A 248,220-nucleotide genomic window follows, 5' to 3' on the forward strand; every position below is an offset into this window, starting at 1 on the left:
AGAAATATGATAATTTCATGTATGGGGCGCTCTGGGACATATGTCGCTCTCAGGGAGAGGAGATGACGCTCCAGTGTGCACGAGATGTGCACGCTGAGGGGCGAGAACCGCATCGATGTACTTTGTGAATATGCAAGTAGCCAGAGACAGTCCGAAGGGCAGGACTTTGAATTAATACACTGTTCCCTCAAACATGAATCTCAAAAAAATCCTGTGATGTCGTACAATTTGGATATGAAAGTACGTATCCTTAAGATCTGTCGATGCAAACCATGTACATGCGAAAAGATCAGTTTCTGAGTAATAATTTTGAACGGGCACTTTTTGAGTACACAGTTTAAATGTCTCAGATCCAGGATCGCCCGTAGTCTGCCGTCTTTCTTTGGGACAAGAAAATAACGTCTGTAAAAACGCTTTTTGGGCTTGAAAGTTTTGCTCAATCTCTATTGCGCTTTTCACAAGGAGATTTTGTATTTTGGCTCGTTAACACTGGCATGTGTTCAGATGAAACCATGGAAGACAGAACGTTATTGAAATTGGGTGGCCGGTGTGCAAATTAGATCGTATTACCATGTTCAATCGTTTTTTGCACCCATTCTAAAATACCCATTAAGGCTAGCCAAACGTCCGCTTAATGGGACAGAGGGCAATTTGGTTTGCTCACCGTATTATATGATACATTGCTCACCATAGGGAAGCGGTTGCACACAATGTGTGTGCTTTGAAGAGGAAAAGGTATTTTTTTATTGAGAATGTGTGAGCATCTTGTGCATTTGCATTGACTTCTGTATTCTTTTTTGCATTTATTGCGTTTTTTGTTGCATTTATTTGAGTGCAATACACAGAAACAACATTTTGAACAACAGTATTCCTTCCCGACAAACAGTTTGGGGAGTTGGGGAACGGTGTTCTGTGTCTCCAATCGAGCCTTCTTCAGAGCAGACCCAGAGGGAACCACGGGCTCTGCTTTTCACTTCCGAGGTTTGTGCCGGTCAGGAGTGCTTTTGCTGCGTGGGGATGTTTATCCTGTCGGCGCGAGGCATGCGCTGGTATGGTTGCTTCCGTTTGGGCCACGGCTTGCGTGACCTCACCGGTGATGTGGCTGTGGCAGGCGGTAGTGCTTAGGTAGCAGGCATGGGCTATAGCTGGGCGCTGGCTCAACATAGCGCGGGCGAACTGGCTGTGACGTACTCCATTTTGGCATGAAGTGTCTCATAGCCTGTAACTGCTGCTGAGTCGAGAAGTAATGCTCTGCAAACTTATTCACTGAACTGCCATAGAGTCTGGCTGGAGACACTGGAGCATCCAACAGAGTGGCTTTTTCCCTATCACTCATTTCTTTGAGGGTCAGCCATACATGTTGATTCAGAATGACCAGGTTGCCCATGGACTTGCCGATTGCCTGCGCAGTGACTATCGTGGCATGCAGCACTAAGTATGTAGCATTGCGGAGTTCTTTGAAAGTCTCTGGATCACAGCCTTGCTCATCCATTTATTTGAGGAGCTTGAATTGAAATACCTGGAGCAACGCCATTGTGTGGAGTGCTGATCCAGCTTGTCCTGCCGCTGAATAACCTTTTCCAGCCACTGCGGACGTTTGTCGACACTGCTTGTAAGTATGTATGGGGCACTTGCATGAAGATTAGATTTATATCACACAATATACAATACACAAGATGCAATTGCTTTGTAAGGTTACACAACACCTGCCAAAGCACTGCAGGGAATCAGGATGCTGAGGCACGTTCACCAGCATAGCGGCAAGCGGCAAGTCGGAGTAATGTTCACCAGAGCACTGCAGGGGAGCAAGAGAGTCTTCTAGTAGTCGTGAAGATTCCGCACGCTGACTTGTGTATATTGACGGCAAAGGTTTGGCTTCTAGACAAGAGATGATCACTGTCTTGAAGGAAGAAATTCTGAGGAAATGGTGTTTGTGCACCTGCTTTTATAGCAGACAGCTTCACGTCAAAATAGGCAGATTCAAACATCATAGCCAATATTAGAATATTAGCTGTATTGTAAAAAAGGTTTCAATTAGGTTGTGTAAGAAGGCACTCCCCATATGCGTTAATAAACGCAATGTCAAGTGTACGGCGTCGTAAGGGAACGTCCTTACATTCTCAAGCTGAGTAGGTGGCAGTAATGCACCATAAACTGGATTGCCAACCACCAATAAACTTCAAGATTATTGTATGTGACAGCAAGATGGATTATGAAAAAACATTTAACTAAATATTACATCAGCAATGGTGTTGATGTCGAAATTATTGTTGTGTTCAGTTGAGAGCTGTATTGCATTATTAGTGCTATCTTGTTTGGTATGCAATGATATCCTTTTAGCCAGATAGCGGCTACGAGCCTTATTACTGGATTACATAACAACAGGGCAATGTAACTGCTAGCACCCAGCTAATACTTCCTTAACTGTCTGATTTCAAGACTGTGATTCAGTTAGCTAGTTGTGCGTATAACTACCAAACTGCTTGTGATTTTATAGACGTTTAAATAATCTGATTATCTAGACTCTAGATATAGAACATAAGCGAAATATCAAAAATGACTCAAATGTTTATCATCAATATCTGAAGGAAAAAACAATTCTGATATCCACAGGGGCCAAAGGTTTAAAATAATGTACAGATTTTGCTCTTATGGAAAGAAATTGGTACTTTTATTCACCAAAGTGGCATTCAGTTGACCTCAATGTATAGTCAGGACATTAATAACTTGACAAATAGACACATAAATGTGGCTGTCTTGTCGGGTACTTCTCACGCACCTCGCAGTCTAGCTGATCCCACAAAAGCTCAATCACGCTCTTTTCCAGTTATCTGTTGTCCAATGTCTGTGTTTTTTGCCCATTCTAACCGTTTCTTTTTGATTAACTGTTTCAAAAGTGTCTTTTTCTTTGCTATTCTTCACATAAAATCTGCACCCCGGAGTCTTCTCTTTACTGTTGTACATGATGGTGTTGAGCGGGTAGAATTCAATGAAGCTGTCAGCTGAGGACATCTGAGGTACTCTGATGTACTTATCCTCTTGTTTAGTTGTACATCTGGTTCTTCCACATCTTTTTATGTTCTTATTAAATGCTGTTAGTTGCTGGTTGCTGTTATTTATGTAATTTATAAATATTATTTATTTATTACAGCCTTTTCCAGAATATTTACTAAAATGTTCAGGTTAGAGATCCCGTGTGAACATGACTCTTTTGAAAATACTTGTACATTTTGCTCTCACAATTTTCTTCAATGACAAGTTGTATTATTACCTATTGGTGCTGATGTTTGAATGGTACTAGCAAAACGGAAAAAGACAAAGTCGTTCCATGTGTAAATGGCACGTGGTACATATACCAGTAAAAGCAACCCAAATATTTTCCTGTAATTTACATGGTTGCATGTGTGAAAGGGGTTGATGTCAAATAATCTTTTACTGTTTTGATAAATAGCCATTCATTTTTTTTTTATTGATTCCATAAACAAATTTAAACTAAGAATACAGAAATATTCAATGGCATAACAAAAACATATACAATTAACCAACATAAAATATTTTTTTATTAAAATCATCCTTCTCCACTGCTCCTCCTTGGCAAACTTCTAGGAAGGCCAAATAAGTGCCCCACTTCTTCCCATATGCACCCAAACTGCCCAGTCGTCTATGTGACATCTCTTCAAAAGCCGTAGAAGGTGCAGCTGTAAGTACCTGAAGAATTGAGATCTGGGAATCCCAAACTACTGTATAATATTTTCAAAAGATCTCAATGCTCCATTTTCATACAGGTTACCCAGCGTAGGAGCTCCCTTCTCAATCCATTTTGTCCAGCAGAAAGGGGACTTGTTAATGCGCAATTTATTGTTTAACCAAATACTTGCAGCAAAGTTCAGGTAAATGTCCCAATTGAGCATGTGGGAAACTTTTGTCCACACTATATGCATGTGTCTTCTCCAGGTAGCTTGGTAGAAAGACTTTACAATGGCAAGATAGTTGCAAGGAGCTTCTGTCCAATAAAGAGCCAGGGAGGGGCTCTCTCTCAGGCGGAAGCGACCAATGCATGTGGCCAAAAGCATAATAGTAAAACAACATCTTGGGTAGACCTAACCCACCTTTGTCAATTGGCCTGTGTAACTTGTTAAAATGCATCCGAGGACGTTTACCATTCCAGATAAAATATTTAGTTATACTATCAAATTGTTTAAAATAAAAGATGGGAACTTCAATGTGGAGAGACTGTAGTAGGTAGTTGAATTTTGGAATACAATTCATTTTTATAACATTAACCTTTCCAGTCATAGATAAATGTTGTGAAGCCCATTGCTCGAAAACCTTTTTATTAAAGGGTCAAAATTAACTCCCAAATACTTAATGCCCTGTTTAGGCCACTTAAAGGCGCCCGGCTGAAAAAACGTTACTGGGCAATATGCTGTCAGAGCCAAACCTTCGGATTTAGACCAATTAACTCTATATCCTGAGAATTTAGAAAAGGAATTAATAATTTTGTGGAGGCCAGGCATAGATCTAGTCGGGTCAGAAATAAATGATAAAATATAATCTGCGTAAAGCAAAGCTTATGCGCCACACCTCCCGCCGCCACCCCTGGAAAATCATCTTCCCTTCTTATTGTGGCTGCTAATGGTTCCAGGGCAAGACAGAACAATAATGGGCAAAGAGGGGCCCTGCCGGGTTCCCCATCCATAGTAAAATAATCTGAAATTAATCAATTTGTTTGTACCGCCGCTACTGGGTGTATATAAAGTAACTTAATCCATCCAATAAAAGTATTCCCAAACTCATACATTTCTAAAATTGTAAAAAAAAAAAATATTCCATTCTACTGTATCAAATTATTTTAAGTGAGATGGCAGCGACCGGAGTTTGATATTGATGAAACGTCTAATGTTATCAACAGAGCTGGGGCCCCGAATAAACCCCACCTGATTTATATGTATAAGAGATGTCATAACTTAATCGGTTAGCCCAAATTTTTTACAATATTTTAACGTCTAGCTGGATCAGGGAAATTAGATGGTAACTCTTACACTCACTTGATTAATAGTCATTCTTGATGACCATTTCAAGCACTCTAATAAATATTTCACAAGATTCATTTGATGATTTGATCTATAAATCTAACATTGTCAGTACTGGGATTTTTTTAAAGTCAGTAGATTATTTAGTCATTAAAGCATAAGCCAGAATGACTGATTGTTCTTGTGGTCAAATTTCTGCCTCTACTAACTGGTGTTCCATGTTCTTATCTGCCCTAATATAATTTATTTTTTTTAATAAATGAAGATTGCATCTGTACGTTAGTGTATATCATGAGTGCATCTGTTTGTATTTTGCTTTGCAATTTAATTGGAAAGGACTTTGATGTGCAACGCAAGTGGAGCACATGTCTGGATGAACATTGCCGCCCAGTGTCACTCCCCTCAATGCCACTGATAACAGCCGCTACGAGAATTCATCATAACATAAAAAACTCGCTGTGCACAGGAATGAAATGGAAACTCCTACTCAAGAAAAGTAGATTCTTCTGCATTAGAAACTTACCTAATGAAAGCTATTTTTTGGTTATTGGTGGGGACAAAATTGCAAGGCAAGATGTGGTTGGGACATGTCCCACCTGAATGCTTAAACAGGAATAAGCATTTTCTCTGTTTCAAAATATTTTGGTCTCATTTTCAGGAGATTTTACACTTTTAGTAGGTGTTTGCAATTAGTCTGTGAACAGACAGTGTATGCACATTTTGTGAATGTGTCAGTGAGTTGTTTCATTTGTGTGGGTGTCTTTTAAAAACATTTAATCATATTTCACTGTTGATGATACATCTCTTTCTGATTCAAATGAACTTAGCCAGTCATCGAGAATTAGTGACTTAAATCATCAGACAAAAATGTGTTATATTCATGGTTGGACAGAGTGAAGGAATAGGTGGTGTAACTGGAGGCTTTTGTCCATGTTGACCTTAACTGGTTGCATAAGCTGGTTTCCCATCAGCACCAGTGTGTATTGTCTGGACTCACAGGAGTGTGTAAACCCTCCAGTGGATACCAGGCTGACATACACTACTATAACATGCATACACACTCAACGTGACCCCTACAGCAAAGCCCCTCACCCACTCTCTGTCATCCACATACTCACTGGCCTAGTTTCTCATTGTCTATGGATTATGCCTTGGCAGAATTGGAAAAACACCAAAACTTTGTCCAAACGGATTTCATAATCACAGTTAGATACAGAAGTTTTCTCTCACAGTCTTTGTAATCCATCATCATTATTAAAGGCAACTTCATATTTGGATCCCATATACCGCTCAGTCCAACAGTCAAAACCTAACTCCATCAGGTATTATAGTCATTGGTTACCAAACCTTTGTGCCATTTCATCCCATTGATGGTATGCTACTGTCAAATTTTAAGACCCAAAATCGCTCACTATCGTTTTCTATCTTTCCTCTGAGTGAGTAGACTCAGACACACAAATTCACATGCCCTATTTATACTGACAGCAATTATGTTGTTGGAGTTGGCTGAGTCTCTGTGCTGTTGGTTGCTCTTAGGTATTCCTGCTCGACTGCTGTTTTCGATTGTATCAGGTGTCAGATCACTTGCTGCCCTCCCATTTGTTGTTGCACATTCCATCATTGCTCATTTGCATACAGTTGAATTCTGCTCAAATTTGATGCATCGTCATCAGTCACTGTCTCTCATGTCACAGAAAATTGGCAACTCTCATTGGAATTGAATGACTTCTAGTTGCCTGAAATTCACTGTAAGTGTGAACTTTCAGAAGTGTGTTTATACAATGCTTTGCCCTGACACAAAGTAGAGTTGCCAAAAATCCCGTATTAGCCATCTTTCATATTCGCAAATTTTGGACAAAAGGAAGACGTCAGGTACGATATGCCTATTGTCGGATGGCAAAACATCCCATATTGAAGCGACAAAATGCTAAATTGCATGTGCGAAGTAACGTTACAGTTTTAATTAAAACATAGAATGGTTATTATAGTAATTCTTATTTCATTGAACACAACCCTGAATTTGATGCAAACTCAAATTAACTTAAAACATTTATCTGAACCTTGCCTGAAACCCAACAGTTTGTCATATCCCTTCGGGTTCAATTCTGGCAACAAACCTCTAGCAGCTCATCGCCATAGGGAAACTGAACTAATGTTCAGTGCAATTGTCTTATTGTCAACAAGTTACAAAGAAGGATGACAGCCATATATGTATTTTTAGTGTGGATTGAAGAGTACAGTGAGGTTATATATAGAAAAATAACAAGAGTTAATCTCTTTCCCTTAGTGTATGCCCCAGATTATGTGATGATATATTTTAGCCAAGGTTTGAATGTAGGATTTATAGTCCAACTTGTGATTGGAAAGAGTTTCCCCATCTACTATAGATCTGAAAAGTTTATGTTTATCTGTATTTACCCAAAGATATTCTCTAGAAAAAGATATTTTAGTTTGTGTCTGTGGCTACTCTGGATTAGGATTGAGTTTCACCCAATGCTCATTGATCCAGCACACTAATCCCAGTCTGGGAAAGTAGCACAAAGCTGTTTACTCTGTGTGAGTGTCTATATATGTGAGGTTTGCATGCAAATGCATGGTTGCCTCCTTGTTCTGTTGTCACTTTGTTTGTCCTGGGGCCTATGGGATTTTTAATATTTGCTTGCATTTGTGTACGTGTTTTATGTAACCATGAGCGTCATCCCGGCTGCCTTCTTCTTTAACTGCATTACAGAACTGCTCACTGGTATTGACTGCTAAGCCTAGGATTGTTATCGATTGATTTTATTGAGGAAATGTATTGAATGTGTGCTTGTGTAGCTGTGTTTGTGTCCACAATAGAGATGTTCAGTCTGTCTCTAAATCACTCTGTCTATATGATTTTGTCTTCTTAGTCCAGTAGGATAAACTAGCTGAGAACAGCAGTGTACTTTCTCTTTCCTTGTATTTCTTTGTTTTGGTCTCACTCTTTCCTTCCTCTTTGTTTGTTCAGTTTCCCTTCTCTCACTTCACACCCGACAACTGCTGCAACGCTCTGATTGGCTGAGTGTCGGGGGGTGAAACCATGTGACCCGTTGTGATATTTTTCCTGCCTGCTTAAAGCAGACCTCTCAGTTACAGCAGAGACTGGTACGCAGATACACACTCACAGCCAGTTCGCAGTGTTAAATAACCCTGCTACGCTAAAATAAAAACACTTTTATAACACCATTCCTTCTGGATTACACTTTCCTTAAACAGGAAAACTAAGGAGTATTTCCCTTTTTTATGTTCTCTTTTGTTTATCACAGCCTTTTGTGCCTGACCTGCCTCCAAGGAAACCAGAACAACAGAGCAGGAAGAGAGAGATAAACAGCGATAGATCAGCCTGAGAGAGACGGATGTGTCCGGAGGATGAGTCCGGCTTTAGAAGCACTGATGGAGGGGTGTAGATACCCTGGGAAAGGCAAAATGAAGGGAGGAGTAATGTTGGAACCGTTTGTACATCAAGTCGGTGGTCACTCTTGTGTACTGCGCTTCGGGGAGCAGACTATCTGCAAACCACTAATACCAAGAGAACACCAGTTTTACAAGAGTCTGCCACCCGAGATCCGCAAATTCACACCACAGTACAGAGGTAAGTGGACACAGACACAACATTACCATTAAAACCATTCAGACATGTTTTGGTTATGTGTTTTTGTGCTGCCATATTCTTCCTCTCTCTCTCTCTCTCTCTCTGTCTCTCTTTTGCTTACTTTTTCTCAATATGTGTATTAAGTGGACGAAGAGTGCTTTAAATTGTTTTTGTTTTTTTGAAGAATTTATTTGAATATACTATAAGGTACGCTGTCTTCCTTCCCAATTCAGTGTAACCCCCTATTACCAGGCCACACATTCACAGTACACACACTTTCATATGCTGTAACTGGTGACTTAAGTTTACTGAATGACATTTAAATTGTTACTGAAACAATTTAGTAACAACGTATAAGACCACATAAAAGACTGATGGAAAAGAGAATGTGTGAAATATGGGTGAATGGATAGTTAGAAAATACATTTATATATATTTTTAACACACACAGCAATTAATAAACGTAAGCTTAAAGACACTTGTAATTTCACACACTGTGACATCTCACTCTGACCAAGATATATGCACTAGGGATCAGATGGAATATCATGTTCAGTTCTCTTAGTCTATGATATATTTAAATGTACTCACACATACACACATAGATTGACTGGTGTATTCGGCGGTGTCTTTGACTGGCCAGCACTGTAGGGCTAAAAAAAGCTGTCAGGCAGGGGGATAGGATGTGACAAATAGGAAAGAATGTGCAACAACTCTCACATGCACACACATACTTACAATACTAACCTGTATGTCTCAAAGGCCCTTTATGTCTTATACATGATGAAACAATGTTTTACTTACCACCAGTTCTGACTAACTATGCTCTGTTCTTTGACTCAAGCCGTATAGGCCAAAGGGTGTATGAGCATTAGTGCAGAGAAGTGACATCACTGCGATTGATGTCATTATGCCAGCATAACTGCAGAGGGCGAGAATCTGCAGGGTCCTAGTGACCTTTAGTTTTCTCGTGCATACCTGCACTCAAAGACCCCAGATAGGTTTCAATTAGATGTAGGTCTTGTTATGTGATAAGAACGATTTGTTGTCATGTTTATTATGCAATTAAAGGGTGAAAAGTTTTTGGTTTTGCTATTTATTTCTTTTTCTATACCCCCACTCTTCACGCCTCCTTGCCTTAAATACCCCTATTCCCCTGTGATGCTTAGTTCCATCTATGGCTATTATGTCCTAGTTGACCATATGTTGTATTTGTATGTATCTTTATATTTTTATGTATATTATGTATAATGCTCTGTATTCTGTTTCTTCACACTATTCTAATTGTACAAAATCAATTTTCTGTAAAATAGTTTGAATGTCGTTTCTGTAAATGTCAAACTGTGTTTGAAGTTGTCATACAGTAAGCTAAATATATGATGATACCTAATGTGGAAATGTTACAGAGAGTTTGTCCGATGAATTGTAATAAAAGACCTCATTGAATTAGACCTCCCTGCTTCCTGCGTTTTTTGTGTGTCTATTTCTGCTTAGGCACTAGAAGGCATGCAAAACACACTCAAGCACTCATATATTTACATGACAGTGTTGAATGTTTATGATGTACACACACATTCTTTCCCTTCTCAACCCATTCTCACTTCTCTTAAAGTACAGTTTAAGCCAGAGTGGGTAAAAGCTACCGGTTATTTTTTAATCATCATATGATTCATCACATATTGAATCATATGGCAGTGCGATTTCCAATGTACTCATTAGCTCGCTCCTTCTCTATCTTTCCCTTTGTGCTTGTAGGTGTGGTGTCGGTGAGTTTTGAGGAAGATGAGGTGGGGAATCTGTGTTTGATTGCATACCCACTTCACAGCGATCCAGTTGATTTGGAGAACAAGGAGCCCTCTGCTGACGGTGAGCCCAAGAATAAGCTTGTCAAGTGGGGGAAGAAGAAGCCATCGGCCTTGCTCCCGGAGAATGAGCGAGTCAGACAGAGCCGCAAAGAGGAGAAGGGCAAAAGGTGAGGGAAGGCACGTGGTACATACACCTATCAGTCACAACATTAAAACCACCTTCCTGGGGGCCTGGGTAGTTCAGCGAGTATTGACGCTGACTACCACCCCTGGAGTCGCGAGTTTGAATCCAGGGCGTGCTGAGTGACTCCAGCCAGGTCTCCTAAGCAACCAAATTGGCCTGGTTGCTAGGGTGGGTGGAGTCACATGGGGTAAACTCCTTGTGATCGCTATAATGTGTGTTTCTCACTCTCGGTGTGTGTGCGGGTTGGCGCTGTTTTGGCAGTGCGAGGGGGACCTACACAATATTAGGCAGGTTGTTTTAATGTTGTGGCTGATCCGTGTGTGTGTCTATGTACATCCATATTGTATAATACGATTTCTATCATACATACACATTTGCACAAAAGGTGACATTTAAGAGGGTTTTGTTACCCCATTGATTTTTGCAGTAATCGGGAAGATAAGGCTGAGGTTCTGTACTACAGTTTGGAGAAAGGCAATGTGGTTCCTCAGATCAAGCACAACCCTTGGAGTTTGCAGTGCCACCAACAACACCTACAGAGGATGAAAGAGAACTCCAAACACAGAAACCAGCACAGTATCTTTTATTACTGATCATGTGCAAACACACACACACTTTTTACTTGATTATCTATATGGGGACATGCCATAGACTAGGTAAATACAAAATACAGTGTCACATTTGACACTGCTAGCAAGGTTGAGCTCATTTGCTGAAAAAAATTCATGTAACAATGTAAAAACTGGTCTCAAGCGTGCAAGCAAACGTGAGTGAAAAATTATTTGGCCGCACCGGATGCCTGACACCTGTCATCAAAGCTTATGAACTTATAGCCTACCATCAGAATCAAAACTCCCTATGCATCTAACCTTAATACAAATTACGTTTTAAACTGCAAACTGGTAAAATGGTGAAGTATCAGTTTTACTTGCTGTTACTAAGCTACGTCACCTAGCAGTGTGCTTGGGTGGTGAAAAAAGATACTTGTGTGATGCATGACACATGAGTAGATGTATTTTTGTTTTTACCACAAAAGATGGGGTTATTTTATTGCATATTTATCTGACCTTTATTAATCCCAGTTTGGAAAAAACTGCTTTAGACTAACCCACACCCTAAATCCTAACCTAACTAAAACTTGCATTTTTTGAATTTAACAAAATATTATTTACTTAATTTATAAATCATTACATTTTCTAAATGAGAGAGATTTTGTTTCATAAAGGTTTTAAACTTGGAACTTACTTTGCTAAATCCATTGGCTGAATTTATGACACTTGTAAATAACCTTGGGTGTAGTCATATTGAAAATGTAAATATTTGACTGCAAATGCCTATATATTTTGGTTTATCCTCAGCTTGATATATTTATCATTTAATTTTAGGGGGAGGGGTCAATTATTTTCTTTGTGTTATTTTTCATTGTCTTTTTGCTGCCTTCTTGGCCAGTTTACTCTTGTAAAAAATCTCAATGTCTTTTTATCCTGGTTAAATAAAGATAACTTACAGCTAAGTAAACCCCACCCCACATGCACAAATACCCATTGTGTCTTACAATTAAAAATATATATAAATTAAATGTACCGGTTTATTACCGGTAGATACCAGATTTTCAACCTTGTAGTATTTCCTCCTTGACCCATGACCCTTCTTAGAATTCATTCTGCTGGAGAACCTAACATGGCGGTATCGGGTTCCATGCGTTCTTGATCTGAAGATGGGAACACGCCAGCATGGAGACGATGCCACTGAGGAGAAGAAAGCCAATCAAATTCGTAAATGCCAACAAAGCACTTCCTCCTCTATTGGAGTCCGCCTTTGTGGCATGCAGGTATATATGCATCTATATATCTATTTATACATATATTCTTAACAATCAACACATTCACACAAATAATGCTTCTAAAACATAAGTTAGGGATAATGTACAGTCAGCCAGTCATTATGTTAAAATAAACATAATGGGGAACCATTACCAACAGGGTGAACCAGTCTTATAACTATAATTATTTTGCCATAATGCCCATCTAACTGTATATTGTCTTGCCTATTACGTCACTACAGACTGAATAAATAAATAAATAACATGGACAAATTAATAAATAAATAAAATGAAATTATTTTGTGGAAAGAAAGAGACTGCAGAATGATACTAGAGACAAAACACGACTATGTAAGAAATCGGTCTGTTATGCAATTTAGATGTCATTACACAAAATATTTAACATCAGAATGCTGTAATTAACCAATCAGAATCAAGCATACCAGAGCCTTGCATTATAGACCTTTATTAATTCCAAACTTTCAAATGTAATAACAAGTACTCTAGTTACTTAAATATAGTAATCCACTTTACTTTAATAATTATTTCATAGAAAAAGTAATCACATTATTAATTACTTTTAAGTTATTTTCTAAAACACTTTTATGTTCAACAAATTAAAAATAATGTCTATATTTCTTCATTTTTACACACATCATTCATTCAGCACTTCACATTTCTCCTTCACAATGACTCATTACGAGGCCATAATTAATGTATTCTACATAAATAATATATTAGAAATAAGTATAACCCTAAAATGTATCAAAAATTATTAAATTAATTGAAATTCAGTAACTAATCTGATTACAAGAATTTAAAATGTAATGTTTTACACTACATTTTACTGAAAGTAATTAGATTACACTAACTAGTTACTTTGTTATTGGATAACACCCAACACTGCTATACTACACTATGGCCACATCCACAAATTTTCAGTTCCCTAACGTCATTGTTTTCCAAAGTATGCAGTAATAGAGACCGTCTTCAAAATGCTCCAGTTTTGGTCATTCCAGTGTGGATGAGAGGTGTAAACATTGCGACATCAAGGCTTTTTCAAATGAAAATGTATTAGTGTGGATGTGGCCTAAGTTTGTTAGGTTAACCCCAATATTTAAACCTTTCTATCTGTATTTCTCTTGACAGGTGTATCACAACTCTACAGGGCAACTCATATTTATGAACAAGTATCACGGCCGCAAGTTGAGTCTAGCAGGGTTTAAAGAGGCTCTTTGCCAGTTCTTTAGTGACGGACGAGTTCTGCGCCAAGAACTTCTGACCCTAGTGCTGCAGAGACTGAGAGAGATGAGGGCGGTTCTGGAGGCTTGTGAGAGCTATCGTTTCTTCTCCTCGTCTCTTCTCATCATCTTTGACGGTGCTCCACCCCCTGCCCCATCTAGATCCCGGCCATGTCGTGGAGGAGAGGAGGAAGATGAAGAATATGATGATGAAGATGATGAGGAGGATGAAGATGGAGCCTACGGAGGACGCCATGACCTCTCGAGCAGCTCTGGTTTGGTTTCACCCATGGTAGATGTGCGAATGATAGATTTCGCCCACACAACATGTCGCGATTATGGAGAGGACAGCGTTGTTCACGAGGGTGAAGACAGTGGCTACATCTTTGGTCTACAGAATCTCATCAGCATTTTGTCACAGCTTGAGGAACACAGCAACGACTAGACACTCGTGTGCCACCTTACCATGTATTGCCATGCCAGGCTTATCGTGGGCACGCTGTCCATGCCAGCAGGGTCAGTGTTCACACTTAGCTCGCTCTGCTGTGCTTTTTCAAAAGCCCTAGCAGGAGCAGATATGTAGCCAAGGGTGAAAGGGTCAATCCTGAATTACCAGTAACCCTCAGGAGCTGACAGGACTGAACTGCTTACAAGCAGGTTTGTTTTGTAATTTCTCCAAAGGAAGGAGTGTAGTCCCTCTGTACGCCTGTTGCTTCTGCTCGCCCTGAATGACAGAGGGGCGGTAGATGAGTTTCTGCGAGATCTCATAAGTATCTTTAATTGTTCTCTACATCTATGAAAGATAAGGGAGAAAAGATAATGTTTGCATCGAATAAGAAGCTTTTTTTTAAAACTGAGAATAGTATAGACATTGTCTGTCACAAACGCCTATCGATGGGAGGTGGTTTTGTAGCAATAGAACAGGGATATTTTGTCTCTTTCTCGTAGAACTTGGTAGCACAATGATATACTGATATTACAAATGTGATACTTAACCAAGCAACATAAATGAATGTGCTTTAAAAACTCTAAGCAGGACCCTGCAGGAGCAGGACACAAGGGAAGAAACCTTTTCTATTTTTTTGAAGGGAAAGATGGTTGTGTGGAAAAGGGAATTCACTCATTCTCTCCACACATTATTTGCAATTAAAGACTATTGGACATTTTCTGTTGGACATTTGGTTGGCAACAGCTGACAATATAGACGTTTGAATATATTTCATTGTCTTGGATCCGCTTCATTCCACAGCCACGTGTTTTAAAATCCTCACTCCAGAGACTTTAAAGAGAGTTCTATTTATTTATAAGAACATTTCTATAATGTGAAACAGATACTTTAAATGGAAATGTGACATTCCATCCCTTAGTTACACAGTATGATGTATGTATGATGTCGGTAGAGAAAGATTTTTATCACCTGGTTTTCTCTGTGTTTGACATTATGAAACAAAATAAAGACTATTCTGTTTTGTTGTGGTACATTTTGGAGGCCTTTTATTTCTGTATGTTTGTGTGTACTAATACTAACAAGATAATTAGATTACGGCATCAGCACGGCATGTCCTGCACATTAGACACAATCAAGCAACTACGTAGTACAAAAGGCCACTTGGTATAGCTTTATGGCAAGCATGAATATTGACCAACCAAAGCTTCAACAGGCAGATTAAATTTGATCGAAGTCTATGGCTGACTAACATTGTATAAACAGTAATGTACTGTTGTACAGTAGGTTCAACTTATTTAGAAACATACATGGTTCAACCGTAGTCCATATGCTGTTGATAGAAGATATGATGCAAATTGGTAGTTGTAATCATCTAAAGTCTTTCTAAACTTAAAAAAAGCAATGTTTGCATTGTTTTGCATTTGACAGAGTGTCTTCTGTGAAGTGGATTTGAACTGCAGCATTACGACCCCTGTCATATACCATTGCTTTGGCCAAGCCCCAGCAAGCATATTAAGGATTTGACAGACCTTTCACTAAAGGCTTTCTAAAAGCACTCTCTAAGCCTGTTCTTTGTGGGTGTATTTGCGCAGGAGTGTATGGGGGGAATTGAACTAGATTTTATGTTTGAAGTCTGCGAACATGTGGACTCTAATGGTTTGTGTGTAACAGCAGGAGTATGTGTGTTTCCTTGTGTGACCTGTTTTGAGTTAGGATGTTGTGTAGGTGAATATGTGTGTGTGTGTGGAATAATACATTAGTAGATACAGTGCTATTGGATTGTTCAGCATATATCTTTGCCCTCTCATGGCCTCGGGGCAGTATGTGACTGTCTCGGCTGTTCTAGCACTTACATTCCTGAGTAAAGCTCTGGATTACATTCCAAATCCCAGAAAATACTCGCAAATGGGAAACCCCATTTCCAAAAGCCAAATCAGGTCAGCGAGTAAAAGATTTCAAGTTTTGAGAGTAGAGGAGGCCAACTGGTTTGACTTGAAAATGTTGCCAGGTTTTCTCCATATATTATTATTGTTATTATTATTATTAATATGCCAAAACTTATTTCTTTTTTCTTTTTTTTTCAAGACATTCAGCCTTTTAATGAAACTTTTTCCTTTTAAAATCTCAGAATGGTTATATTGCCTTTATGAATTTTTGTACCAAAATATGAAAATAGATTTGAAAACAAATTCATATTCAAGTCATGTCTGCATGAACTGAATTGTATTTTATGAATTAAATCCAGACAAAAAAAACAATGCCATGCATTGACCCTTGAAACGATTCATGTTATGCTTTTCCGTTTAGGTTTTTTTCCTTCACAGAAATACTTTAAAGCATATAGGAAAAAGATCATCTGAAGATAAATGTGCTTAATATTAAAAATCTCTCTTATTCAGAATTAATAATCCAGCTATAATCCATGATCTGGTTTTGCTGAATGAGAAGCACCAGTCTTGATAGGAATTTCTATGTTTGCCATCTGTATAGATACAAATTGATTTACAGTTGCCAAGACATTCTCTTTTCCAAGAACATGTGTTTAGTAATAATGTTGGATGGCAACCATGTCTGTATTTTAGCTAGATCTAGAATGTGATTGGAGGAAAGGTGGTTGGCCCAAAAACCCAGAAATCTTTGTAGGGTATAATACAAAACAAGGAAAGGGACTAGAAGGTAGAAACCATATTCTCTGTTATGTAACCAAATACTAACATATTAACTAATGTGCTTGGATTGATACATTAAGATATATGCACCTCCCAAATATTGTATATAACATTTCCATATACTGTATTTTATCCATACTACATACTCTCTTTTGTCTTTTATCTTCAAAATAAAATCCACTGAAAAAATATCCACTAAGATTGTTGATAAATCTCTCATTTTGCATATATTATATAAAGATATTACATAATATCTTTTTGTCAACTTCTTTAGTAATTATGATAATATTTGAAAAAATTATTTTTGTTATTGATATAAGGAGTCCCTCTAGAAAATGTTCAATGATAATAATAAATATGTAATAAATGAACAACTACATGCTTGATCTAAACTAAATAGTTGTCATTTTAAAGCGTAGAATCTGGACTTCATAATGCATGTACCTGCATTTATTTCTAGCAGCATATATCCGGATTGCAGAGGACAAGTCTCAGCTGCCTCTGCTTCTGAGACCGTCAGTCCGTGCATCTTATCACATGGCTTGCTGTGCATGACACCACTGACACCCCATAGAGCGAGAACCCCTAATCATGACCATGAGGAGGTAACCCCATGTGACTCTACCCTCCTTAGCAACCGGGCCAATTTGGTTGCTTAGGAGACCTGGTTGGAGTCACTCAGCATGCCCTGAATTTAAACTCACGACTCACTCACTTTTAGAGTAGGTTTAAAAGTTTTTACTCTGTAGTCAAGTAAATCCTGTCTTACATTACTGGGTTTCATTTTAATTAATATGTAATTTATTTAGAGATTATTGAATGGGACTTTTACGAGAGCGGAAGTTCACACAGACTGTTACTCAGTCACTGCTGCAGCATTAAGCTCTTCAAAGTGAAACACTTTAGCTGTTTCTGAAATCGCCCACTCGTTCACTATTTCCTATATAGTGAATGGCTGTGAGTGCACTATATTTCAGCATTGAGTGAACGAAACGAGTGAGCGATTTCAGACGCTGACGTAAATTCTATGCGTCAGAGAACACTCGAGAGCTGTCGCAAACATTTGTCATGAACATTTCACCTGTGTGGTTTATTGAATTTGATAATCTCAAAAAAAAAAAAAAAAAAAAAAAGAATATGATAATCTCTGTAATCTTTATATAGTTATAGTTTATATATATAATTTTATAATGGGCAATTAAATATTTTATTTTTGCATTAATAAAAATACAAAAATTCAATGATCATAATACAGTTAATCTTTTCACTTGTTCATTTGATATGCGTATTACATTAATGATAAATTACTTCAATTTGTCATGTTTAGATTTTATTTTTCATAAAAAAGATAATAACTATCTGTTAAAGATAAAAATAATGAAAACGCTATTGCACGCTCCTATATATCTTATTAAAACAAATAGTAGAAAAGTAAACTACCAACAAAAACCAACCTAAGTGCACAAGCACACCTTTTCGCTGGGTTCTTCTTATCGGTGTCCTCCATCCGAGTCCAGAGGCAAACTTGATGCAACTCTTTGTTTCTGGTGAATTACATTTTCTAGTGAAGAAAATTTTATTTTACACAACTTTGAGGCATGCGTTGTTGGCTCGTCGACACCACCCATTGGTAATAATTATTAAGACAAAATAAATTTAGCTGTAAACTAAATAAATGAAGAATAGATCCATTGAACTCTTATAAACTTATTTTCTTAAATCACATATTTAAAAACTTAGTTTAAAGTTGACTGTATTTTGTCTACATAAGATAAGCTAATAAAATATAGTGTTCAAAGTTGAAGTTAATACACTGATGTCAGTAGATAATTTGTGTATCTTATGTTTATATAAATAAATAAAAAATTAATGTCCAGAAGAATGGATTACACATTTAACACACTATAGTGTGAGTGTGTGTGTATAATATATATATATATATATATATATATATATATTTATTTATTTTAACTCTGCAAAAATAGAAACATCCCCTTTTCAGGACACTGTATTTTTAAAGAATTTTGAAAAAATACAAATAACTTTACAGATCTTTATTGTTTCCATGCTTGTTCAATGAACCATAAACAAATAATGAAAATGCACCTGTGGAATGGTCATTAAGACACTAACAGCTTACAAATGGCAAGGTCACAGTTATAAAAACTTAGGACACTAAAGAGATCTTTCTACTGACTCTGAAAAACACCAAAAGATGCCCAGTGTCCCTGTTCATCTGCATGAACATGTCTTAGGCATGCTACATGAAGGCAAGAGGACTGCAGATGTGCAGAGATAAATTCCACTGTCCATCGTCGAAGGAATGAGTGTTACACCGAGGCCTGTACTCTGGATCGATTTGGAGGTGGAGGGTCCGTCATGGTCTGGGGCGGTGTGTCACAGCATCATCGGACTGAGCTTGCTATCATTGCAGTCAATCTCAATGCTGTGCATTAAAGGGAAGACATCCTCCTCCCTCATGTGGTACCCTTCCTGCAGGCTCATCCTAACATGTCCCTCCAGCATGACAATGCCACCAGCCATACTGCTCGATCTGTGCATTATTTCCTGCAAGACAGGAATGTCAGTGTTCTGCCATGGCCAGCGAAGAGCCTGGATCTCAATCCTATTGTGCACGTCTGGGTCCAGTTGGAACGGAGTGTGAGGGTTAGGGCCATTCCCCCCAGAAATGTCCGGGAACTCGCAAGTGCCTTGGAGCAAGAACTGGCAAATCTGGTGCAGTCCATGAGGTGGGTGGGTGGCTTCCTTAGCTCCTACAAATGATTTAGAAGAGAATGATAAATCTTACAGAGATTACTTATACATAACATTTTCATATAAAATGGCTCTGACAGCATAAAGTCATTCAGTATGGTTTTAAAGGAATAGCTCAACCAATAATTATAATTTACTCACCCTTAAATGGTCTCAAACTTGTGCTCTGTGGAAGAAATTCATACAAATATTTTAGAGACATGATCGGTTTATCTCCATACAATGCAAGGCATAAAGGCACCAAAAAGGTTATGAGTAAGGCTAATAGTTTTTTGATTAGAACAGACAAAAAAATTGTTACACTCCTTTTTCAATATAAACCTTGCCATAGTCTTCTAGCCCTAGATTTCATGCTCCAAGATTTCAAGTTTGATTACACTTCCTGACACCATCTAGCATTCTGGATAATTAATAGTTGAGTATGAGCTCTTCAATTGTCCTGAGTGGCGGAGTGAAGGAGGACATATGATATAAATAACCAAGGGCTTGTAAACGTTCTAAAAGGAGAATTTGTAAATTTAGATATTATCTGAATTTGTGAAATGTATGTACATATCTGTAATATCAAATAGATACATTAATGCGTTACTAAAAAAGCTACTTTTATGCATCATTAAAAACATCTTGCAGATGAAGCAAATTATGTAAATTTACAAGCAGAACTGCATATATTATTAAGATGAATTTACCTTGTAGGTTAAATTTTTCCCACTTTGTGGCAGGGGTTACCACACCAAGCAACCCCATCTCTTTCAGAACAGTTCTGTAGTACATGTAACGTAATAACTTAAATATTACTATTTACTCATATAAAATGAAACTGAACTCTACTCTACTTCTGAGGAAAAGAAATCTACAAACTCACTCCCATCCAAACAGGGCTGCGTTCCTGCGTCCAGAAAAGAGATGCCCATTGGCCATCCTGCTCATTATGAGACGCTTTACGTATTCATCCATGCCTAAAACAATAGAAATCTTCGGTACATTATTTTCTAAGGTATATGCGAATACAGTAGTTACATGTTATAAATAATATATGAGAAGAATCCAACAAATTATCATTTGCTATGTGAAATCTCGACAGTAAAAATTACACTTGCTAGTTTCGAGTCAAAAATTGCATTTAAGCGGAGTTAGTGGCCAATTATAAATTAATCCATCAATATGTATAATTTTACTTAGTTATATCTTGCTACAGATTTATTTGTATTAATAAAATAGTTACTTACATTTGTAAAAGTTGCCGCCTCCGGTGTTTACGTCCGCCATTTGCAATTTTATTTTGCACTCTGCCGCGACTCCGCGTTGGATTATGGGAAATAGGGGTCGGGAGAGTGTACATCGTGTGTACCCTCGAAATCAGATTGCATTGTGGGTAAGAAAGAGTGAACAAATGTAGGGAATGAGATGTAGGGAATGAATTCGGGCACCACTACAAAATGGCTGACACCCGAAATAGTGCACTATTTAGTGGATAGGGGGCGGTTTCGGACACAGCTTATGTTTTGTCTCTCTGTATGTTATGTTATTTTAATCAAGTAATGATTTGTCAACAGCCTGAACTAAAAAATTGCAGGAGTGAAGGAAGCAGTCAACTCCCAGCTCTTTGTCTTCCACGTGGTGGATTGTGGAAAATTATCCATTGTTGAGTGTACATCAAATGTACACTTGAGTGTCAGTGCAGTGTATTGTGGGAAGAATGAGTGTATTGTGGGGAAGAATGAGTGAACAAAAGTAGGGAACGAGTGGCTCACTCAGAATTCAGACACTCTTACAAAATGGCAGACACCCGAAATAGTGCACTATATAGTGGATAGGGGTAGTTTCAGACACAGTGAGTGTTCCACGACCGTGGTTGGTGCCCTACTCACTAGGCTGCGCATATGCAATTAGGCTGCTGTACAGATCTAATGATCTAAATACTTACAACACTGAAAATTGTAACTACACTGAAATAAGAATCCACACATGATTTTAAAAGCTATGAAATAGCAAAAGAAGGCATTTATAAAGCATGATCTTGCTTTGGTTTATATTTCAGCATTATATATAATGTCCTTGTGGGACATTTTCATTGTAATAATTACTAGAAATGTTTCCAAACCTCTCTTTTTATTGATAAGTTCATCCAGATCTGACAAGAGCCCTTAAAGGGATAGTTAACCCAATAATTTAAATTCTCATTATTTACTCACCTCATGCCACCCCAGATGTGTATGTCTTTCTTTCATCTGCTGAAAACTTTTAGGAGAATTCTCAGCTCTGTAAGTCCATACAATGCAAGTGAATGGGCAACATTTTAAAGCTAAACAAAATCACTTAAGTCAGCATAAAAATAATCCATAAAACTAGTGTTTAAATCAGTATCTTCAGAAGCAATGTGATGGGTGTGGATGAGAAACAGATCACTTTCACATTCTTCTTGTGTTTTTGGTGATTCACATTCTTCTCTGCATATCACCCACTGCTGTCTAGAAAAAAATTACAAATATTGAACTGTTTCTCACCCACACCTATCATATCACTTCTGAAGATATGGGCTTAACCACTGGAATCTTATGGATTACTTATATACTGCCTTTATGTGCTTTTTGGAGCATCACAATTTTGGCCTGCAGAGCTAAAATATTCTTTTCAAAATCTTAATTTGTGTTCTGCAGAAGAAAGGAAGTCATACACATCTGGGATGGCAATGATGAGAGAATTTTCATTTTTGGGTAAACTATCTCTTTAAAGTGATAATTAAATATTCTGTCATAATTTCTGTACCCTCATGTTGTTCCAAGCCAGTGTAATGCGGAACACAAAATATGTTAAACACATTCACTGAAAGTAAATAGTGACTCAGCCAAACATTCTGTCTAATATATCCTTATTGTGTTGCATGGAAGAAAGAAAGTCATACGGATTTGGAACAACATGATGGTGAATGATGACAGAATTTCAATTAATAATAATAATAATTCTGTAGTACATATTCAATTGTGTATTATGTAATGGAATATAGGGGAGTAAACTTCTATTATGTCATTTGTGAAAGTAACGAGTTACTCACTAGAGTACTCTTTTAATTGGATACTTTGTTACTCAAGTAATTATTTATGTTAGTATTTTTATTCTACTTGAGTGATTTTTTTTAAGTAATTGAACTTTTACTTTAGTTCAGTTTTTGGCTATTCTACCCACATCTGGTAGTCAGAATCAATACTCGCTGAGCTACCCAGGCCCCCCAAATCCTACTAGATCTTAAATAATGCTTTTTAATTGGCTGACAAATTAGAACTGTTTTGTTCTCATAATTTGCAAAGTTTTTGTCCCAACAATTATATTCAGAGTTCAAAAAAGACACCATGTGTAATATATCATTGAAAAGGTCTCTCTCAATTAGAATAATGCAATGAGCAAATATGTTTCAAACAGAGACCAAACTGCAGCGAGTATTAGGGTGTTTTCAGAACTGTAACTCATTTGATTTGTTCAGAAACAGGGCCTAAAATTGTTACAGTGTTGCATTTCACTCTTGGTTCGGTTCGCTTTCAGAAAGCAACATATCAAAAGGGACCAAAACTGTCGATAAATCTCACATGTAAGTAAATTCTCCCCTTATTGGTCAGAATGTATCTGTGCTTTTCTGGGTTCCCTTACAACTCAGTACACTTGACATTGTGTTTATTAATGACTCTAGAGTCGGAACCAAACTGTGTGTGTTGCTCGCTGTTCTACGAGACAAAACAAATCCTCCAAATGAGCCAGGTGTGAAGATGCCCTTAGTGTATGAAATTCCCACTGACACACATAAATATTATAAACATTAGTGTCTATTTTTCAAGTTTTTCCTTATTACATCCTGAAATATATCACATAGACAGTGACATCGTATCTTATGGCAGACTCTCCCTATTCAAACGAGCACAAACACAACAAGTAGATCTTGAAATATTCCTTAATGAGTGTACTTGGAAAGACGATGCACAAACGGGCACTCAACACACGTTGTGTGTGCAAACACACATCCACATATTTGCTTATCTAAATTTTTGGCATGCTCCTGAACACTTAATATTTTTGTAGTTTTAAACATTAATTTGCACTTTATCCCAATTTTAAATGCTACGTTACATTTTGCACATCTGATTTAATACAAATTGTATTTCATTGGCTCTGTACTTGTACTCTACACAATGACAATTAAGTTTAATCTAATCTTATCTACCGGTAATGTCTTTGCACATACACTTGGCTGTTCCTTTGAGAAGTTACATTTGGTGAATGACACACTTTACACTGGCACTGTCCTCCAATCCTCTCATTTTACACTTCACCTTAAGTGACATCATAAATTACTCTGATATTATCAAGTAGAATGTATGTGGATGTACAGTACTGTTCACTCTCACAATCATTCTTTTGGGACCCTGTTATCCACAATGCCTCTCAATATACTTGTACAATACATTCATTATACGATTATCTAATTAATTATTTCTTGACCATCCTGATCAACAGGGCCATAGCAATAGTAAATTTACTATACACTATTTATCCCACCATGAAAAGGGTTATATTTTGTGTCTCCTAATCTATTTTTAACTTTGTCCTAATGTGTGCCAGTCTTGATAGAGTAAGAATGTTAATTCACTTTATTCGCAGTATATTTGGCTGGCGCACACATAATTATGTGTGAGGTGAAAGTGGTTAATGATCAAACAGAATACAGAACAGCAGACAGTTTTTATTGCCTAAGTCCATTCCAATAGTGGGGGGATGGAGACGATTGCATAAGGTTGGCATTATGGAAGAGAGGATAGACAAAGAGAGAGTTATTAAACTTACCTGTGATGAACATACACTCCTAATGGACTAAGGTCACTAATCTGCTGACAGCTAGAATGGGCAAAGTATACAATATCATTAACAGAGCAACCCAAATGAAGCTAGAGGGAGGGCGAGCACAGAAGCATGCATTTTACCAATGTTAGGTTTAATGTTTGATTTCAAGTGATGTGATGAAAGTCCAGGTAGCAATGCTGCAACAAACACAGCTGTCAGACGAAGGCCCAGATAGAATCTGCAGAACATTCTTTTTTTTCTGTGCTGATTTTAGGGGAAATCTGTGGAATTCTGTGGAATGGATTCAAATATAGCATGTCTGGCACCAGCAATCATGCCACCATTTTGGAGGGTTTAAAGGCAAAAATGTTACAAAGCACTTCAATTAATTCTAAAAATGTATGTATTATTTCAGCTGTAAAATTTTATCTATCATCGGTCGAAATCACTGTGATCACATTTTTCCCCCATTCTGATGGTTGATGTGAACATTAACTGAAGCTCCTGACACGTATCTGATTCATAAATTGTTTTGCATTGCACTGCAGCCACACAATTGGCTGATTAGATAATCATATGAATAAGTAGGTGTACAGGTGTACCTAATAAAGTGGTCGGTGTATATGCACATTATTTTCCCCTTGTTATTATCTATAATAACACTGGTATGATATCTTCAACTGCTCAGATGGCTTGTGACCCATCTGAATATTACTGTAATCATTTCTAAAAGGTAAATAAATTAAATGTCCCAACATCTTGTGAAAAGAAATACATTAAATTTAGCCAAACACAGGGTACATCCAGCATAAATGGCAGTCAAACCATGAACTTTTTCTCCCCAATTTGGAATGCCCATTTCTCAATGCGCTCTTAGTTCACATGATGGTGTAGTGGCTCACCTCAATCCGGGTGGCGGAGGACAAATATCAGTTGCTTCCGCATCAGAGACCGTCAATCCGCTCATTTAATCACGTGGCTTATTGAAAACGTTACCGCTGAGACCTATCGCATGTGGAGGCTTCACACTATGTGGCATCCACGCACAACTCACCACACCCACATTATAGCCACCATGAGGAGGTTACCCCAACGTGACTCTACCCACCCTAGCATCCAGGCCAATTGGTTGCTCAGGAAGCCTGACTGGAGTCTCTCAGCATGCCCTGGATTCGAACTTGTGACATGTGTGATAGTCAGTGTCTTTACTTGCTGAGCTACCCAGGCCCCCCAAATGTTTTACTTACTACATTCAAGGAAAGAAAAAGCTCACACATAATGTCCATAGAAACAATCTTCTTGCAATGAGCACTTTGGCACTAATTTGGCCTCCTAATAAATATATTTTTTGAGCCTACACACCGAAACAGCATGGACATACAAGCTTTTGTACAAGTATTTAACATTTTAGCTGTTTTTTTTTTTTTGCTTACTACTACATTTTATTAATTCAAACAAAGGACTCTATATACACTATATTTAGGGCTGTGTTTGATACCTTTGTTTCATAATGATTTTGACTTTTTGCTCATATATGCTAATATCATTGAAATGAAACATCACTCTGGTTATAATCTCATCATTACATTCATCTAGTTAATTAATGACTGACCACACATTCACATTCTTAAAATTAAATATTCCAAAAAGGGTTTTTTGCAGCAATGCCATAGAAAAAACATTTAAGAGAAAGGTTCTTAAAATAAAAAATTTTGAAGAACCTTTTTATAATCTAATTAACCTTTTTCCACTGCAAAGGACCTTTTAATCAATGGGAAGATTCAATGGATTTTAAAGGACAATTCCGGGTTCAATACAAGTTATAGAAAGTTTAATCAACAGCATTTGTGGTGTAATGATTACTACAAAAAATAATTTTAATAATAATAATTTAAGTGAATGGGAACAATTTTTTGAGGGTTTAAAGTCACAAATTAGAATCTTATAACTTTAAACAAAGCTCTTAAATTAATTATAAAATGCATGTATTATTTGAGCTGTAAAGTTGTATACATTGGTTTAGCGATTCTGCATTATGTCATGGCAATGAAGGTGTAAATTTGGATATAACTTTACACAGAAATGGCTAGCAAGTGAGTTTTTCACACTAAAATCATGTCAACCTGCATATTGTTTACATGTTGTGTCTATACTTTTAAAGTTAACGGTTATGGATTGGCCACATTTAATTCCATTGTAAGTGCCTCCCTGTAAACTTGATTTTGCGTCTTTTTTTAAGAAAAGGGGCACAAATGTAATTATTTTTTTGTGATAATCAGCATTATGCTGTCGATTAAGTTTAATTTGTATTGAAAATGGAATATTAATTTAAAGGCTCTTCATGGAACCATTCACGCTGGTAAAGAACCTTTATATAATGCACTCCAAGTCAGAGACACAGAGTTTGTATGTCTTTGTCACAGACAGCAGAGGCAGTGGTGGCCCATAATCTGGTATAATCCTAGTCCGTTTACCCTGACCGATGTGCCCTGAAAAAATTTGTGCTAAAAGACATTTGTGGTTTCAGCTTGGATCTCAGCACAAGCTGACCACACTGAGCACTTTTTAGTATTAAATTATTTGTTTCTGAATTGCAAAGCGTAAATGGGGCATTACATTGGGTGCATACATGCATATTAAGTGGGTCTGTATGGCTCCTATGAATGTTTCTTGAGAACTGTCCTTTTGAGTAATTCACACATGATACCAAACTCATCTCTGTTGCTAATCACATGGCTTTCATGACATCACAACTCCTATGACATCACAGCCTGCCAGCTCATCTGAGGGGTGACTCCACTCCTTGTTCTTGTAATAACAAGGTTGTGTTGGCATGCAGTGTGTGGTGGCCACACCCTTTCCTTTTGCTTCTGTGTGTATGTTTTACAGCCATCCTCCCCCACAACATCAGAATCAAGAGAATTCCTTCACTCAGTCATCAGTTTAGGAAGTTCTAATAGTTTCACAAAGTTTCTAATATCCTCGTCAGTAGACAAAGACATGGAACTATAGAGATCAAGATTCTTTAAAAGCATTGTTAATATCAATGGCTGAGGTAAATATTTCACCACCAGCAGATTTCACTGAGGGAATGGTAGAAAAAGACTCAATCTGTTTTATATAGCTAGCCAGAAGCTTCCCTGCTTCATCCGACTCAAAGTATGACTGTCTTGCCCTGAAAATCCAAAACTCCACCTTCCTTGACAAAATAAAATTATATCTGTATTTCAATCGGGTCAATTCCCTGAGGCCATTAGATGACATTCTGTGCTTCAGCTCTGCCTCTGCTCTTTTTATATTCCCTTCCAATGTGCTTTTGATTTTTGGGTGAATTAGGCATACTGTATGATCCGACCCCAAAGAACCAATTTAAGAGCCTCCCGAGTCAAAGCCCACAGAGGAAACTTAGGCCAGTTGGCCTCCAAATAGACATTGATTTCAGTCTTGAGCATTTGTTGTATTTCAAGATTTGGTTTCTTTTTCTTTGTATGTGGCAACACCTCTAAACACACCAGGGTGTGTGATCTGAGACAAAAAAAAATCCAATTGAGCAATCAACAACAGAAGAAAAAAATTATTTTGTACCAGATGGGTTCAAAAGTCTCCAAATATCTGTAAGACCAAGATTTTTACACATCTTGAGAATCTGATCATCAACGTTAGGTGCATAAATATTAGCCAGAATAACATTTTGTTCCTGAATTTCTGCTAAAACAATAATGGCTCTTCCTAATTTATCTTTACTCTGTTTGAGACATTTGAATTGTAGATGTTTACTTATCAGTGTAATGAATTCCCTGCTCTTACTCGAGCCAACACTATAAAACAAAATGCCCACCACATATCTTTCCAAACATTTCTGCTTCCTGCAGAGAAAGATGAATTTCTTGAAGAAACACTATATCATATTTCTTACACTAAAGAAGATAAATAACCTTCTTCTTTTGATGGGGTGCCCCAAACATTCACATTTCACATGGAGAGAGAAAATCCACTCATATTAACATTTGACATATAAGAAAAAGTTGATTGTGTGTCAAAAACAAGATTGTAAAAACCACTTTCCAACACTGTTGCAACCATCAAAACCCTGAACTTCCCCAAGAACAAAACAAACAGAAAAAGGAAAAACGTGTGCATTAACCCCACACAGGACAGCGCTAACTGGCGTCCATCCCTCCAAACTCAAACAGTCCATGCAAGCCTACGAGAGCCCCCGTGACAACTTTGCCATTGGCTTACTCAAGTTCGGTGTTTCTATACAAATTTTGTGAGACAGAACTACACAGCAAAAGATAATCTATAAAACAAACTCCAGCCAATAGGTGGAATAACCACAAAGAACGTGTAGATTAATCCAGGGCTGGACTGGTAATCTGATATACCAAGCATTTTCCCAGTGGCACTTTGGGGCTGATCAGGGGCGGACTGGCCATTGGGAGAACCGAGCGGGCCAGTGGGTTGGCCGTGAAACGGGCCGAATGGGCCGTGATAAAATGAGCCGCCACACTATACAGAACGGACCACAAAACGGTGCTGCGATATGCAGAAAGGGCCCGCGAAGTGAGTTCCACAAGATGACATAATTGATTTTATGAATTACATCGCTTGCTGTGGGCATGTTTAGTTCCATGCACAAATGTGTTTTATGACCGTATTCAGTTTTTCCTAATTTTTTAAACCTATTGTTCATTGAAATGTTGTATATAATCATAAGCAATATCACCCTATATTGGCCCTAAATAAACACTGTGTATGTAGTGCCATATCCCACTCTTGCTTGTGTGATATTGCTTAATTATTAAGCATATTAAGATGGAATAATAGAAAGTATTTTAACACTGAAAAAGTTACAAACTCCAGCTTTCAGTAAGGCCTTTGCTGGTGTAACCAACCCTACCCTGGTCCTGTTTTTGAAAAAGACATTATTAGGATTATGACATATCTAATGTGCAATGTGATGCTCAGTGAGTGCAAATCCACAGTAAACCTTGGCGGATTGCACCTGATGAAATACGAAATGCTAGGCATAGATAGACAAGCATCTATTCGAGGTAGATAAAAAAAAATTGCTAAACATGGAGCCCTCTATTGGTTAGAGAGAAAAACGGTTAACTCTGTTTTCTAATGATTCAGTGACACCCACTGGTGGAAATGTTTATTCAATAAAAAATATTAAAAAAATGGTAAAAGTAAATGTAAAGAAAGTAAAGTCAATGTTTGACGTTTCAACTTGACAAACACAGCTTTGCTGATTCTTAGTGCTTCCTATGAAAATTAGGAAGACCTTATCCATGATTCTTTGAAAGTGATTGAAGATTTATTTAATTTTTTTGAAAATTATAGGCAAAATAAGTAAATATTTTGTGTGGATAATTTAAATTCAACTTTGTCACGATTTCACAAATGCCACAAAAATAGAAACAACAAATAGACGTGGCAAGTTTAGAAACATATGGGGTAGATTCCAAAGCGCCTCAAGATTAAACCACTACGTTAAACAGAAGCTCAATTGAGGCTCGTTGTTGATCTGACGTGTAGTGGTGTCGGTGTAGTGTTGACTTGTCTCCAACGCGCTCCCCTCCATTCAGCCGAGCGGAGCGCACCGGTAGCGGTTAACAACTCACTGTGACTCCTGATAGTGTCCGTGATATCGGTGGGCCGACATCATGGGGAGTGAGTCGAGTGTTTTGAAGCGTTTCTCGCGTGTTTAAAACAGTAATCTAACGTGCCTCTGCTTTTATACCACAGTCCAATTATTTTAGCACAATTAGCACGCTAGCCGAACAGGTTTCTTTGATTTAGACAGGTTTCTTCTAGATTTATTAACCTCGGTTCCTTGTGTATTAGTAAAATGCACATATTTTGCATTTTAAGATTATCTGTTTGTCATTTAAGTTATTATTTAGGAGGAAATACTGATAGCTAATGAATGAATGGCTATGGGCATCTAGCGTTAGAATGTGTTACATTCCTTGCATGTTTGCCTATATTATTCTTTAATCGTAAACGATTCATTTAGATTCTTGGTGTAAGACATTTAACGAGTAATACTGTGAGTTATCTGATTTATGTATTTGTTGGCTTGACAGACCAAAAGGAAGTTGTCAAATATGTAGGCAAGCCAGCTAGATGCTAATTGTGTCCATTATTTGATAATTCCTCGGCAATTCATGATTACGCTTGAGGTCTTGTTCATCGGTGAAATAAACACTTCACACATTGTAGTGTTTAAAGGGTTAGAAATCTTGAGTGTTGGCTATTCAGTTTAATGATGAGGACTCTTTGTGTCGAACATCTGCATACTGTTGTCTTACGTAGCACAACACTGGATTTGGGAAGAAATCATTTTATTTAGTTGGTCAATCTTTTAGGATTAATCTCCAACCACTACTCTTATAACTTCTTGAAAATTAAGGTTTTAACATTTTGGTCTGTTCTTGAGGTGATGGCATGAAAATCGAAAAGGGAGTTTAGTAGATGTTGTTCTGCATTTACTGATATTGTTATAAACAGAAATGTTTTTGATTCCAGATTATCTTACATTTCTCTTGTTCTCCATTTCCAGTTAAGTTTTTGGAAGTTATAAAACCATTTTGTGCGGTTTTGCCGGAAATTCAGAAACCAGAAAGAAAGGTATACCACTGTACGCAACATATGTTGTGTAGCATGTGTTTTCCCCTACTTAAACTCATATATTTGCATGCTTTTTTAAACCCATACATGTGCTTGTATTTTAGATCCAGTTTAGAGAAAAGGTGCTATGGACAGCCATCACATTGTTCATCTTTCTTGTTTGCTGTCAGGTAAGTTTTATTTCTCTGTGTCATGAACAGTTACTTCCACTATAACAAAAAGGGACTGCTATTCTCTGACTCTGCCTCTCTTTCACTTCATATCAGATCCCTCTGTTTGGGATCATGTCTTCAGACTCAGCAGATCCATTCTACTGGATGAGAGTCATCCTGGCCTCCAACAGAGGTATGCTTGTTGCTGCACATGTTAAATCACTATATTGTATTAACATGCCAATACCACTATGCTTTACCACAACAAGATGTTTTAATTGCTAGCTTGTTCAAGCTTGGTGAATTTTACATTTATTTGAAAGCAGGCTACTTCACATATTTCCCTAAACTCAGCCATTACCCATAATTGTGTTGAGAAGGATATTTTGAGTTGCCTGGGGTGTGTACTGTTCTCAAGGTGGGGATTGTAGTGGAGTTAAATATTGTGTTTATTTTTCAGGTACTCTAATGGAGTTGGGTATCTCTCCTATTGTGACCTCTGGTCTGATCATGCAGCTGCTGGCTGGAGCTAAAATCATTGAGGTCGGAGACACACCTAAAGACAGAGCACTCTTCAATGGAGCTCAGAAACGTAAGTCTCTTTAGAATTTTGAAGTATAATGGACAGATCATAATTGTATTTTGAAGATTTTGAAGACTTGTGAGACGGGGTGTTTAAGTGAAAATTTTTGTTTAGCTTCAACAGGACCACCAGCGATATTAACAATAGAAAACACATCATAGGCGCACATAAACCAGAAAGCAGAACTTACAGATATGTCTGAATTGTTTGTAGTTGAAAAATAGATGCATTTCAATGTCCAGGCTTATTTGTTTGCAGCTGAGTCCTCCATCATACAGAGAGATGGGGCTGAAGGTAGCCTGAGAAGTATCCTACTCAGACACCAAACAACACGCAATAAAAGGTATATTTTCTATGCTAATAGATTATTTTTTCCTAAGCAGATGCAACGAGCAATGGGACATTTTGTCAATCACTTGGTTTCTATATTTAGCGTTGCACACAATAACGCCATCAGCTATGAACTGGTCCAAAATGTGATGCAAGGCAATCGTCTGTGTTCAATGACTACTTTCAGGTCCTTGAATAAGGTATAATGTGCGACAACCGATGGAGTTTCTGGTGCCCTTTGCAGACTGTGTAATATGTGTATTGGGAGTAGCGGTACTGGTACCTTCAGCCCCCAACATCACACTTTTTAATTGCGGAATCCGGTTCAAACAAATAAGTCTGGACATTAAAATGCATCTATTCTTGTACTACAAACTATTCAGACATGTTTCTAAGTTCTGTTCTTTGGTTTGTGTGCAGATATGTTGTGTTTTCTGTTGTAAATATTGCTGGTGGTCCTGTTGAAGTGAAACAAAATAAGTTTTCACTTGAACGCCCCATCTCGCGTGTGTTGCATATATACTGTTGCTCTCATGCAAAGAGCTCAAAAGCTTGCGTTGAGACTCATGAACGTGCACAGGAGAATCACGGTCAGTGAATTTTTTTTTACCAAGTAATACATTAGATTTCGGTTTGTTTCACACCAAACGTTACCGTATGCTTTCATAATCATGAGTCTCATGGAATAATTTATTAGACTAAGGAATGATACTTAAGTGTCCTTTTGAAGCTTGAAGTGCTCACCACAAACTGCCATTGTATGACATCACTGAGAACAAAATGTTGTTACAATTTCTTTTCTGTACAAATTCCCTTTGTATTAAGAAAAAAAGTAATATGGCTTTATAACAATATAGGGGTGAGTAAACAATAACTGAATTTAAATTTTTGTGTGAACTATCACTTTAAAGTATATTAAAGGCCTTCTGTGGGTTTGTTTACACTTACATTTTTGACAGTTTCCATTTGTCAATGAAAGTCTATGGAATATTTTTCCATTTTTTTTTATTGTCTCCTGTGCAAAAACTGTGAGTTTGATCAGTTAGAAAAGACACGGCACACTATTCCTGAACAGTCTGAATGTCTGTAACGAGTTTGGGGAATGTAGCTTGAAAGCTGTAGGAGGAGTTATTGTTAGAAATGTTGGTCTCCATTTAGGGATTTTGAAAAACCCTTGAATTTCAAGAATAACAGTATGCAGGCTTTTTCAAGCTAACGTAATGATAGTAAATCCTTTTGTTTTTCAGTGTTTGGTATGATTATCACCATTGGCCAGGCTATTGTGTACGTCATGACTGGAATGTATGGAGACCCTTCAGAAATGGGTGCTGGCATCTGTCTGTTAATCATCATTCAGGTGAGAGCATGGACATAGGTTTGCTCATCTATTAGTCATTGAGTGGCTGGTTTGGAGAAAAATGGTCCCTTTGCAGTTATATGAATGATCTCTGACTTTCGTACATGTGTTTGGGATGAGATTTTATGTTTGGAAATGAATTGAAACTGTGTTTTCTCTTTAGTTGTTTGTGGCAGGTCTGATTGTGTTACTGCTGGATGAGTTGCTGCAGAAGGGTTACGGGTTGGGCTCTGGTATCTCTCTATTCATCGCCACCAACATCTGTGAGACAATTGTATGGAAGGCATTCAGCCCAACCACAGTCAACACAGGCAGAGGTATGTATACAGAAAGATATTGTATGGAACCATTCTGTGCTGTCAAGTTTGAGTGGTGTTGACTGAATCTTGTTTGTGTGTGTGCGCATTCAGGTACGGAGTTTGAAGGAGCCGTTATTGCTCTGTTTCACCTGTTGGCCACTCGTACAGATAAAGTGCGAGCTCTGAGAGAGGCCTTCTACAGGCAGAACTTGCCCAACCTCATGAACCTCATTGCTACAGTCTTTGTCTTTGCTGTGGTCATATACTTCCAGGTCAGTTTTATAAAAAATATAGTTGCATGCAGTTAAAACTGTAATTATCTAAATGGGTTTTAAACATTTTACATTAATGGAATGTTTGTTTTGATCTCTCAATGACAGGGCTTCAGAGTTGATCTGCCCATCAAGTCTGCACGTTACCGTGGCCAGTACAACACATATCCCATCAAGCTGTTTTACACCTCAAACATTCCCATCATCCTGCAGTCTGCTCTGGTGTCCAACCTGTATGTCATCTCTCAAATGCTCTCCACTCGCTTCAGTGGGAATTTCCTGGTCAACCTGCTTGGAACTTGGTCTGTAAGTAAAATCTGAATCTCAATCATATATTCCACTTCCAAGTATGGTGAGATGATTCCAAATTTATATGGCAAACAGGTGAAATCATAGGCTATGCAATACAGTCACAATAACAGCTATGTTTACATCTAGCTTAATTTCTTCCTTGGAAAAGCTGCTTTTGTGTGTGTGTGTCATAAAGAATAAGGTAAAGATGAGATATGGCCTCACTAATGGCTTGTGGCTTAATGTATTTTTAGGATTCCTCATCTGGTGGCCCAGCCCGAGCCTACCCTGTAGGTGGACTGTGTTACTATCTATCCCCTCCAGAATCATTTGGTTCACTGCTTGATGACCCAGTCCATGCAGTTATCTACATCGTCTTCATGTTGGGATCCTGTGCCTTCTTTTCTAAGACCTGGATCGAAGTTTCTGGATCATCTGCCAAAGATGTAAGGCTCTAGTTGTGTGTTTTTGTCTGTATGACTAACTGAACCCTAAAATGGCAAACAATTAGACTAGTACTGTTTACTATGTACTATTTTAGCAAATTCAGAATGAAGTAAAATGTGTTTCAGGTGGCAAAGCAGCTGAAAGAGCAGCAGATGGTGATGAGGGGACACAGAGAGACCTCCATGGTTCATGAACTTAACAGGTAAATTGAAAACACGCTTGAACCATGGTCCATGTACCTTCGTATAATTTGGTTTCTCATTTTTGTCTTTAAAACGGAATAACCAATAAGCCGACCATTTACTAATTTTACATCTAAGAAAGAAATTATCAAGATTGTGAAATCACTTATTTTAAATTTTTTTCATTTCATATAAGAACTGGACACATTTTCTTGTTTTTTCATTCAAATGCATAAAATAAGTGTACAATCTTATTACAATCAAATTATTTGATTTGCACAATTGGATAGATGTGATGCATGCATTTCTGCTGATTGGCTAAACCTGCAATGTCATCTGCTCTTCCTCATTCCTTTTCTTCAGAATAAAAGCCTTTTCATACGGGACATTACGAGTGCTAAATCACAGCAAGTTTATCATATTGAGGACGGCTTTTTTTTATTTTATTTCTTTTTATATTTTTTTTATAACAGTCAGAAAGGGCTTTATTTTCCCTGACATGTCTATCTGTATACCTTTTTAAAAGTGAAATATCAGTGGGGATGTAAATTTGTGTCCATATACAGTATGTGTTAAACAGAACAGAATTAACCTTACATTTTTAATGGTTACAATGTTTTATTTTTAGGATACAACATCTAACCATGAACCGATTTAATAAAATGAAACCCTTATCTATTATGCAGTTGTCTCTCTTTAACATCTAGACTATATGATCTGCATACAGATAAGTTGTAATCTTCATTTATATGCATTCAACCATTACACAATTAAATATAATTTATAGACATCGATTTTGTTTAAAACTTTATGAGAATTGCGTAAAGTAATTGTACATAGTCTAATTAATCTCTTCTAGCCATTATTTGATTGTTTTTTTATATTATTACCCCATTATAATAGCTTATTAATATTAGGCCTATACCCCATGTGAATGCTTTGGATTTTTTACTTGATGTAGCCTACCAGCACCGTTTTGGATTAACGGGCAGCACTTTTAATACACTTTTGGTGTAGTTTAGTTGTATTTTATTACATAAATTCAATGGATTGGCAAGTGGGCCACAGATAGTCCACAGATTTCTTTTTAAATTGAAAAACAAGTAGATACAACATACATTTTTGTGACGTGATAAAGAGAGATAATGGAAATGTGATAAATGAATGGTTTATTGGTTATTTCATTTTGAAGACAAAAACGAGAAAACAAATTACCCAAATGTACACAGACTCAACCGTAAGCTCCGTGTTTATGTAATGATCAGAACTTTCATTAACCTCAGGGCTTCTCTGGTTATTTGTGCAGGTACATCCCCACTGCAGCTGCATTCGGTGGGCTGTGTATTGGAGGCCTTTCAGTTATGGCTGACTTTCTGGGTGCCATCGGCTCAGGAACAGGGATTCTATTGGCTGTTACCATCATCTACCAGTACTTTGAGATATTTGTAAAGGAACAGAGTGAAGTTGGTAGCATGGGAGCGCTACTCTTCTAAAAATGGACACTCACAAATCATACATGCATACTTGCTGACAGCTTATAAAACACTTTTATTATTTTTATGATTGTTCTTGTCATTTTATATTTTATTTAAGTGCAATTTAAGCATTTAAAATGGTCTGTCACCGGTGCTGTCTGGGGAGAACGTGTTCTTAGTAGCTAGTTTAGGCAGAGTATGTTCTCCCATTCATCAGAAGTGGCAAAACATTTCTAAAATTAATTGATTAAGCTGACCTTCAGTGATGGGACAGTAAAGATAGACTCTGTGAGCTCTGACTAGGAATATTGAGGAACTTTCGCTTCTCAATCTGTCCTTCCTCTTTCTCCATGTTTCTCTGAATTCCCTCTTTTTACCTTTCTTTATTTGAAGCCTGATTCTAGTTAAAACCTGCTAAAGGGGTTTTCAGAAAGTATTGCTAATGTTGAGTCCTAGATTGCTCAACACTGCCAATTCTGTATGCAGACAAACAAACCACTGTTAAGTCTTTGCTCATCTCTCATATATCAGTCATTAATCTGATTTTTTTATTTATTTATTTATTCATCCATAATAGCTGGCGGTTAGTGCAAAGAACCTTCTTACTTCTCATAACTTATATAATCTCAGAAAATTTGTTAGTTATGGCTGAAGATCTGCGAACAGAAATGATTTGTTTCAAATAAGCAGAATAGCGTGTCTAAACAAAACAGGATCACAACAACAGATGCAATGCTCAGTGTGGCAGCAGTCCCCAAGTGTTTTTTCTTTTACTGTTTGACGTGTACTTGCTGGAGTCGTTTTGTACAGAATACATTTTATACAACAGGCAGCATGGATTTTCTGTATTTCAAAGTGCTTTGTGTATCGAGAGCTTCTCTAACAGAAATATTCAAATTGGTTACATAGACAGTCCGTTTACTTCTCAGAATAAAGCAATTTTTTCTGTATCATTTGGTGTCTGTATAAATTGTTTAATGCAGTGCACAACAATGTAAAATGCTATTTTGTTGTTGTTAGGACTATGTAAAAAGAAATGTTCCGAACAAATAATAATAGCAAATAATCAGCAAAGACTGATCATTCTCAATTAAAAGCTCATTTTTGGGAAAAAGATTTGTTTTATTTATGAGAGACTATGGCTTTAGATGCTACTCCCCCCTTGGACAGCTCTGGAGTCTTTGGGTTGCTCATGTTGGTTCTGTTTCATTCCTGCTGAATGCCAGAGGCAGTGTTAAGCACTAATTGATAATCACAGTGCCAGCTAGATAGGTATACAGGGGGCGTTTCTAGAGACTCTCGGGGCCCTAGGCATTCATCCATGTGAAAATGTTGACTGCAAGCTTGTATCATGGGGGCCCCTTTAGGGGGTTCTGGACGTGTCATTGCAGTGTCTTGTACCATCAATTAATTTAAGGGGGTTTCATGTTGTCGTTGCTGTGGTCCACTATAATCATCCATCCCTTCCAGCTCAGGGCCCCAGGCAATTGCCTGGTTTGCCTACCTCGTTGCAACGTTTCTGTAGGTACAGAAAATATAACAACAAAGTCATGACGTAGACAGAGCAAGAATATAATCCACAGTAGTTCGGTCTCCTGTCTCTTTCACTTTCTCGCTCTGATAGGTCGTTTCTCCGTACTTTTCAGTGCAGCTTACCTGAGTAGTGAGGACTCGCCCTCTCAAGCTGTGACTGTGCGCTCTTCACTATTCATCTGGATAGAACGTAATCTTTCGTGAGTGTATATTATTTAATTTTCTGATTGTTAGTGCTGGAGACACGCTGTGCTTCACGGTACTATCCGGTGGCTGGTATCTAAGGTACCCGGTCCTAACCGAGGGCGTGCAGTAATCGGCTGTCTCGTGGATCACAGCTCAATTGTCATCGGCTTCCCGCTGATTTGTAAACTGTATCCGAAACTGCTTCTCCCTACTGACGGACACGATCACTTCCCATCGTGTTTAGCATTAGTTAGTTCCAGTATTTAAGAGAAGCTTTGACGGATCCATGTTTGCACTGCAGTATGCTGCCTATGTCAGAGAGACAGCTCTTCTGATAACATTAGGCATTTCATCAATATCATGTGGTCAGTGGCGAATGATCAGACTCTGGTCGTTGCCATCTCACTTGATGTCGAAAAGGCGCTTGATATGGTAGAATGGGATTATCTTTTAAAATTTTGAAAATGTACGGGTTCGGGAATACTTTTATTGGATGGATTAAGTTACTTTATAGACACGAATGGATTCTTTTCAGATTATTTTACTCTGGATAGGGGCACCTGGCAGGGTTGCCCTCTTTCCCCATTATTGTTCTGTCTTGCCCTGGAACCATTAGCACCCACGATAAGAAAGGAAGATGATTTTCCAGGGGTGATGGCGAGTGGTATGGTGCATAAGCTTTTGCTTTACACAGATTATATTTTATTATTTGTCTCCGACCCAACTAGATCTATGCCTTGCCTCCACAGAATTATTAATTCCTTTTCAAAGTTCTCAGGATACACAGTTAATTGGTCTATATCCGAAGCTTTGTCTCTGACAGCGTACTGCCCAGTAACGGCTTTTCAGCCAGGCACCTTCCAGTGGCCCAAACAGGGCAATTAAGTATTTGAGTATTTTCTTCCCAGCAAATTTGTGTGATTTATTAAAGAGTTACATTGTAAGACATAGGCTAACATTTAACTGAGGGATAAAGTTAGTTTTAGGCTCGATATTAGTTAGATATTTGCCTATGGTGCGTAAGGGACCGTCTGAAAACTCCACCCAGAACTAAAACATCACTGGCGTCAAAGCAGTCATTTATTTGAATATTGACTTGCATGTACTATCTAAAAAAAAAAAAAAAACATTTCACAGGTTTTAGTAGATCACCAGAGTGATGGCTGTGCATATGAATGTACAGTATTATATTATGAAAAACAAAATCACTCAAATGAACAAAAACCTTATTTTCACATTCCAAAGTTTGTAGTAACATCCCAGTGGGCAGACTGACTTTACAACAGGTGATATTTTTACAGTCTATCCACTGGGAAGTTACTATAACCTTTGGAATGTGAAAATAAAATTTTCATGAATTGTTATTATGTTCATAACATAAACTAAAATAAACTAATACTGTGCTCATTATTGGACTAACTGTAAACACCTCATCTGTAGTATGGCAGTATATCCACTGGGAACTTACTGGAATGTGAAAATAACATGTTGGTGAATTATTTACTGTAAAATCTCACTTGTAGTGGCTCAGTCTTTTAACTGGCAATCTACTACAACATTTGGAATGTAAAAGTGTACTTTTAATGTTTTATGTTTAACTTGCACATCAACAGATTGAGTGATTGGACATGCCTGTGTTTAATAGTGAGTGGAATTTTCAGTCGGCCCCTTAAATACGCAAGGCAATTCAGTCATTATTCTGCAGCCACCACCCCAACCTACAGTTCTGAGTGCAGTGTTTTATGTCTGTATATTAGTTATATACCATAACATCAAGCCAAGTGTGCGAAATCTTTGCAAACTTGCTGCCTGCAGACATGGGTGAATCGACTGGAGTCATGTGAATTACTGTTATGCTGCCTAAATTTGTCTTTGGACGTCAAATAGTCAGCAGTCTAATGGCACCCTTTCTCTTGCATTGTGTGGACAAAAAGAGCAGAAATGTGCTTATAAAATCTTCACTTCGGTTCTGCCGAAGAAGGAAAGTCATACACATCTGGGATAGCTTAAATGAAAGTAAATCATGAGAGGATTGTATTTTTTGGGGTGAACTAAAACCCTTTAAAATCTAAATCATATCACTACTGAAGATACTGATTTAACCACTATAGTCTTATGGATTACTTTTATGCTGCCTTTATGTGCTTTTTGGACCTTCAAAGTTTTGATTCACTTGCATTGTATGGACCTACAGAGCTGAGCTATTTTTCTAAATATCTTTGTGAAGAAAGAAAGTCATACACTGGAAAGTCATGATGGTGAGTAAATGATGAGAGAATTTCCATTTTTGTGTGAACTATCCCTTTAATACAATGATTTTATATATATCATTGTAGTGAATGATTACCACATTCATGTATTTGTATTTAAATGCATTAACCTACTCCAAGGTACTTCAAGTATTAATGGGGACAAAAATGGGATTACTATAACTACCAAGTCCAGAGAACCACAGTTCTACTATGTTTTTGTTTTGTTATTGTGTAGGACTCCTCAAAAGTCAGTACTGTACAGAAAGAATATTTCAAATTGTAAATTGCATTTGAACACTTTGTCAGTGTGTACAAAAACAACTGATTACATCGGAGTACATCTCAGTTTGTTAAATGTGATGGAATTAACATGGAATTAAACTAAGAATGCTTCAGAAGCATGTGACTATCTTTGAGAGAGAAGCAAGTAAGAGACTAAAAAAGAAAAAGATTTGACCTTCTGAGTAAAGGAGACTTGAATGGGTGTCATGGATACACGTGTAAACATGACACCCATAGTCTTTGGTAATTTAGAGCTATAGAAATGCTTGGCGGTGAAAAACAGCTTAAAACATATCTCACAGTTTTAGCTTGATTTTAATCGCATAGCTTTGGGGAAAGCACGATAATTTACTTGAAAGTCAAAACGTCAACTGTTTCTTTAACAATGCCAAACAGTTCAGTATTGGGGTTATTAGGTGACCCGACATTGGAAGAGGAATTCAGGCGGTTAAAAAAGCGGGATTTGACAGAGTCGTACTTGTTTAAAATGGCATGTGGTTCGTCTCGACCACTGAAATGCAGGAATACTGTCATAAGTAAGCAGATGGTGGATAAAAGGAACGCCATAACTTGTCGTCCACTGCCTAGAAACTTTAGCGTTCTACCTGACACACCTGCATCAGAGAACAGATGCGCGTCGTTGCATATGTTCACACATTACCCTGGGAAGAAGCCCGAGGAACACCCGGAGTGGGTCAGCGAGCGAAAAGCATTTCGACAAGCGCTTGACGGGATGGGTGATCTGCGTAGATGGCTTCATAGCAAGCCGATTCTCACAGACATGGAGGTTTTTATCACGCAACGAGAGGGACAAGCTAAAATGATGTCATTGTCCTTTCCAGAAAAATGCAATTATCCTTCACCACCAGACGCTGCCGCTGTAAGAACATAACAAACTGCACAAAGGTTTATGTATATGTACAGTGACCCTCAAGTATTTGAACACTTGAGCCAAACTTATGTATGAATTGCATTGCATTAGAATAATAAAATATCAAACCATGTGGCATCTGCAAACAAATAGACTTTTCTCGGGAGTAACAACTTTTCTTGGCTATTCTTTTTAACGATGTCCCCTTTAGCTAAATTCACACAGGTTTTCTAGCAGAGTAACCACATATATATTTCCATTAAAGGTGCGCTCAGTAAGCTTTTGTTCATGTCGTCTTTGACTTACACTGTCACCTAGGGGCATGAATGCAGCACCATTCAAACACAGTAGTTTTCAGTAACATATGTCATTGTAGAAAATCAGCATTCATGGTAAACCATGATTAATTTAATCCACAACTAAAATGGTCCAATAACAGGGCAGTTAGTGAGGTTCAGCCAGTAGTATTGGACTGGTCACGTGATCTTAACATGTCAGCCCCCCATGAGGGGACCCTCTCCATGTAGAATAAAATGGCTTATATAAGGTTATGTGTCACTTGATAGTAGAGACTTCATCTAAAGTGAGTTATCAACATTATTTACATTTGTTTCAAAATTACTATTAATATCTTAGAGTAAAACGTTTTTAATGAGGAAAAAAATACTGAAAAATGTATTGTTCAGCTAGGTTTGAAAACCAGGAAATGTCCAAATACTTTTTATCTGAAATTTTTAACAGTATATGTATTGTTTTATTTTTAAACCTAACAAACTTGTTTTATCAAGTGTTTTTCTTGAAAATGCCATTTGGTTTGATATTTTGCTATCTAATGCAAAGACAAAATATTTTTTTTATGTGTGGCATAAATGTTCGGTAACATTTACAATACGGTACCATTCGTTAACATTAGTTAATGCATTAATGTTAGATAATTAAAATATTATTGTTCATTGTTAGTTCATGTTTGTTCATAGTGCATTAACTAATGTTAACATATACAACTTTTGATTTTAAAAATGTATTACTATATATTGAAATTAACATTAACCAAGATTATTAAATGCTGTATTGTTCATTGTTAGTTCATGTTGACTAATGTTGTTAACTAATGCTAACAAATGGAACCTTATTGTATGGTGTTACCAAATATTCAAATTTGTTTTTGGTCCACTGTATTTTTAATGGACACCCTGATCTGTATTCTTGATGAATAAGATTTTTGTCTTTATATCACAGTCTCCTTGTGCCCTCAAACATGAAGTTGAAGAAGTGAAGAGGTATCTGCGCACCTTCAAGCTCCTTGCCTGCAATCTCTCCAAATACTTGGACTGGCATGGGACTGGCAAAATAAAGCGTGCAGACCTCCATGTGATGTTTGAGAAGGTGTGTATATATAGCTTTAGTAATGCAATGATTTTTCTATTTAATAGATTTTTCACATGCTTAAGAACTTAGTTGATACAAAAAGGTAGTGTGTATTGTGATTTGGTTTGTTTGTAGGAGGGCTTCTTACTACAACCTGAGCGGCTGGATGCACTGATGTCCTCCTTAAATAGTATGGATGGGAACTCAGTAACTGTGGTAGACCTGGCTGCTGGTATACAGGCTTGGAGTACAAAGCTGAAGGACAGGGAAGAACAAAGAACAAATTCAGGCATGTGTTGGTATGGAGTAAAAGGAGTGGCCAAAATTGGTTAGTGTATAGACTGTGTTTTGAATATGACATCCTTCTCTTGTGTAACATCACATAACAAATTACTGGATTTAATTGAATGCAGACAATCAAAGAGTGGTTGGGTCAAGAAGTAATCTTCAAACATATGGAATCATAAATGATCAGCGAGAGGACCAGGACGAGGTATAGCAAAATATGCACAAGCTGTTTTCCATAATACAATTACATATACAATTTTGACTTAGGCCTATAGGTTGCAATTACTGTAAATATCAGAGAAAATATATTTCACTAATCCGAAAATGAATATTAATTCCAGTATCAGAATAGTTTTGATTAAGTCTACAATAGTATGTTTTGAATGTTGACATTTCTAGGAGGGGTTGCAGGATATGGAGGTGTTAGTGATTATGCGAAGAGTTCTGGGCAGTAAGATCCAGGACACCTTTTCTTGCCCTTCTACTCTGAGTGGCCCTATGGGGAGAGAAGTAGACCATTACAGGAGACTTTGTTTTAGAGAATATCTGAAATCACTGGAGCAATGCCAACAAAATATTCATAATGTGAGCCAAGCTACTCTACAGAAAGGTATAGCTACATCTTATAAATATCCCCCTCACACACATTAAACAATACAAAGTGAAAATAGATGAAAAGCTATAGCTTAAATTGACTAAGAAACACAGGGAAATTGCACCACACTTGCACACATACACACATTTTTATTAACACTAATTCTAAAAAGAAATTTAACCTCACTGTCTCCCTTTCTCTAAGTCCTGTTGCACCCCAGTGACAAGAGCATATCTAGCTGCTCCAAAATGGGAGGCAAAGATCTCTTCCCAGGCCGAGGTAGACACGGAACGGGGCCTGGCATCCCTCTGTACACCCAAAATGTATAGAGTGGAAAATGAGAAAGGTGCACCACGGAAATGTCACAAAAAGGAGTACCGGTAGGTCTCTCTATGACAAATAAATCTCAACAGGTTCATATGGAGCGATGTGTATGTCTTGACCTTCTTTAGTTAAATGATCATTAGTTCAATTATATTATGAAAAACCAAAGCAGAGATAAAAAGTTATAAACATGTCACATTGTAATATGTAGGCCTGTCTTTTTTTCTGGAATCTTTTTTTTTTATGTTTTATGAAATATTTTTTGTGTCTGTATATGTATGGTAGGAAGAAGCAATCAAGTTGTTGGGCAGACCCTAATGCTTTCTGGCCTGGGAGGGAAGATCATGTACGTTTGTTCTTACCTGTGATGAAGCAGTCTCCTGCAATGGTTTTGTTTCAGTGCATTGAACGTACTGCTGCACCAAGTCCTGGAAACTGGCCTATAAATCATTTAGGATACTCAACTTCTGGAGATATAGGAGCACACAAGGTGTACACACTGTAGATCTTTTTGATGATTTTTTACCTAAACATCCCATAAAGACCTTTCTCATATTGCCAAACATGCTGATCTGCTGGCTTTAGAAAATAAAAACATTCTTTATTGTGTTAAACAATCAAGCTTAACTCCAAGGTCACAAATTCCAGACACTTCAGCTTCTATGACCACATTTGATTTGATGCAAATGAAAACGATATTGTTAAGAATTCAAATGCACTCTTATCAATAGGTTGTATTGTCTTAACGTTGTAGGACACTGTTTATTATGTTACAGAGTTTTCTTTGTCTACTGTATTTTTGTTATTAATTTTTATTTTTGGAAATATCTTTTCTTCTTTATTAATTATTTAATTGCTTCTTTGGCCGAACATCTCATTGTAATGAATAGAATAGAAAATAATAAAAACATTTCATGTCATATGGCTAGGCCTGTGAACATTTTAGGCATGGTGTATAGCTATGCAACAAGCATGGGACGCAACATAACAGGGCACAGATGTAATTAAAGGTGGACTCCGTAACTTTTTTGTTTATGTAATTTTGGACTTACTCTGACTCCTAGCGGCTTGGATGCAGCATAATTTAAAATAAATCATTTTCAGATGCCATTGTAGAAACATACTATTCACAGTCAGCCATGATTACATTAATCCTTGTGTGAAAGTGTCAGATGTATTAAGATTAAGCCAGAAGTATTCGGCTGGTCATGTGATCCTAACATGGCAGCCCCCATAAGGGGACCCTTTCCATGTAAAATAAGTAATCTTTTATAAGATTTCAGATATGACTGAAGTCTTTAGTTTATGTGAATGGTTATGATTTTTTACATATGTTTCAAAATTACAAGTATTTTCTTTAAGAGTAAATCTTTTTTAGTGAGGAACAAATTACTGAGTGTACCTTTAAAGGTGGAATAGGTTCTTTATTCAAATGTTTCAGATATAAATCAAAAGTGGATTCAAATGTGCATTAAAAGATGATTTCAAATGTTTAAAAAGTTGATTAAATGTGGTTTCATCTAAACTGAACAATAAAATGCAGCAGAGTTGCATCATTCACTAGTCTGAAATGCAGAAATTAAAAATACAGACAAAAGAAAGAAAGTTCAGGCATTTACAGACATTAGCTACACCATGTGAAATGGAGGATAAAACGAAACCGAAAGTGAAACAAACGGCATACTGTAAAATCTGCAGCATCACTTAATATAAAAAAATCTTTTAGCATTTTAATGTCGAAGTAAAACACGCCTACATACAAGGATTATAAAATAATCGTACAAACCTGTGCTTTGTTAACTTGTTCATTTAGACGTGACGTCAGGTACACGACACGTGGCTGCGCTCTAGTCTACCTTTATGGTTCGCTGTAAACACCGCAGAGAGTGGACTTTAATACTGAATAGAAAATTCGTAATTTAGGGCTTTTACATTAGAACAGCATCGTCTCTGGCTCTACTGTATAAAATTGTATATAGCATAGACATTCAGCCATGTCAATGAAAGTGAATATTGCATCTTTAGTATTGGAAGACGGGACAGCGTTTCAAGGCCGTCTGATTGGGGTCAAAGCTTCAGTGTCTGGTGAAGTTGGTAAGTTAAAGAATTTCACTGGTTCCTGGATTCCAAAGCTATGAATTTCGAAATGTATAGATACATTAAACTTTCTTGTCATTGGATAGAGTGCAAGTGCTAAAAGCAATATCACTATCATTTAAATATTTTGTTGCAAGTGCAAATAGGTTTAAATATAATCTCAGCAAAAAAAAAAAAAAAAAACAAACAAACGTGATCCTCTCACTTTCAACTGCTTTTATTTTCAGCAAACTTAACATGTGTGAATATTTGTGTAAGGCAAGTTTCACAGGATTTGGCAGTTCTTGCTGTGAGATGTTCCTGGACATTTCTGAGGGGAATGGCCATAGCCGTCACCCTCCGATACAACAGGTCCCAGACGTGCTCAATGGGAATGAGTTCCGAGCTCTTAGCTGGCCATGACAGAACACTGACATTCCTGTCTTGCAGGAAATCACGCACAGACCGAGCAGTATGGTTGGGTGGCGTTCCTGGTGTAACTTGGGCAGTTGTTGCCATTCTGTACCTGTCCCGCAGGTGTGATATTCGGATGTATCAATCCAGTGCAGGTGTTGTTACACGTGGTCTGCCACTGCAAGGATAATCAGCTGTCCTTCCTCTCTCCCTGTAGCGCTGTCTTGGGTATCTCACAGTATGGACATTACAATTAATTGCTCTTGCCACATCTGCAGTCCTCAAGCCTCCATGCAGCATGCCTACGGCACGTTCACACAGATGAGCAGAGGACCCTGGACATCTTTCTATTGGTGTTTTTCAGAGTCCTTTGAAAGGTCACTTTAGTGTCCTAAGTTTTTATAACTGTGACCTTAATTGCCTTCCATCTGTAAGCTGTTAGTGTCTTAATGACATTCCACAGACCTGTGAATGTTCATTAATAGTTTATGGTTCATTGAACAAGCATGGAATTTTTTTGAAATACTCTACAATAAAGATCTGTAAAATTATTTGGATTTTTACAAAATTAAAGTGCAGTGTCCTGAAAAAGGGACATTTCTTTTTTTGCTGAGTTTATATATATGCAGAACTGATGGCAATAGGCCAGTTTTATGCTGGTTTCCTAGCCTGGCCAGCTAAAATGTGCCCTATAACCAGTAAGCAGACCATGCTGTGAGAATTATTGAAACATTCTTTAGTTCTCAAATATTTTCTTGAAGACCATCTTCATTTTTTCTTAAGTTACAAATTAAGAAGAAAATGGTAGTTAAGAAGAAATGTATTCTTAAGAACGTTTTGTGCGTCTGACCCCAGGTTTATTCACATTATGTATGTGAACCCATTCATTCTGTTCACAGTTCAAGGTAATTCTGTCATTAGTGATAATCAAAACATATGTAATTTACCATACAAGTTTAAAACATGCATAAACATGAATTTGTTTCCTTTTTTTTATAATAAACCTTATATATTCTTCTCCTTAAGGCAGACAAATGGTTTTGAATTTCAGACCACTGCCATGGGTTTTCCTCAGACACAACCTAGTCATATATAATAATGTCATGTTATTGTATCCATAGTTTTCCAGACAGGAATGGTGGGTTATCCAGAAGCTCTCACTGATCCCTCATACAGGTCCCAAATACTAATTCTGGCTTACCCACTGATTGACAATTATGGTGTTCCACAAGATGAGGATGAAGAGTTTGGACTCAGCAAGGTGTTTTCTCCTTCATATGTCCACAAAGCCTATTTAATATTACATCATTCATCTAGCACATTGCAATGCTACTATTTATTGTGGTCAATTACAATTGCAAACATCTTGTGAACACTGTTCCTCTCTTTGGTCCTCTAGTGGTTTGAATCTTCCAGAATTCACGCATCTGCTGTCATTGTTGGGGAGGTCTTTGAGAATCCCAGTCACTGTAGCTCAGCCAAGTCTTTGGATCAGTGGCTCCGAGAGCAAGGCATCCCTGGGCTGCAGGGTCAGTGTGAACACTTGTATACAATGTAGTTTTGATTCGTACAAAGTAATTCAAGTTATTTGGTTTCCTTTATGTACTTTGAGAAATCCCAAAACCTTTTTCTCATGAAACCAGGAGTTGATACACAAAATTTGATCAAAAAGATCACAGAAAGTGGAACCATGTTGGGGAAAGTTGTGATGGAAGGAACTTCTGCCACTGACATTGAGTTTCTTAATCCAGACAGCAGAAACCTTGTTAAAGAAGTTTCTGTTAAAGTAGGTTTCTATCTTTCTAATATCAAAATGTAATATATTAATAAGTTGTGTTATATTTGCATAACTTAACATTTCTATTTTATTTACACATACTTCAATAGAAACCAAGAGTTTTTAATATAAATGGCACTGTGAAGATCACTGCCATAGACTGTGGCATTAATTACAATCAGATCCGCTACCTGTGCAAGAGAGGTGCTCGGGTCACTGTGGTCCCCTGGGATCATCCTTTGGAAGCCAATGGTGAGCCATGGTCTGTGTTGACATGAAAATTTTCTTTGAGAAAAAGACATTTTAAGAATTTTCAAACAACTTGAAAATCTCATTGTGAATACTAATTGTAATCTTAAAGATCAGTGATCAAGAAACCTGTATGTTTCTCTAGACTTTGATGGGCTATTCATTAGTAATGGCCCTGGCCATCCAGAATGCTGTAAGGAGACTATAGAGAATGTACGGAATGTGGCATGTGTGGAAAACCCTAAAACTGTCTTTGGAATAGGCTTGGGTCATCAGCTTCTATCTTTGGTCATTGGTGCAAAGACATACAAAATGACGTAAGCAATTAATTATTTGTAATTAATTACAATGGTATGTTGATAATGAGGCTTGTGTGGAGCAAAAGGTTGATTCCTTGGCATTTCCATGGAATTCCAGTTTTCATGAAGGATTGGCATGGGGTGAAATTCAGTTTATGCTTAACTCAGCAATCTTGTCAAGAGCTACTGCATTACTCTGGTCCTGGAATAAGCTCCTATGTTTTTGAAACATCCTGGTATAGTTGCTTTTTTTGCTTGTGCTCAAGGCCTGATGAAATGCTACAGTCAATTGGTTCATTCAGGACCTGATCCAGAGACCTTTATTTTTATGTCTAAATCATTGCATCTCATTATTGTGAATCTTAAAAAGTACAAAAGAATGTACTGTGCATTTCAGGTATAGTATCCATGGTTATAACCAGACCTACATCCATAAAGGTACCGATTACTGCTTCATCACCTCTCAGAACCATAGATTTGCTGTGGATCCTCAAACTCTCCCAGAAGATTGGGATGTGCTCTTTACCAACACCAATGACCAAACCAATGGGGGCATTGTTCATAACCACAAGCCGCTTTTCAGGTTAGCCTTGATGTCTTGTTTAATTGTCCTGCTTACAGCAAATGCAAAATCAATGGACATTTATGCTTTAAGACAATTTTTAGAGGTTGCTGATGAAAATGTCTAAATGGAGAACCTGTATTCTGCAAATTTCAGTGTCCAGTTCTGTCCTGAACACATGGCTGGGTCTACAAACCTAGTCAGTCTCTTTAATGTCTTTATGGACACAGTCAGAGACTCAAAAGAGGGCAAAGCTGGAAAACCAAGTGAGATGTTTTGTTTGAAGTGATAATCATTGTTTGTATAAATCTGGTGATGTGTTTGCTGGTTCCTCAAGACATACAGTTTGAAATACAATGAAAAAAAACCCCCAGTTATTCTTCTTTCAATAATTCTTACTGGGCTGCAACACAGTAAGGTGACAAGCAATAAATCCTATCTCTTCCATGCTAATATGAGTTATATTTTGTCCATTGCTTGGTTCTATGTTTGTCACATCAAGCTGAGTAGCTCTGTCCACAGTGAAATCTCATTGGTCTAAAATACCATTCCACATAGCTGTGTATTAAGTTCTAAATTTTATTAAGACAAAATTATTAACGTTTCTCTAATGACAAATAATAAGCACTGAACTCTTACTTTTTAAGTTAAGCAAAGACTGTCAGAGCATCTTAGTTTCCCTGGATCTTCTGAGCCAGAAGAATTTGTTCGGCCTTGTAAAGTTCGAATTCTTAGTTCGGGAGGGCTCTCTATCGGACAGGCTGGAGAATTTGATTATTCTATTCAGGTGAGTGTCAAATCAGGAACAAAATCTGTTGAAGCCATTTGGAGTACAATTTATGGGAAAACATTTGGTTGGCAGGCGCTGAGGAAGACTGGTCAAGATCCTCCAGTAAAGATGAATGTGGACTGCATGAAGTCCCAGAATCTCATTCGTTTACCTGGTGAGTACCACCCTATGTATCCTAAAAATGGTCCCCTGCTGACCTGTTACTAGTGGAATAAATATTCAGATTAGGGCTGTCAATCGATTAATTTTTTTTAGAGTGACTATTTTCACTAGGTATAAATAGCACCTGCTACAGTACACAGCATGTCCATTTGCACTCTAACAGTCTGGAGGACAAACAGAAATTTAAGACACACTACGCCCACTAGTCTTGCTGCAGTGGCGTGGGGTGTAATGACTGTGTAGAAAGACTTTTTTTTACCATGCAGGCGACCCGGATTCAGATTCGCCTTTTGACCCACTGTCTTGTTTCCTGTCTCCACTCTTCATTTAATACTATTTATAATTATTAATAAAAAATGTATATATAGGTTGATTTCCTCACAGTGATTTGGTCACGGTGAAGGTCGTGGAGTTGAAAGGTTTGATCCGGGTAAATTTAACTATGCTTTTGGCAGAAGCCATAGTTTTAATGCAGTTCACCATGGTGTTACTACAGCAATATGGTGTTAATATAGTTTATATGTTTAAATGTTTGGTTACTATGATGTAATCACAAACACCATGGTGATACTATGGTTACAGTAGTAAAACCATGTTTAATTTGTGTATGGGAAGGTTAGGTTTAGAGGTAGGGGTTGGTGTAGGTTATCTGTGGAACTCTACATAAACACAATAAACATGCTGCAGTGATGCCCCTATACTGTATTTTAGTATTTCATTTGGTGCGCAAATAGCATCTAACACTATTTGCACTTAGTGCAAAGAAGATGCTTCTTGTTGCTATTTGCACTTAGTGCAAATATCTGCTGCTAATTGTTTAATCAAATTAATTAAATGTTATGCCAATTAATCAAATTATTGCATATATACAGATTTTCTGAGAATGCCCATTAAATAACAATAATTCAATACCTAATGATTCAATTATTATTAATAGATATATTATAATAATTATAAATATAATATATATATTATAAATATGATGCATTACATTATTGTGGCTTTAGAAGGCAATATATTGTTTGTTTCCATATTATTATTATTATTGTTTTCTCCCTCTTTTCTCCCCAATTTGGAATGCCCAATTCCCAATGCGCTCTAAGTTCTTGTGGTGGCATAGTGACTCACCTCAATCCGGGTGGCAGAGGACGAATCTCAGTTGCCTCCACGTCTGAGACCATCAATTTTATCACGTGGCTTGTTGAGCACGTTACCGCGTAGACATAGCATGTGTGGACGCTTCACACTATTCTCCATGGCATCCACACACAACTCACCACGCACCCCACTGAGAGCGAGAACCTCATTATAGTGACCACGAGGAGGTTACCCCATGTGACTCTACCTTCCCTAGCAACCGGGCCAATTTGGTTTCTTAGTAGACCTAGCTGGAGTCACTCAGCACTCCCTGGATTCGAACTCGCGACTCCAGGGATGGCATTCAGTATCTTTACTCACTGAGCTACCCAGGCCTTGTTTCCATATTATTGAACATAAGCCTATCATTGGCCTACAGTCCACAGCAATCCATTTTACAGTTGAATTTGTCAATCTCTCTCAGATAGATTTATTATAAGGACTTTTCTATGGACATGTCGATTTTATTTTTTGTTTTATTTGACCTTTATTTAACCAGGATAATCTCTCTGAGATTAGAAATCTCTTTCACAGGAGTGTCCTGGCCAAGAATGGGCAGCAGTTACAGTCACAAAATTACAAATCAACAACAAATATAAAATATCAACACTTAAAAACAATTGCACATCATTGAGTCTTCTTCAATGGACCGAATAATAGTTTTGAAATGTTCCATAGGCACCAGAGTTTGTAATTTCAATTTTGTTTGGAGTCGATTCCATTTAAATGGAGCTGCATACATAAAAGCCCCTTTTCCCAGTTCAGTTCTTACAAGTGGAACAGAAAGGGTAAAACAATTTTCAGACCGGAGGGAATATTTCAAAATACTTTTCTTATGAATTAGGCAATCTAGATATGAAGGTAACAACCCCAGAATAGCCTTATAAATAAATAAGTAATAGTGCATTTTCCTTCTAATAGACAGAGAGGGCCAGGCTACTCTGTTATACAAAATACAACGATGAGTTAAAGGTTTACAGTCTGAAATAAATCTCAAAGCGCTATGATAGACGGCATCCAAAGAGGAGAGAAAATGAGAAGAAACAAATTGATACACCACATCACTGTAATCAAGTACAGGCAAAAAAGTAGCAGAAACTAACCTCTTTCTTACATTAAATGAAAAACAAAACTTGTTTCTAAAACAAAACCCAAGCTTTATTTTTAATTTTTAATTTAGTTGAGTTATGTGAGAGCCAAAAGATAAAGTATCATCAATTATGATGCCAAGATATTTATACTCTCTTACTAACTCAATCACATTACCTTGTAAAGTCTGGATAGGAATAATATTGTCTTCCACCTTTTTCGAATTTGAAAATAACAATATTTTGGTTTTGTCAACATTCAGAGCAAGTTTTAGTGTATGAAGCCGTGATTGAATGACATCAAAAGCCACTTGAAGCTTAAGCAAGGCTTGCCGTTTAGAAGGAGCATGTTAACCTGCATCGGATTGGCATCTCACTTTGCTTGCGAAACATCATAAAGACAGCGTTTTTAGGTCGCTGTGTTAAGTTAAACATAGTTTGAAACTTGTCTCGAGATCCCCGCATTCGGAATTGTGCTCCATCCATTTGTGTTTGAACACAAGAACAGGTTCTCATTTGTGCTGTTGTGTAAAGCAAGCCTGAGTGTGGTTTGTTCTCTGTACAGAGTTTTGTTTACTGCCCCCTGCTGAAAACAGGTGCTACTTCAAACCTGAATTACTCCATTGTTAAAAATATTCCATGTTACGGTCTGGAGACATGATTAATAGCACCATTTGTTTATTGCATTATTTTTTTATATAATCAATCACATTGAAATAATGTGTTAAATCGACAACCCTAATTCAGAAATTGTTTTCCGTTTTGCAAAGCTATACTCTCTAATTCAGTCCATTTGTTTGATCCTAAAATTTTATCCACTAATTCATATATGATCTTAAATAAGGATTATGTGCCATTGTTCTTTGTATGAAGGTCTGATTGATGTCCATGTGCACTTGAGGGAGCCTGGTGGCACCCATAAAGAGGACTTCTCCTCAGGCACAGCAGCTGCCCTGGCAGGAGGTATCACCATGGTGTGTGCCATGCCGAACACCAACCCTCCCATCACTGACCCTAGCTCCCTTGCTATGGCCCAGAAGGTAACATCAACACAATTTGTACATCCAAAGTACCATACAGAGGTTTTTTTTATTTATTTTTTAGCATCCTCTATGCTGTTCTTCTATGACAATGCTATTTTATATTTTACCCCCTACCATGAACTGGTCTAGCTTGCCATGGCTGGTTGCCGCTGTGATTATGCTCTCTTCCTGGGTGCGTCATTAGACAACGCCTCAATTCTTCCATCCATTGCAAGCTCTGCAGCTGGCCTGAAGATGTACCTGAATGACACATACTCCACTTTGAAAATGGACAATGTTTCAATATGGATGGAGGTAAATAAAAAATTAGATTTCCCTGTTGAAATTACTATGTTATGTTTTGGTGATGTTCAGTGTACAACAAATAATGTAGACTATCACCAAACCAGCATAAACCAGCCTGGAAATGAATGCGAATCTAAGCTGGTCTTTTCAGCAGAGTTTATTTTTTATGCTCCTAAATTGAATACAAATTTGACATGTCTTGCTTGTTTATTATGGATATCACAGTTACCACAAAACCATCTTTTGCAGCACTTTGAGAAGTGGCCAAAGCACCTGCCAATTGTGACACATGCAGAGAAACAGACTGTGGCAGCCGTCTTAATGGTAGCACAGCTGTATCAGAGACCTGTTCACATCTGCCATGTTGCCAAGAAAGAAGAGGTTAAGAATGCATGGGATATGTGGTTTGATCATCCAACTGGATTTCAATTACAAGTTCCTGCATTTTGTGTATTAATGCCTAACTAACTCATGTCTTGTTTCTTAGATTCTGATCATCCGAGCTGCTAAACAAAAGGGGATCCAGGTGACGTGTGAAGTTGCCCCTCATCATCTCTTCCTGTGTGAAGATAATGTGCCTGTCATTGGGAGCGGCAGGGCACAAGTACGGCCCATGCTGGGAACACGAGAGGACATGGAGGCATTGTGGGAAAATTTAGATATCATTGACTGTTTTGCTACCGACCATGGTAATAACATACACAAATTGCTGAGATTCACTATCTGTTTTACCATGCAACAAAATTTTATTTAAAGTTATAAAAAATTATAATGAGTGTTGTTGTTAGGCAATTGGTCGAGTCCATTCTTGAGCAAGTGTTGGAGGTCATTAACTGTCTTGTGAATTTGCAGCTCCTCATTCAGTAGATGAGAAGAACTCAGATAAACCACCTCCAGGTTACCCAGGGCTAGAGACCATGTTGCCTCTTCTGCTCACAGCAGTCAATAAGGGGTGCCTCACCATTGATGACATTATTAAGAGGCTTTACGAGAACCCCAGAAGAATATTTGCTCTCCCTCCTCAAGAGGACACCTACGTAGAGGTATCTCAATAAAAGATGGGTTAAAAAGTTCACAGATAAGCAAAAATTATCTCTTGACAGATAAGTCCTAAAAAGCAGAATATAGCATTGGACAATTTTAACAGTTATTGTAAATAATATATCTTACCTCTTAAATGGTTATTTCACCCAAAAATGAAAATTGTCCCATAATTTACTCACCATCAAGCCATCTTTGGTATATATGACTTTGTTTTTTCAGCCAAACACAATCGGAGTTATATAAAAAAATATACTAGTGCTTCCAAGCTTTATAACGTTAGTGAATGATACCTTAGATTTTGAAGCCCAAAAAAGTGCATCCATCCATTATAAAAGTAATCCATACAACTCAAGTGTGTTAATATAGGCCATCTGAAGGGAAGCGATGTGTTTTTGGAAGAAAAATATCCATATTTATAACTTTAAAATCTATAATCACTGGCTTCCGGTAACGGCTGTCCCTGCGTTCATAAGAGTGTCGCGTTCCGGCTTATGATGTAGGCGTAGCATAAGCTCTGGTGAGAAGTTACGAACACCGGAAGCACGCATTGTTTACAGCAAAGGAAAAACGGCAAAAAGAAGTGAGTTGTTTTAGCTATACTGTAGATTTGTATTAGTTTTAAAATGTTGCGTTCTTACGTCTATCCAGTCATTCCAATTGTCCATTCTTGGCAGCAAACTCTCTCAGCCTCTGTTGGCATTACCTTGCATTTCCTGCATGAGCACCACGTCTCCTATACTCTCCGTCTACCAGATTATTTTGTTTGTGCCGCTGCTGCAGCTTCCTCCATCTCCTGGAGTTCCTGTTCAGTGTACTCCAAAAACTCAATCTCCTCTTCTCTTATATCGAAATCCTCCAACATTTTTCTTTAAAAATCTTTGTTGTTGACTTCTAATTCATGACCAGCATTTTGTTATGCTTTATCCTTTGCGCTTCCACGTTCGTCACTTCTCACTGGATCTTCTCACTTGACTCTCTCGTGAACGCACGGACGGCCGTAACCGGAAGCCAGTGATTAAAGTTTATAAAGATATAAACATGTATATGTTTCTTACAAAAACGCATTGCTTCGCTTCAGAAGGCCTTTATTAACCCCCTGGATCCATATGGATTACTTTTATGATGGATGGATGTGCTTTTTTTTTTTGGAGGTAGCATTCAAGTCAAGTAAAGTCAAGTGGTTTTTATTGTCATTCAACCATATAGAGTTAGTATAGTACACAGTGAAACGAGACAACATTCCTCCAGTAACATGGTGCTACATAAACAACATAGGGCAAACACAGAACTACATGAGACTACACAGACTAAATAACCTATATAAAGTGCACATGCAAACGTGTGAAAAAAGTACAGGACAGTACAATAAATTACTAAAAATGAACAGGACAATAGGCACAGTGAGAGACGGTGCAGTGCCGACCAGTACACAGTATTGCAAAAAGATGACAGTTTCTAAAAATGCCAAATGTAAACATAACATACTATGAGATAGTGTTCTATGGAAATAGCAGTTATTGAGGTAGCAGCAAGGTATAAAGTGACAATAATTAAAGTGCAACTCAGGACACGTGTGTGTGTGTGTGTGTGTGTGTGTGTGTCAGTCTAGTCTCTGAGTATTGAGGAGTCTGATGGATTGGGGGAAGAAGCTGTTACACAGTCTGGCCGTGAGGGCACGAATGCTTCGGTACTTCTTGCCAGACGGCAGGAGGGTGACCAGTTTGTGTTAGGAGTGTGTGGGGTCATCCACAATGCTGGTTGCTTTGCGGATGCAGTGTTTTGTGTAAATGTCTTTGATGGAGGGAAGAGAGACCCCGATGATCTTCTCAGCTGTCCTCACTATCATCTGTAGGGCTTTGCGGTCCGAAACGGTGCAAGTCCCAAACCAGGCAGTGATGCAGCTGCTCAGGATGTTCTCAATAATCCCTCTATAGAATGTCGTGAGGATGGGGGGTGGGAGATGTGCTTTTCTCAGCCTTTGAAGAAAGTAGAGACGCTGCTGGGCTTTCTTGGGAATAGAGCTGGTGTTGAGGGACCAGGTGAGGTTCTCCGCCAGGTGAACACCAAGGAATTTGGTGCTCTTGATGATCTCCACAGAGGAGCCGTCGATGTTCAGCAGAGAACGGTCACTCTGTGCTCTCCTAAAGTCAACAACCATCTCTTTTGTTTTGTCCACATTCAGAGCCAGGTTGTTGGCTCTACACCAGTCCGTTAGCCGCTGCACCTCCTCTCTGTATGCTGACTCGTCGTTCTTGCTGATGAAACCCACCACAGTCATGTCATCGGCGAACTTGATGATGTGGTTCGAGCTGTGCATTGCTGCACAGTCATGAGTCAGCAGAGTGAACAGCAGTGGACTGAGCACACAGCCCTGGGGGGCCCCAATGCTCAGTGTGGTGGTGGTGGAGATGCTGTTCCCGATCCGGACTGACTGAGGTCTCCCTGTCAGGAGTCCAGGATCCAGTTGTAGAGGGAGATGACCAGGCCCAGTAGCTTCAGCTTTCCAATCAGGTGCTGAGGAATTATTGTTAATGTTGAATGCTGAGCTGAAGTCTATGAACAGCATTTGAACGTATGAGTGCTTTTTATCTAGGTGGGTGAGGGCCAGATGGAGGGTTGTGGTGATGGCATCATCTGTTGAACGGTTGGGTCGATACGCAAACTGCAATGGCTCTAGTGAGGGGGGCAGCTGGGTCTTAATGTGCCTCATGATGAGCCTCTCGAAGCACTTCATGATGATGGGTGTGAGTGCAATGGGACGGTAGTCATTGAGGCAGGACAGTGAAGACTTCTTTGGCATGGGGACGATGGTGGTGGCCTTGAAGCACATTGGAACAACGGCGCTGCTCAGAGAGATGTTGAAGATGTCAGTAAGAACATCTGCCAGCTGGTCTGCACATCCTCTGAGCACTCTGCCAGGAATGTTGTCTGGTCCATGGGTGGACTCTACATAGAGTTTTTCTCACATCAGCCATGGTAAGAGCGAGCACCTGCTCGCTAGGAAGAGGGGTGGTCTTCCTCGCCACCACATTGTTCTGTGCTTCAAACCTAGCGTAGAAGTCATTCAGCGCATCTGGAAGGGAGGCATCTTTGTCACAGGCAATTGATGTTGTCCTGTAGTTGGTGTTGGCCTGGATGCCCTGCCACATGTGCGCGTGTTGCAGCTGTCCTGGAAGTGACTGTGGATTCTCTGGGCGTGTGCGCAATTTGCCTCTCTGATGGCCCGGGACAGTTTGGCCTCGCTGTTCTTAGGGCAACCTTGTCGCCTGCTCTGAAGGCGGAGTCTCGGGTCCTCAGCAGCGCATGCACCTCCGCAGTCATCCACGGCTTCTTGTTGGAGCGTGTGGTGATGGTCTTGGAGAAGGTGACATCATCAATGCACTTGCTGATGTAGCTGGTCACTGATGCTGTGTATTCCTCCATGTTGTTTGAGTCGCTATATGTTGCAGCCTCCATGAACATGTGCCAGTCAGTACACTCAAAACAGTCCTGAAGAGCAGAGATGGCTCCTGCCATTCACTCCCATTATAAAGCTTGGAAGATCCAGGATATTTTTAAATATTACACTGATTGTGTTTGGCTGAAAACAGAAAGCAATATGGCTTGAGGGTGAGTTCCATTTTTGGGTGAACTAACCCTTTCATTTCTTACTCCACATCTTGCAACCTTTGCTCTTCTAATCCTGGTCTGCTTCAAACTCGTCTTATGCTCTATGGGGACAGCACTACAGTTTTTGCTGTGCCCCCAAACTGTATAATGCAAACCCAGAGAAATGAGAAAGATTTCCTGTCTTTTTTGTCCCCTTTCCCCCCCAATTTGCCATGCCCAATTCCCAATGTGCTCTAGGTTTTCGTGGTAGTGTAGTGACTCGTCTCTATCCGGGTGGTGGAGGACGACGAATCTCAGTTGCCTCCGCATCTGAGACTGTCAATTGGCGCATCTTATCATGTAGATTGTTGTGTGCGTTACCGTGGAGACATAGTGGGTATGGAGGCTTCTTGCTATTCTCCGCGTCATCCACGCACAACTCACCGCACGCCACACCGAGAGCGAGATCCACATTACATCAACCACAAGGAGGTTAACCCAATGTGACTCTACCCACCCAAGTAACCGCGCCAATTGGTTGTTTAGGAAGCCTGACTGGAGTCACTCAACACACCCTGGATTTGAACTTGTGACTCCAGGTGTGGTAGTCAGCATCTGTATTCGCTGAGCTAGCCAGGCCCCCAAAAGATTTCCCATCTTAATTTTTCTTTTTTCATTATAAGAGCTTTTATTTTTATGTTATTTATTTTATAGTTTTTATTTATGTGATGTACAGCGCCTTGAGAATGTACACTAGGGCTGTGTGATTGGATGATGTAATCTTTAATCGATGATTTCTGACAAATATCCAGATGCTGAATTCGACATTTGTTGACAGATGATTATCGACAATATCAGTAAATTACAAAACCATGAAGCAGGGAAGTTGCCAAATATATTAATTAGAGGCAGGGGGGCCTGGGTAGCTCAGTGAGTATTGACGCTGACTACCACCCCTGGATTCACGAGTTCGAATCCAGGGTGTGCTGAGTGACTCCAGCCAGGTCTCCTAAGCAACCAAATTGGCCCGGTTGCTAGGGAGGGTAGAGTCATATGGGGTAACCTCCTTGTGGTCACGATTTAGTGGTTCTCGCTCTCAATGGGGTGTGTGGTAAGTTGTGTGTGGATCGCTGAGACTAGCATGAGCCTCCACATGCTGTGAGTCTCCGCAGTGTCATGAACAGCGAGCCATGTGATAAGATGTGCAGATTGACGGTCTTGGAAGCGGAGGCAACTGAGAAATGTCCTCCACCACCCGGATTGAAGTGAGTAACCGTACCACCACGAGGACCAAGTAGTGGAAATTGGGCGTGCCAAATTGGGGAGATAAGGGGAGAAAATGTAAAAATATATATAAAAAAAATCAACTAAAACAAATAGTAGCCCAGGGTATGAAGTAAGTACCTGCCTAATGCAGGTAGCCTACATCATGCGCATGGTGGGTATACTTGCACATCTACCTACCACTGTGACAGGCTAATTGTAAGACATCTAGGAGTGACACATGACATGAAATGCTGGTAGACACAGAGACGTGCGTGCACACTTTATAATATTTTGAAGAACAGACGAAAGAAAAGTTGTCGATGTGTGTCTCTGATTCGCAGTTTGTTCAGAGACGTGCAGCAGGAGTGTGTCTCATTGAACACGCACATTTATAGTGTTCTCTTTCTAACGTGTTCGGTATTTCACTAAGGGAATGCCCCAGGCTTGACTGATTATAGAAGCTCCAATAACACAACATCTGTCAAGATTGACAGACCAATCGCTGCAACTTTTAAGAAGTCCCAACTCCCTAACATAAACCACAGCTACCTGTTGCTTCCTCATTCTCGCTCTCTTCCCCATGGAATATTTTTGGAAACTGCCCTCTGCAGACCTACTAGGATTTCTTTTTCAACGGTTTGACAATGGAGCCACTAGTAACGTCCAAAAGCATTAGATCTTTTTCTGCAAGCTTGTGGATTGGCAATTACCTCTCTATAGTGAAGTAAACAAACACGTCACGGCGAGTTTATCTCTGCTATTTTACTCTGCACTTTTCAGCATTTTTCTGACTCTTTTGCAGTGCTCACTACGCTTCAAAGAGAAGAGGAAATAAAAGAGAGTTTATTCTTGGCTCGTTGTATTTTCTGTGTAAGTTTTCACATCGTGGTATACTAACCTCGAAAGTATGGCAACCAAAGAGCCACAGAGTTCGGATGGGGCCGCCCTCCCTGCTTATGTGTAAGTGGTGCGTGGATTTCCGCAAAAGTTTCTCATCTGCATTGCATCTCATGCCTGAGAGCTAAACACGCACAGGCCACGTTGTCCAGCTCGGATTGCCCCCATTTTTCATCCTTCTCGAACCAAGATTCGGGAGAGAAGGCTGAGGGTCGCAGTTGTGTTCAAGAAGGAACCATGTCTCTCTCCTCGTGTCAGAGAAAAGTAAGCAGAGTGTCCGCAGGCCCCGTCATTGGGCGAAATGATGGACAATGTGTCTCCAGTCCTTCCCCTGCTGTTCGAGGATGCATTGGTGGGAGAGGAAGACGACGAGGGGGATGAAGTTTTGTTGGAAATCCTCGAGGAGGACGAGGATGATGAAGATGGCATTTTGCCCATGGACCAGTCCTGGCCGCCGAGCACACAGTCTGAGTTAGATTTAATTGAGGCCTGTTGCAGTGCCATGGCTAACCTCTCAATCGACTGGCTGTCACAGCAAGTGGGTACGGGAACTGAAAGAGATTTATACCTTGGCAGTCAGCTCCCATCTTGCCTCCCTCCAGTGCAGCAGTTCCTCCCAGCCATCCCGGCCTGTGTGGTGTAAATGAGGCGATTTTGGGATAAGCCTTTTTCTCACAGTCAAAGGCTTCTTGAGACGTCCAGGGAATGGGGAACATGGAGATATCCGACCCCATGCTAATCACCTGCATCCGGGCCATCGATCGGTTTTCTCCTCCATGGGGGACACGCTGCCTGGGAAGATGGAGCGCTTTACGACCTCTGTCTTCCAGAATATACATAAGTCTTCAGCGCTTGCAGTTTGAGCACTCAATGCAACATCCAGGTTGATGGCTTATCAGGCTGGAAATAGCACCAAAGGTTTTTCTGTCCGGGTCCCTCATGCAAAGAAACAGAGACAAACGGACTGTTCAGGTTCACTCCCAAGTGTGTGCAGGGCGATAGCACATGTTTCCCGATTGACCCCCACAAATGTTCTCCTCCCTCCACCCATGGGGTATTTTCTGAGGTTGAATACAGTAGAAAAGGGTTACAGGTTCAATTCACCATAAAACCACCTCTTTTCAATGGAGTGTTCATTTCAGTGGCAAGGGGAGTCGGCTCTGATTTTAGATAAAGAAATATCCTCTTTACTGAGCAAGGGAGTGAAAAAAAAAAACCAATACAGTTGGAAGAACACAATCAGGGTTTTCATTCCTGGTATTTTTTTCATTCCAAAAAGAGAGATCTCTGTCCAATTCCAGATTTACGAGTCCTCAACAAACACCTCAGGAAATACAAGTATAAAATTCTAACACTCAGAACTTCTCATTCTATTTGTCACGGAGACTGGTTTATGTCAGTAGATCTCCAAGACGTGTATTTTCACACAGAAACTTTTCCTGCTCACAGGAAATATCTCAGGTTCGCTTGTCAGGATAGAGCCTATGAGTATGTGAAAGTTTCATTCAGTCTTTCTCTGGCACTATTTGGTATTTACCAAATATGTTGAGTCGGCTCTTTTACAAAAAGGATGTTACAGAGCCTCCAGTGGCTTACTCCGTCCTTGAGGCGGGAATACAGCATACGGTACAATAAGATAATATACGGAAGCAGATCTATATTCTTATGTTTCTGATTTCATTTCTTGGATAACAAATAATATGATTCAGTTAAATTGTTAGGTTCTGCATTTTCTCTGCTTGTGGCATTTGCTTCAGCCTGCATATTTGCAATTCAGGAGTTGTCTACATCCCTTAGTGAGATACTGAACGAGTGGTTACTGCACAGCCCACCTAAAGAGAACTTTAGGTTAGTCACATAACCCCAGTTCTCTGATAACATGAAGTGAGGTATCTCACATCATCACCCTCCTTACATTTTCGCATGGAGAAAAGATATGAGGTGATTGAGGGTGCAACAGGTAGCTGTGGTTTATATTAGGGAAGTGGGACTCCTTAAAAGTTGCAGCGACAGGCCGTGCATTAACAGTCTAGGCCGTCAGTGTGATTCATGCCATTAAGAAAACACAGTTCACAATGAATAAGACACCCTATGCCTTTGGGCATCATATATTGATATCTCATATATTAATTTAATATATATACCAAAATAAGTAAAGCAAGAACTTTCACCAATCCCTCGGCAAGGGGGTTGGCAATGTAATCAGATATCACGATATTTAAAAAAATATATTTATTGTGAACATATTTCTTACATTTCACCCAGCCCTGAGGTACGCTATTCAAAAATACACCATTGAAAAATTGTTTATTATTAGTAGTAGTTATAAATAGTGGCGTTATATAAGAATTTTGAAAGCAATCCTTGAACTTTCCAGGTGGATTTGGAGCAAGAGTGGATAATTCCGAAGCACATGCAATTCACAAAGTCTAAGTGGACGCCCTTTGAAGGCATGAAAGTGAAGGGAAAAGTCACGAGGGTGGTGCTCAGAGGAGAGGTGGCCTATATTGATGGACAGGTGCGCTAATGCTCATTTCTGTTAAATGCCATTTTTTTTTATAAAGACAGTAGAGAAGGATCTGTGCATTTTTAGGAAAGAAAGGAGTACTGGTATCGGGGGACACCACAGGATGGATTCTAACTTGTGTCTCCCACATAGTTACCGAATTGGGAACTTGTCAGGCCGTAGCTTCACAATATATTTCTGTCAAAAAGAAAGACTCTTTTTCCATTTTCTGTTCCTTTTCTCCTCTAGATGTTGGCACAACCAGGTAATGGCCATGATGTGAGGTCATTGTCAGCAGTCTCCACAGGAGCACCTGAGACATTAAAGAATGCACCTAAGGTAAAGCACAGACAGACAATTGTTGTCAGTATCCTAGGGCTAACGCATTAATTCAGTGCAATTCATTTGATTAAAAATTAACACAATTAATCACAATGCCCCCGGATTGTAATAAGGAAGATTCCTGAGAAATGTGAGCTTGTAGTACCACCTGTTTACTCCAGAGGGCAGTAATTTCAGCTGTGTAGCAAAGTGCAGTTTATACAGTGATGAAAACAACCAGACAACACAAAACAGTCATTCGTTAAGTTCTTGCATTCAAAACATTTGATGGAGCGGAAATGCAAACTAAGGGATCTCAAGATGTTTTCTAAGTATTAAACTATATTTAACTTGACACAGTGACCTAAAAATTGTATGTTTATGACGCAACGCACACAAGCATATCTGACGCTTGTTGAAATTGACGGATCCTTAAACAAACCCTCATAATAAATCTCGAACTGATTGACAAATTCACTTGTGAAATGGATTGCTGTGACCTGTATGCCAATGATTGACTTATGTTCAATAATATGGTTGTATTCTAAAACAGTTTTTTTTGTATTTTCTTATCAATGATTTACTCTTCTGCCACAAGAATGTAATGCATTTTAATTATCTGAATATATATATAATATTCAATCTGAATATATATATATATATTTGTTTTATATATATATATATATATATATATATATATATGTATATATATATATATATATATATATATATATGTATATATATATGTATATATATATTTAAAGTTAACTTTGTAGCCTATAATTATTTCATCATTATATATTGAATTATTGTTATATGAGGGGCTTTCTCAGCAAATATTTGTATATGCACGATTAATTAATCGGGACATCATGTAATTAATTTGATTATAAATTGTAATTGATTGACAGCCCTACAATATACAGTATACCGGTGAAATGGAAGTATAACGATATCCAAGCCTCATAATGCTAGTGGTGCCACAGTATAGAAAAACGTACATAGTTATTAAAAACTTGAATATAAGATATACCTGCAATAACATAAAATAATAAACCATAATATATAAGAACTGCATTTATAATGTGTCATTTTCACACCCTTCAAACACAAATGTCTGATTTCCTGAGTTCTTTGTGAGAAAAATAAAGTTTACAAATTTTTGAAAGTTCAGTATTGGAGATAGAATTGCTAATTAATTTTGTTTATATTTTATATTTTGAATTAATACTCAAAATTAAGCAAACATACTTTGGAATTTGCAAACTGTGAGAATCTATTATTACAGAATTAATGTTAATTCTTTACCTTAGAACCATGCTTCCCCAATTGGTGCCCACAGCCAGACAGCCACACCCAGGAAGCTGGAACCCACTATTCACAGCCAGACTAAGAGTGCCGAGAAGGAAGAGGCAACATCTAAAGAAGCAGCCGTTTTAAACAGAGCAGTGGCGGAGTTCATTTGTATTGACCATATACCAATATCTACAGTGGAAAGATCTGGATTTATGCACCTATTAGAGAAACTGGATGGCAAATATGAACTGCCCAGCAGAGACTTTTTTATGAACAAAGAAGTGCCAAAACTATACACAGAAACTAGAGAGACAGTAAAGGGAGAACTTGAAGGAATTGGATGTTATGCCTGTACCACAGATCTGTGGACCAGCAGAACAATGCAGTCCTACATGACTGTAACCATTCAGTTCATAACAAAGAATTGGCAGATGCAGTCATGGTGCCTTGGCTGTGCAGAACTTAATAGTGACCAAACAGCAGAGAGCCTGAAGGAGGCATTCAATGAGATGTTGGGAGATGAGTGGGGTCTCAATTTACATCACATGGCAGGAATTACGACTGATAATACCTCAAATAACACGAAGGCCTTCTTTGACTACAACTGGATTCCTTGCTTTGGGCATAATCTTGACTCTGCTATTCATAAAGGCCTCAATGTTGATTACGTAGGCACAGTCTTGTCTCTGCTTAGAACAACTGTCTCTACTTTTTCAAGATCCTTTAAGTTGACAAGACAGCTGGAGTCAAAACAGGCAGAGCTTGGTCTACCGAAACACAAATTGCTACACGATGAACCTTTACGTTGGGTGTCATCATATGACATGGTGGACCGCTTTTTAGAACAGCAACAAGCTGTTAATTCTGTGTTAGCTGATAACAGAGATAAGTGGCATCTCATGCCAAAGGAAATTGACATTGCTACAATAGAGGTGTTGAAAAATGTTCTTGGTCCTTTGAGAGATTTCACTTATGCATTAAGTGGGCAGCAGCATACCACAACATCCTCGGTGCTCCCACTGCTATTCAAGGCTGAATCAATTTTAACAGTATCTGACTCTGACAGCCAACTAAGTTCTCGCATCAAGGATTGTGTGAGATGTGATTTACAAAGCCGATACAATGGAGAAGACTTGCGGGCAACTTTGAACTGTGCCACATTTTTGGATCCAAGGTTTAAAGACACCTTTGTGTGTAAAGGACAAAAGCTGGAAGAGCAGTTGCAGCAGAAAGTTGAAAATGTGGCATGTACATTCCCGAAAAAAGAAGTAACATCACACACAGCTGAGGATGATGTTACATGCTCTGCAGATCGACAGGTATGATTACATTGAAAGTTCTCACTGTCATGAAAGAACTGGAAATATCAAGGATTATATTTCAAATTCAGTATTTTAAAATGGTGTTTTCCAGGCCTAAAAAAGTAATGGGAATTACTATGGGGTATTTACACTTGGTCATTTAATTTGTTTTTACTGATCGGATTGCTATCCGATCATGAAAAGATGCCTCCATGAAGGATTCGAGACACATAATTAACCAGAGGTGGATTGAGATGCATTCCATTCGATACTCGGACAAGTGTAAATGCACCTGGCTGTTCAAGACACATAATTAATATGTACTCTGCCCAAACAGTGATACGTCACCATAGGGAAGTGTGAAACATGAGAGCTGTATGCAAGTATTTGCATAGGGCTCACGTTGCGCAAGAAATAATACCAAATTAAGAAATGGATGCACGTTGAAGAAGAGACAGAACTTTTTTCTTAATTTATTTGATGCAGATTGCTGAAGGAACTGAAACTAAACAATGACAATGTGCTCAGCTGACGTGCATGACCATCTTACCTACAAGAAGGCCCAAGGGCAATCGGATAGAAATCTGATCAGTAAAAATACATGATGTGACCAAGTGTAAAAAAACCTATAGTGGATATACATTTTAAAGTTACCCTCTGTTCTAAAACATTTCAGATACTGTTGATATTGCTCTTGTGCTAAGGAAAACTTGCTCGCAAGACATAGTAATGTATGAGCAAATTTTGCTTTTGAGTCAAATGTTTTCAACAAATCGGTCAAACCAGTGCACACATTGTTCTGAATGATTCGTTAGAGAATCAGCCTCAATTTGAATGATTTTTAAATATCCTCATCCACAAATGACTGAAAAAGTCATGAAAATTAATTGGTCAAAAAATGTGGAAGTCTATAATGGATGTCTGCATAAATTGTAGAAAATAAAGTACATTGTATAAAACTGCAATTGCAACACTTTTACATAACTGTTCACGTATTTAATTGTACTTTATGTAACTGTTATGTATTTTATTCACAGCAAAAACTAAGGAAAGAATTGGCAATATACCACAAAGTACCTGAGATCGACACAGAAAACGACCCGCTTGATTGGTGGAGAGAACATGAGGACAGCTTGCCAGTCCTGTCAATGATTGCAAGGAGGTATCTTTGTCTCTCCGCTACAAGCGGTGCATCAGAGCACAGTTTTAGAACCTCAGGTTATACATGTACTCCACACCATACAATGCTGACACCACAGCATGCTGAAATGCTTGTGTTTCTTGCTAAAAACCTGCACCAGGTCAAGAAATTGAACATGTAAACTGGTAAAGCACTTATGGGCACTTTGAATTTAAACTTGTAAATGAAATTTTGATCTAATTTAACTTTCCAGGTGCACAGTTGTTTTGGAGTTGATCATTCATGTTCAGTTTTTAAAAGTTGTCATGAGAATTTGCATGTGAATCAAATTTGCATTTAAGGATCTGAGTCTATTAAAATACCTGTGTGTTATTTGAGAGGTGTCTATGGCAACTTTGTTGTAATCTCATTAGATGGTGTGTTTTCTTCTTTAAAATAATTTCATATATATTGTATATAATAGGTTTTACTTTGACACTTAACAAAGAAGTAACTTTCCATTCCCTTTACTTGTTATAAGAACATTTGTATTCAATAAACTCAGCTCATTACTTAACACTCCTGCTTCTGCCCTTCTTCTGCATTGGCCTGTTGGTTAGTAAAAGATTTACCTTATTTTTTGCCTGATGTAAATTTTAAAGTGTTTCATTTGTGAAATACAAATTTTTTAGCTAAAATATCAGTGTGCGTACATTTACTCTGTTTTTACTCATCTTATTGCATTGTTGTCAAGTTAACACTTCTATGAGGTAATTGTAGAAAAGTGTGCACATCCAAACCAAGTTGGGCACAGGTGCAGGACTTGACCGGCTTTAAATATCAGATACCAAATTGTATACTTCCTGATGGAGAGAGAGATCTAGAGACAAAGTAAGCTAAATCTAACAATCTTGGTTTATGATGGAATGATGTTGCTTAACCTATGCATATCAATTACATATATTTTTATCTTATTGCATTTTTTCGAATGTTTTCATCATTCAATTTGTGATATAAAAGCTTTATGTAGGATGTGCTGCTATAAAATCAGAGCTATACATAAACAGATCTCAAATTCACTGTACTTAAACCACAATCTCTCTTCTTCTATAGCGAAAACTACAGACATGTTGAAATATATAAACACTATTGTGTGAATTGTCTATAATGCTTTAGTTTAGTTTAGTTTAGTTTATTTAGCACCATGAGAAGTATAGAAGAATACACAACAGAAAAGAGATGTGCAGGAGAGTTTTGAAACTCTAATGGGCTTATGTGAATTCCTCACCTTATCAGTGACATTCATTTACTGCATCTTAGATTAAAATGTAAAATAAAATAAAAACTTTCATGTTTGATTTAATAAATGCACTAGTAACTTTTAAACTTGTCTGCTCACAGTGCTTGTATGTATGTGTGTGTTGTTTCAATAGAGCTCTGTTGTTATTCTGTACACCAGCTTATTTGCATTAGGAAGTATAAAGCATAGCTGTAAGATTTGTTTGCGCTTGTGTGGTTGGTGCCAGCGTGTCAGTTTGTTACCAATATGTAGATTAGGGCACCTGTAAAATATGAAAATGTGAAAAGCACACTGTATTAGAGAGCTGTCAAGGACGAAGAGATGTCACGATTACTTTGTCCACTCCTGTCAACTCGTGAGAATGGCCTTCTTTGCAGCTTACTAAGTCATGACTGCGGCGTAAGGACACTTTTATGCATTCATTTTTTCCCCTTCTCTAACTATCTCTTTATTTGTAGTATTATTTTTTGTTTTGTTAAAAGCAGTCATATTTATGTCAGTCCTTATATGGTATTTGCATTGATGTCTGTGACTATAGTACCATCCTTTATTCCTGTATAAAAACAACAAAAAAACAACTACTTTGTTTTAGTATTTTTGAGGTGCGATCATTTAGATATTGATGCTGTATGTCATGTTACAATGATCTCATATACATGGATGTGTTTTTATGTTACAAGTGATGTCAGTTACACGTGTAGAAATGGCTGCTATTCTATTCCCAAGATTTAAATTTTTATGTGTTAAGAATTACATTTTTCTTTCTAACGTAAAGTAGCCAGGGTTCCCACGCATCTTGGAAATCCTAGAATTTTGCAATACAGTTTTCCAGTTATGGAAATGTAATGGAAAATAAGGAATATACCTTAATGTCCTGGAAAATATGTTTGTATGTAATGTAAAAAAACGTTTTGATTGTGTTGCTGACAAGTTTTTGTGACATGTACAAATATTGATATTGTGCAATTTGTTTTAGTTCTGCAGCATATTCAGACTATTTATTTATTTGAAAGAAATCTCTTTTTGGAGTTTAAGAATCACATTGGGACATGTAGCAAACTGCTAATCCAGAGGTGAGAAACTACTGTCAAAAACACACAGAAATGTCAAAATAAAAGCTTGATTAAAATGGACACGTGAAATGGAAAAATTGATTTTATTGCAGATTTTAACTGCAATTGAATAATAATAAATATAATAATAATTTATTAAAGCAATAACTCATATGTGATGTTTTGTTGTGCAGCAATTCATTTGACTAAAATAATGCAATGTTATGTTGAAAAATTTAATTAAATCTATTTTCATTTGACTACATTTTTAACAAATTCATTTGATTAGACACCATTTTGATGATGATGAAATTTAATTATACTGTCTAATATGGATTAAAAAAAATTACCACAATTTTACGACCTCTCGTGTGTTTTTGCTTAAATATTACAACAGTGTGACACAAAAGATGTCCTGGAAAATTGTGCCTTGAAAAGAGTGGATACCCTGAGTAGCACATCTAATTTTCATAAAATTTTCTGTGACTTATGCTCTAGCTGTTCACTATTCTGGTTTGCCATTGAAATGTATTGTGGCTTTGCTAATACTGTTTATGATCATTTGTTTGTGCTTTTTCTTATTTGTAAATCACTTTGGAGTTGGGTCTGTTAAATGAATAATTGCAAATGTAATGTGAATCTAATTTAATATACTGTATACCAATAATAAAGTATACCAATAATATATAACACTAGTGAATTATTACATATAATATTTGTAATATTAAAGACTCTTTGACAGAGAATGTTATTTTCAGTCTGATTTGTTTATTGGTTTTTGTTGTGTAAGCCTTCTTCCTCCATTACTATTTTACAGATACTGTACATTGTACAGCCACGACTGTGCTACACACTGCATTGTTTGTGAGGCTGTTTACTATTGCTATTGTATATGTGGTTGAATGCATAGTTATGTTAAAAATGTGTTACTGCTTGTCTGTGAATATACACTGCATATACACTCTGTGCACTTTATTAAGAACACTACGGTCCTAATAAAGTGCCAGACGTGGTCTTCTGCTGTTGTAGCCCATCCGCCTCAAAGTTCGATGTGTGGTGCATTCTGAGATGCTATTCTGCTCACTACAATTGTACAGAGTGGTGACCTGAGTTACTGTAGCCTTTCTGTCAGCTTGAACCAGTCTGGCCATTCTCTGTTGATCTCTCTAATCAACAAGGCATTTCTATCAACAGAATTGCCGCTCACTGAATGTTTTTTGATTTTGGAACCATTCTCAGTAAACCCTAGAGACTGTTGTACATGAAAACCCCAGGAGATCAACTGTTACAGAAATACTAAAATAAGCCCATCTGGCACCAACAATCATGCCACAGTCGAAAGCACTGAGATTTTCCTCATTCTGATGGTTGATGTGAATATTAACTAAAGCTACTGACCCGTATATCTGCATGGTTTTATGCATTGCACTGTTGCCACACGATTGTCTGATTAGATAATCGCATGAATATGTAGGAGTACAGGTGTTCCTAATAAATTGTAAAGCGTAGAGACAGTACAGTATATACACACAAACTACATATTCACAACCAGACATTCACACTATGTATGTGTATATTACAGATATTAGCATGCAGTGTTGTCCAGCTGGTTATCGCAGACCCTCCACAGAAAAAAGAGTGGAAAATTCACAGTTTTGGAATTGTATGTCTGGTACAAGATAAAACCCTGCATTCAACATTCATGAGGCTCTATTGTCTTAAGGTGAGGCTAACAGACATTTAAGAAAAATTTGCCCCTTCAGACATGTCTTTATGTTTGTAGTTAATATAATAATACCAGCAACAGAATAACACTGAATAATAATTAGATAAAAAGAGAAATGCATACATGGAATGGAATGTGTTCTGCTCTTTAGTATCTAAAACTGAATTCTTTATTTGTGAGTGGACCCAAGGCCTCACAACCCTAGAGTGCAGAGGAGTCGCAGTTTAATGGAATGTCAGTTTTTTTATTTTTTTATTCACATGTGGAATTTTTCTAAAGTGCTGATGTTAATGATATGTTTCTGTCTCTGCAGAAGGCCAAATTGGTATGGGAACAGGAGCTGTATACACCGTTTGAGTACTCAGAGGCTTGTCCATACTTCCACACCTTCCCTGGTGATGTGAGTGACACGCCCACTGTTTTTAAACTCTGCTCAACTTCAACCTGTCGGGGGTATCTTTGTATTTAGCATTAGGAATTTGCACAAGAGCATGGAGGTGCATGTTCAGTATGTGTGCTTATGTTCATTTGCATGGAGGTACTTATTTACATGTTTGCTATTGTGATAATGTGTTTGTCTGTGTGTGGATATGTAGGAGTGTCGTACAGGACTGAACTTTGCTGATGAGGAGGAGGCAAAGCAGTTCTACAATGCTGTGCAGAAGCAGATCAGTGAAAACAAAGGTCTGCACATCTACACAGAACACTTCTTTTTGGAAAATAACATTAAAACGTGTGCCTCAATGAAACCTGCTGTTTCTCACTTCTCCAGCAGCTCAATCTGTGCTTACACGCAGTTACATTGTGGGGTCAGTCTCTGAATGGAAAGACAAGCTAGACAAATGTCTCAGAGGATCTGCAATGAACAAGAGGTGAGACGCAATACACACACACACATCCAGAGAGACTTAAGCTCATATTCATACATCAAGGTTCATGACTGTGTTTAGGTGAATTGATAGGGATATTAGACCACCTAAATGTTTAAGTGTTATGCAAATTTAAATAACTTGCTCAACTAGGATGAAGTTTACACTTTTCATTGTTTAGATATAGAGACACTGAAAAAAAAATCTTGATCAGTATTTTTCATGTTTTCATGTAAAAATATGTAAACATCCTTAAAACAAAATTAACTGACTAAAGAAGCAAAATTGCATCCGATATTAACTTAACTTAAGTGTATGTTTTTACCCCATTGTAATTTTTTTCTTGTTTTAGGAATTAATCTAACAAAGGTAGTGAGGTTTCTGTGTAAAACCAACAAAAAAAAAAAACAAGTTTTATAGCAATGAAATTAAAGGAATATTTGGGGTTCAATACAAGTTAATCTCAATTGACAATTGGGTTCAGGTCTAGAGATTGTGCTGGCCAGGTCAAGCCCAATCTTCAGACCTGAACCCCATTGAAAACCTCTGGAATGTCATCAAGATGAAGATGGATGCCCACAAGCCATCAAACAAAGCCGAACTGCTTGAATTTTTGTGCCAGGAGTGGCACCTAACAGCAATATGAAAGACTGGTGGAGGACATGCCAAGACGCATGAAAGCTGTGATTGGAAATCAGAGTTATTCCACCAAATATTTATTTATCTCATCCTAAGTTAAACATTAGTATCGTGTTGTTTAAAAATGAAAATGAACTTGTTTTCTTTGCATTATTCAAGGTCTGAAAACACTGCATCTTTTTTGTTATTTTGACCAGTTGTCATTTTCTGCAGAAAAATGCTTATTTAAAATGCTTGATAATTTTTATTTGGAATTTGTGAGAAATGTTGTAAGTAGTTTATAGAATAAAACAAAAATGTTAACACATACCTAAAAATAGTAAATCCAGAGAAACTGATCATTTTCCAGAGCTGCACACACACACACACACACACACACATACACACACATATATATATATATATATATATATATATATATATATATATATATATATATATATATACCGACCAGTCACAATATTAAAACCACCTGCCTAATATTGTGTAGGTCCCCATAGTGCCGGCAGAATCGCATTCTGAGATGCTGATCTTCTCAACACAATTTTACAGAACAGTTATTTGAGATATTGTAGACTTTGTCAATTCGAACCAGTCTAGCCATTCTCTGTTGACCTCTCTCATCAACAAGGCATTTCCATCTGCAGAACTGCCACTCACTGGATAGTTTTTGTTTTTGCTCCATTCTGAGTAAACACTAGAGACTGTTGTGTGTGAAAATTCCAGGAGATTAGCAGTTACAGAAATACTCAAACCAGAACTTCTGGCACCAACAATCATCCATGCAATTATCTAATCAGCCAATCGTGTGGCCGTAGTGCAGTGTATAAAATTATGCAGATATGGGTCAGGAGCTTCAGTTAATGTTCACATCAACCATGAGAATGGGGAAAAATGTTATCTTAGTGATTTGGACCGTGGCATGATTGTTGGTTCCAGACGGGCTGGTTGTCATGTATGTGTGTGTGTGTGTGTGTGTATATATATATATATAATTATTATTATATGGATGAATTATTTTTCTATGTGTGTTTCTGTTTGAAGTCTTCCTGTAAGGAATACATCCAATATCCTGCACCATAATGATTCAGAGGCAACACTTGCAGAAAGCAGTCCCACAGTTGCTAGCACAAAGTCCAGCCAGTTTTTTGACTCACCACAAACTCCCTGCAGTGCTAATGAAGACTCTATCTCCCTCGCCCAAAGAAAGGGGCCCCTCCCACCTATTCCTTCTCATACCAGAGCAGGCATGGTAAAGGTAAATCACACTGGTGGTGAGGAAAACTCTGACTCCACCTTTCCCATTTTATCATTGGTGCCATCTCCTCCCTCCTACCCTGCACCAAAAGTACCAACAAGTTCAGCTGGAATAAAGAAAAGCGCAAGCTTTGCGCCTGTGAGTAACAATATATTTGTTATGTTCTCATCAGATATGACATTCAGATAATATTTGCAAACGCATGTGTATTTATCATATGTGATTGTGTCTGAATGTGTTTTAAGAAGGTTAAAGATGTCTCCCCAGCTGGAATGAAGCGCTTTCAAAGTTTTCATTTTAACGGTAACTCCTCTCAACACATACACAAACAAAATAATTACAATTTTCTCTAAATTTTTTCCTAAAAGGTGCACTCTGTAATTTTTCCCTCATTTAAAAACGTTTTACACATAAAGTAATAAATAATAAAAAAAATAAAATAAAAATATATATACAAATATTTAAAATAATGTAAATGCACAAGAGAAAAAGTCTATTCAAATCAGTCTTAAATAAAAAGCTGCTTTATTCTGATACTGGGTGTACATACATGAGCGTGCTAATGTTGAGATTGCATGACCAGCCGAATATTACTCTCTTTATCTCAATAATCCCCTGTAAATACAAAAAAAGCATTTCTACAATGGCATCGGTAACAGAATCTTTTGCTTTGCATGATCTATGCCAGAGAATATTTAGCAGTGACTGTCCACTTCTATTCAAATTAATGAGAGAAATTGGAACACCCAAAGTTCAACAGATGTAGAAAGGAAATTACCTGCATTACAGGTAAAAGAGCCAATCACCTTTTAGTTACAAACATCGTCTGTCAGTCAACACAAGATCTCACATGGGCATTAGCTATACAAGCCGGGAAAATATTTTTTTTTGCTTAATCTGAGGTAATGAAGCACAATTAATGGTAAATGGTCAGCACTTATATAGCACTTTTTTTTAACATTAGAGGTTACCAAAGCACTTTACACTGTGTCCCATTCTTACACACACTCATACACCAATGGCGGCAGAGCTGCCATGCAAGGTGCTAGCCTGCCGTTGGGAGCAACTTGGGGTTCAGTGTCTTGCCCAAGGACACTTCAGCATGAGGAGTTGTGTGGGCCGGGAATTGAACCACCAACCCTGTGATTAGCAGCCGACCAACTCTACCACTTGAGCCACAGCCGCCCCAAATGAATGATTCCAGTGTTGTCATATTTTACTGCTGATTTTAAATATGTTCTTTGATCTTAATCTTGGCCAACCCTTTCAAGTAGATGTAAACTGCACTTTCATGACTAGAAATTGCTGCCTGAGAGCATTCCAAAGATGGCCGCCAGTGGACTGACTTACTAGAAAGACTTTGGCTACGCCTGCACTGCTAGGTGTCAGCGCAGTATAAATAAAACATTACTGAGTGCACTGTTAAGTTCTACTGATAACCCTCATCTTAAAAATGCTTCTGTATTCACAGCTGACAAGGAACATGGGTCTGGCTTTGATGATTACCTTTAAAAATACCAGTAAAACCACCTTCCTCTCCATGACTGTGGCACTTTATGACTCGACAACACAAGTCACCCAAAACTAAATGTTACAAACTGAAATATGTCATATTGTCGTATTTTTCTTAACTCTAAACTGGAGTTCTGTTTTAATAATAAACAGAACATGTTTATTTGCGTATTTTAGCAAATTTACCTGAAATTACAGCACTGAAATTACAGTACAGGTGTGACCAAAGCTGAACAACAATACACGTTATGTAGCTCCTCTTAGAACTTGGTAGTGCAATACTACAGATATTGTTGGCTTTTGTATAAAAAATTGTTATGTTCCTCATTGTAAGTCGCTTTGGATAAAAATGTCTGCTAATGACTAAATGTAAATGTCATTTAAAGCAATGTCTTTCTTCTCAAGGAATGACGGAATGGATGGAATTTATCAGGCTCCATTTCTCACTTTTTTAGTTTGAAATTGATTTACTTTGCAGAGCCTATTATGGACTAAAAATAAATTTAAAAAAATGTAAATGGTCCCAAAAAAGTATTTGGACACTTTAAAGCCACCCTTAAAAATGTATGAATTTCATAGCATTAGATCCTTGGTTGAGAGTAGTTGCAAAAATAATTTCTAAGAAAAGCTCTAGAATCATTTGTTTGGAGATGCCATTTGGTTTGATTTTGTGGCCAAATACTTTTTGGGGCTTCTGTTTTAACGTTGCGATGGAATCAAAACTAATAAAAGCATAACGTATGGATATGTATGCTATAACTACAAAGTCCAAATACTTTTTGTCTTAATTTTGAAAATGTTTTGCTTTAAAATGTACAACCTTACAAACTTCTTTTTAGTGAAATATTTAGCTTGAAAGTATGCTTGTGCTCATCTTTCTTTAAAATAAATGCTACTTGGTTTGATATTTTTTTTCTAATCCAATTACATTCCTGAATTTTTGGGTCCTGAGTAGCTCAGCGAGTATTGACGCTGACTACCACCCCTGTCGCAAGTTTGAATTCAGGTCGTGCTGAGTGACTCCAGCATGGTCTCCTAAAAACAAATTGGCCTGGTTGCTAGGGAGGGTAGAGTCACATGGGGCAACCTCCTCGTGGTCGCTTCTCACTCATGGTGGGGTGCGTGGTGAGTTGTGCATGGATACCACAGGGAATAGCGTGAAGCCTCCACATGCCCTACGTCTCCGGGGTAAGGTGCTCAAGGAGCCATAATAAGATGCGTGGATTGACAGTCTCAAACATGGAGGAAACTGAGATTTGTCCTCCAATACCCGGATAGAGTTGAGTCACTACGCCACCATGAGGACATAGAGCGCATTGGAAATTGGGCATTTCAAATTGGGGAGAAAAAAAACATTCCTACATTTTTAAGTCTGTTTTAAGTATACAAACACTTTTTGAGACCACTGTATGAGAGGGAAATATGTCTAAATATAAAAATAAATGCACACTTGTATTAACTTAATATTGTTATAAGATTCTCTTAATCTCAGAAGCAGTTTTAATCCTTAAAATCATGACAATTTCACCAAACACTTTTACAAGCCACATATATCTATTTATTTATTTGTAAAAACAACAGGATTTTGTTACAGTGTAGGCAAGCCTCTAATGACCCTATACACTTATAATATTTATAAGTGTAAAAAAATATATAAAAAAAATATAATAATTTTAGCATTCTTATTGTGTGTGTTAAACTATTTATAAGAGAGAGATTGAGGAATACTAAAGAGTTGTGGGCACCAAAAAATGGAAGAGTTACAAGGGGTGGAATTCTGTCCAGAGTCACTAAAGACCCGAGGTATGTGTTTAAGGGTTAAAATGTTTATCAGTGCATTGTGACTTTATTTCATTTAAGTGGGTACAATCAATACGTTTTTTTTAGAGCTTTGATGTCATAGTTGATGATAGCACAACATGTAGCATGGTTTGCTTGATAATGACTTCAGTAAATCAATCACAGATTTCTACACCCACTAATGGATGATAACGCGAATCACTGTATTGTTTCTGCTCTTAGGTTCATGCATATTTATTTTCAAAGATATCAATGAAGTACTCTTCCAAAAGATTAACAAAGCATCTGTGCATTACTGCTAATGAATAAGTTTAATGTACTTGTGTGTTTGAGGATATAAGAAAAACTACCGTGTTTTTGTATGTGCATTAGATTGCTTGGGTGTGACTGAGAGAGAGAGAGACATGTTGTACTGGTATTTCTCCCTCCCCTGTATCAACAAACAATTTTTTATATTCTACCCTACCCTTATCTCATACAGCATTACATAATGCATATGTGTCATCACAGGCGGTACTCTGTCCTCAATCTGTTTCTCTGAAGTCTGAGACTCCCATGTGGCTGTTTTTAGACGCGCGCCTGTTATCTAAACACGCGCACAAATCCTTTATATAAAACCACCGTGTACCGGTGCGCTCCTAAACAATGTGTCAGCGACCCAACGGAAACAAGTACACTTTTTCCACACAGCCCGTGCACGTTAACTACGCTCCACTCTTTACTATAACCCGGATGATGAGCAATTCCAGCCTCTTCCGAGACGGACAAAACCAAAACGGTACAGGTAAGATACTGGACCAGCATGTCTGCAGCTGTGAGTGTGTCTGTGCGGTCCATCGAGTCTCTCAGAACATCATACACAACTGTTGGAATGCTGTGTGTGTATTGAGCGTGTGAAGTAAACAAATCCTTACATATTGCGGACGATAGCTCTTCCTGAGCTTAAAGGTGGAATCATAATGGAAAAGCAAACGAAACGTCCAGTAATTATATTGGTGTTCCTTTTCCTGTCACAATATTGTAAAACCATGCGTGCATTTAATTACCAATGAGTTGCTTCACTGTATGCTGTATGTCAACAGAGACATATAGATCCACTATGTCAATGGATATACCTTAAAAATGCAAGAACTGCTTAATAACTTACTTATAAAAAATAATAATTAACTTACGAATTGGTCAAATGGTTGCCTATGGAGTAGGCCTACTGTTTATTCTTACAGCACCAGTTGTTCTTTGTACTGGTGAACTTGACCATTTATCTTTCTTTCTTTCTTAATAACTGCATTAATTATTGCTTTAAATAACGTACACTCATGCTGATTCATGGAACGTGCAATTGAATAAATCTTTGAATAGCACTGGCATAACACATTTGTAATATTTGGTAGTCCGATAACAGTTGGAACAGAGGTAATATTTCCCTTCTAATGCATATTGATCTTTTCAGTATGCATATTCAAATTAGCATCCTCTCACTTTGTGAAAATTTGAAGAACATAGTCCACATTGATGAGAAGTTATTAAAGAACATCATTTTTTCATTTTCTTACTGCTCTTTCATTGTGAACACATCATTATTTCTGTATGACCATTAATGGAAACTTTGTGTATTGTAATTATATGTTTGTCTACCTTCAATTAATGTATGTTGGGATATCTTAGCAAACATGCAAGGTGATCAGCGGGGGACAGATGTAACACTGTGTTCAAACTTTACCAGTGTCATAAGAAACATTCCCAATGCTCCTTCTAGAGTTTTGTTAGCTTGTCAGAAATCTTAGATAAGCTAAATGAATTAAGATAGGGACAGTTGAAAGAAAAGTGCTCCTTGTCTTCAAACACAAATTGTAGAAAATATGAACAATGTATTTCGTTTTTTTACTTTTGCCAATTCGTTTGTTAGGAGACAGATAAAGTTATCTCATGTTAAAAAAAAAAAAAAAAAAAAACATTTTTATACTGCTCTGTATTTGTGCAGTACAGCAAAAAGTGTTACAACTCTACTTGGCCTACCCCATAATATAACAGCATATGCATGTAAATCCATTGTGATTCTACCATATACTTTATTGGTGTGTGGGAATGCAGGTGGCTATCATGAACTCTGATGATGGCCTAAATAAAAAAACTCTGGAAGGGGAACAGAATCCTTGCACAAGCATACTGTATGTTTTTGTCTTTGCATACTGATGTGAACAAAAAAAAAAAAAAGCTGGTGTGAGTATGCAAGACACATTAATATTAGCAGTGATGAGTGTTAGACAATGGTAACGAACCCTGGTGAAATATCTCTGGCCTCTGTGTAAGGGCTAATAAATCTTTTTTGACTTGCTCCCTGTTACCTGTTCTATATTATACATTTTATATCTCTTTCTACATTCACCAATTCTTTGCTTTGTGTGGAATGTGACATATATGTCCTTCTATACTTTCCTTTTTTTATGCTGTATGTCCACATACAATAGTTATTTCTGTGCTTTCACATCAATTTGTTGTTGTATTGCACATGCTCAAAATTACTCTAAAAAGCATATGATAAATGTAATCCTTTGTGAATTTCAAGGGATAGTTCACCCAAAAATGAAGATTTTCTCATTATTTCCTCACCCTCATGCTATCCCAGATGTGAATAACTTACTTCTGCTGAACACAAACGAAGATTTTTAGGAGAATATCTCAGCTCTGTAGGTTTGTACAATGCAAGTGAATGGTGACCAGAACTTTGAAGCTCCAAAAATCACACAATGAAAGTAATCCATATGACTTTAGAAGCAATATGATAGGTGTGAGTGAGAAACAGATCAATATTTAAGTACTTTTTAACTATAAATCTATAAGTCCTTTTTAACTAGTTAAATCTCTTAACTATAAGACATGGATTTAACCACTCAAGTCATATGGATTACTTTTATTCTGCCTTTGTGTGCATTTTTGAAGATTCAAAGTTCTGGTCACCATCGACTTGAATTGTATGGACCTACAGGGATTAAATATTATTCTAAAAAATCTGTACTTACTTGGGTTTGGTGGAGCTCTCAGATGCTGATGCTAATGGAGTTGTGGAGGCAGTCATTCGATTTTTGCAGGAGTGTGCACTGGACATTGCTAATATGGTGGGGATAGCAACAGATGGGGCCAGTGTAATGGTCGGCAGGCATCATTCGGTGTAGGCTACACGTAATTGAATAACGAAAAACATGCTTTCTTCTTTATTCTTTTTAGACTGGTGAAACGATATTCACAAACTTTCCTTATATACAATGCTTAGATATTTAACTTCACATATAAAAAAGAAAGCCTAAAACAAAAACATTTAAAAAACTGTAAAATGTTAAATTATATAAAAATAAAACATTAATAAATTATTTTATGATACACATATTACTGTATTAAGTGAACTCATTTATAAACGCCATTAATAATTTGTCATTATTATTATTAGCCTAAAAATCACCCACAGCCTAAATCACCTCTCTGTATTGTTCCAGAGACATGGCTCTTCTCATTCAGCACTGCGGGAAAAATATAATTTCCGGGTTTGGCCTTAGAATACCAGTAAAATCGACATTTTTTCCATGTTAATTTGTGAATATTTTAAATGTTTAATAAAGTGGCAAAAAGTCATAAACAATACAGTCAAGATACATTTTTTATTATATAAAAATAAATATTTATTATATATTTATTTTATTTATTAAACAATATATGTTTTTTTTGTTTTTTTTTTTAACTGCAGCATTTGCAGTTCAAATTCAAATTTTGGTGTTCAACTTTGCCTTTTAAAAATACAACAACCGTTAATTTTTGATTACAGGTTAAAAAAGGATAAACGAATGGACGCAAAGTACACGGACCAATGGGTAATTTTAAAACTCGTTAATGATTATCGTGTGTTTAAACGAGAAACCATAGCGAGAAACAAGCCAAAACAAATTTGGGCGGTTTTTTGTGCATTCTCGCGGTTTTTGACGAGGTTTTGGGCTGGAAACCCTTGCTGGCATCTGGCAACCCTGCTCGCAATGAAAGTAAACGAGAGCATGCGAGGAGAAGTGAAATAACAGGCTCGTTCGAGATGAGCAAAATCTGCGCAGCACCGATCACCGGTGATCACCACGAGGTGCGTGCCGGTTAGAAATGTGTCCGACTGTGGTCCGACTGGCTCTGATGTCATGCTGACAAAAAACTTTCGCGATTGCTAGGCGGTTGAGCGCAGTTGTCACTGAGTCAAGGGCCAAGGCATGATGGAAAACGACTTGCGTACAACAGAGATTTAATGCTGATTGCAATCGTGATGTTTAGTTCTCTTTTAATATGTTTTATGTGTATAAATGTGTGAGAATATTCCCAACACTATGAAAGTGCAATCTATGTATGGGATATGTGAGTGATATCATATTTCTGAAATATCTAAAATACGTGTCTTTATTTAATTAAAATGGATGAAAAGATATGTTTTATGGGGGAAATTAAATTGCACATTGATTGTCTTTTTCATATTTATTTTCATCTTAAAGAAACAACATTTTAATGATATCCACTTTAACATCAACAGCGCATAACAGCAGGTGACGGTAATGCACTGTTAAGTTGCAATCCGCCAATAAAACAGAAGACGAAGTAACAGCATGAATGTGAATCCTTTGATATCTGCCATTGATTTCGAAGGTGTCTGATCCACTACGAGAAGTGAGAACTGTCTGACTGGACAGCTCTTATTTCACACTTCCCCTGACTGCAGGCACTCTCGTCTACTTTCTTGGTAAGGCGTTTGCCATCTTATGGAACGCCAGGCAATTCAAATATGAATACAACAATACAACGCGTTGTCTTCATGTTGTTTACATGTGAAAAATCACAGTGTAAACAATGCATAGATGACATGCAAACCAGTCGTATCAGTATAGCAGATACCATCTGCGAGAACACCACAGTTAAAATATCGTCAGCTCATTACATCTCATTCATCATTGATGGAGACAACATAATGTCATTCAAGGAGGGTGTGACAGTGTATGTCCGCATCCTGCTTGATGGACAGCCCACAAACATCCTCGTCGGACATGTTGAGGTGGAACACTCATTTCGGGAGTCTTGCATAGAGATGGGCAGGTTGGTGGCAATCGAAGAAATGTCATATAGAAGGCAGAGAAACTTGGAATTGTTTAAAGGAAAATGGGGCAGCTATTTGGCATATTTGGAGGGCTCTCTGGTAGGGGAAGTGGAGAGAGATGTGTAGTTTTAAATGTGTGTGATTTTTATTTTTTAATTAATACATTTTTAATTGATTAAATATGTTGTGTGCGTGTATTCTCAAGTTAGACCACAGGGATGTTTGTTGGGGGTCGGGGTGGGGTTGAGGATTGGGAGGGCGAAAGAGAATTATGGGGGTTAAAAGTTGATTCGGTGTATAAATGTTTTCTTTTCTGTTTCATGTGTCTGAATCAATAAAAGTGTGAATCAGAAAAACTCACTTTATAACATGTAAGTAAACACAAAATACAAAGAAAAGTGGCTTATTGTTTCTTTCTAGAACCACTCACATACATATCTGCAATACCTGGAAATAGTCATGCAGAAAAAAGGAACATGAACGCTTTCAACTGTGCTTTACAGATGCTGCACAATGATCACAGCAACAAGTAAAATTGATTGTTATTGAGTAGCCTACACTTCATAACGTCCCGAATTAATTGTATGACTGCTTTTGTGACAGTTTATTTAACCTACTGGTTTAGCAATGTGACAGACATGAAATGGCTTACTGACAGTATGAAAAGGCTAGGACTGAAGATGGGACTGATGTGATTCCACTGCAAACTGCTCAAGCTAGGGCTGGGCGATATGACGATATATATTGTGGCGAAAATATAAAGTGTCAATCGATAGAGATTTTTCTATCATTATCGTGTTATGTAAAAATATTAATGCGGCTTACAGTGGGCAGGACTGCTTAAAGTTATTGACTGGTTGGGGCCTGGGTAACAGCGAGTATTGATGCTGACTACCACCCCTGAAGTCGTGAGTTCGAATCCATGGCATGCTGAGTGACTCCAGAAAGGTCTCCTAAGCAACCAAATTGGCTAGGGAGGGTAGAGTCACATGGGGTAACCTCCTCGTAGTCACGATTAGGGGTTCTCGCTCTCACTGGGCCGCGTGGTAAATTGTGTGTGGATCGCAGAGATTAGCATGAGCCTCCACGTGCTGTGAGTCTCTGTGGTGTCATGCACAGCGAGCCACGTGATAAGATGCACGGATTGAATGTCTCAGAAGTGGAGGCAACTAAGACTTCTCCTCCGCCACCCAGATTGAGGTGAGTAACCGTGCCACCACAAGGACCTACTAAGTAGTGGGAATTGGGCATTCCAAATTGGGAGAAAAGGGGATGAAATAAAAAAAAAAGTTATTGATGAATCGGAGCGATGAAGAATGATGGATGAATGAGAAAATACAAAGCAGAAAGCACTTCATATTAAAAAGAGTTATAATAAGATGATAAGTTATATAAGAGTGCAATAAGCTGCGAAAGATAATTCAATTCGGTACTCACACCACTGGGGTGTACAGTCAAATACACACACAAATTATGCCAAAATGCAGATCTTGGCAATTATTCAAGTAAAGACAATTGGTAATGTTAATATCTTAAGCGAATGTAAACAGTTGGGAAAAATCCGATGTGTGTCAGTATATTGGATCTGTGCATTAGGTCTTAAAGTGTAAATACTTATTTTATGTGGCAGGGCGGAGGGCGGGGCCGGGTCGTTATCCTACACGCCCGGTCCCGTATTAGGCTAATCAAGCCTCTGAGAGGGATAAAGGTCGACTGCAGAGGTGAGAGAGAGAGAGAGAGATGGTCCCGCACGATCCTCCACCCTGCCACATTTTATTACTAACTGTTTGACTTTTATAATTGCTTGAGAACTTCTTACTTATATTCTTCTTCTTTTCCACCCACGCTAAGGAGCGTATCCAGTGGGTGTGATCAGTGGCGAGGTCTTCGACTTCGTCCCAGGAGACATTGGAGGCTTTTAGGTCGTTGATGAAAGTCCGGTGCCAGGTCAGTCATGGTCGGACTGTACCGCGCCGGCCTCCAAGTGGAGCCCCTAGAAACGCCTTCTTGGGGATGCGACTTGTTCATGCGGATGACATGTCCTGCTAGTCATAGGGGAATGATTGTACTGAGGCTTGGCAATGATCGTAGTGAGGCTTGGCATCTTGCTTCGTCGTAGGACCTCCTCATTGGTAATGTGGTCAAGGTATAGAATATGCAGTATCCATCTCAGGCAATGCTGGTGAAAGACGTTCACCTTCCGGGTAGTACTGGTAGACATTTTCCACGTTTCGGCGGCATAGATTGCCATCGGGAGGAAGATGGATGTATATAGGCGAAGCTTGATTTTAAGCGAGGGGGATGCAGATGACCATATATTGTGCATTGGATGGAAGACTGCTGAGGCCTTGCCAATCTGGCACATGACATCCGTCTCTGTGCCTCCATCCTGTCCAATGACACTGCTGAGGTATGTGAACCTTTCAACCTCTTTGAGATCAAGCACATTGACCCTGATCTTTGGCACGCCAAAGATCGAATGCCAAAATGCATAACCTTCGACTTCTCAGTGCTAATCAGTCGATGAAACTGATTGACAGGGACCGCTTGTACATGCTCATTAATGTTTCTTAATGTTTAAGTTTGATTGCAGCATGACCACCCTTGCCGAAAGCTTGCCTGTTCTTCTCGTAGGTGGTGATTGAATTGCATATTCTCTCCTTTGTGGGGATCAATAAACTTTCTGTAGTCTATAATTGTTCTTTTCAATGTGAGGATGAGTGTGTGACATTTTATTTATTAATTATAATAATAAATGCTCATCAACAGTAAGTTAAAGCGTCTGTTAAAAAAGCTGGGGTAGCCAAGCATCAACAAAATCATACTTTTATACAATCTATACCAGGAATATACTTTTAATAAGAGCCAACAGAAAACATCCCTTACAAATTTTTACCATGGTAAACTATAGTTACCGCCACAATAGTTACACACACACACACACACACATATATATACATTGCCAAACCTTTGGAATAATGTACAGATTTAGCTGTTTCAGATGGAAATTGGTATTTTAATTCACCAAAGTGGCATTTAACTCCATAACATTACTGATGTAAAAACAGCACCATCACTATTTGAAAAAATATATTTTTTATCAAATCTAGACAGGCCCCATTTCCAGCAGCCATCTCTCCAACACCTTATCCTTGAGTAATCATGCTAAATTGCTAATTTGGTACTAGAAAATCACTTGCCATTATTTCAAACATAGTTGAAAGCTATTTGGTGTGTTAAATTGTCTTTGCGTTTGTTTTTGAGTTGCCACAGTATGCAATAGACTGGCATGTCTTAAGGTCAATATTAGGTAAAAAATGGCAAAAAAGAAACAGCTTTCTCTAGAAACTCGTCAGTCAATCATTGTTTTGAGAAATGAAGGCACATTTCTTACAATTTCTTACAAAATACAGTGCTTGAAATTGCCAAAAAACTGAAGATTTCATACAAAGGTGTACACAACAGTCTTCAAAAGACAAAGGCTCAGATGTACAACTAAGAAAATGGATAACTACATCAGAATCTCTAGTTTGAGAAATAGACCTCACATGTCCTCAGCTGACAGATTCATAGTATTCTACCTGCTCAATACAGATTTATATTCAACAGTAAAGAGAAGACTTGGGCACAGGCCTTATGGGATGAATTACAAAGAAAAAGCCACTTTTGATACAGAAAAACCAAAAGAAAAGGTTAGAGTGGGCAAAGAAACACAGACATTGCACAACAGATAATTGGAAAAGAGTGTTATGGATTGTAAACTGGTTTGGTTGGGGCGATGGAGGAGTCAGGAGACAATGAGGCAGGTTCAAGGTTAGTATCTTTAATTTCCGTACTTCGACACAGATACAACGGTAACCGTCATTATAATTGTACACAACAGGGCACAGGTCTCCACTCTCTGGTTGTCGTGTTTCATGCATTCACTCTCTCCCCCTCTCGACATTTGGCGTTCCTTAAATGTCTCTCTCCGTATCACTATAACAAGACACAGGTGTTAGAGGTAATTAAAACCCAGGTGACAAGCCTTACCGCTCTCTCTCTCGCCCGCAGACCGACACACGACCACGCCCCCCATGCCACATGCCCCCACCGCTGACTCAGGCCGGGGCAACATCTGGCCTGCCTACTCCCCCCCATTTCTGGAGAGAAAGTCGGACACAACCATCTGCGCCCCCGGCCTGTGGACCACCTTGAACTTAAAGGGCTGGAGAGCCAGATACCAACGGGTGATCCGTGCCTTGGTATCCTTCATGCGGTGGAGCCACTGCAGAGGGGCGTGATCGGAACAGAGGGCGAAGGCCCGCCCCAGCAGGTAGTAGCGAAGCGTCAGAACCGCCCACTTAATCGCAAGGCACTCCTTGTCGATGGTGCTATATTTCGTCTCCCTGAAGGAGAGCTTGCGACTAATAAACAGCACCGGCCGCTCCTCCCCTCCGACCACCTGCGAGAGCACTGCGCCCAGCCCCCTGTCAGATGCATCAGTCTGCAAAATAAAGGGGAGAGAGAAATCAGGTGCATGTAAAAGCGGCCCCCCACACAGTGCAGATTTTACCTTAAGGAAGGCCTGTTGGCACGACTCTGTCCACTGGACCGGATCGGAGCCCCTTTTTAGTAAGGTCAGTCAGCGGGCTGGTGACATCAGAATAACTAGGCACAAACCTTCGGTAGTAGCCCGCCAGCCCCAAAAACTGCCTTACCCCTTTTTGGTCTTGGGTGCTGGGCAGGCTGCGATCGCTGCGGTTTTGTCAACCTGTGGACGCACCTGCCCGTGACCCAAGTGGAACCCCAGATACCGAACTTCCACCCGTCCAATTGCACACTTCTTCGGGTTTGCCGTGAGTCCCGCCCGCCTCAGCGCTCTCAGGACTGCCCTCAGATGTTGCATATGCCGCCGCCAGTCATTACTGTAAATTATAATGTCATCTAGATATGCGGCGGCATATGTCGTGTGTGGTCTGAGGATCTTATCCATAAGGCGCTGAAACGTGGCCGGGGCTCCAAACAAGCCGAACAGAAGTGTTACAAATTGGTGTAATCTGAACGGTGTTGAAAAAGCGTTTTTTTCTCGGGTCATTGGAGTTAAAGGGATCTGCCAATACCCCTTCGTTAAGTCCAGCGTCGAGTAAAATTGAGCCGCGCCCAACCGATCGAGTAACTCGTCAATACGCGGCATTGGATATGCGTCAAATTTGGACACCGCGTTCACTTTCCGATAGTCAACACAGAAGCGGACCGAGCCATCGCTCTTCGGTACCAGGACTACCGGACTGGCCCAATCACTGTGCGACTCTTGTATCACCCCCATTTCGAGCATTGCCTCTAATTCCTCCCTAACGACCCTTTTCTTGTGTTCCGGGAGGCGATAGGGCCGGCTACGAACCACCACGCCCGGGGTGGTCTCGATATGGTGTTCTATGATGTTCGTGCGACCGGGCAGGAGAGAAAATACGTCTGCGAACTCCGCTTGCAGCCTCGTAACATCCGTCAGCTGCGACAGCGAGAGGTGGTCTCCGCAAGGGACCGAGGTAAATTAATTTGCTTTGAGCGATATCTCCGGTCCGAGCTCCGCCTTCTCCGGAACTGCCGTCGCCAAGGCTACCGGTACCGCCTCCCTCCATGATTTGAGGAGGTTGAGGTGGTACGTTTGACGTGCCCCTCTCCTATCCATTCACTTAACCTCATAATCGAGATCTCCAACTCGTCGTGTGACCTCAAAGGGTCCTTGCCACTTGGCGAGTAATTTGGAGCTCGAGGTGGGCAGTAACACAAGTACTTTATCTCCCTGTGAAAATTCCCTTAGCCGAGTACCCCTGTCGTACAGTCGGCGTTGGCGTTCTTGCGCTTGGAGCAAATTCTCCTGTGTTACCCGTCCCAAAGTGTGGAGTTTTGCTCGAAGGTCAAGAACGTATTGAATTTGGTTTTTGCTATCCGAAGGTCCCTCCTCCCAAGCTTCCCGTACGACATCAAGCACGCCCGTGGCTGGCGCCCATACAGTAGTTCAAACGGAGAAAAGCCGGTGGAGGCTTGGGGGACCTCTCGTACTGCAAACAGCAGGGGTTCGAGCCATTTATCCCAGTTTTTAGCATCTTCGTGTACGAACTTACGAATCATGTTTTTCAAGGTCTTATTAAATCGTTCCACCAGTCCATCGGTCTGCGGGTGGTAGACGCTGGTACGAATCGACTTAATGCCTAACAATTCATATAGTTCGCGAAGTGTACGTGACATGAATGTCGTGCCTTGATCTGTGAGGATTTCCTTTGGAATCCCCACTCGGGAGATAATTCTGAAGAGTGCCTCCGCAACACTGCGTGCTGAGATGTTGCGTAGAGGCACTGCTTCCGGATATCGCCTTGCATAGTCCACCAGAACTAACACAAAGCGATGCCCGCGTGCAGTCTTTTCTAATGGCCCCACGAGATCCATTCCAATTCTGTCGAAGGGGATCTCGATTAATGGTAACGGGCGCAATGGCGCTTTTGGGGTGGCCGGTGGGTTCACCAACTGACATTCCCGGCACGCCGCACACCACCTGCGAACGTCCGCGTGAATGCCCGGCCAAAAGAAACGGGCCATTATACGGTTCAAAGACTTTTCGTGACCTAAGTGGCCGGCCATTGGATTATAGTGAGCCGCCTGGAAGAGTGTTTCCCGACGGCTCTTCGGTACTAATAGCTGTGTTGTAGCTTCTTTGGTTTGAGTATCCTGCGTCACTCGATACAACCGCTCTTTGATAATAGCAAAGTACGGGTATGTGAGCGCAACACCAGGCTGGAGCTGTTGACCATCAATTACATTCACTTGGTCGAAGGCGTGCCTAAGGGACTCGTCACGCGACTGCTCCAGAGGAAAATCCCCCACAGGGAAGCCCCTGAGGGCGGGAACACCCCTGTCTGCGTCATCTTGACGCGGAGCCGACGTTGACGGACCCGGCAGCGCCTCCCCAGCCATAGTATCACACGCCACACCTCGCGCCACCACTCGGCAGGACCCATCCACACACATTACCCTCAGTAAATTTTCAAAGCCGGGCCAATTGGTTCCCAAGATTAGTGGATGGGTGAGGCGGGAATTAACCGCAGCCTCGACTCTATGCCTTTTCCCCCTGAATCGTATCTCAATGGTAACCACTGGATATTTGTGAATGTCACCATGCACACACCTCACCCTCACCAATTTATCTCTATCCAATACCCCGCCTTGCACCAAGCATTGGTGGATCGAGGTTTGAGAGCAACCTGTATCCACCAAAGCTTTATGTGTATCCCCCTTCACCCTTACCGGTATGCGATACATTCCTGCCCGATCGGGGGCGGTCTGTGGAGCGTCGGGGATTCGAACCAGTGTCCCCACCTCCATCACTGGACACCGCTTCTGGCTATGTCCGGCTTCCCCGCAGCTCCAACAGACCGGCCCAGGTCTTCCTTCCGCACTCGTGGGGGCGGGCTCGCCAACCTGGGTAGAATAACGGAGAGAGACAGGGGGTTTGAAGGGGCAGAAAAGGGAAAGGGTCCTCTGGACCGGGGTCGGGGTCTAGGTGGGCCTCCCCACCTACGAGGAGCCGGAACTGGGCGGGAGTGAGGGGAGCGGGAGAAGGGGAGGGAACAGTATGCACAGGGGGTGGAGAGAGGAGAGAGAGGGAGGTGATACTGCCTCGCCATCTCCTGGGAACGCCGCCATGTAGTCCTCTGCCAGCTGGACGGCTCCATCCAACGACGCCGGGCGGTGGCACTGGACCCACTCCAACATGCCTCGGGAAGCTGGGAGGCGAACTGCTCCAGTACGACCATGTCGACCACTTCCACGACGTCGCGGGTTCCCCCACCAGCAGCCATTTCCGGCAGGCGCCACGGAGCTGTTGCGCAAACGCAAACGGGCGGCCGTCCTTCCCGGCTTAACGAGCGGAACAACTGTCGATTCTGCTCCGGGGTGCGACCGACCCGTTGCTGGATGGCTTTTTTCAGGTGGCTATAGTCCAGGAGGCTGGCGGCGGGAAGTTGTTGTGCTGCCAGCTGCGCCTCCCCGGAAAGTAGGGGCAGTAGGCGGACCGCCCACTGCTCGGGAGGCCACCTCCATACCTCCGCCGTTTTTTCGAACAGGTCGAGGAAGGCCTCCGGATCATCGCTTGGCCCCATTTTCGCAAGGGCAAGCGGTGGGGTGGGCACCGAGGAGGACGCAGCACCAGCCCCTCTCCGGTGATCAGGCTCCGCGCGCTTGCCGGTCTTCGGCTTGTGCCTGGAGCAAGACTTGGAAGCGTTGCTCTTGCTCCTGGCGAACCTCCAAGAGGGCATGGTGTTGTGTCTGCTGGATGCTGGTGAGGGCGTTGATGACTTCGGCCAGTGGTGAAGGCTCCATAGCGGCGCTCTCCTCCAAACCCGGGTTTTGGCACCACTGTAAACTGGTTTGGTTGGGGCGATGGAGGAGTCAAGAGACAATGAGGCAGGTTCAAGGTTAGTATCTTTAATTTCCGTACTTCGACACAGATACAACGGTAACCGTCATTGTAATTGTACACAACAGGGCACAGGTCTCCACTCTCTGGCTGTCGTGTTTCATGCATTCACTCTCTCCCCCTCTCGACATTTGCCGTTCCTTAAATGTCTCTCTCCGTATCACTATAACAAGACACAGGTGTTAGAGGTAATTAAAACCCAGGTGACAAGCCTTACCGCTCTCTCTCTCGCCCGCAGACCGACACACGACCACGCCCCCCTTGCCACATGGATCTTAACCTTATTGAGCTTTTGTAGGATCAGCTAGACTGTAAGGTGCGTGAGAAGTGCCCGACAAGACAAGACAGTCACATCTATGGCAAGTGCTACAGGAAGCGTGGGGTGAAATGTCATCTGAAAATCTGGACAAACTGACAGCTTCAATGCTAATGATCTGCAAAGCTGTCATTGCTGCACGTGGAGGATATTTTGATAAGAACTCTTTGAAGTAGTTTATTTTTTTCAAACTGTAATAGTACTTTTTCACGTTATCAATGTCCTGACTATACATTGTGATCAGTTGAATGCCACTTTGTTGAATAAAGTACCAATTTCTTTCCATAAGAGCAAAATTTGTACATTATTCCAAACTATTCCAAATTCAAAATACATATATACATCCGTTATTTCCGGTCCTCGAATCTGATTGGACGAGAGACGTTCCATGAACACTTATGTTCTGACACCAAACTTTTAGCTGTTCTAAACTAAAGTGTAAGAGCAGTGCAGATCTGTTAAGAGTTACTGTACAAGTGTCTCTTACATGTATTTTTTATTACATTTTTTTGACATTACTTATGTTAGCCAGCAGGTGGTGGCAAAAGATAATGTTTGTGTGTATATGAGCAGTTGGTGACGTGAAGTCAATCCGTCAGTCATTGTTTACATACAACAGAGCTCCGTGATCACTCGTATTACACAACGACAGCTAGAAAATAGCTCTAAACAGCTTTAAACTAACAACTTCAGCATTATGGGTCATCACAGCTGAGAGACACAACAGACAGATTAATTTCACAACTCATTACTTACCTCTTACTGGAGTTTCCATACAGGAGAAAAAGTACTGTTCAAAATGGCTGAGGACATTGCGGTTTCTATAGTGAAAGACTCAAGAAATAGGGAGAATTGCCCCCGGTTGCATGGCTATTTTTCCACTGAGAAAGCTGATCTCCAGAAAGCTGACAGCATCTCTGCTTGGGTGTGGAAACAGGTGATCAAACACGCTCCGTCTCTCTCTATGCTCTCTCTCTCTCTCACACACACACACACATCTATCCTTGTTTATCCAATAACTCATTTGTTTTGAACCAGCAACGGCAGATTCTGATCGATCACGAAAGAAAGTAGTTCCATGCACAAATACTCTTGTTATGACCGTATCTACGGCACTCAACCTGCGGCCTCGTGCCTGTGGCCGTATCACAGCAGTGCTGATGTAGAGCCATATCACACTCTTGCTCTGGTGATATTGCTTAAATATAATAAATTGCTTAACCAGTAGGCTATATAAACTGTCACAAAAGCAGTCATAAAAGTAATTTGGAATGCTATGATGTGTATAATATGCTACTCAATAACAATCAACGTTACTTGTTGCTGTGATCATTGTGCAGCATCTGTAAAGCACAGTTGAAAGCGTTCATGTCCCTTATTTTCTGCATGACTATTTCCAAGTATTGCAGATATAAACTACTGTATGTGTGTGGTTTTAGAAAGAATCAATAAGCCACTTTTCGTTGTATCTTTGTGTTTACTTACATGTTATAAATTGTTTGAACTAATTAGTTAAACACTTAATTCTCAGGTAAATGGTTTTAATAAGAACTTTCAGGGTGGCCTGGGACTTTGGCACAGTAGCGTACATCTGCTGTCAGGAAAGCCAAATCGAATTACTACCTGACCTAATTACAAAATCTCATTCTAATCAAAAAGGAGGCAATTTTATCTTGATGAAAATAATTTAAGTCTTAAAACTGCAATCCAATAATTTTATTTTTATAGGCTACACAAAAAAGGAAGAAAATGACAAAGAAATAAGAGGATCCGTAGCATGTTAAATAGTGGTAGCATAGAGTCTATGAGTGGTTAGTCACCCCCCCCTAGGCTTACAGAAATGGTTATACCCTAGTGCTCAGCATCTAATGGGAACTTACGACACTCATCCATTCAAACTGGACAAGTGGTCAAATGGCTCAGAAGTATGTAAAATTGACGTAGATATCACACGCTGTTAACGTGTTGTTTGTATGTTGTCAACGTGTTGTTTGCGCGTTGTCTACGCTTTTTTTACACTGTGATTTTTCACACATAAACAATGTGTAAACAACACTGTGATGAGGAGGAGGGCAGGGCCGGGCTGTTAATGTGCACGGCCAGCCCCCAAACGAGCTAATCAGCAAGGAACAGGGTTTAAAGCCGAGCCGGATGCGGCAGTTCAAGAGAGAGAGAGAGAGAGAGAGAGCCACAAGCACGTCTTTTTAAGTTCTCACATTATTTTGACTGTTCAGTTGGTTCCCACCTCATCCTTGCCCATTTTACCCATTACAAACATGTAGACAACACACACATACAACACGTTGTTTGAGCGTTGTCTACATGTAAAAATTTGCATATATTTTAACTGCCTGGCATTTCATAATGGTGTGTATCCATGGCAGTCATGAAGATCGTGATGTTTGCTAGCTTTCTTCATTGCAGATGTGGAATTCAGATAGACAGATGTTTGAATTTTAAATAAAATAACCAGACAATAACCAAACTTTGTTCATTTGAAAAGTTTGTGAGGCTTAATACAGTGCCTGTTGTTGTGTACAAGAAGAAAGTCCAATAAAAGCCTGTATTATTTTAATACCAATAAAGGTGTCAGTATTTTTAATCATGTAGATTTTTTTTTATGAATAAACATGACATTACTATGACAAACATAATATAGCATGATATAAACATGATGTATTGTTATAAAATCATGGAGTTGTAAGAGTTTTCGCTGAACTGGAAGTGTCAGAATGAACACCATGGTAATGGTGTACTACCACACTACTCTTATTTCTGCCATAGACAGACATAGTAGTAGTAAGAGTAGTATGTGAAGTGCAATTACGAACGCAACTTGTAAAACATGTGTAGCCATTGTCACGTTGTGAGTCTGGCCAATTGTGAATAAGCTGTGTTGTCATCAGAGCTTGTGCAGTTCCACTGGAGCAACTGCGCCACCTGGCTGCTCTCTAATCGCTCTCACTGTACTTTGATGGCATACGTAACGGTGATGCGGCGGTGGTGCAGGTTCAATCGGACAAAATTTCTAACCGACAAGCTCTGCGTCAAGTCTGAACGCTGAACGGTCTGCGCAGCACTGCATGAATTCGAACACACCTATTGTCTTACGTAGCCAGACATTTAACTAGTTGTCTTGCACTGAGTTCGGAATTGCATATTACTACTATTTCTGCAATAGACATACATGGCAGAAGTAGTATGGTAGTATGCAATTCCGAACTCTCCATTGGTTAGTACACAGACTATGGGCGTGCGGTCTGAGGCTGAGACTAGAAAAGAGCAACTGGGCTCAACTGCACTGCCTGGCTTGGCCGCTTCGTCATTTCGAAAGTTTTTTAACATATGTCAGCATGACATCAGAGCAAGACGAAGTCTTTCTAGCAAGTCAGCCCACTGTCTGCCATCTTTGGAATTCTCTCAGGCAGCTGTTTCCAGTCATAACAGTGCAGGTCCTATCTACTTGAATGGGGAAAGACCAAATTATCGAAAATGGTCAAGATTACGATCAAAGTACGTATTTTAAATCAGCAATAAAATCTGACAATACTGGAATCATAAATTGTGATTCTTAACCTCATAAAAAAATTGCAATTTTCCCGGCTTGTATAGCTAATGCACATGTGTGTTCTAGAGTGGATTGACAGGTGATGTCTGTATCTAAAAGGTGATTGGCTCTTTTAACTGTAAGGCTGGGCTTCCTTTCTACATCCGTTAACCATTGGGTGCTAGAGCTCCTTGGTTGAGCATTCCAATTTCTCCCATTCATTTTAATAGAAGTGACCCATCTCTGCTAAATAATCTCTGGCTGGGCATGCCAATTCCTCCCATTCATTTAAACAGAAGTGGCAGTCTCTGCTAAATCCTCTCTGACCACACTGTCTGGTGTGCACCTCGCGGTGATACGCAGATTTTGCTCATCTCGGTACTTAAAAGAGCCTATTATCCCAAACAAATACGATATGTAAGGGATATCCCTTGACCCTGCAACATCAGTAATAAATAAATAAATGTTACTCGTTTAATTGGGTGAGCATCTTTTTGCAAAGAATGTGTGTGTGTGTTGCACACTAGTAATTACGATGGTATGCTATTAATGTGGTTTATGAGGACACCCATAGTCTCCTCGTAATTCAAACGGCTTAAAAAAAACGTGCAACTGTGTGTGATCACAACATAAAAGTTACCAGTTTATGGTGGTTTAACATTGGTTTTCATATTTGAACTTCGTTTGAGTAAAAAAGCTATATTTCTCCAAACCTTATTAAAGTTAGCTATTAAAGAGTGAAAGGTTTTATTAAGTCTGTAACTATTTACACACACTTATGTTGTTTTTAAACCTGTATGCATTGATTTTCGTGGATCACAAATGGAGATGTTAGACAGGATTCGTTTCGTTCATCGTTCACTTTTCGTGCATCTTTATTGCTCATATATTGACAGTGAATGGTGACTGTGGACATTCGGCCAAACATATATCATCTTGTGTCACACACACACACACACACACACAATTAATATGGGTTTGGAACAGTAAATGATGCTAGAATTTTTTTTTTTCTGGGAAAACTATCCCTTTAAGTATATTAAAAATGACTGTAAAAAAGATGTGCAGACATTTCAAAACCCATGAAGTGAAAGATTACTAAAACGATTATTTGGTAACACTTTACAATAAAGTTCCATTCGTTAACATTGGTTGATACATTAGGTATTATGAACAAGCCATTTATGATATATGTTTTACATAATTTATTAATGTTTGTTCGTGTAGTTAATAAAAATAGTATTGTTCATTGTAACTTCATAGTGCATTAACTAATGTTAACACATACAACTTTTGATTTAAAAAATGTATTACTATATGTTGAAATTAACATTTAATTAAAATGAATGCTTAATAAGTATTGTTCATTGTTAGTTCGTGTTAACTTGTGTTGTTAACTATGTTAACACTGGGAACCTTATTGTAAACTGTTACCGATTATTCTTTGTTAAAACCTCAACATCCTGCTTTTAGTGATAAACACGAACATGTATACTTTCTGTATGTGTATTAATAGTTAAATTCCTGGTAATATTTACGGGTTTGGTGAAAAGGAACAGAATGTCCATTACTGCTTATCCTGTAAGATATTTTGCCTTTCAGTGCCCCTCACAGCACACGCCTCCTCGTGCACTGACTCTGCTATTCTATTGGTCGACCCTTTACTGCAGGGGGTGTTTGATTGGACAAAGACACATCAACATTCACAACACATGTGCGCTTCATGTGAACAACAGCAGAACTTTTTTCTTAAGCTTCTGCAATCACTCGAGACCTTTTTGTGTGCCTCCCTAAACATTCGGTCTCATCATTGAGTAGTTTTACGGTAGATTATGTGGACATTAAAAAAAAAATTGGTGCTCCCTCCGAGTTTCATTGTGGTATTTCTAGTTTACATTTTGTATTATTTCAGCGCATCGGTATCCTCTTAACCAATGCAAATCTAACGATGACGACCACTTAAACGAGTTTAACATACTCAGAGTTATACATTTGCATTTAAAATGGACCACATGCTGTTTTTCTGTTAACGAGACTGAATGTGTAGGTGTGCTTGCATTGTGGAACAATTAAGTATCAGCACTATTTATTAGAACCACCACATTTTAAATCCCAAATTTCTGTCTAATATCAAAACCTTATGTATTTGTCTTAAAATAATCCGATTTTTAACCATGGACCTCATTGCCAAGTTATGAATCTTTCAAAGTTGTTACGAAATATATAGTTCCATGTTATATTGTTGGTTTGTGATGCGCGATGTTTGGTGGTACTACGGTACAGTTGGTCTCTGATACTGCTCAGCCGATATGACATAAAGCCCACTGTGAGCGGTTTAGTCAGCGCTAGCCTTATCGCAATCGGTCTGCTCTAAAGAACCAGCGGAGATGAGCTCTACCGAAGAAGATGTTATAATGGCGATTCCACGAGAACTCACACAAAACCCATTACGGAAAATATGGATGCCGTGTAAGAACGGCTTGCCGGAAAAACACATTTATCAGAAGAGAGGTAGGTTTGCGGCTACGAATGCACCTCGCCGACGCGCTACTGTGATTATATGCATAATCTTGGTTCGTTTTATTCCCGCGATATTTTGTGGTATTTAAAATTATATGGTTTTAAGAACACGTCAGGTTTAAGTACTATTTCCCCGTAACACGATTTATGGTGTATATTTTGTGTTTGTGTGGAAATTTGTTGAAGTGCATGGTGTGTGTAATTGAAATGGGGGCGGAAGTATAGTCTGTATTCAGGCAAATTGTCGCCTGAGCGCGCTTTGTTAAATATATTTGGCATCTTACTATAGCATTGCGACTAAATAATAAGACAGGACATGCTCGCTGCCTCAGACTGATGTAACCAGGATGAACTACCGTAACCTGCTCAGACGTACCGACTAAAAACTGCACTGACACTCTTATCTTTAGAGGCCGTGTAGTATTTAGGCAGTCTGTTTTCCTCTCAAGTCTCCCGGAGGCTAAGCAAGGCATCGGTGAGGAAAAATAGGCAAGAGTAAACATTGAAATTTAATATATGTTTGAACATGTGTTGGGTGCTTCAAAACAAGCTTGAAGCGTTGTATCACTATTAATCTCCCACTCTATCTGCGTATTTACTTCATATGTCAGTATAATAATGTTTCCATCCGGAACACGTTGATATAGTGGAATATTTTTACACTTTGAGGTATTAGAACAGCAGCTCGCGCATGTTGCCAGCACCGGTAAAGTGGTCGCTGCGTCGCTGGTTTTCTATTGGTTGACCCCTGACAGACAAGGTTTTCTGATTGGTCAATGCCGCACCATCATTCGCAGTTCATGTGTGGTGCATGTGAACAGCAGCGGATCTCTGTTGTTCTAATAGCTAATGCAGATCAACTCCATTGTCCCCCGAATGATAATCATTATTTATAACAGTGCTGCAAGGACCCTTTTCACAGACTGTGATGACGCGTTTCCGCCTTTAGCAACGTAAATCTAGCGAACTTTTTATATTTTCAATTTTGTATTTATAGTGTACATTTATAACATTGTACTTTGTATTACATTACTCTGGATTTAGTAAAAAAAAAAAAAACGACTTACCACAGCTGTGATGAGGTTTTTAACGCATCTGCTGAGAGAGTGACAGATGTATTATCTCTTTTTTCCATTTGGAAAGTTGTGGAAAGTAATAATGGAAATTTTCTTTTGATTTGGGAGCATTTTGCCGTGGTCTCCCATCCACCGCTACCCTACAACCGCCCATCGCATTAGGTACATTCGCATACACATTTTCATCATTAAAAATAATACTTGTACAGAAATTAATAGTAATTTTTACAAATATGTAAAATAAATAAAAAAAAATGACCTCTTACATGAGATTAAGACTCCTCATTATCAGTAACATTTTAAAATGTTTTATTCTACATTAGAGCGGGTCCTCTCATGGGTGCTGCCATGTTAGGATCACATGAGCCGCCTAATACTACTCACTTATTCCCAGTTACCGCCCTTTTATTGGATTAAAATAATTATAGCTGACTGATATATATATATATATATATATATATATGGCGTCAGTAACTGAAAACTATTGCATTTAAATAATGCTTTTTCCATGCCCATAGGTAACATTGTCCAAGAAGATAAAAAGTGATACTGTCAAGATAAACCAAAATGTAACCATTCCAGTCAAGTTTTCTTGACTATTATTATGGGAAATATTGAAAAAAAAGTGCAGTCCTTCTGTTCTATCTAGATTGAACAATATTTGCCTGATGGTGCATTTTATGGTGTGGAATTGTGGATGGAAAACCAGGGTTGTGCTCCAATTTAAGTTTAGGGTTATCCTCTAAATCCCTTGGGGTGTTGTGTTAAGTGGGCAAAAAGTAACTGTGTGCAGCAGTTGAGGTTTTTGCAAAAAACATTGTGGATCAATGCCAGCTGCATTCTTGCATGAGTTTAAGAGCAAAGTTTATTGCCTATTAAAGAGTAGGTTTGTTGAGTCAGACTGTTCCTTAGATTTCTGAGAATATACCTCCCCTGCTTAATGATATGCTGATTTAAATCTAATTGACCAAGGTTATGTTGAGGAGATTTGATCTGAACTGCATGAACCTGAAGTTGACCGTGTACTGCTTTCAGCAGAAAATAATGCAGAACAGTCTCACTAGGACACCATTTGATTAGTCAGCAGAGAATTGTTAACATCGGGTACATCGTGCACATGATCTCTCATTATCCGAGTATCCATCGAACCTGATTCATGAAGAATCGGCAGACAATGAAATGAATCTAACGTCAAGGTATGAATTTAATTATTTGGTGTAAGAAAATAAAGATATCATAAATAATATACTTGCATATACATGTAGTGTATCAGGATTGAAGAAGGAAGTGTATAAAACACAAGGTGTTTGAAAGCATTTTGCAGGTGCTGCAATATACTTTTATAATCCCATAAAAAAAACATTAAAAGCTATAAATACCCGGTGCTGATGTCATGCTGTGGCTTACAACAAATCATTCACATTCATTTTTACAATAAGTTATTTTTTAGTTTTTCCAAACATAACCGGACACAAACAGGAAATGTTATTCTGCAGAAGTTACAGAGGATATTTGGTTAAAGTGAGATCTCTTGTGATAGTTGGATCCTTTAAGAACAAGTTAACACACACAATCCACATTTTTTAATATTTCTATTCATTTCCTAACCAGAAGTATCAGCAAATTAAAAATTAAGGCAAAATTCTTCAAAAGACTGCAGAGGAATGCCACTGCACGTCTACTTCCCCCGACCAACAATAGTCTATCTGCATGGGTAACTCTTACAGATTTTTCATAGTGACTGTAAATAAAATGGAGTATTCATTCTCCTCTCACATTTGGTGGTGTACACAGAACAGCCTGTATTCATGGACTCATTTAATTTAACCTCTCTGTCTTTCTCTCTTTGCAGTATGCATGACCAACTGTCCTACTCTCATTGTGACTGTCGGCTTGCCAGCAAGAGGAAAGACCTACATCTCTAAAAAGCTCACACGCTACCTCAACTGGATCGGTGTACCAACAAAAGGTACTGTAGTAATGCATACAACTACACGCATGCACTTATGAACACTTTTTCACATAAGAAAACAGTCATTTAAACGGTGTGTGTGTCTGCAGAATTCAACGTGGGAGAGTATCGAAGGGAATGTGTGAAAATCTACAAGAGCTTTGAATTCTTCCGCCCTGATAATGAGGAAGGGCTGAAGATACGAAAGTAAGATTCTGCATGTGCTTGAGGATCTTGTTTACGAATGCGTATTTTGTTGATTTTTGTAATTATGGGTCATATGATTTATTCTTTATTTCTGTTTTCAGGCAGTGTGCTTTGACAGCACTCAATGATGTGAGGCAGTACCTCAGTGTTGAGGGTGGCCATGTTGCTGTGAGTGTAGTTTCACAAAATAAATGTTCATTTAAATACAGTTGCTATAATTGTGACAGCTTTTGAGTGTAATTTGTTGTTTGTGGCATTGATAAGGTATTGAATTTCATAGCCATCAAGGTTTTCCTTTATGATCAAAGATTGTCAAGAAGAGGGGAAAAGAGATTTGTAGCATTGCTTTGCTTTATCATAATGGCTATAGTGAATGTTTTTATTTGTCAGGTGTTTGATGCCACAAACACAACCAGAGATAGGAGGAGCACAATCATTACATTTGCTGACCAAAATGGATACAAGGTAGACAAATGCTCTAATTTCACAGTCATCTGGCCTTTATAAGCCTTTGGCAGTAAAAGGACAGTTTACAATAGTGTACGTATGTCCCTGTATGTAAAAACACAAGGACACTTATATCTGTGTTTCTTTTTTTTTTCTTAGGTGTTTTTTGTTGAGTCTTTGTGTGAAGACCCCAAGATTATTGCAGAAAATATTGTGGTAAGGCAGCGATTAAATATTGAAAAATTATCATCTTCGATGAATCATTGATGTCCAACACATTTTTCTCTTATTAGTTCCAGTTTGTATATTCCTTTTGATTTTTCAAAGGGACTAATTCATTGTAATCAATAAGCTAATATGTATAATTTTAAATTATAGATTTTCTATATTGTATTGATTGTGTATGATTTCATAAAGGTATACTATTTAGGGCTCTGATCAGGCAATTATATAAAAAAATAATAAAAATTTTATCAGTTTGAGGTCTTAAGAACTTTAGTAATAGGAGACATCAACATGCTAGAGGTTTTTCTCAATACATTGATACTTACGCAGTTTGAATGATCCCAGCCTTAATTTCTCCTCTTTCTGTGTGTCGGAGAGTAGCAGGTGAAGTTGGGTAGTCCAGACTACATTGACTGTAACACTGAAGAAGCCGTCCAGGACTTTATGAAGAGGATCAAATGCTATGAGAACAGTTACCAACCACTGGATGAAAACCTTGACAGGTCAGAAATAATTTCATCCATGTCTCTGTAAAAGTCTTAGGTATTACCCAATATTGTTTATATAAAAATTAATATCTTTGAAAGACAAAACCATCTTGGGTAAATGGTTTGCACAAAGCGAAGGAGAAAGATTTATAAGAGCGTTCTCCGAATGTGATGATCTCTACATCCAAAATAGTGTTCTGTCAGAGTATGTACTGTATTTGATGAAGATCGCACTTCTCTGCTGGAATAAACAGTTCGCACTTTAGGTATGCAAGTGAGTAGTATGAATAGATTCCGGACATGCCTCTTCCGGCAATGTGGGCATTATCTTGCGACCTGAACATATGGCAGAATAACAACAACGGCAAATATGATTCACTCTGGTTTTGTTAAACAAGCACCATTTAAGCACAAGGAACAACTTTCTTGGTGTGTGTATATATAGCACAGTTGAGAAGAGCTATCAGAATCTTGGTTCTCTACTGTGTTTTTATATCCAGCATTTTTAACGGGATGTCTCCTCAGCTCCCGATGGGTCATCCGGGTATTTCTTGCTTACTCTATGAATAATGAGGATTCGGACAGACTACTCCATTGGCATATGTTTTTTGGGCAAACTATAGTATGGATATTCAGACACAGAGGATGTGTTCCATCAAAAGTAAATGTTACTTATTCCCATGTTCATGCAAAACCTGATAATCTCAGGGAAGTTAAAGCTGTGGTTTAAACATGCATTGAAAAGTCATAATGTTTCTCATCCTGATTACCTAAAACATTTAATCAGTTAGAATTAGTGCTTTGCAAGGGCTAATATATATTTATTTTCTTTATCTAGAAATCATGAACAAAATGTCATGTAAATAAATTTGTCAAAAGATTTGGGAAGCCTCTTGTGTTTTTGTGTAGATTCTTTAATGTTTTTTCTATTTTGTCTTACAGAGAATTATCATACATTAAAATAATGGACGTGGGTCAGCGGTATTTGGTGAACCGTGTTCTCGACCACATTCAAAGCAGAATTGTATACTATCTAATGAACATCCACATTACACCACGCTCAATCTACCTCTGTCGCCATGGAGAGAGCGACCTTAACATCAGAGGTTGCATTGGAGGGGATTCAGGCCTGTCACCCCGCGGGAAAGAGGTGTGTAATTGTATATGCATCAAAGATTATCAAACAGCGATTGGTTGTGCGAGCAAAAGTGGCTAAACCCTAAACATAAAAACTTTGTGTGTTGTGGTGTGCTCATGCTTTTTACACGATTGGCCACAGGAGGTCACCATCTCGCTTTCTCTTATTTCTCAGTTTGCTCAGTGTCTGGGCCAGTTTATTCAGGATCAGAATATAAAGGATCTCAAAGTGTGGACCAGTCAGATGAAGAGAACTATTCAGACTGCTGAAGCATTGGGTGTACCATATGAACAATGGAAAGCACTCAATGAGATTGATGCTGTAAGTCTTAGTGTGGATGTGTTGATGTTTTTTCTGTTGATTGCATTTAAATAATGGCTTTAAACTGATTTTTAGTTTTATGCAGTTCAGTGTAATTTATATATATATAATTTTAGTTTTATATTTTAGTGCCTCCAAAAGTAACTGATGTCATTTCAACATCAGTAACATGGTGGCATGTTCAGATTTAATGAATGCATGTTGTAAAGGTGTAATGTTTTATAATATGTGCATTAAAAACTAAATGTAATTTGTGGTGTTTTACTTAAGTTGGTTTGAGAATCATGTAATGTATTTTACATTGGTTCGGTTAGGGATGGGGTTATGTTAGTTATGCTTTAGTTTCAGATTTTTTTTTTTTTTTCGTTATTGATAATAACACTGAATCTCTGCATGTGTGCAGGGCGTTTGTGAGGAGATGATGTATGAGGAGATTCAGGAACATTTTCCTCTGGAGTTCGCCCTCAGGGACCAGGACAAATATCGCTACCGCTACCCTAAAGGAGAGGTGTGTGGAAATGTAATACACATGGTTAACCAGACAAGAGCAGCATCTCTTCCAACTTCCCCAGAAAATGTAACAAACTTTCTTTTTGCAGTCATATGAGGATTTGGTCCAGCGATTGGAGCCTGTCATTATGGAGCTGGAGCGACAAGAGAATGTTTTGGTTATTTGTCATCAGGCTGTGATGCGCTGTTTACTTGCTTACTTCCTGGACAAGAGTGCAGGTATGTAGATGGGGAATACATAACTTTAGCATGGCCAATTAAATATTGATGAGCTTGGTCATCTTTTACCCTTTTACCTTTTTTGCCTTAATCTAGAAGAGCTGCCATACCTGAAATGCCCCCTTCACACAGTTCTGAAGCTCACCCCTGTGGCCTATGGTAAGAAAATCACCTCTCTCACACTCTCTCACACACACACACACACACACACACACACACACACACACTTTAACCTTCAATATCTCTCTCTGTTCCATCCCAACTCTGCACATTATATACTAGTTTAGAGGTCAACTAATAACTAAGGTGGTGGAAAAGGCAGATAACTGATTAAACCACAGATAGTTTTAAAGATTTTTCTCAGTCTTTCCATACTGTGACAGGTACAGAAATTCAGGCTACAAGATTCCCCAGTAATAACCAGAGAAAAAACAAAACAAAGAATTGGTGCATTATTATTATTATTATTATTATTATTCTCAAGATTTAAAGATGGAGATATTATGTATGTGCTGACAGGGCACAGGTCCATATAGACACATTTTCTTTGTATGCCATCACTTCAATTTAGAACACTTGATTATCTAATCAAAATAGGCATTGAAGTGAGGATAAAAATATGGATGAATATCGTCAATGATGAAATATTTAGATACAGATATGTGATTGTTTTTATTTCACCTCTAGATGCCATAGCTATACTGTAGAACCAAGCCGTTCTATCACTATAATCCTTCAGCACAGGCCACAGAATAAAATAAATAAATACTATCAATTAATCAGTAAAACTGATAAATCGGTCTACATCTATACTCGTTAAAGGAATGGTTTGCCCAAAAATACAAATTCTTGTGGTGTTTAAAACATTTTTCTTCTGTGGAATACAGAGAGAAGTGAAAATTAGTACATTCAACTTCAGATTTTTATTTGAGCTGTTTTTCATCATTGTTGTTTAAATTTCAAATTACAAGTACAAATATTTACTTTGCATATTCTCAAATTCACTGGATGTGGACTTGGGCTGTCAAGCAGAAGGAAAAAAAAAAGACTAAATACATAAAACTATCAAAATTGTCTGCAATAATCTGATGCTTAAGTCTTCTATGAGAAATGTTGATCTGTTCCTTTAAGGCAACATTGTGTCTTTACATCACACTGGGGATTAAAAGAGATTCTGTACTGTCCTGCTAAGACAAGTACTGAAAGTAAAGATACTGGGCTATTCAGCACTGAGGACAGAACAGGGAGTGCCAGCTTTTCATTTATTAGTTTTATGAAGCTTTTTCTTAATATGATCTTTAAGAGAGCATTTCTCCCTGGTGTTAGATTCAATTAAGATCTGTAATTACCTGCAAATATGACTTTAATTTTACTTTGAACCTAACCATTATTTACTATACTGGAAATGTAACCTAAATTCTCCCCGGCACTAGGCTGTAAAGTGGAGTCAATCTATCTGAATGTGGAGGCAGTGAACACTCACAGAGACAAACCGGAGGTATGCACCCCAAACAATCCATTCAAAACAAGTCATTTGACATCCTAAAATGTTTTCTGTGAATGTAAATAATAAAACCATCCTTTGGCAGAATGTGGACATATCCCGTCTTGCAGAAGAGGCCCTTCTCACTGTTCCGGCCCACTACTGACCTATGACACCCCATCCCATACATCAGCAACACTCCATCAGCTAATTTCATCCTTTATCACGCCTCTCATTGGTTTCGGCGCACTCAGGAACATTGGGTGGAATATCAGTTATGAGTCCTGAAGATGAGCAACTTTAGGGCTTGTATTTCTATTTTCTTCCGTTTTGATTGCCAGATAGATAACTGGAATCCAGTTAATGATTAATAACCCTAGTGCTGGGGTGTGTGTGTGTGTGTGTGTGTGTGTGTGTGTGTGTTCATACATGTAGGTCGGATCTGAAAGTGATGGAATTTCCGGAAGAATTTTGTTTCAGTATTTTTGTACTGAAGATTTTTTTGTTTTGTTTTGTTGCTAGAATCGTCAACTTGTTTTGTAACTGGCTACAATAATTGTAGCAAGAGTGTCTTCTCACTTAATGATTGTTCAATGTAAGATTTTGATTTATTTGATATATGATTCATGTTTTCTTTTCTTTTTTTCTTTTTAAATTGCTTTCTACCTTTTCTCATTTCCTTAGGGCAGGCAATATTTGACATCTTAAAGGGTTTGTTTGCCCAGAAATGTTAATTCTGTCATCATGTACTCACCCGCATGTTGTTCCAAATATGTACAAGGCACTTTCTTTCTTCCATGGAACACAAAACATGTTGGGCACTGACAGACTCCACCACCATTGACTTTCTTTGTATGGAAAAATATATAATGTAAGTGAATAGTGATTGAGTCCCTAACATTTGCCCTAACATCTCCTTTAATGTTCCATACAAGGAAAAAGAAAGGGTTGGGAATGACTTAAGGGTGAGTAAATTTATGATAGAAGTTTCATTTTTGAACAATATCAGTTCAATCATTCTGACAGAGGTAGTGGGTTAGAAAAAGGGCTTTGGATGTCATTTAACACTAAATGTGACTCATAGTCTGTCTTAGTTTGTCATTTACAAAAAGTAATTTTTCAGAACACTTGGAACAGTGTTTACTTTGTACAGTGTTGCTGGAACCAGCTAAATATTTCAGTTCATCAAAAGCATGGGATTGTCAGAGAAACCATTTAATTCAGAAAGAATCAGAATTGTGATCAGTGATATTGAGATTTTGAGACTGTGCTTTGCCGAACAATCATAAGTGTCCAGAAAATTCTGTTTTTAGGAAGCCTAAAGTGTTGCCAAGAAGCTTCAAATATATTCCATCAAAGTATACATTTACTACAAAAGCCAAATACAATGTTTACATTAAAAAAAAAAAAGCTTTGTTACATTAGCAAGCTGATTTATTGTTTTGCACATTTATACTTATACTTTCCTTTACTACCTTTTGAATTTTATTTCAATTTTTTGCACAATAGCATATATTTTCTGAAATCAAGCATTTTTGGTTTGAAATATATTGATTTGTGCTTAGTTGATCTTTGGTTGTTTACAGTCTACAATGTTCATGGAGATCAAGTTTGTGAAATGTTTTCATCTCTTATTGTCATTATGTATAATACCTGGACTTTATATGTTTTTCTATTATTTGAAGAGCACTTCTGAAAATCAAATGGAAAGAGCTCTGTGAATTGAATCTGTTTTGAGAGTCTTGTCTGTCTTATTGGTTTGGATGACTCTACTAATGTGTTGGTTCTCAAATTAGACGCACAATGTCAAATTTTCTGGGAGTACTAACATTAAACCATTCTAAAGGTCACCTAGGACTGGCTCTGAGTGATTTATTTATATTTTTATGCAGCCTTATGGCAGACATTTTCCTGCAAGTTGACAGTATAAACCAGTTTTTAAACAATAGATTATGGGTGTTATTATTGAGCAATCTGGATTTATGGCACCCCTGTAATAAAAACTCTTTAAATAGAGCGACATATCTATAGGTCAAAATAAATATACACACTGAAAATACATATCACACATTATCTATAAATCCCAAACTAAATCCATTCTGATAGAGATGTGTGAGGAAAACATGAGGGACATATTTTTAAGAAATACTCATTATTACACAGATGTGAAAGCATCCTGTAATACTATACTCATACATCGCAAAATTTCTTTTGAAGTGATAATGTCAGTGTTCTAATATCACACCTATAGCAATTAGGCTCAAATGTGCACACTGATGGTTAATTAACAGTGTTTACGCGAACCATACATGATACTAATGTGTGCTGCCATCCATGAGCAAATGCATGTTTTAGTGATGCTCCATTATGTCTGCCTGTCCTCTGGCTCCGCCTCTCATGCCGGCTGCTGTGGGTTGATGTTTAGGTGGGCAGGGTTTCCCAACAGACCAATCCGCTGCTTGTGTTTCCTTTGTTCAGTCATCTGGTAAACACATAGGGAGTTTAAAAACACCATCTTAACCTCAAAATATAACAAGCTGTACTTGACACCTCACATAGTTATGATATATCTGAATTCTGATGTAGTACAGACTTTTCTTTTGCTTTTAAAAATACTTGTTATTGTATACACTTTTCAAAACAAATCAAGTCTTGTTACATTTTTGCTGTCGCTGTAATTGTTTTTAAATAAACATGCACCTGCTCTTTGAGCTCTGTGAGCTGATTAGTCAGGTTGGAGACCAGCCTCATGGTGGACTCTAGTTTCTCCTGTAGACTGCGCAGTTCATTTTGCTCACCGTCTCCATCGCTGCTGACCAGTGACATGGCCCTCATACGTGGAAACCAGTCTAGATTGTGCTCCTAAATGGGGGTGAGAGATATCTTAAAGGAATATTCCAGGTTCAAGTAAAGCTCAATCAACAATATTTGTGGCATGTTGATTACCACAAAAAATTATTTCGACTCATCCCTCCTTTTCTTTAAAAAAGAAAAAATTAAGGTTACAGTGAGGCATTTATAATGGAAGTAAATGGGGCCAATTTTTAGAGGGTTTAAATGTGCTGTAAATGATTTTAGCCATTCTAGAATTTTCACAAGATTAGCCACAGTGCTTCTTTTCAGAATCCCCACTCCAAAGATACAGAATGGGACCGGCTTAATTCAGAAACGGTTTGTAAAAAACAATAGCAGCAAAATAGCGCCCTCAACTGACAACTGTTATGAACATCATGTCATAAAAATGGCATTAAGCCTCTATAACTCGCTGCAGCTACAAACCTATGAAAACGCAAAATTATTGACAGACAGACCGTCAGAGACCATGGCCCACAGACACATTTTGTTTGCTGTTTAACAGATGAGGTATTTCAAGACTCTTATTTCATTAATATCTTTCCGGGAGTGGGACAATTTTTGCATACCTTTTTTTATGAAAACAGCACGGCAGTAATGTGTATCTTATAATTTTATAAAAGCAATTAAATTAATTCTTCTGTTAAAATTTGCATATTATTAAAGCTGTAAAGTATACAGCTATTAGAGTTTACAGCGTTATGTCATCATGGCGAAGTTGAAAAATTTTATATAACTTTACACAGAAAAGGTTATTAAGAAAATGTATCACACTGACATTGTGTTAACATGGAAATTGTTTTCAGTCTTGTAGCTACACTTTTGAAATAGTATTATAACATTTACAGATTTGTACTTTTTTGTTAATCAACATTATTCCACAAATGCTGTCGATTGAGCTTAGCTTGTATTGAACCTGGAATATTTCTTTATTTCTTTAATGTTTGCCAAAAAAAAAAAATATATATATCCTGTCTGGACATATTGTTTTTTAAAACCATTATTTTATTAAAAACAGCATAAATTCCGTACAACAAATACTACCATGATGGACAGAAACTTTACAATTTAAGTAAAATTAATAATAAAATTAAGACCAAATCTTAATGGTCCTAATAACAGGCTTAAAACTATAGTTCACCCAAAAATTAAAATTCTCTCATCATTTTCTCACCCTCATGCCATCCCAGATGTGTATGACTTTCTTCTGCTGAACACAAGGATGATTTGTAACTGTTGGTCAGACCTTTGCAGCTCCAAAAAGCACATGAAGCAAACATAACATTAATCCATATGACTCCAGTGGTTAAATCCATGTCTTCTGAAGTGATATAATAGGTGTGGATAAGAAACAAAACAATATTTAAGTCCCTTTTTACTCTAAATCTCCACTTTCACTTTCAGATGTGAAAGTGAAACTAAACAGACACCACATGTGATGTTTAGAGGTAAACATGAAAGTGGAGATTAAGAGTAAAAAAGGGACTTACATTTTTATCTGTTTCACCCCAGACCTATTATATCACTTCGGAAGATATAGATTTAACCACTGGATTCATATGGATTGATTTACCTCTGTGCTCGTGGGAACTGAACATTACAGAAAAATACTTGCTTAAATATTCATGTGCTGCACAAAGAAATAGATCGGCTTCTTTCAGCACGTTGTTGAATTTTTTTTTTTATTGGTGCATTTCTACTTGTGCTGAATGACAGGATGACAAAGAGTGTGCGCCAAACATATAACGTCATTGCCATGGTATCCAAATACATTTCAGCAGATTTACAGAAAGACTAGAACGAAAGTATCGTCAAATCAACGTGCAACGCTTCAAAATTGCTTCTCTTCTCTGGAAACGATACCAAAGACAACAGCGAGAAGGAAAATGAGTACATCAAATATAAGTAGAAAAAAATCAGTGAGCCAACCAGCTGAAACCAGGACATAATTACAATGTTTAGAGAATTGTCGGGACACCGGGACACGCCTCTTCAAAACGGGACATCTGGTCATCCTACTTAAACACAACGAGAAAACAATCCCACAACGGGAAAACAATCCCTCATACAACATTTAATGCTATGACCTCCGATTTAAGAACTTTTTAAGGACTTATTTTGCGGAAGGGCGAATTAAGGCTTTTTAAGAACTTTTTAAGACCCACGGAAACCCTCTTTTATGTTTCCTTTATGGCATTTTTGGAACTACAAAGGTCTGATCACCATTCACTTGCATTATATGGGCATACAGAGCTGAGATTTTCTTTTAAAAATCTTTGTAAGTAAATGATGAGAGAATTTTCATTTTTGGGTGAATTACCCCTTTAATTTTCTTTATGCAAAATCTAATGTTCTTGAAAGGCTTTGTAAAATTTACCCACAACATTCTTTTTGACCATTTTATATCTGCCAACATATAAAAACAAGTTTGGCTCCATTATCAACAGATTGCACCATAAAAGTAACAAAAAACCTAAATCTAATCCTGTGCAAGCTGATTAGAAATCTAATGTGACAGTGGCCACCATAGATACTCTCACCCTGATCATCTGAGCGACGTAGCTTTCAGGGCCTGTGTATTCAGTGGAGTCTTTGACCCGCACTAGTACAATGAAGAACAGGTAGTGCCACAAGTTGTGCTCTTCTTTAATGTGCTCCTCAAACGTCACTGTTTTATTATCAAACTTATCTCTCTCCAAACCTGGGTGTACAGAAAAATTGGACCTAAATTATACAGTATATTTCCCGACTACATGCATAAGCATGTGCATGTATGTGTATGTGTGTTATAGCTGATTTGCCTGCTGATCATTTAATTAAAGAGAAACATGTTCTCATAGAGGGTGTGCTCTCTCACCACAGATGAAGCATGTGGTCTTTAAGATCTCCTCTTTCCTCTGCTTCTCACTTCTTAGGTCAGCAAATGTGTCAATAATGACACCAAAGATCAGATTCAACACAATGATTATCACCAGAAAGAAGAACAGCAGGTCATATACAACCCGTGCAGCAAACAGATGCTCCTGTGCACACAAACACAAGTTGTCTATGAGTTTGATGGTTTTTAAAGCATGTTAATTGGCTTTGAAGTCATCTATGTATATGCTAGAGTGCTTCTCAAAGTACACAAAAGTAACTTAGTTAGCAATACAGTTATTATATATAATATTAGCACTATAGCTAATATTACACACACTATAATATTTACTGTGTGCAAAATAGACCAGAGATATTGATGACTCCTACCCCTTAACTATAAATAACACGCTACACTGACTAGCAATAGCAAGGTAGCAAACACGGTTTTGCTGTACAGTAATGTAAACAAAATGAGGATGGCTATTTAAAATTATAAACCAATTGTTAAACCAGTTCAAAATGAAGCATTATTATGTAATTATTGTGTGTGTACCTCTTTAGACGGCTTACGCAAAACATCTCCAACTCCACCACCACTCCTGAGACCGTGACTCAGTACAGTAATCATACACATCCATAGAGAATCACATGCTCGCTCTACATCATCTATACAAACAAAAACACAACACACAATTTAATGGCTAACATTTTCAGTCAATAATCATATTTCACTCAAGAATAACTGATGATGCGCACCGCTGAAAAAAAAATTTCCTTACTAAGTATTTAGACTTGTTTTCCAATAAAAATTGTGTTAAATACGTCATACTTAAATTCTTCATTCAAAGTGGAAACAAGTTAACTTTTTTTTTTGCATATAGTTTTAGATTTTTTTTATTAAGCATAAACCTGAAAAAGTGTTTATGAAAACATTTTGAAATATTTTTGGGTTAGATTTCTCTGACAATAAAACATAATATCTTGTGCCATTTTGCTTCTCAAGTAAATGTATGTTGTTTTAAGTATGTTTAGATATTTATACTAGAAACCAAGACAAAAATACTAGGAATAATGTTTTGCAAGGATCATTTAATAGAGATCATGCAGTATACTATTTAAATGCTAAGATGAATACCACTGCTCACCCCCCTCATCTTCCACAGGCAAACAGGACCCATTTTTGATGCTGCAGACTCCCTCAGACAGGAAACCAGAGGCCAGATTAACTCCCTCCTCTATGTCACATACACAAACACAATAGAAAAGATTTACAAACAAAGCAGTATTAATCTTACTTTATAATTTTCTTTGGTATGTGTGTATGTATGTATGTTACCCAGTGTGTTGTTGTAGATTCTGTTCACCTCCAGGATAAAATCATCTTTAAAGAACATATATCCCACAATAGAGAAGAGGTAGACCAGAATGAGACCCAAGACAGCTGTCAGCACGATAGAGCGGCCGTTTCGAGTCACACTCTTGATTACATTCAACAGAGTCTCCTCCCTGTTCACCAGGTCAAACAGCTACACACACACGCACACACAATGTACTGTTACTATTGTAATTAAAATCTATTATTAAATTTAGTAATGAATTAACTGGTTTCATTGTCAATGTATATTTACAGTAAATTCCTAGTTAATGTTCAACATTCAAGCAAATGTTGATTAAATGTTTTGCCATGTATTCCTATCTTCTATTTATATATATTAGTGTAACATTGAAAATTTCATCAGTACTATTAACTAATAAAACAGACATACCAGTAGACTGTAAAAAAAGACATGTCCAAAAAGGCCCAGAGTGCAGATGAGAAGATAAAGCAGATGAAAAAGGAACTCTCTGTCCATCACCATCACCCGGTAACCACGAGTGAATGTCCCCCGGTTACCCACAAAACTCAGCATGAAAACTATCTTATTACACACCTGTACAGAACAGAACAGGGATAGAGTCAAGTCAAGCCTTCAATTATGTGTGTGTGTATGTTTGTATATGTGTGTGTGTATTCTTACATTAAAAGCTCCTAGCAGTGTAAGCATATGTTGCAGCCCCACTGAGAATCCCAGCTGCAGAACAGTGGCGATGACCAGAACTCTAATTGCGTTAGGCCTTGGTGACATCAACACAAACCCCAATGAGCCCAACAGACACACCCACAGTAAGAGAGAAAGAGATGGATCAAGTGGACCTGAAACAGACACACACACACACACACACACACACACACACACACACACACACACACACGTGAGGTACAGTACACACACATATACACACACACACATATATATATATATATATATATATATATATATATATATATATATATATATATTTACACACATATACACATGCTGGTGGTCAAAATTTTGGAATAATGTACAGATTTTGCTGTTCCGTAAGGAAATTAGTAATTGAATTCACCAAAGTGGCATTCAAGTGATCACAAATTACAGTCAGGATATTACTGATGTAAAAAACAGCACCATCACTATTTGAAAAAAGTAATTTTTTATAAAAACTAGACAGGCCCCATTTACAGTAGCCATCACTCCAACTCCTTATCCTTGAGTAATCATGCTAAATTGCTAATTTGGTACTAGAAAACCACTTGACATTATATCAAGCACAGCTGAAAGCTATTTGGTTAATTAAATGAAGCTAAACATTGTCTTTGTATTGTTTTTGCGTTGCCACATTATGCAACAGACTGGCATGTCTTCATGTCAATATTAGGTAAAAACTGTCAAAAAAGAAACCGCTTTCTCTAGAAACTCATCAGTCAATCATTGTTTTGAGGAATGAATGCTATACAAAGATTTCATACAAAGGTGTACACTACAGTCTTCAAAGACAAAGAACAACTGCTTTAATAAGGACAGAAAAAGATGTGGAAGGTCCAGATGTTCAACTAAACAAGAGGAAAAGTACATCAAAGTCTCTAGTTTGAGAAACAGACGCCTCACATGTCCTCAGCTGACAGCTTCATTGAATTCTACCTGCTCAACACCAGTTTCATGTACACCAGTAAAGAGAAGACTCGGGGGTGCAGACCTTATGGAAAGAATTGCAAAGAAAAAGCCACTTTTGAAAGAGAAAAACAAAAAGAAAAGGTTAGAGTGGGCAAAGAAACAGATAATTGGAAAATAGAGTTATGGATCTGTACCCCATTGAGCTTTTTTGGGATCAGCTAGACTGTAAGGTGCGTGAGAAGTGCCCGACTAGACAGCCACATCTGGACAAATTGACAGCTAGAATGCTAAGGATCTGCAAAGCTGTCATTGTTGCACATGGATGATTTTTTGATGATAATTCTTTGAAGTAGTTTAGGTAATAGTAATGTTTCACGTTATTAATGTCCTACATTGTGATCAGTTGAATGCCACTTTGGTGAAAAAAGTACCAATTTCTTTCCATAAGAGCTAAATCTGTACATTATTCCAAACATTTGGCCACCTGTGTTTATATAAATACAGTTAAAGTCAGAAGTTTTCATACACCTTATTCAAATATAGTCCAGACATTTAATCGTAGAAAACATTAACTGTCTTAGGTCAGTTAGGATCACTACATTATTTTAAGGATGTGACATGTCAGAATAATTTTAGAGAGAATTATTTATTTCACCTTTTATTTTTTTCATCACATTCCCAGTGGGTAAGTAGTTTACATACACTTTGTTGGTATTTAGTAGCATTGCCTTTAAATTGTTTAACATGGGTCAAACATTTTGGGTGGCTTTCCACAAGCTTCTCACAATAAGTTGCTGAAAATTTGGCCCATACCTCCAGACAGAACTGGTGTAACTGTGTCAGGTTTGTAGACCTCCTTGCTCGCACATTTTTTTCAGTTCTGCCCGCAAATTTTCGGATTGAGTTCTGGGCTTTGTGATGGCAACACCAATACCTTGACTTCTTTGTCCTTAAGCCATTTTGTCACAACTTTGGAGTTATGCTTGGGGTCATTGTCCATTTGGAAGACCCATTTGTTACTGAGCAACTGAGGAAATGTACTTCCTCATGTTGCCATCTATTTTGTGAAGTGTACCAGTTCCTCCTGCAGCAAAGTACCCCCACCTCACGATACTGACACCCACAATGGTTCACGATTGGGATGGTGTTCTTCGGCTTGCAAGCCTCACCCTTTTTCCTTCAAACATAACAATGGTCATTAAGGCCAAAAAGTTCAATTTTTGTTTTATCAGACCAGAGGAAATATCTCCAAAAAGTAAGAGCTTTGTCCCCATGTGATCTTACAAACTGTAGTCTGGCTTTTTATGGTGGTTTTGGAGCAGTGGCTTCTTACTTGCAGAGCAGCCTTTCAGGTTATATTGAATATATATATATAGCACTTGTTTTACTGTGGATATAGATATTTGTCAACCTGTTTCCTCCAGCATCTTCACAAGATCCTTTGCTGTTGTTCTGGGATTGATTTGCATTTTTCGCACCAAACTATGTTCATCCCTAGGAGACAGAATGCGTCTCCTTCCTGAGCGGTACGATGGCTGTGTTGTCCCATGGTGTTTATACTTGCGTACTATTGTTTGTACAGATGAACGTGGTACCTTTAGGCATTTGGAAATTGCTCCCAAGGATGAACCAGAATTGTGGAGGTCCACAATTTTTGTTTCTGAGGTCTTGGCTGATTTCTTTTGATTTTACCATGATGTCAAGCAAAGAGGCACTGAGTTTGAAGGTAGCCCTTAAAATACATCCACAGGTAAACCTCCAATTGACTCCAATTAGCCTATAAGAAGCTAATTGGCTAATTGCATAATGGCTTGACAAAATTGTTTGGAATTTGTCATTAAAGGCACAGTTAACTTAGTGTATGTAAACTTCTGACCCACTGGAATTGTGACATAGTCAATTCAAATTGAAACAGTCTATCTTTAAACAACTGTTAGGTAAATTACGTGTGTCATGCCCAAAGTAGACGACTTGCCAAAACTATAGATTGTGAATATGAAATCTGTGGAGTGGTTAAAAATGTTTTTTAACGACTTCAGCCTTAGTGTGTGTAAACGTCTGACTTCAAATATACATACACAGGTCAGTGATATGTGCTTATGTGGGTTGAATATTTAAGGTATTATAGAGAGGCACTCACTGTCGCTTACTCCATCCAGAGGGTAGAAGAACGCCACCAGCAGATTAATGAGTACAGCCAGGTTAAAAGACACATTACTCCAGAACGACATGTTCCGACTACACCAGTACAGAACTGGCTGAGCTAAAACCAAAGATAGAAATTGAGATTTATTGATTAATATAAGAAAAATTGGGTAACTGACAAATCAAATTTGCATGATTTGTTTTATGATTTTACATCCCATTGTTAGGATAAAAATGATATATATATATATATATATATATATATATATATATATATATATATATATATATATATATATAGTAACGTGTAAGGCACGTAAGGTAACACTGTAATGGGTCACCATTTCTTTTAAGCTTTTCACAATTTTTTGCAGTTCGTTTAAATAGTACTGTGGTGTTTTTAACTTTGTTAGAATTAGTAACAATTAACAAAAACTTTACACCAACAATTATTGGGTAATATTGGGTAATGTTTTATTTTGTACAAATACTATACTTTTATTTTTAATAATAAAAATTTTATAATTCAACTAGTTAATCCAGTTTGAACTAACATGAACAATGACCATAAATATATTTATTAAATAAATACTATATAAATAAATAAATAATATAAATACTGTAAAAAAAAAAAAAAATATGTCATTGTTAATTCACTGTCATGACAACTACTGTATTTCCTATTGTTAATAAATAGAACCTTATTGTATAGAGTTACCAATGATCTTTTAAAATTCAAAATATTCTATGTAGTATATCAATTAATATAAGGTGGAAGGGCTGGGTATTAATACAGATTTCCTGATTCGATAAGATTCTGATTCACAAGCTCTCGATTCGATTCTTTATTGATTCATATGGGTATGGGTAATGCTTTTAATTACACAAGGGACCTTACGAAGATATTAATTTGATTAATTATATATTTTTAGTTTTTCATCATTTTGATCACATTTTAGGGGGGAACATACTGCGGAAAATACGCACAGGGGGAATTATCCGTGATGGCCAAACCCTGTGGAGCACCAATTCCAGTAGAGTAGAGAGTAGTTAGTACCTGTAATGGGTCTGGAATTCCTCCGCTGAATTTGCGGACCAGAGGGCTAGGGAGGAAAGACATCCAGGGAGGGCGATTTTAGTGGACTCACCTCAGTGCAAGCGGTACACCCGGTCAGTTGTCCCGTGTTAACGAGCTCTACATGCTCGGGCCTTACAAAACACAGGACGAAACCGACTCGAGAATCTCGCAAAGATATTTGGTGTCGACCAGCCCGATGCTCTACAGATGTCTGCTAGAGAGGTGCCGTTGGCCAGTGCCCACGAGGATGCCACACTTCTTGAAGAGTGTGCTCGAACCCGCAAGGGGACCGGCAAGGTCTGGGTCTGATAGGTCAATGTGATGGCGTCGACTACCCAGTGGGCAAGCCTCTGTTTGGATACAGCATTCCCTTTCTGCTGTCCGCCAATGCAAACAAAGAGCTGCTCAGAGAGTCTAAAGCGCTGTGTGCGGTCCAAATATGTAAGTGAAGCACGTACCGGACACAGCAACAATAAGGCTGGGTCTGCTTCCTCCCGGGCAGCGCTTGCAGGTTCACTACCTGGTCCCTGAAAGGGGTTATAGGAACCTTGGGCACATAGCCCGGTCGAGGTCTTAGGATGACATGAGCATCTGCCGGACCGAAATCCAGGCAAGTGTCGCTGACAGAGAATGCTTGCAGGTCGTACTTTCCTAGGGACCGTCAACCGCATCATGGTGGGCTTTACTAGAGGTGTTGGTAAACATATACCTTTAAGGTGGAGGGGGACAGCCGCCCCTCCAGCTTTCCCTGTAGGAATGAGAGCAATGACCCGACTGCGCACCTCTGCGGGTCTTCAGATCGGGAAGAACACCAATGTGCAACAGGCGCCACTTTAGGGCATAAAGCTGCCTGGTGGAGGGAGCTCTCGCTTGGTTGATAGTGTCTACGACAGCTGGTGGTAGACCACTCAGATCTTCCGCATCCTGTCCAGGGGCCAAATGTGGAGGTTCCAGAGGTCTGGGCATGCATGCCAGAGGGTGCCCCATCCCTGAGAAAGATGGTCTTTCCTCAAGGGGATTTGCCAAGGAGGTGCTGTCACGAGGAGCGTGAGAACCAAGTCCGGGTGGGCCAATAAGGTGCCACTAGAGTGACTTGTTCCCCGTCCTCCCTGACCTTGCACAGCACCTGTGCATGTAGGCTCACTGGGTGACACTGGGTACTTGCGCAGCCCCCGGGCCAACTGTGTGCCAACGCATCTGTCCTGAGTGGACTTGCCTCCGACCTGAGGGAGTACCAGAGCGGGCAATGTGAGTCTACCTGTGCTTTGCCATAACTGTCAAAGAGCAGCTGGACAACCTGGGGGTGGAGCCTCCACTCTGTCACGACAGCATGTCCGCTGTCAAGTTCAAATCAAACTTTTACTCTCAACACACAGTGAAAGGATGCTGAACTTCTTCAACAATATACTACTCAATCACTGGTGAGGGAAATTTTTACATTTACCAGCCAGTGGCTAATCACAGACATTTTTATTGGCATAACAAGTAAAATTTGGTCTCATATGCAAGTGATGTACTCGAGTTGTGCATGTAGTTAAAGAATGTTCCAGGTTCAATACAAGTTAAGCTCAATACGCGGACAAAAACACATAGTCACTGAAATACCTCTTAGTTTTTTCTGCCACCTCATCTCGTTGAAGAGGTCATCTGCGTGCAGGAAGAAGTCATTTATCTTACTACCCTGTTCGTCTCTCTCTGTTCCGTAGTACACACGCAGTTTGGACTCGTTTGTCAGAAAAGAGCAGATATTTGGTACAGGAAACACTATCTGCTCCATAGTGCGATCCTGACGGACTATCTGAATGAATGCACATACACATACATGAAGTCACACATGCAAATTAACAGCATACACGAATCAAGACCAATTCTGAAGTGTGTTTTTCTTAGTGATATAATAGTGTATTTTACTGCCTTTGAACCAACAAATGTATAAATATGAGAAACATTTGTGCATGCTTGATTATGTTACCTCTATCTGTGAGGTGTGTTTAGTGTAATACTCCAGGGCCTGTTCCTCTCCACCTGGTTTTAGTAGTATTTGCAACTCTTTATTGTGACGGGATAGCTGAAATTACAAAAGTCAAATCAAATCACACTACTGATCTGCCCTTTGCTCAGATGAAGAGAGATGCTAGTTTTTATTGTTTGACTGTTAGAACTAGCCACAGAATGATTAAATGTATTGAATGTACACATGTACATGGGAGTTTGTGTGTTTGGTGCGTAAAAGTATTTACCTGATGTGCAAGTATATAGATATTGTGTCCAACATTGCGAGGTGATGCAGCATGGTCCTCTCCGTTCTCCTGCTCCTCCTCCTCAAACTCTGTCTCCCCCTGTTGGTAGGCCATTTTCATCACCTCTACCTACAAGAACACACACACACACACACACACACACACACACACAAACACACAATACACTTAAGGCCTAAGTATACTTTGAGAACTCACACAATACACTTAAGGCCTAAGCATACTTCGAGAACACACACAAATAAAACACACTTAAGGCCTAAGTATACTTTGATTGTCCGTGTTGCTGATCACTCCACACGAAGTATGTGTGATGTAAATTTCATCATCAACACAGTCCACGATTACCGTCCTCGCATGAGCCAGATTTTCTTGACACAAGGACATTCCACAGCTGTGCTCATTGTCTGCGCATGCACCTGGCATTAACTGTACTAACAGATTATCACATAACAGTCGTAGTGCGCATGCGTAAAATGCTGTTGTATTCGCTCGTGGTCAAAAGAGAATACTTTGAAAGGCAATGGGGAACGAAGAAGTCATGCAAATATTGTATTCGAAGAATGTTGATGATTGTAGCTTATTGTCTATCTATACAGACTTGATGAAGAAGAAAAAGAGATTACAAGGAATAGACTGAAGGATAGACTACAATATTAACATACCAGCTCTTTTGGTCTCATGTTGTACAGGATTCTTTCTGCGTTCTCGCTGTCATGACGACTCTCCATGATGGCCAGCAGTAGTTTAGATGCATTATTCTGAAAGTAGAGAACAAATAATTTTACATACTTTATAAAGTAATACTTAACTACCTACTGCTTGCACACTTATTGCATGTTAGAATAACAAAAGTCGCTTTTCACACTACGCCTTGGCCAGGTTAAGACCACTTTTAACAAATTTCACTTTTGTAATTAAGAAATAATACTCCAGGGCTTTTACAGCTCTCACCCCAAATTGCAGTGCCAAATGATATGGCACTGCAATGTGAATTACTAACCCAGGAAAGTATGAACAATGTGAAATATGGAACAAGCTAACCAAAAATTACACCAATCCAGGGTTAAAAATAGACAATGTATCAACAATGTCAAGCTTGAAAAGCCCAGTTGAAAGTTAGATATATTTCTTTCTTGGAATTTGAGACCAAAATGTTGTAAAGTACCTTTAGTTCCAGAACTAGGTCCATTCTTTTCCTTCCCAGTGGATTAATATCATTCAAAATCAAAGCAATGATGATGTCAATGCCATTTGACTCATGAGTGGCAATGCAATTCTGCAAAAAGATGTGCAAACATATTAAACATCATTAAATTTAGGAAATATGTTTATGAATAAAGGAAAGGCTATGCGGCAAAAGATAGAAAGAGAAAGGCAAGTATGATGTGTTCATGTTTGTTTACATGCCTGATTATCATGGCAGGGTCCTTGACAGTATTCAGTGAGGCTCTCTACAGTCTGATTAATAAGAGCCACATTATGCTGGTTGATATAGAGGCCCAACAGCCCCAAACCTCCTGTTGTGCTGCCACAGATACAGTCCAGGAACTGCAGGGTCTCACACACCAAGTTATAGTTGTTCTTGTTGTTTTGACAGCGCAGAAAATTCTGTAATAAAGAAAAGTAGCATACATGGTATGTCTAACCTCACCAAACTAGCCCAAAATATGCACTTGCCAAGAGGTCATTAGTTTACAGCTCGTACCAGGCCCTTAACACTTAAAACAAGATCCTGTGACCTGACTGGACTGGTACTGTTAAGTTTAAGACCAATCCTGACCCAAACCTGAAATTGTATATAGACTCAGATGCTCAGATTCATGTGCGTAAAATAAATTTAATTCAAATTAAAATGTAAAATATTTATGAGAATTGTCAATCAATTAATTACAGACAAATTACAGTTTGTTGGGTCCTGTCTGGCTTGGAACAGATAGCAGTAGATATCAACTGATATTGTTGATGATTGATACCGATATTGCTTATTTTCTGTTGAAGTGTTCGACAACCGATATGCATAACTGATTTAAATTATTGTTTTATTTCTGCTTTTAGAAACAATAATAACAATATAATTCGCCACAAGCCTCTGAAGGTAAACAGTTACATTTTAAATTTCAAACAATCTGCTTTTCATTTAATATTGCACATAGTTAGTTTAACCTTTTTTTAACCTGTTTTACTGGCAATATACACATGTTCAAAACTCAACTGAATGTAACTTGAAATCATAAACTTGAAACGCAAATGTAAAAAGTAACACATTGTGGAGCGGAGGGGGGCGGGGCCGGGTCGGAATATCGCGCGCCCGGTCCCTAATCGGCCTGATGAGGCGCGCGAGGGATAAAGGCGGCCGGTGACGATTGTTCGAGAGAGAGAGAATTACGGGCATGTCCGTCATGTGTGTTTGTTTATATGGTTTTGGTTTGAGTTTTCATTAAATTATTATTTATGTTGACAAGCCGGTTCTCGCCTCCTTCTTGCTCATCCTTTAACTGTTTTACACACATCTTTGTTTTAACTGTATCTGTCAACCCAAGAGTAAAGAACCGCAAACCGATTAAATGGAAAAATTTTAATATTGGTTAAAAATATTGGTTACATTTATTTTTCTGTATAGGACAGCAGGTCTAGCCTGGTAATGAAAATAAAAAGAGAGCTAAATGTGACTGATGGACAGGTAGGCGATCACACACACCTGCAGGTCTCGATTGTGGTTCTCACACAGCAGCTGTAGAAATCGCAGGATTGGTTGCATAATGAGAATGACAGGGCTCATTTCTCCCTGCTCCGTCCCATTATCTCCACCCCCCTTGTCTCCATCTACAGTGCTGTAAGCTTCCTCAGGATCAGCATCTCGTCGATATGAACCAAAGGCCTTCTTAGTCACAGCAGATGCTTCTAACAGCTGCTCTCGAGCATCATCTGTCACCATGATACCTGAATCCTTTCCTGTAAAGGTAAGGACATCATGCACGTGTCACTTTTTTTAGTCCAAATGTATCAATTTATTTTAAAAAAAGAAAAAGAAAAAAAGCAATTCATATAGACTTTTATACACCTCTTAGATGTGGGTCATGTTTTAAATTTCTGACTACATCCAGAAGTCTAAAAATTATCAGATAATTTGACCTTTTGATGGCATGGCATGGCAAGGTTAGTAGGTTCTAATGATGGGCAAACTGTGTAACCCCAAGAGACAAATATAGCTGAAAGCAGTGATGACGGTCCATTTCCATCCATTGCCTTTCGGAAAACATTTGGTTACGTAAACAAGTAAGACACCATGTCTTACATTCTGCTCAGACAAAATGCTTAACAACTTGAGTGTGGCAAATATAATAAATGTGTAATTATTGCAAGTGTGAACCCTTGAACAGTCCAAAAAATTATTTTGTTATTTGACTTGTGGCTATGAAAATATCATGCAAGATATCAAGAATCCCTTACCTTATTACATTTGCCAAAAGTCTGAGTAATTTTTATGTGACAGGAGTGAATATTAGAGGGGTTGTTCTATTTGAAGTGTCACATCTATTGATGCCAGCAGGAGGTTCTTTGACCATGACTCACCATATCCACATTCATGACATAAGCATGATTAAACATATTATACTTATCATTAATATTAAAATACACATTAGCCACAAATCATACGCCACAAATCCAGACTGAGTACAATACCATGTAACACTAACAGGGCAACACTATTTAAATATCACATACACTTTGATTATTCTGCCCTGCAAAAGCAAAAGACCTTAACTCACTAGAGTGTGAAACTGAGAAAAATGACTTTAAAGTTTCTGTTTTGTCCAGACAAAAGTATTATAGGTAGGACTCCCAAAATTTCACAACTAGTTGCTATACAGAAGAAATGTTTGTATGCAAAAAATCTTGAGCTCAAAATTGACCTTTGACCCTTGTTTGGCAGTTAATGTACTCTGCCTTTGTATCATGTGCCAAAAATCAGGAGTCATGCAAAGGCAAAAGGCCGTAACTGACATATAATCAATATTTACTTGCTGTTCACCATACTTACATCCATTATAAGAACACCTAACCAAGGTCTAGTCATCATGGTATTTGTTTTAAATTATATAGAAGACCTTTGGTTGTTCCTATTTAGTGCTATAATGATCAGGATAGTGCGGCAACACTAACACAGTTAAACAGTATATCAGATAAGTTACTTTGCAGTACAGTATATACAGTATGGATAAATACAATACATATTTTCACAATAAAGATAATTTAATTATAATTGAATACAAAGGTATATGTATTTAAATGCAAGATATAGAGTAATAATTAATTAAACATTGGACCAATACATTAGAGATTAGAGACTGCTCATTCCAAGTTTTTTACTGCTCCAAATAAAATCTTACTCAAAGCTAATTTTTGAGATATCAACCTAAAATTTGGAACACAACTTGTCCATAGGTATATATGACAAAGCATTCTTGAAATACAACCATTTAAGTTTGGATAGTGATTTTCATGTCTATGCGAAAAAAGGGGGAGGGGTGACAGTTAAAGGGTTATACTTTGAAGTCCAAACTGCTCAAGATGCTCAGTCAACGAACTTGACTTGGATTACTACTTTTTAATTCTGAGATAATATAGACAGAGTATACCGAAAAAAAGTTGGAATTACTTTTACTATTTAGGTTAGCCTACTTTGTACGGACATTAGCGATAACTAGCTGTAAAATCTGACGTGAACACCTGCAAGAAGGAAATATGGCTCAAACACGTATGGATTGTTGTGGATACAGCAGATGACGTGCATTGCTATGGATTATATCTTCTATGGATTATATCGGATTGCATGGAAAGGTAGGATGCCTCTGTATTTAATATTTGGTTTTCAGCATCTGATGTGAGGCGAGTGTCAGCGTCAACGTTAGCGCTAATTTACGTGACACCGATTAAATTTAGCAAGCTCCGGGCTGTCACTGATATTGACAGATCTGAACCATCGCCCTATCACATTGCTATCACGGAGTAATAATACAAACAAGCAGTCGGCAGTCTACACTTTATTTCAAAGATGTGTCGTGTGTATGTTACGCGGTTTGGTGACAATAAAAGAGCGGTAATCTTTGACAGTATGACAAAGCCAGAGTACAGTAACATCACAGCGGAACCGTAACATCTCTCTTGATGCCAGGCGAAACAAAGTCAGAACACCTTAACTCAACTTAAGCGTGCCGGAACAAAGGCTAAGAGCCGTAACAACTGTTACGGCATTCTGCTGTGGTTTCTCGTATGGTTTTGGATGTTACGGTTGTCATAGCCCTTTAATTTCTCGTTAAAACAATCAAATTGACTCACGATATTTATTCACATGATAAAGGAGGTCTTGAATACCCCAAAAATGACATTAACTCATTTTTGACCAAACATGATGTTACGCCGTTTTGCCTTTGTAGGGCAGTATTGTGCACCAGCAGAGTCCGGACACTATTCTAAAAACTTGAAGAGTTTCATATAAAAATAACAAGACTATATCAAAGTCTGTTGTAAGAGTTCCTGCTACCATCCTGGTGGCACTATGACTGTGACCCACAATAGCCACATCAATGTGATCAGCCCCCAAGACGATATGGGACACATCCTGGTTCCCATTTTTCCCCCACTTATCTATTGATCCACTTATACATAGTAACACCGATCAATAAATAAAAATCAGTTTGCTATTTAGCATCTACAATGTCTTGGCATAATGTTGCCTAAATTTGGTGACAGTCACATGAATCCCCTAGGAGTATTTTTTTGTGATTAAATGTTTTTAATTGATTCATACATTAAACACAGAAAAGCAAAACATATACACAGAATCAACATATATTACCACTATTACCACTCCCAACCCTACCCTGACCCTCAACAAACATACCTGTGGTCACATATGAGTATATAAACACTAGAGGCCTTCACGGGCCCAGAAATGTGTGCCCGAACCCAAAGAGACCCGGAAATGTGCTATCCGGAACCGACCTAGACCCATCTATTATTTGAAAGCTTGGACCCGGACCTGTGCAGAATTGAGAAGTTCCGTAAATGTACTACCCAGAACCGACTCGGACCTGTTTGCCCTTTTGAAAAATAATAATGATTGCTCCTTCAGTGCCACAGCTGCTGATATTAGCATTACTAATTTGCTGTCATCTGTGCTCTCTGAGACATGTCTGACCATATATTTTAGATATACAAAGCAAATGAACTCCAACCAAATATCTTAAAAATCGCGCCGACGGCAATAATGAACTTAGGTTTACGTCATCTGTCAACCACCGATATGGCGGAATATGTCCCGCTTTCTAAATAAAAGAGCCAATCTTCAATTGGTGAAGTCATCACGTCACTGCAGATGTTAAACTGACCCGTGACCCGAAGTACAAGAATGGGACCCGACCCGGCTGACCGCTTAAAATATAGACCCGTGAAGACCTCTAATACACACACAAAAAAAAATAAAAATAAATATATATAATAATCACACACAGTAAAAACTACACCTCTCACTCCACTGCCCCTCCCGAGCCCATTTCCCCACAAACGACTTCAAATTCCCCAGTATTCTAGATGATGCTTCCTTGAAAGCCGCCCCCCTCCCCATCTCTGAGTACCGCTCCTTAAATGGGGGCACTCCAGCCAACTTCCATCCTCTTAAAACAATTTGTCTGCCGATTATGTCACTGGATAACACCCAATTCCGTATGTGTTTATTCTCTATATTGATGACCGCCCCATAACCTAAAATCTGAACCTTCAACCAAAATTCTTGGATCTTAACACACCACCAAAAAACATGGGTTGTGTCTCCATCTTCTGATTGGCTTCACCAGCAGGTGCTAGTGTCTTTAAGACCAACCTTATACAATCTAGATGGAGTCCAATAGAATCGATGTAAAATCTTGAATTGCATAAGGCAATTGCATCTCTAGATGTAGACGTGACGTTTTTTTAGAATCCTAGCCCACAGTTTCAATCTCTCTCTCCCATAATTTCTTGAGAGAAGTTAAAGCTCCGTCCCCCAGACTCTGAATTAGCAGGGAGTAATACACTGATGCCTCATGACCTTTTCCAAAAGCATTAATCACCACTCCCAGAGTGTCTGCCATTTTAGGGGGGAGTATGCTACTCCCAAAAATAGTACAGAGCAGGTGGCACAGCTGTAAATACCAAAAAAACAGAGATATGAGAATCCCAAAATGTTGAACCAAATTTTCAAAGAATCTCAACACTCCCCACTCATATAGGTCACTGGGTGTAGTAACCCCCCTCACAATCCATTCTGACCAGCAGAAAGGGGACTTTTTATACATCATTTTGGGTTCAGCCATATGCTCGAGGCAACATTTTAATAAATGTCTGAATTAAACACTCTTTTGTCCATACCTAGTGCAAATGCGAGATAACGGGGTGTAGCGTGTAGGGTGTAGTTTGAAAGAAAGTCTTTGCAATGGCAAAATAGGGGCAAGAACTTCAGGGGCTCTCTCAGGTGGAAGCGACCAATGAGCCAAATGTCTGAGACCGAATGCATAGTAATAAAACAAAATCTTGGGGGACTTGGGTAGCTCAGCCAGTATTGACATTGACTACCACCCCTGGAGTCGCGGGCTTGAATCCAGGGCGTGCTGATTGATTTCAGCAAGGTCTCCTAAGCAACCAAATTGGCCCGGTTGCTAGGAAGGGTATAGTCACATGGGGTAACTTCCTTGTGTTCACTATAATGTGTGGTTCTCACTCTCAGCGGGGAAAGTGGTGAGTTGTGCGTGGATGCCATGGAGAACAGTGTGGGCCTCCTAACGCACCACGTCTCTGCAGTATTGTGCTCAAATAGCCATGTGATAATATGCGCAGATTGACAGTCTCAGATATGAGGCAACTGAGATTCGTCCTCCACCAGCCAGTTTCAGGCGAGTCACAACGCCACCAAGAGGACTTAGAGCACATTGGAAATTGGGCATTCCAAATTGGGGAGAAAAGAGGGGAATAAAATACCCAAAAACGTAATGCCCTGTTTTGGCCAATGGAAGGCATCTGGCTGAAATGCCGTTACTGGGCAATATGCTGTCAGAGCCAAAGATTTAGACCAATTAACTCTGTATCCCGAGAATTTACAAAAGGAATTAATAATTCTGTGGAGGAAAGGCATAGTGGGGTCGGAGATGAATAATAAAATATAATCTGCTTTACGCAAAAGCTTTTGTGCCACACTACCTGCCACTACCCCTGGAAAATAACCCTCCTTTCTTATTGTGGCTGATAATGGTACCAGGTCAAGACAGAACAATAATGGGGAAAGAGGGCAACCCTGCCGGTTGTAAAATAATCTGAAATTAATCCATTCGTTTGTACCGCCGCAACTGTGTGTCTACAAAGTAACTTAATCCAACCAATAAAAGTATTTCCGAACTCGTACATTTCTAAAATCATAAAAAGATAATCCCATTCTACCATATCAAACGCCTTTTCGGCGTCAAGTGAGATAGCAGTCTGATAATTTGCCACTGACCACATGATATTGATGAAACTCCTTATGTTATCAAAAGAGCTATGGCCCCGAATAAATCCCACCTGATCTACATGTCTAAGAGATGTCATAACTTTACTTAATCTGTTTGACAATATTTTAACGTCTGGCTGGATCAGGGAAATTGGATGGTAACTCTTACACTCGCTTGGATTTTTGTCCTTTTAAAGAATTAAACTGATCCGGGCTTGCGTCATGGTACCATTCTTTGATGATTTTAATGATTCCGTATAAACTTCTAACAAAAGTGGAGCCAATTCTGTAGCATCAAATCTAAAAAACTCAGCAGCAAAGCCATCTGGCCCCAGAGACTTGCCTGTAGTCAAGGCCTTAATTACCTCACCAAACTCCTCCAAGGTTATCTCAGAATCAAGAGAATGTTTTTGCTTAGCCGTTAGTTTAGGAAGTTCTAATGGTTCCACACAGTTTCTAATATCCTCATCAGTAGACAAAGACGTGGAACTATAGAGATCAAGATAGAATAAAGACAAATAACTTGTAGATTCATCCACATAAAATAAACAAATACAAAATAAACTCCAGCCGCTAGGCAGAAACAGCACACAAAAAAAAAAAAAAAAGAAAGAAAAAGGCTCTCAGTTCCTCGGACTGTCAAACGAATGGTCAGTGATCAAGCCAATTCTGCTGCTACACGATTGCTACACCTAATCACTCCAATGACTTGCAAGAAATACTTCACAAAACAAACTCTAGCCGCTAGGTGGAACCAGCACAAAAAGAAACGAAAAAGGAGCTCAGTTTCCGCGGACAGTCAAGCGAATGTTTAGTGAGTTGATCCACTCAGCTGCAATGCGAGTATCACAAAATAACTTACTCAGTCCATTGACTTAATCACTTGCTGTAGGCATGTAAATATTTTACGGCCATCCTTAGCATCTACTCTCAATTTGGCAAAGAACATCAGTGCAAAAGCGACCTTGCATTGATTGAAAAGTTTCCTTGAATCGATCACGTTTCTGGGAGTCTGGAAACAAGAAAATGCCTTGGTTCTTCCAAAAAAGCCTTCCTTTACTCCTCGCCTTGCCTCGCGTAACACAAGATCTTTATCGGATTTTCTCAGAAATGTTGGCATTATTGGGACCTGTCTCATTTAACGGATCGCGAGCCGGAACCCTGTGAGCATGCTCGACTTCCAGCTTAAGGCCTGTTATGTCTTAGCACACTAAGAAAAGAGCCCGTACAGGAATTTCACCATATCCTGTCCCTCTGCTCCCTCAGGAATTCCAACACGTCCAACATTTGGACGCTACTCTGCCAGCTACGGTTCTCCAAGTCCTCCAATTTCTCCCAGACATGCTCCAAATCCACCTTGGTTGCTAGCGGATTAGCAGCTAATTCCATGTCCGATAACTCCAGATAACCGATCTGTTTCACGACATCCCCCAGTCTTATAACCATCTCAGTGAATTTCATATCCGTGGCAGTGATCGATTGACATATTACAGCAAGATCTTCCAAGGCAGCAATTAACTTTTCTCGTCGAATTTCCCTCACTTCTCTGGACAAATCAACTCACAGGCTTGGGGGGCCTCTGTGGGGGTGTCAGCCTGAGCTGACGTAAGTGTCTTTTAATGTCTGCAGAGTCCGAGGATTTTGATTTGTTTTTTTTTTTACATATTTTCCTCCTAGAACAGTTATGGAACAGAGTGTACCGAATCTCACCAGTTTATGACATTAACAGTATTAAAACTAGCAAAGTGCGCAGAGTGTGCCATGTTCCCCCTCCTTCCCTAGGAGTATTAATAAAAATTTCGGAGCCTGCAATTTAAAAAAAAATCCAAAATGGATGACTTCCTATTGGATCGGAGCTAAAGACTGTAATTTTGAAAGTGGCCCAGCTTGATGAGATCAATATATGTACAAAGCTTGGTGACTGTAGGTAAAAAAGGGAGTGCTACAGAGCACCTGGTACAAACCCATGTTAAAGGTGGTGCTAAAGAGCCCGTCCTACACTCTATGGGTGACCTTTTGCCCAGGCCTAATGGCCAACAACTCTGATGTGTGAGCAAACTTTCACACATTTTTAAGTATGTTAAGTGCCCCAAAAGCACCCAAAACCTTGAAATTAATAATAATAATCCTTAGAAGAACAATAGGGCATTCACACTTTCAGTGCATGGCCCCTAATAAAATATCAGCAATCTGACCTCTCCAGCGTTGTGGGGTATCTTTGTCTGGAGGGTTGTCATCACGCCGCCTGTTTCCCAGGTCACTAGTGTTGACAGTAACCGTGGCTTTGATCTCCAGCTGTGCTGCCTTCATTCTATCATAAAAAACTCTGAAAAACTTTTCTGAATTTTTGTCTTCTGTTAAACGTTTGAAGAAGGAATGCTGCAAGGAGATAAAAATACAAATATAATCCAAATATTATAAGCACAAGTTGTATGAATTGTAGACAGAAACAAATTCTTTGTAGAATATACCAGTGAATACAAACAAATGTGAACATTTACATATCAATTAACTTAATATCACAACACTTGATTTCTATAGCATCGCCCTTTATCTGAGTGACAGGAATATCTGACCTGTATAATGGTGTTCCCGCCTTCCAATAATGCAATGGCCAATAGGATGCTCTCGTGGAAGACACGGTCACTGGTAGTATTCATGATGAGATCGATGACCAGGTCAGATGCCCCCTCACGATCCAGATGACACTGTACCTCCATCAGTGACATCTCGGCTCTACTCAAACCCCCTGAAGACAAACAAACACTGTCAGAATTATTTTTTATTATTCATTTTGACATAAACAAAGGTGAAGTGTTTAGTAAAGATGATAGGCTCTATTTTCGTAAGCACGCAATGCGCAGTGCTACGCGCTACGACTGTACACTGCTTCTTATCCAATTTTCGTGAGACCGCTTAAGTGCCATTTATGTGCCTGCACAAAGTGCAAGTGGCCATAGGTGGGAGTGTTTGTGGTAATTAATTGGTGCAAAGTGCAATTTGCTATTTTCTTGAGAAATAGGTCATTGCGCTAAGACGTTTCAACACCATGTCTGTTTTTAGCACAAAGTCTAAAGTCAGTTCCTGCATTTTGCCGTTCATGTCAAAACTTTGAAAACATAGTGGAACACCAAATTATGTCTCTGACCATAGCCTTGTGTTAAACTATCTTTAGGTCATGGTATATTTTTCAATAATAATAATAATTATTATTATTATTATGATGATGGTTATATTTACAATTGTATTTATGATCTAATTTGTAATGGTATTTATCCCACCTGTTATCATAGAGTGATTTTTAACTTACTGCAAAGTGGCTGGTGGAAGAAGATGGAGAGAACATTTTTAAATTAGATATGGGTTTTATTATTATTGTATTTTCATTCCACTTGAAGTGTAATTTAAATTTAGAAATATTTATGGTCAAATTTTTTTGTGTTTCAATTAATGAATTAAATTTTTCAAAATCAGAATTGACTGGTAGAAGTGAAGTGCATGCCTATAAAATCATTGTTAATACAAGCCTTGATTTGTGTGTAAGTAGATGAAAATTATTCACAATACTTACATTCTCTGTAATTTACAAGAGCCTACATCCATATCCTGAAACTTTATTTTTAATGCGTAAAAAAGGACCTTGTCCTATTTAACAAAAATGCAGTTATTGAAGTTGTTAATGCACAAAATAAAGTCTATATTTCTATTCTTCTAATACATTGCATGCAGTCCATTTACACTACCAAATCATTATGAATGTGCTGTCTTTGCTTATATTGCTGGTGCTTGAGGGAATGGATTATTTAATAGGATGCAGATGGTGCAGGAGAAGAACCTCCAAAATAAATTACACTTGACCCGTTTAGCACCGTATGCACGCAATTTCACTAAACTCACTTACGCCTAGAGTTAGCGCATGCTTGCATGAAAATACCAAAACTTCAAGACCATGCCCATTGACTTTGTGCTTATGACTTAAGCCATAGAGCTGTGCCTATGTCGTATAAACAGTCAAAATACACATGAAACCAATCCATGCCATATTTAGTAAATATAATCTTTAAATGGACTATCATTGATTCATTAGTAAGATTGCTCTGGCTAAGATAAATAATGCTCACAAGAAACAAGTACGCAGTAAATATGTAAGCGGTCAGAATTGTGACCGGTGGGAAAACATTTTGTTGCGATAAATTAAATTAAAAGAGATGCGTAATTATTCTTGGTTTTAATTTTCTTTTTCACAACAATTTCCTGATAGTAAAAAAATATACAATTCTGTTACTTTATTGTTTGCTATTTTTTTATTGGGTCCTATTGAGCAACTGAGCAAAATTTGACACTGTAATTTCCCACCGGTTAGAATCAAGAATAAATCTCATACTTTCAATAACTAATAAATAAATAATTACAAACAATAATAGACAAGGCATACAGTTTGTTTCACTGAACAATCCAAGGAGTAAAATACATGTGCCCACACACATTTGGGATTAAATCTGTTGTGTTTGGATAGAAGAAAGTTAAATCTTAACATTGTAGCAATTATACTCATCACCTTTACTGTACACTTAACTGCTGTTTCCAGAAGATGTAAAATTAGATGACAATGTAAATGTTCTCACCTGACTGGCTCTTAATTGGTCCAACAGGTATCAGGGTGGAGTTACTGAAGGTCTGACTCTCTCTCCGCCCACTACTCCTGAAGCCATAGTAACGACTGACAAGCAGCTGCCGCAGAGCCTCCCCCTATATGATTGATAAGTGTTTCATTGTGAATAAATCTTAGGGAGTTTTTTTCTGTGTCATTGTTGACTTTGGTTTGCTCATTTGGCACTTTTCTTTGTAGATATCCATTGTTAAAGGTTTTCCATTGTTATCTTTTAGTGTTCAATTATGATTCTGACACAAACCTCCGTGAAGTAAACAGAGTATTATAGGTGTTTGGTTAGGCAACAGGTTAGGTGATGTTAGTAATCAGGAATCAATGTGACCTACCCTCCTCTGTTCCTCCAGCTGTTTGGGTGGCAGACTGACACCCACCACCTGAGTAAGTGAGCAGAGTGGACAACACAACACTAACACAAAGTTAGTATCATCATGCAGCAATCTCAAACTCTACCCTAGCAGCATGCTTGACTTCATAACATCAGTGATCATAATTATTATATGGATCTGGAAAGTGGCAGTTCCATTATAGAGTATAAACAGTTATACAGACAGTTATATTTTGGGTGCATTTCTTAGTTAGTTATGCAACATAAGCAGTTTATAAGTTACATTAGGCTTAAAAAGATAAGATAATAGAAAAGAAGTATAAATCCCAGTGGAGAGATTGAGTACAAGGTAAAATTAGAGTGTTAAGAGATCAGGATAAAGCAGTAAATATCCAATATAAACTATGCTGACAAAGATATTCTTAAAGGGATAGTTCACCCAAAAATGAAAAATGTCTCATAATTTACTCACCTTCATCACCCTAACCCCAGATGTGTATGACTTTCTTTCTTCTGCTGAACACAAATAAAGATTTTTAGAAGGAATATTTCAGCTCTTTAGGTCCATACAATGCAAGTGAATGGTGATCAGACCTGTCAAGTTCCAAACATCACATAAAGACTTTTAAAAGTAATCCATAAGACTACAGTGGTTAAATCCATATCTTTAGAAGCAATATGATATGTATATGTGAGAAACAGATATATTCAAGACCTTTTTTTACCATTAATCTCAACTTTCATTTTCACATTCTGAAAGTGAAAGTGGAGAATTATAATAAAAAAGGGTTAAAAATGTTAATCTGTTTCACACTCAAAATAATGGCATTGCTTCAGAACACAAATTGAACCACTGGAGTCATATGGATAACTTGTGCGCTGCCTTGATTTTTGGAGCTTAAAAGGTCTGGTCACCATTCACTTGCATTCACAGAAACTACAGAGCTGAGATATTCTTCTAAAAATCTTCATTCAGAAGAAAGAAAGTCATACGCATCTGGGATAGCATGAGGGTGAGTAAATGATAAGAGAATTTTCATTTTTGGGTGAACTATACAGTTAACAATACATGTCCATGCCCCAGCGAACAAAAACAGTGACAAATACTTTTGGTTCATTTTCCCCAAGGGCATTTAAACTGTATCTGCTTAAAGATCAGTATAGTTTTTGGTGGTATATTGTAGTTCAGACATGGACTAAAAGCCACAAACTAATTTGCTTTAAAATCCAAAATGTCACCCTCATATTGACCTAACAATAACTTTATATACAGCAATAATATAGTCAATCACAGTTGCTACATAGCCTTACTATAGCACAAAATACAGTGGCTAAATAAGAAAAGTGACCTTAGAACTGTAAAACACAGCATAATAAGCCTGAAATAACACTAATAATCCACACTAAACCACAACAAATCCACATACATACATACAAAAAAAAAAAGAATATACAGTATTAGGAGTATTAATATTACAGTATTCAATTAGGATAGCCTCTCCTATTGAGGCTTTCAACAATGGAAGAAGAAAGAAGAGAAATTAAGTAAAGAAAGATGAAAGATGTGATGAATGACAAAAAGAGGACAACCTCAGTGACATCCATCTCATCATCAAATCCCATGGGCTGAAAAAGAGGAGTGAGGGACAGGTTAATGAAAGAGTGGACATTCGTCAAATGAAGCCAGTGGCAATTAGTGACCTGATGGTTAACAGAAAGCCAATGCATAACAGGGGTGAACATACATCTTCATAATCTTAAACACAAATAAACATGCTTTTTCAGGCATGCCGACATTATCAGAGACCACAGTATATATTCAGTACTTCTGGCAACACTTGGGACGGTATGGAATACACTTTGAGACTATGTTCTATCTAAATACAGTACACTGTAAAAAGTGGTAAAATGCAATTGTTACCTTTCTGAGCTATTTTTACCTGATCCAACCCAGTGATATTAAAAAAAAATGTTTTACTTGAATCATACAAATGTATTTAGATGTTACCACATGATGCACATTTGAAGGTTAAAATTTTTTTTTCAGTGTACCATTGAGATGAAACTTTTTTACTGTTCTTGTTTTGTGGTAAATACCTTCTCCCCGTATCCTCTGTCTTTAGTCATCATCTCTCTAAGTGTCTGCAGGACTTTAATACAAAGCCTTTCCTCATTTTCCTCCAGAAGTTGCTTGGTATGTTTTATTAACCTGTACAGATTAGAAAGAATGAACTAATATAATTAAGACATTTGACACACATGAGCAATGACTATAAAGGATCATATAAGGGCATTAAAGTCATGGTTACTGTTTGATTGCAGTGACACAAGGGGTCTCTTCTGACAGCCTTGCTTACCTTTGAACTTGAACTTGAGGAAAGCCCAATGTTAAGTTGATAGACAGAATTTGCACGCCCCGGACATACGGGTATAAAGGAAGCGGGCGAGAATACGGTTACGGCACATTACAGTGGTAGGGATAGTGATGTGGCAAGGGTAACTCAGCGTCTCGTTCCTTCCATCGGGGAACGGAGGTAACAACAGTAACCATGACATGTCCTACTTAAAAGCGCCATACACCGCCCCATGTTACGTGGCTGCCGAGCCAGGTGCAAGCAGGCTGTTGCATGTTAGAAGCAGCTGGGTCTACTGCACGTAACCCTCCCCAATGTTTCTCGTCATAGAGTTAAAAAGCGGCTGGGGCTCTTTACGCTATAGATGTATCGGGGAAGGCGTCCTTTCCCATTCATATTCTTTCAGGGGGAAAAGGTCCTGCTCCATATGAAAAGTGATTTAGGGGTATTGGGCCTCTCAAAGTAATCTAAATTAGCATTATTTTTTAGATAAGAATTTATCATACTTGCAGATGAATCCTCCACTCTCACACTTGCGGTGAGCTTCTGTGTGTTCTGGGAACAGCAGTTCTGGCCGATGCAGAACATCCACCAACACCGACAGCTCAGCCTGAACCAGAGGCCTCAACCGCTCCTCCAAAGCTGACACTATATCCTTCAGATACACATTCACACATTAACATACTGCACACCCTAACAAAGTAAGGCCCCAAGGCAAAAGCATTGAATACAGGATAAAACTCAATTGTTCTTAAACAGAATCATTTGTCTCAGCAAGACAAAGTGACACACAACAACAATCATTCACCTGGAGTCTTTCAATGATGTTGCGGTAGTCTCTGGAGGTGGTCAGAATAGAATCTCTGAGTGTAGCGTTGCGGACGGACATTCTCCAGCTTAGGGCTGTTTTCTGAACAATGCTGTTGGACTTCATGAATAGATTGTTCACTTGACAGTCCAGGTCCACTGGAATAGCTATAGCTCTGCCTTTTGCTGTCCAACACAAAACAGTCACACATATTTCATGGTCTTACACTTAGGCAGTATGCACATGGAACAAACAAGAAAAAAAACAAAAACATTACACTAGTTTCTGGATAAATGTAAAATTGATGTGTGTAATTTTCCAATGTTAAAATTCTGAAAAAAAAAAAAGATTAATTACTTTCTCCTATCCCAGTTTAATGTGGAGAGACAACTACAAATAAGCCTTTCTTAGGTTAATTCTCCCAAAAATTAAAAAAAGTGAGACAATAATAAAACAATAATCTGTTTTTTAGAGCCTTCTGATAAACCCGACACAGCAACATTGGCTCAACAAATGGCTTATGTTTGGGGCAGGACTATCTTTTTTCTGAACAATGGAATAAAAGTAGCAGAATGGAAGGGGTAGTATGCATGTTTGAAAAAAACATCATTATTATTACTATTTATTTATGCTATCATGTTTGGAGCCACTATAGAAGAAATGATACACTTTACCTTTAAACAACTTTTAATATCTGAAAGTTAAGACTGTGAATGTTAGCTGGAGTAAATGCAGTTCTTACCCACGTCACTCAGCACTTTAATACACGCTTCAACATTGCCCTTCTGACTTGAGAGCAGCCAGTTGCAGTGATACACACGATAAACTCCCTGGAGCAGCTGCACAAACACTGGCTGCCGGGTCTGAGACACAGAGAAAGATATATATAGAAAAAGACATAGAGAGATGGGTTTCACACATACAAATGTCCAGTTGATGCTGAAAAGCTGTGTGTTACCTGCAAACTAGTACTCTGGTCTGAGAACGGTGAGCTGAAAAAAGTGGTGACGATGCTCATGATGGTCTCTGTGACGTAGCGCTCCAGAACTGTGTCGGCATGCTTACGGTCACTCGTGTTATTGCAAACCTGCAGGAAGACAAAGGTGTGCATTTGTCATTAATATCCTCAAGCGAATGTGCGAGTACCAAGACCATATTTTCTGCATATGTGTTTGTGTCTTACTCTGCAGATGTCAACTAGGAAATCATCAAATAGTTTCCACATGTGATTACTGGTGTAGATCTCCTTCATCTCAACTTCTGTATCCACATAGCAGTGATTCAGGAAGTTCACATAGGCCATCTTCACCTGGACACATACACCCAGGGTTGGGGAGAAATGGAATAAATGGAATTGCATTTAAAATACAAAATATAAGTAACTGTATTCCATTACAGTTACAATTTAAATAATTGGTAATTAGAATACAGTTACATTAATAAATTATTTTGATTACTGAAAAGAATACTTTGCATTTTCTTGTAATTTGTTTCATTTAATATTTAGTCCTTTCAGATGGAAAACATTTATACATATAAATATAAAGAGAAAGGTGAGAAACATAGAGAGAGAAAAGGCCGCGGCTGGCCAACTTGCTCCCATGATAGTCATATTGCCTGTTCCCCCCTTAAGGGTGCTGGGAACCTAAGGTCTGTATATGACACCTTTTTCTGGGGGTGTTGGGGAAGGTTACATGTGGCTTCTAGCACGCAGTAGCTTTCTTTCACTTGTGTCAGCAGTTCACGTAACACGGTCTAGTGCATGACGTTTTTAAATGGGACCCCTTGTGTCACTATATTCGAAACATCGTCAAGTGAGTGACAGAAGGGGAATGTCATGGAGGGAACGAGATGTTGTGTCCCCCTTGCCACGACACTGGATACCACTGTAAACGGCCATACCTTATTCTCGGCTCCTCTGTGCAAAAACCCGACTGTCAGACCCATGCCTGCTTCCGTTTACCCGTATGTCCGGGGACAGGACATGCAAATTCAGAATGCCAATTTCTCATTGACCTTTTCTCAAGTTCAGATATATGCGAGGCTCTCAAGAAAGACCTTGTGTCACTACATTTAACACAACATCTCATTCCCTCCATCAGGGAACAAAGGTTATAACAGTAACCATGACGTTTTTCTGAGAAATTAACATGTGTGTTTTGTCTTAGTGTACTGGCAGAGTTGTTATAGTCAAAACAAGTGAAAAAAATCTTCCAGTGCTGAAGAAGTAATCCAAAGTATTTAGAATACATTACTGAATAATAGTAATCTAACCTAATATGTTATAAATTACATTTTACAGCATGCATTCTGTAATCTGTAGTGGAATACATTTCAAAAGTAACCCTCCCATCCCTGTACAGCAACATATGCAGTTGAAGAAGTTATGGAATGGTTTACCAATATAATACAGTCCCAAAAAAAAAAACTGCTTCAATTTTAACAACATATTCACTATGTGAATTTATTAATTAATCAATATATGCAAAAAGCCAAACACCTCTGCCCTTGACTCCCTTGGCCTACACTCACACACACACTCACCTCAGGGATGCAGTCTTCATGCGTGACCACACGTACAATATCATCGAGGGGGAGCAGTGAGTTACACTTGATCTCAGTGTAGACATTCTTCCCTTCAGTGCACACAGCCAGCAGCTCCACCAAGTGGACATGATACCTGCAAGAGTCAGTTTACAAACACACACATACACACCAAAACACAGTGTAAGAACAAATACAATATGATGAAAAATCTTTAACATGACCAAAGCCCACAAAAGAACATACTATAGTAAAATAACATTTATAGTATATACATATTATATAAAGTACATTCATATATAGAGAGAGTCTACTATTATTAGTGTTTGCTTTTTTTATTATTATTATTGGAAAATATCACAAGCCAGATTCGAACTCAGGTTGCCTCTGCAAAAATACCAATACAAATGCTCCAAGTGCTGGAAAGTACAGAACACACAAAACAATTAAACACGCACAAAAGTACCTGAGTGCACTGTTCTCATCTTGCCGCTCCCTCTCAAGACGCATCATTTGGACCAATGATTGAAAAGATGCTCTGTCGTTATAAAACACCAGCACATCCTCACCTGCTGTCACCAGCTACACAAATACACACAAACCAAAACACACTCATTTAAAAAAGAACATCATTTTCAAATCAAACACATCAAATAGCAGGCTTGTTTCTGTCACTATCACTAATTTAAGGCCATAGTGCATGAGTAGTGCCTTTTTTGCAGTAAGTTTTTGCACAGACCTCAGCCATGACAGTGTCTTGGCATTTCTTGATAAACTTGTTCTCAGCCTTGACAATAGTCTGCAGGAATTTTAGGTAGTGCACACTGCGGCCATGCGTCTCAATGCAGTGCACAAAGTGCTGCACCACTCGCTCGTTAATCTCACTGCACAACTGGAAATTATTCATGAAGATATGCTGCATGGTCACTGCCTCCAGAATCTAGAGAAAGAAAGACAAGGAAAGATGAGCAGTGTGTGTTGGAACACCTGGAATTCAACAAGTAAAACTATACCTTTGTGTGTTATCAAATGTCTTACCCACGGGTTGAGGAACAGGTTAATGTGTTTGTGAAGTAGTGTCTGGTTCTGTTGATTTCCAGCACAGAAGTTCTGCAGGAATTGATGGGCTAAAGTCATTATCTCCTGCATCTGAACATCCTCCCCCTACAACATCCAAAAATACACATGTAAGAAAAGTCAGTAAACATTTAGCAGATGCTTTTAACCAAAACGACTTACAGCACACTTATTGCAGGAACAATAATCCTGAAGCAATCTAGGAGCCCATTTAGTGAGGTCATCTTATAGACACAATGGTTTTCATACTAAGATAATGATATTTATCATACTCTACCTCAAATCTTAAATTTTGCAGAAACAATTTGACATTATTAGATTTAAAATAAAACATTTATGACCATTTCAAATTCTGAGGATTACTTTAAGCGTCCTCACAAGTCTCACAAATATAGCCCAACCTGTACACCATCAGGGAACGGAGATTACAACAGAAACCGAAACGTTCCCCTTCTGTCACTCACTCGACGTCGTGTTGATGACGTGACACTAAGGGTCCCTATTTAAAAATGCCACAACACTGAACGTGTTACATGGACTGCTGATGCAGGTACAAGCAAGCTGTTGTGTGCGAAAATAGCAGGTGCATCAGGCTGCAAAACCTTCCCCAATGCCCCAAGAGATGTCATATCGTTCCCCACATCCCTGAGGGAGGGAAGCGACGTAACTAGCCTAGGAGCAGCCCGCATCAGCCCTTTTCTCTCTATGTTTTCTCTCCATAGAGTGTTTGATGTGGCTGGGGCCATCTAACGCTATAACATGCATCAGGGAAGGCATTATTTTCCAATCCTATTCTTTCAGGGGGAAAAGACCCCGCGGAGACCACATCCTGCCCAACAGGATAGGTTAACATGTGGCAAATACGTCACATGGGCTTACCAGCCACACATGGAAGTGGAGAAGTGGTAGGTCCTGCCTCGACGGGGGGGGAGCTCTACAAACACAGCGACTGGGGGGCAGAGAGAGCTCTGCCCAAGGGAGATGTGGGCCCGCCAACAGTGGGACCGTACCACGGAAAATACATCACAGGAGATATTGGAATAATCAGAACCTGTGGAGCACCTATTCCAGTGCAGGCAATTCAGTGCCTGCGGTGGGTCTGACTGCAAACTTCTACCACTGAGTTCGGAGCCAGAGGGCTCGGGAGGAAGGACACCCAGGTTCTGTGACTTGTGGACTCGATTGGGGGAGTTGAGCGCACGTCTTCACCTCAGGAGAGGGGAAAGCTGCTATGCGCAAGCGATACACCCGGCCAGCTGTTGTCACCGTTTTACCAAATTCTACATGTTCGGACCTGTCAAAACTGGCTCAACCTGGAGGTTGGGTGTTGCCTAGCCTGCCGCTCTGCAGATGTCTGCTGGAGAGGTGCCATGGCCAGTACCCACGAGGATGCCACACACCTTGTAGAGTGTGCTTGAACACGTAAGGGGGCAGGTATGGCCTGGGTCTGGGAGGCCAACACAATGGCATCCACGATCCCGTGGGCAAGGCTCTGTTGGGGGCAGCGTTCCCTTTCCGCTGTCCACTAGGCCAACAAAGAGTTGATCAGAGTGTCTAAAGCTCTGTGTGTGATCCATTAGGTGTGCTAAGTATGCACCGGACACAGCAACGCTAAGGCTGGGTCTGCCTCCTCCCAGGGCAGCGCTTGCGTGTTCACTACCTGAACCCTAAAGAAAAGGGGTCGTAGCAACCTTGGGCACGTAGCTCTGTCTGGGTCTCAGAATGAAGTGAGAGTCTGCCGGACTGGGCTACAGGCAAGGATCGCTGACAGAGAACGCTTCAGGTCCCCAACCTGTGAGCACAATCAGGAGGGCCGTCTTCAAGAAAAGGACATTTAGTTCGACTGATTCTAGCGGCTCAAACGGGGGCTCAATGAGACAATGGAGAGATCCCATGAGGGGAACAGGCATAGCCTAGGAGGGTTCAGGAAGAAGGTCCTTCCTCAGGGGAATTTGCCAGGGAGGTGCTATCGCGAGATCCGAGAAGTCAGAGTGGGCCAGTAGGGGGCCACAATAATTACGTGTTCCTCGTCCTCCCTGACCTTGCACAGGACTTGTGCAAGTAGGTTCACTGGGGGAAAAGCGTACTCACGCAGCCCCCGGGTCCAGCTTTGTGCCAGCGCATCTGTGCTGAGGGGGGCTTCCGTCAGAGAGTACCAGAGCGGGCAGTGGGTGGAATCTCGGAAGGCAAACAGATCTACCTGTGCTGTGCTGAACCAAGCCCGAATCAGCTGGATCACCTGAGGGTGGAGTCTTCACTCTCCGCTGAGCATTACCTGTCATGACAGCGCGTCCGCTGTGGCATTTAGGTTGCCCGGGACATGAGTGGCATTCAGCGACTCCAAAGGAGGAGATAGAGATCTCTTTCCCCCGGAAGAGGGAACCATTGCCATGGTCATGTTCTCACAATGAGAACATGAACCATCCACAAACGCTGCCTCAGTGTGTTCTCTGCCCAGACATGTGAGGCAGCACCCGTGGCCGTCTGAAGCAGAGAGGTAACGACCGCATCCAGGAATAACACAAATACGGAAAGGAATCTTGAAAAAGACGCGTCTTTAAAAAGACATTCAATGTCCAAGTGCTTGCTCTTTTAGAGAAATATACTCTTTTAGAGAATAAACTCTTTTAGGTGGCTGTCGAAGCGCCCAGAGGCGTAGTCTGCACTGGGGTGCAGAGAAGAGAAAAGAAGCTGATTTGCACCGTATCTCCAACAGCATATGCTCTTGATAGAGGTGAGTGGAACAGCAGTGGATTTATTCAGCTCGCTGAAACCCAACCACTTGGGTCCGAAGAAAGAAATCTGTCTGAACAGGGGCATGCATATTCTGTTCGCCAATTCTCATTGGCCTTTTCTCAAAGATAAGAAGTAACCGAGGATCTCAAGAGAGACCCCTAGTGTCACTACATTTACACAATTTTGAGTGAGTGACAGAAGGGGAACACACAACTACTGAGCTACTGTATCTACCTATACATAGACTTCTATTGTTTTTCTATAAAGCTAATTATAATTTATATAGGTTAGCCCTATAACTAAAAGAAAACATTTAGTACTTTTTAGTGTTTTGAAAAACAGCATTTGTGAATCTAATTTCCAATTGAGGACATCCCAAAATATTCCCAAAACGAGGTTTTCTCAGATTTAGCTCACTTTTGGGGACAATCTTGACTACAAAGCATAGTTAGATATATATGGGTGGCACTAGGGGAAGGCTACTTGTGCATCAGCCTGAATGTTTCAGTAAGGCCCTGAATGCTTTTATTAGTTAGGATCAGTTAGGATCACTACTTTATTTTAAGAATGTTAAATGTCAGAATAATTGTAGAGATAATGATTTATTTCAGCTTTTATTTCTTTAATTACATTCCCATTGGGTCAGAAGTTTACATACACTTTGTTAGTATTTTGTAGCATTGCCTTTAAATTGTTTAACTTGGGTCAAACATTTTGGGTAACCTTCCACAAGCTTCTCACAATAAGTTGCTGGAATTTTGGCCCATTCCTCCAGACAGAACTGATGTAACGGAGTATGGTTTGTATCTGTAGGCCTCCTTGCTCGCACATGCTTTTTCAGTTCTGGGGGAAGGGCTTTGTGATGGTCAGGGCTTTGTGATGGCCATTCCAATACCTTGACTTTGTTATCCTTAAGCCATTTTGCCACAACTTTGCTTGGTATGCTTGGGGTCACTGTCCATTTGGAAGACCCATTTGTGACCAAGCTTTAGCTTCCTGGCTGATGTCTTGTGATATTGCTTTGCACTGATGCCATCAATTTTGTGAAGTATATCAGTCCCTCCTGCAGCAAAGCACCCCCACAACATGATGCTGCCACCCTCATGCATCACGGCTGGGATGGTCGATATAGGACTCATTTTACTCTGGATATAGATACTTGTCTACCTGTTTCCTCCAGCATCTTCACAGGGTGCTTTGCTGTTGTTCTGATTTGCACTTTTCTCACCAAAATACATTAATCCCTAGAAGACAGAATGTGTCTTCTTCCTGAGCGGTTTGATGGCTGTGTGGTCCCATGGTGTTTATACTTGCGTACTATTTTTTGTACAGATGAACGTGGTACCATCAGGCATTTGGAAATTGCTACCAAGCATGAACCAGACTTGTGGAGGTCCACAATTTTTTTTTATTCTGATGGCTAATTTGGCTAATTTCTTTAGATTTTCCCCTGATGTCCAGCAAAGAGGCACAGAGTTTGAAGTTAGGCCTTAAAATACATCTATAGATACACCTACAATTGACTCCAATTAGCCTATCAGAAGCTAATTGGCTAATTGCCTGGAATTTTCTGGAATTTTCCAAGCTGCTTAAAGGCACAGTTAACTTCTGACCCACTGGAATTTGTTCACAATTGCTGGAAAATTACTTGTATCATGCACAAAGTAAACCACTTGCCAAAACTATAGTTTGCTAATATAAATCTGTGGAGTGGTTAAAAAATGTTTTTAAAGACACCGGTTGGCGGTGTCGTGCACGGGGTTAAAGCACATGTTTTGCTTTTTTCTGTTTGTTTGGTATGGGGTAAGTTTGGGGTTTGTGTTTGATTGATGTTTTGATTGTTCCCCGCAGGGAGCTGAAAGTAAGAGCAGGTCATTACACTGATAAGTAAGCATCTACAATTCAAGTGTCTTAAACAGATTAAAGATAAATTAGGAAGAGTCATTATTGTTTTAGCAGAAATTCAGGGGCAAAGTTTTATTTAAGCTAATGATCAGGGCTTTTTTATAGATCTTGAAGTGATGCTGCAAGCCCCTGACACCCCTCATGATATAATATTGGGATGAGACTTTAATCTATTGAAGGAGTCCTTGATCATTGTGAAATAATTAATGCTTCTCAACAACTTCTCTGGGTGATGTAATGTGGAATAATGAAGGCCTCATTTAAACTTCTTTTGTTGGATAGTTGCAGCTGCTCATTGTTCTAAAGATGTTCTAAAGGAATGTGTTTCTTGTCTCTACTCTCACGTTTCACACGTAGTTCAAACATGTATGTCACACCCATATAAGGTAAAGAACTATTTCATTGGTGGGGGTCCTGTGGAATGTGGTTTTTCTGGAACATATAACAGAATGCTGAACAATAAACTTTGAAGAAGGATTTGATACCATTGGGTGTCTGTGTCATTTCTTTCTTCCCTCAGCTGAGACGTATCGAGACGGGGATTGCAGATCAACAAAATAAATTAAATACATTGAATGACAAAATTATCTAACAATCATTGTGAAGGAAAATTGTGTAAGCCCCCTAGAGCAACATTGACACTTCACAGGATGTGTAAAAATCTTGGTCTCACAGATATTTGGAGACTTTTGAACCCATCTGGTAGGGACTATAATGTTTTTTCATCAGTCCATAAGATTTATTCTAGAATAGATTTTTTTTTAATTGCTCAATTGGATACATCTAAGTCTCAGATCATGCCCTAGTGAGTTTAGAGATGTTGCCACATACAGAGAAAAATAAATCATATAGTTGGCGCTTTAATGCATCCCTTTTGCAAAATCATGAATTCCAACAAATGTTAAAGGCTGATATCCATGTTTATATGGAGACCAACTGGTCCTCTGTGTTCTCTGTGGGTGTGGCTTGGGAGGCACTTGAGGCGGTTCATAGGGGTCGGATCATACAGTATGCCTCATTCACCAAAAAATCCAAAGCACGAGAACGTAGAGTTGGAAGGGAATAGTAAAAGTGCAGAGGCAGAGCTGAAGCATTGCATGTCGTCTGATGTCCTCCAGAGAATTAACCCGATTGAAATACAGATATAATACTATTTTGTCATGAAAGGTTGAGTTTTGGCTATTCAGTGCAAGACAGTCATACTTTGAGTCGGGGGACAAAGCAGGGAAGATATATAAAGCAGAGACTGTTTTTTGTACCATTCCCTCTGCTGGTGGTAAAATATTTACCTCGGCCATTGATATTAATATGGCTTTTAAAGAATTCTATCTTGATCTCATAGTTCCATGTCTCCGTCTACTGATGAAGATATTCGAAACTTTGTGGAACCATTAGAACTTCCTAAACTTATGACTGAGCAAAAACATTCTCTTGATTCTGAGATAACCTTGGAGGAGCTTGGCGAGGTAATTAGTCCTTGGCTCTTGGTCCATTGCCGCTGAATTTTTTAGATCTTATAGTACAGAACTGGCTCCACTTTTGTTAGAAGTTTATGCGGAATCATTAAAGAATGGAAAGCATCCAAAAACCATGACACAAGCCTGGATCAGTCTGATTCTTAAAAAGGACAAAGATCCAAGCGAGTGTAATAGTTTCCATCCAATTTCCCTGATCCAGCAATATATTGTCAAAAATTCTGGCTAACCGATTAAGTAAAGTTATGACATCTCTTATATATATATAGATCAGGTAGGGTTTATTCTGGGCCGCAACTCTTCTTATAATAGTAGGTGTTTCATCAATATCATGTGGTCAGTGGCGAATGAACAGACTCCGATCGCTGCCATCTTATTTGATGCCAAAAAGGCATTTGATATGGAAGAATGGGATTATCGTTTTAAGATTTTGGAAATATACGGGTTAGGGAATACTTTTATTGGATGAATATATAGAATTAAGTTACTTTATAGACACCTGGTAGTGGTGTAACTAAATTTTGTATTAATTTCCGATTGTTTTACTCCGGCAGGGTTGTCCTCTTTATCCATTATTGTTCTGGAACCATTAGCAGCCACAATAAGAAGGGAAGATGGTTTTCCAGGGGTGGTGGCGGGAGGTATGGTGCATAAGCTTTTGCCTTACGCTGATGTTATTTTATTATTCATCTCTGACCCCATCTATGCCTTGCCTCCACAGAATTATTAATTCCTTTTCTAATTCTCAGGATACAGAAAGCTTTGGCTAAGACAGCGTACTGCCCAGTAATGGCTTTTCAGCTGGGCACCTTCCAGTGGAACAAACAGGGCATTAATTATGTGGGCATTTTATTCCCAGCAAATCTGTCTGATTTAGTTAAGAGTTAATTTTGACCCCTTAATAAAAAGGTTTTCAAGTGATGTGGGCAGGTGTGCTTCATTATATTTATCTATGATTGGGAAGGTTAATGTTATTAAAATTAATTGTATTCCAGAATCTAACTACCTCCTACAGTCTCTCCCTGTAGAAGTCCCCCTCTCTTATTTCAAGCAATTTGATAGCACAGCAAAGTCCTTCATTTGAATGGTAAAAGTCCCAGATTACATTTCAGTACGTTACATAAGGTGATTGACAAAGGTGGGCTAGGCCTACTCAATGTTTTTGTATTATTATTATGCATTTGGTCTCAGACATTTGGCTCATTGGTTGCTTCCACCTTAGAGAGCCCCTCCCTGGTTTTGTACTGAACAGGAAGTTCTTGCCCTATTTTGCAATTGCAAATCCTTTCTATCAAACTAATCGAAGAAGTTAAGTTACACCCCGTTATCTCGCATTTGCACTCGGAATGGACAAAAGTGTTCAGAGTGTTTAATTCTGACATTTATTTAAATGTTGCCTCGAGCAAATGGCTGAACCCAAAATTATGTATTAATAAATCCCCTCTCTCCGGTTAGAGTGGATTGTGAGGGGGGTTACTACACTCAGTGACCTATATGAGAGTGGAGAGTGTTGAGATCCTTTGAAAATGTAGTTCTGCATTTTGGGATTCCCGGATCTCAGGTCTACAGGTATTTACAGCTGTGCCACCTGCTCTGTACTATTTTTGGGAGTAGCACACCCCCCCCACCCACTAAAGTGGCAGATACTCTGAGGTGGATGAGGCGATTACTGCTTTTGGAAAAGGTCATGAGGCATCAATGTATTACTCCCTGTTAATTCAGAGTCTGGGGGATAGAGCTTTAACTTCTATCAAGAGATTATGGGAGAAAGATTTAAACTTGGTATTGGAGGAAGGAGTGTGGGCTAGGATAAAATAAAAAGTCAAGTCTACTGTGGCAGGGCGGAGGGCGGGGCTGGGTCGTGATTCTACACACCTGGTCCCTTATCAGGCTAATCAAGCCTCCGAGAGGGATAAAGGCCGACTGCGGAGGATTGTGCGGAAGAGAGAGCTCGTTTACGGACATGTCCGTCATGTTTGTGTTTGTGCCTTTTGTTCAATGGAAAGGAGGAGGCGAGAACCGGCTTGTCGACATAAATAATATTTTAATAATAAACTTAAACAAAAGACAACAACACACACACGAAGGACATGTCTGTAAACGATCTCTCTCTCGTCGCACCACCGTCTGCCATCAGCCTTTATCCCCCTCGGAGACTTAATTAGCCTGTTAAGGGACAGGGTGTGTATAATCACGACCTAGCCCCGCCCTCCGCATCTACATCTAGACATGCAAGGGTGCGCCTTATGCAATTCAAGATTTTACATTGATTCTATTGGACCCCCACTAGATTGTATTGGCTTGGTCTTAAAGACACACCCACCTGCTTGCAATGCCAATCAGAAGATGGAGACACAACCCATGTTTTTTGGTGGTGTGTTAAGATCCAGGATTTTTGGTTGAAGGTTCAGAGTTTTATATGTGACATAATAGGCATTCAAATTTAATTTAGCCCCAGACTCTGTATTTTGGGCAATGGGGCAGTCAATACATAAAAATGGGGATAAATACATAAAAAATTGGGTTCTGACCAGTGTTATGATTGGCAGGCAGATTATTTTAAGGGGATGGAAGTCAGCTGGAGCACCCTCATTTCCGGAGTGGTGTGTGGAGATGGGGAGGGTGGCAGCTTTCGAGGAGGTGTCATGTAGAAGGCTGTGGTTTTGGGATTTGTTTGATAGGAAATAGGGTAGTTATTTAGCATTTTTGGGAGACTTTCGGGGTGGGGCTGTGGGGAGAGAAGTATAGTTTTAATTATGTATGATTGTTATTTATATATACGTATATATAAATGCATGTATGTGTGTGTGTGTGTGTATTCTTATATGTGACCACAAGGGTGTTCGTTGGGGTCAGGGTGGGGTTGGTGCTTGGGGAGGGGTAATAGTGGGGGTTAAATGTTTATTCAATGTACTGTATATATATTGTGTTTTTGTTATATATCTATGAATCAATAAAAAAAATTTTACTGAAAAAAATATAATTTTTAACAAGACAATACATGTTATTTTATGGGTAAACATGGTTAAAATAGCTTCTTAGATGTAGTGTTATCAAAAATACCGGTACTCCGGTACCAAGTCGGTACTCAAACAAAAGAAAACTGGAGATACCAGAATTTCTGAAGGTACCGGAGTACTAATAGATTACTGATAATGCTGAAATGTGTATTTCTCAACTCAAACATACAAACTAGCAACAACCACAACAATAAATGCAGTGTTTTCAAATAAAAATATTTCTACAAAATTAAATAATAACATCTTTGCATTACTGCAAACTTGTTATTTTCTCAATATTACACCTAAATAAAATGGAACAATAAATAAGAACATAGAAATTTTCATGAAAATAAGATTGTCCAAACAAACAGGGACATTTAATCAGGATGTAACATGTACTTTCTATAAACTCTTTTGAAAAGGAAACTGGATATAAAAGTGTGGTTCCCTCAAACCACTAAAACTGTTGTTGCTGTTGTGTTTTTTTTAAATGACCAACTGGTATTTCCAAATCCTCTTTCTAAAAAGTTCTACTTAGCGCTGGTACCTCTTGTCCAGTGTGTGGATCATTTTCTGAAATCCCCCTTTGCTAAAGGTGCATCATGTCTCTTTATATCTCTGTGAAGACTTGTCATATGGCGTGACACTCGCAAACACATCTGTAATTGTGCTTTGTTTTGTTTGGCTTACTGGGCTTTTTAATGTAGTTTTAGTCAATGAAAACTGTTGACATTTTAGTAATATTTTAGTAACATTTAATATTTTAGCCACTGAACACTGAAAAGATTTTAGCCATAAGAGTATTATTGATAAGCATTTGTCAATCTTGTCTATCCAAAACCAATATATATATATATATATATATATATATATATATATATATATATACATACACACACACACATTTTGTTGTTGTTGTCATTTTAGAGTTATTTTTCACATAAGATTGATCTTATCATAATGATCTCATCAATGATGCTACACGTTGCAAGCTGCAGACAGCGGGGGTGAGAGACGAGCGTCTCCGTGTTAGAGTGCGCATCTATGGACAATATATAGGACCCCCAGGCATAGCCTAGCAGGCTCTCTAATGCCTGATGACATGAAGCTATTTTGCTATTTTTTTATTACATATAACCAGCTAAAACCCATTACAATGCAGTGAGCGTAGGTCTACATGTTGTCTACTGTAAAATTCAATGTGTAGGGGAGTGAAATGTCTTCCCCACCCATTGTTGATGTCAAGACTAGTCGAACTCGACTCGACTAATGAGCTTATCTGGTCAACTGTTAAAAATCAGTAGTAGTGCAGCCCCTAATCTTAAGTGTTCTGAGATTTTTTTTAAAAACTGCTCTGAATAGAAAACCCTTCAGTTTAAGTTAAACAGGCTCACACACCTTCTCGTATGGGATCTGCAGCAGTTCCAGTACCACACTGTGAGCACCCATGTTCCTGAGGAGCCGCTGTTGCTGTTTCTTATTCTTCTTGCCAGAGATGCCCTCCAATACACACAATTTACTCAGCCTTAGCAAGATCTACATTTACAAACACACACACACACACACACACACACACACATACTCAAACATAATCCTGACTCCACAGAACATCCAACTTGCTTGTCAAAACCAACAAACTTAATGGAAAAACACACTCAACCTCCTTTACGACTCTGTAGTTAGAGCTACTGCTGCTCTCAACTTTGGGTTTGTTAGGTCTATTTGAGTTGTTGTCACCCTGTCAGAGTAGAAGATCTTGTTTATCCATTAAAAATATTTGCTATTACAGAGATGCATTGGTTAATTTTGTACACATAATAATGTCGTTCTTTATGGTCTTTACCTTGTGGTGAGCTTCAGTGGTGCCTTCTCCTGTGTCTGACCCCTGTCTCTTATACACCCATAACTCTGATTTCTCAACTACAGACCTCAGCTGGTCCAGATCTGACTTGATCTGTTTGTAATTCTCCACATCCTGACTGGTCACCAGGAGCTGAACCTTGAGAGATAAAACATAATATTCACTTTTTTTTAATAGTAAGTTAAAGCAATAAGCTATGTTAGGCTATGTGAATAAGAATGTATTTATTTCTAGATAAATATACGGCTGCATAAATACCTGTTTGAAAGCCTGTAAGACCTCCTGCCGTTGACTGAAGTGTCGGAAGAGCAGGTGTAGAGCACGTGACACCAGTGGAGGATAATCATGCATGGTCAGGTGCAGCAGGACCCTCAAAAACGTACGGCCACCATGATCATCAAGATCCAATGGAGTGTTCTCTTCACTACATACACAAACACACACACACCGATGTACACAAATATGTAAACATCAGACAAACTATCAATTATCACATTGCTCTTCACAACCATCTTACCTTCCTCCAAAAATCCCTTCTGCCTGCTCTTCAATGTGCTCAAAGTCCAGGGCACCTATCAAGACAGGGGTTATTCACACAACATTTTACACATAACAGCTAATACTGACACGATCACACAACCTCTCATCCCACCTTGAACACTGGCAGGAGAGTCTTGGTTTATAGATGGCTCTGTCTGAGAAGTGCTCTCATCAAACTCTGTCTTAAAAATACAGAGCAGGCATGAGATCCTGTAGTCCAATCGCACATTCAAAATAAACTGCACAGAAGATGAGAGAGAGAATAGAGGTTGTAATACTTTAAAATAATTGAGAAGAGCATGAACTACTAAAGAACTGAATTGTTTGGAGCATCATATACCAGATGGAATATGTCAGAAATGTTTTAACACCTGCAGGATCTCAATGATCTTGAGTTTGGTGTCCATCACCAGTATGTCTTGTTTCTGAGGTTCAGTTTGGGCTTTAACTGCCCCTCTGTCAGGAGGGTTGTGGGGTGTAGCTGGCAGAAATCCCCCACCCCTCAACACCACCTGAGTCATCAGCTCTCCCACCCCGTGTATGGACCGCATCACACTTCCTATAGACACAAACACAAAATAACGCTTTAACACAGTGTTTCGTTTGTTTGGTCAAATTCAAACTTATGTTCGAATCTAATGAAGCAATCCAACCAAGCATGAACACAATCTTAATCTGAGACATGTACATGACTTAAACTTGAAATTCAAATCACTACTAGGTAGACCTCTGAGAGCCTCATTTAGCATAAGAGTATGTTGTTTCTGACCTTTTCCAGGCTCTCTGTCCGGCTTGATGGTGAAGGGGGTGCTGATATGAACACAGTCCAGGATGGCCAGCAGGATTTTAGTCAACCTCAGCAGGTCACTGAAGTTGTAGAAGCCAAAATAAATCAGGTTTCTCGCCAGGTTCACCACCTATAGCAGAGGCAATGGAAAAGCGTGTCGGAAAAAGATATAGTATGTAATTCATGTCCCAAACAAATGGCATTGATTAAAGCATAGTGTACACTTCAGGACTCAATCTCGTCTCCTTTGATGTTTTGAATCGGCAACTGGTCTGCGATGAGAAGACTAGGATCTCACGACGAAAGGTCTTGATGTGTGCGCACTCCTGCAACAGGCCGAGACTAGTCCCAGATGCTACAACAGTTTTCAAAACAGCTTGTTGTCAGGTGTATACAACATCCTGATGAGCAAGAAACCGACAATGAGCCACAGCCAGTGAAATACAGACAGAGTGCAAGAGGAGGGCAAGTTATTAGAAAGCAGAAGACTACAAATTATTAGAAAATAAAACGAAAGTTCCCCCACATCTGCCTAACCGCTGTCTTTATTATTTCAGCTGTTTTTCTTAAATGTTTCCTTTTGCAGATAGCAAAATGGGCACAAGCCGTTCTTTCATGTTTGTTGAGAGAGGAGAGCAAGGTTTGATTAGCAGGAGACAAAAAATTATTATAAAATAAAATAAAACATCATCCACATCTCCCTACCCGCTCTCTTTATAAATTTCAGCTGCTTTAATTTTTTTCCTTTGCAAATGAATGCAAATACGCGCAAAAAATGAGCGTGAGCCGTTTTTTTCATGTTTGTTGATGTGTTGTCAAGAATAAACTGTGTGAGTTTGTGAATGAGTTTCATTATCTTCATTTTAAGATGCATTTTGGTTGAGCCATTTGAAATGGGACGACACTAAAAGTAATTGTAACACTTCCTTGTAATTGACGTTTTTTTCACCTGTTGCATGTGGCATGTTAAAGGTAAATAAGCATACGACCTGAACATTTAAAAAAGTGAATGCATTAACAAGCACAATAGGGACACAGATATGAGCAGCATGCACATTAGAAGCTCAGTTACAGGTACTGCACTAAAAGAACTCAGAATTCTTCTCTAAACATCATGTTTGCGAATTAATAAGAGAAACTGTGCACCAGTTTTTAGCGCTTTCTTTCTCACCTTTTACTTTTTTGCGCTTTATTATCATTTAGTAAAACACAGACGTAATAATTGATGTATATTCTCATGAATTCACAGACTCTCTCATTGAAATCCAAACACAAGAGGTCAAAAGAGATGACCAGGTGTAACAGTGATGCGTCTTGCTTGTACATTTGTGACCGAATCACCCAAAACGCATCTTAATACCAGGTGTACACATGGCCTCAGTCGGGGACAAATGGTTGTGTAGTTGATAAATGACAGTCCTACAGTGTTCAGTTTGTGCTTGGCTTAAGCCAATGCTGCTGTGTTAGGCTGGTCAGTGCTCAAAACAAACAATGTTTTGATAGTGTCACAAAACCAGATACAGTCTTTGGGATTGGCTTACTTATATCCGCATTAAGATGATTGTGTGGTGACACACCTCAAAAGTGAGCTTGTTTTTCTCCTTGTCAGAGAACGGGAAACTCTGGCACACGACATCCCGCAGGTAATTCTCCACAAACTCCATTGTCTGAGAGAAGCGCTCCTTCACTTCATCACGTGATGTCCCGTCATTATCATAACTGTTCAAAGACAGAAAGCCAATTGGCTAATGAACATGCCACTCACTAACATAGTGTTATTTTTTGGTTCACTTTCACTGGAATGACACTTACTCATCAATGGCAATTTGTGAAGGAATTTCGGACCACAGTCGAGCATATTTGACAGGCGTGACCTGCTCTTGAGGGTCACGGTCCACGTGCATGTGCAACATCATGCGACAGAATGAGGCTCGGAGGTCAAAGGGCAAATCTTCATCTGACATGCAGCGCAGGATCAGGTCCACATCCAGTTGTGCTGATATCTTGTTAATGGCCAAATACTGCCGATCCAGACACATTCGTGCAAACAAATTCAGTTGATACCTGACAGAAATACATAATTATTCATGTTTAAAATTTGAGGATGCGATACAAAAAAATACAAAATTCTTAAACCGTATTTTGTCATGTTTATGAAAACTATTTGCCAAAAGGGTATTCCCTATTATTTTTGATTACAAGAAAACACATTTTAATCTTAAGTCATTATGCTTCTCAGGTAAATAGATTTTGCTTTAAGGATGTTTAGATATTTTTAGAGGAAAAACAAGTAAACAAATAAAAAACTGATAAAGAAATTATATTTTTGAGCATGTATATACCTGTAATAATTTATAACTTCCTGGTCTTCTGTATGTCCCTCTTTGGCATCCTGAGCAAGTTCTCTTATGCTCTTACTTTTCAACTCTCCTCTGCTGTCCTTCCAGAACAACCACACCTCTTCTTCATCCTCTTCTTCCTCCTCTGCGCTTTCACCTAGCACTGTCCCCGCCACCTCGAACCGTGACAACACAAGTCTGACACACAAACACACACAGACAATATATCAGGATAATCTACAGAATAATAGAGGCCGAGTGATAGTGGATTTAGACGATACCGATAACGTAGGTCGTGGAAATGGCTGATAACCGATTCATAGCGATTCATAGAATATTAAAACATTTTCTTAGTTGGCACAGAAATAGAGTCTAAAATGTATCAAATCCCATATTTAGTTTTTCAACTTAATTTTTCAACTAAAATCCCAATATTAATCGGAAACATCCTGGTTACTTTTGTAACCTCCGTTCCCTGGTGGAGGGAATGAGACGATGTGTCGATGTAGTGACACTAGGGGTCACTCTTGGGAGCCCGAGACACCTCTGATCTTTGATAAAAGACCAATGGGTATAAAGGAGCTTGCGTGCGTACCACTCATTCAGGTTTTGTGCTGAGGAGCTGAGAGTAAGGTCCCGGCCATTTCAGCGGGTAGTCCAGCGTTGTGGCAGGAGGGACACAACGTCTCGTTCCCTCCATCAGGGAGCGGAGGTTACAAAAGTAACCAGGACATTCCCTATCTGTCACTCACTCAACGTTGTATCGATGTAGTGACACTAGGAGTCCCTATACAAAAGGCCACAACTAGTTTAACTGTGTTACGTGAACTGGCGGTGCGAGACGGGCAGACTACTGTGTGCCTCGTAGCCAGAGCACCAGGCTGACACGTAACCTCTCCCAACGCTGTTATGAGCGCCTAATGGCCATTCGGGGACAAGTCAACTGCCCAAAAAATAGGGACAGGCTAACCCAGACATGGCCTCTTTTCCTCTTTTTTTCTCTGCCCCCAAAAAAGTTAAGAGACCACACCCCGCCCAGAGAGACCACAACACGGGACAAAACCGGCTCAACCTGGAGATTGTAGAACCTCACAAAGGGGCATTGAAGAGGCTGCAGCGGTCCTACAAAAATGGAAAGGTGGATGGTGGTCGTAATGACGGCTGTGCACACCAGATATGTGATGGAATGGTGGATGGTGGTCGTAATGACGGCTGTTAACACGGGATATGTGACCCAGGGAATAAGGAAACCGCTCTTTTGTTGAACCTTTGGATACCGCAGCTAATTGAGCATGCGGCGAAATTAAATGAAAAGGAAAAAAAAGATTCTCCTCCTGGCCCTTCACCAGGGGATGGAGTGGTCTGTTCACCAGCTCCAGAACAGCGGGTCTCCTGGTCCCTGGGTCGCCCGTCTCAGGGGCGCTTCGAAGCCTTCTTCTTGCCGGCCGGCCGTGAGATGGGTGGTGTTTGCTTCCTGCGGTGGACTCGACACCGGGGCGGGCCGCAGCAGAGCCAGTGCAGTCGCCGCAGGAGGATGCCCTTTGCGATGAGCAGACGGGGCAGGATGTGTTGGATGGCCTCTGTTTGCTGCTTCACTGTCGAGAACTGCTGGGCAAAGTCCTCGACGGTGTCACCGACCAGCCTGGGAAACCATGCCTTGTCAGCCTCTCTCATCTTGACAAGGCTGAGCCAAAGGTGGTGCTCCTGGACCAACAAGGTGGACATCGCCCGCCCGAGAGACATGCCGTGACCTTCGTTGCCCAGAGGGCATGGTCGGTCAGCAGTTCTTTTAGCGCCTTGGCTTGGTGGACTTGCAGGAGAGCCATGGCCTGCAGGGTGGAGGTGGCTTATCCAGCGGTACCGTAGGCACCCAGGGGCAATCTCTGCAGTGCACCAATGCAGAGGGGGTGGGGGGTGGGGGCGCTGATATGCGCCGTCAGATCCAGCAGAGTTGACTGGAAAGCCGTGGGAATTCAGCTCGGTGAACATCGACCGCTAGGCTCCGAATTGAAAATCTGAATTATTAAAGATCAAATGTGTCTCGGCTCCCAAGAGTGACCCCTAGTGTCACTAAATCAACACAACTTTAAGTGAGTGACAGATAGGGAAAAAAGATTGGGTGCATAACATGGGACTTTGAACAAACACTAAACAAGCCTAAAACACACCAGGGACTCTTATTTTTAAAAGAATGATGTAGACTTTGCTCCACCACAATTCTCTATATTTAATATTTACCAAATTAAGCTTTTTATAGCCTATATATTATTATTAGTGCTGTCAGTTGATAATTTTTTTTTTTATTGCTTTTAATTGCATAATTTTTTCAAGATCTTTTTTTTAAGATCTCACGATTAAATCACAGATTTTAAAACACTATATATATATATATATATATATATATATATATATATATATATATATATATACTTCTTTTCCAGTCAAAATGTCTTTATTTACATCTTAGGAAAGAAAACAAAACAATATGTAGCAATATAATGCTTTATTAACAAACAAAGCCTTCCACAATATAAAAGACAATGCACTAAAATATTACCAATTCAAGTAACATTAAACATTTCCCAAAGTCTAAGTGGGAGGTTGACTTATTGAAAGAACTAGTTCCCAAATAGGTTGCATATCACTGCAATAGGCATTAAAGCTCTTAAACTCTCAACCTCAACAAACTTTGAATTAATCACAGGCGTTAACGTGTTAATTCTGACAGCTCTGACAGCAAAATATGAAGTTGGAGAAACAATTTATGTGCTGACAAGTGACATTTCTGTATAGTCGCATTTTTGTTCTATCGTAATTTTCAGAGGAACACAGAAGAATAAAAAAAACTATTGCCAACTGTTAGCATAGATTTGCTGATAACCGATAGTTCCAAAAAGCAACTAACAGCACCGATTAATTGGTAAACCCGACATATCGGTCTACCGCTACTATATCAGTATAATATATAATAATATCCTGGTCCATCTTTTCAATACAGTGGATAGTGATTCACTTCCATTTAAAAAAAAAGGATGCACAAGCATTATAAAATGAGTCTATGAAAGAGGGGCTGTACTTCGTTTCAATGAGGATGTCTGCATTTGCTGGGTCCAACACAGCATTACAGATGAGCTCTTGAGTGACAGGGATGGACTTATTCATCGAAACACACAGATCTGACAGGTAGTCAAGAAATCTAGAGAAACACAGATACAGGAGTGGTCAGTTAACAAACTCAGTCATTCGCCTTCAGTCAATCTACATCTACATCTCTGTACTAGCTTGTTCTTTTCTATGCAATACTGGAACTATGTTGTGCAGCACTTCTTTTGTTACACACTCCATAGGATGAATCACTTGTGTTGTAGCTTTCCTTATTTGTAAGTCGCTTTGGATTAAAGCATCTACTAAATTAATACATTTAAATGTAAATGACCAAGAACAATGAAGACTATTTATGCAGATATTTTCAAGTGGAACACACACACAAACCTGGGCTCTCTGTTCTTGCGCACCAGACTGACAAATGTGTCTATCTCAGCTGCAGTGATGTGTTTCTCTAGGAGCTTTCTGTTGTTGTGCAGCAGAGCTGTGATGGTGTCTTCAGCAAGAACATCATATCCTATCTGTTTCTGCATAAAGCGGAACTGCTTTGCTATGTACTCCTACAAAGAAGGCGAGGGAAAAGGAATGACAGAAAAAGATACAATGAGCCTAAGAGGTAGTAAGATGGGAGTTTCAAGGGCAGATGTTAGTACTTGTTGTGGTTGTGACTGTATTTTGTAGCTGCATTAGTGTAGTTTAATTTGCATTTATAATAGCCACACCTGATTTTTCCTATAATCTTGCTGTGAATGACGCAGGACTCTGTAGCATAGTCGACAAATGTGACGAAACGGTGCGTGGCGTTGATCTGCAAGCTCCTCCAATCGCAGCATAGGGCCGTCACCACTGTCAGTGAAAGGGGCCTGCAACAGCTTAAAGATCTGTTCAATCAAAGCAAAAGGAAATATGAATTAACAGTTCATACAGAAGAAATGTCAGGGAGATGTTTTAAAACTAGTGCTGAATAAACTTAAAAAAAATGGGAGAAAGAGTGAAAGATGAGCAAGTGAGACTATATGTGCCTGTTTGAGTATGTTCTGTTCTCTCATGAGTTTCTGCCGCTCTCTGTTGGGTTTGTTGACTGTGATCTCCAACACATCCTGAGCACTGCTAGGAATGTCCACCACAAAATAAACCAGATCCTCCAGCAGCTTCGTCACTGATCTGCGTGTGAGAGAGTTAGGGGAGACAGTTGGTTTAGGTTAAAAAAATGAATAAAAAAGGGATAAAGCATAAAGCTATCTGCAAAACATGTCCTAGTACACAAATATTGCAACTAAGCACTTACACTGTAAACATAATTTTACTTTATCTGGAGAGATTTAAGGATGCATGGATGGATGAATAAATGGATGATTGAAAGGTGGATGGAAGGATGGAAGGCTGGACTGGTGGACAGATTGATGGATGAATAAATTGATGGATGGATGTATGAATGAATGGATGATTGGCAGGTGGATGGATGGAAGTGATGACTAACAGGTGGATGTTGGATGATTGACAGGTGGATGGAGGGATGGATGGCTGGAATAGTGGACAGATGGATGGATGAATGGATGGATGATTGGCAGGTGGATGAATGAATGGAAGGAATGATTAAAAGGTGGATGGGTGAATGATTGACAGGTGGATGGAGGGATGGAAGGCTGAAATGGAAGATGACTGGATAGATGGAAAGGTGGATAGACAGATGGATGATTGACAGATGGTTGAATAGATGGATGGATGAATGCAACCTCTACCTCCGCTCATTCTGCGTAACGGTGCCCTTCTCAAGTTTGGCTGCAATGGAAGCTAGGACTTTACTGGCATCATTTGCAAAATCCAGATCCCTGACCTCAGCTGGAGACACAGGCACTATAGCAAAGGCCTCTTTATCTTCTTTCAGAGGAGATGTTCCTATCTGAGAAAATAAATAGTGAGGGGAGCCAATCATTTGAGAAAATAAAATGAATACATTAATCCACAAATATGTTCTTTTTATAATTTCTTTAGACCCAACACACAATCACAGACACACACACAAACAGAAACTCACTCACTCTTAGCATGACTGGTTTCTCTTCATCTTTGTCTATTGGCTGGTTTGTGCTGTGGACCCACGTATTGGTGCAGAGATGCCTGAGCCTCACATATGAGTTCCTGAGGTAGAAATAAAACAGAAATTCTGAATTACCGTACTTGAACAGAAGATGTTACATGGAGCAAAGACGTTGTAATCTTAAGTACCTAGGCACAAGTGAGTCTCCCCCTCTTAGTGTGGTGGGGTCAAGCTCAAATATAGAGGAGATGTCATTGCCATCAGGAACAGACACTAGTGTGTACATAACTTTATCTGGAGGGTTACGAACACGTGCCCGCATCACTTCCTGCTCAGAGTCCAGCTGAGGTACAAAAAACAATTGATTACCAATGACATTACTGCTCAGTCTGTCTTCTCTTTAAAAACAGTATAAAAATCTGTTTTGGTGTAACTAATGTGAGATCAAAAGACACCCTAAAATTGCTCACAATATGAATTAAGAAGCTTAGATGAGGCAAAAAAACAGTCACACAATCAAACACACACAAACACACAGAACAATGGTATTACTCAAAGGTTGGTCTTTTATAGCTCAGGAGACTTAACCTTGTTCTCAGTTATGTTTAGTGTCTCAGATGTTTCTCTTAAAAATATAGTCTCCTGACACAGCCCAGATAACTTAGAAGAATTTGAAGAGAAAAAGTTGAGCTCAATTTGAAATCTCTGACTTTGATTGCAGGCTTTGGTGTCATGATTGGTGAGAAACTTTTGAGATCTTTTCTGAAACATTAGACGAGACATTAAAGATTGCTGGGGTCTTATTCTTGGAAGAAACCACTGAAAACCAGAATACTTATGCAAAAGACTCAATTTGCTCTACATTGAATCTCATTGCTGTCTAAGAAAAACTATTGAAATATTAGGAGATTTGGGTGATTAGGGACACACATCCTCCCAAGCACACACTCACAGAGGAACGTGACTCCTGGCATTCTTCTTCATAGTCTTGATTTACCTGATCACAGTAAGGTGAGAAAAATGAATAAAAACATGTTGCCTGATCTCTGCTCTTGCTAACATCTCTCTCTAAATGAACAGAACCCTTACAAAAAAAAAACTGCAGTACAAGTGTGGTAATTTGGACGCAGTATTATTATTTAGCAGAGACAGATCATTTTTATTTAAATAAATAAGAGAAATTGGAAAACCTAACAGCCAATGGATGTTGAAAAGTAAGTTACCTCACAGGTAAAAAGCCAATCAGCTTTTGGATATAGAGATCACCTGTCAAACAATGTATGTCATTAGCTGAACCTGACAGAAAAATATATTTTTTTTAGTGTGATCCGAGTAAAAGAATCACAATTAATGATACCACTGTTGTCAGATTATACTGCTGATTTTATATATTGTTTTGATCGTCTGGAGATTTTGAACTGTCTTGGAGATTTCAGTTTCTCCCCATTGAAGTAGATAAAAGCTGCACTATCAAAGATGGCCACCAAGTGGACTGACTTTACTTGAAAAAAAGGACTTTGAAAACTGTTGCAATACTGCATTAAAATTACCGTACTAGAAATGCAGAAAGGAAAATTACAATAATACGTTCAAATTACCACACTTGTACTGCAGTATAGGAAACTGCAGTAATACTGCGTACAAATTACCTTTGTACTGCAGTTTTTTTTGTAAGGGAACTCAGCACACCCTGGAGTCGAACTCACGACTCCAGGGGTGGTAGTCAGCATCTTTGCTCGCTGACCTACCCAGGCAAAAGGGAACTATTTTTAATTGTGTGCATGTGAGTTTATTTAAGCGTGTGAACTCATATTCCACTTATTCTGGGTAACATCAGTCTAACCTCTGCAGCAAGGTAATGGCCGGTCGCCAAGTGTTTGAATCTAAAGAGGCTGTTCCAGTAGCCTGCCCCACCTCTGCACGGATCATGCTGAACTACCTGCAAAGCACAAAAACATCTGTTTAGGTTCCCAAACCCATATAATCACATTCACGTGTTTCTCAAAGTAGAATTATCTGTCCTTTTCATTCACATACGCAAACATCTGTTAAACTTTACAAAGCTATTACATCACAGTCCTAAACTTACCTCTATCTCCCAGAGTGCTTTGCTGCTGGTAGCAGATGTTGCAGACTGGCGCCCAGTGGTACGCAAGAACACATACTGCTTTTTTCTGTGTTCATCACATGTTAGAAACTTCTCCTGTTCGGCATGGAACAGCCTGACTACATCGCCCTGATAACACACATACTTTAGTTTAAGGATCACAAATATTTACGCAAAAAAGCTACATAGGTCTTAATCCTAGATAATCTTAGCTGTGAGGTGGGATTTAAAAAGTAACTACAAAGAATAAAACATTTTAATTATATGTATTGTGTATGAACATACCCCTTTCAAGACAACCTCCTGGTTGTCGCTCCATTTCATGAAGAGAACAATTTTCCAACTGGTGGTGCAGTTCACTGAATTCACCTGTCAGAACAGAAATGAGAGAGAGAATGGAATAGAGTGTGTGGACAAACACAGACCGAAACAGACAAGCAAAAGAGAGATGTGGCAATGTTTGGTCTGTATATTTACAGTTGCTCTAAAAAGTATTTTCATGAATTTCATTGCATAGATAATAAAATATGTCATTCTTTAAACAAATGATGCTAGACCTTTACTCATACTAACTTGACTTCAACCGACTGGTGTCAAGATCATTTTAGTGGATGAATAAAGTCAGTTCCTATCAAATTTGCACAGGTACCCTTGAAGAGTAACCCAGGTGTAGTTTGTTCACATTGGACATGTTCCACAACGTTTGACAATCAGAAAGTGTTTAAATAATCTTTTTTGTAATTAAAATGTATATAAATAGTTTTAGAATTTAAAATCTGTTAAACTTAGTGTGCCTGTGCTAACTTCCCATATAATTAATGCCACTCGGTTTGCTATTTTGTTATCTAATGTAAAAAAGTTTACAAATTAGAGCTGAAGGAATTAACGCATTAAAGCATGGACAAAATGTAAAACATTTAACATGTTAATTTTTCTTAATCGCGACTAATGCATTTATAGTTAATACAGCATAAACACTGGTGTGAAGGGCGGAACATTGGTAATGTGTCCACCCATAGTCATTACACTGAAGCACACACCACAGCGAACATGAATGCTACAAGCTTAGCATACATGGTGGTCCCATAGACATTCTAGGAGCGGAACTGTCTTAACACGCTAAAATGGATCGTTACTCTCTCTCCTGTGATAGAGCCATGGAGGTTGTTATCTCAGTTAATAAAATTATCTCTGACAGCGCTTCCCTGTCAGTTATAAAATTATGGAGAAATTTAATTTACAAAACAAGCCAAAATAGGACTTGTGACAGAAAAGTGTTTCTCAGCCTATTTAAGAAGCATGATGAGTTCAAAGAGGCACTTGACACTAGTGTTGACGCTCTGATACGAATCATGAACACAGCTTCACGATTGCTGTACCAAAGCGGACTGTCTACCGGCAGATTCATATTGTGAAGGATGAGAGTTTAAGAGATTTAATGCCCATTGCAATGAATATGCAACCTATGTGGAGACTAGTTATTTCAATTAGTCAAACTCTGTAAGGATTGAGCAGCGAGGCAGACAAGGAGATGCGGATCCAAATGCAGTTAGACTTTATTAAATAAACAAGCAAACACAAAGGAACAACCCTCAATGGGGAAATAAAACATAAAACTGAAAACTAAACATGATGAAACCAAACAGAGAACTCAGGCAACAAAACAGAGAACTCAGGCAGGGAACACATACCAGGCTAACAACAAACAATGATAGACAAGGACTGAACAAAGAACCGGGGTATAAATACATGAGCAAGGGAAAAAGGGGCCAATGAACAAAACAGAACTCAAACAAGATAACAAGGTGATAAACAGAAGCAAAATGGCAAATTAACGAGGGCAGGTGCAAACAATGAACGGTAAACACGAAAGCTAACAAAGAGACTATGGAGCTACACAAGGGACAAAAGTCCCTTGTGAAAACTAAGGAATGCAAAAGTGACAAAAATGGCAAACAAAAGGGCAACAGTGAAACAAGACAAGGTATACATAACAGAGCCCCCCCTCAAAGGATCGGATTCCAGACGATCCTAAAGAACAAAAAACCAAGGAAAAAAAACTCACAAAAAACAAAATGAGGGCACCAGGGGCAGACAGGCAGTCCAAGGGGCACAGAGGGCAGGCAGGAAGTCCAAGGGGGCAATGAGTGGCAGACAGGCCGTCCAGGGGGGCAAAGAGGGGCAGACAGGCAGTCCAAGGAGGCCGAAAGGACAGGCAAGCAGTCTATGGGGGCACAAAGGGACAGGTTTAGGGGGCCAGGGAGGTATCGACCGGGCAGGGACAGGTTTAGATGGCCCGGGGGCTGGCCATAAGGCAAGCGCTGGCTCAGGGGGCCTAGGAGGAGGCCACAGGACAGAGGCCGGTTTTGGTGACCTGGGACATGGCCGTGAGCCAAGGGCCTGTTCAGGGGACCTGGGACGTGGCCACAGGACAGAGGCCGGTTTTGGTGGCCTAGGAGATGGCCATGGGGCAAGGACTGGTTCAGGAGGTCTGGGAGCTGGCCTCAGGGCAAGGACAGGTTCAGGAGGCTTGGGACCTGGCCGCAAGGCAAGGACAGGTGCAGGAGGTCTGGGAGCTGACCTCAGGGCAAGGACGGGCTCAGGTGGCCTGGGAGCTGGCCACAGGGCAAGGATAGGTTCAGGAGGCCTGGGAGCTGGCCACAGGGCAGGGACAGGTTCAGGAGGCCTGGGAGTTGACCACGGGATGTGGGTAGGCTTGGGGGTCCTGGGTGGTGGCCGCAGGATGGGAGCCGGCGGAGCCGCGTGAGGCGGTGCCAAGGAGGACTTCGGAGGCGGAGCCGTAGAAGACTTGGGAGGCGGCGCCGAAGGAGGCGTAGGCAGGACCGTGGGGGGCTTAGGAGGCGGAGCCGAGGGAGGCCCAGGAGGCGGAGCCGAAGGAGGCCCAGGAGGCGGGGCCGAGGGAGGCTTGGGAGGCGGAGCCGGGGAGGAACTAGGAGGCGTCGGAGGCGAGGCTGAGGGAGGCTTCGGAGGCGGAGCCGGGAGGGGCGCCGGAGGCGAGGCCGAGGGTGGCTCTTGCGGCGGGGCCGAGGGAGGTGGCGCCGTAGGAGGTTCTTCTGATGGTGAGCTGGAAGGCTTCGGAGGCGGAGCCGAGGAAGGTGGCGCCGTAGGAGCCTCTAGAGGCGAGGCCCTAGGAGTCTCTGGAGGCGGAGCCGCGGGAGGCTGAGCCGTAGGAGGCTGAGCCGTAGGAGGCTCGGGAGGCAGAGCCGTGGGAGGCGGAGCCGTAGGAGGCTCGTGGGGCGGAGCCCTGGAAGGCTCGCGAGGCTTGAGGGGCGGAGCCCTGGAAGGCTCGGGAGGAGTCCTAGAAGACTCCAGAGACTTGGGAGGCGGAGCCCTAGGAGGCTTGAGAGACTTGGGAGGCGGAGCCCTGGAAGACTTGGGAGGAGGATCCCTGGAAGACTCGGGAGGAGGAGCCCTGGAAGACTCGAGAGACTTGAGAGGCGGAGCCCTGGACGGCTGGAGAGGCTTGAGAGGCGGAGCCCTGGAAGGCTCGAGAGGCTCGAGAGACTTGAGGCGGCGCCCTGGAAGGCTCAAGAGACTTGAGAGGCGGAGCCCTAGGAGCCTCTAGAGGCGAGGCCCTAGGAGTCTCTGGAGGCGGAGCCGCGGGAGGCTGAGCCGTAGGAGGCTCGGGAGGCAGAGCCGTGGGAGGCGGAGCCTTAGGAGGCTCGGGAGGCGGAGCCGTAGGAGGCTCGTGGGGCGGAGCCCTGGAAGGCTCACGAGGCTTGAGGGGCGGAGCCCTGGAAGGCTCGGGAGGAGCCCTAGAAGACTCCAGAGACTTGGGAGGCGGAGCCCTAGGAGGCTCGAGCGACTTGGGAGGCGGAGCCCTGGAAGACTCGGGAGGAGGAGCCCTGGAAGACTCAGGAGGAGGAGCCCTGGAAGACTCGAGAGACTTGAGAGGCGGAGCCCTGGACGGCTGGAGAGGCTTGAGAGGCGGAGCCCTGGAAGGCTCGAGAGGCTCGAGAGACTTGAGGTGGCGCCCTGGAAGGCTCAAGAGACTTGAGAGGCGGAGCCCTAGGAGGCTCGGGAGGAGGAGCCCTGGAAGGCTCGAGAGACTTGGGAGGCGGAGCCCTGGAAGGCTTGGGAGGCGGAGCTCTGGAAAGCTCGGAAGGCAGAGTACTAGGAAGCTCGGAAGGCGGAGCTCTGGAAAGCTCGGAAGGCAGAGTACTAGGAAGCTCGGAAGGCGGAGCTCTGGAAAGCTCGGAAGGCAGAGTACTAGGAAGCTCGGAAGGCGGAGCTCTGGAAAGCTTGGAAGGCGGAGCACTGGGAAGCTCGAAAGGAGCTGACTCTTGGACGGGCGCGACCACTGGCGCTGGCCTTTGGACGGTCATGGCTACTGGCGCTAGCTCTTGGACGGTCGTGGCTACTGGCGCTGGCTCTTGGACGGTCATGGCTACTGGCGCTGGCTCTTGGACGGTCATGGCTACTGGCGCTGGCACTTGGACGGTCGAGGCTACAGGCGCTGGCTCGGGGACGGTCGAGGCTACAGGCGCTGGCTCGGGGACGGTCGAGGCTACAGGCGCTGGCTCGGGGACGGTCGAGGCTACAGGCGCTGGCTCGGGGACGGTCGAGGCTACAAGCGCTGGCTTGGGGACGGTCGAGGCGACAGGTGCTGGCTCACTGACCTCTGAGGCGACATGCACTGGCTGGGTTACCGTGGTATGCGCCAGCTTGGGTTCGCTGGGCGCTGAGGGCAGAGCCAAGGGGGGTTTAGGGCACGGGGCTTCGGCAGGCGGAGGCTGGAGAGCAGAGACCTTTCCCCTTCTCCTCTTCCTCCGGGCTGATGCGGCTGGCAAAGCTGGGACGCTGTTCCTGGTCAGCGTGGCTTCAGGCTTGCTGGCCGTGGCTGGCAAGGGCTCAGGCTCGCTGACCATGGCTGACGAGGGCTCAGGCTCGCTGACGGTAGAGGCCGTAGGCGCTGGCTCACTCACAGTGACATGCGTGGGTGCTGGCTCACTCACAGTGACATGCATGGGCGCTGGCTCGCTCACAGTGACATGCGTGGGCGCTGGCTCGCAGACCGGGGCAGGCGTGGGTGCTGGCTCGCAGACCGGGGCAGGCGTGGGCGCTGGCTCACAGACCGGGGCAGGCGTGGGCCGGGAGGCGGAAGCCTGTCTTCTCCTCCTCCTCCGGGCGGACGAAGTTGACCGTGCGGGTTCAAGGGAAGCCACTGGCGTGGGGGGTTGCTCGCTGACAGGTGAGGCTGGTGTGACAGGGAGCGGTGAGCTGCACGCTAGTAGAGTCGTCTCCAGGTAGTCGCGGAGAGTGCAGCCGGGCGTTGCCTGTGGCACCCGCTCCCTCAGCGAGGGGTTTAAGCTATTCTTAAAAAAACCACCAATGCTGAGTCCGGGAAGTCCGTAAAGCTCGCCAGGAGGAGGAAGTAGAGAGCGTGGTCTACTAAACGACGGTCTTCTTGCTGCAAGTTTAGCAGCCGGCATTTGGCCCGTATAGCTGCTGGATCCATGTGTGGTCTATCGTTCTGTAACGATTGAGCAGCGAGGCAGACGAGGAGATGCGGATCCAAATGCAGTTAGACTTTATTAAATAAACAAGAAAACACAAAGGAACAACCCTCAATGGGGAAATAAAACATAAAACTGAAAACTAAACACGATGAAACCAAACAGAGAACTCAGGCAGGGAACACATACCAGGCTAACAACAAACAACGATAGACAAGGACTGAACAAAGAACCGGGGTATAAATACATGAGCAAGGGAAAAAGGGGCCAATGAACAAAACAGAACTCAAACAAGATAACAAGGTGATAAACAGAAGCAAAATGGCAAATTAACGAGGGCAGGTGCAAACAATGAACGGTGAACACGAAAGCTAACAAAGAGACTATGGAGCTACACAAGGGACAAAAGTGAAAACTAAGGAATGCAAAAGTGACAAAAATGGCAAACAAAAGGGCAACAGTGAAACAAGACAAGGTGTACATAACAAACTCCCACTCAGACTTTGGGAAACATTTGATGTAACTTGAATTGGTGCTGTTTTAACGCATTTCTATGTTTGTATAGTGGAAGGCTTTGTTTGGAAAATGCTAATAAAGCATTATATTGCTATATATAGTTTTGCTTTCTTCCTAAAATGGACTTCAGCACTTTAAAAATCTGCAATTAACTACAAAAAAATATGTGATTAATCATGAGTAAAAAATTTAATCGACTGACAGCACTTGTACAAATAAGTTGAGGACACTGTGTTCAAACATGAATACATGTTTGTGTGTGTGTGTGCACTTTACTTCATTGCATCCTGGATTATCCACAAGATGATGGTCACTGGCATGAAGCGGCTGTCCAGCATTTACTGGGTTTAGCACAACCTTATCTCCAATAACCACCTGACACATACAAACAAACATAAACACACATAAACCATAAGGGTAAAACTCTAAGCAACATCCTGTTAGTGGCTATATGTGTGGATGAAATAAGCAGCAGAGAAGTACAGTCTTCACATAATATAATCAAGTTCATACTTAAGAATCAGATGCTGTAAGGACACTGATGCTCTCTGTCATAGAACACTGAATGATAAATGTTTCCAATCTTTTGAAGAGCCCAGAGTGGTGGTAAATATACTCACATTGTCACCTATAGAGCGGAGCTTGTAGAAAGGTTGGATGTAGAACCAGGAGCCTTCATTCCCTGCAGCATCCAGTGTCACACGCATAGCATTCTTCTCCAGAAGAGCCGGCAAACGCTTATTCACTGTCAGATACTTATTACTCTTTAGATGAAGAAGCTGCAGGTATGTATGCATACAAACAAGCACACACGGTTTTAAGTTTGAGTAATTTCATCTAACCTAAGTTGAGTGCTGATTAATCAGCATTTCTAAATTAAAGGAATGTTCCACATTCAAAAGAGTGTAAGCTCAATTTACAGCATCTGTGTCATAATGTTTATTACCACAAAACATTATTTTGACTCATGCCTCTGATTTAAAAAAAAAAAAAAGCAAAAATCAGTTACAGTAAGGCAAGAGCAAATGGAAGTTAATGGGACTGGTCCATATCTGTTAAAATACAAGTTTCAAAATTAAGACATACATATTATAAGTGTTAACATGATTTTAGTCTGACAAAATCAGGGATTTATCGACATTACAGCATTTTACCAGATTACATGGTTTACCAGTGTTATGTTGCCATGACAACAAAATTGTAATATTGGATATAAATTCACAGAGGTAAGATTAGTAAGTGATTTTATCACACCAAATCATGCATAACACGTATAATATTTACGTTTTGCGACTATAATTTGGAAAAATTATGTACACTCACTTAGCACTTTATTAAGAACATCTGTACATCTACTACTAATCAGCCAGCCATGTGGCAGCAATGCATAAAATCAAGCAGATACGGGTCATGAGCATCAGATAAATTTCACATCAACCATCAAAATGGGGAAAACATGTGATCTCAGTGATTTCGACCATTGCATGATTCTTGGTACTAGACAGGCTGGTTTGAGTATTTCTGTAACTTCAGATCTCCTGAGATTTTCACACACAAAAGTCAGTTTTTTTGTGGAGGATGGGACCCAACAGCAGAAGACTACATGGGGCACTTTATTTGTATTTAATTTTCTCCCCAATTTGGAATGCCCAAGTCCTCGTGGTGGCATAATGACTCACCTCAATCTGGGTGGCGGAGGACGAATCTCAGTTGCCTCCGTGACTGAGACTGTCAATCCACACATCTTATCACATGGCCTGTTGAGCGCGTTACGCATGTGGAGGCCAACCCTATTCTCCGCGGCATCCACGCACAACCACCACGTGCCCCACAAAGAGCGAGAACCACATTATAGTGACCACGAGGAGGTTAACCCAATGTGACTCTACCCTCACTAGCTACCAGGTCAATTTGGTTGCTTAGGAGACCTTAGGAGGGTCTTTACTTGCTGAGCTACCCTGGCCCCCATCCGTCAGTCACTTTATTAGGACCATAGTGTTCCTAATAAAGTGCTCATTGAGTGTATTTTAATGTTTTTTGGAATGGCCCCATCCATTGCTATTGTAAATACCTTACTTTAATTGCAATTTTTCTTCTTCTTTTTTGTTTAATCTTTTTTTTTAAAAAATAGTAAAACATTTTTTTATGGTAATAAACAATATGCCACAAATGCTTTTAATTAAGCTTAACCTTGTATTTAACCTGGAACATTCCTTTAAAGGGCACCTGATTTTTCTGTGTGTCTAGAGAGAATTAAAGTGCTTAATATAATATTTGTGAGAGGTTTACCTGGATGACGTTGCCGTACTGAATAACTGTCCCTAGAAGCTTTTTGTTTTCTGATTCATTTTGTTTCTTCTCTAAATCAGCAGCATGCTAAATAAAGCAATAAGAGAAAGAGAGATAAAATGAGAGGGATGGCTGCATGTTAGACTTGAACCTGAAACAACCACATGAGCACCACAACTCCACATGTCAGGAACATATGCGCTTACTGCTGTACCACTGCAGGTCTATAAAAGACCTGAAGACTCAATTTTAAGTCTCCAGAAAACTTGAGGGAGCTTCATTGTTGATAAATGTACTGAACACTGAACATCAACATGGCTGTTAGGTAGCAGAAGCTAAAGCAAACTACACATTTTGCTCTCCTTAATAAAACCCCTTTAACATTGTTCAGATGGCCCACAAAGCATTCTCCAGATTCTGCTTAATTTACAAGCATGTCTATTTGTTTTTAAGTTTTCAGTAACTTTTCTTCATTCTATGCATATACAATGTGCATGTTTGTGTCTAACCACCTGTCAGCTTCAACCAGCTTAGATGCTGTCATCCATAGACATATGGGGCAGTTAGTGGTATGCACACACACACAAGCACACAAACCCATACTCACATGGAGTTTGTTGAGCAGAACTGTGTCTGTGGTGCTGGTTCCTCCAGGTTTGGCAGCTTTCCAGAACTGTTTTTGTGCCGAGTATCTGTTCATGGGACACAGTCTGAACAGGCAGTCTACAGAGAGAGAAAGAGAGATAGAGAGAAAGGAAACAGACATTTCATCCAAGCACAGACAAACAGAATACAAGCATCACTCATCATTGCTCTTGCAACCACGTACACACACAATCACACAGTGTTTCACACTCACACAAACGCTGCTAAAGATCAAGATGACAGTGTGATCATAAATGGTAAGGAAGAAAATGAGTATGAAAATCAGTATGTAAACTGTGTGTGTGTGTAACTGTTACAAAAAAGGGATTAGGCCTAGTCTCTCATCAGATGCAGTAAAAAGCCTTTAAACATTTCCACAAAAAAGCCTTTCAACATTGTCACCTGAAGTTATTAAAGGTGAATTGTTTTATGTCAGTTCTGTGCCAAAATAATTATTGTTTTCATAATGGTTTCCCTGAAGAATCTCCCCATTTTTCTATCGGTTGCCAAAATACACTGGCAGCCAAAAGTTTGGAATAATGTACAGATTTTGCTCTTATGGAAAGAAATTGTTACTTTTATTCACCAAAGTGGCATTCAACTGATCACAATGTCTAGTCAGGACATTAATAACATGAAAAATTACTATTACAATTTGAAAAGATTTTCCAGAACTTCTTAAACTACTTCAAAGAGTTATCATCAAAAATCCTCCACGTGCAGCAATGACAGCTTTGCAGATCCTTTTCATTCTAGCTGCCAGTTTGTCCAGATACAGTTACATTTCACCCAAAGCTTCCTGTAGCACTTGCCATAGTTGTGACTGTCTTGTCGGGCACTTCTCACGCACTTTACAGTCTAGCTGATCCCACAAAATCTCAATGGGGTACAGATCCATAACACTCTTTTCCAATTATATGTTGTCCAATGTCTGTGTTTCTTTGCCCACTCTAAGCTTTTCTTTTTGTTTTTCTGTTTCAAAAGTGGCTTTTCTTTGCAATTCTACCCATAAGGCATGCACCCATGGGCCTTTCTTAACCATTGTACATGAAATTGGTGTTGAGCTGGTAGAATTCAATGAAGCTGTCAGCTGAGGACATGTGAGGCATCTATTTCTCAAACATGAGACTCTGACGTACTTATCCTCTTGTTTAGTTGTACATCTGACCTTCCACATCTCTTTCTGTCCTTGTTAGAGCCAGCTGTCCTTTGTCTTTGAAGACTGTATTGTACACCTTTGTATGAAATCTTCAGTTTTATTTCAAGCATTGTATAGCCTTCATTCCTCAAAACATTGATTGACTGACAAATTTCTTGAGAAACAAAATAGCTTTCAACTGTGTTTGATATAATGGCAAGTAGTTTTCTAGTACCAAATTATCAATTTAGCATGATTACTCAAGTATAAGGTGTTGGAGTGATGGCTGCTGTAAATGGGGCCTGTCTAAATTGATCAAAAATGACTTTTCAAATAGTGATGGTGCAGTTTTTCACATCAGTAATGATCTGACTATATTTTGTGATCAGTTGGATGCCACTTTGGTGAATTAAAGTACCAATTTCCTTCCAAAACAGCAAAATCTATACATTATTGAAAACTTTTAGCCACCAGTGTAGATAGTCCCGCCCCGTGAAAACTCACACAATTGGTCGAGTCAGAAATGTTGTGTCGGGCTGGCAGGATGCTCGAACAAAGAGCAATGTTTTGATAGCCCACAAAGCCAAAATGTTTACACCTTTCAGGGGAGTACACCTACAAATGGTTTTCTTAAAATTGTCTTAAAATATTAAGCTGCACAAAATGCACAATAAATGTACAGTAAATATGGGAGTAAAATTAAATGGAACTACATGACATACACACATACACACACAGAGACTTTCTAGTCAAAACTGATAATAAAAGCTTTAAGAAAGGAAAGTGAAAATGAACATCTTTCCAGCAGAACTCCAGCCTTACCAAATAAGGAGAGAGGGGGAGTCAAAGAGAGTGTGAGAGAGAGAGAGAGAGAGAGAGAGAGAGAGAGAGAGAGAGAGAGAGAGAGAGAGAGAGAGAGAGGGAGGGAGAGAGAGATAGATAGAGAGAGAGAGAGAGAGAGAGAGAGAGAGAGAGAGAGAGAGAGAGAGAGAGAGAGAGCTCTGTTTCTAGTTTCTGGAGATTGGGCTGATAAAACAACAAAAAGATTTGGGGTCACTGGAGGAATGTAGGACACGGACACACACACACACACACACACACACACACACACACACACACACACACACATGTTGTGTTTCCATGTTTTATGGGGACTTTCCATAGACATAATGGTTTTTATACTGTACAAACTTTATATTCTATCCCATAAACCTAACCCAACCCCTAAACCTAAACCTCACAGAAAACGTTCTGCATTTTTACATTTTCAAAAAACATAATTTAGTATGATTTATAAGCTGTTTTCCTCATGGGGACCGACAAAATGTCCCCACAAGGTCAAAAATTTCGGGTTTTACTATCCTTATGGGGACATTTGGTCCCCACAAAGTGATAAATACACGCTCACATATACACACACACGCACACACACACACACACACACACACACACACACACACACACACACACACACACACATGTTGTGTTTCCATGTTTTATGGGGACTTTCCATAGACATAATGGTTTTTATACTGTACAAACTTTATATTCTATCCCCTAAACCTAACCCTACCCCTAAACCTAACCCTCACAGAAAACTTTCTGCATTTTTACATTTTCAAAAAACATAATTTAGTATGATTTATAAGCTGTTTTCCTCATGGGGACCGACAAAATGTCCCCACAAGGTCAAAAATTTCGGGTTTTACTATCCTTATGGGGACATTTGGTCCCCACAAAGTGATAAATACACGCTCACACACACACACACACACACACACACACACACACACACACACACACACACATATGTTGGTCTACCTATCATTATGAGGACTTTCCATAGACATAATGACTTTTATACTGTATAAACTATAGATTCTATCCTCTAAACCTAACACAACCCCTAAATCTAACCCTCACAGAAAACCTTCTGCATTTTAAAATTTTCAATAAAACATTGTTTAGTATGATTTTTAAGCGATTTGAATTATAGGGACACTACAAATGTCCTCATAAATCACATTTATAGCATAATAACCTTGTAATTACCAGTTTGTAACTTACAAAATTGTCCTCGTAAATCACAAAAACACGCACACACACACACACACACACACACACACACACACACACACACACACACACACATACACACTTAAACACATAGCATTCATATGCCATCTCATTATCTGATTAACAAATTACAGTTTAGAGTGTAAGGATTAAGAGTGTTTTAGAATAATAAAATAGGTTAGAAATAGAACTTGATATTGGCATTTTCTGAAGAAAATGCAAGTCATGTATCACTGTGCAAAAATTGCCACCAAAATGGATGAATATTGTAATTTTTATCACTTTAGCTCAAGATTTGTGGCAAGATTGAATGAGGTGTCATTCAAGTTTAAAAAAATAAATAAATAAAATTTCTTAAATATGAGCAATATTGGGGCCTGGGTAGCTCAGCGAGTAAAGACGCTGACTACCACCCCTGGACAAGTTAGAATCCAGGGCGTGTGTGACTCCAGCCAGTCCTCCTAAGTAACCAAATTGGCCCGGTTGCTAGGGAGTTGTAACGGTGGTGGCCGCCCCAACATAAATAAATTATTTTAAAGAGCTCTTCGGGTGCCAGACAGGATCATTCCCGTCAAAAATTTGATTAACCCAGGATAGCAAAAAAAAAGAACCCCCTGTTACACAATAAATCACAATAATAGTCTCAGAATGTTCAGTACACAGGGGGGAATTTATTCCATAATGTCCAAAACAATAGTAAAAAAACTGGGTTATAATCCAAGCAAAAAACGTGTCACGTTAATCCAAGTTTGCAGATTCGTGTCCACTTTCATTCATAAATTTGCTCCAAAAAAAAAGGGAAAATAGAAACAAAATCAAACATTGGATAAACACTTCGTTGGCAAAAAATTGTAATAGAAAAAAAAAAAAAAACTCCTTCCAACAACAATCTTAAGGAGCAGCAATATCCCTGAAAACACCTAAGTGCACGGAATGTGCGAAAGTGGAAGTGAAGTGTGTAGGTGTGAGTGTAATGGTGGCGTAGAGGTACTGACCAATTTGCTGTCAGGATGGCAGCTAAAGAGAGTGTAGAGGGTCGTCGTCAGACATCTAAATATGTGGATAAGCAGCCTTGACTTGTCTTCAGGACAGCTCTCCTAGAAAATCAGTCGATCTGGAAGTGCAACGCTTGAGTCGAACCTCACGCTGCACCAGACATCAAACCAGACGTTCAAAGGACCCAGCTGCTTGAGAACACGGTAGGACCTTTCCATTTTGGTGCTAGTTTTGCACTAAACTTATGCTGTGCGCTAGACTGGGGAAAGTTACGCAACTATACACGTTCCTTGTTTTTGAATATCACGTCTCTTCTATTTTTGTTGTAGTTTCTCAGTTGTCTCATCCTGGCTTTCTTGCTGTTTTCTTTGGCTTGAGTTTGCAGATTATTAAGATGATGAACCACATCATAGGAGGCAGCGTCTGGATTTAGATTAGGCCCATGAAGTATTTTGTCCATTGGACTTTGGAGTTTCCTGCCAAGCTGGAGCTCTGCTGGGAATAGTCCAGTGGTCTCTTGAACGGCTGAATTCAGGGCGAATCGGAATTCTGGTAAGAACTGGTCCCACCTCTGGTGATTGTCGTCCACATAGGCTGCCATCATGTTCTTGAGAGTTTGATTCACTCTTTCAGTCATGTTGGTTTGTGGGTGGTAAGCTGTAGTTAATTTCGGGGTAATACTCCAGTTCTCACATAATGCTCTGAATACAGATGAGACAAACTGAACACCCCTATCTGAGAGGATGAAGTCTGGCACACCCCACCGTGTCAGGATTTCTTTTCGGAAGACAGAGGCAACATTCTGGGCAGTGGCATTACGAATGGGGAACAACTCAACCCATCGGAATAATAATCTACAAAGACAAGCAGGTACTCATTTCGGCTTGAACTTCTTGGTAACGGGCCCATGATGTCAACTCCTAGCATTTGCTTTGGGAGGGTGGTAGTGATTTGTTGTAGTTTTCCAGCCAGTTTTTGATTATCACTTTTTAAGGTTTGACATTTTACCCAGGTTTTCACATGCCGTTTCACATCAGACCACATGCCTGGCCAAAATGCTACTTCCTGAAGCCATTTATAGGTTTTGAAGATTCCTCCATGTCCACTCATGGGAGTGGAATGATAGTGCTGGAGAAGGGAGGATCTGAGACTGCTGGGAATGTAGACTCTGTAATGCAGTTGGTTATTTGCCAGGTATGACTTCTGATAAAGTTTGTCCTCAACAATCTCATAGAGGTCCATTAGACTGGCACAATTATCTGCAACTGCTTGCAGTAGTTTTGAAACTTTGGGGTCTTTGTGCTGTTCTTCCCACAGGGCAACATCTGATACAGGCAGTTCTGGTTCCTTTTCACTGGTGTACAGTTTACATCTGGAAGATCTGGATAGAGCATCGGGAGCTACATTTAGCTTCCCTTTTCGGTACTCAATGAAAAAATCGATTTTCTGCAATCGCAGGACCCAACGGATGAGGCGGCTAATGGTTTTCGTGGAGCTCATGACCCATTGCAGCGCAGAATGGTCAGTGACAACTGTAAAAAGCCTGTGCTCCAAGTAGTGTTGCCACTTTTCCAGGGCCCAGACAACTCCAAGACATTCTTTCTCTGTTGCAGTGTAGTTGAATTCGGCCCCCGTTAAGGTTCTGCTTGCATAGGTGATAACCTCCTCTCTGCCAGCATTCCGCTGTTGTGTCAAAATGGCACCCAAACCAGTGTCACTGGCATCAGTAAATACAGTGAAGGGGTACTGAAGATCAGGATGGCCAAGAATGGGTGGTGAGGTGAGGCAAGACTTTAATTGGTCAAAAGCTTGCTGACATGGAGTTGTCCATTGAAACTGATGTCCCTTCTTTTTCAGCGAGTTGAGGGGTTCGGCTATCCTTGAAAAGTTCGGGACAAACCGGTGGTACCACCCAGCCAATCCAAGGAACCTTTGAACTTCCTTCAAGTTTCTAGGTACAGGGTAGGCATGAATGGCTTGAGTTTTACTTGGGTCTGCGGAAATGCCTTGAACGCTCACCACATGTCCTAAGAAAGTGAGTTCTCGAAGACAGAATTTGCTTCTCTTCAAATTAATGGTCAGACCAGCCATTTCTAATCTATGGAGAACAGTCTGGACGTCCTGGAAATGCTGGGTTATTGACGGTGAATAAATGATGATGTCGTCTATATACACAAGGCATATTTTTCTCCTTAGTTCTCCCAGAACTGTCTCTATGAGCCTCTGAAAAGTTGCAGGAGCGTTTTTGAGCCCAAAAAGCAAAACATTAAATTGATAGAGACCTGCAGGAGTGATGGAGGCAGTCTTGGCTTTGCTGTCGGGGTCCATTGTCACCTGCCAATATCCACTGTTGAGATCAATCGTAGAGAAGATGGCTGCCCCAGAGAGTGATTCCAGGATTTCTGTGATGTTGGGAAAGGGGTAGGCATCACTTTCTGTTACAGAATTAACCTTTCTGTAATCCACACAGAATCTAAATTTGCCGTCTTTCTTAGGTACCAAGACCACCGGTGAAGCCCAACCAGAGTGGGAGGGTTCGACTATTTCCTGCCTGATCATCTCATCAAGTTGCTCTTCCATGGCAAGTTGTTTAGAAGGGGACAAGCGATATGGTCTTTGTTTGAGGGGTACCTGGCAGGTTGTATAAATTTGGTGTTGCAGAACATCAGTACGTCCCATGCGGAGTGTACACACCTGAGAGTTGTTTTCCACAATGTGGAGCAACTGCAGTTTCCCATCTGGAGGTAAATGAGCTTCATCCACAGCATTTCTGATTAATGTCTTTTCATCTAAACTGTCATGTTGGTGTAGGGTCAACAGAGGAGCTGGAGGAGGAACAGAAGTTAACAGAGAAAGCCTCTGTGTGGTTGTCTTTAGTTGTTGTCTTTCTGTTTGTGGACTTACACTTGGATTTCCTGGTTGAAATGGGTATACTGTTGTAGGGTCAAGCTTGAAAGAATATTTGTGATCAATTACATTGAGTTGCAGTCCACTGAAAAAAATAAAGTCCAACCCCAAGACTACAGCATAGGCTAAGGCTTGGGTGGAAAGTACAGCAGCAGGTAAGGTAAAGGATTGATCATTTAAATGTATGGTGATATCCTTCCATCCTAATGGGACCTCTGCTTCTCCATTTGCCAGATAAAGAGGACCACGCAACCATGGTTGGAGTTGGTCTGGTGATGTAAGCTGCCTCACAAGATTCTCATGGATGAGTGTATAGCTTGCACCAGTGTCCACAATGGCCTTACTCATCCAAGCATCAATACGGATGGGGACAATTAGTTGTTGAGGTATTGCCACATGTTCATTAAAGGAGGAGGTTTTCTTGGTGGCTGATTGTGACTTACACATTCTTGTTGCAGCCACAGAGTTGTTGGAAGGTTGACCACTTGACTTGGGGTGATAAGGATGCTTGTCGCTGGTGGAGTACTGTGGACCAGACATCTGAGGTGACTGTGGAGAGGTATAGTGTGGACATTTGCCTGGTGGATGCTGTCCCCTACATCTCCAGCACTGAACTGGGATTTTCTCAGCAGGTCGGTTTGAAGAGGGTCTTTGCGATGTGGATGGATGTTTAGGGCCCATTTGACCACCTTCATAACGAAGCTGTTGTTCAAAATCCTTTTCAAGTTGATTACCTAGTTTGACCAGCTCCTCCACAGTATTCACCCGGCTACGCAACTGGCTGGCAAGGTATGGTTTGATATTCTTGAGTATCAGTTTTACGGTCTCACCTTCTGTTAAATCTGCCTTCCATCTTTTACAGAGTGCTCTGTAGGAAAAGTCTCTAATGGATTCTGTGTCTCTTTGAATTCTAACACGGACACGCTCAGCCAGTTCATCCTCATAATCCTCAGAAAGGAAAGCAGATAAGAATGCAGCCTCAAACTCATTCCAGGTGGTTATGTCGGATCGTCTGACTTCTCACCAGTCACGTGCTGTTCCGTATAAGACAGTACGGAAGGTAGCCAGGATGTCTGAATCTGTCAGGGGATGTAGAGCAAGAAAATCCTGACATTTTGTTAGGTACAGCAGGGGGTCTATATCGTCTGAAGGCCTCCCAAATGTGGGGAAAGGTAATTTAATATGTCACTTTTAACCATAGATGTTAAAAGAGGGGTTGAAATTGTTGGAGTCACTGCTGGATAAGAATCGGCTGGCAGGGGTGTAGTAATGATGGTACTGGGAACTGGTGATGCCAATACACTTAACTTCTGTTGATCTGAACTTGCTTTCTGGATACTTTGAAATCCTTTCTCCACTTCACTTTTTAACTCTTTTAAACCTGTGAGAAATTTGTCAGTTTGGCTGACACATTGTTGGATATTTAAAGTTATCTGCTCATGGCTTGTTCGTAATTCGTACTGAACGGCTTTGAGATCCTGCTGAAACTCTGACTGGAACTGATCCACCATGAAACGTACTTCAGACATCAAGGTAGTTTCCACCTTTTGGAGTTCTCCTGTGATCATTAATTTAATTGCTTTAGTCAGCTTATCTGCTTCAGACTCCGCTTGTTGCTTAGTGGTAGCAAACAGGGTGAAAACTTGACGTTTGTTATCCTCCACTTTTGCAGCAAGATCAGCCATCTGGCTCTTGTGGTGAGAATTCGTATCTTTCACTTCCTGGGTAAGTTAATTTACCATTTTCCCTTGTTTTTTCATTATGTCAAACAATGTGTCCCAATTCCCTTAAATATGAGTTGTGAATTGTTGTATTTCCCTTCCAGGAGTTTGTAAAATGCTGGGCAGGTTACGTTGTGCCATTGAAGAAGGAGTTTCACCTTCAAATGAAGTGCAAAGCTGCATGTTATCCACTTGCGGTGCCCAGGTGAGAGTTTGCACAGGAGGGCTGCCAGCCAGAGCAGGAGAGGACATAAGCACAGGGGTTCCAGGATGAACAGGGCTGAGTGGAGTGGGGGTACTGTAGAAGACTGGAGCACATGAAGGAGGTGGTGCCAGAGGCATCAGAGGTCGCAGTACAGGCAGCCATATTGGAGTTGAGATATTTGGTGGAGGCTCAATTTCCACATAAGTAGATTGGGATGGGGGGGTATACGCCATGTTTTTTTTGTTTGTTGTTTTTTTTGGTGTTTGTTTGAGTGCAAGAATGTTGAATGTGAAAAATAAAAAATATCAGTAAATGAGATGGATAAATGACTGTGTGAGTGTCAGTATTTGTCCACAAAGGTTTTTTTTTTCCTTTCTCAAAATAACAAAATACACCTTTCACAACTGGTCAATACATACTTTTGCTCAAAACCAATAATTAAATAAAAAACAATAAGTATTCAAAGTAGGTTAATAATATTAGAATAAGGTTCTAATAATTTCAAGTAGTATTCACACACAGTTTGTACAACAACAACAAAAAACCTTTACACTCACAGGGTTTTAGATTTTTTTTTTTATAATTTTTTTTAAACTTTTTCAACACTTCACAAGAATTTCTCAAAACTTTCAAGATCAAATGTTCAATTGAAATTCATGTCCCTGTTCGGGTGCCACCCTGTAACGGTGGTGGCCGCCCCAACATAAATAAATTATTTTAAAAAGCTCTTCGGGTGCCAGACAGGATCATTCCCGTCAAAAATTTGATTAACCCAGGATAGCAAAAAAAAAGAACCCCCTGTTACACAATAATAGTCTCAGAATGTTCAGTACACAGGGGGGAATTTATTCCATAATGTCCAAAACAATAGTAAGAACTGGGTTATAATCCAAGCAGAAAACGCGTCACGTTAATCCAAGTTTGCAGATTCGTGTCCACTTTCATTCATAAATTTGCTCAAAAAAAAAAAGAGAAAAGAGAAACAAAATCAAACATTGGATAAACACTTCGTTGGCAAAAAATAGTAATAGAAAAAAAAAAACTCCTTCCAACAACAATCTTAAGGAGCAGCAATATCCCCGAAAACACCTAAGTGCACGGAATGTACAAAAGTGAAAGTGAAGTGTGTAGGTGTGAGTGTAATGGTGGCGTAGAGGTACTGACCAATTTGCTGTCAGGATGGCAGCTAAAGAGAGTGTAGAGGGTCGTCGTCAGACATCTAAATATGTGGATAAGCAGCCTTGACTTGTCTTCAGGACAGCTCTCCTAGAAAATCAGTCGATCTGGAAGTGCAACGCTTGAGTCGAACCTCGCGCTGCACCAGACATTACACACAGGAAGCCTCCGATTGACAAGCTGCCGTCTTTTCATAAACACCTCCCCTCTCTCGACTGGCAAACCTTGCATTCAATCCCACCGATGAACTCCCCTTCCAGGTGTGTCACACTTCCTTATAAATTTTTTTCCTCCGCCGTTAATTGAATTACTCCACCCATACACGGCAATGGAAAGTGAAAGTAAAACGTAACCGCTGATAGTGGCACAGATTTTCTGCACTGCCACAGAGTCAAATGGGGTAACCTCCTCGTGGTCGCTATAATGTGGTTCTCGCTCTCGGTAGGGTTAGTTGTGCGTGGATGCTGCGGAGAATGGCGTGAAGCCTCCACACGCAATATGTCTCAGCGGTAACGTGCTCAACAAGCCACGTGATAAAATACACGGATTGACGGTCTCAGACATGGAGGCAACTGAGATTCATCCTCTGCCATCTGGATTGAGGTGATACCACCAAAAGGACTTAGAGATTGGGGCATTCCAAATTGGGGAGAAAAGGGAGAAGGAAAAAAAGAAGTATGAGCAATATTGATGCTTGCTGTTGCAAGTATCATTAATAACAAATTAAATTAATTTCCTCAAAATGGGGGGATTTGAGGATTTGAGGGGGGAATAAAACTAATTTAAACCATAACATGTACTGCACATAGATAACTAATATTGGCATTATATTCATGCTATTTACCCAGAGGGGTACTGGCCCTCCCGGTAAGCCAAAGTCACCTTTGGCTTGCTCCGTAGGGGTGTAAAGACAAATAATTAGGGCTGTCGATTTAACGTGTTAATTCAGTGCTATTAATTTGATTAAAAATAACGTGTTAAAAAAATTTAAGCAATTAATCACAATGCCCCTGGATTGTAATAAGGAAGATTCCTGAGAAATGCAAGCTTGTAGTACCACCTGTTTATTCCAGAGGGCAGTAATTGAAATTTCAGCTGTGTGGCGATGCGCAGTTTATACAGTGAAGAACGCGACAACACAAAACAGACATTCGTTACGTTCTTGCATTCAAAACATTTGATGGAGTGCAAATTCGATCTAAGGGATCTCAAGATGTGTTCTAAGTATTAAACTATATTTAACTTGACACAGTTACCTAAAAATTTTAGGTTTATGACGCAACGCACCCGAGACGCTACACAAGCATATCTGACGCTTGTTGAAATTGACGGATCCTTAAACAAGCCCTCATAATGAATCTCGAACTGATTGACAAATTCACTTGTGAAATGGATTGTTGTGAACTGTGTGCCAATGATTGACTTATGTTCAATAATATGGTAGTAAACAATACATTGTATTCTAAAGCTGCTTTTTGTATTGTCTTATCAGTGATTAACTCTTCTGCCACAAGAATGTAATGCACTTTAATTATGTGAATATATATATATATATATATATATATATATATATATATATATATATATATATATATATATATATATACCATTTTTTTATATCTAAAGATAACTATGTATAATTATTTCATCATTATATATTGAATTATTGTTATATGAGGGCCTATCTCAGCAAATATTTGTATATGCGATTAATTAATTGGGACATCATGTAATTAATTCGATTAAAATTCTCCCCTACATGTTAAAGTGAATAAAAGTTTGTGGGAATTCCCTGCATTAAGAAAGTGGAACTTGCGGAATTTATTAAAATTGTGCACAATACCGGCAATAAAATTCAGTCCCTATTTCACTCTATTCTAATCTTAATTTCATTGTTACTCATCTTTCTAATATTACCTCATTCTTAAAACAAATTTATACTATGGAAGAAGCTGAACTTTTTTCTCATGGACAAACTAAAGCACTCTAGGTGAACGAAGCCAGCATTAATACTATGCACTGTGTCATTTTTAAATTAGTTAGTTGAGGGTGATGTCACAGTGTTTAACTCATCTGCAGATGCATAAATGTATTTACACAGTAATTACTATCACAAACAATGTATCATGAGCTTGAATGTTTTGTTTGTGAAAAAAAAAACATTGCTGGCTGCATTGTTAAGACAATGGTATGCTGGTGCGGTTGTCAGATATTCAATCCGGGAATCATTATATATGAATAAGATGTTATATTGTCATTCTTTAGTGCCTACTGTCAAATCTTTTGGTGATCACAGTCACAATAAACATAGGTCTTAACTCTCTGTGGTCATTAAATATCCCATGGCAATTCTCGTAAAGAGTAGGGGTGTAACCTGTTGTCCTGGCCAAATTCCACCCATGGGCATTTATCAATCATGGCCTCCTAATAATGCCCTTCCATGAATTGGCTCTATAACTCTACCCTTTCCTCTCCACCAATAGCTGCTGGGTGATGAGCATACTGGGGCACTATGGCAGCCATCATATCATCCAGGTGGATGCTGTACACTGGTGGTGGTTGAGGAGAATGTCCAGAAAAGCACTATATAAATGTAACGTTCATTCACAGTCCATTTTTAAAGTTTCGATTCTATGATTTGTAACTCAAGAAAATTTGCCAAATTAGCCAAATTTGTGAAAGCGCAACCCTGGCAACACTACACAAGGGCTTCAGCTGCTCTGGGGAATAGAGAGGATAAATGTGCAGTGTGCGCTTGTGTGGTTTTTAGAAAAATGCTGTTTCTCACTGGAATGACAAGACTGTTTTTCTTTCACATCACCCTTATTTTGTGGTCATTGTAGAGAAGTAGTTTAAAATTATTCTAACAAAATGTAAGAAAGTAACTGTATTCTGAATACAGGTGCTTGAAAACGTGTCGGAGGTTGAATACAGTTAGTTAATTTTTGTATTCAGAACACGTAATACCGTTACATGCATTCTGTTACAGCCCAACCCTGCATGCATGATTGTAAATAAATAAACGTCACGTTCAAACTAGACCCACAATTAGTTTCAAGCAATCATCAACTTTCTTCTACGATCCGAGTACTCCTAGGTCAAGAATATCAGATTTGGAACAGGGGAAATATCACCAAAAGAACACCTTAGCATTAACAAAAACATTACTGCATTTCATCATCAATGTTTGGCACACTAAAAGAAGCATGTTCATCCAGTTAGTATAAATGAGACTTTTCCCTCCTCCGAAAGTATACAGGTAACAATCTAGTATTAAGGGCTATTGGTTTCTGTAAAAAAACAAAATAACATACATAAAACAAACATATTTGACTTATACACACACATACACAAAAACTAATTTTCTAAATAATAACAACAGAAAAAAGACAATCGCATGCCTCCATTTTGCTATGGTGTGTGTTTATATTAGAAGGAAACAGTATGCATTCTTCTCTACTGGTGCCTCCCTCCCTCCTTCCCTCCCTTTATCACACAGATGGACATACTATGAGGAACTGCACTGGGTTTATTTACAGCAGGATTAAATTACAGAGATAAATGTGACTGATAGAGGGAGAAATAGATAAGAATACATTAGATTAAAGGAATAGTCAATCCAAAAATAAATATTCTGTCATTATTACTTTTTATGTCCCTTTTTGAGCTTGACAGTCCATGGTAAATTTCGTTTTATGGAAAAGAGCAATGTTAACATTCTTCAAAATGACTCCATTTATGATCCACATAACAATACAAGTCTTTGGAATAACATAAGAGTGAGTAAATGATGACAGAATTGATTTATTTATTTTTATGACATCTCCCTTTAACGTTCAGCAGCTGAAACAAGTGATGCAGCATATACATTGATGTATGAATGCACTCCTACTTTCTCTCTCTCTCTTTCTCTCTCTCTCTCTCACACACACACACACACACACACACACACACACACACACACACACACAGAGACTTCTAATCTTGAACTAGCTTCTCAGTGTCACCAGCAGATGCATTTTGAGTAAGTTAGCCTCAACCATACACAATCTTGTGTACAGTTTTTAAAGCGTGATCATTTATCTAATCCTTAAATAAGTGGATCTGTGTTGGTAACAATTTCCACAGCAAAGTAAACGTCCACAGAAATTAGATCAGACTCTTCTACTCAGGGAATTATGACATAAAATATTTGTTTGACAATAATAAAAACTAGCTTTACAATACAATAGTATAATAAATCTAACATTGAAGAATGAGTGCTAAATTAAGTGGTTTTCATGAAATGACAACACTGTTCTCCAGGGCACATATGACCTTTGACTTCAAAGTTCTGCATAAGTAACTGAACTTCCTGTCTCAACTGAAAATAAACCAGCATAACACACACACACAAACATACACACTCCTCACCCCTGAATTTCTTTGGTGGGTTGTTCAGATCCCCTGCATCTGGTTGGACAACACATCGGTCATCAACCAACCTGTTTAAAACAAACACAAGTTTTACTGTGAGGAGTAACGAATTCCAATCAAAAGTCATCATCCCTATGCCCTACTCTCTCCGAAAGACAATCTCTTGATGTGGGAGCATGGCATTACTGTATGAATGTACCCTCCAATAACCGTCTTGTGGACAGGCCCTTCTTGAAATGGTGTCCCCTTTCCCGCAGTGCCCTTTAAGTGCGCAAAAGGTCTCCCAGCATATGTGTAAAGGCCTGTTCACACCAAGTCTGTGATGAATCTCTGACAGAAGGTCTATTCACACAGAGTCTGTGAAAACATTAAATGAAAACCTCTTCCACTTCTGTACGGTAGGCGGTGCTGTTGTTATACCAGTCTCCTGCCTGCACCTTCAGCTGTAAAAGATTAATACAGTGAATGCTGTTAAAGCATTTATTTACCTAATTCGCCTAAAAGCATAAATGTTTCGTTACGTTCTTTCCATGGTGTTGATGCATTTTGAGTATATAATCTGTGTTTTTAATGCGAGTGAGATGAGTAAAGAGCACTGTTGCATTAAAATATGTAAAAATTTTCTACAAGTATCTTCCAAAAGGACTCGAGAACCCAACTTCTCTTTTTATAATGCCTGGATTATATAACACGGGGAAACAGTGATAAAAACTCACTTGGAATAATGTACATAAAATAATAACAGTTTAGTTTAAAATAGGATGCGCTTATTACAAAAAATATAAAAGAAAATACTGGCTTACTGCCTTTATTTAAATTATTGCAATAATTTGTTATATTATTTTGACAAGGAGGAGGGCGGGCCGGACCAAGAGAGCGCACGTTTGGGAGAGAGAGAGAGCCACGCGCAGCGGGCATATGTTTGTGTTTATGTCTTTTTACGTTTTTATTCAAAATGATTTAGACTGTTCAGATAGTTCCCGCATCCTCCTTGCCCATTGTAAACGTTACATTGGTTCAGAAACCCGGGAGGGAAGAGTGATGCGCTGTCGTGGAGTCCTCGCCACTGCCATCCACCAAATGGAGCAGCCGCGGCCATCCGCCGGGGGGACGGGAAGTTGCTGCCGTCTGCCTGGGCGCGGAGGAACGGCCGCCGTCCATGAGGTGAGGAGGGGCTCGCTGCCGGCCACATGGAGCGGTGGAGCCGCTGCCAGGGGCGGAGGGGCACGCTCCCAGCCGCCAGAACACGGAGGGGCATTCCATCCACCAGGCGTCGGAGGACTCGCTCTGGTCCGCCCGTGGAGGAGTGGCTGTCGTCCACCAGAGGGTGGAGGAGTGGTCGTAGACCAGTTGATGGCATGTCTGGGAACCAGCGAGCAATTTTTCTCTCTCTCTCCTCTCTCTCTCACTGTCGTTTTGCCTCACTCTCCCTCTCCCCTTTTCCTTACTCTTGTCTCCCTCCCAGGTCTCAAAAGGTGCGGAAAGCCTATAATTTTCTGTGTGTGTATCAACTGCACATACAATGCCGGTGTTTGCCAGTTGACTCTGGAGCAGCGACTCAGGAAACATTACAAAAATCTCTTATCTCATTGGTCAGTCATCGCAGTCCGAAGAAAAAAAAACTTAACACTCTCCGTAAAAAGGCTGATTTTGTCGGACCCGGTATGAATAGCGCCATCGGAATACATTTATTAACAAACGAACATTCATACTGAAAAAATGCGTTTGGTGTGAACAGCCCTTTAGTTTGTCTGTGTGTGTTTGACTGAGTAAATAATTGAGTGCATTTTTATGTGTGCGCTCAGATTTAGCCTTTTTTGGACCAAAGCAGAAGCTTACTGGACCTAATCCAAATTCCACGACCAGTCAGCCATAAATATGGACACACGCAAACACACACACACAGTGGGTACACACTGAGGGTTAAACAGCTGACAGCAAGTTAGCAGAATTACAGTCTTATTTACGTATCACAGATTATCCTTCAGCCAAGGTAACTTCATGAAACTTCAGAGGAAAATTCCTGCAGTCTTGATCGTTAAGATCTTAGTCAGCAGAAAACAACAGAAGGTTAATGTTGAAGTATTAATGGAAAAAAGTCCAAAAATATCTTATACAATCAGTGGCTGGTTATTTATTCAGCTTGTTAATTATTTATTATATGTAATAATTGCCCATAAAACAAATGTATGAACCCTCATAATTGTGATTATTAAATCTATTAAAATATCACTGCACATCATTCAATGAAACATTAAATATTTTGAACAACTGATTAAAGCATTATAATTGTGAATGAACTCACCCCAGTGTGCTTATGAAGCCACTGGTAGAGCCTTCAGCATAAAGGGAGCACACATCCCCGGTGTGCAGGAAACTTGACATTTTGTCCACCATGGCAACCACTCCACCAGCTACAGAGGATAGAGGTCAAAGAGTCAGGTTGTTATCAAACTAAAATAAAAGGACTCTGAAAAAATAGGTAATTAAACAATTTAATATAGGAAAACAGTAACAGCCTTTCAGGAGTCCCAAAAATTTTTTTATATAGATTTATAATAGTAAATTTTTTATATAAAATTTTAATTGCATAATTTTTTGTAGTTAATGCTGAAATTTGAAAGTTATACTTATTTTCATGTCAAAATGCATTTATTTCCATCTTAGGAAATTAAAAGAAAACAATAAGTAAAAACATAACGCTTTATTAACATTTTCCAAACAAAGCCTTCCACAGTATAAAGATAGAAATGCACTAAAATAGCACAAATTCAAGTAACATTAAACATTTCCCAAACTCTGCATGGGAGTTTGAATAATTCAAATAACTGGTCTTCCCAAAGTTTGCATTTTCATTGCAATGGGCATTAAATTACACATTAGGCTACTATCTGCTTTGTTACAGCAATTGTGAAGCCGTGTTCATAATTCGCGTCACACCATTGTCAAGAGCCACTTTGATCTCACCATGAAAAGAAAAAAGTGATAGTTAAGACTTGACGTGCTTCTGTGGTTTTTAAAATGCACCGCACATAGGCTAAAAAATACTTTATTTCTAACAGAAGTCCTAATTGAGCTTGTTTTGTACATCAAATAGCATTAAGAGATCCTTTCTCCATCATTTTATCATTGACAAGGAAGCGCTGTTGTGTGTGTGAGTTGTGAAGTGTGTGTCAGTGTAATGAGTCCAAGTGGAGACATAACAAATGTTACACCCTTCCAACCATTGTTTATATTGGGTTTAGCTGTATTAACGGTAAATGTGTTAATTACGATTAAGAAACATGTACGCGTTATACTTTTTTAATTAAACGCATGCATTAATACGTTAATGCCAAAAGCTCTAATTTTTTATAAATGTTCTAAGTATGAAGTGTGAAGCAAACAGCCAACAAATTATAAAAAATAAATAAATCTGAGAGCCCTTTAAAAACAATATTTGCGCACATAGAAGGAACATTCACATCAAAACTAACTTAATGTCTTAAAAGACGACATCATTCCCAGAAAATCACAAGTGGCTCTCTCAAGGAGCTATATAAAAACAAGAGACAGAAAAATATATATTTAATAATGAGAATCCTGTGATGGGACAAAAAACAAATAAACAAGCTGATGACTCCAAAATTGACTGCTGGACCTTCATTCTATTATAATTCTACTGCAATTATATTTCTTTGTGTTTACTTTAAAGAAGCAAATAACAATTTAAATTGAAAAAAATTAAGTGCTGGAAAGTGCTGAAATAAAAAGAGTGCAAAAAGTCTTTGATGAGAAATACTTCATAATGTCAGTTAACTGCTTTGGAACAGACAACGCTATTCCTTTGTAACAGCTCCACATAACCTTTTTAACATACTGTACTGTATCACCACCGCAGATTCTTCCTGTAACTCTACTAGATTTGATTAACAAATGATTAGCCAGCCAAACAGTAAATATGCACGCAGAGAAAGAGAAAGAGAGAGAGAGAGAGAGAGAGAGAGAGAGAGAGAGAGAGAGAGAGAGAGAGAGAGAGAGAGAGAGCAGTGCGGAGGAGTGATTTGCATGCGAATAATTTTCTCTCTGCAAAATACCTGCTACACACGAAGCCTTCAAAACGGTTCTTTCTGTTTTACATGAAAACTGTACTGAAGCCAAACTTTGCTGTATTTGCGTAAGCTTCATCTGATTATTTTAAACATCAGCATCAGATCGAACAGAAACTAACAATTCTGTTTCCACTCAAATAAACACTATCAAAGAGAAATAAATCGTAAGACGTACAGAAATCAGATTGTTCGTGGATTGTGAATAAACAAAGACACAGCCTGATAAAGCATCGTCACGTGTATTCAGAAAACGCATTTAGTGCGTGCCCTAAATGGGCTTTGACTAACGGCACCAGACCTACGTTGACATTATCATAAAACTATTCTGTGTTAAATATAACAGTGTGTGGAGAAGAGCTATCTAAAACACTTGTGCATTCTTTGCTAAGTTTATATATTTTCCACCTCTTTTTTCTCTTTCCGTAACTAAAGTTTCTCACGGCAGTTTTTCTAACCTATGGGCGGGTTCCGTAGGGCGCGCGATGCTCTCCCCGCAGATAAGATAAATATTTAATAAAACACAATTATTTCGCAAAACTCCTACTTGTCCGTGTATGTTGGTACAGGTTTTACCTCGTTCTGGTGAAGTTGCAGGAAACGTGGACGCTGTATTTTCCCAAACCTGTATTGTCCTCTGTTAGAAAGTTAATATCCCGACTCTTCATAGAGTCCAGCAGCGGTTCATCGCCCCGATGTTCGTATTTTTTCGGCTTGCCGAGTGACTCTGTCGACTGTCAGTTTCTATGGACTGATGGGAAATGGTGTTTTACTGGTGCCACGCCAAGTTTAACTGAAAAATATGTTGCACTCAATAACTACAAGCCCCAGAAGTCCCCTTTTATTGCGCTACTAAAATAATATAGTCTGTGGAGAAATTGTATTTAATTTGATTGCATACCATATTAGCAAACCTCAGTATTTAATAATATATTTATCAAATATAAATATATTAATTAAAGACTTCATTAAAGTCTTTTGTAATTTTATTTGTAATTTTTTGTCTTGAAATTAGGGACCCGCGCAACGTGCTGTTTAAGATACTGTATAATTAAAGGAACCACTTCAGTAAAGTGTGAAACCTATGTTTTCTACCACAAACTTAAAATAAAATATATATTTTTAATACAAGTTATTGTAACGATGTTTCAGAGGGTGGTCTTGAAGGTAACCGTCCGGCTGGGGAAAGTCTCGCGTGAGTTGCATGCGACATTCATACACAGTATTTATTTAGTTTATTTGGAGTCCCTCAGAAACTCTACACCTACTCTTAAACTTAACCTAACCTTAAACATCACCTCACCAAAAATGTATCCTATCCCTAACCTTAAAAACAGAAAATGAGACCATCGCGAGACTTTCCTAGCCGGACGGTTACCTTCAGAGAAAATACATCCGCAATTCATCAGACACATGTCAGCTGATTGATCATATGATTATTTCCGGAAGTGTGGTTACAATGAAAACAGTTCATATTAGCTATGGCACCAATACTGAACAGTTTTGCTGTTTATTTTCTCTGCTTGAGCATTATTTTTGCAGTGTATTGTGACCGCGATATGAGTGCGGTGTCCTCGGAGTCTCAGGGCACGGATTGTGGTTGTCAGGGACTGAAAAGGGATGGCACTGTTGACATAAGTGAGGAAAACATTCTGAAACACCAAGATGGTGCAAATATATACTCCAAAACAGCTAATGAAAATCCTCACACGCCAGAACATGATAAACGCAGCAAGGTAAATTTATTATTACACATGTTTGCGTTATAGCCTATACGTGCTTAGCTATAGGGGACACATTTTTCCTCAAAAGTTAGCTAAATCTAAAGAAAAATTTTTGGTTGAAATTTAGGGACAATCAATTGTAAATTCGGCACATTATATAGCAATCAGATATACGCTTTATATGAAATCAATAGTCAAAAGTCAGTGGTGTGTCCCAAATTCATATAGCCTAGTAAATGTGTTTGTGTGTTTAGCTGGTGCTGTTGCAGGGAGGTTGGTTTATGATGGGTACAGATGAACCTGGAATACCCCAGGATGGAGAGGGTCCTCAAAGGAAAGTGTGGCTGGACCCTTTTTACATTGAAGAGCATGAAGTCACAAACCAGCAGTTTCAACACTTTACCAATCAGACAGGCTACATTACGGAGGTAAAACAAACACACACACACTTACTTACAGAGCCTTAATACAAATAAACCATATTACAAATAATGAGCACAAACACAGACTGAATCTGTTGTCTGTGTCTGCAGGCAGAGCGTTTTGGAGACTCCTTTGTTTTTGAGGGACTGCTGAGCGAGGAGGTGAAAAGCACTCTATCACATGCGGTGAGACACACTTTTTTTTTTTTTTCTTTTTTCAAACTGCATGTAAAAGCACTAAAATGTTGGGTATATGTTTGATTTAAAATGTTGGTATCGCAAAGCCCTTATTTGATTTTTGGCGGACCAGTTACAGTATACACTTTCTCTTATGCATTCATACATTTTAACTAAAACATTTTATGTTGAAAAAAAAAAAAGTTCAGGTCCATCCATGTAATAGGCCTAAGTCAACCACCCAAATATATTTGAGTGTAAATCTAGAGAGGGGCTAGAGAACACATTGTCTTAAAAAGAAGTGAGGGGAGTAGTGGAACAGGAAGATCATTGTGTAAGATAATAAAACACAAGGAAAAAAATAACTACAAATATAGTCAAATAATGAGCCTGTGTGACTGTGCATGCATAAACTCTTATTTTAGGACAAAGAGCTTAAGATAGCAATCTCCAAATAGACCAGAGGTTTATTAATAGATTGTGTTTTTTGTTCAGTGTATTGCTTATGTACTTCTTTTGCAACAGTTTATATGCAGTATAGCAGGTTTTCAGTGTGTATTTTTGTGGTCAGTAGGTGGCTGCTGCTCCTTGGTGGTCACCAGTGAAAGGTGCTGACTGGAGACACCCAGAAGGACCAGATTCAACAATAGAGCAACGGTAAAGCTTAATGTAATGCAATTTATTGCAATTCAACACAAATTATAAAATCAGATGATACTTCGCTCTGCTTGTAAGTCACAAAACACAATTTTAGGCCATATTATTTACATAATTCTTTCTGTGTGTCTAGGATAAATCATCCCGTGCTGCATGCGTCCTGGTCTGATGCTCAGGCATACTGTCACTGGGCCAAGCGCAGACTTCCCACTGAGGCAGAGTGGGAGTTTGCCTGCAGAGGAGGCATGCAGGATAGGTATGCGTGTTAGTGTTGTGCAATATTTTTTGTCCATATTGGACAAAATATATTAAATATATATTTTGACAATTATAACACATTCTCTGTTTGTCTCTCTTGCTAGGCTGTACCCATGGGGAAATAAACTACTGCCCAGAGGAGAGCACTATGCTAATCTGTGGCAGGGAGATTTCCCTAATCACAACACAGCAGAGGATGGGTATACTAACACATCACCGGTAACAGAAAGAAAGAGTTAGGAATTGAGAGAGAAAGATATTGTAGACTAGGAAGTATATTGTCATATGTTAATTAATTCTGTGTTGTTTATCATTGTGTTTAGAGAGGAAAACTTAAAGAACATAGGCCACAGCTTTTGATCACATCCATATAAGGTATTTGGTGTCTTGGACAGGTGATGTCATTTCCTGCCAATGGCTTTGGTCTGTATGACATGGTGGGGAATGCATGGGAGTGGACAGCTGACTGGTGGAATGTTCATCACACTACAGAAGACAAGTACAACCCTGTAAGACTCATTTGGCGAATGAGCAAGCATGCATACTAGAAAAGTCTATGTTCTTTCTTGCCCTTATCCTGTATGTCCTAATTTGTCCACAGAAAGGACCAGAATCAGGGACAGACAGAGTTAAGAAAGGAGGCTCTTATATGTGTCACAAGGTACACACTGACCAGTAGATCTGTGTGCACACATTAACCAAACCTTTATCTGGGAAAAAAAAAAAACATGTTTATGAAGCTAAAACAAATATTTTTCTTCTCTTGAATGTTCTCTCTCTCTGAAGTCTTACTGCTACAGGTACAGGTGTGCAGCTCGTAGTCAGAACACCCCAGACAGCTCTGCCTCTAACCTGGGCTTCCGATGTGTCTCTGACCTTGAACCATAAACTCAAATCTTTATGTCCTTCATCATTCATTACATAGATTAAGATGTTGTGTCTTTAAATCTAGAGAAATTTATGTAAATAAATCAATTTGTAAGAGTTTGGTGTTATTTGTTTAATTATTTATTGGGTCTTTGTATAATTAATAGGCGGTATAGTAAAGGAAGAATGTATATTGTTTTTAAGTAGCTTAGGTAAAGATAAAAGTTATTACATACAATTCTTATGATATGCACAGGATACTGATGTGAAGCCCTAGGAGTAAATTTGTGAATGCTTTAGATTCTGAAATAATCAGTTTCATGCCTTGATCAAATGTTTACAACACCACTAATCATATATTAAGGAAACCATATACACCATGGTGTTTACTTACTCAAGGTACTTCAAAGAATACCATTTCATTATATCATCATGTAGTGTTCATAAAGCATGGTATACCCTTGTACTTTTTTGTACTATGCTTAGTCAATTACAACATCTTGTCATTGAGTTCCTGGCAAAAGAATTAGTCTGGTATCTTTTATTTGGTAAAATGTTTCTTGGCTTATCAATTGGACAATCTGTTTCTCAATCTACTGTTTAAAAATGTGAAAGAACGTTTACCTTATCATAAACTTTAGTGAGAGTGTGTCAACTTAAAATAACAAAGACAAATGGAGGAACATTAAAATATTGGTTTATTAGCCGTGGATCTGCTGATATTGATATTCAGATAACATGGCATCAGGGTGTGGCAGGGTAGGCAGAGCCAATGTACTTCTTTCCGTCCCCATAGCTGCTATTATCCCAGGTGTAGGTCTGAATGCCCTGGGTCTTTCCTCCCAAACTCAGATAACACCTGAGAATACAGACAAGCATTTAAGGTTCACTATGAATGGGTGTATGAACTCATACATGGTCATATTAACTGATATATGTACTGATGTAAACAACAGTTTTATTTAATAGGATGGATGGATAGAATTTAAAATGAATAGAATAAAGTGAAGCTAAAAAGTACAACTCACATCTTGCCAGGGCGAGTGATGTAGCAGAGACTGTAGACTGCCAGATCAAATTCAGGACTAGCGCCAATAAAGGAAGAGCCAACCTCCTTAAAATACCCATCCCAATTGAACTGCATTCCCAATATATCAGGATATGTAGTCCACTGAGTGAGAGGTGAACATTTTGTATTTAGTAGACCAAATCTTACTGTATAAAATTAGAACATCCAAACTGATTCATGTGTCCTCAATATGTATGCAATCACCCTACAGGTTGGTTACATATGAATGTTGCAACAGTGACTAGTAAGTTTAACAGATGAAATACTCACAGGGCCATTGAAACTATGGCTGTAGTAATTCAATAGTCCTTGTTTCTCATTCAGATAGAACTGCAGCCAGTTGTGGAAGCCAGACACCTTACCACCCTTTATTTCCCCTGTTCTCAGAGAAGCATAAGAAAGACAGAAGACAACACACACACACTGTGTCAAAAAAAATAATGCACTCTCACAGCCTCTCTTATGATCTCACACAGACTGACCTACAAAGATGTGCTCAAACCCGCTGGAGTCCAGCTTGTCATTAGATCGAGTGTAAAGGCCGAACCACATCATCTTGAGATCCTGGATAAACTCCTCCTGTGATGAGTACACACCTGTCCCATAACAACAAACACGAAGCAACTGGATTGGACTTGAGGGTAATAATTACTAAATTTTCATTTGACAGCAACAAAAACAACAAAATTGTGTCTTATTGCAAAAAAACGAAAGTTACTTTTTAGTATCTATTTGCGTTTGAACATACAGCAGCACACATAGCAAATTTGTCCATTTCTAAATCCAACTATATTGTTCCAAATTGTTCTGGTCAAGGAATTTCAGCATTTTTTTCTTCTAAAATATATGTGTTATGTTTTGCATTATTGTAATAGCATAATTTAAATTTTGTGCTGAAGTAGGGTTTTTACAGGTAGGTAGTACCTTTAGAGTTCAAGAAATTGTAGAGCTCCCTGCCCAGCTCAGTGTTTAGCATGGTCTCTTTGAGGAAAATGTCCTGTTCCTGCTCCTCCTGAGGGGGGACATCCTCAATATCTCCTGTCACTCTTCTATAGTTGTCTAGTAGATTCAAGAGAGCTTTATACGTGGGCTTGGAAAACAAAGTATCCTCACTCACGTGCTTGAACAATCTAGAGAAAGAGAAAGAGGATTATAATGCATATACCATCACATTCTAGTGTATGTATGTGGACACTTAGGTCACAATGTTGGAAATGCACTGCAGTAGACAATAAATATCTAACCAAGTGGTATTTCTTTTCATTTAACCCTTGTGCATCAATAAAAAAAAAAGTTATTTTGAGCTCCTTCGAGGACAAAAATGTCCACGTCAAAAATTCATTATATTATTTTTTAATATTATTTTCCACTTTTAATGAGTTAAGTTTTTTAACCAACATCAGTCATGATCATAACTACCAAATATTCATTCATTTTCAGGATTTTAACCCTTTAAATGCCAGTTTGTTTACATAATGCACTGTTGCTGCACACACACACACACACACACACACACACACATTTCTCAATACACAAATACAAAACACACTCTGACATCCATACCAACACACCCACACAATTTTAGCTGCATAATTTATTAAATTGGTCTATAACACAGCACAGAAAATAGGAAAAAAGCGTGATAAAAATTGTTCCATCTGGAGGAATATTTATAAAAAAAAAAATGTGAAGCCAGGGCTCAGGAATGAAAGCATAATATCATAGAATTCATGATTTTATGCTTTAATGGCACTGGGATCAAATATTGCAGTTTTAATGGGGACATTTTTGTCCTGAAGATCCTGAGTGTAACCATTGTGTGTACACAGTGTATTATAGATGTATTTTAGGAAATGAAGTTGAAATATCAAAATTCCCTCAAAAATACACACCTTTGTCAAAATGTATGCAGTTGACATTAATACAGTCAAAATGATCGAAAATGTCCCGGAGGTCGTACAAGGGTTAAGTTACCACAAGCCCACTTTTTAAGCAAAACATCTCACAAAAAGACATTTCCTTTCAAGTCGGTATCTTTGGTGCTGCGTCAGTAACTGACGCTGTGAGAGCACCTCCCAGAGGCAGTGACCTTTAAAACCTATACTATCTCAGTACCAATTTGATTGCCTGGTGATGCCTGGCTTGTCATTGCGAGCATACAGTATAAGCTGGAGTTGAAGTGGTACTCATGGTGTCTGTGTTCACTGTGAACACATGAAGCTTAGGACGCTACACTCATTGAGAAAGTTGAATTCAGTCCCCCTCCCACATCACTACTTCTGTCCCTCCCAAGGCACCACATGAAGGTGGAGGGCGAGGATGGGAGATTTTTAAGAGGTTTGTTACCAGCACAAGCCTTGTGTACCGCTATACGTAGCATTTTCACTCATTCAATCTGCCCATTATGACCTATGCCTTACGAGAAATTTCAGCTCGAGTGGCCCATATCTCTCGACTGGTCTAATCAAGTAGTATGACATCTGGTGCCGTTCTTTCCCGAGTTTCAGGACCAGCTGGTGAAGACACGGCACTCGCCGTACTCTGCACAAACTCATGTCTCTGGTGCAGCTGCCTTCATATCTCTGGATCATGCCAAGCTTAGAGGCTATACATGGATTCCCACAGTTGAACAGACAGTAGTAGCCCACCTTTTCCCCTCCTCTTCTGTACTGGTGTGGAAATCTAGACCAGTCCATGGACCAGAAGATGGCCCAGAACACCATGCCCCACAACATGACCAAATAAAGTTGTGACACAAATATACTCATATATTCAAGGCACAATCATACTCACAAAAATAGGCAAACTGTTATTTGGAATACTCATAACCTAGTGTTCTCATACCAGCCTCTGTGTTCTCTTACCCGCTACTTTGATGGGTGGCATGGTCTTCCGGGGGTCTCCAGCTGGGTGTGGTATCACCAAAGGTGCGAGAGAGAGCGTACTGATAGGCAAAGAACAGAAAGGCTTTTATGGCTGTTATTTTCTAAATACCAAAAAGAGCAGTGGGTTGCAACCCTCAGGAGGTCTCCATTCAAGATGGTGACTCAGAGACAAATCCTGTCTCATGTCCACCCTCTGGACTGGTTTGGAACAATCGACCTGAAAGATGCATACTTTCATGTGCAGATTGCCCCTTGACACAGACCGGTCTTGAGATTTCACTTATGATTTCACAAGAGGACTACATTCCTTCGAGTTGTCTCTGGCTCCACACACATTCACAAATTGAGTTGCTGCTAGGTCAATCAGAGGCACAGGTATGCTAGCACATGGATCTGTTGCTCGCACATTTGGAACAGTTGGGCCTCATGGTCAATTGGACAAAGAGTGCTGACTATTTGCTAGTGTCATTGTAACAAATCCCTTGGCCAGGCAACTGCCCTGCTTCCCTCCTTCCCACTAAGTGGGAAGATGTGCTGAGACACTGGATGTATGGTTTGCTGTTCCTCCACTTTCCTTCCTATTTTTAATACAAAGGGGTGGTTATAGTGATGCCTTTTTACTACCCTTTTGGCTACTGGAAATTGCCCTATCAGTTGCAAGGTGTTATGTATGCATCTCCCACAGCGTCAGCTACTGCCATAGCATCAAAGTTACCGACTTGAAAGGGGACGTCTCGGAACGAGACGTAGCTGTGCCGCACTACTGCATTTTAACTGCACGGGGATGATAGATGTGCTATTTTCCTTCCTGTCAGAAAATCCTGATGGTTCGGCGCTGTGCTCCAGTTTACATCCCTGCGATGATGTATGTATAGAGCGGAGCACCAAGCATCACCAGCCAATCAAATTGGCAAATGGTATAGGGTTTCCAAGTCACAGCCCTTAGGAAGAGCTCCCACAGCATCAGCTACTAGCGCAGCGTCTTGTTCCTTCATTACAGGGAACCAATGTTATATCGGTATCCCAAATATTTGTTAGATATTAAAAGATATATATATATATATATATATATATATATATATATATATATATATATATATATATATATATATATATATATATAATTTGGTTTAAAATAAAGGACACCTGTTTTATCTTTAGGGGAACTAACTTCATATAACCACTTAAACGACCACCAGTTGGTTAAAAGTAACTGAACATTTTCAGTTAGTGAGTAATGAGAAAAGTGCTAGCATAATTTGTTAGATGTCACTTGGTTTACTATTTTGTTACTAATGCAATGACACAAATACATTTTTCAGTATGCATTGCGTTTCCAAATTCTTTTTGGGGCCATTGCATGTGTACATTCATGTGTGCATATAGTTGTCTGTGCTTATGTGTGAGTACATGTGTAGAATGTGTGTCTTACGGGCGTGATGAGAGGTCATTCTTAGAGCTTGTCTCAGAGGAAGAGATCAGTGCCTGAGTGTCAACAACCAGCTCTGAGTCTGTGGCACTATTAGAGTCCAACCTGAATAGTGTCTCAGACAGAGACTTTATCTCATCATCAGTAACTCTGGCTGATCCTAAGGACGTGAGAAAAACCAAGACAGTAAAGAATGAATTAGTGCATTTAGAGAAAAATAACATTGACAGAGTCTGAAGGAGAGAAAGAATGGAATAGATTAAATTAAAGAAAGAAGTAAGGGAGAAAGAGTTTTCAGAATTGAAAATGCATGCCCTCTTATTTTAGTTTATGTCATGCTACATATCATTTAAAAATGTAACATTTCAATGATTAATGGTAAAAACGTTTCTTAATCACGACTTAATGCAATGTCAATTTAGAGTCTGAAAATATTTGTAATCAGATCTATGACGGTAAATCTTACTGGATTTGAGGATATTGTTTGCATTGTTTTTGTCATTGTATGTCCAAGCCTTGCAAACAATGCTGGAATTAGTGCATATTTGTACTGTTGACAGCCACAAGTGTGATTAAGTAAGTAAGCATGTTTTATAAAAAGATTCACATGTTCTTTTTTCTGAATGTAATTGAGTCCTTCAATACAAATTCCCTTTGATCATACTATAGAAACCACAACACAGAGTTTTCTGAGTAACTCTGAGATGCATAAAAAGGTGTGTGAAACTCGACAGGTGGACACAGCAGAGCTCCTTATCTCTATCAGGACTCAGGGTCACTTCATGGTCATGGTGATTGGTAACAGATAAACCCTTAATATTAAGAACAAACTGCTATATTTAGACCTGCTATAAAAGACTGATTTGTCCCATGTGACACAACAGGCCTTGTGCATTACGTGTGTGAGAGATTTGTGTATAGCCTATATATGAACACATTACTGTCAGTGTTTGTTCACAGTTTGCAGTACATTGCAAAATTATTTGTTTGATTTGTAATTTGTTTGTGCCATTTTGTCTAAATGAACAAGGAGTAGGCCTATCTTTTGAAAAGTTACACCTATTTTTGTTAAACTCCAAAACTCAGTCCAGTTTCTATGGTGCCCTGAAAAGGACGGGTTCAGTTCACTTAGTTTTGTCATGTCCACGTCATATTAACTCGTGGGAACGTGTTAATATGTTGTGGCCACTAGATATTATGTTGAGGAAACACTATCCTTTTGTCGTTCCCATGACATAATACTATACCATAACACCTTGCAACTGATAGGGCAATTTCCAGTAGCCAAAAGGGTAGTATAATAATACTTCGTACCTCATCTTACCTCTCAAACATAATGTAAAAAGCATAACTTAATGAAGACTCATGCGCTGATATAAGCTACTCTTACAATGTGTGCTTAAAAGAAGGATTGTCCTTTGTTTTTTTCTGTAGTGCATTTCTCTTAATGATGCCAGTCAAGAACGTTATGCCGATAAATATCTCTCATTTGTGTGTTCCTCATCTCTAGATTATTCATTTAGATCAACATCAATGCAGATACAAAATATGGATAAATGAGCATTGTTGAAAGCAACTTTATAGAAATGAATAGAGCCACGTTTATTAGACTGTCTGACTGATGCCCGTTACATAAGAGTTGTTACGGATCATGAAACTCACATGTGATTGACTGGATAGTCGCTCAATCAGCCCAAAGTAACAAAACACAAAGAATAGTGTATACAAATCCACCTATTGGACTCGTTATGGGTTTAGCTTGGAAAAGTGCGGGGGACGTGTCCCTCACGTCCCCAGCGGCTGCAACGGCGAGTGGCCACGACATATCATCAAATATGACGTGTCCATGACAAAATTATGTGACACAAACCTGTCCCTTCCTGGGACACCGTAAGTTTCCATTTTTGTTTTCTTGTCTTACCATCTCAGATTAGTTTTATTAGAATTTGATGACACACTGCATACAGTATATGCTATATATAACATATTAATGTTACATAAAATGATGGATCTTAAGCTCACCTCAACAACCACAATGCTTTTTATAGTCATTACAGCAGTCCTCATACTGCTGGCATTGCAAGTCACAGTGGCAGCCGTTTAAGGCATTGTAGAGCTTTCCATATCTTCCTTTACAGGACAATGACCCTTGAAGGAGACTAAACATATGCTAAAAACAGCTAAGGCATTACTTGAGTTGTTTATTTGACTGCTCTTTGGGCTACACTTCATGTGAGGAAATAGCTCTAATATGCCAAGACACTTTATTAAGTCCACATCAAATTATTTATACTAGAATTAGTGGTTGTATTAGTCTGAACTGACAAGGATATAAAACAATTTGCCAGAAGGCACAGCATAAAGGGATTGGCCCCCACCCCCTCATAAAAAAAAATCTGACAGTCTCAGTCACTATTCTATTTCATTGCAATTTTTCACCCTAAAATGAAAAGTGATTTCCATATAATTTAATGATGACTGAGGCTGTCATTCTGACTAACGTCTCCTTTTGTGTTTCATGAAAAAAAGTCATAGGGGTTTGAAACAACTTGAGGGTGTGTAATTGATGACAGGACTATTCCTTTAAAAATAAATTAGATTTTGTGAGTCAAGTGAGTCAATTGAGGTGACAATTTTAAAAGCAATAGTAAAATAAAATTAAGAATCACACTTATCCACAGTGACAATAACTCTCCCGAGAATCTGAGAAAGAGTCAGTGAGGGAGAGGAAAAAACATTATGCATCGGGATAAATGCATTGATATACAAAAACATACATAAACATTTATCATATTCCTTTTCAATTAAAGAGCCAGATCACAAAAAATTTAAATACTGTCAGCATTTACTCACACTCATGTTATTCTACACCTGTATGTATTTCTTTATTCCACGAAAGACAAGGTGATGTTTGGTAGACTTTTAGGGATTGACAGCCTCAGTCACCATTCACTTTCATTGTATGTAAAAAAGTGTGCAATGAAAGTGAATGGTGACTGAGGCTGTCAGTTCTAATATTCTGCCTAACACCTCTTTTGAAAGAAATTCATACGTGTTTGGAACAATTTAAAGGTGAATGTTGACAGAATTATAATTTTTGGGTGAATAATCCCTTAAGAAATGTAAGAATGTAGTCTCATACAACTCCTGAACTTACCGCTGTAGCCCTGAGAGATCAGGGAGATGATGAGAGAGAGAATGAGGATGATCTTCATCATGGATTTTTGATGATTCAGATGCACAAGCTGCAGATTTAGACCAAGTTCGTTTTTTTATACCTGCTCGTATCAATAAATTCGTAAGAACTCCTCCCATGCACCAAAGCATCCAGTCACAATGAAAACTCCCAATATTTGACAATAAAAAACTAGGTGACTCAGTTTCACAATGAGCAAAAAAGGAGAGTGGTGAAGGAGAGGAAGTTGTTAAAATAATAAAATCAACCAGTCTCTGTTCCTCTTAGTTTGACGCATTTAGTACGTTTCTTTGGTCGGTTTCACACAATCTGTGAGAAAATCTGAGATGTTAAGTTTCAAGTTCCAGGAACGGTAGACACCTGGTGAAAACAGATGTGATACAGCATTATAATATGGCATATATAGAATATACTGTAGTATGCAATGTAATATTTCTATACTTTCTTGAAATCATGCTTTACTTCCATTTGGCAAGGGTTCTTGGCAAGAAAGTGATCCCCGGTATGTTTCCATAACATGGTGTGGGTGCAAACAGTCCAGGTGGCTCCATTCACACCACAATCAAGATAATTTTGTCAAAGCCTTTCAACTTCAGGCTGGTGCACAGAGCTGTCACATGCTCAGAGATGTGACAGTTGTTTAGCTTTGTCAGCTTAGTTTGTGCTCTGGTCTGTTGTAAGCCAGTTTGACAGTTTAGCATTCAGAATGTCCATTGTTTGTAAAGTTGTTCTTGCCATATTCATTTTGGAACCATTCTTAAATCATCCTAATGGAAATTATCTTATAGGATTCCAAAATAACACAACTTAAAAAGTTGACAATATTTGAGTTTTACACAAAAATGGCATAAAAACACCAATGTTGAACATAAAAAGGCATTTTTTTTTAAGGGATAGCTCACCCAAAAATGAAAATTCTCTCATTATTTACTCACCCCATTGCCATCCCAGATGTGTATAACATTCTTTCTTCTGCTGAAACACAAACAACGTTGTTTATCGTAAAGGGTAAAGTGGTTATTCTTTTCATTTTAATGAGCCATTTCGTTCTTCCAGTTTCAAAAGTAAGGTTGAAGCAACATCACTAGTTGAAGCTATCATGAGATATGTATTTACATAATTGCACTATGGGGGAGTCCTGAGGCAGTTTAATTGTTCATGAGGAAAATGGCCAGAGGTTAAAACTGTTCTTGTGCCAGTGCTCTGTAGCGCCAGCCAGAAGGCAACAGTTCAAAGAGGGAGTGGGCAGGGTGTGTGGGGTCCAGAGTGATTCTACCTGCACATTTCCTCACTCTAGAGACATACAGGTCTTGGAGGGTGGGCAAGGGGCCACAATAGTCCTTTGTGTCTGATTTGGTGGCTGAACCAAACCAGACAGTTATAGATGTACACAGGACAGACTCAATGACGGCCGAGCAAAACTGTGTCAACAGCTCTTGTGGCAGGTGGAACTTTCTCAGCTGGTGAAGGGAGTACAACCTCTGCTGAGCCTTCTTCAATATCTATTGAGTCTATGTGGGTGTCCCTGTGATTTCCTTTAACTGGCCAGTAGCAAGAAATAACATCAATACAATAAAAATTAAATTAAATTTAAACGAAATAAGAATAAAAATGTCACTTTACGCTGTAAGATCTTTTTTGATTCTTAGAGAATTCATTAGGATCCTTTATTATGTTTATCATTATTATATATTTAAATGAAAACAAATAGTATTGTTGTTAATGTTATTAATACAATAATAAATAAATGCAATTAATCACAACATCAATAATATTATTATTATTGTTATTATTATTGTATTGATATAAATATGATAATAACTACAGTCAGTAATAATAATAATTAATAATAATAATACTACCAATATTATATTATGCATTAATTCATTATAATTATTATAATTATTAATCCTATTTTAAATATTATAATACAAATTCACATGCTTAGTTATATTTATATGACATTTTATTTTTTGTATTCTTTATATTCCCTTCAGTCAGCTGTATTGTAGATATTGTAAATGGTATTGTCAACTCCTGAGCACTAGATGGCACTGCATGGAACACTTGCGTTAATACTTTTATGTATGACCTTTCTCTCTCTCTGTACAAAGCGTGTTCAATGACATTCCAGTTACTGGCAAAAGAGAAGGCCACGATTGTCCTGAGGAAGATATATAGAAATGGCTTTATATTCTTTATTTAGGTCTGTCAGAACTGAGCTAGGCAAGGTGGGCACTTAGCATTTGGTTATACCTCGCAATCCAACTTTTAGGTGTTCGCCAAGTTGAACATCAGAGGTTTCGATGCTATTTGCATGCCGGGCTATAACGATTTGACAGATTGTTATGTAAAAAAAAAATGGCTTACTGGAGAAAATAGTTATAGATGACAGATTGTGTAGACTGTAAACAGTGTTCGTACGGTTATATAATGTCATGTCGTAATGTCATTTTCAGGGATGTCTCGCGCAGCATGTTCAGTCTCTTTACACAAGCTGCCCGAGTTTAGCGGCAGACAAATCACTTCTCCTCAAATTACGCAAATCTACGGGCTACACTTTCATCAACTGCAAAAAGGCATTGGAGAAATTCAACAACGACATTACACAGGTGTGGCGCAGTGTTTCTAAGAGCGTGCAAACTCAAGTCTTTACATGTGGTTGGTAATAGATGGGGGGTGAATATCATAAGATGTGTCCTATTGTTTGCAGGCAGAAAGCTGGCTGAACGAACAAGCGCAAAAAGAGGGCTGGAGCAAAGCAAGCCGACTGGAAGGTCGGAAAGCCAAGGAAGGACTGGTTGGTGTCATGATGGTTGACAAAGCTGCTGTCATGGTTGAGGTACACGTGCAAACATTATTAGACATGTTTTAATGCACTAACCAAACAAGGAATTTCTTTGCTTATGCAATATGAACTCAAATGTACTTGGCATTTGTTCAAGGTGAACTGTGAGACTGATTTTGTGGCCAGGAATGACAAGTTTCAGCAGTTGGTGAAGGATGTTGCTTTTTCCATAATGGCTCATCACAACAGCAAAGGACAGTCCGGCAATGTTAAGGTACATGCTCATCCCTTCATTTGCATTGCCAGAAATAATTGCATTTCCTCGACACCCTTTATAATCATTGAATCTGCTCTCTATTTCAGAGTGTGTTGTCTTCTGAGGATCTAACTAAGCTTCGGATGCCTGAGGGACCCACACTGGGAGATCAGATAGCCTTGACTATAGGTGAGAATGAACCGTAGTGTACATTGTGTGAATACATTTCCCTTTTTACATTCAGGATTCCTTTTAGAAGAAGAATTACTAGCAAGCCATTGTGATGTTTAATTTGTGAGTGAATCTTTCTTTAAAAGCAGTTCACAGCTTGTTCCCAAATCAGTATGAATGATTTGAATTTGAGGCATTTTTAAAAATCCTTATTTGACTGATAATCACAAACATCTTGATGTGGCATGGAAATGTAATGGAAATTCACTGATGTGGCAACTCTGTTCATTACATTACCTTGTACATAGCCTTCTAAAACCTAGTTTATCTGTGATTCTTATCAAATCAAATCAAAAAATGTTGTAGCACATTTAAAAACAACCATGGTTGACCAAAGCGCTGTACAGTGGTATCAGAGACAAGACAGTATAATAAAAGTAAAGCATAAGTAGCAGGGCAAATTCACAGCATAACCCTTATTTTAAGGTAAATTTAAAAGCTAGTGAAAATAAAGTTTTAATTCAAAACTTTTCATTTATTGGAGTATGTCTGAGCCACTGCATGGTGATCAGTATCTAGTAAGGATGCTGTTAAAGGGAAAGTTCACCCAAAAATGAAAATTCTCTCATAATTTACTCACAGATGTGTATGGCTTTCTTTCTCTGCTGAACACACATGAAGATTTTTAGAAAAAATATCTCCATTTTGTAGTTCCATACAATGCAAGTGAATAGTGATCAGAACTTTGAAGCCCTTAAAAGGACATAATTGCAGCTTAAAAGTAATTCATATCCAGTGGTTAAATCCATATCTTCAGAAGCGATATGATAGTTGTGGGTGTGAAACAGATCAATATTTAAGACCTTTTTTACTATAAATCTCTTTTATTTTTGGCGATTCACAGTCTTTGTCCATATTGCCACCTACTGGGCAGGGAGAATTTGTAGTAAAAAACTATTGGGTGAACTATTCCTTAAAGCCATGGGCTCCAGACACCGATCTGGTAGCAGTTAAAACTTATGGCTGTGCCAGTTATTTCCCAAAGATCAAAAGTTACCTGAATCAGGTTAAACAAACAGGTATGTTATTGCATTGTACTTGAAACGATATATTTACATGTGTTTACATTTTGATTTCATGAGTTACACAACATGTGAACATTTCCTACACACCCTGTCTTTTGCCTTCTCTCTGAATCCTCTGTAACATAATGAATCCTCATTATTTGAAAATCCTCTCTCTTTTTCTTTTTTTTTTCACCCCTTCAGGGCGATTGGGTGAAAACATTGGCATGAGGCGGGCTGTATCACTTAGCGTGCCCTCTGATTGGCACATTGGCACATATGTTCATGGGGCGGTACCTGGGCAGGTTGGCATGGAGATGGGGCGCTATGGAGCACTAGTTGTGTTTCAAGGTGGACCTAAGGAAGGGACAGAAACTTTTGGAAGGAAGCTCGGGCAACATATAGTGGGTGAAGCACCGGTTACTCTTGGCAATATGGACGATATACCATGTGGTGAATCTGAGACAAGACTTTTGCCCCAGACCTTCCTTCCAGATCCCAAATATACCGTGGGACAGTACCTGACTCTACAGGATGCACATGTGCTAGATTTTGTACGCTTCCAGTGTGGAGAAAGCACCAGTCAGGAGGCAGAGTGAGATTAACTATTTGTAAAATTGTTGAACTAGATTTATTAAATTAATTAACTAAATCAATATGTTATCTATAAATTCTGTCATTGTCAGTTGCCCATGAAATTAAGTACCCAGTTGGGGTTTGTGCCAGAAGTTATGTTTTGGGAATTAAATCCATAGTGGTCAATTGGTAATTTAGTGTTTGCAGTTGCGATGGTGAGATGTTACTGCTATAAAACAAAACACTGCCTCAAACAGGTGAATTTGAACTTGGGACTGTGCCACAACAATAAATAAACATTTTATGATTTGACATACAAGATATCACAGAAGTTGTTATTAATTTGACTAACTACAATACTATGACATTTCAACTTCAAGGGTGTAGATTTGTTGTAGAAAGAAATTAGAATTGAGAAAAGGTAAGTGTCACAAAATTAATTGTGGTTTTATTAATTTAATATACAATGAAGGAATTTTGTAGATTCCTTTGAACTTTTCTTAATTTCATTAATTATTGCCATGGTACAGAATAGAATATGTACTTTTTACTGAAGAGGGGAAAAGTTCTATCCCGAGTCAAATCCTTGTTTGTCACAAAGGCTTTAGTGCCATCTAATGGAGCCTGAGAAGAATGTGAAAATCTCAATAACAGTTTGTTTGGAGTCAGACAGTAGGGAAATCATACAAAGTATTTTTTGTTAAATCTGCCCCAACCAACTTTGACCTGAGATGTTTATTAGCACCATTATATTACAGTTGGCTGAGAATCAAGAGGGGATAGGTGGCCACTTGGACAAAATTCTGATCAGCTATATCCATTTCATCACTTTAGTGCCAACCATCTATTTGAATAATTAACACTGACATTTCCTGTATTCCTAAAATATGTCTGGATTTATTTTTATTTTTTTGTGGTCAACTGTGAGACTGTAAAGTGATCCTATACAGTATGACATATACAGCTTTTCTCTCATTAACTCAAGGAGAAACCCCTCTGTTCCAAGTGAAATATCAGACTACCAATTATCATCAGTGTTATAATATGACTTGACACTGGATCTTTACTTGGGTTATGTTGCTCCAACCCAAAAGCTACAGTACATCAACCCTGGTACACCCTCCATCACTGAGGTACATGAAGTTCTTCAGATTTAACAAGTATTCCAAAATCTGACCATTTACCCCCCCAGCCCAAATTACAATTCTCCCATCATTTACTCACCCTCATGCCATCCCAGATGTATATGACTATGTCTTCTACTGAACACAAAGATTTTTAGAAGAATATTTCAACTTTGTAGGTCCATACAATGCAAGTGAATAGTGGCCAGAACTTTTAAGGTCCAAAAAGCACATAAAGGCAGCATAAATTGAATCCATAAAATGCCAGTGGTAAAGTCCATATCTTCAGAAGCAATATGATGGATGTAGGCGAGATACAAGATCAATATTTAAGTCCTTTTTTAATTTAAATCTTACACTTTCACATTCTTTTGTTTTTGCCGATTCATATTCTTTGTGCATATCGCCACCTACTGGGTAGGGAGGACAATATATAGTAAAAAAGGACTTCAAACCTAAAACCTAACCCTATTTTATAGACCTTATTCACTGGAGCGCCGTCATTGATTTTTGATGGGAATGACAATGAGGCTGTGATGGATGGATGTACAGTCTCTTCAACGAGACGTACGTTACGCGGACAAAGATGGCACTACCGTGAATAAGGTCTATTAACCCTACTTCTTGTCACACCTCATGCTTGTAACCATGCAACACTTTTATAGGTGCAGCTCCCCAAAAAAACTATAAACTCAATTGTAGAATTACTACCATCACTAAAATCAACCAACCCATGTATTTTACTTTTGTTGTATTTTAATCCACAAAATATCTCCTGTACTCCTTTATTAACGTGCTTCTCAGAGTTCCTAACCCGCCTCTCATTACATTAGTCTACTGTACCGTCAATTTAGACTTTTTAAAAGTTGTTTCTACGGTTAATTGGATACATAAATGTTTTTAAATTAGCCACAAGATGTCGTTGTCGGAGATAAGTCGACCTATTTACCGTGGTTTTGCTGCGTATGTTAAGACAGTTGAGGGAAACCAGCGCCCGCCCTGTTTGATTGGCCGATTCTGCTTGAATCGAGTTGGCATGACGTCATTTGTGAATGTATAGTGTGTGCGTGCTCATACTGTAATTCACATCGCACTCGCGCTGACGCTCCCTCTGCTCCATCCTCAACCACTGCAGTAATGGTGAGTACGTTGCCATCTCTCGTTTTCCTAACAGTGCAGGTAGTACCTATTAGTCATACAGTCGATAGCTTTAACAATATGACCGTTAGTGTTTTGTGAACACAACTGGCTCGCATATTCCTATAAGGTTTTTAAGCCACCTAGTCTGTTCTGCTGTCAAAACAAGACGTGGATTAAGATCTCACACGTTTAACGTGGAATTATCTGTGTTTTGGTTTGCTCTGAATGTTTTAGTTTAAATGCGAATCTCACTGTTATTTATTTTTAACCCAATCGTCCAATATCCTTATTGGAACATCTTCTGTGTTTTAATGCTTTGTTATGTTCTATGTTCTGTCCTAATCCTGGATTGGACAGTCTGAGTTCACAGAGGACCAGATCTGTGGTGAGTTATAAATGTTGACTATATTAATATTATGATAATATGAATTCTACAGTATAGCGAATTACACACCTCCCCTGTCTTTTACATTGCCCAGCCGCATTGTTTATGCCTGTTTTACAAACAGTGGCGTTTCCTCTGTATTTTAAATATAAAGGCCTGCACATCATTTTGCACTGACAGACAACTGTACATTATAATTATGAATGTGTGGCACTGGATATACATGATATGATAGCGCATGCGGCCATTTCTTATGTTAAATGTAATACAGAATAGCCTTAAATTCGCCTGGACGTTTCTGTATGAACATAGTGCGCTGTTTGAAGACCGGAAGCTGCTGCAACGGAATGTGTTGCGTTTATAACCAAGACATATGAAGATATATTTGAATTAAATATAGTAATAATGTAGCCTGTTGTAAAAAATAAATAAAATAAAAGATGCACAAGATGCATTTAAAATAGCAATTTTAGTGAGCGGGGGCAGCGTAATAGTTATTGGCTACGTTTTCTGATAGGTTGTAGCAAAAACAAATCGCTCCAGTATAGCGGTCATAAAGTGTGTCTCAAAACCTAGGAAGCTGCCTACCCAGACAGCATTTGTGGGCGCGCGTGCAGCATTTTTTGGGTCTTTTTTTTGCATGTTCCCAGCAACTATGATAGCCAAACATTTTGCCTCCTTAGAGGTCTTTCGAGACCACACACTCATCACCAGATATCTAGCTCATTGTGAAATATCTTCCATTGTTTATTTGGGAAAAATGTGGTTGATGGAGTCCGCGTTCACTCTTCTGTCCATATATGGTTAATCGCAGTGTTTATACAGTGTGCGTGTGTCTGTGTGAAGTTTGAACAGGGAACGAACAGGGAAGCGCTGCATTCCTGTGACCTGCACTGTGAAGCGTCAGCAGTCCGCCTAGGGAGACTCCCACTAAGATAGTGTTCTCCAAGACACAAACTACATAGATACCTCCACGATTTTAGATTAAAATATACCTGCTGCTTTTGAGATAAACCCCAATAAGCTGTGACAATTTCATCCAGTGTTATTCTCATTTTCTGCTGTGTGCTGGCATCTTGCTGCACATAACTAATAGGAATATTACCGTTTCAATACAAGTTAAGCTCAATTGACAGCATTTGTGGTATAATGTTGATAACCACAAAAGAGAGTCCTCCTTTTCTTGAAGAAAAAAAAAAGAAAGAATCAAAACTCGAGGTTACAGTGAGGCATTTACAGTTGAAGTGAATGGGGCCAATTTTTAGATGGTTTAAAGGCAGAAATGTGAGGCTTATAATTAAATGACAAAAAAAAATTTTGTTAAAATTTGTGCATTATTTGAGCTGTAAAGTTGTAAAATATTTTTTGAAAATCTTTACTTTGGAAATTTTGTAAGTGTCTCATTGGAATCCAGATTTTTGAGAGACCATTCAAAAGTAATTTTTGTGGTAATCAACATTATGCCACAAATGCTGTCGATTGACCTTAACTTGTATTGAACCCGGAATATTTCTTTAAAGATTATACTGTATGATCAGCTCATATTTCCAATGGACGTTTTATGCTCCGATATAATGTTTGGTACCTATAGATCTCATTATACATATTTTTCCACATCAACTAGTTAACACATTTTCTTGCTCTCTTTCTCTTTCCTCACAATAACAGAGTTTAAGGAGGCCTTCCTCCTGTTTGACCGAACAGGTGATGGGAAGATCATGTACAATCAGTGTGGGGATGTGATGCGTGCTCTGGGGCAGAACCCTGTCAACGCTGAAGTCCTCAAAGTACTTGGCAACCCCAGTAATGATGGTCAGGCCCTTCTTCTGCAACAGCTTAACTATACCTTTGTTAAGGGTTTATAAAGGGGTTTATGAATTACTAATAATTAATTTACTTGTGTGGTTATAACAACATGCATAAAAGGCCAACTTTCATGCAATATCTGTCTAATAGTGAGCCATTATACATCACATGTTCTAAATGCTTAAAGGGATAGTTCACCAAAGAATTAAAACTCTCATCATTTACTCACCCTCATGCCATCCCAGATGTGTATGACTTTTCTTTTTTCTGCTGAACACAAATTAAGATTTTTAGAAGAATATTTCAGCTCTGTAGGTCCTTACAATGCAAGTGAATGGGTACCAACATTTTAAAGCTACAAAAAGAACATAAAGGCAGCATAAAAGTAATCCATAAAACTCCAGTGTTTTAATCCATGTCTTCAGACGCGATATGATAGGTGTGGGTGAGAAACAGATCAATGTTTAAGTTCTTTTTTACTATAAATTCTTCTCCCAGCCCAGTAGGTGACGATATGCATGAAGAATGTGAATTGCCAAAAACAAAAGAAGAATGTGAAAGTGAATGTGGAGATTGATTGTAAAAAAAAAAAGGACTTAAATATTGACAATAACACTAATTCAACATTAGTTACCTATGGACCGTATTGTAAAGTTGATAGCTGTGAAGCATTTATAATGACACTGCCAACATTAGAAAAATTTTTCTACATTGTGACATAAATCATAAATTAAGGCATTTTATGTTTTTGATTAAAATATGAATAAATGTGTTTAAGCATTTTTATCATGTATGGTAATAGGATGACTAATTGGCAAGTATTGGAAAAAATTTGCCTTTTTATGCATTTTGCTGCAAATGCATATAAATGATTTGTAATGCATTTGTAGATTACTTAAGTCATTAATTAATATTCATAAACCCTAAACATAGGGAACATTAATGTAAAGTGCTACTCTAAAATATCAACAAAAATGGTAATGTGGCACATTTTGGTATTAAGTAAGGTTGAATCATTCCATTTTACTGACCGATGTCCATGTTTACACATAGGTGATGAGGTACCTTTTACATTGCAGCAGTATAAATGTAACGCAGTAGTTCAAGTTATATCAAAATAAAACCATTTCTATAACTTCTTAAAATCCTGTGATCAAATAAGCAGCAATGCTTTTCTTCAGCCCCCCCCCCAAAAAAACATCTGTTTGATCAGTCTAAATACTCTCACGACCACTAAAACAGCTCTCTTAATCTATGAGTCTTTTTATCCTGCACTATTGTGATTCAAATTATAAGTACATCATTCTGCTTGAATCCTGCCTAATCTGGCCGATTGGCAGTGAGTTAAGATGTGAATAAAATAATGTGATGATTATAATGTTTTGTTGCTGTGGTGCTTTTTCTCAGATATGAACATGAAGATGCTGGACTTTGAGCAGTTCCTGCCCATGCTCCAGGCCATTGCTAAGAACAAGGATCAGGGTTCATTCGAGGACTTTGTTGAGGGATTGCGGGTGTTTGACAAAGAGGGAAATGGAACCGTGATGGGTGCTGAACTACGGCATGTCCTTACTACACTGGGTAAAAACAAAATCACAGCTTCATTGGCTTGTCCACTGTGGGTTGTAAGGCACTATTCTTTTAAAAGCTGCGATGGAACAATATTTCTTATGAAAAGCACTATACAATTAAATCTGAGCTGAACTGAATTTATTTTATTTAGTTATCCTTATGTTGTTCCAAAACTGTATGATTTTTTTTTTTTTTTTTTTTTTTGTGTTTAACACAAAAATGGAAATTTTGGGCAAAATGTTAGCCTCACCATTAACTTTCATTGTATGGAAAAAAGACTTAACATTCCACCTAACATCTTCTTTTGTGCTCCACGGAAGAATAAGTCATACTGGTTTAAACCAACATTAATTTGACTAAATAATAACAGAAGTTTATTTTGGAAAAACTATCCATTTATTTATGTGCCTATAACATTCTTTAAAATGTGTATATTTTTCAATGATCCCTGAGAGATTGACAGCTCTTTTAGCTCACAGAATCTGGATTTTACATTACATCATATTGTCCCTGAAGGTACTGTAAACAAAGAACTAGAATAACCCTGCAGTTGTCCAGAATGGCATTGTTTAGAAAATATGGGTTAAAACGTTTACTTTGGGAAAGAATTGACATGTATTTGTGCTTGTTTTTGACAATAGGTGAGAAGATGACAGAGGAAGAGGTGGAGACACTTTTGGCAGGACACGAGGACGCTAATGGCTGCATCAATTATGAAGGTACAAACATTCCTTTTAGTGTCTGAATGTCATAATGTTCATGAGTGATTGCAGTTAAAGTATAGTGTATTAACCTATGCACTTTTCCTCCTGACAGCATTGGTGCGCCACATTATGGCTGGCTGAGAAGCGGGTATGGGGACAGACAGTCTTGTAAACCGTCTCAGTTTTATATTAATTAAGTTATTCTTCTTTATTTATTCTTCTTTACAGAGCTCCCCTCTGCTGCGTTCCTTGGCTGTAGTCTTGCATGTAGCATCTCTGCATGTGCATAGATGTCTCCTGACTCCCACTGTTCCCATGGTGATACTGTGCTGGTGCTAAAACTAGTGTGAACAAAGTTCACTGGTCATCCTTATGCCATCCCAAGCCAGCTGTCATCCCATTCCCCTTTGCTTAAAATTACAATGTAGACACTAGAGTGATGAAAAGTCTCCACTGTGACGTTGTAGTCCAAGTTTGGTTTTTGTTTCTAATCATGTCACATTGCTGAAGGCTGGTCTTGCTTTCTCTTTGGATATACAGGATGCTATTTATCTCCTCTCCCAATGTCCTTATAAGGAGGTATGCTACCTCTAATGCATTCTAACTTTTTATAGGCCTAGACCATCTCTTTCCCTCCCCTTTCTGTTAAATTATTCTCAGACTGCTGCAAAGTTTCCAGGGAAAAAACTGCACATACAATGAGCTGTTATAATGCTGGATAAGTGCAGTATTTGACTGTCAAGAACTACCTAGGACTATATGTATGGTGTACATGGAAGTATTGTCTAATGTTTCTTTTTGTGTCTCCTCTACAGAACTCGTAAGGATGGTCATGAGCGGTTGAAGATTTGAAACACGTCTATTTTATTTTATTTTGTCTGTCAGCCCATCATTTATGTGATTTGGCATTTCCATATTTGCATTTTTAAATGGTTTGTCCCTTATTTTTTTCCTTAAGTGCCTTTTATCATGTTTCAGGAGAATTATTGCTCATTTCATTCCAGAAACTTCCAATGGTGTTCATAGGTTTGCAGGAATAACTTCCATTTAGCCGTTACATTCTGCCTCATGCATTCCTGCAGTGTTACCATTCAAGCCTAGTCATGTCTTAAACTGTGAGGGACATTTTGATTGGCTCCAATTGTGTTTTTTTTTTTTTTTGTTAAACTCTTGTCAAAATAGTGTGTCTGTAATTAATTTGACATCTCGTTTTATCATCTGCTGTTCATTAACATAATAAATATTCAGAGACTTTAGAAACATCTTTGATTTTGTTGATTCTTATTTATGTCTGTGCGTGTGTGTGTAGGATAGAATGGGTTGCCTTGTAAGGCTTTGTGGATCAACCACATCCAATTTAGTATTGTTCACTGATGTAACACTGGCTCCTCTCTCCCAATAAACATCTTACAAGGTAATGCCAAATTAGGAGTATGTGAAGGTCTTTAAATGTATTAATTAGAAACATTTCACAGTGGTCCCGTGTTGCAGCTGCAACTTTTCAATGAAGAAAAAAAAATTTGTTTAGATTGATATTATGTTTTACACCATAGGAGATATTGGTCAAGCGAAATACATTGAAAATGAAACATTTTAGAATTTACAATGATGATATTAAAGTAAATAAACACTGTTGCATTAATTTGGTCTCAACTCCTCACACTAAATCAACAAAACACTAATAACTACCAAAAATCAGTTTCTTAAAAAAAAAACCGACAATGCAAGAAACCCACGTTTACATGGGATTTTAAATCATTGGAAAATTCTGTTTTTCATGGCCCATAACCACATCCTCCACAGTTTTCGCAATACATGAGTTAATCTGTTATTAATCAAAATGGTATATCCTTTCTTATATGCTAAAATGAGAACTTTCCTGACCCATGACTTATAAATTGTTTTTTTTGTTTTATTTTATATATGATATATATACATATATATATATATATATATATATATATATTTTAGATTATTTGTCTTTATATGTACAGTTTGGATGGTTTATACATATTTTTTTCCTTCACCTGTACTTGTCTTTATGACTGTATTCATACATTGTTTGATCTTATTGAACATTTATAAAGAAAAAACTTTTACCACCATTTGTGGACTTTTCAGATGGTCCCTTACCACACCCTTCATAGCATTAGCACATTTTAGCACAAAGAGTGTACTTTTCAGATGGTCTCTAACCCACCATAGGCAAATTCTCCAACATAAGTCAGTGTTAAATTGGCGATCAGGAACGATTTCACCGTGATGCCATCTGACCAGCTTAAATAAGTGACAAATCGTGTCCTGTATTGATTCAATATGGGACACATAATTTTATCTTTAAATGGGGGATGCAGGGCCACCGCTGGCCAAATTGATGCCCTACGCAGTGTTCGTGTGAAGCAATCGTTTGTGTTCCACAACTGCTTTTGGGTCCTTGAATTATGTATAACGTACAAGTAAGGGCAGCCGGTGGAAATTCTGGTGCCCTCCTAGGGTAAGATGGTGCCCCACTAGGGAGCTGGTGCCCTGCGTAGTATGCGTGTAAGGAGCGGCAGTACTGACGGGACGATCCAGTATTTTACAGGTGGCAACCAAACCGCCGGCAAAGACATATAGAGTCCATCCCAACCCTTACCCTAAACCTAGTCTCAGCCAAAGACTGCACGCTCACAGTCCGTGCACTACTTGCAGTTTGGTCTGGCTACGTGAGACTATCTAACTGGGTGGAATTTCTGCCCCCTTTTGGAGTGGACCCAATCCCCTTCTGGAGTAACCCTGTCCTCTTTTGGAGTTTTACGCCCCTGTTCGGAGATCTCTGTGCTGCACAAATACCTACTTGGTCTTGCAGGACGCAGACAGACCTTCTCCTCAAGGCAGGCCTATCTGTTTTTCTCAAAAGTATATACTGCATCCTAGTGGTTAAATCATGTACTACCACACTTTGTGCAGTGTGAATGAATCATCTTCTTAGGTAAATAAATGCTTTAACAGCATTAAAGATATGAATCTCTAGCATTGACAGCTGAAGTGTGTGGGCCAAAGAGCTCTGAAATACATTGGGGTCAGGAGACTGGTTTGTAAATCATCAACAGCGCCGCCTACTGTACAGGGGGTGAAATAATGTTTCATTTAATTTTTTACAGACTCAAGTCTTGATGGCCTTACCATCAAGTCACTCAAGACACAGAACTTTCTTTTTGGAACATAATGTCCAGACTGCTATTTTCCTTTGACATACAACACTTTATTGTCATTACAATGGAAGTAAATGGTGACTAGCTGTCAAACTCTAAAAAGGACAAGTCCCATTGACTTATGTGATAAATTTCAAGTTTTCTGAAAACATACTATTGCTTCATGTGAGAAACTGATCAAAGTTGTTATTCACTTACAGTCTTGCCTTCCACTGTATTAGCCCTCAAATCTCATTCACACTTTTGCAAGTTCAAACATAGCGTGTTCACCATACGCCACAAAAAAATTTTGTTTACATAGCTGTAACATTAAGGTGAGTATATGATGAGTTGTATTTTTTGGGTGACTATTTCAACTATGACTATTAATCAGCAAAATAAAATTGGTTTATATTATACTGTATGAGAACACTTATATCGCTGATGATTTAATTTATTGTGCAGAATCTTTTGAAATGATTTTGAAACCAAAACTGATCCATTCTTAGTCAAACATAATTAAACAGGTGCTAAACAGCTCCTGCTACAGTACATCACCAATAAGGACAAACTGAATGTCCACAAGCATTCACACATATCTCAATGCAACAGTTACCAGCTTCTCAAGTCACCATTAAAAAAGTATAAACAAAATGTAAAAAAGAACAAACTACTTATCGGTATACCACTACAATGTAAAAGACAAAGATCCAAAAGTTTAGCAAATTGTTCAAATGACGATTTCAACACTGGTTATGAGGCCTGTGAGTCCGTGAGGTTTATGTAAATCTTCTGTCTGTAATACTGCATGTTTGACTATTGCATCCTAGTGCATTCACGTATGCATGTAAACCACAGGTTTTATCACGGCGAGTGTGTTTTTGTTTAAATTGGATATTGGCTTTCTGATTTTATGTTCATCACTACTAGTATTTATAGTCTGGAAACACACCGTGACTTAAAAGGATAGTTCACACAAAAATACAAATTCATCATTAACTCACCCTCATGTTGTTTAAATGTTTTAACTTTATTTAATCTGTGGAATACAAAAAGAGAATGTTAAGGACTGACAACCTTTTTTTCCTCATAAATTGAAAGTGAATGATGACTGAGGTTGTCAGTCCCTAACATTCTGACTAATATCTCATATGTATTACAATCATACAGTTTTGGAACAACATGAAGATGAGTTTTTTGTGAACTATCCCTTTAATGCAGAATAAAAAATACAAAACATATATATATATATATATATATATATATATATATATATATATATATATATATATATATATATATATATATATAAAGAAAATGTAAAAAAAATGTGGCACATCTTCATGCACAACCCACACATACAAGAATTCCAGCCTTATCATATAAAGCGACTGACACTTTCACATCAACATATCAATAATACGAGAACATCAACAATCAGAAAGAGAAGGAAACATTACGAACATGTATAATATGATAACAGCATTACGTCAGTCGTAATAGTGTAAAGAATCATAAAAATACAAAAATAGGACAGCTACAATATGAAGATATGAGATACACAGACCACAGCTGCAAACGTAATGTCAAAATCCCTTGTCTGTACTGATAAGGTAGTTGCCTTAAAATGCAAGTAACAAAAAATGGTTTCCCTTCATTTAGCAAATACTTTCCGTGGGTTTGGCCTAATCCTAAAAACTCCCATACATAAACACACAACATTCTTTAACAATCTGAAATGTAACATCAGTTATAGCATAAACATAAGCTGAAAACAGCTTAAACCAGCCTAAGATTGTTTGCTGGTCTCCCAGTCTGGCAAAACTGGTGCTCAGCTGGGAAGTTGGGTTGTCTCCCAGCCTGACCAGTGGTGCATAAACCCTCTCTAAAACCAGTCAATAGACTAGCCTGACCAGGCTGGGGGACCAACTAAGACCTACAGTCCATGTTAGGCTGGTTTAACCTGTTTTTGTTCAGGGATATGTGATATGATCTCACTATAATGGCAGGAATTGATTAAAGCTGATTTGACACATATTGAGTTTTGTTGTCCTGGAAAGCAGCGTTTCCCATTATTTTTTCATTGGTGATTAACCATATATGTCCACCCTTAAGTATTCTCATAAGTACGGCAATGGAATAGAGAACAATACTACTTTCGACAGTTAAAAATGAAGTGCAACACTGTATGATGATGTATCCTACCAGCACACATACTCAAAAAATATCATGCAAACATCAATTATTGATGACATGATTTTTCAGGTTTACAGTACATGTTGTCAGACACTTAATACAAAGTAAACAGATTTAATACTGTTTTCCTCTTTTTTTTCCTCATGCTAATATCTAAATGTACATAAAAAAACAGGCCAAATCACTAAAGCTTTCACATTGTCCCGAAAGCAAAATCAACACACACACACGCACGCACGCGCACGCACGCACACACACACACACACACACACACACACACACACACACACACACACACACACACACACACACACAGAGTAACAATTACAAAGTCAAGTTTCTCTTCGGACTTACTCCAAATTGAGTGTTTCTATGAAACAAATACAAAGATTGAGTGATAAAAAGAACACTGACAGAAGAAAACATTAAGTATGGGCTAGGTCTGACTTTAATGCTTCACCTCTCCAAAATTAAAATTAGGGAAACATTCTAAGCGCAATTTATCTGTTTTCTTTTTTTTCCATTTCCATTTGAGACTTAAGTACCTGAAGTGCAATGAGGTGCTTTTGGACTGCAGATCACAGGTACCTTGCTGGATCCTGGTACACAGGTTTATGGATCCTGTAGTTTGGCTGAAGGTTTGGTGAGAGACGATGATACTATAAAAAAACCTCCAATCCTTTTCAGAACTAAGCTTGTTTGTGGTACATAAATGCAGACTGTTGAGGGTCTGGAGTGCTTATGTTGGGTGTTAACAGGGGCTTTGATTTAAGAACTTTCCTTCTTTTTGTTTGTTTATTTTATGAATTTTTGACAGTCTGTTTCAAGGTTATCTGGGTTTAGCTTCATAAATTTTGAATTGTTTCATGTTCAAGATGCTGGCAAAATTCATTTATATCATTTTTCTCCCAAAAATGATGAAAGTGACTAAAAGAAGATATTGTTCCCTTTATCTCCCATCTCTTTTTCTTTCTATCACACTGCTTCAATCTTTCATTCTGAGATCTTTCCATTTTCTTCTCTGGAATCATTCAAACTCATCCCCTTAACACATCACACATTCTCTTTACTGTGTTGGGGGCACAGGGGCATTTGGATAGAGAGAATCCCCAGGGAGTGATGTGCTGGAATCTGAAGGGGGTGGGGGACAGAACAAAAATATATAAGACACTGTGTGTGTTTACACCACACAAGAATTAGATTTACTATTAAATGAAGCAAATGCAATATAATAGAAACTCTTTAGGAAACTGATATGAATATTTGGTAACACTTTACAATAAGGTTCCATTCGTTAACATTAGTTAATGCATTAGATATCATGAAAAATTTACTTAATTTAATAATTCATTTACTTCGTAAATTAATTAATTAATTAATTCATAATAATTTACTCACCATCATGCCATCCCAGATGTGTATGACTTTCTATCTTCTGCTGAACACAAACAAAGGTTTTTAGAATATCTCAGCACTGTTGGTCCATTAAATGCAAGTGAATAACGGCCAGATCTTTGAAGAGCCAAAAATGACATAATGGCAGCAAGTAATCTATATGACTTCAGTGATTAAATGCATGTCTTCTGAAGCAAGATGATAGGTGTGGGTGAGAAACAGATAAAAATGTAAGTCCTTTTATCCCATAAATTCTCCTCCTTCCCCAGTAGGTGGCGATATGCACGAAGAATGCGAATTGCCAAAACTAAAAGAAGAAAATTGTGTAGTGAAAGTGTACATTTATAGTAAAAAGGGACTTAAATATTTATCAGTTTTTTTACCCACACCTATCACATCATTTCAAAAGACATGGATTAAACCACTGGAGTAGTATGGCTTAATTTTATGCTGCCTTTATGTGCTTTTTGGACCTTCAAATTTCTGGCCACCATTCACTTGCATTGAATGCACCTCCAGAGCTGAAATATTCTTCTAAAAATCTTTGTTTGTGTGTAGCAGATGAAAGAAAGTCATACACATCTGGGTTGGCATGAAGGTGAGTAAATTATGGGAGAATTTTCATTTTAGGGTGAATGTTAGTTAATAAAAATTGAATTGCTTATTGTTAGTTCATAGTGCAACATTGTATTGCTATATGTTGAAATAAACATTAACCAAGATTAATAAATGCTGTTTGGTTCATTTTTAATTCACATGAACTAATGTTGTTAATTAACGTTAACAATGGAACCTTGTTGTAAAGTGTTACCGAAAAGTCAATGTGTCAAATGGAATGGAATTTAATAATAATTTATAATTATGGTAATACTGTAATAACACCCAAAGTATTATGTGCTCATTTTTATCTACAATACAACTTGTTACTTAATTTCCGACATAAAATGAATCATATCAAAATAATTGAAACATAAACAAATTGAAATGGAATTGTCAGAGCAATGGAGACTCCTAATAAAATGGTATAGAGCCATAATGTGTACATATGTATGTTATTACCTTGCCCTGCTCCAGCCTGTGCATTGGTGGGGGGAGAACAGTGAGAGGCAGGAGGAGCTTCATTTTGGGCATTAGATGTGTTTGCGGGGGCGGGGCTTGATGTTGGGGGCGGGGCAGAGGCATTGGGGACAGGCTGGTGGGGTACAGATTGAACACTAGCTGACTGGTTGCTAGGCTGGTTACTATTGTGCTGGTGATGGATCTGCTGGAAGTGTTGCTGTCGGGCTCTCATCTCCGCATACTTCAACTGCTCCATGTGGAACGACTGACGATCAGCAAGAAGCTGCTGCCTCTGATACTCCAACTTTAAACACATTATACAAAAATACATATTCATTTCTAGTTAAAGGGATAGTTCATAAACATAAAAATAAATGTATAATTTACTCACACTCATGTTGTTCCAAACCTGAATGATTGCTTTTCTTTTATGGAACACAAAAGGGGATAAGCTCCTTTTTTTTCTTACAGTTAAAGTCACGACTGGGTCTGTCAAGCTCCAAAAAAGAGCAATACAAGTATCATAAAAGTAGTCCATTCGACTTGGGTGCTATATTTCAAGTCTTCTAAAGCCAGACGACAGCTTTGTATGAAATCTTGTTAAAAATGTGCTTTTGAAGACTTATAAAACTGAATACGAATGACAGAGTTAGAGTAGCCCATAGAAGATGAAACATAGCACACAATTCAGATGGATTACCTTTATGGTACTATTTTCAGAATGGGCATTCTGCTAAATATTTCTTTTTCTGCTGCACTGAAGAAATAAAACAGGGACCACTGAACCTATAATTAGCTTTTAACCAAATAACCAAAACTGTCTTACCGCCTCTCTCTCTCTGTCCATGATGGTCTCCAACTCTTCAAAGTGTCTGAGTTTGATCTCCAGTTTCTTCATCTGGGTCTCCACCAGCAGAGCCACCAGAGACTTGATCTTCCTCTCCTCTACTGCAGCCAAGTGCTGAAAGGAATCAAAGAGGACAGAGTTACAGGGTTAATTGGTAAGAAATGTATTGGTTTGCCCACTGTGATTTTACTCATTCACTCACCTTCGCTTTCACAGCAGCAGCAGCGAGAGCAGAGGCAGCAGCGGTGGCCAGGTTTCCCTCTCCTACATCTCTCTCCACCTTTGCTTTCTTCTCTCCCTCACTCTCTCCATCCCTCTGACCCTCTTCTGGTCCCTCCTTCCGCTCTTTCTCCTTCTCGCTGTCACCTACAGGAATCCAAAACAGATCTGGTAAGCATGTAACCTCATCTACCATCTTCTGTTTATGTATATGCATGTTTCTACCTATTTTTTATTCTACCTATTCTTGTTTTTTATTAATTCAAAAAACGTTAAGGTTTTGACTTCTGTATGTAACCACACAAAGTCAAAAAGCAGGAGCAAGTCTGCATCAGCACTGTGAAACGTACCCATTTCTGAGTCTGCCTTCTCTGTCTCTCTCTCTGTCTCCCCTTCTCTAGCTCTCTCTTCCTCTTTCTTGCCATTCTCTCCTTGTTTCTCTTCCTCCTCGCTGGGTCCATCTTTGCTCTCCTAAAACAGAAACATGTGGGAGGTCTTGAGTAATCGTATGTATCTTTTTGACATCAGAAAGTTCAGATGGAATAATTTTTAAACAGCTTTTTTTGGAGGTCTGAAATACAGTATGTTTTCTAGCAACTCTTACTTTAAAAGATTAAGGAAAATAAAATGTCTCAAGACATGAATACTGTATTGTTCTGTTTACACACATTTACCTTATTTTCTCTCTTATCCTGGCTGGATTGAACCTCACTGCTCTTACTCTCCTCACTGCCCTCATCAGCTGAAAAACAAACATACACAACATACACAGTTAGGTTCTCTCTCGCTACAGTCCTAGAAGTGTCAATAAAAGTGAAAATGTGTGTGTGTGTGTGTTACCGGGTTTGTCAGAATCCTCAAGGCCGGTGCCTGCGATGCCGCTCCCCTCCAGGCCGTAGAGAGGGTCCTGCCTTCCGCTGGTTCTGGCCGCCTCCTCCACCCGACGCACATGAGCCTCCACTAGCGCAGCCGGCACCTCCTCCTTCATCCGGGAGAACTCCTCTGAGAAAGAGAGGTGAAATATAATTTTCAAACCCCTTAACATGATGACAGAAATTTTATTTCAGCAGTTTGCATGTTAATGTGATCCTTGAATAGAGGTTGTGGCGAAACAACCTGACCCTCACTCTTGTTATCGTTTCCCCGCCTCTGAGGGCTGTCCTTCAGCCAGGCTCACAATGGGAGTGGGCCGGAGAGAGGAGAGGTTCAATTTAATAAGCCTAGTTTGGGAAGTGGATGATGAGGCACACCTTCTGTGAATATAACCTCAACACCGCTGCAATAAAAACGTAGAGCACACCTCTCCTCAAAGAGCTGGTTTCTATCTCCAGAGTGGGTGGATCCAGTGCCAGTTAGATGGGTTGCCTGACACTAGATTGGAGCATGTGTTGCGGCCAACGGGCCAGGATGCTGGGCGGCCCTTCCCCTCACACACCATGGCCCCAGGGAAGTTGAGTCGCTCTAGAAAGTCGCCGAACCATTATATTTGGATCTCACTCTCTCTCCACTCCCTGCTTTTACATAGCCCCATTCACTGTGAGGAAACCAGATTCCCCTTTATTTTGGTCGTTTATTTCCCGTTTTCTTTTGCTATTATTTTAAATAAATGCCTCTACAAGGCCTGACCCTACACCCACTGTGTTTGTCTATTGCTCACCCTGCCACAAGATTAATTACCCCCCTTTACTTAAATTGAGATTAGTAATAAATAAATAAACTTAAGGAGTTGGGGTTGAGGAGGGATGCCGGAAGAATTGTTGAAGCAGTGAGGTAAGCAGCGGTTTATATATGCATACTCGAGCCTTGTGATTGGACGGATTAAATAATTATGCTTTTTCAAACTCCATTTTTGGATAAAGTGTTTGGATTTAACTTCTCACCAAGGGCAGATTTAGCTGCAGCAGAGGCCACTCGAGGGTCAACCACAGAGGCCAGGAATGCCACTGTGCTCATGACAGGGTTTCCTGCTTGACTGAAAGGGACAGGCTGATAGGCCAGAGGGCCCAGGGAGGAGGAGGTATCCTCCAGGTAGGGGTCTTCAATTGGTAAACGGAGGAAATGGAGGATGCACTCATCCTGTGTGCGGCTGCCCACATGCTCCGATACTTTATTCCAGTCATCCTTATACATCTCTAAACCCTGAAAACAAGGAACAAAGAGGAACTGTTGTTTGTGTGTTTCTGTATGTATGTGAGAGAGACAGAATGAGAGAGTGAGATGGAGAAAGAAAATGGTATAAACAGTGGTGCCCAAAAGTCTGAGACCACTAGTGAAAATCCTTTTATTTGTCATTTTTTCTAGTCTATTAAACATTTTTCGGTAACACTTTACAATAAGGTTCTATTTATTAACATTAGTTAACATGAACCAACAATCAACAATACTTTAACAGCATTTATTCATTTTGGTTGATGTTTGCTTTTAAAGACAGCATGCACTCAAGCTGGCATTAAATGTACAAGTTTATGCAAAACCTGATAAACCGTGGCATCCAGCATGGTCTGAGAATGTTCCAAAGAGCATCTTGATATCTTACCTTTAGTAAAAATTAGTCAGCATGGTAAATGTCACAATTTGATTAGTAAATAAGTCTCAGAATTTTGGATCCTACTGTATGCTCATGTGTTACCTCCAACAAAAGTAGTGTCTCCTGGTCAGTCCATTCCCGAGTGGCACTGGCTGCATTTTTCTGTGGAATGAGAGAAGAATGTTCTCAATCTCTCTCATAGCTCTTTAACAGCAAAATCATCAAGATCCTGATCAGCCTCACACATTCTTACACATCTACTGTAAGTCACAGATTGGGTGGCTCTTACTTTAGCTGGGCCGCTCTTCTTGCTGTACACATCTGTCCTCAGCCCAAAATTTTGCAGGTCGGCTGGTTTGTCCTTCACTTTGTCAGGGAATGAGAGCATATGCTGAGAGGATGAAGTCTAGAGGGGTCGAAAAGAAGAACACAGCTTAGATAGACAATAAGGTGAATAACATCTATACTTGAAGGGGACGTCTATACTTAAAATGCTGTTAACTGTCGTAGCAGCAAAATAGACAGTGTTTTTCTGTGCTAGCCTTCAAAGGCAAAACAATAATTACATATTTTGTCAAAATTATGTTATGACTGAAATCAGGTCTCTTTGTGCCTTTCTAAGATTGTATGGCTGTATTACAAAAAGTTGCCAACCTAGACAGCTCACTTAGGTTTTAGGACAAATCGGATTTTCAGTCTGTATATGTACCTGGGATGCTTTAGGCTGTAGTGGTACCAGACTTGAAGGAGTGTCTGCCAGCACATGAAAGTGTGAGGTGGGTGGAGGTCCCATGGGTGTGGGCCGGCTCTCTGAATCCACCTGATAGTTAATCAAGCCCCACTGCTCCAGAAATGCATGGACCCTGTTCACACACACACACACACACACACACACACACGCACACACACACACACACACTTTTACAGTCAGAGTACACACTCACTGAGCACTTTATTAGGAACACCTGTACACCTATTTATTCATGTGAAAATCTAATCAGCCAACCCGTATCTGCAGCAAATCATGAAGACCATCAGAATAGGGAACAAATGTGATATCTGTCATTTGACCATGGCATAATTGTTGGTACAGTGTAATTGCTGATCTCCTAGGATTTTCACACACAACAGTCTTGGCGTTTACTCAGAATGGTGCCAAAAAACAAAAAACATCCAGTGAGAGCCAGTTCTGCGGATGGGAATGCCTTGTTGCCAGACTGGTTTGAGCTGACAGAAAGGCTACAGTAACTCAGATAACCACTCTGTACAATTGTAGTGACCAGAATAGCATCTCAGAATGCACAACATGTCGAACCTTGAGGCGGATGGGCTACAATAGCAGAAGACCACGTCGGGTTTCACTTTATTAGGACCATAGTGTTCCTAATAAAGTGCTTAGAGGGTGTATACACATGTGTCATAAGTAGGGATGTCATAAAATATCATTATATACGATATATTATTGATTGGCACGCTATATTATCGATACATTTTTGAGGCATCAATATACAGTACATATCAACATCTATCGAAATTTAAATTGGAAGCCTAATTTGTGTGCTTTCAATTCACTGCCAGTTGCATTCCATTCAATTTAGTCTGACGTAATAGCTTTGGGAGACCACAATGGGGTGAAATAACATTTACTGAAGCCGGTAACTGAATAGAAAAGGGACAGATCACACACACAAGCTGATGGCATCGATCCCAAATCTAGTCACAAAATAACAGATGAATACAACAAATACAGTATTCAAATAGCTGCCTATAGACAACACTTTATTCAAAGAGATGTTTCAGAGCTGTAATTCTCCTTCCAAACCTCATTATGGCACAAACATCTCCAGCCAGGTTCCTACGGCAAGCTGTGGAGGTCAAATACTCCTGTGGGTTCAGTCGGTATGTGTCGATCATGAAGTTACGGTAAGCAAGGTAACTGCAACATATACCAAAGGAGTGAAGAGATGAATCGGGTCCGATAAAGTATGGAACTTTTGTAAATATACAGTATAACATGAGATTTATGAGGGTTAAAAAAGTTAAAGTGCTTGAATATACTTACATTTCAGGAGTTTTTGATTTGTTCTTCCCATTGAAAAACTCAGGCAGAGCTCTGCGCTCTATGGCATGGACACTAAAGAGAGTCAGCAATGAAAGTAGGATCAACAATCTTGTTGGTCTTGAAGCAATATTACTATCAACCATACAGATTGTTTAATTAGGTTAGAAAAAGAGTTAGGCTTAGGGTTTGGGCATGAACAACATTCTTATCAACATGTAATTTTCCTTATTTTAGGGACAAGTAATGAATAAGGTTAATATTTGCTTTAGGGTTAAGCTTTTAATTGTTAATAGGCATTTTGTTCCACAAGTCACAACCAACACAGGATTATACAGAAACATGCCCAAATTGCCAAAATCACAGTCAACGGATAGACTTGTGTTATAGTACAAAGGGACAATTGTGTTTAGCTACACTACCTGTTGTAGTCAAACCAAGCAGCATAGCTAGGGATAATGATATGATGAGTCTGTTCAGTGACATTATCCTCATGGAGATCTGAACCCTTCACTGGCTCTCCCTTTACACTGGGGGAACCCTCTTCTTCCTCCTAAATCCACAAACACAGAAAGAAAGGTAAGATACAGCCATCTGCACAGTACACAGAGATGAAAAAAATAAAAAAGTTATTAGCAAAAATAAAATGTAAAACTGAATTTAACTAATGCCATACCTTTCCAACAGTCTCCATTGACTCATCCTCTTGTTCATCTAAATGTGCCAGACAGAGGGAGAGAGAGTAAAAGATGAAAAAAGATTGGGTTAAGTCTTTACATACTTAGGATTATGGTACAGAGGAAACACAAAGTGTAATGCGAAAAGGTGAAGAGTGTAATTTTTTTTTATGTTAAATACTTTCTTCTTAGCTTGATCACACAAACTTAGTATGCAGCGACAACTACAAGTAAGCCAGTCGTATGTTGATTTCCCAGCAAGCACAGTGGCTCTGTGGTGACATGTCCAACATGTCGATTTCTAGCTCAACCAATGGCATGACTTTGGAGACAGAACTATCACTAGCCTGTCTTTAATCTAGCAGACAGGTGATTGTTGGAGTGTTTGGGTGACCTGTTTGGGAGCAGTCTTTATTTTTGTAAATCTGAATAGTATTAAATGGTGCAGAAATTACACACTTCACCTTCAAGGTTAGTCTACATGACAGGTGTGTTAGAGACTGACACTATACTGAAGACATACCCAGATCAGTCATAGTGCCTCCTTTCACTGGAGTGGAATCTGAGTCCTTCTTAGTCACTACACACATAAAAATGTCACGATTACACGTGATGTAGACTACATTGTTAGATAAAAAGAATGCTAGATGTGAGTGAATCTACCTGTTTTAGGTAGTGTCGCTTCCTCCACTGCAGGTACAGGTGATGGTTCATCTAGCTCTTTTGTTAGATCTTCCTGTTCTTCCTCTCTCTGTCCTCGCTTGGACTTAGTGTAAGGAGTAGTGGGCCTTAAATGTACAGTTTCTAGGTCAGTATAGAGCCACCCTGTATAATAACCCTATATTATAACTAGCTGGATTTTTAATGATGTACTGTAACTTTAATTTGTATGTACTGTAAATTAGAGTTTAATACCCTTTCTTGGTGTTTTTCTTCTTGCTCTCCTGTGGTGGAGGGGTAGGTGATGGAGAAGGGGAGCGTTTCCTCTTTTTGGCACTGCTGGTTTTTTTATCCCTCCTTTCGTCTGGAGCACTTACTTCATCTGTGAGAGTCTTCGCTGAAATTCTCTTCCTTCTTGGTCCCCCTTCCCCCACCTCATAGTCTTCTTCATTCATCCACTCATTAAACTGGTCCAGATCCAGAATCCACTTGGCATGAACCTACAAACATACACATTTTCAATCAGTTGATAGACTAAATTTCTTAGAAAACAAATTACAACATACAATAGTAACAAAACATTTAGAGCATTGATATTGTAAGTTGACATGAGAGACACAGAAATACATACAGTTGTCATGACACTGTACTCTAAAAACATACTGTAAGTTTCCTACAGTAAATTTCCTCAATACAACAAGAGCATTAATTTAAACCAAGCTGCAAAAACAGCTTGTTTGGATTTTACCTACTTTGTAACGTCATACAGTTGAATACATCAGCACATGATTGCCACCACAGCAAGACATCAACGTCTACTCTTACATCATCACACCCTTGGCCCACCCACTGGCACTCAGCCAGAAAAGTGAAGAGGAGAGAACAAGACAGATTGACCTAATATTCCTGCACACCAAAGAGGACTTACAGAGGACACTTTCTTGTGCCCATCTGGACTATTTTTTTAAACATGTAATAGACAATCTGCTTCAACAGTTATCATGCATCTCGCAATGTCAAGTTTTTACTCTTAAAAGGAGACCCCCATTCTGAGTTTGAGTATAAACACGTCCACATCTGCACTATTTTTAATTATTGGTCTATGTAAACATACAGTAAATGGATGCATTTGACCATTTTGATGCGTTTCCGGTGATGTGTGCCACGTTTTAAACGCAGTACAAGCCTAGCTTTTGAAAAAGTGTCTGTTCTGCTCCACGCCATTGCTGCTGCTTACTGGGAAAACCATGTCTCGTCCAGAGTAAACAGAAGATGGAAGATATGTCATGCCTGTGAAGACCAGCATCTCTGCTTTGGCTTTTGTTATAGCATCCCAACATCAAGAAATAGTGACTGAAGTTTAAAAAGTTCCTGATTGCATCAGTGCAGGATAATATGTGTGTGCTTCATGTTTCACAGTGCACTCGATTATATATGTGCGTCATGTTTCACCGTGGATTGTATTCTGTGTGTTCATCATATTTCAACATGGATTTTTATATGTGTTCAGCTCATGTCAGCCTGTATTATTAGGGATGCACCGATATGGAATTTCTGGGCCGATACTGATAATTCACAGCCCACTGTGGCCGATACTGATAACCAATATATATTTAAAAAAGTAAACAATTTTTTTTACCTGGAACTGCTAGCTAATTCATTAAGCTTCTAATTTGAGAAATATGTGTCATTACAAATCTTGGAATTTGGACTTGCTGCTATTAAGGTTTGTCAGATGTAACATGAACCAGAAATGTGCCTATATTACAAATGTATGCTGATAAGAAATGGCAAACAAATGACAATTTGCATAAATTGTATGGTGCCCATTTATATGAGGGTACGGTAATCCTGATGACTCATTAACAGAGAGATGGTTTAATGCATTAAACCAAAATGAGGCAATAAACTGTATAATGAACATGCAATGAGCAATAAATAACAATATACACAATACAAACACTAATCTCTTGATAAATGGTGTAATATTTAAGCTTGCAGTCAGACTGCGAGAGCAGTGGTGGTTTGTGTGTGTTATGGAAGTGTCTCATTCACAGATGCTTGTTACAGCGCTCATCTGTAACTGAATTCCACTGTTTAACTTATGAACTGTGAACACAACAATCATAATAGGAATAGGTAACATCATACAGATCGAATAGTCATGAGTCGTTGTTGTACAATCGACGTTGTGTCGATTGTAGTGGTAAAAGGGGCTTCTTTCGAGAGCCTCGAATACCTCTGAATATGATAAAGCCCAATGCCAAATTGGCGAACAGAATTTGCATGTCCCGCCCCTGGACATATGGGAATAAAAAACGGGGATCGTCCATTTGTTCAGTCAGATTCTTTCTTCGGAGCCGAGCGGTTGTGTGATCAGCGAGCTGAGACACTCACTACTGTTCCACTCACCTCTAAGAGCATTGCTGTTGAGTTCGGCGGGCGCGGTTTCACCGGGTAAATCCACGCGGACCACCTGCCCCCTACATGCTCGTTTGCTTCCGTCCGGGCCTGATGTGAGACCCACGGCCAGTCTGATGTCTCCTTCAGACCCCCCCAAACGGATGAGAATATCGCTGCTGCATCAGAGAGCGCCGCGGCCTTAGACCTTTCACCTCCACATACATAACTCTACCACCATACACACTCCTGGATGGCCGGTTCTGACGAGTCCAGAGGACACCTCACTAGGACATCCTCCTCAGTCACCAACCATCCCCCTGCTGGGTATGCGGTGCAAGGTAAGTGCTTTGAGTCTTTTCTCAGCACACATGCCTCAGGAAGTAACTTTGCCTCCCGATGCAACACTACCTGCTCTCCACCACTGCGAAGCCCCACCAGGTATATCAAACGTGATTGTCCCCTTAGTGCCCCCACTCGGAGCTTGGACACATCGCTTACACTTCCCAACCCGTCGCGCTGGCTGGCCAGGACCATCCGACTCGGCTACATGATTCAGTTTGCCAGGCGCTCGCCCCATTTCAGCTGTACCCAGTTCACTTCGGTGCACAGCGAGAACTCCAGCGCCCTGAGCACATCCGCTGTGGTGTTGAGGCTGCCCAGGATATGAGTGGTTTCGCTCAGCGGAGAGTGGAGGCTCCACCCCCAGGTGGTTCAGCTGATCTGGGACCGTTATGGCAAAGCACAGGTTCACCTGTTCGCTTCCCAAGAGAACTTCCATTGCCCACTCTGGTACTCTCTCAGGTCGGAGGCAAGTCCCCTCGGGACAGACGCGCTGGCACACAGCTGGTCCCGTGGGCTGCGCAAGTACACATTTCCCCCAGGTGCTGTGCAAGGTCAGGGAGGACGAGGAACAAGTCACTCTAGTGGCCCCCTACTGTCCCACTCGGACAAATTCCCCTGAGGAAAGACCTTCTTTCTCAGGGCACCCTCTGGCATCCGCGCCCAGACCTCTGAAATCTCCATGTCTGGCCCCTGGACGGGATGCGGAAGATCTATGTGGTCTACCACCAGCTGTCGTAGACATGATCAACCAATCCAGAGCTCCCTCTACCAGGCAGCTTTACGCCCTAAAGTGGCATCCGTTCGCAAACTGGTGTTCGTCCCCATCTGAAGACCCGCAAAGGTGCGCAGTCGGGTCAGTGCTCTCATTCCTGCAGGAAAAGCTGGAGGGGCAGCTGTCCCCCTCCACCTTAAAGGTGTATGTAGCCACTAAAGCGGCCCACCACGACAAGTCCCTAGGGAAGCACGACCTGATTATCATGTTTCTATGAGGCGCCCGGAGTTTGAATCCTCCCAGGCCATGCCTGTTTCCCTCATGGGATCTCTCCATGGTCCTTACGGGCCTTCAGAGAACCCTCTATGAGCCACTCAGTCAAGCTAAGTGCCCTCTCCCAGAAGACGGCCCTCCTGATTGTGCTCACTTCCATCAAGAGGGTTGGAGACCTGAAAGCGTTCTCTGTCAGCGACACTTGCCTCGAGTTCGGTCCGGCAGATGCTCATGTCATCCTAAGACCTCGACCGGGCTATGTGACCAAGGTTCCTACGACCCCTTTCAGGGACCAGGTAGTGAACCTACAATCGCTGCCCCGGGAGGAGGCAGTTTCCGGTACGTGCTTTGCGTACCTATTTGGATCGCACACAGAGCTTTAGATTCTCTAAGCGACTTTGTTTGCTTTGGCGGACAGCAGAAAGGGAATGCTGTCTCCAAACAGAGGCTCGCCCACTGGGTAGTCGACGCCATCGCAGTGGCCTATTGGGCCCAGGCCCAATCAAGCACACTCTACAAGGGTTGTGGCATCCTCGTGGGCACTGACCAATGACACCTTTCTATCAGACATTTGTAGAGCAGCGGGCTGGGCAACACCCAATACTTTTGCGAGATTCTACAATCTCTGGGTTGAGTCAGTTTTGACCCGGTATACCGCTTGTGCTAGTGCCTTTCCTCTCCACTGAGGTGCACATGTGCGCTTTTACTCCCAGATGAGTCCTCAAACTCCCGCATCCTGGATGTTCTTCCTCCCCAGCCCTCTGGCTCGCGTATTCAGAGGAGGAATTCCCATCCAGACCCACTACGGGTACTAATTACTCTGTACTGGAATAGGTGCTCCATAGGTGCCAGTTATCACAGTAACCCCCTGTAATGTATTTTCCGTGGTATGTGTCTCCTTTGGGCAGTCCCCACTGCCCAGGTCGCCATGTTTGTAGAGCTCCTCCCTCATTAGGCAGGACCTACCACTGCGTCACTTCCATGTGTGGCGTAACAGGCCCATGTGACGCATTTGCCACATTTTCACCTTCCCAGCCTGGGCAGTATGTGGTCTCCACGGGTTATTTTCCTCCTGAAAGAATAGGACTGGAAAAGAACACCTTCCCCGATGCATGTTATAGCTAGATGACCCCAGCTGCATCTAACACTCTATGAGGAGAAACATAGAGAGAGAAAAGGCCTCGGCTGGCGCGGCCTGCTCCCATGCTTGTCACATCACTTGTTCCCACCCTTCAAGGGAAAACCTTGGTCGAATGCCGGGAACCTAAATACAATTTGATGCCTTAGTGGGGCATTGGGGAAGGTTATGTGAACAGATACCCATGTTCCTTTGGCACACTACAGCTTGCTTGCACCACCATCAGCAGGTCACATAACATGGTTCAGTGTAGGTGGCGCTATTGAATAGAGGCCCCTTGTGTCACTACAATCGACACAACGTTGAGTGAGTGACAGAAGGGGAAAGTCTAGGTTACTAGTGTAACCCCCGTTCCCTAATGGAGGGAACGAGATGTTGTGTCCCCCTTGCCACAACACTGTACCAAGCCGCTGTAATGGCCGAACCTTATTCTTGGCTCCTCAGTGCAGAACCTGACTGAACAGATACACAATCCCCGCCTTTTATACCCGTATGTCCGGGGTTGGGACATGCAAATTCTGTTTGCAAATTTGGCATTGGCCTTTTTCATATTCAGAGGTATCCGAGGCTCTCAAAAGAAGCCTCTTGTGTCACTACAATCGACACAACTTCTCGTTCCCTCCATCAGGGAACGGGGTTAAACTAGTAACCTAGATGTTTTTAGCCATCTCGAGTCACTCTGTAAGAATTATTTCAATATAATCGTACTGTCTTAGATTGTGTTTGGACTTGTTTTAATCACAATGTTTTGCTGAAAGTAACAATGTGTTAAACAGAATATGGAAAATGGCATGTCAATACTAAAAGCGGATAACTAAAACCAGCCCCAAAACAACTTAACAAGGTGCAGAGATGTTGAAATATTCCTCACAGAATCACATGAGCTTGTCTTTCACTCACACAGAGACATGGTGTGTGCACGCACACTGTCTTTGAGGCTACCCGAGTCCCGCAAGAAAAACAAACCCTCACAAATTACCACCGAAATAATAGGCGGTAATTAAACTGGCAGCCAAAAGTTTGGAATAATGCACAGATTTAGCTGTTTTGGAAGGAAATTCACCAAACTGTTACTTTAATTCATAAGGTCACAAAGTACAGTCAGGACATTACTGATGTAAAAAACAGCACCATCACTATTTGAAAAAAAGTCATTTTTGATCAAATCTAGACAGATCCCATTTCCAGCAGCTATCACTCCAACACCTTGTCCTTGAGTAATCATGCTAAATTGCTAATTTGGTACTAGAATATCACTTGCCATTATATCAAACACAGTTAAAGCTATTTGGTTCATTAAATGAAGCTTAACATTGTCTTTGTGTTTGTTTTTGAGTTGCCACAGTATGCAATAGACTGGCATGTCTTAAGGTCAATATTAGGTCAAAAATGGCAAAAAAGAAACAGCTTTTTCTAGAAACTCATCAGTCAGTCATTGTTTTGAGGAATAAAGGTTATAAAATGTTTGCAATTGCCAAAAAACTAAAGATTTCATACAAAGGTGTACACTATAGTCTTCAAAGACAAAGGACAACTGGCTCTAACAAGGACAGAAAGAAATGTGGAAGGTCAGATGTACAACTAAACAAGAGGATAAGTACATCAGTCTCAAGGTTGAGAAATATATTCCTCACATGTCCTCAGCTGAGAGATTAATTTAATTCTACCCGCTCAAAAACAGTTTAATGTCCAACAGTAAAGAGAAAACGCAGGGGTGCAGGCCTTATGGGAAGAATTGCAAAGAAAAAGCCACTTTTGAAACAGAAAAACAAAAAGAAAATGTTAGAGTGGGCACAGAAACACAGACATTGGACAACAGATAATTGGAAAACAGTGTTTTGGATTTTTACCCCATTGAGCTTTTGTGGGATCAGCTAGACTGTAAGGTGCGTGAGAAGTGCCCAACAAGCCACATCTCTGGCAAGTGCTACAAGAAGCATGTGGTGAAATGTCACCTGAGTATCTGAACAAACTGATAGCTAGAATGCCAAGGATCTGCAAAGCTGTCATTGCTGCACATGGAGGAGTTTTTGATGAGAACACTTTGAAGTAGTTTAAGAAGTTCTGAAAAATGTGTAATATTAATTTTTCACATTATTACTGTACCGACTATACATTGTGATCAATTGAATGCCACTTTGGTGAATAAACTACCAATTTATTTATTTACTACCAAACTTTTGGTCACCAGTGTATACTATCGGAATGATAATAAAATCTAGATTTTCCCGGTTTTTGTTCAATAATATATCGGCGGCCTATATTGTGCATCCCTATGTATTATATGTGTTTTCGCCTCATCTGAGTGGATTGCTTGTAAACAGTCTCAATATGATTCAAGCTTTGCAAAGGAACTGTTATTAAAAGATAGCAGTAAGAAACCAATTCCATTCATGAATGTTTCATATGTCATGACTGTTTGATATTTATAGTTTATGGTGCTGCAGTGCTTGAGTGAACAGTTTGATACATTCGGATGCAATGTGTTGGGTGTACATTATGTGTAAACCCTGAAATTTCATTTTATATTCGGAGCTGCTTTATTCACTATGAATCAAATCAAAATCGAATCGAGATCTTGTAAAAACGATTTGAATCAGGAAATCTTAATCAAAACTCAGCCCTATTATGCATACGTTAGATTTGTATTAATCATTTAAGTATACAGTATATTGTTTAGCTTTTATTCCCAAACATTTTTAATACAGATTTCTCAATTACCAATAAATAGTCAAAGCTATAAATGTGTGTGAAACAAAGGAGAGAGAAAGAGAGAGAGAGAGAGAGAGAGAGAGAGAGAGAGAGTGAGGATAAGAGACAGATGGCAAAGAGGTAATGGGAGGGGGGATTCAAACCTTCCTGGGTTTCTCAGCAGTGGGCAGATCCTCCACAGCAGCCTCCACTTCATTGGCTGGGATCCATGTGTCATAACTGCATCATAAACTCAGTATATTAATCCTGAATCCACATACACACCTGATGTCTCTGTGTGTGTACAATACGTGTGTGCATTCGTACCTGTCAGGCCAGTAGCCCCAGTGCAGCAGCATCTGTTTATCTCTCTTCATAACAGGACGAACCCACTCTTCTGAAAACCACAACACATACCAATTACAACCGATATACAGTATATTAAAAAGTATCTAATTAAAAAGTAAACATGTATGTGGATATGTTTGTACAATGAAGTGAAACTGTGGAAGAAAGTACCTTCCTCCAGACTAGAAGGAATAGGCACTGCTACATGAGTGCTGGACAGCTTATCCTCAGTCACAGAACCCTAGACACACAACATTGTGAATATTGCAGTGATATTAATACACTTTTTATTTGGTCATTTAAGATTTCTAAAGACCATGCCAGTGGGCTAGTTTTACATTCTCTGAGATTGAGTCAAAAATCACTCTGAAATGAAATCAATACAGATTCAATACAGATTCAGCCATTTTTTTACATCAACACTCAAAGCCTTCACATATAACGTTTTAATTGTTTTGTAAATGTAAATATAGTTTATTTCAATGTATCGTTAAATAGGTACATATATGTAATAAATGTGACATTTAGGCATGTCTTAATGTATTTTAGTTCAGTTAACGATTTGAATCTTCTAGGCAATAATGGCTGTATGGACCAAATTATGGTTCCTCATTCGGTCCAAATAACATCCTTTTAAGTCTTCTCAGAGAACACATGTAAATGTCTAAATATACTGCCCAGCACTTATTAGTAATTAAAACTAATGGTTATAAAAATCTGAAGCAATGAAAAACAACGTCTTTCTCTTTCTTTATCAATCAGTTACCTGGTGTCGTTTTATGATGTCCTTCAGTTTTCCAAGTAGCTTTGGCTCTATCTCTGAACTCAGGTAAATCACAGGTCGGGAAAAACAGTTATTCTAAACAGAGAAAGAGCATTTCTGGCATTATTCAATATTTCATCTTGCATATGTACATACTAACAAAGCCAACTAGCTTATCAAAAAGTGTTCATATGATGTTACTGGGTGTATGAAATTGTGTATTTGGTACACACCTGTACCAGAGACTTTTCAACAGTCATGAACATCTCAACATTGCGGTCCATCCTTGAAGGGTTCTGGAAGTCAAATCTCCTCCTAATAAATACAATAATGTATAATCAACAGAGGAACAGTTGATAAGCATTACGTATCAACACAGTTGAATTTAAAAATTCACAAGAGGTCCAAAAAGTGCAAAAAGAAATGGATTAAAAATGGAAGTAATGATTAAAAGGACGTTCTATTGCTCTTGCCTTTAAATGAATATTCTGGGTTCAATACAAGTTTAGCTGTGGCATAATATTGATTACCAAAAAAATGTATTTCAATTCATCCCTCCTTTTCTTAAAAAAAAAAGCAAACATTGAGGTTGCAATGAGGCACTTACAATGGAAGTGATGGGACAGATTTTTGGAGGGTTTAAATGCAGAAATGTGAAGCTAATAATTTTATAAAAGCAATTACATTAATTCTTCTGTTAAAATTCCTGTATTATTTGAGATGTAAAGTTGTGTAAATTGTTTTAGGGTTTTTTGGATTTTATCACACTAAAATCATTTTAACATGCATATTGTTTATGTCCTATGGCTAGTTGTTTAACGTTCAGGAATTTGCACCTATTCACTTCGATTGTAAGTGCTTCACTGTAACCCAGTTTTTGCATTGTTTAAAGAAAAGGAGAGGAAAGTCAAAATACATTTTTACACACATTTTTAAGGTAATAAATGTTATGCCACAAATGCTGTCGATTGAACCCGTAAATTAACCTTAAATTAACAACAGAGGAAACTTGTTGTTGACTAAAGGCTGTTCAGTTACTTGGCTGTGTAAAAGTGAATAACTGGTCAATATGGAGCCTGTCAGCTGTATGAAATCACAGTCACGGTTTCTTACAGGGATATCAGACTGATTAATAATCATTGTTCAGCTGATGTAGTAGCACTTCATTTATCAATGCTAAAGTATATCCACTACAGGTTTAATACACCAAGTGAAAAGTTAAATACAGCAAAATAAACATGGCGTGCAGATTTTTGTTCTGGAGCATTTGGTCGAATTCACACCATGAAGGAGGCGACTCACGAGTCCCCTGACTTCACGGTGTGTCATAAGGTTAAGTGTCAGAGAAACACCACCATCTGACAACTGATGAAACCACTCAAATAAGTGGCAAAAAGTGTTTAACGAACGGATGAACAAGTTCACATGAGACAATACATCTTGAGAAGCTGACGATGATAAACTCATATTAGTTAAGGGGAGAACACACTGTAATAATTTTAGACCTAGTTTTTACTTTCTGCCTAGATATTTTGAGCATTTTATTATTTCAAGTATTGAATATTCAGTAAGTTTTTATTAATATCACTTTAATTGACATTTTTGAACACTCGACTTTTTTCGATTTAAATCATAACAATATAAGAACAAAATAAATACAAATTAATGAAATGACAGAGGCAAATACATAAGATATAAATCTCAGGCCTATAATTACTAGCAAGAATTTTCATTTCCATTCATCAATAAAAGACATGCAACATTTCTGATTATATGCTGACCCCAATACCTCATCTTGAGCCAAGTGCCTTCAAAAATTATTCACCTGCTTTTGATTATTTCCAATTCTGCTATGATGCCAAAGTGAAATTAAAGATATATTAGATTTTTTTCTCCTAATCCAGATCAGATCCCTCCCGCTCTCACGTATTCCAAGGTCTAAACCATGACACTTGTTAAGAGGGAAAAAAAGGCTGGAAAGAGTTTCAACTTCACCAGGATAACAACGAAGGCCATTGTAAAAGTATGGGAAAAAAAACATGGCACTATTATGATGGGCTGTTAAACAAAACTGAGCAACCGTGCAAGTAGGAAAAGTGTCACAGCTGTGACCTAGAGGAACTAGTAGAAACTGTCACTCTTTAGCAATCTCATTGAGATTAGCTAAAGGGTTAGCTAAAGGGATGCCACTTCTGAGTACTTTGCCAGAAGCCATGTGGCAATACCTAAAACACAAACAGCAAACCAACTACAGACCAAAATCCAGAAACACCATCCCTACCATGTGTTTAAGGATAATTCTGTATAATATAGGCTCCAATATGGCCACATGACCCCGATCAGATGCATTTCAGAGGGATATATGGATGATAAGTGCAGCACTTTAACATGGTAACTAATGTATATTCAATAAATATAAAGGCTAAATAACTATAACATTTTATTGTATCAAACTATCAAAGTAAGAAAAGTAAGAGATAAGAAAGGCTTCAATAAAGAACGGCACAAAACAGTTTATGCACTTCCTGAACACAGAATGACGTGCTTCAATGTAACCGGAGTGCTTCAGGGGGTTCCTTGCTGCTCAAACAAAAGTACAGAACTGCAAGACAATATTGCATGTACACATCTAGTTCACGACATACAGAAGTTTATCTTTCTAACTTCAACTATTTATTTAAGCAGTGCCAGACAGAATCAGCAAAAGACTTTAATCTCTCCAAAGTAACTAAAATATATGGGAACAGCAGAGGATTTAATGTCAGACAGTGATCCTCTTTTAATGTATTGTTGATGCAGCGCTTTGATGGCAGTAACAGCAGCGGTGCATAAATGGACTAATCATAAAGCATTAAAGAGACAACACTTCTTGCAGAGGGTTCTACTGTGCTGAGCTGACTATTGGGGCTTTTCCACTGTGCGGTACAACTCCACTCGACTCTGCTCCCTTTTTGGGGATTTTCCACTGTGGATAGTACCTGGTACTTTTTTAGTACCACCTCGGTCGAGGTTTCAAGCGAGTCAAGCCAATACTAAATGTGATGTCAAAACCCTGCAGATCACTGATTGGTCAGAGAGAATATTATTGTCAGTACCAGCGTCACTGGATTTTCGACAAAAGACCCGCTAGTTTTAAAGTTAGCTACAACGATAGCAGTATCATTTGTTCACGTGACTTTCAAATTGTAAAAAGAAATGGCTGTGTACAAAACCACGTCTTGGTCAATAAACAAGGTGCAGACATTCCTCTCGTTAGCAACGAACGAAACAAAAAAGTATTTCAGGAAGTGTCTCAGCTGTTGGCCGCACAGCTGAGACAAGGCTACCAACAGTGTAGGAAAAAGTCAAATAAAAACTTAAAAGTGACTACAGAACCATCAAGGAAATGTGGAAGTGGTTTGACCAAATGGACGCTATCTAGACCAGCAAGCAATGGGAGGGAGTGGAAAATTGCCATATTAATCACTTTTAAGCACAGCAAGCTATCATCATGCAAAAACGTTCTCCAAGAAGTTACGTCACTAAATTGATTTGAGAATTATGTCTTCCATTAAAACCATCACCACAAATATATAAATGTTAGTAGTCAACCCCACTAATCGACTAGTCAGTTGTTGGATGACTACTCGATTAGTCGACCTCCGTAGCACATCCCTACAGATAATACATTTCTTTATAAGGGACTAGCTAACTGGAATGGCCCAACTAGAGCCCAGAATTTGTTCCAAAAGAAAATCTGCATCATGACGTGAAAACCACTGCCCACCGACTTGCAAAGTAGTGTTAGAGCTGAACAATTTTAACAAATTCTAAATCTGAAGAAATTGAATAAAAAGTTATAAGAAGTTTTTTTCAATATATTAAAATGTGTACTGTAAAAGGAGTTACATATGAACAAATTCAAGGGGGTGAATACTTTCTGAAAGCAATAATAATTAATTACATTTATATAGTGCTTTTCTAGGCACTCAAAGTGCTTTATTTAGTATAGGGGGAATCTCCTCAAGTACCACAATGTATGTGTAGTGAGTGAAAAAGAGGGAGAGATTGGAGGGTATTACCATCCTTGATCACTCTTGAACTTGTAGGCTGCCGCCAGAATATGACAAAGAGCTCCACCAGATTTGAAATCCAAAAAACACTTCATCTAAGGGGTGAGAGGAAAGAATCATCAGCACTACACAGTTTCTGTGCACTGGTGGTTCGGTGATGATGGCGGAGCATGTGTGATTCTAGTCAATACTATTATGCAAGAAGGCTTGTGTGATTACCGGTAGCTTAGTGAGGGGAGGGTTGCTGACATGCCGGCCAAACACTTCCTCCTGAAACTGAAGCAGTTGAACCACCAGACTTGACAAAGACTTATTGGTAGGGGGCTCTGCCTGAATATACTATAAAAGAGACAGAGAAAATGTAGTTAGTCACCATTATAAAAAGGGCAGAATAAAGAGCACATAAGAAACACATTTATCGTAAATACAGCATAAACACTGGTTGGAAGGGCCTAACCTTTGTAATATGTCTACCTGGAGTCATTACACTGATGCACACTTCACAACATACTAACAGCACTTCTGTGTCAGTGATAAAATAATGGAGAAAGGACCTCTTAAACTATCTGATGTACAAAACAAGCCCAGATGAGACTTGTGATAATAATCAAGTATTTTTCAGTCTATGTAAGACACATTTTAATTTCCACAGATGCACACCAAGTCTTTACTTAAAACTTGTTTTGTCTGCAAGCACTTGTCATGTGGAGTTAAAAACATCAATTGACGGTGGTGTTGAAACAAACTGATGCTAATTATACTCATGGCTTCATGATTCATAATGTAGGAAAGTGGATAGCCACAGTCTACTGCAAGATTAATGTTGTGGTGTATGAGACTTTAAGAGATTTAAAGTCTATTGCAATGAAAATGAATAGTTATTTCAATTAGTCAACCTCCTATACATTTATAGTTAGTCATTTGGGAAATGTTTATTAGGGCTTGAATTGGTGCTATTTTAGTGCATTTCTATCTTTATACTGTGGAAGGCTTTGTTTGGAAGAAGTTAATGAAGCATTACATTGTAACATATTGTTTTGTTCTCTTTCCTAAGATGGACATTATTGTATTTTTACAGGAAAAGAAGAATATATAGTGGAAAATGTCAGCACTTTCAAAATCTGCGACTAATCACGGTTAACTCAAATTGTGCGATTAATTGTGATTAAAATCAGCACTAATATAAAGGCTATGATTAATTATCTGTCAGTATTTTGATCATACTATTAACAGTAACATAATAAGGAATATTTTCTTATTACATTATAATTAATGTAAAGACTTACCTTACCTTAAAATTAGGTTTATATGTATAGCCTACTGTATGTTTATATCCAACGGCATGTTTAAATAAAGAGTTTTATTTGCGGGGAAAGATATGTCAAATTTTTAGCAGGATATATTGTTTCGTTGTATCATGAACAAAATAATTTCAAAGGTTTCAATGTAGCACACAAAGAGAAAAGAAAATTCTTCACATCCGACTGTAAATGTTTCATCATTTGTAACATTGCGCGCGAAGGGGGTTTGGTTGCACATCTGGATTCGCGCGCTTGCTCTGCCAGTACCGCAGTCTCGTTAACGAGCTGGCCTTTCCCTGGATAAGAGGACAAAAAAACTCATTGAGGCCATTCATAAAAACCTATTAGACAAGGTCGAATGACTATCATGACGTGAAAACGACACAATATATTGAAGATGAAGCCATTTCTTGTGTGCATCTTAAGACTTTTCACAAGACGCGCATCCAGCATCTTCTATTGTTCAAGACGCGTCAGACTGTGGATTTAAAACAGCTGGATTTCTCTCCATCTCCTTTCCTGCCCTCCTTTCTGTCTATCCGCCTTATCAGCATGCACTTTCACAAATATCTCAATGATAAACAAATGGTACCTTTTTATAATTCTTGCCCAGCCAAACCCGGACATTGTCGAACTGCGAGACGGTATCAGACGCTTCGTAATATTTTACATTGGGTCCGCCGTCTTTCTTCCGTACCGCCATCTTTGTCTGCGCGAAAGTTTTGCCATCTATCGCCCCCTGGTGTTCATTTGGTTTTGCTGGAAAAGTCGAAAGGATTGGTTGATGGTTTTGAAAAGACCTTCATTAAGGCTCAAATGCTGGGTTGCGCTTCCTACACAGCTTTGGAAACTTGAGCCAAAATGGCGGACTAAGACGGACAGAAACAGCCCTTTATCTCACCCTCTCCTCAAATCAGAATCAGAATGAGCTTTATTGCCAAGTATGCTTACACATACAAGGAATTTGTTTTTGATGATAGAAGCTTCCAGTGCACAAACAATACAAAACAGCAAGAAGACATAGATAATAATAACAAATGTAATACAAATAAAAAGTGACAAGAATATATAAGTATATATAGAAATACACAATAAGACAATATATATATATATATATATATATATATATATATATATATATATATATATATATATATATATATATATATATATATATACATATATACAGTACTGTACAAAAGTTTTAGGCACTTGTAAAAAATGTTGCATAGTGGGGATTTCTTATAATAGTGCCATAATACGTTTTCATTTTTCAATTAACGTCATCCAAAGTCTAGTAAACACACACACACACACACACACACACACACACACACACACACACACACACACACACACACACACACACACACACACACACATCATATATATATATATATATATACATGGAATGGAATGGCAGAAGAGTTAGGATATTCTAGATAAATATAAATAGACTAAGCTGTGTATTGCACATAAATATTGCTCAATAGGGCAGGTTTAACTGTTCATAATGAAATGGTATGCAGAAAAAAGGTTCCTACTCCTTGAAAGATAACACTGAAAAAAAGTGTTCTGAGGTGTCTCACCGGTCTCTGTAACAGCACTAGACTGTGTAAACACACCGCAGATGCGTTCTTTGAGGCCTGAAAAACTTTACATTTACATTTATGCATTTGGCAGACGCTTTTATCCAAAGCGACTTATAGTGCAATTATTACAGGGACAATCCCCCAGAGCAACCTGGAGTTAAGTGCTTTGCTCAAGGACACAATGGTGGTGGCTGTGGGGATCGAAATCAACAACTTCTGATTAACAGTTATGTGCTTTAGCCCACTACGCCACCACCACTTTAATGTGCTTTCTGCATAATATCAATTATTATGCATGCTCTCATAGTGTAGCAGTTGAAGCGGAAAATACAGTTTTAATGACATATTCAGTTATCAGCTGAGTGCGCTATTTAGCTACAGTTGTGTTTGACAACACTGAGAAAACACACTGTTGCTCTACTTTTCGGTGATGGTCTCAACTCTTTCTTTGCGGGCGGTGTTTCGGAAAGAGGGTGTGTGCCTAATTTAAAGGCGTCTTGTAAAAGTTACAGAACGGCTAAAATCGCTTACAACACCTTTAACTGGTGTAGCATTGTCTTTTCCCCGTAAGGTAAAACGTTCAACAATGTTTTCCAGGCTTCTGTAAAGGATCTTGAACTTTTCAGCACCAATACCAATAGTATCCAGTAGGTGGTGCTGTTGTATAAAGAATGTGAATTCCAATATATTTGGTGTTGCGTCTGTTTAGTGCTGCTGTATGTAACTCAGGAATTTGGCCTACATTAGTGAGGTATGGACCCCGATAGTTTTACCAGCTGACATTTTTTTTAACCATTTATACATTTAGGTATAATACTGATATTTTCTGAACTGATTCTTAACAAAACTTGATTACATGCTTCAAATGTACTCCATGATATGTTATGTTTGGGGTCCCAGCGAGCCCAAATATAAAGTCGAAATAATTGAAATTAGTTTTCATAAATATTCATATAGATTCTCTAATGTGTACATATAAAGAAGTACACTCCTGCCATTTGTATATTTGTATGTGCATTGTGTTTTTTTGTCAAATTAACCCCAAAACTGCAACAAGATTAGGCTATCATCCTGGATATCAATCACCATTCTGAAAAATGAAAATGCATTACACCTCATGATAAAACAGAGGGTTAAAGGCAGTAATATCTGCCTATTTTGTTTTGGTTAGGTCAGAGAAACATATTAAAAATAATCTGAAGAGTAAAAATAGGTTAATTTAGAAATTAACAATAAAACAATGTCAAGTCAATCTCAGTGGACCACAAATGTTGAAGGTAATAACAGCAAAATGTGAGCATCTCTAATGGCTTAGTCCATTTAAAAATGTGAAGCTTGTTGGAGACAGATTTGATTAGATAGATAGATAGATAGATAGATAGATAGATAGATAGATAGATAGATAGATAGATAGATAGATAGATAGATAGATAGATAGATAGATAGATAGATAGATAGATAGATAGATAGATAGACAGATAGATAGATAGATAGTTTTTTTCATAAGTGTGGGCAGTAATTTTCTCCTATACTATTACTCTCATGTGTCCATGAGTTTTAAGAATGTTGTGGTGCTTGCCCTTCAATACTTTCTCAAATTATATCTAAAAGTGCGATTTCAATGCCTTGTGTGTGGCATAAATTGGTGTTGCAGAGCTCTAGAATGTCAATGCAGATTGACACAATGAAACTTTCTCCTTGTTTCTGCCAGAATTATCATATTTTCTGAGAGTGTTGGTGTTACTGTCTAGCCAACATCTCTTTGACCTTTTTACTATTGTCCTTCAAAGGATGCCCAGCCATCTATCTCCCCTCATTACCAAGGAAATGTGTGTATATGCTTGTTTGTATGGACGTTTGCAAGGCATAGTGAATGGTATTCAACACTGTCAATAGCTTCCTGACTAATTAGTGGTGTGTTTGTGTGTGAGAGAGAAAAAGCAAGAGTGATCTTTTACTACAAATTTTGTTGTGTTTGGCAGTGAGCTGATATATTTTACAATATTAACTGTATTTCTACTCTACATGTTCTGTTCTTTGTTTAGGAATTGTGTGCCTCAGTTTTATATTGGATGAAGCATGCATTGCTAATATGTTTGTTAGTAAGTTTCCTGCTTTCATTTGAAATGGAAGACAATTATTGCCTATTGTACTGTTTTGTACTCCAAGTAGACACCAAAGTGTTTATTTTTTTATTTACAGCATGTACTCATTAACATGCCAGAATAAAAGGCTATATAATAATGATTAATTACACAACTGCAAGGCTTTACAACAGCAATCAACTTACTAGTAATATATTTAAAAAGAACATTTCTTTCACTTTACATTGATATGCTCACACATGTACATCACACATTGTCGATGCATGCATATGCACACATACACACACAGAAAGTGGATGTTGTCAGATTACAAATGGATCAGGTAATCTTTAAACATTTAGTTCAATAGACTACAGTCCTATGAGATATTTTGTGACATTACACAGAGTTATTGATTACTAATTTCACAATAGTCGCAATATTCTTCAGTATAAACAGTGTACATACTTAGACATAGAAGTTAAAAACATACAGTTTCCATGCCATGAAATGCTTAAAGACTTTTTTCATAAAGTGTCTGTGATGCAGTCTCACACACACACACACACACACACACACACACACACACACACACACACACACACACACACACACACACACACACACACACACAAAACCAAACTCGTACACTCATTGCAGAGGGACAATTGTGATCTCTTAAAATGCTAAAATGATTCGCAGATTATTCTGGGGTTACCTTAAGTTCTTAGAATGATAACATCAATTAGGAGCTTTACAAATGCATAACAGCATTAATTTGAGGAAGCCTAACATTCTTGTGGTTCAGACATTTCAATTAACAATATCAATTTCATAAACATTCTGTGCACTAATGGTGGGCTCTCAAACAAAAGAGCCTTTGAAACACTGTCTAATGAAGCCTTTTAAATGTAAAGTAGCAAATAAACCATCACAAAATCCAGAAGACTGTTAGCAATGAGTAAGAATACCTGTGGCCTACAACTTCATTAAAGTCAACATGAAATCAACATGACTATCTACTTTCTTAAAGGTGCACTCAGTAACTTTTGTCTTTGTGTCATCTTGGACTTGTACTGACACCTAGTGGCTTGCATGCAGCATCATTTAAAATCAATAGTTTTCCAGTTTAAGAAATTAAGTATTCACAGTCAGCCATGATTACTTTAATCAATGAGTGAAAGTGTCAAACAACAGGATGGTATCTGAGATTAAGCGAGTAGTATTCATCTGGTCATGTGATTCTAACATGGCAGCCCCCATGTGCAGACCCTCTCCATTTAGAATAAAACAGCTTTAATAAGGTTACTGATTTGACTGGAGTCTTCATTTTAAAGTCATGATTTCCTACATATATTGCAAAATTACAATTCATGTCTTTAGGAGTTAAACGTTTTTTAATTAAGAAAAAAATTACTGAGTGCACCTTTAATACACATTTCTAGTCTTATTTTGAATTATTCATCAATGCATGTTATTCCAAAGAAATAATATGTTGGTCTCTCCTTTTCTGGCTGACGTAACCAAGCCATCTTATTTTTAATCCCCTCCATGCACGGACGTTCCAAAACATTATGACTATATACCTAATATGCTGTTGGTCCTCTGCGTGCTGCCAAAACTGTGCAGACCCACTGAGGCATGGACTCTACAAGCCCCCGTGGATCAGACTTGTTGGTCCAGTACATCCCACAGATGCTCAATTAGATTGAAATCAGGGGAATTTGAACTCTTCATCATGTTCCTAAAACCATTCCTGAACAATGTGTGTAGTGTGGCAGGGCGCGTTATCCTGATGAAAGAGGCCACTGCCATCAAGGAATACCATTGGCATGAAGGGGTGTACCTGGTCTGCAACAATGTTTAGGTAGGTGGCACGT

The 248,220-nt window shown here is 39.2% G+C and overlaps 12 protein-coding genes across 18 annotated transcripts; 9 read left to right on the forward strand and 3 right to left on the reverse strand.

Moving 5' to 3' along the window:
- The first annotated feature begins 8,151 nt into the window (after positions 1-8,151).
- LOC127646759 (inositol hexakisphosphate kinase 2-like) lies at positions 8,152-15,512 on the forward strand. Its single transcript, XM_052130622.1, has 5 exons — positions 8,152-8,646; positions 10,402-10,618; positions 11,063-11,211; positions 12,291-12,466; positions 13,607-15,512. The coding sequence occupies exons 1-5, from the start codon at positions 8,424-8,426 to the stop codon at positions 14,141-14,143; spliced, it is 1,302 nt and encodes a 433-aa protein (XP_051986582.1). The 5' UTR covers positions 8,152-8,423; the 3' UTR covers positions 14,144-15,512.
- Positions 15,513-29,965: 14,453 nt separating this feature from the next.
- Positions 29,966-37,533, forward strand: LOC127646588 (protein transport protein Sec61 subunit alpha-like 1). The gene is made up of 12 exons (XM_052130343.1): positions 29,966-30,096; positions 30,989-31,056; positions 31,161-31,226; positions 31,323-31,401; positions 31,669-31,800; positions 33,369-33,478; positions 33,642-33,795; positions 33,889-34,049; positions 34,158-34,355; positions 34,595-34,786; positions 34,913-34,989; positions 36,276-37,533. The coding sequence occupies exons 1-12, from the start codon at positions 30,090-30,092 to the stop codon at positions 36,460-36,462; spliced, it is 1,431 nt and encodes a 476-aa protein (XP_051986303.1). The 5' UTR covers positions 29,966-30,089; the 3' UTR covers positions 36,463-37,533.
- Positions 37,534-40,976: 3,443 nt separating this feature from the next.
- Positions 40,977-44,770, forward strand: si:dkey-197j19.5 (uncharacterized). Its single transcript, XM_052131156.1, has 6 exons — positions 40,977-41,577; positions 42,808-42,954; positions 43,072-43,429; positions 43,624-43,834; positions 44,024-44,199; positions 44,429-44,770. Exons 1-3 carry the CDS (start codon positions 41,083-41,085, stop codon positions 43,267-43,269), a joined length of 840 nt encoding a protein of 279 aa, XP_051987116.1. The 5' UTR covers positions 40,977-41,082; the 3' UTR covers positions 43,270-43,429; positions 43,624-43,834; positions 44,024-44,199; positions 44,429-44,770.
- A 1,220-nt stretch (positions 44,771-45,990) lies between these two features.
- LOC127646999 (CAD protein-like) lies at positions 45,991-70,315 on the forward strand. Its single transcript, XM_052131038.1, has 19 exons — positions 45,991-46,237; positions 47,755-47,894; positions 48,033-48,162; positions 48,277-48,419; positions 48,521-48,662; positions 48,805-48,976; positions 49,356-49,541; positions 49,677-49,786; positions 50,168-50,307; positions 50,383-50,464; positions 53,571-53,737; positions 53,870-54,034; positions 54,275-54,406; positions 54,513-54,714; positions 54,878-55,068; positions 63,198-63,338; positions 63,576-63,665; positions 64,961-66,262; positions 67,282-70,315. The coding sequence occupies exons 1-19, from the start codon at positions 46,138-46,140 to the stop codon at positions 67,564-67,566; spliced, it is 4,020 nt and encodes a 1,339-aa protein (XP_051986998.1). The 5' UTR covers positions 45,991-46,137; the 3' UTR covers positions 67,567-70,315.
- On the forward strand, positions 68,979-76,543 carry si:dkey-197j19.6 (uncharacterized). Of its 3 annotated transcripts, none has more exons than XM_052131039.1 (8): positions 68,979-69,063; positions 71,299-71,439; positions 71,756-71,842; positions 72,039-72,126; positions 72,215-72,314; positions 73,995-74,346; positions 74,454-74,511; positions 75,680-76,543. In XM_052131039.1, the coding sequence occupies exons 1-8, from the start codon at positions 68,986-68,988 to the stop codon at positions 75,718-75,720; spliced, it is 945 nt and encodes a 314-aa protein (XP_051986999.1). In that variant the 5' UTR covers positions 68,979-68,985; the 3' UTR covers positions 75,721-76,543. The 3 variants fall into 3 exon arrangements, with proteins under 3 accessions (XP_051986999.1, XP_051987000.1, XP_051987001.1); XM_052131040.1 differs by having other exon boundaries at positions 74,457-74,511; XM_052131041.1 differs by having other exon boundaries at positions 72,218-72,314.
- A 1,542-nt stretch (positions 76,544-78,085) lies between these two features.
- On the forward strand, positions 78,086-107,929 carry LOC127646399 (6-phosphofructo-2-kinase/fructose-2,6-bisphosphatase 4). 3 transcript variants are annotated; one of them, XM_052129990.1, is made up of 14 exons: positions 78,086-78,304; positions 100,400-100,516; positions 100,609-100,705; positions 100,807-100,873; positions 101,096-101,170; positions 101,312-101,368; positions 101,759-101,880; positions 102,808-103,015; positions 103,178-103,324; positions 103,728-103,832; positions 103,924-104,053; positions 104,150-104,212; positions 105,487-105,551; positions 105,643-105,791. In XM_052129990.1, the coding sequence occupies exons 1-14, from the start codon at positions 78,166-78,168 to the stop codon at positions 105,700-105,702; spliced, it is 1,452 nt and encodes a 483-aa protein (XP_051985950.1). In that variant the 5' UTR covers positions 78,086-78,165; the 3' UTR covers positions 105,703-105,791. The 3 variants fall into 3 exon arrangements, with proteins under 3 accessions (XP_051985950.1, XP_051985951.1, XP_051985952.1); XM_052129991.1 differs by lacking the exon at positions 78,086-78,304 and adding an exon at positions 97,272-97,462 and having other exon boundaries at positions 105,643-107,929; XM_052129992.1 differs by lacking the exon at positions 78,086-78,304 and adding an exon at positions 99,131-99,743.
- itpr1a (inositol 1,4,5-trisphosphate receptor, type 1a) lies at positions 107,870-190,220 on the reverse strand. Of its 2 annotated transcripts, XM_052129988.1 has the most exons (61): positions 190,136-190,220; positions 187,777-187,885; positions 185,469-185,539; positions 170,799-170,914; positions 170,192-170,278; positions 168,523-168,681; positions 168,179-168,277; positions 162,195-162,278; positions 161,892-162,038; positions 161,646-161,741; positions 160,755-160,799; positions 159,991-160,145; positions 159,804-159,903; positions 159,504-159,664; positions 158,784-158,925; positions 158,484-158,642; positions 158,149-158,321; positions 157,733-157,852; positions 154,660-154,854; positions 154,130-154,381; positions 153,895-154,036; positions 152,300-152,447; positions 151,902-152,089; positions 151,643-151,769; positions 151,508-151,562; positions 151,249-151,414; positions 150,973-151,128; positions 150,790-150,867; positions 150,528-150,665; positions 139,973-140,098; positions 139,674-139,874; positions 139,401-139,516; positions 138,935-139,070; positions 137,574-137,699; positions 137,349-137,477; positions 137,133-137,253; positions 136,391-136,575; positions 136,089-136,237; positions 135,326-135,437; positions 134,819-134,854; positions 133,230-133,277; positions 132,857-132,980; positions 130,808-130,980; positions 130,427-130,610; positions 122,409-122,662; positions 121,118-121,318; positions 120,876-120,986; positions 120,373-120,468; positions 119,690-119,818; positions 119,422-119,517; positions 119,055-119,247; positions 116,367-116,489; positions 113,267-113,442; positions 113,015-113,179; positions 112,585-112,774; positions 112,394-112,483; positions 111,802-111,914; positions 111,247-111,412; positions 110,930-111,090; positions 108,237-108,398; positions 107,870-108,018 (listed from the first exon to the last, which is right to left on the reverse strand). In XM_052129988.1, the coding sequence occupies exons 2-61, from the start codon at positions 187,866-187,868 to the stop codon at positions 107,932-107,934; spliced, it is 8,130 nt and encodes a 2,709-aa protein (XP_051985948.1). In that variant the 5' UTR covers positions 187,869-187,885; positions 190,136-190,220; the 3' UTR covers positions 107,870-107,931. The 2 variants fall into 2 exon arrangements, with proteins under 2 accessions (XP_051985948.1, XP_051985949.1); XM_052129989.1 differs by lacking the exons at positions 133,230-133,277; positions 134,819-134,854.
- A 783-nt stretch (positions 190,221-191,003) lies between these two features.
- sumf1 (sulfatase modifying factor 1) lies at positions 191,004-194,204 on the forward strand. Its single transcript, XM_052130927.1, has 9 exons — positions 191,004-191,295; positions 191,538-191,711; positions 191,817-191,891; positions 192,457-192,539; positions 192,673-192,795; positions 192,902-193,016; positions 193,193-193,306; positions 193,399-193,458; positions 193,584-194,204. The coding sequence occupies exons 1-9, from the start codon at positions 191,041-191,043 to the stop codon at positions 193,683-193,685; spliced, it is 1,101 nt and encodes a 366-aa protein (XP_051986887.1). The 5' UTR covers positions 191,004-191,040; the 3' UTR covers positions 193,686-194,204.
- Positions 194,205-194,344: 140 nt separating this feature from the next.
- On the reverse strand, positions 194,345-202,372 carry endou (endonuclease, polyU-specific). The gene is made up of 7 exons (XM_052130928.1): positions 202,205-202,372; positions 199,051-199,207; positions 195,658-195,863; positions 195,216-195,329; positions 195,004-195,110; positions 194,693-194,835; positions 194,345-194,523 (listed from the first exon to the last, which is right to left on the reverse strand). Exons 1-7 carry the CDS (start codon positions 202,263-202,265, stop codon positions 194,409-194,411), a joined length of 903 nt encoding a protein of 300 aa, XP_051986888.1. The 5' UTR covers positions 202,266-202,372; the 3' UTR covers positions 194,345-194,408.
- A 1,963-nt stretch (positions 202,373-204,335) lies between these two features.
- Positions 204,336-207,408, forward strand: tsfm (Ts translation elongation factor, mitochondrial). Its single transcript, XM_052130807.1, has 6 exons — positions 204,336-204,474; positions 204,703-204,855; positions 204,957-205,085; positions 205,189-205,305; positions 205,395-205,476; positions 206,727-207,408. Exons 1-6 carry the CDS (start codon positions 204,427-204,429, stop codon positions 207,119-207,121), a joined length of 924 nt encoding a protein of 307 aa, XP_051986767.1. The 5' UTR covers positions 204,336-204,426; the 3' UTR covers positions 207,122-207,408.
- Positions 207,409-209,197: 1,789 nt separating this feature from the next.
- On the forward strand, positions 209,198-215,104 carry myl6 (myosin, light chain 6, alkali, smooth muscle and non-muscle). Of its 2 annotated transcripts, XM_052130371.1 has the most exons (7): positions 209,201-209,362; positions 209,720-209,747; positions 211,416-211,559; positions 212,961-213,134; positions 213,767-213,844; positions 213,942-213,977; positions 214,645-215,104. In XM_052130371.1, exons 1-6 carry the CDS (start codon positions 209,360-209,362, stop codon positions 213,968-213,970), a joined length of 456 nt encoding a protein of 151 aa, XP_051986331.1. In that variant the 5' UTR covers positions 209,201-209,359; the 3' UTR covers positions 213,971-213,977; positions 214,645-215,104. The 2 variants fall into 2 exon arrangements, with proteins under 2 accessions (XP_051986332.1, XP_051986331.1); XM_052130372.1 differs by lacking the exon at positions 213,942-213,977 and having other exon boundaries at positions 209,198-209,362.
- Positions 215,105-218,339: 3,235 nt separating this feature from the next.
- On the reverse strand, positions 218,340-243,372 carry smarcc2 (SWI/SNF related, matrix associated, actin dependent regulator of chromatin, subfamily c, member 2). The gene is made up of 26 exons (XM_052130899.1): positions 243,257-243,372; positions 241,583-241,702; positions 241,373-241,458; positions 237,545-237,626; positions 237,315-237,407; positions 236,720-236,789; positions 236,528-236,597; positions 236,365-236,440; positions 228,897-229,141; positions 228,645-228,769; positions 228,505-228,561; positions 227,981-228,018; positions 227,727-227,857; positions 227,308-227,379; positions 227,068-227,181; positions 225,955-226,108; positions 225,535-225,651; positions 225,348-225,407; positions 224,599-224,857; positions 223,559-223,720; positions 223,393-223,460; positions 223,069-223,189; positions 222,702-222,865; positions 222,479-222,613; positions 221,653-221,956; positions 218,340-220,329 (listed from the first exon to the last, which is right to left on the reverse strand). Exons 1-26 carry the CDS (start codon positions 243,365-243,367, stop codon positions 220,265-220,267), a joined length of 3,099 nt encoding a protein of 1,032 aa, XP_051986859.1. The 5' UTR covers positions 243,368-243,372; the 3' UTR covers positions 218,340-220,264.
- Between the last annotated feature and the right edge of the window lie 4,848 nt (positions 243,373-248,220).

The sequence above is a fragment of the Xyrauchen texanus genome, chromosome 7 (genome assembly GCF_025860055.1).
Source record: "Xyrauchen texanus isolate HMW12.3.18 chromosome 7, RBS_HiC_50CHRs, whole genome shotgun sequence".
Lineage (NCBI taxonomy): Eukaryota > Metazoa > Chordata > Actinopteri > Cypriniformes > Catostomidae > Xyrauchen > Xyrauchen texanus.

What these genes read in the sequence shown, in the direction of transcription:
- sumf1 (XM_052130927.1), top strand. Translation starts at nt 191,041, where the DNA reads ATGGCACCAATACTGAACAGTTTTGCTGTTTATTTTCTCTGCTTGAGC. An exon ending in AGACAGGCTACATTACGGAG is followed by an intron (nt 191,712 to 191,816) that starts GTAAAACAAACA and finishes CTGTGTCTGCAG; the next exon opens with GCAGAGCGTTTTGGAGACTC. An exon ending in AGAGGAGGCATGCAGGATAG is followed by an intron (nt 192,796 to 192,901) that starts GTATGCGTGTTA and finishes CTCTCTTGCTAG; the next exon opens with GCTGTACCCATGGGGAAATA.
- tsfm (XM_052130807.1), top strand. Translation starts at nt 204,427, where the DNA reads ATGGCTTTATATTCTTTATTTAGGTCTGTCAGAACTGAGCTAGGCAAG. An exon ending in GACAGTCCGGCAATGTTAAG is followed by an intron (nt 205,306 to 205,394) that starts GTACATGCTCAT and finishes TCTCTATTTCAG; the next exon opens with AGTGTGTTGTCTTCTGAGGA. An exon ending in TCAGATAGCCTTGACTATAG is followed by an intron (nt 205,477 to 206,726) that starts GTGAGAATGAAC and finishes TCACCCCTTCAG; the next exon opens with GGCGATTGGGTGAAAACATT.
- myl6 (XM_052130372.1), top strand. An exon ending in CACAGAGGACCAGATCTGTG is followed by an intron (nt 209,748 to 211,415) that starts GTGAGTTATAAA and finishes TCACAATAACAG; the next exon opens with AGTTTAAGGAGGCCTTCCTC. An exon ending in TGGCTGCATCAATTATGAAG is followed by an intron (nt 213,845 to 214,644) that starts GTACAAACATTC and finishes TCTCCTCTACAG; the next exon opens with AACTCGTAAGGATGGTCATG.
- si:dkey-197j19.5 (XM_052131156.1), top strand. Translation starts at nt 41,083, where the DNA reads ATGCCAAACAGTTCAGTATTGGGGTTATTAGGTGACCCGACATTGGAA. An exon ending in CACCACCAGACGCTGCCGCT is followed by an intron (nt 41,578 to 42,807) that starts GTAAGAACATAA and finishes TTTATATCACAG; the next exon opens with TCTCCTTGTGCCCTCAAACA. An exon ending in TCCATGTGATGTTTGAGAAG is followed by an intron (nt 42,955 to 43,071) that starts GTGTGTATATAT and finishes GTTTGTTTGTAG; the next exon opens with GAGGGCTTCTTACTACAACC.
- si:dkey-197j19.6 (XM_052131039.1), top strand. Translation starts at nt 68,986, where the DNA reads ATGTCACGATTACTTTGTCCACTCCTGTCAACTCGTGAGAATGGCCTT. An exon ending in TCCACACCTTCCCTGGTGAT is followed by an intron (nt 71,843 to 72,038) that starts GTGAGTGACACG and finishes GTGGATATGTAG; the next exon opens with GAGTGTCGTACAGGACTGAA. An exon ending in TCAAAGTTTTCATTTTAACG is followed by an intron (nt 74,512 to 75,679) that starts GTAACTCCTCTC and finishes CTGTATTCACAG; the next exon opens with CTGACAAGGAACATGGGTCT.
- LOC127646588 (XM_052130343.1), top strand. An exon ending in TTCAGAAACCAGAAAGAAAG is followed by an intron (nt 31,057 to 31,160) that starts GTATACCACTGT and finishes CTTGTATTTTAG; the next exon opens with ATCCAGTTTAGAGAAAAGGT. An exon ending in CTGGATCATCTGCCAAAGAT is followed by an intron (nt 34,787 to 34,912) that starts GTAAGGCTCTAG and finishes AATGTGTTTCAG; the next exon opens with GTGGCAAAGCAGCTGAAAGA.
- endou (XM_052130928.1), bottom strand. Translation starts at nt 202,265, where the DNA reads ATGATGAAGATCATCCTCATTCTCTCTCTCATCATCTCCCTGATCTCT. An exon ending in GCCATAGTTTCAATGGCCCT is followed by an intron (nt 194,836 to 195,003) that starts GTGAGTATTTCA and finishes CCTCTCACTCAG; the next exon opens with TGGACTACATATCCTGATAT. An exon ending in ATCACTCGCCCTGGCAAGAT is followed by an intron (nt 194,524 to 194,692) that starts GTGAGTTGTACT and finishes CTGTATTCTCAG; the next exon opens with GTGTTATCTGAGTTTGGGAG.
- smarcc2 (XM_052130899.1), bottom strand. Translation starts at nt 243,367, where the DNA reads ATGGCGGTACGGAAGAAAGACGGCGGACCCAATGTAAAATATTACGAA. An exon ending in TCCTTCTAGTCTGGAGGAAG is followed by an intron (nt 236,598 to 236,719) that starts GTACTTTCTTCC and finishes TGTGGTTTTCAG; the next exon opens with AAGAGTGGGTTCGTCCTGTT. An exon ending in AGGATAAGAGAGAAAATAAG is followed by an intron (nt 223,190 to 223,392) that starts GTAAATGTGTGT and finishes TTTCTGTTTTAG; the next exon opens with GAGAGCAAAGATGGACCCAG.
- LOC127646999 (XM_052131038.1), top strand. Translation starts at nt 46,138, where the DNA reads ATGTCAATGAAAGTGAATATTGCATCTTTAGTATTGGAAGACGGGACA. An exon ending in AACCACAAGCCGCTTTTCAG is followed by an intron (nt 49,542 to 49,676) that starts GTTAGCCTTGAT and finishes TGCAAATTTCAG; the next exon opens with TGTCCAGTTCTGTCCTGAAC. An exon ending in GGGCAAAGCTGGAAAACCAA is followed by an intron (nt 49,787 to 50,167) that starts GTGAGATGTTTT and finishes TTACTTTTTAAG; the next exon opens with TTAAGCAAAGACTGTCAGAG.
- LOC127646759 (XM_052130622.1), top strand. Translation starts at nt 8,424, where the DNA reads ATGAGTCCGGCTTTAGAAGCACTGATGGAGGGGTGTAGATACCCTGGG. An exon ending in CAAACACAGAAACCAGCACA is followed by an intron (nt 11,212 to 12,290) that starts GTATCTTTTATT and finishes GACCCTTCTTAG; the next exon opens with AATTCATTCTGCTGGAGAAC. An exon ending in TCCGCCTTTGTGGCATGCAG is followed by an intron (nt 12,467 to 13,606) that starts GTATATATGCAT and finishes TTCTCTTGACAG; the next exon opens with GTGTATCACAACTCTACAGG.
- LOC127646399 (XM_052129990.1), top strand. Translation starts at nt 78,166, where the DNA reads ATGTGTCAGCGACCCAACGGAAACAAGTACACTTTTTCCACACAGCCC. An exon ending in TTGAGGGTGGCCATGTTGCT is followed by an intron (nt 100,874 to 101,095) that starts GTGAGTGTAGTT and finishes TTTATTTGTCAG; the next exon opens with GTGTTTGATGCCACAAACAC. An exon ending in CTTCCTGGACAAGAGTGCAG is followed by an intron (nt 104,054 to 104,149) that starts GTATGTAGATGG and finishes GCCTTAATCTAG; the next exon opens with AAGAGCTGCCATACCTGAAA.
- itpr1a (XM_052129988.1), bottom strand. Translation starts at nt 187,868, where the DNA reads ATGGTGGACAAAATGTCAAGTTTCCTGCACACCGGGGATGTGTGCTCC. An exon ending in GTTACGCAGAATGAGCGGAG is followed by an intron (nt 158,926 to 159,503) that starts GTAGAGGTTGCA and finishes TCTCACACGCAG; the next exon opens with ATCAGTGACGAAGCTGCTGG. An exon ending in GAAGGGATTTTTGGAGGAAG is followed by an intron (nt 151,415 to 151,507) that starts GTAAGATGGTTG and finishes TTGTGTATGTAG; the next exon opens with TGAAGAGAACACTCCATTGG.